Source organism: Dufourea novaeangliae, unplaced genomic scaffold (assembly GCF_001272555.1).
Source record: "Dufourea novaeangliae isolate 0120121106 unplaced genomic scaffold, ASM127255v1 scaffold124, whole genome shotgun sequence".
Lineage (NCBI taxonomy): Eukaryota > Metazoa > Arthropoda > Insecta > Hymenoptera > Halictidae > Dufourea > Dufourea novaeangliae.
In genome coordinates, this window is record NW_015374010.1 from 664,539 (window position 1) to 947,890 (window position 283,352).

General features: G+C 36.5%; 34 protein-coding genes across 39 annotated transcripts in view; 13 read left to right on the forward strand and 21 right to left on the reverse strand.

Annotated features, from left to right (window-relative positions):
• Nucleotides 1-1,053, forward strand: part of LOC107188446 (myotrophin-like) — a 1,234-nt gene extending 181 nt beyond the window's left edge. The window contains exons 1-3 of the mRNA XM_015576741.1: nt 1-35; nt 417-527; nt 808-1,053. The exon at nt 1-35 is cut by the window's left edge and continues 181 nt beyond it. Coding sequence (XP_015432227.1) covers nt 1-35; nt 417-527; nt 808-984 — 323 coding nt within the window. The 3' untranslated portion in view covers nt 985-1,053. The remainder of the gene's footprint in view (nt 36-416; nt 528-807) is intronic.
• Nucleotides 1,054-2,287: 1,234 nt separating this feature from the next.
• On the reverse strand, nt 2,288-8,027 carry LOC107188388 (histone-lysine N-methyltransferase eggless). The gene is made up of 14 exons (XM_015576668.1): nt 7,952-8,027; nt 7,258-7,489; nt 7,031-7,160; nt 6,806-6,949; nt 6,361-6,722; nt 6,048-6,277; nt 5,574-5,982; nt 5,250-5,486; nt 4,831-5,175; nt 4,359-4,526; nt 3,690-3,995; nt 3,338-3,603; nt 2,925-3,252; nt 2,288-2,540 (listed from the first exon to the last, which is right to left on the reverse strand). Exons 2-14 carry the CDS (start codon nt 7,486-7,488, stop codon nt 2,334-2,336), a joined length of 3,363 nt encoding a protein of 1,120 aa, XP_015432154.1. The 5' UTR covers nt 7,489; nt 7,952-8,027; the 3' UTR covers nt 2,288-2,333.
• A 3,476-nt stretch (nt 8,028-11,503) lies between these two features.
• LOC107188390 (serine/threonine-protein kinase SIK3-like) lies at nt 11,504-18,245 on the reverse strand. Its single transcript, XM_015576671.1, has 13 exons — nt 18,093-18,245; nt 16,925-17,221; nt 16,652-16,822; nt 16,451-16,574; nt 16,253-16,373; nt 15,922-16,159; nt 15,517-15,841; nt 15,040-15,173; nt 14,811-14,970; nt 13,220-13,357; nt 12,839-13,060; nt 12,558-12,754; nt 11,504-12,067 (listed from the first exon to the last, which is right to left on the reverse strand). The coding sequence occupies exons 1-13, from the start codon at nt 18,243-18,245 to the stop codon at nt 11,564-11,566; spliced, it is 2,784 nt and encodes a 927-aa protein (XP_015432157.1). The 3' UTR covers nt 11,504-11,563.
• Nucleotides 18,246-19,480: 1,235 nt separating this feature from the next.
• Nucleotides 19,481-23,314, forward strand: LOC107188399 (eukaryotic translation initiation factor 2 subunit 2). The gene is given in 7 exon segments (XM_015576683.1): nt 19,481-19,555; nt 21,006-21,266; nt 21,351-21,478; nt 21,480-21,511; nt 22,389-22,594; nt 22,683-22,967; nt 23,052-23,314. Coding segments are annotated over 7 exon segments (975 nt in total). The 5' UTR covers nt 19,481-19,537; the 3' UTR covers nt 23,097-23,314.
• Nucleotides 23,315-24,369: 1,055 nt separating this feature from the next.
• Nucleotides 24,370-26,518, reverse strand: LOC107188315 (putative malate dehydrogenase 1B). The gene is made up of 6 exons (XM_015576591.1): nt 26,372-26,518; nt 25,486-25,796; nt 25,103-25,392; nt 24,847-25,034; nt 24,648-24,777; nt 24,370-24,590 (listed from the first exon to the last, which is right to left on the reverse strand). Exons 1-6 carry the CDS (start codon nt 26,516-26,518, stop codon nt 24,370-24,372), a joined length of 1,287 nt encoding a protein of 428 aa, XP_015432077.1.
• A 212-nt stretch (nt 26,519-26,730) lies between these two features.
• On the reverse strand, nt 26,731-28,048 carry LOC107188474. The gene is made up of 5 exons (XM_015576768.1): nt 27,892-28,048; nt 27,397-27,644; nt 27,148-27,340; nt 26,971-27,069; nt 26,731-26,908 (listed from the first exon to the last, which is right to left on the reverse strand). The coding sequence occupies exons 1-5, from the start codon at nt 27,941-27,943 to the stop codon at nt 26,790-26,792; spliced, it is 711 nt and encodes a 236-aa protein (XP_015432254.1). The 5' UTR covers nt 27,944-28,048; the 3' UTR covers nt 26,731-26,789.
• Nucleotides 28,049-29,135: 1,087 nt separating this feature from the next.
• LOC107188458 (stress-associated endoplasmic reticulum protein 2) lies at nt 29,136-30,541 on the reverse strand. Its single transcript, XM_015576752.1, has 3 exons — nt 30,277-30,541; nt 29,327-29,399; nt 29,136-29,252 (listed from the first exon to the last, which is right to left on the reverse strand). The coding sequence occupies exons 1-3, from the start codon at nt 30,358-30,360 to the stop codon at nt 29,215-29,217; spliced, it is 195 nt and encodes a 64-aa protein (XP_015432238.1). The 5' UTR covers nt 30,361-30,541; the 3' UTR covers nt 29,136-29,214.
• A 1,753-nt stretch (nt 30,542-32,294) lies between these two features.
• LOC107188371 (transmembrane 9 superfamily member 3) lies at nt 32,295-35,748 on the reverse strand. Its single transcript, XM_015576648.1, has 10 exons — nt 35,528-35,748; nt 35,029-35,224; nt 34,828-34,950; nt 34,506-34,750; nt 34,189-34,428; nt 33,832-34,116; nt 33,495-33,703; nt 33,284-33,430; nt 33,069-33,152; nt 32,295-32,980 (listed from the first exon to the last, which is right to left on the reverse strand). Exons 1-10 carry the CDS (start codon nt 35,612-35,614, stop codon nt 32,836-32,838), a joined length of 1,761 nt encoding a protein of 586 aa, XP_015432134.1. The 5' UTR covers nt 35,615-35,748; the 3' UTR covers nt 32,295-32,835.
• Nucleotides 35,749-36,100: 352 nt separating this feature from the next.
• LOC107188422 (fidgetin-like protein 1) lies at nt 36,101-38,756 on the forward strand. 2 transcript variants are annotated; one of them, XM_015576715.1, is made up of 3 exons: nt 36,101-36,262; nt 36,415-36,601; nt 36,918-38,756. In XM_015576715.1, the coding sequence occupies exons 2-3, from the start codon at nt 36,447-36,449 to the stop codon at nt 38,692-38,694; spliced, it is 1,932 nt and encodes a 643-aa protein (XP_015432201.1). In that variant the 5' UTR covers nt 36,101-36,262; nt 36,415-36,446; the 3' UTR covers nt 38,695-38,756. The 2 variants fall into 2 exon arrangements, with proteins under 2 accessions (XP_015432201.1, XP_015432202.1); XM_015576716.1 differs by lacking the exon at nt 36,415-36,601 and having other exon boundaries at nt 36,218-36,262.
• Nucleotides 38,757-38,869: 113 nt separating this feature from the next.
• Nucleotides 38,870-42,074, reverse strand: LOC107188316. Its single transcript, XM_015576592.1, has 9 exons — nt 42,049-42,074; nt 40,847-40,982; nt 40,313-40,565; nt 40,115-40,243; nt 39,749-39,851; nt 39,550-39,673; nt 39,322-39,472; nt 39,128-39,256; nt 38,870-39,045 (listed from the first exon to the last, which is right to left on the reverse strand). Exons 2-9 carry the CDS (start codon nt 40,961-40,963, stop codon nt 38,870-38,872), a joined length of 1,182 nt encoding a protein of 393 aa, XP_015432078.1. The 5' UTR covers nt 40,964-40,982; nt 42,049-42,074.
• A 6-nt stretch (nt 42,075-42,080) lies between these two features.
• Nucleotides 42,081-45,711, forward strand: LOC107188393 (protein arginine N-methyltransferase 3). Its single transcript, XM_015576675.1, has 8 exons — nt 42,081-42,595; nt 42,803-43,156; nt 43,222-43,391; nt 43,464-43,622; nt 43,693-43,880; nt 44,014-44,240; nt 44,343-44,702; nt 44,890-45,711. The coding sequence occupies exons 1-8, from the start codon at nt 42,583-42,585 to the stop codon at nt 44,997-44,999; spliced, it is 1,581 nt and encodes a 526-aa protein (XP_015432161.1). The 5' UTR covers nt 42,081-42,582; the 3' UTR covers nt 45,000-45,711.
• A 1,076-nt stretch (nt 45,712-46,787) lies between these two features.
• Nucleotides 46,788-52,441, reverse strand: LOC107188415 (ETS-related transcription factor Elf-5-like). The gene is made up of 7 exons (XM_015576708.1): nt 52,257-52,441; nt 49,868-50,000; nt 48,785-49,039; nt 48,136-48,207; nt 47,963-48,043; nt 47,698-47,893; nt 46,788-47,413 (listed from the first exon to the last, which is right to left on the reverse strand). The coding sequence occupies exons 1-7, from the start codon at nt 52,296-52,298 to the stop codon at nt 47,302-47,304; spliced, it is 891 nt and encodes a 296-aa protein (XP_015432194.1). The 5' UTR covers nt 52,299-52,441; the 3' UTR covers nt 46,788-47,301.
• An 8,421-nt stretch (nt 52,442-60,862) lies between these two features.
• On the reverse strand, nt 60,863-64,252 carry LOC107188438 (protein cramped). Its single transcript, XM_015576732.1, has 10 exons — nt 63,815-64,252; nt 63,218-63,481; nt 62,951-63,154; nt 62,690-62,880; nt 62,109-62,606; nt 61,841-62,002; nt 61,627-61,770; nt 61,234-61,557; nt 61,044-61,154; nt 60,863-60,967 (listed from the first exon to the last, which is right to left on the reverse strand). Exons 1-10 carry the CDS (start codon nt 64,020-64,022, stop codon nt 60,863-60,865), a joined length of 2,211 nt encoding a protein of 736 aa, XP_015432218.1. The 5' UTR covers nt 64,023-64,252.
• Nucleotides 64,253-65,465: 1,213 nt separating this feature from the next.
• Nucleotides 65,466-77,004, forward strand: LOC107188378 (stromal interaction molecule homolog). Its single transcript, XM_015576658.1, has 11 exons — nt 65,466-66,087; nt 68,310-68,449; nt 68,524-68,643; nt 68,725-68,837; nt 68,915-69,030; nt 69,104-69,273; nt 69,352-69,495; nt 69,573-69,740; nt 69,819-70,083; nt 70,439-70,513; nt 76,286-77,004. The coding sequence occupies exons 1-11, from the start codon at nt 65,880-65,882 to the stop codon at nt 76,807-76,809; spliced, it is 2,043 nt and encodes a 680-aa protein (XP_015432144.1). The 5' UTR covers nt 65,466-65,879; the 3' UTR covers nt 76,810-77,004.
• Nucleotides 77,005-85,592: 8,588 nt separating this feature from the next.
• LOC107188363 (lutropin-choriogonadotropic hormone receptor) lies at nt 85,593-115,013 on the forward strand. Its single transcript, XM_015576639.1, has 13 exons — nt 85,593-85,833; nt 107,157-107,228; nt 107,754-107,825; nt 108,023-108,091; nt 109,143-109,286; nt 109,795-109,935; nt 110,027-110,092; nt 110,644-110,787; nt 110,867-110,938; nt 111,657-111,949; nt 112,682-112,861; nt 112,944-113,138; nt 113,611-115,013. Exons 1-13 carry the CDS (start codon nt 85,616-85,618, stop codon nt 115,011-115,013), a joined length of 3,069 nt encoding a protein of 1,022 aa, XP_015432125.1. The 5' UTR covers nt 85,593-85,615.
• A 3,981-nt stretch (nt 115,014-118,994) lies between these two features.
• On the reverse strand, nt 118,995-122,737 carry LOC107188405 (DNA topoisomerase 3-beta-1). The gene is made up of 14 exons (XM_015576692.1): nt 122,647-122,737; nt 122,381-122,523; nt 122,098-122,292; nt 121,870-122,037; nt 121,660-121,788; nt 121,475-121,593; nt 121,206-121,406; nt 120,921-121,125; nt 120,664-120,846; nt 120,344-120,553; nt 120,063-120,280; nt 119,725-119,949; nt 119,382-119,643; nt 118,995-119,256 (listed from the first exon to the last, which is right to left on the reverse strand). The coding sequence occupies exons 1-14, from the start codon at nt 122,735-122,737 to the stop codon at nt 119,050-119,052; spliced, it is 2,556 nt and encodes an 851-aa protein (XP_015432178.1). The 3' UTR covers nt 118,995-119,049.
• A 2,716-nt stretch (nt 122,738-125,453) lies between these two features.
• On the reverse strand, nt 125,454-129,684 carry LOC107188367 (tyrosine-protein phosphatase corkscrew). Of its 2 annotated transcripts, none has more exons than XM_015576642.1 (12): nt 129,541-129,684; nt 128,744-128,866; nt 128,377-128,571; nt 128,059-128,221; nt 127,825-127,937; nt 127,410-127,681; nt 127,255-127,334; nt 126,862-127,044; nt 126,621-126,797; nt 126,121-126,337; nt 125,774-125,925; nt 125,454-125,681 (listed from the first exon to the last, which is right to left on the reverse strand). In XM_015576642.1, the coding sequence occupies exons 1-12, from the start codon at nt 129,552-129,554 to the stop codon at nt 125,514-125,516; spliced, it is 1,857 nt and encodes a 618-aa protein (XP_015432128.1). In that variant the 5' UTR covers nt 129,555-129,684; the 3' UTR covers nt 125,454-125,513. The 2 variants fall into 2 exon arrangements, with proteins under 2 accessions (XP_015432128.1, XP_015432129.1); XM_015576643.1 differs by lacking the exon at nt 129,541-129,684 and adding an exon at nt 129,421-129,447.
• A 993-nt stretch (nt 129,685-130,677) lies between these two features.
• On the forward strand, nt 130,678-133,491 carry LOC107188463 (putative uncharacterized protein DDB_G0282133). Its single transcript, XM_015576756.1, has 5 exons — nt 130,678-130,718; nt 130,823-131,162; nt 131,240-132,025; nt 132,108-133,273; nt 133,347-133,491. Exons 1-5 carry the CDS (start codon nt 130,678-130,680, stop codon nt 133,489-133,491), a joined length of 2,478 nt encoding a protein of 825 aa, XP_015432242.1.
• A 375-nt stretch (nt 133,492-133,866) lies between these two features.
• On the reverse strand, nt 133,867-144,600 carry LOC107188356 (eukaryotic translation initiation factor 2 subunit 3-like). Of its 2 annotated transcripts, XM_015576632.1 has the most exons (9): nt 144,475-144,588; nt 143,597-143,660; nt 143,382-143,492; nt 135,696-135,929; nt 135,276-135,434; nt 134,962-135,191; nt 134,515-134,659; nt 134,230-134,399; nt 133,867-134,149 (listed from the first exon to the last, which is right to left on the reverse strand). In XM_015576632.1, the coding sequence occupies exons 1-9, from the start codon at nt 144,544-144,546 to the stop codon at nt 133,913-133,915; spliced, it is 1,422 nt and encodes a 473-aa protein (XP_015432118.1). In that variant the 5' UTR covers nt 144,547-144,588; the 3' UTR covers nt 133,867-133,912. The 2 variants fall into 2 exon arrangements, with proteins under 2 accessions (XP_015432118.1, XP_015432117.1); XM_015576631.1 differs by lacking the exons at nt 133,867-134,149; nt 134,230-134,399; nt 134,515-134,659; ... (1 more) ...; nt 135,276-135,434; nt 135,696-135,929 and adding an exon at nt 138,065-139,926 and having other exon boundaries at nt 144,475-144,600.
• A 1,837-nt stretch (nt 144,601-146,437) lies between these two features.
• On the reverse strand, nt 146,438-152,500 carry LOC107188491 (rapamycin-insensitive companion of mTOR). The gene is made up of 9 exons (XM_015576785.1): nt 152,435-152,500; nt 152,312-152,359; nt 151,406-151,562; nt 148,133-151,327; nt 147,908-148,037; nt 147,457-147,824; nt 147,149-147,251; nt 146,956-147,063; nt 146,438-146,867 (listed from the first exon to the last, which is right to left on the reverse strand). The coding sequence occupies exons 1-9, from the start codon at nt 152,484-152,486 to the stop codon at nt 146,499-146,501; spliced, it is 4,530 nt and encodes a 1,509-aa protein (XP_015432271.1). The 5' UTR covers nt 152,487-152,500; the 3' UTR covers nt 146,438-146,498.
• Nucleotides 152,501-153,935: 1,435 nt separating this feature from the next.
• On the forward strand, nt 153,936-155,717 carry LOC107188493 (proteasome subunit beta type-6). The gene is made up of 5 exons (XM_015576789.1): nt 153,936-154,115; nt 154,391-154,458; nt 154,901-155,032; nt 155,123-155,397; nt 155,480-155,717. The coding sequence occupies exons 1-5, from the start codon at nt 154,020-154,022 to the stop codon at nt 155,605-155,607; spliced, it is 699 nt and encodes a 232-aa protein (XP_015432275.1). The 5' UTR covers nt 153,936-154,019; the 3' UTR covers nt 155,608-155,717.
• Nucleotides 155,718-156,301: 584 nt separating this feature from the next.
• Nucleotides 156,302-163,306, forward strand: LOC107188492 (sodium-coupled monocarboxylate transporter 1-like). Its single transcript, XM_015576786.1, has 15 exons — nt 156,302-156,403; nt 156,641-156,980; nt 157,295-157,509; nt 157,612-157,663; nt 157,953-158,020; nt 158,495-158,649; nt 158,726-158,866; nt 159,868-159,976; nt 160,528-160,637; nt 160,712-160,898; nt 160,986-161,072; nt 161,179-161,267; nt 161,340-161,459; nt 161,979-162,168; nt 162,724-163,306. The coding sequence occupies exons 2-15, from the start codon at nt 156,719-156,721 to the stop codon at nt 162,784-162,786; spliced, it is 1,848 nt and encodes a 615-aa protein (XP_015432272.1). The 5' UTR covers nt 156,302-156,403; nt 156,641-156,718; the 3' UTR covers nt 162,787-163,306.
• Nucleotides 163,307-170,780: 7,474 nt separating this feature from the next.
• LOC107188317 (period circadian protein) lies at nt 170,781-200,657 on the reverse strand. Its single transcript, XM_015576593.1, has 17 exons — nt 200,253-200,657; nt 194,583-194,666; nt 188,137-188,321; nt 183,889-184,019; nt 181,953-182,151; nt 181,292-181,513; nt 180,715-180,899; nt 180,128-180,412; nt 179,485-179,631; nt 175,634-175,856; nt 174,867-175,258; nt 174,159-174,352; nt 173,472-173,638; nt 172,821-173,065; nt 172,242-172,460; nt 171,766-172,077; nt 170,781-170,921 (listed from the first exon to the last, which is right to left on the reverse strand). The coding sequence occupies exons 1-17, from the start codon at nt 200,333-200,335 to the stop codon at nt 170,781-170,783; spliced, it is 3,414 nt and encodes a 1,137-aa protein (XP_015432079.1). The 5' UTR covers nt 200,336-200,657.
• Nucleotides 200,658-202,965: 2,308 nt separating this feature from the next.
• On the reverse strand, nt 202,966-205,600 carry LOC107188437 (RNA-binding protein 45). The gene is made up of 6 exons (XM_015576731.1): nt 205,333-205,600; nt 205,020-205,134; nt 203,874-204,664; nt 203,568-203,800; nt 203,297-203,429; nt 202,966-203,153 (listed from the first exon to the last, which is right to left on the reverse strand). Exons 1-5 carry the CDS (start codon nt 205,529-205,531, stop codon nt 203,316-203,318), a joined length of 1,452 nt encoding a protein of 483 aa, XP_015432217.1. The 5' UTR covers nt 205,532-205,600; the 3' UTR covers nt 202,966-203,153; nt 203,297-203,315.
• A 1,071-nt stretch (nt 205,601-206,671) lies between these two features.
• Nucleotides 206,672-209,068, reverse strand: LOC107188481 (6-phosphogluconate dehydrogenase, decarboxylating). The gene is made up of 5 exons (XM_015576773.1): nt 208,974-209,068; nt 208,494-208,717; nt 208,013-208,257; nt 207,307-207,932; nt 206,672-207,221 (listed from the first exon to the last, which is right to left on the reverse strand). Exons 1-5 carry the CDS (start codon nt 208,982-208,984, stop codon nt 206,879-206,881), a joined length of 1,449 nt encoding a protein of 482 aa, XP_015432259.1. The 5' UTR covers nt 208,985-209,068; the 3' UTR covers nt 206,672-206,878.
• A 1,279-nt stretch (nt 209,069-210,347) lies between these two features.
• LOC107188448 (ADP-ribosylation factor-like protein 5B) lies at nt 210,348-211,993 on the forward strand. Its single transcript, XM_015576743.1, has 3 exons — nt 210,348-210,754; nt 211,425-211,869; nt 211,945-211,993. Exons 1-3 carry the CDS (start codon nt 210,709-210,711, stop codon nt 211,991-211,993), a joined length of 540 nt encoding a protein of 179 aa, XP_015432229.1. The 5' UTR covers nt 210,348-210,708.
• Nucleotides 211,994-214,095: 2,102 nt separating this feature from the next.
• On the reverse strand, nt 214,096-230,108 carry LOC107188498 (probable citrate synthase 2, mitochondrial). The gene is made up of 4 exons (XM_015576800.1): nt 229,987-230,108; nt 217,116-217,271; nt 215,560-216,483; nt 214,096-215,457 (listed from the first exon to the last, which is right to left on the reverse strand). The coding sequence occupies exons 1-4, from the start codon at nt 230,029-230,031 to the stop codon at nt 215,191-215,193; spliced, it is 1,392 nt and encodes a 463-aa protein (XP_015432286.1). The 5' UTR covers nt 230,032-230,108; the 3' UTR covers nt 214,096-215,190.
• A 425-nt stretch (nt 230,109-230,533) lies between these two features.
• Nucleotides 230,534-231,906, reverse strand: LOC107188318 (methylenetetrahydrofolate reductase). The gene is made up of 6 exons (XM_015576594.1): nt 231,903-231,906; nt 231,698-231,812; nt 231,409-231,629; nt 231,155-231,315; nt 230,753-231,075; nt 230,534-230,592 (listed from the first exon to the last, which is right to left on the reverse strand). The coding sequence occupies exons 1-6, from the start codon at nt 231,904-231,906 to the stop codon at nt 230,544-230,546; spliced, it is 873 nt and encodes a 290-aa protein (XP_015432080.1). The 3' UTR covers nt 230,534-230,543.
• A 313-nt stretch (nt 231,907-232,219) lies between these two features.
• Nucleotides 232,220-232,603, reverse strand: LOC107188319 (phosphatidylinositol N-acetylglucosaminyltransferase subunit P). The gene has a single exon (XM_015576595.1). The coding sequence runs from the start codon at nt 232,601-232,603 to the stop codon at nt 232,220-232,222; it is 384 nt and encodes a 127-aa protein (XP_015432081.1).
• Nucleotides 232,604-232,656: 53 nt separating this feature from the next.
• On the reverse strand, nt 232,657-233,108 carry LOC107188440. The gene is made up of 3 exons (XM_015576733.1): nt 233,064-233,108; nt 232,867-232,995; nt 232,657-232,783 (listed from the first exon to the last, which is right to left on the reverse strand). Exons 1-3 carry the CDS (start codon nt 233,078-233,080, stop codon nt 232,657-232,659), a joined length of 273 nt encoding a protein of 90 aa, XP_015432219.1. The 5' UTR covers nt 233,081-233,108.
• Nucleotides 233,109-233,526: 418 nt separating this feature from the next.
• Nucleotides 233,527-234,114, forward strand: LOC107188441 (transcription elongation factor 1 homolog). Of its 2 annotated transcripts, XM_015576734.1 has the most exons (3): nt 233,527-233,555; nt 233,614-233,873; nt 233,948-234,114. In XM_015576734.1, exons 2-3 carry the CDS (start codon nt 233,758-233,760, stop codon nt 234,078-234,080), a joined length of 249 nt encoding a protein of 82 aa, XP_015432220.1. In that variant the 5' UTR covers nt 233,527-233,555; nt 233,614-233,757; the 3' UTR covers nt 234,081-234,114. The 2 variants fall into 2 exon arrangements, with proteins under 2 accessions (XP_015432220.1, XP_015432221.1); XM_015576735.1 differs by having other exon boundaries at nt 233,542-233,873.
• A 2,498-nt stretch (nt 234,115-236,612) lies between these two features.
• On the forward strand, nt 236,613-246,213 carry LOC107188495. Of its 2 annotated transcripts, none has more exons than XM_015576791.1 (6): nt 236,613-237,055; nt 237,129-242,590; nt 242,661-243,522; nt 243,599-243,973; nt 244,054-245,766; nt 245,831-246,213. In XM_015576791.1, the coding sequence occupies exons 1-6, from the start codon at nt 236,656-236,658 to the stop codon at nt 246,091-246,093; spliced, it is 9,075 nt and encodes a 3,024-aa protein (XP_015432277.1). In that variant the 5' UTR covers nt 236,613-236,655; the 3' UTR covers nt 246,094-246,213. The 2 variants fall into 2 exon arrangements, with proteins under 2 accessions (XP_015432277.1, XP_015432278.1); XM_015576792.1 differs by having other exon boundaries at nt 245,843-246,213.
• Nucleotides 246,214-249,185: 2,972 nt separating this feature from the next.
• Nucleotides 249,186-251,893, forward strand: LOC107188413 (glycine--tRNA ligase). The gene is made up of 4 exons (XM_015576706.1): nt 249,186-249,522; nt 249,730-251,410; nt 251,493-251,680; nt 251,758-251,893. The coding sequence occupies exons 1-4, from the start codon at nt 249,280-249,282 to the stop codon at nt 251,863-251,865; spliced, it is 2,220 nt and encodes a 739-aa protein (XP_015432192.1). The 5' UTR covers nt 249,186-249,279; the 3' UTR covers nt 251,866-251,893.
• Nucleotides 251,894-252,062: 169 nt separating this feature from the next.
• Nucleotides 252,063-266,144, reverse strand: LOC107188320. The gene is made up of 9 exons (XM_015576596.1): nt 266,085-266,144; nt 264,702-264,754; nt 262,270-262,374; nt 261,517-261,636; nt 260,947-261,261; nt 260,377-260,537; nt 260,131-260,289; nt 252,293-252,457; nt 252,063-252,217 (listed from the first exon to the last, which is right to left on the reverse strand). The coding sequence occupies exons 1-9, from the start codon at nt 266,142-266,144 to the stop codon at nt 252,063-252,065; spliced, it is 1,293 nt and encodes a 430-aa protein (XP_015432082.1).
• Between the last annotated feature and the right edge of the window lie 17,208 nt (nt 266,145-283,352).

The following is a 283,352-nucleotide window of genomic DNA, read 5'->3' on the forward strand; positions in this document are numbered from 1 at the left end:
ATTTGGAGCAAGTGCGGGATATCGTTGAGAATAAGGCAAATATAAAATAAGTTAAACCTCGTTTTTCCTGTAGCTTTTTTTGATTGTCGGTTAATCAGAAACGTCATAATGATGTATGTCTTGGAATTTGTTGTTATTAGTCTGCTGATATTTATGCATATTCAGATTTTTTCGGATCAATTCAGAAAAACAGGAAGTAATTAAAAAATTGTTTCTCCTAGTAACGATGTAAATTTATTACAGATAAAATAAAAACATTTTTAAACGTCAATTAAAAGTTGTCTTTCATTGTGCTTTTGCTTACTTAAATGCATGATAAACGCCTGAAGTACGTGATCTAATTATTAAAAATGATTTATATTTTCTTGTTTATTACAAAATCCAGTTAAATCTTACGAACATATTTCTGTTAATAGAATATTGACGTTAATCAAATGATTGATGGAAGGACACCGCTACATTATGCAGCTGATTATGGCCAGAATGACGTTGTCAGATACCTTTTGGAGAAGGGTGCGAATGCAAATGTGAATATATTTAAAAATTTTAAACCCTTATTTTTAAACAGAGACTAAGAATGCTTGTGTTAAATACATTAAATGAACTATAGACATAACTGCAGAAGTAAACCTTGGTAGCCATCTAATTTTTTTTACCATAAGCATAAAGATACTATTGATGTGTCACATAGATACAATTTACAAATAGGATGTAATATTTAAATGACAAATGCAAAAAATTTACATGACTTAAAAATGATATGTACAATATTTTCCAATGAGATAATTGTAACGTGTTTGTTTATAGGCTATAGACAAGCATGGTATAACAACATTATTAGCAGCAATCTGGGAGGGACATACAAATTGCGTAAAATTATTATTAGAAAAGGGAGCAAAGCCAGATGGTCTAACTCCAGACGGAACCAATTATTTGGATGCTGCCGAAAAAGATGAGATTAAACAGTTGCTTAAACTTCACTAGCACAAAGCCAAACAGTCCACAGAGCGATAATTTTGTTATTTTAGTATCTTAATGTTCCTCATAGGAGTATCACCATTGCTTTCTCTTCATTTTCTTGCATATGACTAAACTATCATATTTATGCACTTTAAATTAAAAGAATATAGGTACACAAACGTAGGTTTATAATAATATATTGCACATTTGGAGCATATAATCATGAACTCATATTCTTAACAAGGTTATTCATAGAGATTCCAAAATATGTATAATTCCAGCTTTAAAGTAGTGCATCATACCAATCTTCTTTTTTACAAAGCTAACCACAAGAACAAATTTATTTTTTAAAGCGTGTAATCACATATAGGCAGAAGATATTTTGATACATTTGTAAGGTGCAGCATTGTATTTTAAATATTTGTTATTAATTTATAAATGTTACGAATTCCTTTGATACATTTTTTTTTGTAAACTACTATCAAAACAATAATTTTCGTTTAATTTTAATATTTTTGCGAGAAAGATCTATAAATATATATACGAAATACTGAATGCTCTATTCGAGATATATACATACATAATTTAACTGAGTTCAAAGAAAGACATGTATAAATTATAGAATGAGATTAAAGAGCTATCTTTATGGTACTAATTACTTGACATGTCTCAAAAGGTTTTAAAAGGTGTACAATAATCAAAAATAATAAGCCAAGGCATCATTGTTATGTATACAAGTTGTATTTTATTATTAAACCCATATTTATCATTTATTTATTATTTAATATCAATTACAATATGTTAATAGAACTTTCAAAATATTGATTGAAGTCTTCTCATACTATGTGTCAAAATTTAATTACCCAATGTCAATTATCAAAAGTGCAAAGACTGTATTACTTTTGATAGTCATAAAATATGTACACATATATCCTTCCAGAGATTTTACATTCTTTAGAACTATAAAAAGTGTATTGTAATAGCATATTAAAATCACCTCAGGAAGAAATATTACAATTTGTAAAATGCAATACAGTTTATTCTACGTGACAGGTCCACTTTATTTTGTAAACTAGCTTATATTTTAATGAATAATAAATACGATAAAAAATACGAACATAGTCTGCATAAATTTTCTGCTCGCAAGATTAAAACAGAAAGATACATTTAAAAAATGTTTTCATGCATGTTCAGAAATAAACTGCAATTAATGGAAAGTGATTACGTGGAAGCGCTTCTTTTAATAATAAACAATGTACTTTACCCGATCTGTCGTGCAATTTACTACTGTAGAATGTTTTTTTTTTAAAAAAAGATAAATCTACATTTGAAGATCCTAATTTTATTATTCTTATATCAAGTACCTTTATACATTACAAAAGTCGGCCTCTACAGTTAGATGCACCACACTTACATATAATAACTTTTCCCGGTATACTCCCAACATCGTAACTATAGTTCCACGTTAATTCTTGCCCTGCTCGTATGTAATTTAGAGCAAAAAATGCCACCCATGGAAATCTCACATCATGTGTGTCAACGAATACATTTTGAACAAAAACGTTCGGATCACACGAATGCTGAAATCATCAAAGAAATAAATTCTTATTACTCACGTACATACATGTTATTATACTCTACTCCAACTGTGATTCTTATCATTTAGGCTGCAAGTTATCCAATTATGAGCAGCAAAGAAGACATAGGAGAAATAATGTTCACGTACAGTAATTAAGGTAAATTATCCGATAGTAATTCTTGTTAGAGGAGATAACATGTCCTTTTTTAAATTAAAACATTGCTATACTCGGCAGTACTGTTGGAGACATCTATGTATCAAATACTCCTCTATATTCCACCATCATTTTTGAAATTTAGGCTTCCCTTAATTTCAACTGAATTACATAGTAATTAACCCCTCGACCATGCATCACTAAGAAATAAATTATATATATTTTACGCACATTTAAATAACGTCCAATATTTCCTGTTGTTTTGGCATCCATTATATAAACAGCCTCATCCTCTCCGAAGTAATCTCTCACCGATTTAAATTTCGGCCTTTCTAATTGTGCTGGCTCAACCGTAGGGTCAAATCTACTTGGCTCACGCCTACCGCTTCGATTTTCTTCTTCATCGCTTATTGTGATCGCCTCTTGATCATTCGAACGACTTTCGTTAGCTGACTTTGAGAGAGTATCGGAATTTTTCGTACTAATTCCGTCTTCGCTGTTGTCCTCAGATCCATCCTGAACGTTAATTTCTTCTCGTTTTCGTTTTCTAAGTCGTTTTCTGAATGGAAATCGTCATTTTAAGAATTAGACCACTGACATTACATTACATTTTAGTAAATAATAATTACTTCTTTCTTATTTACCTAATAGAGGTAGGATCTGAAGAATCTACATTGAAATTTGCATATTTGCTAATATCGAAGTCCTCGTCCGAATCATTCGTATTTGTTCTTGAATGATCATCATCGTCGCTAGACAGGCACTTTTTTTTATCTTCCGGAGTAGACAATACCATCTCAGGTTCAAGAACGTCGCTTTCATAGCCTTCCTTCATAGTTTCTACGACTTCTACGTAATCCAATTCAGCTAAATATTCGTCTCCGTAGTTTTTACCGCCTTCGTTGGCTCCCTACAATATACCCATTAAGATTAAATTCTTGTTTATGTGAACATTATCATAGTAGTAAGGTTTTATTGGTAAACTTTTCTAGTCACCTGTTCCGTAAGTAATCTACCAGCATAAATACAAATAAATGATCCTAGAGGAATATCATTTAAGCACCTTATGCCCCACCCACGCGGTGCTGTTTTGAATACTTGTAACTTTAACGTTAACGGATGTTGCACTACCCTATTCAAACATGTTTTTATAGCACATTTACATCCTGAATTACATTCGTAGATTCCAGTAGTGACTGGTTCTGGTAAACGTTTGTACACGTAACCAACACAAGTGCTTGGTACTCTCCCTCCTTTCGCACCTTGTATCGTTAGTTGCCAGCACTGACATTTTGTTTTGTCCTGTACAATATTGAAATGTCTTAAATAAAAGTATCCTCACGAGCAAACTCGGCTTCCACTAGGGGAAAAAGCGGCGTAAGAGTAAGGGCCTCTTACCGCTTGGTAAATTTATTCCAGGTATTGAAATAAATGTTAAACCGAATGTTACTTTGACATAAATTTCAGTAATTCCCAATGCCAAGTGGTAGGAGCATGGTAGGATGCCCTTCCCCTACGTCACTTGGTTTCGGAAATTAGTGAAATTTATGTCAAATTAACATCCGATTTAACATTTATTTCAGTACGTAAATTAAATTTGTCAAGTGCAAGCAAGCCGAGTTTGCTCGTCGGTGTAGAAGTTCTAGTTAAACGTAATCAACATACCTGGCAATCATCTTCGCAATCGCAACTGCATAAGAAATTTGGATCTAAATTAAGATTAACGCCTTCTGTTGGTTCCCTTTGTGTACTATAACGAATAGTATCTGGTTGAGTGTGATCTAGTTCATTGACGCATGGTATTGGTACATTCTCGACCCCATAACTAAGATCCTTGAAAATTCAATACATGATTTAGTCACGAAATATAAGCCATTAACACGTTCTCTGCCACGGTGCTCGTGTACACTCCATACTGACTTTCCGTACAATTTGTTTTTGCTGTTAAATGTAACATAATATATTATTTCGTAAAATCGTTATCTGATGCGTAGATACCATATTTCAGAGCATTTATCACAGGTCAGGAATCTATAACACCTCGCATGGTGCATAGATCTGTTTTATCAAATCAGTGAAAATCAATACGACAAGGAACGTGTTAACTGAATTTACTAATCTTATCGCCTGCCTTTACCTTTATATTAATGAAACATTTATCTAAAACAAACTCCGCCAGACAATGTACCCAATAGTCGAAGTCAAATAAATCAACAGACATCGGACTACCGGTTTTGCGAAGGTACTGATGCAATTCTTCCATGTTCCGTAGCCTTACACCGCATGGTGCTTGATACAATGTGATTTTTTTGCCTTTGGGATATTTACAAAGTTGTCGATTCCAACCACAGAGCAATGGTATCGAGAGAGGCGAGTACCCTCTCAGATCGTCAGGTGTAAAGGATATACCCTGAACGCACTGAGGACCACATTTATGCGGAACGAATTTCTTTGTCTGAATCTTATTCTGTGTTTGATAATACTATAAGAAAGAAAACATAGCATTCATCATCAATTTCGTTGATTTACATCAACCTTTTGATTTCATATACTTACAACTATGCTATGCGAAGGTTTTGTTTCCGTGGTCGGAGTGTACGAATTTGTATCTACGACATTCGGCTTTTTACTTGTGCTTTTCCTAGCAACAGCACGCGCCTGTTGCGGTGCACTCGGTGTAGTCACGTTTGTGCTTTCACTTACCGCAGGACTCTGTATCTTTTCTGTCTCGGGAATTCTTTCTTCTTCTGGTTCTACATTAGATGTATATTCTACGTAAGGTAAATTATTTTTCTGAAATATTAATAAATTTGTTATTAGTAATTGGACTTTATGAAAATAAAATATGCGACGCATGGTCTTATTAATCGGTGAACGTACACTAGTGATAGCAGGAAGTCTGTGTCTAGTTGGGGTATTCACAGAAGCATGATGTCCTTGTTGTCTGGCATTGGCTTTTAAAAGTTCAAGATACAAAGGACCTAATCTCGCGGAACCTCTATAAATCCATTCTGTTCTTCCATCAGCATCGAAATGCATCTGCACTAAGCTTGCATCGACCTGTACCACTCTGGCAATCCACCATTTTCCATTCCATTCTGTTTTCACCACTTGTCCAGTTTGAAGTTTCACCATTGGTCTTTCAGGATACGTCTCAATGTATTTTTTCACAAACTCTCGAGATTCATTAGGTATATCTTCCCAAACCTTGGAAGAAGATTCAGCAACTAAATAGATGTGCCTGTGCTCGACATACTGAGCATATCCATCATCGAAGAATATCAAATATCTAATTTAAAAAGCAGAAATAAATTTAATATGTAAAATCTTATGTTTCACAATAAAAAAATATACCTGTATTTGTTTGTGGCTTTTGGTGGCTCGGCTATTACACCACTGTAAAAGTTACTAGATGTAACATCTCGAAAGACTGCGACCACTCTAGTGCCGACTGGAATGATCACTTGACTAGTTACAGTAGCAGCAATTTGCTTACCAAAAATGGACTTTATAACTGCATTGTACTTCTTCTGCAGTAACCTCACGCGACAATGCAATGGATTCTTGGAAACTATTGTTTGCACCTGGCAAGCATCAAGTAAAACATTAGTTAAATGTAAATATAAAACTATTGTGAAAAAATTGAAATAAAATTCGGTTTATCAACCTTCGCTTTAATCCATGGCATAAGTGGATGCTTCATAATATATACAACGCTGTCTACGTCTATTTGGCGCTTCACGAGTGGACCAGCTGGAGGTAAATCTACAGACACAACTTGCCTGTTGTCTTGCTCGATAGGTAAAATTTCTGGTTGACTGTCTTGCGGTATTACAATTGGTACTCGTACTTGCGTAACTTTTTTTGTTGCTACCAATGGATACAAAGTGTTATCAGTTATTCCATCATCGATTTGAAGCTCTTGTAGCATTTGAATTTGTGGTCTGAATTCGTTGTATAAATTGTTACGTAATGTATCCATGGTACGCATTAAATCTTTAATTGTTTTGTCCGAAACAGCATTCTCTTCTGTTCCAAAAAAGTATATTTTATGATCTTATACATGTATAATAAACATATGTGAACATATATTCTGCAAAATAATAGTGTACCACTTATTTTATCCCATTGTTCTTTTAGTATATCATGGGATTCCTTGATTTGATAGTCTACATCATATTTTGTAATAATATTTTTTAAGGTACTATCTAACATTTTTTCTACATCTTCAAGCATCTCTTCCGGCAAATATTTATCTGCAATAAAGTGCAACATGAATCAATATCTTAAATGGACATTAGATTTGGATTTATGATAATAAAATTTCTTGCCTTTACCTTCATTTTGTACATCTTTCTTTTTTTCATCATCTGAATCATCGCTATCAGATATTTCCACTTCCATTGTATGATCCGGAAATTCACATTTTAATAATGGTTTTCGATCTACTAAAGCTGTGACTAATTTCTATGAACATTAATATAATGGTATAAATATTAAATCAAATTTATTGCTAATACAATACTACATTATAATAGTAAAACTATACTATTTAAAATTATACCTTTTGATGGTCTAATGATGCATTGAAACACATTTTACATATCATACGTTCCTTCTTTTTTTCTGTGTTTACACCATAAAAAGCACATGCAAATGAAGGGGCTGACCTCATCTCCAATCCAGAAGAACATTGGAAATTTATGCAATTACTGTTACAAATTTTAGAACTTCTATTCTTCTTCATATTATCTTCTGTAGCTTCATCATCTGAGACAAGCTCAATTATTTCCATTCTGTACAGAGTGAATAATGATTAGATTACAAATTTAGTGTATTTAATTTGTTTAATGAGATTTTGATAAAGTTTAATGAGATATTTATTTAATTTATATATATATATAGAGAGAGAGAGAGAGAGAGAGAGAAACTCATGAAAATCTTAATGCAGTAAAGACATTTTCGTTCATAAATATACATTTGTATATGCATCTGTAATCTAATAATGAAACTATACTTTTCTGATACTACATAAAAAATACAGCGAAAATAAGGTATTATTTAATCATAAATTATATATATATAACATTTAAAGAATAGGTTATGTTGATAAAATAACATGAAGGTTAAATATTTCTGTTTTAAATATATATATAAAGCAATACAACTTATTAAAAACATGTTTTATTAACGAACAATCAAATCGGTTGCATTTTACAAATGATTTAATATATTATCCTAACGGGACATACTCCTACCTGGCAGTTGTTTTGAAATTTCTTCAGCTTTAAACTACGTAAAAATGTTTCAACATCCCGTATTGCACTAATTCTATAGATTTCTTTTCACTATACTTATTTGCGGCGTGTATAATTAAATAATTTCGAATATAGTAAAAAGACACTTGTTTATGTTAGTTTATTTACATCGAACCGATATGAATTAGCCGATTAAATCGATGCCTCCTACCGGAACTGTTTTCATGAAGAAGAGTAACCATTTTACAAATTTTTGAAGATGAAATACGGAATATCTTATTTTATTAACATATTCGAGATAGTATTAAGATATTTTCTAAGAAATTCTTTAACTAAAAAACCATTGTCAATTATAATTTGAAATAAACAACAATTAATAACTATTGTTGTGAGATTTATTGCACAATTTTATATTAGTCCTCTTAATAAACTTCAATTTACTTCAATTTTTCTTCTATAATTGGAAGTAAAAAAATTGATGTTTTGTAAAATTTAAGATTAGCAACAGCAATTTCTTGCTGTAAGGGACTTATTACATGGCACATTATTTAAAATGATAACAAGAGGTACTTGTTTTGTGCCCCTGAGATAGCATATACCAAATAGAAACATTAAACACGCCTATTCCTTGAATATTTCTTTTATTTTTATTTTATCATATTAAATCAATATGTATTGTATCTACCTAGCCATTAGTATATTTAAAAATCACAGTCTTAGTTGAAGAATTGACAGCAGAAAATACTATCTGTATCCTATCCATATAGCAGATGTTTACAATGTACATAGTTTGTTTCTGCATACATACACGCTGTATGTATTCTAAATGATGAATTATGTATAGTGTGCTATGTACAATAACTTGGATTAATCTTGATCTACACTTTCCATAGGTATGCACTGTGTTGTGCGTAATTGATAGCACTGCTTACCCAATTTCCATCGATATAGAATTTTTGGTTCATAATACAATATTTTTATGTATGAAACATACCATAAAATTTCGTATCAGTATAAGACATGTACAAACGACTCCAGTATAATTAAAAAGAATAAATCTTACATGGAAATAAATTATTGTTTTAGGATATTCTTACACAAAGAACTTCTCTAACTAGAATACTTAGTACTACCAGTAGATATGTTCCTAAGATACTATAAAATATCCAAAAACAATATATATCCTACAGTGATCTATAATGGAATATACCATTCATATTAATACAAACCTTCTTTCTATTACAATTTGAATAATCTTCAAAAAATTGCTAAAATATATTACAATATGCATTGGCATATATTCATCATGGTCCTAAGAAAAATGCATATGCACGAATATTGGAATCATAGCTAAAAAAATATCCAAAAGTAACAATAAAAATTATAAATTAGTTAACATACGATTAATTGTGGTACAAATGATGGAAATTGGGCATTACATTATTTGAAAAGGCTACTCTAACTTGGCTAACTAATAAAACAACTTGTTCGTGCGATTAGAAAACACGTAAATTCATTTACGTTTTGATTTAAATAATGTAAACACACCTTCGGTTCTCTTTTACAGACCACATTACAATATGTAAATACATAGCCAGTATATACACAATTTCTATAGGAAAATGTATAATAAAATATATATATTGTTAAGGATATTCACGTGTTAACAAAGATCCAATGAATTAGAGTATTCAAAATAGTTAGCTCAAATAGAATAGCCTGCATAATATTCGTCTCAGAGATCTCTAAATAGTACGGTATCATGTATTTACACTGAATTTTGTTATTTACATATTTGTAGAAGTACCATTACTTCGACAGAAGTCAATTTAACCCATAATCAAAGTTGAAATACTCTTAACAAAAAATGTACCGGTACAAGTACACTGCGCCTTGAAATCTTCTTTACAGAATACACCTTATACGTAGAGTGTTTACTATTTTTTAATTATATCATTGTACACATTGTAGAAAATCAATTATAGTTGAATATAATTGGTAACCTTTGGAGATGTAAAAAGAACAAATTGTTGGTGTAATAAAATTTTTTCTTAAAAAAAGAATGGCCACGAGCACTAAAAAGAGGTGTATGCATAAGTTGTATTCTGCAAACTGCACATTGTCACTTGCACCACAGATAAAAAATCATTTCTTTATATATCTCCTTCTGCTTACTTCACAAACAAGTAAATTTAGAAAAATATCTTGTTTACATTATGTGAATTAAATCCTCTATTTCTTCTATACGCGACACTAATATAATGTCTTTTATCTAACCATTGTAACGTAATAATAAGAATATGTGCCAGCCTAGTTACAATTTCACTTTGCGTTAACTAGCAATTACTATTGGATGCATATTATCTTCTTTTTGTTTTTTTGTTTTTTAATAAAACCAACTCAACTCTTTGGTTACACGAGCAGAGCTAGGTTGTATACTTTCCTTTTTAAACAGCGACAAATGAAAAGTTCCTACACTTTTCTTATACCGACCACGCTTCTTGGTCTAAAGAATTCGAAAAACCGGTGAAAGTGAAATTATCAAACGAATTCCATTCGCTGATATATTGCGACAAACACAATGCAACAACTTTTTTAAAAAAGAAAGATACACAATCGTAACTCAGTCTGTATAGTTTTTGAACTACAAAGAACGATAATGTGTTTGCGCTACATATGAAAGATTATGTATACGTTGTTCCTAACTATTAAAAATTAAATTATTCAACAAAATGGTATTTGTACCAGAAACAAGAAGGCAATACTTCTAGTCCCAATCAACGTAAAAAGAAAACAGAAAGATTGCATGATCACTGTTTCGATCCAAAGTAGTACATATTTACAAACATGGAATATATATATAGGCATCATGAAATTAAAATGGTTTGCAATGACGATCGAATAAATATAATAAATCCCATATAAAAGATCCCCGGCTACATTAGAAAGATATATATCGTGAAAATGCTTTGCCATCTAATCCGGTACAAAAGACGCTTCTCCTATTACCTAAGCTAAAAAGGGCACCTGATGACGATTTAAACAGTAAATTACGAATTCACTATCTAGTAACTTCTAACATGAAGACAAACATTCTACAAAAAGGAATGGTATGTGTGTGTGTGTGTGTGTGTGTGTGTGTGTGTGTGATGTACATTACGATTAAACTTTCATGAAAATCGTCCTGTTTCGTTAATACTTAAATCGTTTAAAAAATAGCAGAACATCGTTTTGTCTGTGCAAGGGTCGTATATATTTTTATATATATATATACCTTTTAAGGTCCTAGTTGTTTAAGACCTTAAACGTATTCGGTAGTAGTAACATTTCCGTCTCTAGCCTTCGTATTATGCACAAAAGAGATAACGTAATTCTTTCTCTTTCTTGATTTACACGATTAAAAATAAAGGAAAAACAGAAAGGATTAAAACATTCAAAAGTGAAGCACACTGAATGTTACACATATGAATGTACCGATACAAATAATGGTATGCTTAATGTACCGCTCGTATGTATGCAGCATGCGTGTGCAATACTGTAATGAGTGGTGTATGTGGCACCAGGAATGTAACGTAATGTATAAGAAAACATTATATTATACGCTATCTGTCGTCAAACGGTAATGCACGAGATCAGCTGTTGACAAAGTTGACTATACTGCAATTGGTCCCCACTGATTCTTCGCATTTTAATGCCTTTAACCTCCTTCTCTTCAGACTCACATACTCTGAGTTCGATTTGAACACCGCCTGGGTATTCTAAACTAAGCCCGCTACCTTTTACTTCTTCTCTGTTGAAGATGAATCCCTTCGGTGGGGCTCTCGCGTCTATGATTTGTTTCACACGGCCCAATATAGCCTCGCTGTTCAATCTACTTGATTCGTCTGACAAAGTGACTTCGACTTCTGTCGGGATCGATGTGTTCAATGGTCTACCGATACCACGCGTGATACTTGGCCTCGATGGATCGCACGGTTCGGAGATGATGAAGCTGGGAAGAGGACTGTAATGAGGTAACGTGTCTTCGAGTGAATCGGGTGATGGAGATGGCGAAGGTGAACAACTAATAAGTGTTACTTGTCCTCCGAGATCTGTTATAGATATTTGAGGAGGCACCTACAACAAATATTTCATTTGATTAAAAGGTAGTTTTGTGAAACAGTCTCAAATGAATCATAGATTTATTATTGTACTAGGCTAACGGATATGAAATTTCGTTATTTCAGGCTTCGAAGGTTTGTTCGAAATATCTTCTAAGTAAAGGCATAACTACGACGTATGATAAACTCTTATGTTTCAATTTCTAGTGTTAGTTTTTAATATTGTTTGTATCCAAGATTCCTTTTCTTCGATATTCATGAACTACACTGGAAAATTTAAAACTGTACAGAAACGACATTTCATACGCATCAACGCAACAACACCAATTAATCATATTTCCTGTATATATGTCTTCTTTACTTACAGCTATACACAATAAATAAATGATTATATATTTATAACACATGTATATCCTAGAAAAGCAAACAAAACATATGTAACAAAAAGAGTTTCTATTTTATGTAAAAATACTACGAATCCTTTAAATAACTTGAAAGTTACTTACTCTTGGTAGTTCCACAGGATGTTCTTCCTGAATCATGTCCAAAGCTGGGCTATTACTAGGCGAATAACTGACTGGTGTTGTGGCTGGTGATCTATGATGCCTTAATGGGCTCAAATCTAATGGTGTTGCTGGTGGTTGCGTTGGAGTACCATGCACAATACTGCCTTGCACTGTTGCTGTGGTCAGCCCACTTAAACCTATAAGAGAGATTATAAATATAATTTGTTATAAGACATTAAATAACCCGTATCAAACGTAAAAATTCTTAAATTAAATTATACCTTGTGTGATTGCTGCTACCCCTCTTTCGTGTACAGGTGATCCAGGTATACTTGCAGGACTGTGAGATGGAGATGCTAACCTTTGCAATTGCTGGTATTCTTGTTGAAGTGCCTGAATTCCAGGTCCGGTTGGACCAGAACCTTCCGATGCTCTTCGAACTGGCGAGTATCTTTCTGTGGCTACATGAGTGCTTGGTTCCTTATACGAGTCTCTGTTACCTACTAAAAGCAATAAAATAGAGCATTGAACCGTATAATTATCAAAATTATGCGAAATATTATTGTGCATACATATTTCAATGTGAAATAGTGAATACGTAATACTCGAGAATATATAATTTTCTATTTATACAAAAATGCGAATGACCACACAAAAATTACCAGTGCTAGTATGGTACAAAGAAGTCTTCCTGTGATGTGGAAGTGTCGATCCTCTAAGGTGAGTTGGTAAGAGCCGTGATGGGAGGTAAGCTCTATTCATCCTAGCTTCCACCTCCATAACCATTTCCGGATTTATAACTACATGCATATTACCAACCAACGAGGCATGGCAGTGCAGTGGACACAAAAAAACCATGCAAAATCAAAAATAAAATCAAATGAAACAGTGTGAAAGTTAAAATCATAAGATATTAAAAAGAATGTCGATAAATAAAGTGCGAATTTATGCTGTATTGACAACAGAAAATTGTATACAGGATGCGGGAAAATTCCTGGTATAAGCAAGAACAGGGTGAATTTCTCGTGCAAAAATTAGCTAAAATTGTAGAATAAATTGTTGTCATACGAGGCTTCGTTTTCGAGAAACTCACTTGGAAATTCAAGTGCACGCGTATTGAACAAATTTTCAAATTCGATTTTCACGGAACCATTTTATTCTACACGTCCGACTTATTTTTGCACTGAGTAATCACCCTGTTCTCGCTTGTACCATAAATGTTGCCGCATCCTGTATAACGTTGAAACTTAATGCAGTCAATCATCGATAAGTGTTCAAAGACTCCTCGGCACTGAGAATTCAGACGCCATCCCCACCAATGAGGAGGTCCCCATGGAACCAGTCAAGTGTCCAGTTGTCGGGATGACATCTGAACACTCAGTGCCGAGGAGCCTTTGAACACTTATCCATAATTTACTGTACTTTCAATGATACACAGCGCGTTAATAAAAATATGAGACACTTTCATAGAATGAATTCTACATGTCAAACTAAGACCAAAATCAAGAACGATGAAACTGCGTTTGAGGCTTTGTTTCTGAGTCATAGTTGAAGATACAGGCGAAATATGCGTGAAATATGTTTGGTGCGATGGGTTGTACCACTCAAACAGTCGATTCTGTGAAGTGAAACTAATGAATTAAGTTAATGAAATGGTTGGAGAACGTGCCTCTCAAATAGACCTAACCTGACGCGTCAGACGTACTTTACGCGTATTTCGCCCGTGTTTTCAACAATTAATAACACGAAAACAACGCCTCAAACGCAATTTAAAATCCACCCTGTAAAAGTGTCCCACATGTTTATCAACACAATAGTATAACAGTTACAATACCTAGTATATATATGAATGTATGATAAAAAATTAAGTGTACAATATAATGTATGGTATACTAGAATAAATATTGCAATAAATAATAACAGAAGTCTCGTTTTCTTGATCAATATCCAGTACACTGACTATACATATCAAGGAATGATTAATTTTATTTCTTATAAAAAGGAAACATCTGTCATGCATAACACTATAAAAAAGAAAACATACCAATATACAAACACTGCAGTAGCAAAGAGATATCAACAAGGCATTGTGATCATACTTACAGCTTCAAAAAAACGAAGAATTATAGCAAGCTTTTAAACTAATTCATATAGCAAATCATAATAAATCTCACGAAGGTGATACGTGGTACGATATATTAATGTGCACCAACACTGTGCACAGGAATACCTGACAAACATAATCCACAATACCTGGTCTTTGCATGACGGCAGTAAGACCGCTTCGTCGTCTTCTATCGCTGCCTCCGGTACTACTGCCACTGTTACTGCCATTTGTATCTCCGCTTGCATTATTGACTCCTACATTTAACGACTGAGCACACGGCACAAGCGTTGGACTTCCGCTTGGAATCTGAAAGATGATACAAAATTTCACATAATATGAACATTATATAATTTCGATTGTTTTCCACTTCCTTACAGGTTGCAAATGTTCTCTACTGCCCGGCTGACTCCAACCGCCATCGTCACCACTACCATAGTTACTGCCGTGTTGTTGATAGAAGACATGAAGATTAGCTCCGCCATCCGAAGCTCTCCTTCCAAAGCTTCCCGCTGTAATTGATCAAGTACTTATTAACACGTTCCATGCCCAGTGCGCCATCTATGGCTCACGACAAACCTCCCGTTCTAGCCACTAACGATATTATTCACTATAACTACACTGCATTGTAATATCAATTATTTCCGCTTATTCAATGAAAGTGCTCATCTTGCCATATGGTGCACATTCTATGTTGTATATTTTCATTTATAAAATTGATGCTTTCACTCTTACGAACGTCCTATGGTGCACAGCATAAAAGTTTTTAGTATGTTCTGGTGTGGGACCACCGATGGCCCACATGGCGTGAACGGAAAGTCATGTGAAAAGGCCTGTTATGTCAATGTTACTAACTCGCTCCCATAACAGGTGGTGGTTTCAACAAATGCTGATCCTTGATTTGAAAGTTTTGAGGTGGCTGATGTTGAACCAGAGGAAGGTTTAATGGCAGATTCGTATGAGGTAACACCTGAGGATCAGTGTTATTACACTGCAGCATAGGAAGGAGCCTCAGTGTTGGATCGCCTGTGTTATGATTATAATTGTATGGATACGGTGTTGGTGGTTGATGTGCCGTGTCACCCGGCCCGACCGTGTGTCTTCTAGTGGTATGATAAGGTGTGCCTGGTGTAAGTTGCATTCCACTCCTTTCTTCTGTCTCCGCTTCTATATCGCCGAACTTTACGAAAGGAAAAATGTGAACGATTTACCCGAATAACATAACGCTTAATTTGACCAACAATCATTTATAATTGTTACTTTTTCTAATTGATGTGCACCATCAGGAGCATAATCTCCTGGTATAGTTTGAATAGTAGGTAAACTAGGCATTGCTGGTTCCAAACGATCGACAAGAAGATTATATATTGCTGATACATGATCGAAAGCATTCCCTTGAACAGCTGTTAGCAATGTGTCTGCACTGAGCCCTGGTAATCTTAACATATTTTCTAGTACTAACTGATTCAGCTGTGGTGGCACAATTTCTGTATTACACCTACAAAACGCACGATTAAACGATTTTATAATATGAAACTTATAATTCAATTTGTTGGAAAGAGATTGTGTTGTCATTAATATTTTTATGTACCCTCCTGGCTCCGGTTCTGTGATACTATCGCCGCCCATCCAAGAGTGTGCTAAAATCTGTGAAATACTTAAACGCCTTTCAGGTTCTACTACCAACATATGTCTAATCAGTTTTTCACATTCTACGAGAGAAATTATATTATTATTACGCTGATAAAGTTAATACAGGATAAATCAGAATTATCTGAACAATGTATACCTGCAGTCATAAAAAATGGTATTCTGAATTTCCCTGAGATTACTACAGAGCGTAGTAACTGCATTGTGGGGCCATCGAATGGCAATGCACCACAAACTAATACATATAAAACAACACCAAGGCTCTAAAAATCAAACACTGGTTGCAATCACAATAGTTAGAGAACTTAGAGAACAAGTACTTCCAGAAATTATAACATACCCATACATCAGCCCTTGGACCATCGTATTGTTTCCCTTCAAAAATTTCAGGTGCAGCATATGGTGGTGATCCACACCAAGTGCTAAGTGGTACACCTGGAGTATATTCATTACTAAATCCAAAGTCTGCAAGTTTTATATTATTGTCTGCATCAAGTAACAAATTCTCAGCCTAAAATAATAAAATGTAATAATGCATAGAACCATATAAAACTTGCTATGTTTTCTTGTACTACTGATATCATAATTTTGGATACAGATACAATTTTCAGACCTTTAGATCTCTGTGTACAACTCTTTGTTGGTGGAGATAACGAACAGCAAGGACAATCTGACGAAAAATTCTTCTTGCCTCCAATTCTGGCATTCTTCCATTCCTCACAAGATGATCAAATATCTCTCCTCCGGGTGCATACTCGGTAACTAAATATATCATTTTCTCTGTCTCCATTACTTGATACAACCTTATGATATGTGGATGCCTTAATCTTTTCATTATATGTACTTCACGAAAAATTTTAGCCAGATTTTCCTCATTTAATTTTGTTTTGTCTATTATTTTAATAGCCACCTGTAATAAGAATATAATTACAAAGTATCCAATACTACATTTAACATTTAACAAATATGAATTCCAATAACTATAAACATAAGAAAATTAACCCTCCAGTACACGTGTTAAGTCCGTGAGATCCATGAGTACATTGTTTTTCCATTTGAGTAGTCTTTACCCACACACTAGAGGGTTAAAGAGTATTATATGAAATCACATATAGCAGAACATGCATGTACTTCAACATTTTTAATCATTGAATGACACGCTCGATACATAATTGAATAACTAACGTATTCAAAGGTATGTAATATTACCCAAACATTTTTGTTACTTGTTAACACTACATTTGAACATTATTTAAAATACACCGAATATGTTAAACAAAAATATATTGTACGTATTTTAGCATAACGGCTTTTTTATTATATAAATTGATCCGTATTATTTAAATTAAATTGATTCCTGTATGAAGCAACGAAGAATACACAAAGGCGAAAAAAAGCGATACATAACGAACGTAAGTTAAAAAAACATGTATTGTATACATAGATACGCATTTTCGCAAATTTTTCTATGAACTAACGCGTGGTATATTTGTTTTTATTTTCGCAACCATATCTAGTCCGCAATAACTCGTAATAATTAGAAAAACATCGGGGAAACATATTTCAATGGATGCACTAGTGTCTGTTGGTAATATCGTTTCGCGAGACGTTTTTTGAACTTATTAGTCTCCCCCTTTTCATGACACCTTGTCGTTATATCGAAAGCCATTTAGAGCAGCAAAACAAGACCATATTCGCGTGTCCACAGTGTTATCCAAAGATATAACGACAAAATGACGGATTCCGTGTTTGCGAGAAAAATGCGTTAACAGCGAGCTCACCTTCGATTTTGTCACGACGTGGGTAGCCATTTTAACAACGGCGAAATTCCCCTTGCCAATTGTTTTCTCGAGCTCGTAATAACCGACACGAATAAGTTTGTTGACAGAAAATTCCTGCGAAACCTCATTGTGCGACGTCGTCGCGGATGCCATTTTTTAATCACTTGTCTCGCTCAACTCGTTACAAATCACTTACTGCTTAGTACACTGTTATCTCCAACAGAGGTGCCACCAGTCGTCAACACTCCTGTCATCTAGCGAGTCAGTTTAAATTTTTTTTCAAATGTGCAGTATTTCCCTCCATGTAATCGCACCGTTCGTTCGGTTCGCGTGGTGCAGAGACAAAGAACAGTCATATGCGAGTGAGAGGAAACGAAAGACCTATTGTGAGGATGAAAATGTTATTATAGGAGGGTCGACAAAGAGCGATTATGAGAAGGGAATATAACAACTATATAAACAAGTAAAGGAAATCGAGAATTACTATCAATTACGATTTAAATACTGTCGTGCCATTCCTTACAAAATGATTCAGAATCGTCCAGTAAGAGACATTTATATGAAGAATAGATTAAATCTCCTCGCTTCCTTATTAAATACTGTTTACTTTTGACACAGACGAGATATAGAATAGATTTACCGTTTCATGGGACTTCGCATCTTCATGTTCTGAAATACCGATCGTGCAAAAAATTAGAGATTTTCTGCTGCCCTCTACGTTATGATAACGGTGAAGTCGGGAATTACATTCAATCCACTCGGCTCAACTAGTCAAACTTCTAATTCGAAAATCAGGATATAAAAGTAAACACTGCATATAAAACACTTAATAATACTAAATTAATAAGGGCGGCGATATTGTTTTTGCACCTGGGCAGCTAACAACCCAGGAACGGCCCTGCTGATTAACAGCACAGCTGACTTTATGTACTAGAGTCGGCTGTAGCTGTGGTTATATGTAATTATAATTAAAAGTTCGTCCACAAGTGTCTACGAATTCCGTATATTGCTGTTATATACAATTTCTAAAATTGACTCCGAAAAATTGATAAGATTTCACATTATTGTTTCTAAAAACTACATCCATATTATAACAATTAAAAGATTGTATAGAGTCCTATAAAATTGATTCAGATAAAATGCTTTGGATAAGTATAGATGTATTATGCTTCCATTGGTGAACGTAACACCCGTAACACGTTCGACCAATGAAAAGTCTTGTCATCCTTGGTAGAATCATCAGATTCAGGCGTGTGAATTAGACTTTCGACTTAAAAGCTGAATTTCTGATGCAATATTCGTTAACGAGACGTGAATACACTGTATAGGTGGTTTGGAGCAGAGAATCCAGGAGCCGTGCAATTAAGATGTTCAGCCGCGTTTAGGAAAGCTATCAGATTGATTGGTTTGTCGAGGACGTGAAAGTAATTAGAACGATACACAAAATGACTGAGGAAGACTCGGTACGTACAAACATTGAAATGTGACCTGGAAGAGGGGTATCTATGTCGTGTCGGAAAAGCATGGGAGCGTGGTCATCTTGACATACTTTTCAATTTTTTAATAACATCCAATGACCCATCAATAAAAGAATAAAACGTTCACTCGTACAAAAAGACTATTTTATAGCGAGATTACATCATGATAAATATAATGTTGCTTTATGAATCCCAACCTCAAAGCCATGTGGATGGTATTGCACGGAATATAGATTTACTTTCGACATATGATGACTTTTGACACATGTTACTCTGTTGTATCTTTTTCCTTCTTATTATAATATTTATATTTCTTGTATTGTATTGTGATGTTTTCGTGTATATTCTGTAACAAAGAAATGATTTAGAGTAAAGTTAATGTAATATTTTAAAATATATCTATTCATGCTTGTAAAGTTACTAACAAAGAATCTGTCCAATCAGGATGATCATTTCTCTAAGAATTCTACTGTAAAAAGCAGCATACAATGCGCATAAACAGTCTACAATAGTAGATGCTAAAATTTAGCCATCCTTTCAAGTTTCATAACATTTGATTTAATATTTAATTGAGAACACTACCAGTGTTTTTAGATGCATTAAATAATGTATTCATTACATTATAATATTTAATAACTTATTTACAATAGTAGTGTTTATAATATACACGGTAAGAAATCATGTTGTCATTTTTTATGTATCAGCATCTAGTATTTAGAATTTTGTTTATATGTGTACAGGGTATTTGCTTTAATAGTCCGTATGATTTGTAACCTTTCATGGTGATATAATAAAACAAGTTATTAACTGTAATTTGTCTGTGTTGAGCGAACAATATATAACGATAACAAACAAACAAACGATAATAACATAACAAACGACTCCAATATACATTTTTTTTACATAATTTTGTTCATTGACACTTTTATTCATATAATATTAAATTTAGGGTAGTGGAAGTAGTAGAACAAAAAGAAGCATAGAGTGGAAACATGTTACCCTGCTATAGTTTCACGAGCCATCGCACACTGTCCACTTCTACTAATGTAAAGTTATATTGTATGAATAAAAGTGTCACATTTTTTACCGGTTGAATTCATGTTCACTGTCCTCCACAATATGATAGTAAAAAATTGTATGGTTCCATTTCAGAAACTTAAAATGATCTTAAGTTTGCTACAAAAAAAATGTATTTTCAAAATGGCTGTTATTGGTATATTGTTAAGTTATATGTTGTCCATTCAATACAGCTAGATATTGATTAAGAATTTTTTTTATTATATTGTCTCAAACAGCTGCAAAATCGTGCAGACTGTTATAGTGAATAACCAACCCTGCATTTTACATCAGATTTCTTAAAAAGGTGACCGGTCCATCGATCGAGAGCAATTCTCATAAATTGTGTGAAATCATAAATTAATGATAAAATTTGCAGGTGTTCGATCCCACTCTGAAGAAAAAAAAGAAGAAGAAGAAAACCACCTTTGACCTCGATGCTGCATTCAATGAAGGCGGTAGTACTGGTGATGCAACTGAAACTACCGGTGACAAAGAAAACCAGGAGCCAGAGCCTCCTGTGCTCGCTGAAGATGATGACACATTGGATTTAGAAAATTTTGGAAGAAAGAAAAAGAAGAAGAAAAAAGCATTCAACTTGGATGAACTGGATGCGGCTTTGCCAGATACAAAAAAGGAGGTATATAAGAAGTTGTCTGTAATCTGGTCTCTAAATGTAATAATGAAAAACTACATTTATAATTCTATGTTATAATTTCAATAGGATGTTGTTGAACAACAATCTGAAGAAATCGCAGTGGATGATACCTTTGATCTGGACATGGACTTCTCAAAAACTAAAAAGAAGAAAAAGAAGAAGAAAGATCTCGATTACTCATTATTTGTTAACATGCTGCATTGAATCTGAGCGAAATGCAGAGTATGGTAAGGGATATGTATGCTGTTTTCTACGTATCTATATTATATGACAATCACAACTCCTTACATCATGTTTGCACTATCACGAGTCTCAGTTTGATTAGAAGTATGATATATCATGCTGTATAATTAAACACTATGCAAATAATTTTATTCTATAATGAAATCAAATAGCTACAACCATAAGTACTGTATTATAATGAATTCTATTAGATACACTATTGATACACGTTATAAATTAAATTAGAGTATTTATGTGCATTTTATTTAGCATTTTATCATTAATAAACTGCTCAAGGGATCGTGTGTCTAATTGATTTTGTAATAAATTAGCGTATTAGTAATTTCATTCACAATAAAATCACATTAAACAAAAAATTTGAGCTTCATACGTCCTGTACGTGTTCACGCACAAGAAAACTACTCGCACTGTAAAAGAGCTCACCCTGAAAGACTCACCCTGTATACTCTACATTTTATATTTCTTGTACACTGACTTGCAAAATGAAAAAGTAGTGTACTGGAAAGGCTTAAATACTGATACCACTTGGTATCAGGAATTACTGAAATTTATGCGAAATTAATATTCGATTTAACCCTTATTTCAGTACTTGAAATAAATTTACCAAGTATTATGAGGCCCTTCTCCTACGCTACTTTTTCCCCTAGAGGAAGTCGAATTTACACGTCAGTGTACATATATGCAAATATGCCAACGTTCATTAACAAGTCAAGCTTAAAAAAAATCAAAAATTGAATTTAAAAATTAAAGTAATGGGAGTTCTTACATATGTACACGCTGATTGTTGAGACCACACATCAGTCCCTTTAATAAAGTATCCACTACTTTTATCTTTTTTTTTTTATTAATACTTTAAGTGAGTATTAATTTCTTTTTCAGAGGAAACAAGTTTATGGTTTGGATCCGATAGAGATTACACGTATGATGAATTGTTGGTAAGAGTATTCAACATAATGAGGGAAAAGAACCCTGATATGGTTGCTGGAAAGAAACAAAAATTCATTATGCGACCTCCTCAAGTAGTACGTATTGGCACCAAGAAGACATCTTTTGCTAATTTCACCGAAGTAAGTGCAGTGTGTTAATGATTTATATAGTTTTCGGTGAGAAATTCTTTCTTTCTTTCTAATTCCCGTCGTAATCGTTTCGTTTCAGATATGTAAAACACTTCATAGGCAACCAAAACATTTACTCGACTTTTTACTCGCTGAGTTAGGAACCAGCGGTTCTGTCGACGGAAATAGTCAACTTATTATTAAGGGTCGTTTCCAACAGAAACAAATAGAAAATGTTCTTAGGAGATACATTAAAGAATATGTTACTTGTCACACATGTCGTTCGCCGGACACCATTCTTCAAAAGGATACTCGACTATTTTTCTTACAGTGTGAAACCTGCGGCTCAAGGTGTTCAGTAGCTAGCATAAAATCTGGGTTCCAAGTGAGTGTTTCTCCATGTTACGTAATATTTCAGCGTTTGTTTTATATTTCAGAGTCATCATTATCAATGTCTTGTTTCTTTCAGGCCGTCACAGGGAAACGTGCTGCTATTCGAGCAAAAACTGCCTAAGAAAATTTTCATATGTCCCGTCTATCAATTTTGTAGCATAATTTTCAAATTGTCAGACATTTTTTTGTTAGAATACAGTTTTTACTATACCCATTGTAACTGCGTGCAATCTAAACACCTGTTTTTTACTCGCATGAATTGAATGTCGTCAATTCCGAAGAAAAAGTGATTGTGAAATTTGCAACGCATGTTTTTTATGAACAATCTATACACAGAGACAAACATAGAAGTTGCGTGAGAATTATTTCATAATAAATTTCCTTTTATAATGTCCTTAGCAAAATGTTTTTAACATTTGCAATTCAGATCTTTATGTTTTTCAGTTTAAATGTCAAAATTTTATATGTACTGTCCGTTCTCAAAGAAATGAAGAAAACTGTAAGATTTTAGTAATTGTACTTTTTATATGCACTCTCATTTGCAATACATAAATAATATACATTAATTTAACCAAAAAATGATATCCGATGATTACTGATCCATAGTCACCATTTGAATCGTAATGGGAACGTACTGATATGGTAATACATATGAAATACATCGCTTATCCATTTGTCTACCATTGTGACATAAAATTCTGTATAAAGAATTATCGATTAAGCGAAGAGTGGTATGGATTACCAGTTGTTAACAATATATTTAAGCAGGTAATAATAATTTGTTATATCATTTTGTGTATACAATGAAAAACAAATTGTAACATTAAATTCAAGTACATTATTATGTATGGTAAAAAGTATTACACCCGTAATTAATTATGTTTTTGGAGAATAGTGGCAATTTGTAATGATTTTCTTTCCAGTAATTAATGGTAAGGTTTCTTAGCTAATTTATTCAAATGTATTTACTAGGCAATAAATCAATCTTAAGAAGCTTTCCTACTGCTGTTCTTTTTATCCATACAATGGCAATGTAGAAATACTAAGATTACTTATAATATCTTTTAGTTAGTTATGCTTAATTTCTTCAATTTAATTTAATTATCTGGACCTCGAGTAACGGTAAAACAATAAATAATCAAAATATGAAAATGTGCAATTTTAATAATTATACTTGTTGCGGTAAATAGACAGAGTGCATATCTTAAATCTCAATAATTTTAAGCTACTGATGTATTTTAATTAAACAATAAAAATACCATTTTTTAGATACATAAATGATTTACTTCGGGTACATGAATGGAAAATATATTGTTAATATAAGTAAAACTTGGAATATCATACAATGTTTTGTTACATTGTTATGAACTTTTTTAAGATACTACTATTACCGATCATTTTTTAAATTCCGGTCCTCTCACCCCACCACCCTCCTCAAGGACTGGAATTTTTTCCTTCACAAAAATAGCAATGTCCAGAAGATTTTGAAAGAAAGAAATTGGCATGTTTGGCATCGGAAAGTCTGTAAAAGGTACCCATATTCGTGTGTGATCTTCTAACACTTTCAAATACACTGGTTGCGAAAATACTAATCCTTCTGGGATACCGAATGAACCTGTCGGAAGGAAAACATTTATACCTTTGCTGGTATCTTTACTGGCGCTACATTTACCATCAGAAAAAATTCCTAATGATATAATTTCATCTCCAACTTCTTTTCTATACCATAATTTCAAAAGATCGCAAATTGCTCTGCATTTTTGAAAATCCTCAGATCTGCCCACTTGATACTGAACAAGAGACTACAGAAACAAAGAAGAATATAAAGAATTGTATTTCTCTATAATTATCCAGTTACAGAATATGTTTACCTTCTGTATAGAAAGCTGTCTGTAAGGATCTGTCTTATTATGCGATATGTAGAAAAACCATCTTAATTCCGAGCGTTGAACGCCAATCGGTAATGTCGTGGTCTCACTGGATTCCAAAGCTCTTCTGTTAGGTAGATAATAGTCGCACTTTTGAATCATATGATGGATATCTACAAACTGATTAATTCCTACAATTAAATTGAGTTGATCAATGTGTATGCAGCATAAAATTTAATCGTAATAATGCACAAGTTACCCAGATATCCCCAAACTGGTGGACACCCGAAGTTCTTCAACGTAAAACCAGATGATTGTGCAAATACACATGTCATCTCCAATCCGTAATGGGAACTGACAGCCACGATGCTCGTTTTCGGTAACTTTGTAACAAGTCTGTGCATAATTTCAACATGAAAGCATATAGGACCCATTGAACAGAAAAGTACTTTCATGTGAGTGGGCGCATATTCATTTATCTGCATTGACAATTCTCTCAGGCATTTATAATTTCGGTGAAGCCAACTATCTATTCCTTCGAACTCTTCTCTAAGAAACATACAATTCACCATTAAACAGTTTGATAATAACAAAAACTATAAATCTGTTAAAATGCTTTGATTAATATAATTTTAAATTTACTTTAAAAAGTCATCAAGATATATCAATATATCGCAGTCTTTTAAACCATCAGGTATATGATACAAAACATTCACTGTGTTCAAACCTCCGCCAAGTCCGTTCACATCCTTTAGAATCTTCCTTAATTTAAAAAAGCGTCCTGGTTCGTCATATAAATTTATAACGACTCCGTGACTTAACCAGAGTTCCTTTGTCATTATCAATTGAGGAACTAAGTCTGGACACATGGATCGTCCTGCTCCTATTATCATTATTTGACGTTTTTCTTGTATGTCTGGACACTTACATTTCTTACTTTCTATATGACGAGCCTGTACAATAGAAAATTTAATAAATATATTTGCAATCACAGACTTATATCCTTGTTCCAATGGTAAAGCTGCGAAACTGCAAAAACCTATTTTTCTGGAGAGAAGAAAACCAGTCCAAGTCAATTAATGTTAAATCACTTTGCACTGATTTTATTTACCAACTATGTCATTTTATTTTTTTTTCAGAACTGTAAATACATAATAAGAAATTAAGTGAACCAAATAGTGAGGAACAAATAAAGTCAACAGATTCACAAAAATTGCAGTTTCACAGCTTTACCATTGAAACGGCGATATGTGTCACACTGATGTACAAATATTAAATCTTCTTGTAAAGCACATAGGTCTTTTTTATTTAGATGTGAAGTGATATTATAGTATTTATGCAACAATTCCCAAAAGTGGAATCCATCTCCAATGTAAGTAGTATTAGTACGAGTCAGTCCAATTTCTTTCCATATCAAAGGAGATTTCCTATGACACCAACCGTAACATGCACAAATTTGTTTCAGCCATGACTGTAAAACAAGATCTACAATGAGTACTATTAATGGTCAGAATAATTGTTGACTTACTTTCCACTCTGTTGAGCTTTTAGAAATGACTTTATAATTGAAATTTGGCAGTAATGTAGATAAGCTTTCAGCAACAAAGCATACATGATGGAAATTATGGTCTTGTAAGACACCTGCTATTACAATTACACACGTTTTGGTTGACATTTTTAACAACATTTAACAATTGAAAGATGTTTAGTGAAATTGGCATCGTTCTGACTTTTATTTTTTAATACATATAATATTAAAACAGTGACCTTTTATAATTACGTGTAAAAATAATTTATTAATCCTTGATACTTGAAGTGATTTCCATTATTTATATAAAATAAAATATTTTGTAATAAATACATGTTATTTAATGTAATACTGTAATTTTAATTCATACTCTATATGGAATTAAATATTAAAAAGAGGTAAGTATCAATGTAGAAGATTAAAAGACATCATCTGATATTTCTGGTAAGTCAAGCATTAGGCAGTCTTTCCACTCTTCAACATCTGACTCTGGTGATATACATAACTTTGGTAATGTTAATTCAAGTGGTTCTGAATCTAAATAAATAATAAAACATTTGAATCACCCGTATACAATACTTGAACTGAAATTTTCTTACCTGACTCAAATCCTTCATCCTCGTACGGCTGCACATTGTTTTCTATCTTTGTTAATAATTCTCTAAACTCATTTTCTATAGTTTTTGCATAATAATCGTCTGCAAAAAATAAATCATACAAATTTAATAAAGTAATTTCATAAAAATAAATTATACCATAACTTATTGTAAATATACCAAATTCCAACTGCATATCACAGTAAGGAGCCAAGGTTTCTGGTTCAGGATAAGAGTTTTTAATCAATGTCTTTGGTGGCAACGGCTTCTTAAAGATAAGTTCATCAGCTGGTTTTTGTAATTTTATACTTGTCTTACCCAATATTTTCATTGGAGATAAATCATTCATTTTATTAGGCTGAGCACTTTGTTTCTGTAAAAGAACCGCACGTTACATTTTATTTGGAAGAAATTTATAATCAGTGGTACCTTTAGAGTAAATTCTTTATGTGGCGATATTGGATGGCCATTAGTGTCAACTTGTGTTAATTTTGGCTTTAAACATTCTTGCTGTCTTTTATATGTATCTTGATTTGCATGCGGTAAAGAAGGCACATTTAAATCAGATTTAGATCTGAATGACAATCCTTTCGGTTTTGGTTGGTTTATTGATTTCATTGAAGTTCCAGCAATCCCAAGAGATGTTTTTGACCTTGATATTGGTTTTGCAACAGAACCTGTTACAAATTATTCTTCATAATTTTTACCTCCGTTTATCACAACAAAAAATGTAATACTAACATTGAAAATTATAGACTTTACTGGGACTAATTAATTTCTTCTAAATAATATTTAAAAATATTACACTCGTGTAATATTGAATATATTTCACAATATTATATACATATAACATTGTATAAGTAATATTTAAAAAATATGGAAAATAACGGAAAGGATGTAACCTTCGGAATCATGTATTCATACCTTTGTTGAGATTCGAAACATTTTCGCCGAATAAATTGAATATACCAGCCATTTTATTCGAATCTTTCGCAGTATTGTGTTTGAAACATACACAACAAGTATTCTGCGGATAATCCAGTAGAATTCAATAATAATTCAAACTCTTTTCTGTCTTTATCATAAGTTTTCCGTTTAATTTGAACGGCAACTGATGACAACAGATGACAACAAAGTTTCAGCTGCAACTAGGGGAAATTTGTTGAGTTCACTGATAAGTTGAAAGTACTGGATGGAAACTAGGTAGAAATACTCGTTTCTATGAAACCATGTGAAACTTTAATCATTTCACAGCTTTGCAGCTTTGCTAAAAAAGGAAGAATTAATCGCCCAAAAGAATATAATTATTAATTATTATTACGGTATAATAACATGTAGAAAGTAAAGTTTTGTCTAATAAACGTTCTTTATTCAATAATAAAATACCTATTTATATAAAATCTTATGATACTAAATCAAATATAACACATAATTATAGAGAAGTTCCATAATGTATTGAATTCAATATAATACAATATAATTTCATTATTTGTATTTTTAACACATTCATTTCTATTGATATTCATTTAGATTACTTTATTGAATGGCCGTTCAAGATAATCAATAAAAGCAGGATTAATTATTCATAATATAATTTATTAAAAGAGACAAAGAATTGTCAGTAGCAAATATTTCATTAGGATAAATTACATTGATATCATATATAATATATATTTTTACATATATAAGGACCTATTACGTTCTTAAGGCCTCTAAAATATATATAGACAACCAAAAGCTACCAACTGCTTACAGTGGAATGCCTTGATTAATGAATTGATACAATTAATCGATCGTACATATATACAATTATTTACTATGCACGTATCGATGGAAGAATTCACATTTCTTATTAAAATTGTAAGTAACAACCATTGCATATAAAGTGGCAAAATGGAAATTAATGAAGGACCATTTTCACTGTGCAATATACACTTGGATTTGTCTAAACGAAATGCATTCAATGCAATCTTCTTTCATCGATACAATCGGTACATAAATGTGATTACGTAAAACGTTCATAAATGCTAAATTTTCATAAATAAATCTTTTAAACTGTTGCAAATGGCGAAAGATATTTAGTGAGACTCTGAATTCTGTTTTGTGTGAACAGCATTTCGATGCCTACATTTTTACAATATATGATAAAACAGTCTGTTGATCTCGTTTGTGTACCAATCAGTTGTAGATAGATCTCATTAACAGTAACAGCAACATCTTTTTAAATTCATGCCGGTAAATCTTTTCTTAAGCCATTCTAATACTCTGAATTATTTGGAATACAGCTGAAAATTAAGAATTTATGTAAGTTTCATATAAATTTGGAACAAAATGGATGGTTATTAAAAATGGATCTTACCAGAACCACATACAACAAAGAGAAAAAGTGCTAGCAGACATGGTCCAACTGGAGACCCATCCTCTTGTGGCTTCTAGAAAATATAAATTTGAATTCACAGACATATTATTATTTCACTATGGCTGTTTATGAACATATATGTATAGATAAATTTATATAAACTGAGATCAAACATAGATTTGTTTTTTTCAATTAAAAGTTACTTTGGGTCCTAAATAAAATAAAAACCTTGTTAAATATTATTAAACTTCTTAGAATACTATATGTTAGACCCTTAAATGTATTATAAATTCATAAAGCCCACAATTTATTCATTATTCAAACATGAATGACAAATAAGAAAATTGTGAATTTTATACACTTATAATACTCATTTATATGTAAAATATCCTAAATTCTATAGATTTATAGTGCTTAATACATTTTTCATTTTACATTTAACATAATGAAAGTACTCATGTGAAAAATTAATTTCTATGGAATACTTGATATTATAAATTTGTCAAAAAATATACATAAGTTACATACTTAAACCTCCGCGATCAACTAATAAGAAAATCAGATACAAGGAATACTTATTGTTAAATGCATATATTAAACGGCTGTAACATATGTTTATATACATTACATATGGTACGAACGTTGTACAATCGTTTAATTATATCCAAAAGTACTAGCAAATAACGTTCTCCGATGGTTTAGTATTTGTTAAATCTATAATTGAGAATTAGTTACAATGTAAAAACCCAATAAAAATAACGTAGACAATGCTGTCAAAAACGTCACAATACGCGTGCAGTACTTATTTATTAAAGGTAACAAAGTATATAACCTCAAAATTATAGTTTGACAATCGCTTACATTTACGTGATTTGTACTTTTTAATTATTTTAATTCAATCGGAATGTACTAAATCAATTTTTCGCCGAATAGCAAACAATATAACTTACCGTCGATTTTGGAACATTTCCACGAAGCGTGATGTTTTTCGTGGCTCGCTCATTAGCGATGCGCATTCTCTGTTTCGGTGCCATTTCTACAGCTTTTTTCTCGTCGGAATTGTTTGAATTTAAATTAAAAGGAAATAGTATTACTGTCAGCGTGCGTGCTCTTCGATATGTGAAGTTTTCCGAACGACGAACACGTACGCGCACTCCGAATACGTTCGGCCCTCGACTGCGTCGACGTGTGCGTTTTGAGTTTCAACGGAGCAATGTTGGGTGCCACACTGGCACCATTTAAGTCAAGTCAACAACTATATAATTTTCCACGTAATTACATGTCACGGGATTCGTATTATACTATTATTTTTGTAATTCTACACCACTTTCACTCGGTCATTCATGTATTTCCCAAACATATATATTAAAACTCATCAGAGATTTCTCTAGAATAAATCAAACAAAGTAGTGTATTTCTGAAATACGAATATATTTTACGTGTTAGATGGTATTGTTATAATCAATAATTTGAAATTTCTGCTGTGTGCATTTTTTAAAATGTTTTTCATTATTTTTTATTTCGAAAATTGCAAAAGGGTGAATTCATTTATAGAAAGTTGAACTTGGAGTGCAAAAACTGTATATGCAAATAGATACAAACATTTATGTTTCATGTATAATTCGATTTCGGGATATATTCACACAAATTCAATTCTTTATTATTAGTTTGCAGGTATGATGGAAAGCATCGAAATCGAAATTATTTGTAAAGTTATTTCAGGAGGTGGTTAGTCAAGTGCAAAGTAAGATAATAAATCGTTTAATTCCATACCAATTTGCTTCTACAAAAAATTTAATTTAAATTAATGATTTAATAAAATAGAGCCATTGAATCTTGATGCCTAATAGGATTGGTCCTACATGTTTCGGAACACTGTCGTTTTGAGCTTATAAAATCATGTATTCGGATGATTAGTATCAGGGTCGATGAATCAATCAAATATCCAAGAGTTGTCGCATGTAGAAATTTTATATTTCTTAGAACTGCTACATCTAACAACAAACCGTATATTCATTCGAATGTTCTCACTTGTATTCGTCATTCGAAAGTATCGAAGTAGGATAAGGACATTCATCGTGATTCCAAAATCCCAATCCCCTTCTCATCGTTAAATCGTTTTCTTTAGCGGCGATTAATGCGTGCTTAAATATTTTAATCCGCATAAGGAGGATCCCGATCGAAAGGATCGTCTATTCCTCGTTAATAGGCTCGCGACACTTTTATCAATGCACTCACAATTTATAAACAAAAGAAATCCACACGAAGGTGACGTGTTCTGGCATATAGTACGAAGCCAATAGTAAAAAAACATCCTTATGTTCGCGTTCTTACTTCACGATCTAACACCTAGCTTATCTATTAAATTAACATTACTTCAATCGTCGGTAATTCGAGCGTCGTTCTTCACATGACTAAAATTTCCAGTCTGGAGTCACATAACTGAGGCACTGTTCTAATCGTATCAGCTGAAATAGTGTTCGCATCCTGACCAAACTTTGTCCGTCGTTTTCGGTTATTTTTTAAAACATATAACTTTGATTTTTTTTGTTTTTTTTTTACTTCAAAAATTACAACGAATTATTCACATTCGGTGGCACATTGGAATGTTAATATACAGAGTGTTTCATAATATGGGTGACGCACTTCTAGCAGTAGTCAGGAGGCACAGAAAACTATTAATAAAAAATTCACATAAACGTGTTCCCTGCTTGATCTTGTTCCCAAGTTATGGCCACGGTTAACATCCATTTTGGCAGTAGAAAAGTGACTACTACTTGGAAGTATGATTAAATGGAAATACATTTATATAAATCTTCTTCATTGTTTTCATGTACTTCGACCTTTAGTGAACTGCATCCTACATGTTAAGAAACATCCTGTATCGGTCTGAAAAATTTCGATACGTGTAACAAGAGTCGATCGTAATGAAAACTCTCAGAACATTTCTAAAATCATACAATTCCTTGGTTTATTTCTATGCGCGAATTATACGTTAAAAAAACTAATGACTTCTGAATAATTTCCAGCGAAATTGAGCAACGTTATATAGTCAAGTTACTTTAAGTAATGATTCTAAAATTGCATTGCCCAGACCAACGTTTCGTATTACACGAAACTGTGACTCACGGGACGAATAATATATGTGACTGAATAATTGGCGAACAGTTTCGTTTCAAACTATCATAGGACTCGACTTCGGATATGCCTACTAAATGATCAACGAACAAATTATGGGAAGATATTGCGGCATTCGATGAAACACTCGATGAATCGCAATATATGAACGAAAATATCTCATATTCACGTTGTTACTGTTAGATACAATGTTGAGACTCGTTGAGAAATTTTTCTGCGACAATACGCTTGCGCGTCATTATTGAACAGTAAACTAATTAATGGCATCGATGGAAGAAGAGTCCTACTTCACGAAGAGCAGTAGCATCGTTCTGTACGCTCTTGTGGGTTTAATCCACGGTATAGTGTAGACGATACACTAGACTTGTGCTTTAGTCAATTTTCACTGTGGAGTAGATCTTCCGTACAAATGCATTGGTGCCCACGAAACCGACAGTTCCGCACATTATACCTAAGGCGAGGCTGAATAGTGCCATATAACCAAAGTAAAATGCCGTTTGGAAGAGACCGTACATTCTAAAAAGAAACACACGAAGTAATGAGACTTTTTCAAATAAAATTACACTAATCTTAATCAGATCTTATTAACGTGACAAAAGCATACTTAGTCTTGAAGAAGAAATAATAGAAGGAATATACGTAAACATATCCAGCAGTCGAAGCTGCGGCTAAGAAACTTGTCCACTGCCTGTAAGAAAAAGGTGAATGTTAGAATTACATCCACCGTCGTGTATATTCCCAAGGTCCGTCACAGTATTTAACGTGTTAGAGTTGTTTTATAAATTTTCATAACTCTAATAACAACTAAACAGCTCTTACCATCGATAGTCTTCAGCGTTCAGCAAAAAGTATGTACACACGATAGTAACACAGACCGTTACTATCATTAGAATAACGAATACTAGTAACATAAAACCGTAAACATAGTAGATTTTGTATGCCCAGAACGAGGTAAAAATGAAGTACCTGAAAGAATAAAGTTTCATGTTAACTAATCTATTATTTGAAATTGCAAAATAATGAAACATACATTTCGATGAATATCGAACCAAACGGCAAAATGCCACCAAGCATTATAATAATCAGTGGTTCCATAAACCACTTCTTTTCGGGAATAGGTCGAGGTACTGCATTAACCCTACACGGTGCGTCCGGAGTCCCGGCTAAATTTCGGCCTAAGATCGTTCCAACTAATGTTAAAGGTAATATAACAAATATGCAAATACACGTAACTGCCACCTGAATAAACAAAATGATTAGGAATACATTAGAACAATAAAACTTCATAGTTATCAGAAACAGATTTAAAAAATATAATTCACGAATAGAACGTCCTACAAAAACAGAGAAAATGTACCGACACTCACCATAGAACCAAACGGTATTGCACGGCTAGCATGGTAATACATGGCGATGAAGTTGATGAAGAATGCAGTGCCACAGACGATCAAAGGTAACATAAAGGCGCTAAGGATCATTTGCTTGATCCAAATCCGTCCTCCCATGCGAGCATATAAACCTCCGCCAGCATAACCATTTATAGGCGATGTGGCAGCATACACAAAAATTGCTGTGGACAGCATAGAGCCTCTTTCGGTGTAAAGCTCTCCGAGAATAGCGAAAATGATAACGCTAAGAACAACAACTGTAACCTAAAATAAAATAAGGTGCATCACTCAAATTGTTCTTTGAGTCTGAAATAACTTAATTACTGAAATAATTACCTGATAGCCTGCACCTATTAAAGCAGAGAAAAGCATTGCGTGACTAGCCGGTCTGAATACATCGCCATGAACCTGTTTCCAACCATATTCGTCTCCTAAATCTCTTTCCATATCATCCATTTCTTCGTCCCTACTATATCTAGCATAATCTTTCCTTAAAGTACGCATTAGAATCATTGAAACAAGTCCAACAAGGAAGATCACCATCATGAAGCTATTGAAAATACTGAACCAATGAATCTGAAAAGCGAAACCAATTGAAAACAATAAATTGTGAATTTTTTATTAAAATGTTTTTTTTTCATGACGATGCTTACTCTATGTTGGAAAAAGTTAGGATCCAGATATTTGTCAAATCTATCTTCAAATTTAACATTACTCTTCTTCCAATTGACTTCGTAACTAAAAGAAATGGCTGCACCTTGTACTAGTTTTACCTTGTTTTCACTAGTCAAATTTACATCAACTATTTGCTTTCCATTGTAACCTATATCAAACTTTTTGTGGGTCCAAATGTAATAAGATACAACTCCGTTATTTTCTTCTGGCTCTCCCACAACCCCTAATAAATACCATAAAAACCTCAAGTAGTACAACATCAAAGCGATAAACAAAAATGAAGTCAGCATTATGATTTACCCCAAATTGGAAGATCATCCATGTACATCTTATACCAATACTGATTCTTGACTGCATATACAAATGCTTTTTCACTCTCTTCGTTTAATTTTATCTGGCAATACTCCAGTTTTGCAACATCAGCTGCAAGTATGCCAAACATGAGTCTTAATTAGAGTCCACACAAATTTTTGAACACTATTTAATAGACAAAAGAGTTACCCTTGAATTCAATCTCAAGGCCGCTGAATTTGAGTTCGATGCCTTGCAGTGCCTCAGAAAAAGTTTCATGATAATGGTTAATGACATCCTTTGTGCCCATACAAAAAGGTAGCGAGTAATACGAATATGTTTCTTGACGATTATGATATGGTCCGACTGTACTCATCCATAGTACAACCTCGTCGTTATCTTCATACTAGCAAAGGAAATAACAGTTATGATAATAAAACACAATTATCGATAATGATAAAATATCGAAAAATTAAATCTTTTTTGAGTCTCTCAAATTAGTGCTGAATTGACGGTGTTTTATTTCAAGAATCGTGTATATCGAACACACAAAATCAAGATTACATATTGACTCTTCATAAAAAGATAAGCAAGAAATGAATTGCAGCGATACAAAATGTATGGTACGTGTCGTGAGTCTTACAATTACATGTACCCGACGATCTTGCAACTTTGACATTTAGAAAATATGTCAATTTCGAATACTTACGACGTGACTGTGCTCGTCGGGACGGGCAAAAGGGAGTAGGCTAAGAGCTACAAAGTGGAATAACAATCGAGCCCGACACATGTTCATCGTGACGGGAAGGCGCGCTAGGCGCCTTATGCTACTACAGATAGAAATTCAATGATATCTGATAATGAAAACACTCCATAGATTCGTAGAATGCAACCAACGTTAAAAGAAACACCGGACGGACAGACAGCAGCGGGACACGTATTAAAATGCGACGATGATGACACTCTCAGCAACCGCTAATACGCGCTAGCACAGACGAAATATAGAGTAGACCTAAAATCCAATGTAATTTTCTGTCTCATGCTTCGGGGGCTCTAGAGCCCCCTTACAATTTTAGTGTAAAATCATTGCATTTTGTAACTTGTGAACTTGCCTGTGGCCCGGTAAAGTGACAAGTGTTGACAAGTGTGACGAGTGTTCTTATTAACATAATTACATATGTACCTCGTATGGGCTGTAATATTTTGTCTGTGTTGATGGGCATACTAAATTTAAGTTGCCGGTGTGTAAACAAACATTGTTAATTGTTATTAATGTGTTAAGTATTCATGTTTTGTAATATTTGGACAATATTGTCATAAAATACATCTCTTTATGTATGTTTCTGCTACTCTGAATACATACAAATATTTAGGCGGTGATATGAATATTCATAACTTTTATGTATTTGGAACAGCACAGTTTACAAATTGAATGTTCTGTCATGTGAGTTAAGTTTAATACAAATATAATTCAGTGTTTGTTTGTATATTCACAGATATGTCATATATATACATATGTGACTACTTAAAATCTGTGAGTAAGATATGCAATGTAATGTTTATCTATATTGTTAGTGTAAGTGAAATTCTTTTTAGCTGATATATATGTACTTAAGTATCGTATAGCTATGGCCACAGTTGAGGCAACAGTAAATAAGGAAAAAAGTAACTTTTTGGCAGCATATCACATCTTAAAATTTTCCCAAGCCAATAAGGATGACACAGAGATTGTTGACATTGAGCGCAGATGTATTGCTACAAAGTATTTGACTGCAAAACAATAGTAAGTTTTGTAATAATATAGTAACATGTATACTCTAGATGTTTATACAAATTCTTATTTTTGTGGTCTATTTCATCAGTTAACAGATCCTGTAAACTAAAAATAAAATAAAGAGTTACTTTAACCCTAACTAAACTTTTCATTTCAATGTGATTCACATATTCATATTTGCTGTAAGTGCATCAAATCCATTGTCTAATTATATAGCATTAAGTGTTGTACTTTTAAACAAAACAACTTTCTTTAAACATACATACATATATCATATCTGTAACACATAAGGAAAGAAATATATAAAAAGTATTATATTTTACAGCGAATCAGAAGACATGGCAACATGTTTGCTCCGAAGGGGCCTAGAAGAATATCAGAGTCTAATGGAGAACAGAAATGGGATTAACAATTATTGGAAACAGTTTAAGACACAGACTCCTAAAATCAGTAATAATCCACAAAAATGGAAGTCTGGATTAAGTGATATAAAGACAGCACTTAATTTTGTAAAACCTCTACCTTGCCAAAATGACAATACAGAGTCATGTCAGGGGAGAACGTTTAATGATAGGCACATAGAAAATATTATAAGTACTTGGAAGAATAAAGAATCCTCAGTACGGAATAGGAAAGTCAGTATGCAAGCAAAATCAAATTTCCATTCAGGGAAAAGTGTGGATATGAAAGCAAGGCTTGAAGATAATATTCAATATGAAGTGGACCGATCATCTTTTTCATCGTGTAATTCTGCAGATGAAAACAGTATTATTGAAGTAAGTTATAAGAGACAGATGCCCAAATCTTATTCAAAGAATCAGGAAAATCAGATCTTTGCACCTCAGCAACGATCTGTTAAGTTTGAATCTAAAATGCAACCAAAGTTTACAAGAGAGGACTCGTATAATGTACCAAAAAATAATCATGAACCGTCGAACGATTATAAAGAAGAAGATTCTGAAGTACCTAAACCGAAATTCAACTGCTTCAAGACAGCTAGGGACGAATTAAGCATACAGCAGATGAAAGCTAACAGACCTAGCCAAAAGAAAACTCTAGGTGGTAAACCATCCATTAATTCTAAATTCGTGTGTCCGTTTAAACGCGAAAAGGACAAAGACATGCAAGCACACGATAACATGTATAACAACGACACTGATACAATGGAAGTAGAGGATGAAAGGCTGAAGAACATAGAACCAAAAATGGTTGAGTTGATCAGGAATGAAATAATGGACAGCAAGACAACCATTTCGTGGGACGATATAGCTGGCCTGCAATACGCGAAGAAAATAATTAAGGAAGTAGTTGTGTACCCAATGTTGAGGCCTGATATTTTTACTGGTTTACGTAGACCCCCTAAAGGAATTTTATTGTTTGGACCTCCAGGTACTGGTAAGACGCTTATAGGAAAGTGCATAGCTTCCCAGAGTAAATCAACGTTCTTCTCGATTTCTGCGAGCTCTTTAACTTCAAAATGGATAGGGGAAGGAGAAAAAATGGTCAGAGCGTTGTTCGCTGTTGCTAGAGTGTACCAGCCGTCCGTTATTTTTGTGGACGAGATAGATTCTTTGCTGACCCAAAGATCTGAAACCGAACATGAAAGCTCTAGGAGACTGAAAACCGAGTTTTTAGTACAACTGGATGGAGCCGCCACTGCGGAGGAAGATCGTATTTTAATAGTTGGAGCGACAAACAGGCCTCACGAATTGGATGAAGCGGCACGTAGACGACTCGTTAAACGGCTTTATGTTCCTTTACCAGAATTCGAAGCTCGTAAACAAATCATAAATAATTTATTGGCAACAGTTCCGCACAATCTCACGGAAGAAGAGGTCGACAACGTAGCTGAACAATCAAAGGGATATTCGGGGGCGGATATGTCCAATTTATGCAAAGAAGCTAGTATGGGACCAATTAGAAGTATTCCATTTAGCCAGTTAGAAAATATTAGAAAAGAAGATGTTAGACATGTTACAGTTGACGATTTCAAAGATGCATTGATTCATGTACGCCCCAGCGTATCTGAATCCAGCTTAACAACTTATGTTGAGTGGGATTCTATATATGGAACTGGAACAGCACAGAACTATAAAGTATAATAAACCAATTAGGTAATAAACATATTAGGTGTTACTTTGTTAAATATCACAATATATTTTTGCAGTACAAATTTTTATAACAAATATACTATATTTACAAATATTTGTGTTGTACAAAATTTATTGTCCTCTGAAGACATGTATCTTTTTAGAAAATTTAATAATGTAAGACATATTAATTTAATTTCACGATACAAACCTTCTTTATGTAAGAAATTATTAAATACGCTTCAACTTGAACAAGTATATTCAATGATATGACTGCTGTGTAATCAAGAGTAAATTTTTTAGAACTAATAGTATTGAAATTTATCGTTTCAAAATCATTTATGTAATATACATGAACGTTGCCTAAAAATAATGAGTAATATTTAGCGTAACTTGAAATATTCTTAATGCACGTTTTATATTATAACCGTGTAAACCAAATTACCACAATCTAAGCCGACGATGAGCACGTTAGCGTATACTAAAACTGTAGTCGGAGTGCCATGTAAAATTGGGAACAGATTATGCACTATCCATTCCTTACCTTTCACCAAGAAACCTAAATATCCATTGTCTAGAATCACAAAAAAAATTATTATCCTGCACACTAGCGAATTTCATTAATGAAATGGCCCGTACCTGTAATACAGACAACTGCATCAGGTTTAAATATGTAATAATGACGAATTTTTATATTTGGCGGTTTAATGGACGTCCAATTTAGATAATTCCCACTCGGCGTGTTCAAACTTAAATGTACAAAGTGTCCTTCTTGCGTATAAAAAAGTACCTTAATTATAACATTTTAACATTTTAAACATTTCAAACTGCATTTAACTATTTACTGAATAATGCTCAATATACTACCTCCTCATTATCTGCTCCGATAGCAATAATATTATCTGTATCAAATTCATATACCGTTCTAGGTATTGATCCTTCAATAACTATCCGGTTATATGCAGCAGTATAACAATAACTGTAACTTGTACTATAAAATGTTCAGTATTTAATAATAACTGTAATATTTATTTATTATGGTTAATTTACATTCTTAAAACCATACCAAATCAAGTCTCCCCTTGCTTTTTCAATTAATTTCTTTAATCTAACATCCCAAAAACTTATGTGACCATTTACAGAACGGGAGACACAAATAATACTTGTTTCTAAAACATATATACTGTTAATTGATCGTGTTTATAGATCATAAATTAATTATTTAATTTGTATTATTAATTGATAGTATTATTACTAGACTGCAGATATTTATGCAGGTGTAGACTTTTACAAACTAGATTACAGAATCTGGAAACTAGACAAATTTGTTAACTTCGTTGTATGTTTTATTACACAGAATTTATGACAATTATATATGTTAAAAACGCATAAAATCCACAGTCCAGTTATTACAATTACTCTATCTAAGTACCATCTGTGATAAATTGTACAGTATTTATATATTCCATATGATCAGCTACGTATACTGGGCCCTTTTGTAAAGCACACATATCGTAGAAATAAATGTATCCTTCACTTGTTCCTATTGCTATTAAGTTTCCTATAAGATGTATTTATTTTAAATGTTAATTATAATTCAATGTTTGAACACTTCTCTGTACATTGTTACCTGAAGTTTCTACACATGTAATCTGTCCTGCATGATGTTGTCTTCGCAATGGTTCAATACATACATTTTCTGTATTCCAGTTCATTGTATTTTTACATGTAATCCACAATTTGTATAATGCCATCCACATTTCAGCATCATGTTTCTCATGAAACTTAGTGTAATATTTCTTTGGATTCAATGTCTTGCAGAAAGTGCTCCAAAAATATTCTGGAATTTCTGTTTTACATTTTCTGTACCAATGGTCATTTTGCTGCGCATAATTAATAAATTTTAATAATTAGAAATTAAAGTTTAAAGAATATTACAAACAGTTGTAAATTATGTCATAAATATATGTGCATCCGTTGCATATGTATATATACATTCACATACTTACATCACGATTGTTTCAATTTAAATTCGACATTAACGAGAATAATAATAGAGTATACATATTTAAAGAAACAAAAAATTGCTTATGAAAGTATGAAATTTCGAAGGTGTTATATATATAAACGAAGAATCATAATGTTAAGGAAATATGTAACGTACCTTCAAGATTTTATCAATACTTTTATTCCAGTGTTGACAAACTGTTTTCAAATTTGTGAGCGTCACCGGATCGGCGTATAAAAATATATGGTCCCATATTTCCGGGGGGAAATACATTTTCCGCGATACAATATTACTGAATGGAATACACAGCGATGTAGAATTACCGGCAGTACTTTACTGGCGGATTTTAAATATATATATTTTATAAATATATAAATTTCTCTATTTTACCGTAAACATCCAACAAAGTATTATATGATACTGTAAATTGTGTTCGAAATTTTCGAATAGAAGCATTGTATATTGTATATCATTGTTTATATGAAACAATTGCATAAGGCAATTTTTCTTTGTTTTTAATTTTTCTTTAATTTCCGGAAGAAGCAACAACCCACCTGAAGTTAAACTGATCAATACCATTTTACATACGTCTTTCAATTTTAGTACTTTTGATGTATTCATGTATTATAATAATATATGTTACATATATTTCACATTTTGCAATATGAAACCTGATTTTTATACAATTTACTATATAATTGACGTGTTCTTACTTCTTACATTAGAAGATAGAATTTGAAAAAAAAATGTATAATCATTACATCGCATTGTACAGTAATGCATTTTTGTATATTTTACTTATGTTTTTGTCTATGTGTAATCATAATCATGTATCCAGAAGGTTTCTCTTTGTATGTTTTTAACGAGTTTGCCCTACAAGTAAAAGACTGATATTCTATGCTTTTTCTTTTATAGAGTCGATCAATCAAGCTCATATGAAATGTAATGTACATACAAGCACACATGAAACAAATCGGACGTTCGGACAAAGTATGAGATAAAAAAATTCTGTTTCATTAATTGTTTTACCTAACAGTATCTATTTACTTCCCTCGTTAGACCCAACAATTAATAGGCAAAAATCTATTTTCCAATCTTTCAACTTTAATTCTTATTTATATTTATCATAATTATTAAAATAATGATCCGAGTCAATAGTTTGTGAAAATTTAATTCGCCACTTTCTTGTGTTACATTGATCTATATATGTCATAATAATGTGGAACTATTTTTGTAATAGAATTGAAAATTGAATTGAATAATGGCGTTAATAATTGTATCATTATACAGAGTTCAAATCGAAATAGTAAAAAATGAAAATCTAGTTCTGCTACCTTCCCGCGCTGAAGGATACTTACCTATATTTAGACTACTCTCATGATCACCGGTATATATGCATATGTAGCTTATTTGTAAGAAGTTAATAGGTTCCTTATTGATAAGCACAAAAATAAAGAAGTTCAGCAAAATGCTTATAAAGAGAAAAGTGTTAACAGATTCACGGAACACGTCTGGACATGCCTTTTATGTTGCAGGGAAAGTGTTTCGATTTCCTCTCAGCGATTACCAAAAGACGTGGACGGAAAAGAAACGTTTGTAAGGTCAAGTACTCTTGAGCGACAAGTGGAATCAATAAATATTAAATTCTAGATTAGGTAGGATCAACTGCAGAAAGCAAGCCTTCAACGGCTGACACTGAGGTGATAGGGCTGACAGGGAATCAGGGAATAGAAGTTTGACGTTAAAGGAGAGGGGCTTCGCCTGCTTCTAAATACATGTAAATACACGTGCACGAATGAGTCGAACAAGAATCCCTAACCTTGAAAAAATTTAAACGCTCCTGTTTTCGTTCCGTTAAATATTACATTTTACTCGGAACGATAAATTGCAAAATGACAGAACAAGGTATCGATTAATTTTGACTCTGCATGACCACACATTTTTACTAATTTAACGATTAAAACGTTTGTATCTTTTAATTTCACTGTATTATTCTCTGCTATATACTTTTGATAGGACACAGTCATTAATTCAACTTGGAGATCTAAAAAGTGCTTTTAATATGTAAATGTTTGTGATATAAGTAATTTTATAAAATCTTTTGTTTTTCAGCTATTCCATCAAAGACTGATTATGAATGTGAGATGGATGGAACAAGTGACAATGACAGTGGAGACGACTGGGATGAAATTACTGAAGATTATGAGACCATACTATGTCTCTTCTGTAACGAAGTTATAAAAAGCTTGACAGAGGCATTGGAACACCTTGTCAAATCACATAGATTTGACATGAAGAATTTTGTAACAAGACATTCTCTGGATACTTATTCTTACATAAAATTGATTAACTTTATTAGGAAAAAGAATGTTCTACCTGATCAACTAAATGCATTAAATATAAAAGCATGGGAAAACGATATATACTTGAGTCCTATTATTGAAGATGATCCATGGTTGATGTTTGGTATGTTTATTGAGAATTAATCTTTCTCAAATTAGCAAATGAGTTCAATGTTCATTTTCTTAAAGACATTGACGACTTGGAAGAGAAGACAACGAAGCCTACAGCATATACCGTAAACTCAGAAAATGGTTGTGTTACATTATCCGAGGCACATTTTGCTGATTTGCAAAGAACAATACAAACATTAAGAGCAGAGTTAGAACAACGTGAACTAGCATGTTGCATGGCAAAACAGGTGTGTACATAGTTACCTTAACATTTGGGATGATAGACAAGAAATATATCTAATGATGAAGTGATTATTTAGCAAATAGATGAAATGACAAAGAAAGCACAGAAACTGATCTTAGATGAAGATTCTGATACAAACAATAGTGATAGATCATCTGCTAATTCTAATTGCCATTACGATGAACACTATTTTACTGCATACAGTCATTTTGCAATACATCATGAAATGTTAACAGTATGTACTTTATTATTTGTTTAATTTCAAACTGGAATTAATATCTAAATGACTGCCATTTTGTTCATAGGACAAAGTACGAACAGAGAGTTATCGCGATGCGTTACTAACAAATGCAAACAGATTTAGAAATACCATTGTGTTAGATGTTGGTTGTGGAACTGGTATTCTGTCTATGTTTGCAGCAAAAACCGGATGCCGTAAAGTTATTAGTGTTGACCAGTCAGATGTGATATATCGAGCTATAGACATAGTAAGGTATAAACATTGTTCAACAATTTCATTCTATTTCTTCGATGTTAAATTTTAAACAAATCTACCTCGTAGAAACATTTATTACAAAACAATTTCATTTACGTTTGTATACCTAATAAGATCTTTTTTAACATAGAGAAAACAATTTAAGTGATATTATCACTTTAAAAAAAGGTCGCCTTGAAGACATTAATCTCGATGAAGAGAAAGTAGATGCGATTGTGTCCGAATGGATGGGCTATTTTCTTTTGTTCGAGGGCATGTTAGACTCTGTTATATACGCCAGGGATCATTACTTAGCACCTGGTGGTCTACTATTACCTAACAGATGTACACTTAGCATTGTTGGAAGTGGAGATACTAGTATGTTAATTAATAGTTCTATCGTACTACTGTTAAGTCGATAATAAACTAATAATCTTACATGATTGAATGGTGCAAGTTACAGGAGTATTTATATTACAGAGAGATACGTAGAGCTGATCGACTACTGGACAAACGTATATGGCTTTAAAATGAGCTGCATGAAATCGGACGTGATTCGCGAACCAAACATACACGTATGTGCTGCCGACGAGTTAATAACAAGTACCGTTGAAATTCAATCATTCGATCTGTATAAAGTGACGATGGATTACATGGACTTCTCGTCGCCGTTCGAGTTAAAAGTGAAGAAGACTGGATCGTTGACCGCGATCATTGGTTTTTTTGATATATTCTTCGACTTAGACAATCCAGTTCACTTTAGCACGGGACCCAACTCAACTCCGACGCATTGGAAACAAACAGTGTTCTCGTTGAGCGAGCCAATTAGCATCACTGAAGGTAAGCTCCAGTAAATTAAAGAAACGTTCTGTGCACGATATCCAGTTTCCTCTTTACATAGTGTAACTGTGGAAAAAAAATTCATATGACGTCTGGAGAGTTGTTTAATCGATAGTAAAACAAGATATCTATACATTGGTAAATATATTTTCACAAAAAAAAGTAATCACAAATCATTTCTTTAAAGGTGAAGTTTTAAGCGGTAAGGTAATCTGTCGCAGACACGTGAAAGACATTCGGGGACTCATCATTACAATCGACATAAAACACATGAGTCAAGTTTATCATCTAGTGTAGACTTCAAACTCATAATATGTAACTATAAGCGTGAAAAAAAAATCCTAGTACGTAAAACGCGGTTAAGGCCATAAACCATCTTGTATACTTGTATTTTTTAAGATGTTATGATTTCCATTTTGAAGCCTATTAAAACTAGGAACTCCGTAACCATGCGTGACCCCGCTAAAGAAAATAGAACATAAATGAGCTCTGTAAAATTTATCTCCTCTTTTTTATATATATTACAGTACGGTATTTGTCGTGACCAAAGATCATAACGATTATTTCGATAAGTTATATTGCACAGACGTACATCCTTTCCATAAAATATCATCGCAAATAATAATTGCTCGGCGATAACGGTTGTTTACGATTCGTGCCTTTCGATAGTCGTTAAATTTACATTTGTAATTAAGCAGTGAACAATGAAATGTTTCAGGTAATTAGTCACTTTCGCGATACGTTGCGATAGTATTGTGCTTTACGGTTCCGTCGACCATGTGAGAAGAAACATTGCAGTAGTATTAGGTTAAACTGAGAGTTTTTGCGTTTTGATCTTTATTATGTAATGTACACAATGAAGTGTTTCGACACAGATTTCGGCTACATCAAAGTTCATTGCGAGCTTCTTAATAGTAAAACGACGATTTATTGCATTTGTCGCTTGTAAATCATCTTTTATGTATTGCCTTTGAAAGTCTATAATGTAGTGCTAAACTACAATCTTAGCAACACCCTCGTTCATTTCACGAATGCTTTTTTTTTTACTATTTCTTGTTTTAGTGTAGTGTTTCTCAGAAAGTCATAAAGTGATACTCTATTGTATGTACATGCATTTTATTAACTGATATTTCTGAACAATTTTTACAATTTGAAAAATGGAAGGTTAAAATATAATTGTAGACATATGCTGTGATAGAACACCAGATAAAGATATAAAGAATACAAGAATAATTAGATATAGTGTAATCATATAGAAAACGCAAAACTTCCCGTTAAACCTAATAGTAAACGGGTGTACGAGTACTTTGCCGGTTGCACGAATTATACTATAGCGTATGTTATTTTTTCGTCACGAAATATAACTATATTCAACCATTCATGTAAAATTACCAATTAAGAATATATTAGTAAAAAATGACCAATCGCATGCACCGATCATATTTGCATTTTTCACATCATAATTCGACAAATATACTATTCACAGGTCTGAATTGAGTAATAGTGCAGCCGGTAGTTTCATTACGCTTTTATTGTACAAACAACGATAATCAAGCTCGCTCAAACTGAATGCAGTTTAGCAGTCTTAAGCAACCTCGACAAATCAATTGAAATATATTACGTATATTCTTCTCGCTTCTATAACTTTCCGACCATAACACTATGTATGTTAAATTTAAACTATTTAAACACTTGTTAACAGATAATCAAATCGTCCGAAGTTACTTCAAATGCAAAATACTTTTGCTAACGCTTTTGCATGCCCTATCATAGAATAAGAGTCTAGTTATTGGCTTTTAATCATATACTTAGGGTTAATTGACACGATACGAATTATAACTGATATTCTATCTTCCATAGTATGTAAACGAACCATACAGAAAATTCGAATATTTTTCCTCGAGATCTATAAGACTCTTCTAGCGAAGAACTGTTATACATATATACATATATAATGTAACTTACTTAGTTCCCACTTTGAAAATTGATCTGATGTCTCAATTTAGCTGAGGGTCAGCGTAAAGGGTATTCAATGCTTCCAGAGTTAAGGTATACAATACAACTCCGTAATATAAAAAAAGAAGAATAAGTAATAGGAATTTATTCGATTGTAAATTACGAGAATTATTGCCTTTCTTGATTATATGTATACTTTTACATAAGTAAACGACCTATTATGCTTAAAGTTAAATAAAACTGTGAAAACCTTAGGTAACGAAATTCAATTCACACTTGTGTCTCACTTACACCGGTTCACATGGAAAACACGCGTACAAAAATACGAGAAATCACGACGTTTTTCGTGCATTCATACTGTCTTTATGTTATTTACATCTAGTCAGCGTGTATCATCTATAATACTAGATCTTTTCTTCTTAGTCTTTTAAGAGTTCTTAATCGAAACGACGCTTCACATGTCTGTCCATTATCAAAAATACTTTCTTTGAAGGGTTGAAATGCTTCGACCAGAACATCTTGACGGGTAGAAGTTATTTACCGAATAACAGCATAACGTTGTGCCTTCGGTAACTATACAATTTTTACAAGAGCTTGACTCTTCGAAAGAATCTGTTAAATCCTGGAAGTTGTTGATGATATATTAATACCGGAAGTTCGGGTTATCAGTCTGCCAGCCTTTTGCGTTAGGCCCGAATTGGTAGACCAGTCTTCGGCCAAGTACAGGAAGAAAGATTTTACTCTTATAATAATACCTAAAACAACAGTCAGTTAGTTTCAAAGAAACTTGTAATATCTACATTTTACCGGTACACTTAGAGCTCACAGTAGAACCGAGTAGAGTATGATCCTTCACGAAGAATAAGTCGAAAATGCAGAATAAAGTTTGTTCAAATGCAAACGTTCATAAGAATTTCATTTTGGATTTTTGATTTCTTTTTTTATAATCCATCATCTCCCCTATTCGGTATGCCGTTTGTTAGTTTGTTAGTTCGTTTTCCACTTTCCATATTTTCTTTTTTGGTTCGCTGTTAATTACCTCATGGCTCGGCTCAATTTTTCGTAGGTCATCTTCGTATTTCCTTTCCGTGATCCCCACCGTTTCGCGACCTCGTCACTCTTGACGAACCGAAATTTCGCCTGCGAATAATCTTCCCAGCAGATTAAACTAGGACACGTTTCGCGATTACGCAACAGGTCCCTAATAAACTCCCAAAGCTTTCCTTGACTGGTGGCTAGAAGCACAATTACATAACGTTCAGTGAGATGTTTCCCAAGGAAAGTGCTTTCCTTTCGATACTCACAATTTTTCTTCGGTTTTAATCCTCTCGGCCTGCCTGGCGGCCGTTTTGTGGACACTTCGATACTGTTATCCGATTCCGCATCTACGGAGACACGAGAGACTTAATGTACCCGATGCAAGAAAATAAAATATCCTGATTTGATCGATAGAACTGAAACACGAAAGACTCACTACCTGATGCATTGCTGGAGTTGATCCGTGTGTATTCATCTTCGGAATGGGGATGAATAGTGTCGAACGATGGAACTGCAAGCAAAGTTAATTATTCATTTCTATTTGCTTCGAATTCCCCCTCCCCCCAGGCGAGGGGTTTCCCCTCCAGGAAATATACAAAGTGTCCCGTAACTGGTAGTCCAACCAGATAGAGGGTGATTCTGTATGAAAAAATAAGTCGAAAATATGGAATAACACTTTTTTATTTGAGGCTTCATTTTCGAGGAAATCTAGTGTGAAGATTCATCTGTAACGTGTATATTCGTGCTAGCAGTAAGTAGAAACGGAATACAATGAACAGACGCAACAGCTTAGTCCTATTCAATTGCACGCGTATCCAGCAGATTTTCAATCTTATTTCTCTCGAAAACAAAGCTTCTTACGAACAAATTTTATTCTACATTTTCGATTCAGTTTTTCACGTAGAATCAATCCTCGCTAGCTTGTACCGCGAGTTACGGGACATCCTGTATATTAACGTATGGAATTCCCGGGCGAAGATCGGCGAGGGAGTGGAGGGAATAAGATTCTACGGTCAATCTGATGTTTATTCTCGCTGGATAATAAACACCCGGTTACCAGCGTGTCTCAGACAATAGTAATTACATACGCAAATTCGAGATATGCTGAGAGTGGAGTAGGTCATAGAGTCGATCTCCGTACATGGGATCGTGATTGATAAAATCGTTTCTCGTGAAGGTGACCAACTCGTTGCCTGGCACCGCGAGACTGTGCTGTATATGACTGTACGGTTGCCCGATATAAGACGCCGCGGACATCAGCCAATTTATTGTCTCCTCTTGACACCAGTTCCTGATAGGTTTGTCCGACCATCCGGTACCGTCGACCTCGTTCATCTCTTCACCTGTTGAATATACACGATTGTCTGACACGTCTGACGTAAAATAAGAAAACATGGTATATGCGAAAGAAAACAATATTGGACGGTTTCAAAATGCGGCGTGAAGTTGAGCTATTCGAGTGTACTTGAAAAAAAGCACTCTAGAAGTGACCCCCTCCGATTTTGATGAAACTTCGTATGTCTGTTAAGCAGTCAAAAATAAAGGATACGTATTTTTTTTTATCGGCTGAGTCGCGACTTTAAGGGGTGAAACCACCCCTCAAAGTTTCGAACCGAAATTTTTTTTGTTATAAACAAATTATATTTTGGACAATTTGTTAGCACCATATTATTCTATATAAAAAACCGCAAACCTCGTCTATCAGAAGTTTTCATGTATCTCCTCCGATTTTCGAGATCGTACTTTCGGGTCGAAACTTCGAGGGGTGGTTTCACCCTTTAAAGTCGCGTTTCAGCCGATAAAACACAATACGTATCCCTTATTTTTGACTGCTTAACAGACATACGAAGTTTCATCAAAATCGGAGGGGGACACTTCCGTGCCTTCCCGTGTGAGTGAATCCTTAATACGTCAGTTACTGTTAAAAAATCCACCTGTCAAATACATACTTCGACCCAATGTTTCCGCGTATACCTAATGATACATGGCACTCTGTTCCTTCTCGAGTACTCAAATCAGCTATACTAAAGAGTCTTCAGTATACACACACTACAGCAAACCGTGGTGCAGAACAACACAGTGATCAAATTACAAACAAAGTACTACCCGAGTGTAGTGTTTCGAATATGGTTAACAAATACTCTAATATAGAAATGTATTTGAAATATTACCGAAGTTACACTTTTTCCGTGGTTGTTCGTAACTGCGTGTCGTTAGGGCATTGCTTTTTCTTGTCACCAGAGAGTCCATGTCCAGTAAAAAGTGATCGTCGTCATCGTTAAGATTGGTGAACGACGGGTACACCTGCAACCGAAACGTATCGCGTGACAAACAAATCCGAAACGAAGTCGCGAGTTCGCGCGTGAACGACCTTGCCCGATCTCTTTAATAAAACGATCGTCTCGCTTCTTTTATCGCGTCGAAGGGGGAAAAGAAACGAGAGCGTCGACGACGGTGTTTCTCTCGGAGTCGGTTGCACGCGTGCAACAGAGAGACATATGTATTTACGCCGTGATTGTGAGAACGAGTGGAATATCCACATGGGCACAGGTATCGTCGATTGTCGATAAATAACCGCCGGCACGCCGTTTCTCGCGAGCGTTATTTCTTATCCCAACAAGCCCCCCCTCAAGCGATTTACAACGAAGTCCCCTAGCGTGCAGAACGAGCCTTGCCTTGCACACAATCAACGGTTTTGTTGCCTTCGTGTTTATTAATGTTACCGCATTAAATGTTTTCACGTTTTACCTTCGAGTGTATGTACAGTACACATTGTCAGCATACATTTCATCGGCATATTCTAATATTTCTTTAAATACTGACAAGGTTTTGACGCAACGCCGCATTGCTGAATAAAAAAAAAAAAAACGGAAAAAAGACGACTGTCAATTCCAACGTCCTATGTAAATATGTATGCATTTCGAATACACTTAATATTTTATGCGTCTGTTTACGAGTGTACTGGTACGAGACATTTATTTTTCTGTCATTCGAATTTATCTTTAGACAGCTTGTACTTTGTGCTAGTGATTATCCGAGCATGTAACGCCGTACGAAAATGGTAAGTTTCTTCGTGAAAGCCAGAGAACAGGTAGAAAAGTCGCGTTCCGACTGGTTTCCGTCTATCGTGAATTATTATACGTTAGTTTCATTGAAACACCATCGGATTCCTCGCGATGCCTGTTTAAAAAAGTAACAGTCGCGACACGTACACGTGACGCGTATAAAGGAAAATCTCTCGTCAGTAGCACGTGTAACGCTTGAAGTAAATTATTACACGGCCTGTCTAATGTTTGCCAAGCGAAACAACTACGCTAAATGTAAGTAAATAAACAACGAAGATACAACACTTAACTCGTGCCAAAGTGCACATCCACGAGACTCGCGATGAAAGAGTAGAAAACGTACAATGTATTTCATGTTTCAGAAATTTCATTGAAACACCGATGTGTACCGTGAAAAGTAAGTTTCTTTCTGAATTACTTTCGATTTTGAGAAATTATTTCTAATTGTCATGTATCTAAACAAAAGACCGTGACAGGATTTAGAATTGGCTACTCAAAAATAATCCATGAATACCTACTAAAGAAAACTGATCCACCGTACTTTAACCACTGTAATAACGAATTAACGATCGATTGTTTAAAAAAAATAAATGAAAACTGATTGTTAACGCAGACAACGTCCTGACATTGTAAGACCATATAAAAAAATACATTATCTAAAAGATACTAACCTCTACTACAAAATCTAACTACCCTCAATATAAAAGAAACACAATTCAAATTTGTCGCTAATGGTCCAGCAATAGTTGCCACGTAAAGCTCATAATTAAAGGACAATAATAAATAACATAGGAACTGATACGAGTACTGCAATTTGATTCATTTAAATACTGTACATTCTGGGATTGTGGGCTTCATTCCTGTATTTGGAGTATCTTGTTTACTCGATCTGTTTGAATACTCCAATACCGATACTATTTGAAGTATTCAAGATTTCTAAGTTTGTCGAGTACCACAGTTAAGTGATATCTCTGAGTACTTCTAGTATCAAAATTAGTTGATCTGAGTATCCTGAATACTGACACTATGCAATGTATTTAAATACAGCGTATACTGAAATTTCATGATATACATGAGTAACCTGGGCACCGCAATTATTTCATCTACATACGTATCCTGAGTACCATATACATTTGATCTGCACGAGTATGTATTCTATAAGTACTCTGCATACCACAAATATACAATTCTCAAAGTACACTCTCAGAGTATTGTACTCAACCAACCTATACAGGTATACACATTTGGTACCACAAACCATTCGATCATTGTGAGTACCTCGAGTACCACAGACAACTGATTAACGTCAGTACTCTAAATACTACTCTTTCTTATATATTATTTATATTATTATAGTACTACTTAATTATTTGTTACGTTCGAATGCTTCGAATGATCTAACTGTTCTATCAATATCGATACCATAAACTGTTCGACAAACGTGAGTACATGGCAAAGTCCCCGCGCGCGCACAAAAGTTAAACTGGCGACTCACCTCCGGCAAATCGCTCCTGTCGTAAGTATCAAAAGGATCCATCTTTTCGATTTCACGCACGAGGAACCAAATCGTCAAACCCCCGAACGCAGATTTTTGGGAACACCTCGACGTTCCACGCGCTATGTGTCACCTAGGGGACGTATCACAACAACAACGCGCGTCAGGAAACTGAATATCGCATCACACACTATGGTCCCATCGGGCGTGTAACGACAACAGAGGGGGAAGAACCGTTTCCGAATGCGGCGACGTCGCGACTGGTGTGTCGCGTAGCGCGATACTGATCACCCGGCCGTCGGAATGTCTCCGACAAAGCTCTCGCGGGGTCGGCAGCTCGCCGTGACGCAAAAGACGTCAGTCGCCGGGAGAACCGCGGCCGTCGTCGCGCGCCCAAGGGGGACAGACAAGAGCGCGGAAGGAGCAGGTTTCAACGGGGATTTCCCGCTCTTCGGAACCGGCCAATCACCGGCTGCGCGGCTCGCAATTGCTGACGCAATAATTGCGGGTACCGTCCATTGGCGGCGGTTCTCCGTGATCCAGAACGGCGAGAGGTGAGAATTGAAAATATTTTGGAGAACCGCGTGCAGCCGTTCACCGTGTTCGATTAACCATTTCCTTCCTGATGTATTTAAAAATTACCATCGAAATATTTCGATTTTTGTGTGTATATTACACGAAGTTATTGTATATAATTAGCACATGTAAATTTATGCCACGTCGTCTATATAAGACTGGAAGAAACTGTTATATAGTCACAGATATGAAAAAATCCATGATAATAACATTTTATTTCGTAATTTAAAGCACGTAGGCATATGGCAATAGTGGGACCGAAAGGGTTAACGTACATTGGTATAAGTATCTATGATACATTACTATACAGAATTTAAACGGTAATAGCGAGATATTATCGGTGCGCGAGATTGCTGGAGTAAAATTTACCGAGTCGACAGACATTAAAAACGGATCAACCGTATCGTTTATTACACTCTCAATGAGTCTAATAACTTACTCATAATGAATGACACGTTTACTACAATGGTGAGTTTTCCGAGTCAACAAGGTTCGTACACATTACAGTTCTATCCAAATTTATGAAATTTTTATCAAATCAAGACGCTTGCAGCAATTAGTAAAATAACGTCACTTAGTTAAGGAAACGTATTCAGTGTACTACAATCACATACATAATAAATAATTCTCGATAGATTTACATGTTATTTTACAATATTCAACTCTTAATAAATTTCGATACATTCTTTAATATTAAGTAATAGGTAGGATTATTTTCAACGGGTTCAAAGCTCACGTAATAGTTAAAACCAAGTAAAAGATGTAGCGTCCAAAAGTTGTATTCTAGTGTTAACCCCTTAGGTTCCTATCACCGATGACCCGTCATGCAATGACGAAGTGAATATCGTCTGTGAGACCTTGTTATGGGTCACGATTAGCCCGACCACCGACTACGACGGTCCATACCCTGAGGGTCGAACAATTGATTCGAATAAACAGTTGTATAAATAGGTACATGTTTACCTGTTCAATAGGAATTAATTTTGTTTTCATAAAACTTGAAACTTGCCTGAACCACTTTCTTCAATTAACGAACTTAGTAATTTATTCGGAAGTGTTCAAGTTTTTCCACTCACAGCAGATTAAATTTCTTAATCTTCGAACTGCAAAGATGTAAACGCGTATCTCAACAATTTTCGATTTTACTTCTTTTCTGCGCGAGTTCTATTAATAAAACATAATAACCGAGTGAAAAGTACGATGAAAAAAAAGGGCGTGCATTGACGGTCGTTTCGCGTCCCGAATTTTCCTGGAATGTTGTTACCTTCATAATACGAGACTCGTTTTGCGTGTTCCAGGCGGCTTCGTAATAAGCAAAATATTCCACCCTCAACCGCCATTTAGCTGGTCTTCGCGCTCGAATACAAATCACGAAGGATAAAACTTCAATTCCCATTGTGTCTTAAAACCCTCGAGAAACCATTTCTACCAACCCGACAATTTGATTTTTGAGAAGCTTTATTTTTTTGCTAAATTGCATTAAATTAAAGTTTCTTTAAATACACTAAATCCTCAATGAGTGTTCGAAGGCTCCTCTGCACTGAACATTAAGTATTTCATAAACGAACGGCCATATACGGCTGAAAGAAATATCATTGACTTCAGAATTCCAAGCTCTATCACTGTCCTAAACGACATCAAAAAGGAGCCTTCGAAAACTCATCGAGGATTTACTGTACACAAAAGAGTCCGTCCCATCGGCTACGCCTATGCGCTCGTTTATTTATAGTGCGCCAAGATGTCTCGATATCGGAGTGTAAACACGTCAGTGGTACCATGATCTTCATTTTATTTTACGATATATCATTTTATTCTCCGTTTTTTTTCTTCTTCATCGCGTCTCAGGAGGGACTCGGTCTTTATCGTGACCGCAATCCGCAAGAGACACGTCGGGATTACTAATAGCCAATTCAGGGAACTGCAATCGCCATCGACCTCATCGGGGCTTTGATTTTGTATCAGTTCCCTGATTAAACCGGCCAGAATTTCGAAATATCGAGAGGAAGGAGAGAAAAAAAGTGTTTCCATTCCGGGAACGAATCGATAATTGCAGAAGAAAGGAAAAAATGAAAAAATGGACTTGTTATTTGAATGCGACGCGACGCGTCGTCACGAGGATTCGTGGTGATTAACTTTTTGTCGTTTGTTCGATCATTAATTGACCGGAAAGCTACCGTGTTTCGGGTGATTTCGCCGAAATCGAGTAGCAAAAGTCGAAATACGTAGTTCACGGTTCGTAATTCCGTCGAGGGAATGGGAATCGAAAAAATTCCCGGACCACTTTCGAACCTGTTTTCCCGCCCGTAATTCGTCGTGTTTTTTCGGGGCCCATGGATCGCAGGCGAGCGCAATGATTCATCATTGCGCTCTCATAAAAATTATAATGAAGTCCCATTCAAAATAACAAACAGAATTTTCTCGACCGCGTTCAGGTACGAACGCGTCAAGGACGCAGGGCCGTCTCTCGGGTTGAATTTCAATTACCCCCCTTCTTCTCGTTGCAAATTTTTACGTAAACAGTACGCCCCTATCGTCCGACATAACACTGAGCCCCTCGATTTACTGGCAGGTGCGATAGAAAACCGCATGAATCGAGTCCACCAACAGGAAGTACTCCATACCAAAATCTACCTACATATATTTAATGAAGCAATTGGGGTAAATGCACCAATGGATAAACTCTTACACGATTTTGTAACTATTAAAGTCGAAGTTTTAGATGACAATAATATTGATAGGTATAGAAATTGTAATTTCAGTCTAATTTTTGTTTCGTCGTAATGTATTTCTTGGATGTAGTTCCGACAAGGTCCGTCGTCTAATTTTCATCAGAATTGGTAAATCGTTCCAAATATTACCAAATTAACATACGTAAGAGGTTTTTAGGAGTAATTGAAAATTACCCGTATTAACACTAAAATAATAAATATAACTTTATACAATAAACACACGAAATATCGTAGAACGACCCGTTCACCTTGCAGCTGAAGTTGTGACGTACATTGTCTCGTGATACTGCAGTAATGTTTTCTAAAGCAGATCCAAACCAATTATTATACGTACGACCCACCCACACAATGCGATACAAAACATGCTTTTCATGTTGTTATCGTAATATTAACATATCTGTTACGACAATGAATAATTACCCCATTATTTTAACGTTATCTCAGTTAAGTTTCAATCGTGCCCAAAAACCGTTTTACATATGTTCATTTGGAAATATCTGAGACAATTTTGCCGAATTTCATGAAAATCCGAGGGTGGATTTTTTTCGGACCTGCAGTATACTTCTTAAATCGTGCGTTGTTTTAGTCAGATTTAGGCTAGAGTTAAGACTGGGAGCAGATTTCATAACACCAGTCATACTGAACCTTGTCATTTGCATCTACTTTGTACACTGGATTCTGTTTATAAAAATTGTTTCTTTCTTTTATTTGTTGCATTCAACGTTGCTGTAGTAAATATTATTACTATTGGTACTATTTTACACGTTACTAAGATAAAGAATGTGAATGGAACCAAGTAACTTAATCTGTCCGTTCTATTAAAAAAATCGGTATCGATCTAGAAGTGTAGAAACACAATAATGAAAAATTATTCGTGACTTTTTATACGTATCGTTTTGATACAATTCATAAGTCATGTCCTCGTCGTTGGCGGTGCCTTCGTTTCCGGCGCTACGACGCGCTACCGGAAACCAAAAGGAAGATTATAATGTCTCTTCATCTCTAGCCACACGTCGCCTTGGATATGGTTTGTACGTATCTCGGTTTCCTCTACTTCCCAGTAAGTTACAAGTTATCGTGACAGAAATGCGAAAAGATGCCGCGCATGGAAATTATTTTAAATTAATCCTGAATCCTATAAATTACACTTGATTCGCTGTATTTCATTTTATCCGTTCCGTTTCATCCATATACACGTTGTATTGTATGCACCTGAATCTCAGTCTAGTTTCTTTTCATTCTTGTATGAACTGAAAATAGAAGACACGAAGGAACTCTCTGTAAAAAGATATTATTTCATTTTATTATGAAATCGAGAATGTTGAACATTCACGACAATGCAAGATGAAGTTTGCAGTCGTTACGTTGAATGGTTTGAATCTTTATACCCCGTTTCTATTCGCGAATCATTTAACAGCGACAACAGAAATACAATTTAAACGTGAGAATTCAGTAGAATATATTCGTTTCAAGGTCATTTAAAGGTCATAAAATTCACTTGCGGTTTATTGCAAGATAAGCCAGCTAAAAATATACAGTTTCATTTACATAACACATCGATGACCTTGAAATCTTTGGAAATATGACCTTGACCTTAATTTTTCTGTCAACCGTAACGTAGGCTCCTTTAAACTCTGAACTTTTATCCTCAACCATTTCCCCGTAGTATTAAAAACATTGGAGATATTTTCGGTGGTCTTGTTGCCTTGAACATGGAGGGTGTTTCACAATCAATGATACAACCTTAGAAGAGATACGACATTTTAAACTGCAATTTTTCTATTGTCTTTCTACTCAGTATGCAAAAAATAGTTTAAACGATAAATTACAATCGATCGAAGGTTATAAAACAGTTTGGTGCAATTTTTCGGAATAAAGAAATTCATTCGGTTAACCTTCATACGGGTATCATTCGGAATTATAATGCACCGCGTCAATCCTGTTCCGCGGAATTATAAACATAAAATTATAAATGCTGTCTGGCACGTGATCGTCTTCAATTTGCAGCGAAACACCGCCGCCTCTTTTAATTCTGTATTTCCTTATCCGAATACAATCAGCAAATTACTTCGCGACGCGCGGAACATAATTGACAATACGAATAAACTTTATAACCTATGCAAATTTCGCGGCGCCGGTAAGCGGGTCACTCATGCATCGCCGGTAAATATTGGGTTGACTCATTAATAATTCCTGTTTTAAATTTACCACGGTCTAAGACAACCTGCAGTTAACATTGGTCTAGCATTCAAGGTAACGCACATCGATCGAATAATATTTTCTAAACTTTTTCAAGCACAATAGAATGTTATTAAACAAAGTTGAAATACTTTATGCAGCCTACATTTTTGTCAAATTTGCTTTCCTGATACAAAAGGTCAGATTTCAAGGTCATCACCACTTTTTTTTTAATATACATGTTTTTAAGTGTGCATAACTGCACCGTTAAACGAATTCAGTAATGTTTTTGTTAATAAAAAAAAAAGACGTTCTCATTACGATTATACACACGTGGAAAACGTAAAAATATTACTGTTGCACAAAGTGTATACATATTGATGCTCGGAACGATAACGATGCGCATGTCAATCTGTTGTAATTCTAAGAAGTGGGAAATGTAAATGGCGAATACGGTCTGTTACGACAAAGTTTTTCTCACTTATTTAGAATTTGTTGGAAAAACCTCTCAACGAACAGACAACACTGTGTAACTGTTTCGTTGACACGGAAATATAACACTGCAAATGGTTACTTTTGTTATTTCAAAAGTAACTTCGAATTATAACAGTTTCATTCAATCCCCATGTGTGCAACAGCGCGATATCGTTCGGGCAACACGTACGCTTGGTAAACATAAAGAAGGGTACATCAATGAGTCCTCGTGATTTCCTTGAAAAGGCCAAACGCAGAAGGAATGAAAGGGGCAACGAAAATGAAGAACTAAGCGTTGATTCTGTTTTTGCAGCAGGTACGTCGGAGATTTTGCTGTGTATATATACGGCGGTCGTGTTCCGAGACGTGTGTGTGTGGGTAATCGAATGCGTTTCGAAACGAGAAAGGTCACTTCTGACTGTCAAACAGGTTCACGATTTTTTTAGTGGGAACTAGTAGTAAAGGTATTTAACCAAAATTAATCGTTCACGGGTGCCATTTTATTAACCGAATGTTAACAAACCCGCGGATTATTCGAATCATCGATCTTCCATTTCGGAAACAATATTTCGAAGCTTTTTTATCTGGATAATATATTTGACCATCTGAGGCATTTGTCGAAAATGAAGTATTTTTAAGTATATAAACATGTATATCAATTATTTCTTTTTAACTAAAGTGTTGACACAGTTTAAATTCAAAACATCTTCTTGGCCTTCTATTTGTTAACCTGTTAACCTGGAACGTTCATCGACCAAAAATGCTCTTCCGTGTGTGTGTTACAACTCTTGAGGAGATGAATTATCCGATCTTGCCCACGGGCAAATGCGAGTAACTGCTTCAACGTGTTTCTAATATGAATATTATCGAATTCACAACATATGTTTTTAGATTTAGAAAACTACTAGCTTCAAAAAGATTTATTAAAAATGTAGAAATTTTATTCTAGTTTTTAAAATTACAAATAAAGTAAACCAGACAGATTGAACATTTAGGTTCTATTATTGATCATGGTATACTAATTTACAACTCGTATCCATGAATTCATATTCATTCAATAGTTGTATATGGTCATGTGTGCTATAAATAGATAAAATTCCCAAGTTAATCGTGATAATAATTTGTCAATGGTCTCTGTGATCGATCTGATGACCAGAACCAGTTCATCGCAAAAGGTATCTGCTTACGTCCGAGTACGTCTGAGGAAAATCACATCTGCAAATAACAAATACGTGATGGGTGCGTGCGCACGAGATCACGTGGACGCGGGCACTATGAATCATTTACAACGTCTGTTTCGCAACATGCCGTCGAAAAGATCGTAGGATCAGTTTCCAAGAACGCAAGTATCTTTGGGATGTTCCGCTCATTATCGTTCCCCGCGCATTCCAAGGGCGTGCTTGCAATTTTCTTAAACATATCTAATTTCAGCTGGAAATATCGATAGGACCAGATTCGATCCATCTTTCAAGTTTAACTGAATATTTTCAGAACGGATTTCGTAATGGTGGTAGTAGAATTATAATGAGCGTTCTTTCCCAGATTACCGTCAGAGGAAGGTTTTCTTTTTGCATTGCCGAGTCATATTAAACAGTCTTGACTCACAATTCGTGTTGCTCGTAATTCTGTGCTAAATTCATTCTAGTTATGGAACATTTTTTTTTTTTGTGATTCCGAAACATTAAGGTATGTTTGACAATTTGAATAGATTATTTTTAACAGTACAATACGTTCTGAAAAAGTTTTAATACGTACGCATTCTGCATCCATTTTGTATTTTCCTTTTATTGTGGATAGCGTACCCGTGCAGTTAGAAGGGTTACGTTGATAAAATTACACCTTCCAAGAAATGAAAAACGATTTCCATAAACGACGGAATTTCTCCGTTCTTTTCCCGTGAAGGAAAACTCTAACCCGGGAATTCATTGTTACCTCTTTCAACACACATAATTAGTTACATGGGACTGCAACGCAATACCATCCGTTATACACAAGAAGTTGCCTAAATAATTCCATACACAACCATGCGTCATCTCCGTGGATCCAATAAGGATGAGAAATATCAGCAACTATGCATATTCTTGTTGTATATTTGTGATGCTTCCCATAAATCTTTTTTAATAAACACTAAATGAAATATTTATAAGTATTCACAAGTGATTAAACATATATAATATCGATGACTTAAATTTGTTCGGGAAATCAATTCAATGATGGTTCAATAATGGTACTGTAAGGTATTTTCTAAAATAATGTTACTTAAGCACTTAACAACGAAGCGTTAATTACAATTACACACATTACGTCTTTTGTAAATTGTTTGTTACGAAAGAAAACGAAATTGATGCAGAATAATATTTTAACAAATTTAACGGGATTCTGTGTATACATATATGTATATATAAATTATGCATTGCAAAAAAAATCAATGTATATTTCAACCACTTATCCATCATTTATCATCTATCCTATAAGCCTTCCGCTAACTTGTCACACGATCGGTAAATCGAATATCAAAGAGATATATGTATGTATATAAATCAATCCAAATATTGTTATACACTCCAACTCAACACACGATTAAATTTACACAATTTAAAATAGACATCTCGATAACATTTATACAAAATTAATTAATTATTTCGATTCTTATTTTTTACTGTCATCAGAGGCCATTTGCGATGCGAGATTCGCAAATTTTGCCATATAATCCACGCTACTTTCTCCCATGAGGCACTGCATATGTGAGACAACCTAAAAAATTAATATCGAATTAATACATTGAAGTGTATGAATGCAACAAGTGATTAAATAAATCAGTAATATTTACATCTGATGATGGCCGAATGTCTTCCATATGATCACCATTTTGGCTTCTTTGTGAAAGTTTTATGGGAGATTCAAGCTGTCCCAGAAAACTGCTTAACGAAAAATCGGCTACCTATAATTCAATTTTTGTCAGTTTCATAACAGAATAAATCGTACGTTTTTTAATTTTTATTTCAAAAATAGAAATTTACTTCGCTATTCAACCATTGGTGCTCTCCTTCTTTAAGAATCTGTGTAGCGCTAGTTATGATCGAATTCGTCGGTTTTAAATCTCTCGCCACTTCGAGTTCATCCAAAAAGTTTTTCTCTGGCGTCCCATTTATGTGTATCGACGGCGGTTTATCGCTTTGCTCCTCGGTGTTATTTAAAGGCGAATCATCTACTTTGCTTGTCTCCTGAGGTGTTATGTCTTCTGCTGAATTACTTGACGCAGATATTATTGGTAACACCCTTTGTACAACGAGATTCTTTTGTCTTACAGTTCTTCCTCTCTTACAGAAGCGCATTTTGAACTTCTATATTCCGTGGAATACAACGATGTTATTAAAAAATATTATTTTCCACAAATCTATTTCATAACTCACATCTAATTGTGTTTTAAAAGCGTCGGGTGTACTGATTTTATGATAAGTTTGTGGAACCAGTGGTCTCCTGAAGGTCGACTCTTTTGTTGAAAGCATACGGGATGAAATTACTGTTTCATTGCTTCCCGAGGTATTTTCATACACCTAAAAATAAGTAATAATTAGTTTTTGATCACAGGACTGTCAAACATAAAATATTAGAATGATATTTCACTTTGCTTGTCCCATAACTGTGCTTTGCTATCGACAATAACTTTTGCAAAGTCAGGCACAAACTGTCATCCCGTGGAGTAACGGACGCAGGTTCTCCAGCCTGTTGTTCTCCTGGATGCCAGTCCCACCAATATTCGACACTAACTTTCGACTCACGACCAAACTAGAAAACTTCGAAAATTAGGAATAATGTGTTTCTAATGACTAAGAGAAACAGTTAGGACTTTCAGTGTATTTATGTTCAATACAGTCTGAAGTAAGGTGTATACCATTAGAAAGAGGTCTCCTACAGTGATAGTGTTTGCTTCTTCAATGTTCCAGCCTTTTCGAATCCTCTCAATTGTTTCCCTTCCAGGGAATCTGTTCGGTTCAGTTTGCTGTTGTTCCACGGACGGCTTTTCTACAATATTAATTATCGACAATTTCTCTGAAACATTACTACCAGACTCTATCACATCCACGTCGCTGTTGTTGTCTGGCAATATGCAATTGTCTTCCGATTGATTGGCACATTTTTTGTCCATCTTGTTCTTCTTGATCCCTTTCTTCCCAACACCTTTCAAGTACTGCATCGATCCTAACAAGTTCGTCCTAGAACTTTTCAGTCCTAGACGTTTTTCGTACGAATCTAAACTGACACTGTTGCTGGTAAGATATTCGCCAAGATTCACCATTGGCAGGGTAACTTTGCAACCTTCTGGTGGTGCCACACGCAACAGTCTGGTGTCTTTTATTCCATTCACGATAGGGATCTCTATATTGGAGGACTACAGTATGTGTATAGGATCTTTCTTAGCAAGTAGTCATGGAAATATCATAACACGGATAATACACTTTGAAGCAAGGATACTGTATTGTATTTTGCAGATCTCCATCTTTGTTGTAAAAATATTAATAAGCTGGATAATCGTCTCTGTATAGGTAACAAAGTCCTTACTCTTGGGTTCATGGATGATGCCTGCACCTGCCACCATGCTATATTATTACGTGGTCTTAATTCAATTGTTATTCGAGACGGCAGCTTGACTTCTTCTTGCCAATCTATAAGAATGTAAAAATAATTAGAAATACGTTGAAACATCACACTCCTTGCTTAATGTTTTCAATATACCTTCTAACTGATTCAATTTCCTTAATGCTCTACATATAGGAGTCTTAATTCTCATAGTTTTCCCTCTAAGCCTAACTTGTGTTGTACCCAGATAGACAAGTTCATTTAATTTCAAGTGCACTTTCTCATGTATCCTAGGTAATTTTCTCCTAAGTTCGCCATAATTAATTAAGCCGTACAATTCCTGAGATGTTTTCTTCACATCTGTTAACAGAATATTCTATTTATTATTGATTTCTAGAGATAACATTACATCACAATAATTACCTTCTGAAAATTTTAAGTGTTTTGAGATTTTCAGCCATGTTCTATAGTAAAAATGCCTAATTTGTTCTTTATTTTTTATCATAATGTCTGGCAGACCTTTCTTCTTCCCCTGAGATAAGAAATAACTCTGAAGAGCATCAAAGTCTTTTCCATATTCATTTAAAGCTTTGAAGAAGGTATTCTTGTCTTCCAAAGACCATAATTCACAAGATCTTTTTAAAGACCTCACTTTTACTTCTCCATTATTTTCTTCCTCCTTGGTATCTAAATAAAAACAATTGTATTTCAGAAATTATAGAGTAATGATCACTTGATTATTTATGCACATATTTATTTTATATTGTAATACACATTGAAATCTGAATATATATTTTTTAAGCCACACATGCTTGATATGTGACACAAGAAATTTATTAAACGATCATATTTGGTCCATTGTTTAATTCCTTTATTCTTTTCATCTTTTATAAAAGAAGTTACAAAAAATTTGTTTAAAACAAAAATGACTGTAAAACAAAATTTCAAGTGTATATTTATCACATGTATGCCTCAATGACGCCATAAAAAATGTGATCCAAAAATGAAAAAAGCATAAACCTTTTTTTTCTGGATTATTAGTGTCACCAGAATCTAATTTCATTTTTTTAGTGCCCCTGAGAACACGAGCTTGAGTGTTTTTAGGGTCTGTGGACACCTTTGCATCAGTGCAAATTGGTACACTTTCAGATGTTGCATTCTCCTCTTTTCTAGCCACGGTACTAGGCCCTTGTATCTCGCACTCGTCACTCTTCGTATTACTTTCCATAATGATATTTTCAATAAACAAATGGAATGAGACTTTCACGAGGCCACTCTCCTTATGTGTTTCGAGTCTTGGAACTGGCCAGAAGTCAGAACAGACAACAAATTGATCGATGATAGGAACATCCTGGACTGATCACGACAAAAGTGTATCTCGTGTGTCACAACGTCCATGTCATTATTTTCCAGGAAAATCGCTTGAAAACCTGTGCCGAAACGCACGAAAATCAATCAGGAATCGGTTGATCGTGAAACGAATGCGACATCGGTTTACAGTAGTGTCAAAACATTTTTAGGTGTGTAGTTCCTACGCGCGAACACAGAACCTTTTCGAGTTCACGTTCATCAATGATTTTTAAAAACAATTATGTTTGGGAAAACGGACGTCCAGTAGACTCAAAGAATCACGTAATCGGTACTATTTAATAATAAACTTTCTAATAGACACGATCGATATTCTTCTCGCACTGTATGTCCTTATGAACCACAATCTTCGAGCGTGTTTCAAATCAGATTGGATGCTTCGATAATAGAGAATCTTTAAATACAGAAATTGTTTATCACATTACTGCGAACACTATTATCATTAAATCACTGGTTCAGCTGAATCGAACGGTGTCTTAAGGAATTTTGAACATTTTTAGTGTTTTCAGTGCGCAGTAGATACTTGGCAAGAAAGCGTACAACAAATCGGGAATCGAAACTGCTGGCCAACCCGAATTGAAACCTTAGTCAGACATGGATAAATTTGTTGCCCTGTTAAAAAATTTTCGAGTAAGAAATTGAAGATTAAGTACTTTTTTAATTATACGTTGAATAAGCATGAGAATTCTTATTACAAAATATTTCAGTTTGAATGATCAATCGTTAGACAGTGGACGTTTGTATAAACTTATATTTTCGTAGACTATTATTATACAAGAATCAAGACCAAAGGAAAGTTTATTTCATTTGTTATTGGATTTCATGCACCACATAAGTATAAAAATAATGCGCCCCCTGTAAAGACACTTCTATAAAGAGGGTATCTGTATTACGCAAGACATAAAGTTGGTCATAAAAAGACACGATATTGCTGTTTCATAATGTTAAATATGGATATGCACGTCAAAATAGATGATCGGGTATTAATACCATTCCTACAATATAAAAGATACTAATACCCGTTTTACCGAGAACTATCAGTCTCGCAAGCTAAAGTAGGTATTTCATTGAAAACGTGTGAATTAAATCAACGTGAAAGTAACCACGAATGAAATACTATTTCAAATGTAATCAAGAAATCTATGAAATTAAAAGGAATAAATGATTTTCGCGCTGCATTGGTGCTGACAATGTCGACGTGACAAGTGCAACGCTCGGCCAATAGGAGGATGGATAGGCCGTTGCGCCCGACCAATTGTGAATGTTCACTGGTTTGCACGCGGAAAGTCGCACCAATGTTGTTTCCAATCTAAATTAATTATTTTCCGGAACTTTGTTCGTGGGCAGTGGCCTTGATAGGAAAAACCCGATTCGGACCGAGCAGTGTACTTAATTAATAAATCGACTGATCCGTTCGTGAAAAACCGATCTCCCGGCCGTTGACCGACGTGTCAACGTTGACGGAGCCAGTGACGACCGTTTGCGACATAGTTATGGGGCCGCTGTGACACGGTGGTTCGGTCGCAGCGTGTTATGCACTCGTCAATTCGTATTTCCACCCCGGTCCTGTTCACTGTAACCTTGAGTGTATTCACTATTGCGGGTCTACGTCAAAGGTGACAACGGGCCAAGAGTATTCAGCTTCATTCGGCTGGCAAGCAACTGCGCGGACGGGGGGGCGCGAGGTGTCGGTGTCAAGGTGTAACCTAACCTTAAAATGCGAGCATCCGTGATCACCGATGTGATTGTACTGTTCGGGCTGCACTTGTTGTGTTGGTGTTGCATCGCGGTTCAGGCCAGCGGCGGAGCTCTAGACGCGAGCCCGAACTTCCAATCCGGATCCTCCGGAAGCTCACATTCCAAAATCACAGCATTCTCCACCACCCTCACCGATGGACTGGCCCAGGCCGTGGCCCAAGAAGCTGGTAAACTTCCTTCTAATCTCTTCCTGGTGTTCTTGATGCCCATCGTGCCAACGTCACTTGCTTCGCATACCTTCTGTCATCTCTTCACCAGTTGTCCAATGCAATCATCTTGTCATTAACTTCCTTGCTTTGCATTCATGTTTGTGTATACTCAGTGGAAAGGATGTGGTTTGGTTGTATAGTAGACCCTTGGTAACACCAAATTGATACAAGAAGTTTAGAGATAATCCCTACTACTACGTTTATTCACTTTTTAACGCACTATCGAGCGGTCGACTAAAATTAATTGTGAACATTTTCGTAAACGGCCGATCGTCTAAAAATAGATGTTCCGGAATTATGGACGGTCTGTTTGTAGCGAAGTTTTCGCAAACACTGACGCGACATAAACTTTCTAAACTTTATTAAAAGTATTTAACATTATATATAATTAGAAATATGTAATCATAGTTTTGTAATATTTTTCCCAAAAACGAATAGTGATGACACCGGCCGTAGGCAGCTGTGTGTGCCGAAAATCGCCGGCTGTAGACAGCAGTTTCTGCAGACAGTCATCGCCCGATAGTGTGTAACACACGCTGGACTTTATTGTGATATGCTTTAGTTGCCCTGTAATTTGATATTTGGATTTGCTGTAGTTAAAATGATTCCAATTGGCTAAAACTCTTAAACTCGAGTATAACAGAAAAACTAGAAGCTTTAATTAAGATGTACAATGATCGAGTTTCTTTCTGTCTCAGAGTAGTCATTGATATCAGTTTCAAGCAGAAAATGCATTGAATTAAAAGAGTCTATATAGTACTATCCCAAGCAAGGTCTGGGATTCCTCAGACCTTGTATTTTTCGAACATGAGCATTTGAACTTGCAATCAAGTTTATAATCACGCTATATCTTTTCTACTGAAAATAATTATATTTTATAGTAGTGTTAATGCTGAGTTTCAAATAGAAGTACAGTAATGCCTCCTTAATTTCTCCGCCAAATTGGACCCTTTATAGTTTTTGCTTTCTCCCCACTACTGAGGAGTCCCTCTTGGAACCAGTCAAGTAAATAATGTAACAAACCAGAAGCTCCTTTTTCACGAGCCGACGACTAAAAGTTTGAAAGTCAAAAAACGATTAAAAGCTTGTATATCCGTGAAACAACACTGATATTGCCATAAAACATTTTTATTACTGGTTCTTTGTCAATGAACATTGTACGAAAATATTAGTGAGAATTTTCTGGTTAAAATGAGACCAAACACGATATAATTAACTTCAGTTTCATTCGTTGACCTTTTCTGTGATCGTCGTTGGCCGGCAAAATACAAAGACGAGCTGCTGAATGAATGAGGTGCGAAAATGTGATACTGTTCCTTTAAGAGTACCAAAAAACTGGTTTTAGAACCAGTTAAATACGATCCGTTGGCTTTGTAAACGTTCAGTGTTCCGTACACTTGGTTCGGCCGCAGAAAAGGATAACGAGCGAAAAAGAAAGATGGACTGAGCGTTGAGGCAACCAACAAAGATTTAAATGCCTGCAGTATCGGCGACACAACAATAATGCAACGATTAAACCTTTTGATCTTGGTTCTTTGTTAAAGAAAGTTTTATCAACATATTGGTGAGATTTTTCTGATTAAAATCAGACCAAACACGATGTAATTTGAATCATTTCTAATTTATCAGAAACAATAATGAAAGAATATAAATTACCTGTAACAGTTCCAAAGTGGACCCGATGTTGAAACCTTTAAAAGAGCTTTACTATGTACCTTTCCTACTGCAGATAATTCTATTTTATAGAGGTGATAATGCTGAGTTTCAGAAAGAAGTATTTGGGTACCATTGTTTTCCCTTATTTTTGTGTGAAGTTGTATACAACATTTGCTTTTAGCAAGAGTAGAAACCCAAGATGTTTCCTTTGTCTGTTTGAAGTAAGTTTTGTTCTAATTTAATGTTTTGTTCATTGGTGGTAAGTGGAAACAAATGTGTTTATGATAAAAAAGAAAAGTGATACAATTAAGGATCAGTCTCTTGTTCATTCGATAATAATACAATTTTTACTAATTAACATTCATATTAACAACGCGCGACCGCATTAATGCGATTGGGTGAAAAGCTTGTTGTGCAAATTTGACTAGAAGAAATGCAATCTCACTTGGAGGGCACCTGTGATAACAGATTCAATGTAATCATAAACACATACAATCAAACGTAGGCTATTTAATTTATTACAGGTTCCGATACTTGTAACGATGACCTAGCTTGTCTTACAATGGCTTCTCATGATCGACTAGGTTTAGAAGCTATCAAATCACTCCACAGTCAACTAGATGACGATGCCAATGGGAATGTGGACCTTTCAGAGTCAGATGATGTAAGTATAATTGTTGTTGTTTTATAATTTCTATCACATGCAAAACAATAAAAGAAATTATACGTTTTCTATAGTTTTTAAGGGAAGAATTACAATATGAAGCTGGATATGAAAGAAGACAGAGGGCTTTTCATCATAACGATGATATGCACATCAGTGTTAGAGAACTTTGGGAAGCCTGGTTAAGGTCAGAGGTAATGTCAACAACATGGTCTTTTTATTATCTCAGTTATCTAGTAGTTGAAAGTTACTTCAACAACTACTTTTTTTCTTAGGTCCACAATTGGACTATAGAGCAAACGTCTGAGTGGCTGTCTTCTAATGTAGAGCTTCCTCAATATGTTCCTACTTTTATACAACATCGTGTGACCGGTGCTACACTTCCAAGGTAAGCATTTTATGAAGTATGTAGTGTTTGTAGTCTCGTATTATAGAGAATTTAACGTAAACGTGTTTAATTCACAGGCTGGCTGTGAACAATATGCATTATGTAAGTAATGTTTTGGGGATCAAGGATCCCATACATAAACAAAAGATTGCCTTAAAAGCTATGGATGTAGTTCTCTTCGGACCACCAAAAGGTAAAGAGTTATTCAAGAATGTTCTTCCAATCAATGGCTCTTCTTTTGATAAAAATGATGTTCTGTGTTGTAGACACTGGTCACAGTATCAAAGACTTGATATTGATAACACTGTTATTTGGAGCACTTATTGGATGCTGGTATGCTTATCAACAGAAGAAGAACTCGCAGAAACACCTTCATAGAATGATGAAGGACATGGAAAGTTTACACAAAGCTGAATTGGCACTCGAAGACTTACAAGTATGTGTTATCTTTTTCCATCTGTTGTTCAGCACATTGATCGAGATAATTATTATCGTTATATATTATGATCTACAGAAAGAACTAGAGAGAGCGCGATTGGAACAAGAAAGTGCCACAACAGAAAAACAGAACTTGGAGAAACGCCTGCAAGATGAAAGTATGGGATTGCATGCATCGTATTCGGATCTTGAAGTGTCTCAGTTAAAAGCAGAAATTGAAGTAAATATTACGCAGTCCTTTATTATTAGAATTACAACAAATCACTTGAAAGATTTAATTAATTTTACCTTTTACAGATGTTAAAAGTTGAGTTACAACGCGCGGAGGGTGAACTTGAAGACAGATGTTGGTCTCCGCCACCAGGACTACAACACTGGTTACAATTAACTCACGAAATCGAAAACAAAGGGTATATAAAGAAGAAGATAGCAGCGGAAAAGCAATTGCAACAAGCACGGGAAGCAGTAAGATACATGATTTTAATTTTCATTTAAAGTTTTTATAACAGAAATACTTATTGTTATTGTTTTTCTGTTTGCCAGTGTGAAAAATTACGAAAAAAACGATCGAGCTTAGTAGGAGCCTTCGTTTCGACTCACGGAAAGTCGATTGACGAAGTTGATAAAAGTATTGTTGAAGCGAGGACCTCACTGAACGAAGTCACCGCGGAACTACAGGAACGCGTGCATCGTTGGAAGCAAATCGAACTCCTTTGCGGTTTTAATATAGTCAATAATAATGGTTTAACCTATTTAGAAACTGTTCTCTACAGAGGAACACCAAACGGCAGAGGTCTTGGACTAAGAGGTATTTAAGTATAAAATTATTAAAGACGAGACTTCGAAATTTTGACCAATATATTTAGAGGCTTTAACTTTTTACTTAAGACTGAATAGATAATATTGTAGTTTAACTGAATTTTTTCGCTAATATTAATTTATAAGAATGTAAAAAAAAAACTTTCATGTTTTCTTACTACTTTGGAATTTTATGCTAGCAATTTCTATGTGATTTTCAAGTACCTTGGTATCGTTTTTAAAGAAAGAACTTCGTTTCACAATACTAGTTTGATAGAATAAGGTTCCCATCAAGCTTTATTAGAGCACTTCGGCTCGGTCATGCGAAATTAATGTGAATAATTGTCTATAATTGATGCTTGTAGGTCGACTCAGTAGCCAAGATGACTTAGATGACGAAGCAAGCTCAGTGTACTCACCCTCCACGTGCGGTGGCGCAGGTAAGCCGGAAACGGACTTCCACGAGAATTTAGATTGATATAACAATGCTCAATTTGTATATACTATTGTAACTTTATATGACACTTATGCGCCCGTGTACCTTCCATTTTCTTTCACATGGATGATGCCTTCGTGAACGATAATTTACTAACTTGTTTGTCTTCCTGGTAGTAATTTGGGTTTCTTTTTGTGAAATTAATGTCCATTAATCGACTCCCGTACGATGTAGCCGCTCATACAAATTAGATGGTGATAGGTATTCTGAGACAGACTGAACGGGGAATGTTTTATGGTAATTATTTGAAATATTTCCAATCAGTTTACAACAAATTTGCATGGAGGTACGAAGTTTTCTGAAACTATTTTTCGACTCAAGTTTTGAGTGAAATATGAATTTGCATTATAAAAGAAAGTTCCCATGTTGCCTTACATTTCTATAACGCACAATGAATGAAAGTTGTTCTTCCATAAATGTGTATGCAGTTTTAATCGTTGACGTAAATTTCATGCCGTGTTTGTTACTCCTGTGAAGAACTTAAAAATATCTGTGGAAGGTGCTAATGATACTGGAGATGCAGATAGATTATGTCACACATTACAGTAAAACTTGTATTTTATTGTAACGTTTGTATGAGCATTCTAAGCAAAAGTTCTTACGACGACTACCAATAAAATGATTTATTTACGAATTAATTAAATTAAAAATCCTGTATAAACAAATGTATATAAAGTAAAATTTGAGTCCTTCAAGAAATCTTCTTAATAAGGTAATTTATTATATACTTTCAAATAATAATAATTGATATATGTTGATTATAGATTCTTCGAATGTATAGAAATATTTCCATGTTGTTGAGTTTAACAAAAATGTTATTGCAAAATTATATTGCAATTGTTGTTGTGTTTCAATTATTTTTTTAAGATTATAATTATTAATGGACTTGTATATTATGCTTCAACAGAATAATTCTGATTTTGCAAAGTCCTGCAAAATGGAGATATGTACATACTTATCTTTTCACGTTGTTTGAATTGTTTGCTCGAGAGTTACAATAATTATTGTGATACAAACATTTGTTTTGCTATGTTATCTGTTATTATTTGATTTTAGGAAAAGAAGAAGAAATCAAAAGATTAAAGAAGTAATATAATTCAAATTTCTTAATACATTATAAACGTTTACATACATTGTAAATTTTTCCTGAAGGTTTAATAGTAATCGTTTAGAGTCATGGAAAGTGTCAATTTAGCTATCATAAAATAACTGTTGCAATAACTTTCAATTTTTAGAGACCACAGACAATTAAAATAGTTATACATTAATATAGAAAATAAATTATATTTTGACTTATATATCAGAAAAGAGTACCATCACAGTAATGTGTGACATAAATTCAGTATTTGTGATCAGAAATATATGCTTTTAGAGAAATATTTACAAAGAATATTGGTGCGTGGATAAAACTTAATTAATACTTTGTACGGCATTATCTGTAGAATTAGAAGACTTGACAGTCTTTGAATCAAATTTATCGCGATGTGTGCAGGAAAAGGGAGGATTAAAGCTGGAATGTTCCCCTTTCCTAACTCTGAGATTTGTCGAGTCCTCCGAAGGATTCTGTTTACTTTGAAAACGGTGACAAATCTTTTAACTTATTGTTAATGTGTAAGTTTGTATATCACATACAATTTAACAAGTAGTAACATGATTACACTGACAAACTGTGTTGTTTTTTTGCAACCATGTACTTATATAAAGTGTAAGGAGTTAGACTAGTTACAGTTCAAAGGAAAACATGACATATTTTTATAATTCATATTTTTACAATGTATAGCATGAATGAGGAAGTTTTACAGTAACAGTGTGAGAAGGCATTGACACATGGAGATCAAGTGGTTTTGATAATGTGATATTTTTACAAAAGATGTTATTGTATTGGATATTGTATGCTAACTAGGAATGTTCTATACCTTTTCTTTGTGTTTCGAAATTTATTGTTAAATTAATAAAGATCTGAGCCGACACAAGCAAAGTATTTTAGCATCATAGAATCAAATTTTATTAATCTGTTCTATTATCAGCCTGACTAAGATTTAACTTACGTCGTGTACTAAGATTTCGATTTCCCGTGAATTTCATATTTCATATCTAGATTGTTGAATCTGGATTAGTATTAAAATAATTCGTTCCGTAAATTCCAGAACCGATGTGGATAAATCATAGGACTCATTTATATTTAGCTTTTTCGGTCCATAGAATTAGTACTAAAAAATCGATAAAGTGCCAAGATGACCTTTGAATTATAATTCTTGTTGCTCCCTACAAAAAAAAAGTTATTTTATATTTTCGATTTCTTTTTATAAGCAGAATCACTTTCTTATTTTTTGTACCATTCATTGCGGGGAATTATATACATCTAAGACTAAGAAATTTTAGACGAGGTGTTTCATAACATGTAGGTTATAAATTAAAAAAAAAGTTCGTATAAACATGTGTCCTATTTGACCTTGTTCTCGAGCTTTTGCCAATTTTGTACTCCAGTAACCCTTAATGACTAAGTAAGGTGGAACAACTAATTCTATTATATTGTTTGTTTAGGACGCTTGGTAATTCCTTTTTTTTTTTTTTTCGAAAATATATAATTATTGAAAGATTGAGAAACACTGTCTCAAGGTCTTGCATGACTTGCATTCGGGCCGAATATGATCATTTTGAGCACTTTCTACCAAAGTAATTGGTTTTAACTAAAAGACCTTAACTTAAATCTACTAAAGTATATTTTCAAACATATGAATTTTAAGAGGGCAGTAACATTCTGTTTTATAATTGTAAATACGTAGCTACATGACTACGAGTAAGAGGGTGAACTGGATTGTTGATATTTTCCGTCAAATCGAATGGTCAAGCCAAGCGTTCCTTTTCGTTCTCAGGAAGACTCGTGCTTCATTTCGCCAGACCAGCGAAAAACCGTTGCACAACGCGCTCTTTATTAATAGTTCGAATTAAAGCGAGCCGAGCATCGGAATTCGATCTTAATTGGAGGATGGTGGCCGCGCATCTGATTCTGGAGGTGTCATGTCTCATATAGACTGATTCGAACAGAAATCTGAATCGAATGGATTTCGAAGATAATTTTAAACGAAAGTATATCAACGTACAATTATTCGGCGGAGACTTTTGGTGTTTCCAAGGTCAATACTCTCCATTTGTATATTATCAGTTCATCTATGTGATTGTGTACTTTCATTTAAAATTATATTTCTACTCTAATTAAACTAAATTCTCTATTATTATATTTCTACAAATCCATTGTCAACATTAAGCGAATGTACACAAATTAACAATTTCTACTTCCTGATCTTACGAGATCTTCTACCCGCCTTTAATGGGTCATGCCAAGAAACGAATTCTATTTCTCGGAGGATACGCCGTTAAGGCGCGCGTCACGTTTAATATTAGGGTCAATTAAAATTAGCTTCGACTGTATTCGACCGCGATTTTTACTGAGCTGCAACATTCTCGAGCGTTGTTCAATCCTGTGTAGCAATCGGAACGAGTCTTCTGCCGTGGCTAGAGCATGCCAACGGCGATGAGTGACGCGTTGTTGATCAAGAGTTTGGGTACACCGGAAGTCAATCACGGAGTCGTTGAAACATGGTATAAAAAGGAAATCAAAGAAGAAATATCAAATGATTCCTTTAAATTTAAAATTTAATGTACGGTTATAAAATATACGTAGTTAAACTTTTTGCGTTCTGTCTGGTCAGCCATATTGGTTAATCTGATTAAGGGATTGGTCAGCCATATTGGCTAAGTCTCTTGTAATTTATAAAGATTATACGTACAATAACAACGAAACGAAAACCCGTAAATTGTGTACATCAGATTACTTTTTCTATAGTACATTTTCAACTTCGATGAAAGTAATTTTTATGAATTTTTATCATATTTATGCAGAGGTCTTGGAATTTCTTCTCCCGTTCGATGTTTGTACCCACACGTTTGAGTAACAGTGCTGTGTACACTCTGATGTTAAAACATGTTACCCCCTCCTCCCCTACCCTGATTCTGTACAATTTATAATTCGCAGTTAATAAATCAAGCAGCATGCGAGAAACGAAGAAACCATTGAGCCTTGTTTTGAATGACCTAAGCCGTGGATATAATGTCTCTTCTCTAGATCTAAGATCGATTAGAAGCGTGCAATTTTCGTCCCCTCCATGGAAATACCAATAAATTACACTGCCGTGACATCGAACATATTTCTTTTAACTTCACGTAGTCGACACTCTTGGAACTTTGTAATTTTCTATCATGTTATTGAATCTGAATTTGCAGAACTGATCTTTCTAATTGGATTCTTTGAATTAATAATTTGTGAATAATTTCCTTTAATTGTTTTAACAGAAATCATGAAGTATTTTCTTTAGATAAAATAATTGTACTATTTTTTTTAAACATCGGCAAAATAATAAACTGGTCGACGCAAAAGTGCAAACGGGACAGAGATTGTAAAATTTTTTGAGAATTCTGCGCTTCCCGCACGAAACAGAGGGTCGTGCCACGTTTTCCGGTAAAGTATGGAATCTATGCTTGCATGCTGACTCCTTGATCATTTTAGTTCTAGTAAAAACTGATCTTCAAATGAGCATGCAGCATCTTAATGATCAATCTTTATTTATTTATGAATGCACATATCTTTATAGACATCCATACTGATTAAGCATGTCGTTGAGGAGAGAGGAGAACCTAAAAACTTCTACTAACAATTAAAAATTTTAAAATAACACAAACTAAAATTGTAAATTTCTTTTTGCTCATTTATGGAAACATATACTATAAATGAAAATTGAAAATTAATGTTATTCAGTCCTCAAAATGACTGTTTCAATATCGGCGTATCCGCCATCTTGGTTTTATTCATTCGTGTATATATTTCTGGAAAACTATGCAATACAGAAATCTCTTAAAGGAACACTAAATTTAAACCAGACATGAACGTACCTCTTCAAGCGAATTAAACTTCAGTTGTCCTTCAGTTCCTGTTTTTAATACACGTTTCCATAAATGGACTGAAAAAAAAAATACAAAAATTGAAGTTTCTTTGATAAGCTGAAAATAACTAACAAAGATATATCGTAAACACGCGGAAACAGATATGAACATTCGTATCTCGTTCTTCCGCATCCGTCTCCCACGTAACTTCGCGCGCAACAAGAAATGCGCGTGATTATTATTGTTCAATTAAACCGATAAAAATGTATTATATAAAACGTATATTGACACAAAGATATATATTAATGTGAACAGTTACGTCTACTTCGACGGGAACACAATTATTCTCGAAACTTTATTGTCACCACTTGTATATAGGCATCAATCGATTAACATACAATAGCTCAAGGATACACTAGATCCACCTATCGTACTAACTTCACCTAGCAATTTTCTCCATGTCGACAACTCCACACTGCGAAAAAAAAGAAAGCATAAACTGCCTTTACATCCATTACAATGAATGTCAACAATCTAGCCATCTTTGTCAAGTATTCCTCTTCGTGTCACTATGATTTCGTAACTTTCTACAATCTCAAGTATATATTAAATAATGTTCAAATTTTTAACAACAGGCCTATTACAGTTGAATCTTTCAATTTATATTTCTGTACACAAGTAGCGTGGATACCCTTGATTCAGATACGCCTACAGTTGCACATTCCAGTAAAAAGAGTGTCCTTCCCATTGACGATATCTTTATCCTGCCCCACAGGTAACTTGGACAGCCTGATATGGAAGGAGTCATCGATGCCTCCGGACTCGTCCAGCAGCGAAACAGGCAAGGACACACCGCCCGAGAGTAATGTGGTGCACTTCACCATGGGCGAGGGTCCAGAGGACATTGCCAAGGCGTGCAGCAAAGAGAAGACAGGAATAGTACGCTCCTACAGTCAGGACACCAATATGCTCATGACCTTAGAGGACAAAGCTAACTCAGCATTCCTGTCGAAGATATCCTATTCGGAGAACTCGTTGGACTCGTCGATTCCAGAGAGGTCGGGACATCAGAAAGGTGGTCAGCAAACGTCAACAACGACCACATCGACGACAACGACCGGCGGCCATAAGAAAATGCTTAGAGAACTGCCGAGGGATCTGCCGACAGTGATGTCCGTGGACGACGAAACGTTGTCCACCGACTCGAACTCCACCACGGATAACGACGAGCTGAAACGGAGACGCCGGAAGTTTCCCCAGTTCCCGCCTTTCCGAAAGAACAAGGCCAAGGTCACGTGATGCCCGTCGCCATGCTAGTCATAACATTAATCGTGGCATCGTTTATTCCTTTTACTTAACGCTAACTCTTTACGATTAGTTGGTAAAGAAAAAAAAACCGCGATGTGCACTTAACAATTAATCTTCGAGAACCGGTTAATCAATGATTTAGCGATTAGAACACTGGCCGGATATGTACATACATGTACACAAAGGACGCGGATATATATATATATATATATATATATATATATATATATATACTTGATAGAGAGAAATATGTATACCTATGGCCGGGTGGAACATTCAGGATACGGTTGCTCCTGTGGATCAGGATGTGGTTGATCATTGGCGCATCGTGTGCTCGTTTCACAGATTGGGTGATATAGAGGTGGTTGGTGGGTGATAGAGAGGTGTTTGGGTAACGGGAAGATAAGGAGATCTTGGGTGAAGTCTCCTTGGGCCTGTATTACAAAAGCAGTTATGCCTTAATTTATTGATCGTTATGCTCGAAGGAGCTTCAATTGTATGTATTCGTCGTGAAATCTTGGGGGATCTGTGTTGAATGGTATGGTCCATTCAGAGAGTCTGTTATTCTTCCACGAACTTTAGAAATATTCTTTGTATCGTACAGGTTAAGAAGTTGCTTCGTGTGATCTGAATCTGAAAGGGTAACTTGTAACGATGAAGTCTGACCATGTGTATCTTCTTGTAATATATCGTCATCCATGCCGGGCGTTTGCGAGCTGTGTATTAACGTATTATACAAGGTGAAAGGGAGTCTATATTCATAAAAGATTGTACATTATCAAGCTAAGAGAATAATCATGTTGCTGTCACGAGGGTGCGCCAGTATCGGGCAAATCGAACGAGATAGTAATTGTATCGTGATAAAAATGAATGTTAGTGAGATAGACCGGGTTGAAATGAACCCCAGGACCAATACGAAACGAGCTAGACTTCTATCAGTGAACATGTTCCACTCGGCTACTGTCGCGTAGGATGTTTTTTGGTGCCCCGGTGTGCTCCCATTTTGCCAAATCTTCACTTTGATCCGCGAACCAACGAGTAACGGGTTCGCCGTGACACCATCAAAGCGACGTCCGACCTAGGTAGTTAGATTGTTAAGCTCCACGATGCCGAAATTATTCAGTTAAGGACAATATCTTGGCTCAGGGATGGGCGACCAATTCTACTCGAAGCTAAAACCAGCTCTCTGCCCCCCCCCCCCCAGTGTCTTTCTTGAGTTTACCCTGTCTGATTAGAGAATCAGCTTTTGAGTCTCTCAGTACCGTATGTAGTTACTAGAGCTGTGTCGTCCATTAGCAACATGTTTCTAATAACAATGTGAATTAATGAGAAACTTTATACCCAGAGCAACACCAGCAGATATCAGCAGGTGTTCAAATTTTAGTAGTTTTTTCCTTAAAATTCTCTCTAAACCGAAAGAATCTCAATTGGCTACACTTTTGTATCGATGACATTTTTTTCGGTATTCTAATGTCTTCCTGAAGTATCGAATCTAAATATCCTAAGTTTATCCTATTGGGTTTCCTTTTGAACCTGTATCGAGGTAGTCTCTCTAAAAATCCGAAGCTGAGTAGCTATTCGTGAACTCCCGAAGACGCACCATTCGTATTTTTCCATGACAGTACTCGGCCTATGTGATCAGCGATGGAGCTGTTCATTCGCTGACATTAATTCCACTCAAGGCACTGTCGTTCTTCCTATTTTTGATTCACGGATGTGTCCCACTTAAATAGGGTCGCTCATCCCTGCGTCGAACCATCCGGAGGCAAAGTTTCGCCTGCAAAAACGAAATTCTAACACATCCAAGGCTTCCCGTTTATTTTTTTTTTTTCACGATACTAGTAGTTAGCACGAATTTCTTCCTCTACCGTGTATTTTCCTATCGACGGTCTCCAGGCTTCCAAAGTAGTACAGGCTGAGCACAAATTCGAGAGTTCTTCCATAGAGGTCCTTCCGTAGCTCCATTTTTCATTTCCGGCTGTTATCTTGCACGATTCAAGACTCCTGTTCTTTCTTTTTTTTTATCTAAAAAATTTATTCTCTCGGCTTCAACGAATACGGTCACTTCAGTTCGTTCCGATCGAATCGAACACTGTTTTTAAGGTGGCGACCGAAAGTCAGTCGAGTCCTCGCGGTCGCGTGTATGAAAACGAATTCACCTGGGGGATCTTTTCTACGTTCCTAAGAAGCTAAGAATGCGTACTTCGTACGATCACGTGTTCTAATGTAACCGATAAAGCGTATACGATAAGGACAACCGTCGAAAGAACGTATTGGGTAATCCCATAAAAACATCTTACCTCCTCTTTATTGTGAAATTGGCGTCAGATTTACGTGTATTTGTATATTGGATTATACAGACCCATTCAGCAGAATCTTTAATAAGAACCGTAAATGCTCGCTATAAAAAACTTCTTAAAGTTGTCATTTTTGTAACAAAAATTATACATTAATGTGACTCAGTATGCGATTGACACACAGTTGATTAAAATTTGCTTAAACGTTATCTATGGGATTACCCAATAAATATGAAATAACTAGTTCCACACTGAACCAAGATTCTAATCCGCTGAGGTTCAACATTGTCGACGCTGATGGAATTGTAAATAGGGTATTGGAGAAAGCAATAACTAATTAAGATTCTCTTTTGTAAATGATTTTATATTAAGAAATTTATAAGTATTATTAGATATATAAATATACAATATTAATTAACGAGCTGAAATCTCGAGATGGGGCCTCAGAGGATTACAGTCGCAATGAAAACATGACGAAAAAAAAAAACGATTTGTGCTGGTCCCGTACCGCGGATAGCTTCAAAATTGCGTTCGCGGCACTTCGATTGAAATAATGAAAAAAAGGCATTTTACGATCGCGTTCCCATTTTTTTTTTTTTTAAACTTGAGCGTCGTTTAACTTTGATCTATTTTTTTTAACGTCTCGACCGTGTTATCGCGACACCTTGTTGTACTTCACATTTAGAGTTTACAGAATTAGAATTAACTTATTGCTTCCCCCGTTTATGTATCATTATGTGATTCCCTTGTTCCTCGTCGGTATGTAGATCGGCGATTGAACGTTGATACAGGATGGAGTGGTTTCTTCCTTTCGTATCCTAATTTTTTTTTGTTTCTTTTTATGTATATATATATATAGAAAGAAGATGTACACGTAATATTGTATGTATAGAAGCTTAAGCGTGGTGAGGCTGGAACTCTGAAACTTGTATCTATTTGTAAGGGATAGTGCGATAAGTATTTACGCGAGTTATACGTCGACGTTGTTACAGAACGTGTGTGCATGTCGTTTAGGCAATTTTGACAAGTCATCGCGTCGATTGACCATCCGTAGATCGGTGTCCACTTTAGAGAAGAAAGTTGGTAAGGAGTATCTGCACAGACTAGCAGTGAGAATCAGAATTCACATTCATCTCATCATCAGGGAATTAGGAACACAGCAATTAGATGGTTTAATGATATAACGGTGATGGTTTCTACGTTTAATAACCTTGAATTATTTAAAGTTGTTCTTACTGTAATATATGAAAAATGTTAGTTTCTGAATTCAAGAAGTGATAAATTTGTATGGGTTAATATACTGGATAAATCTCTGGTTTAGTATCGGGTCGGCCATATTGGTTAACCCCCTTGTACATTATCTGGTCAGCCATGTTGACTACACCTCGTGCGATTTACGAACATTGCACTTACAATACAACGAAAATAAAAATTAAAAAAAAGTATGTAAATCATACATTACGAACCAAATTTTTAACCTTAGTATTAAAAATTTTGATTTTATATCGTATATTTTAAAGTTTGAGGTTTCTACATTGTGTCTTTATTGTCGAAGCGTTTATCATAAATACGGAATAATAGTCTTTGATCAGCTTTCTTACCCAGACGGGAGATTGGATCCACGGATGGTCGAAATGAGAGCTTATAATCGATTTAGTTTCATTTGGTTCCTAACACACGCACGAGCCGCCCCTCAGGGAACCAAAACCGACAACTTCCGCTTGATCTTCACTTGTGCTACCCGATGTAACCCCATTTACGATGTATTATGTTGCCGTGTATTACGATTTTACTTGGCTAAGATTAGTGAATTTGGTTGACCATTTGCGATTACCGTATCCCAACGCCATCGTTCGAAGCGTTTCTCACGCGATGACGCGCATTCCTTTCTTCTTTCTTTCTTTTCTTTGCCGGCTTCTTATTGTCCGGGTTGACACTTAGCTCGCTAACCCCTTTCCAACCGGCTCACTGACACATTTCTATCTCAGGGCTGATCGAACGAACCGCGGGATTGATTCGATCTAGGCAACGATTAAAGATAATGGGGGTGGATGACGACATTGAAAGCTGTGGTTGAATAGAGTACGGACAGAGGTCGATTGAGTATTATAGTATTTCAAAATATGAGCCATCAACTGAGTTTACCTGGAACAATCTTATTCCACTTACAAGTTAAGGACGTAGTAGCAAAACAGAGAACTGAAGGATTCTCGTGCTTGACGCAAATAGCAATCGATGACGTCATGGTTTTCCCTGTTTCGAACTGTATATAGTGAAGGTCAATTACTGGTACCAGACACTTATTGTATTATTTCAAGAAAGCATTAAAGTAAACAAAAATCTTCGGTTTCATAGGCCCTCTGAAACTCAACTGTACCTTGCGACAGTCACGGATCAATTCACTCGAACGACCTCTGTCAAGACTCAAGAAGCACACGAGCACATCTCGTCATCGCCGTGAGTTTTAAACTCGATATATCGTAATATATACACCGAGAAAGTTCGTTACGCGAATCAATAGAGATTCGATAATTATAGAAAAAAAGAATGATGTAAGAACATGTATCGTATAAGAGAGCGATAGACAGACGGATTCGTAGTTTCATGGACCAAGTTTGATTAAGACTCGAGAATTCAAGGAGAACGACAGTTGAAAGGATCGTAACGATTCTCTAGGCTCAATTAATAGGTAGTTATACGGAAACAAATTGTAATTAAGGGTTTACAGGAGTTACACTGCGACGGGCTTCCGAATTGATCGTTCATTCTGTTGCGAACGACACGTAACCAATATTACGTCGCGTCTCACCGTGGATCGAAAACATTATCGTAGCTGTAACGATCACACAAGGAATTATGAGCTTCGGTCTGTTAAAAGTTCAAGTGTTCGAAGTATTCTATAAGACAGTGCGTTCACTGCGATCTAATTAATCAAAAATTTAGGAAGATGGCGTTATAACTACATAGCTCTTTGATGGGGGAATGAATTTACGAAGTATTTTAATCTCGCGACCAAATCAAAAGTTGGATTTTAATGGGTGTCTCGTTAGCGACCTGGGGTCGAAGTGCAAAATAAAATTCAGGGAAAATTTTACCGATCTCTCTTTCTGTATCTTGATCGTAATTCCCTGTACACTTAGTGGAACAAATATGCCATTTCTGAGCTACTGAAAAATGAGAATTACGTTTTTTTTCTTACTTCTAATTATTAAATTTCGCATATTCTATTGTTTTTCACGAAGTCGCTATATTTCTGCTATCAGGTATAGTGTTTTCTCGATGTGATCTCCATTTGATATTGGCACCATGCATTCATTACCATTCACCATTTTTCGGTATTATTGCATTAAATTTTTTTGGAAATAAATACCATTGATTTGATTAAACGAAAAAAGCTTATATCGAGAAAATACTACAGCTTAACTGTCTCGATAAAAACGGTAAAATATGAGCAAGAACGTCACGAAAACCGTATACGCCGTCCTTGGACAAGAATAATAATCTTGTTCGTTGCAATATCAACAGTTTCTGCAGTTTTCGAATTTTATAACATATCGTTGACTCGTTCGAGGATTGTGTAATCGTACCGATCATCGGACCATTGTTCGAGAATAAAATGTGTCAGCTTCGTTTCCCGTGTCTTACTTAGTGCTCACCCCTTAAATACCAATTTTAATGCTTGTTTTCTGGAATCAAGGTAGATTTGACATTAGTCGTGACATTACTGCTTTTTAACCGCTTACTGATGTGACTGTGATGGCCATTTAACTGTGAACGTCGTGAATCAGTCTCCTTTGAATATAAAAAGGGTTTTTGGCACTATGTGTTGGAATATCGTGTTTAAGTAGGTGAAAATTAGATTGGAGTATTTTTTTGGTAGAAAATAGCATACAGTAGTATATTTTTATGAACCTAATATACATTTGTACATACAGAATGTTATAAAAATTGTGAAATATTTATGTGGTTATATGTATATACTCGTCCTATGCCAGTTATTTGAACTGTGCTGTCCTATACATGTAGTTAATTATAGTGGAAAAGATTCATGGTGCCATCTATGGTAAAATTGTCCAAACTCTTCACCAATTAATTCTATACTTCCCTCGCTAGATGGTAAGACTTATCTTCAGGGGTTACATTTTTTAGAAATGTACATAATTGCTGCCGGACAAAATAACAAGCGGCAATTTCCTAGTTTAATATAGATTTATAAGACGTGAATAAATAATTTGTTAGTTTTGACAGAGCATGTTTTTAATGAATTTTTTATTTTTTTAACGAGATACTGAATTGATTTACGGCGCCATCTTGCGTTATTTATATGGTACTAATGTCTAGTAGCTTGAACGATTTATCGTAGATGACGCCACTGATGTACTCGATCATATTCATATGTACATATATATAGTTATATACAACGTACAAAAAATTAAGTATTACTTGTAAACATCAGCAATATCAATTTTCAATTACAAAATCGATTCAGAGGAATGTTTCTATTGTATCATTGAGTTTCTTAAGAAAGGAGAACTCTTATTTTGGTTAGCGACTGCGTAGGGTTGTAGAAGTGGGGTGAACAATTATTTCGACTGTTAGACCATATGAAAATAAATGTTTATCGTGTAAATTCGGGAGATTTTTTGAATCACTCGTATGGAATGAGATTTATTTGAGATTAAATTGAATCTTTATTTGATTTAGGTATATCAGATATCATTTACGACTCGATCCAGGGGTTTATCTATTTGTTATTTCGTATAGTATGATATATGTACTATAATTTAACAGTACATATATTATCTTATCTGTTGATAAGCATCTCCCTTACTTTATTTCAGCAGGTACACGATAAGTCCGTCACCCTTCGATGAAGTACTCAAATGCCTTCAGTATTAGAATACTACAAATAAATCAAATTTAATATTTTGCATACAGAATATATGTCTTTTAAAAATTTCACCTGATGAGATGTCGTATAAATGTTGTGTTTAACAGCATATTCAAAGGATAACTTGTTATTTACATTTATAGAACAATTGATATAGCAGTGGTGTTGTAAATAAACTATATGTCTCTTTCAATAAATTGTAACGTGATTCCATTAAATTGACACTAGGGCAGTACTTCATACTAATTTGTCGATTGCAATAACAATATTAATTTGTTAAAAACATCTAAATTATATGAAAAATAGATAAAAACAAAAAAAACTCCGAAGTCATCTCGAAAGTTCGTTTAATGTCATTGTTTTTGCACAATATTATTTGCTTTTTTATCACCCCATTTTTTAGTCAAGGTTGCATCATTCCCCGATTTGTGGTCGAAGTTACTCATTTACACGGGAGAAAATCTTTTCAACAAATATACAAAACCTAAAACAAAATGGCACCGTAAGGAGGTCGTCCAAATTTTATGAAAAATTCTTGTCGATACCACGATCGAGATCTTCGAAAGCAAACAGTTAATAAAAATTATTACACTTCTTTCCCGTGTTCAAAGTTATATCGAATTCAAAGTAAAACAAGTCATTGAACTCATCTCGATAGCTATACTACCACGAGACAAAAAAACAGATGCTACTATATAAAACAAACGTTATGACCTTGACAGGACCTTTGTTTACTCTCATTACAATCAAAGAAGGAAAAGTGTGTAGGTGTATTCAGCACAAATAGCCTTGTAAAAGTATGTGCAACACTCACACGTTATTCAGTCCCAATAACAGAATTCATTGACAGGCATTGAACACGAACCCACGCAGGTATCCTAAACGACGGTCACGAGAGTATAAACACAAGTATCGGTCAACACACGTCATTGCAAAGCAACACCTGGGCCGGCCAGCCGCCGGTTTCTCCGTTCATTGGTCGGACAGAGACCGGCCGCCATCGCGAAGACACTTGAAATCATGTGACAAATGAGATAAAAAAGCAACACAAGATTGATGATTCGATCTCTATATACGGCAGGATGCGTCCCCCTCGCGGTGTGCCGATCACAGGGCCGCGAGTCTATTACCGACGGCGCATCGGTACACGGAGAAAGTCGATTGGCTCGGGGCTGCGATAGCAAACGGTGGGGGGAGGAGGGGGGGCGGGCGAGAGGGAAAATCAGTGCAGTTACGCACGTAGAGCCGGGTTGTCAGTCGGTAAACGTAAGCCGTGGCGTGCGGTTTGGTCGGTCGAAGGTTAGTTTCGAAGGGTGAGGTGTGCGCGCGCGTTTCTTTGATTCGCCGCGAGCTTTGCAAGCTCTCGAGACACACCACCGTGGTTTCTCCAACCCGTGTAAGTTTCTGTGCGTGTGTGTGTGTGTGCGCGTCTTTGGAGAGAAAACGAATCGTGTGTTGTGCCGTGGGACGTTTCGTTCGGCCCGTCGAGGAGGCCACGAATGTCTTGATCCTGCCACTGATATATAATGCGGTGAAGTGAATAAACCTTACCTGTCCTGGGCGCGGCGACTCCGGCGGAAGGCGAGAAGCTAAGATCAAGCTGGCCGGCATGTGCACACAGTACACCGCTGCCACTGTCGTCCTCGCGATGTTTCTATGCCGGATTTGCTCTGCCGATGAGCAGCAGCCCGGATCCTTGCACGGACCGGACGCCTGCAACGTCACCGCCGACGGACGGGAGGTTATCTGCCGCGGCGCGGGCTTTCTATCCATCCTGGACCCGCTCGATCTCGCTGTTCTTACCACCGCTGTGAATCTCACCAAACTGTAAGTACCGTGACAGTTTTGCAGTACGTTAGTCGGATGAGAGATTAATCATTTGACAGTGGAATAGAACGAAGTAGGTTGAAATGATGCGTTAGTTTGTTATGTTTTTTATGTGTACTTTTGTATGCGAGGTGAAACTGAAAGAAACATGTTTTACTTGTAAGAAAACATGTTTCTTTCTGGGTGCCTTTTTGTTGATTTGTGTCAATCACTGTGGGAGATTATTAGAGTGTCAGTGTTTGAATGTGCAACTTCGGCTGAGTAGAATTATACGTTCAGTTATGAATGAATAGTCACGTAGCTGGAAGCTGTCAACTGAAAATTGCCGTACTTTGTGAACTGTGAATCGGTTAAGATAGTAGTATGACAGCTTAAACTGTGACATTGACTTAAGTCTTGAATCACGTAGTAATATATTTAAACCAATTATATCTGGCGGAGTAATACATATGTTGATTTGATTTTTTGGATCACGTAGTAGTTGCGTTAACTCCAATTATGCATCACCTGTTAGAACTTTAATTTCGGTTATAGATCACGTATCAGTACGTGAAAGAATGTGTGGTTAAAGATCACGTGGATACTGTTCTAACGAGTAATTTAGAAAGTATTTCGGATGTATTGAAAATTAATGACGAACGGCCGTGCGCGTCCTTTTTCTTCTATCTCTCCGTCTCTGTCGTAAGTTTTCAAACGGATTAGTCATATGAAGGTCCTTCGAAGTTCAGTTGTGACGTATTTAAAAGGCTCGAATATGTCTTCGAGGTCTTCAGGCCTGACCGTCGCAAAATTTCTTTAGTAATAGAATGTTAAGGAACTGCTGCTGCAATTTAATTTTATTTTTACAAGTCTTTATCTAGATTAATATTATACACAATCACTTTATGGTTACATTATACATAAAAAATGTTGTATAACAAGAAGTAAGGAATTAAGAATAATACGCACAGGATTAGAAGTAAAGACAGTATTTAAAGGTGTAGGATATCAAATAATTGAAGTGGCGTAATCACTAACGAGCATGGATAATGATAGCTAACAGTGGTCATTTGTCATCAACACTGATCAGATGTGACAAGATACAACTATTAGTGGTCAATAGGTGCCCGTAGTCCAAGAACTAACCCCTGATGACACTTCATTGATGGTCGATTCAGCGTGACCGTCTCTGGTCACTGAACTAAAGCTAACCAGTTACGGTCACTATGGTCAGTTACAAATGACCATCGGTGGTCGTTTTTAATCCTGCAAGAGTAATCAGTGATCATTATCTATAGTCAATAAACATGACCGCACTGGTGGCCAATACTAATCAATTAAGAGTGGCCACTGGTGTCCATTACTCATCAATTATGAATGTTAAATTTCTTTCTTTTATTTCTGCCCTTGCATGAAACCCTGAAGACCATAGTATACTACATGGTTGAACTCGTCTTAATGCCCGCTTTCATATGATGTAAAGAAATATGTAACATTCCATTTAAAAAAATTAAGGTTACCTTTGTTTCTAGAAAAATATTAAGAATACAAAAATTTTAGATACGCTACCATATTACCAGTAAAATATACTACACTACCTCCTCTTCGGTGTTTTTCTAATGTTTACCGTTTACGAAAAAAACGATGGTACAAATTATCGCGAACACCCTGTATATATTTTCGCTCAAAAGTGGTTTACGTACCATCGAAAAGAGTTTGCTGCGTGTACCGCGTCCGCGCGGAATCTTCCGTTCCGGTCTGGAGGCCGCCGCGCGATGCAAAAAAGCGAACGACACCGCGGACCGATGCAACTTTTTTCTGGCCTGGATTCCTTCCGAAAGTATTTCGCGGGACACTCGGGGACGTAATACTCGTCGCGCGTTCGAAAACATACCGCCACCCCCCTCCCCGTGTTGCACGTAAAACTCCTCGCGACCGCGTCGCTTTGTCGAACTTTCCTCTCTCACTATGCACACACCGTCGCGTCAAGTTATTTCCGTGTGTGTTCTCGCGTTTCTTCTATCCCGCCTCGCGTGGTCGTTTCCGAAACGTTCCAAATTTCCCCTGGTTCGTATGTACGCGACGGCGAAAGATAGAGTCGAGAGGGGAAGAGACAGAGAGAGAGAGAGAGAGAGAGAGAGAGAGAGAGAGAGAGAGAGAACGGGTAACACGAGCCCTGCGCGTCGTAGAAGATACACCGTTCACAAGCGGTCGACCATAAATTACAATTACAATAAAATTGTGCGTTACGACCGCCGGTCGAGGTGAGCTTCCATGCTAAAATTGAAAGGCGAGAATATAACTATATGGCGGGGGCTAATAAAACGACGATTTCACAAGGAGGCCTCGTACAGACTCTTCTCGATTATCGTCTGGCTTGTTCTACACGATTATTGTCCAGGCATTATCCCCACTATTGGGGAAGGTGTGGGACCTGTCAAGCTTATATTTTGTTGCTCCTTCGCTTTTGTTGCCGAGGCTCGGGCTTCGGGAAAAAAACGAATTTACGAGGGTCTGAAGTAGTTCTCCCTATATGATTATTGTCCTGGCGCGGTCCCGAGTTCGGGACGATAATCGAGAGGAGTCTGTACGTTACCGTTGCGGGGAAATCTTGATTACTTGAAGATTTACGCGAATCGCCTTTGGATCACCGACAGGGCACGGGGACCGTTGAGACCGGTGGTCGGGTCAGTTGTGACCCGATCACAAGATCTCGTAGATATTTACCCGTATCGTTTATGCCGGAAAGAATTGGCTGTGTTCGACGTCGGGTCACCGGTGACCCGGACGTTGTACCACGAGGGTCAGTGGTGCCTAGGTAAATGTTTGGACTGCCGAGATGAAAGATTTACGATGTAGTAAACGTGTGAGGCGAAAAGGGTAAAGATTATTCTGTTTTGAGAGATTACTGTTATTTTCGTATGTTGGATTTTCGTTCTTTTTCCCTCTTGTACTGGACCCCTCAATTAAATAAAGAAAACAAAATAATTCAAATATTTGTGGGTATTCGTCTGTTAAATAAATAGACATCCCGATACAAATCAATTCTTTCGTCTGATAGGCCGATTTCTCGGTCCATTTACCAATCTCGCTCTCTGGGAATCGCTGACGTCCGATAATTCTTCGCGATTTATTTCGTCTGTTCTAAGCGAGGGGGAGGGGAGAGGGGCACGAATTAATCCGAGCCAGCCCATCGATTAATCAGCCGATTCTCCAGCGTGGAAGATAGATCGCTTCCGCTTTTCAAACGCCACCTTTCTCCACTTGCCTCTTTCTTTCGTACGTCACTCGCTCGTTCTTCTGTGCACCCCTCGTGTATCGATCCCTGAGGGGGGTGGGGGGGTTGAAAAAGGCTTGAGATTCTTCGGGTTATTGTTCGTTCACGGGCGAAGGAGATATCGTTCGGAGCTAAGATCGTCGTGAAACGGGATGGATCCAGGCTTAGTGAAGCGGAATGCTTCTACATAAAAATTCCGTTGTTTTCTCGATCGGAGATGCCGTTCGATAAAATATCGACTGTCGTCTTCGGGCCGGGATGGATCAACCTGTAGGTATGTAGGTCGCGACGTCATCGTACTTGTACGGAGTGGACATTACGTACGACTACATAGGAACTTTTGCCTTTAAGATATTTCCCTCTTCGCGATTGCATTTCTGTAGAACCCGAATGATTCATCGTGCTGCGGGTACTTTACTTGTCGAGAGATTTTTTATTCCTGCGACGCTTTATGATTTCTGGAATGACTTTTCTGGTCAAGGGTGACCGGACATAGTTATTGGTGGCTACTAAGCGATCTTCTGGATGATACAGTAAGTGTTCATCCGTGAGAAACAGCTGTGCTCGTTGTGGAGAAATTTTCGCACCAGTGGATATTAATTGTGATGAGTGGTCGTCGGTGGTATTGATGTATTATTCAAAAGTGTTCATTTGTGGTCGCAATTGCTAATTTAGGGTGACGACTGGTGGCCACGAAAAGCATGATAGAAGTAAAAATCATGAATATAAATAAATCGAAATTACATAAAATTTTATACACTAAATTATAATTTGTAAAGTGGATGAACAAATACGTGAGTCACGGTATAATTCGAGGCAGCAGAAAGGTTAGTAAACGATATTGACTGCATGTAATAACTGTAATTATACAAGTGTAAAAACGAATTCACGAAAGAAAATAGCGTGGTCTAACAGACATATAATGAAACAGTCTGAGATTGTGACAAGACCTGCGACACGAAATCTCCGTGAAGTTTCAGTTTTCACCGTCCGCGAAAGCGAGAGCTTATTTTCAGTCGGTCGAATTCGTTCGAATCGACGGGGAAAAATAAGCCGATAAAAATGAATTCAGATGGAGGGGACAAGGACTCAGGGATGGGCGCGTAACTTACAACGATCGGGGAAACCCAGAAACCTGGCGCGAGACGCTCGTAAGAGTGACACGTTAAATAGAGTGGAAGAGTTGACAGTATCTCCGAAAAATGATAAATGTATTCGCCTATTCACGGAAGATATATTCTGATAAGAATCTTCAGAGACTTCAACATCGGAGAATAATTGAATATTTCCTATGATTAATACTCTACTTATATGTATTAGGTTGTACCGTATGACATTGTCGATATTCAAATAGATTTAAATAGTTTATTGTGTTAGTCAGAAGTTATACCATTAATGTCCTTCCCTTTCGATTGTTGAATTCTTATTGTGATTGTTCAACTGTTCCACGTAAGTAGACAATGCGGTATCAAAGGAATAGTTTCGAATACTCTTCCAATATGACTTTAAATTAGGTCATGGTAAAGCTAGCTGAATTGAATTATGAAGTCTTACGTTACTCACGACACTCCCCAGATGTTTCACCAACAAAAGATCATTTTTTGCGTTATCGGGAGCTCCTTCCGAGGAACAAAACATTCCCTAATAACGTGAGTTGGTAGTTGCAGGGTTCAAAGAATTCATATTACACTCAAAATGGCAATTTTTATAAATACGAAATGAAAATTTTTCATGCAATGAATATTCACAGGCTCCCAGAAACATAAAACATGATCATATAATATAATAATAATTATATTTCGCGTAAGAGCGCAGCTAAAAATCGCGACCGTAACAAAGAGAGTTAATTCTAAAATGGTATTTCGGCCAATTTTCTCGGGATTTTACGAATTTCGATCGCGAGTAACCCCGTGGGAAACGCGTAAGTGGGCATTACATAAATTTCGCTTCGTAGTAGAAACGGTTCCTGGCAATCGTTCTGTGATCAACAGTTGCCCCATTTATTACATAAAGACAGTTATACATCAGCCCTTTCAACGACCGATATCTCACCGTGTGGCCGACGATTAATCTCTCGCAAGGAGAAAAATAAATCACGGTCGTTTTAAAAGCCGCCCGTTGCACCGTCGCGACATCGGGAAATATTTATAGAAAACCCGGTGGTTCCGTCGCTCTGACGCGCTGGAAAGTAGCATTACTACGACGCCGACACTTTCATTCATCCTTTCGTCGAACGATCGTAAAACTTTCTCGTTAATTAAGCCAATCCGAACCCACGATTCGTTCTAAACTAGTCTTTCATCGCTGGGTGTCGTGATAGGTTAAAGTCGGTCGTCCTTTTGGATCTTCTAGGGGCGTCGATTCGAACATCTTGCTTCCTGGGCTGACACAATTCGAGACCTTCCGTCTTGGGTTGGTTCTATTTCTGACTCTTCGCTATGGGATAGCCCAATTTGAATTTATTTCATCTTGGATTAGTTCGATTTAAGTGTTTTAGTCCTCAGTGATTCGTGTTCCTCGATCTTAAGTAACTTCGACTGGAATCTTTTCCTTCTTGGGCTGGTACAGTTTGAGCCTTTCCGTCCTGGGGGAGGTTCCATTCCTGACTCTTCGTTCTGGAGTGGTCCAATTTGAATTTGTTTCATCTTTGATTAGTTCGATTTGAGTGTTTTAGTCCTCAGTGATTCGTGTTCCTCGATCTTGAGTTACGTCGACTAGAGTCTTTTGCTTCTTGGGCTGGTACAGTTTGAGCCTTTCCGCCTTGGGGTGGTTCTATTTCTAACTCTTCGCCATGGAGTGGTCCAATTTGAATCTGTTACGTCTTTGGTTGGTCCGTTTCGAGTTTTCTGGCCCTCAGTTGGTCTGATTCGAGTTTCTCGATTTTAGGTTCCATCGGTCGAGTCTCTTGCTTCTGGATCAGCCAAGTTCTAAGGTCTCTGTCTTAACTAGAATCTCTCTGTTCTGGAGCATTTCGAATGGAGTGCGTTCTAGAGTGATCCGAATAGAATTTCTCGGTCACGAATACAAATTTTTCAATCCTGGATGTGCCCAATTCGTATCGTTTGACATTGCTTTGTTTTCAGTCTTGCATTCATTGCCAGGTATACGTGGAATCATTTTGTCCGTCGATGGAACCAGTGATTCCCCAAATACTCCCACCATTTCTACCTGAAGCATCATTCAGGTGCGCGTCGACTACCAATGAACCTTGGAAGACGTAGTCACACGTCAATCGCTTATCAGTGAAGGATCACGTATTACCACGAACACGGTTTATTTTAAGTAAAAGTTTATTTCAATGAAATTTTAGTTTAATGAAACTTTATTGAAATCGGTTCTTCAGGAAATAGGATTAGATAATACTACAGAATGGCAAGAATCATTGAACGGGTGCGTACAATGTTATTCCCCTCCATTAAATTGATTTATCAAGGTACACAATCGCTACCACCTACATTTAGAATACGTGGGTCCTCACTGTTTGAACAAACCAGGGTGGTCGAATGTATTATTCATGAACACGATGTCCAATATTGATTTACAGTTTCGACGCCAGCACCGATTAACCGTAGCCAATATTCTCATCGATCTCGAATCTTTTATTACCTTGTACTCACGTCTAACGCCTCTGTACTGCATCCACCCTACTTAATCAATCCACCTTGCACTTATCGTTCGATTCATCTAACACTTTTATTATTCATATTCGATCGTTAAACATAGTCTGATATAAGATATTTTTAACGAAAGATAATAGATTATATTTCTATATTTTATTCCTGGACGTGTATTTCATAATTTCATACGTGTATCTCAATACATGTATATATCCCCGTGTGAAAGAGCTCTAACGTGACACCGAAAATGCATCTGGCGAGAAACAAGCGCACCTAGCAAACACACAATTCCTTTTGGATTACCTCCGTCTCCCCGCCAAGGGCGTGAAAATACACGGAATCGATTTTTCCGGTCGCGACGACAACCGAAATTCCATCGAGAGCTTTCCTTTGTTCCCCGATCTTTCGCCCGATACGATTCAATGGACCCCCTGCCATCCCACCCTCCTCTGGCGTTACACCGCAAGAAAAGTTGTCGAGTCAGAGAACTTCTATCCACGGCGATTTCTTCGTTCGCCGCGAATCTCTTCCTCCCCATTGGGACCGACTAAACGTCTCGCCTCCGTGCAATCGAACGCATTCCGGGAACTTCCACGGAAACGATACGCCCGCAACACGAAACCTCCCTCGACCCCTATGTCGAGATTGATTCGATGTATAGTCTCTCTCCGATTGGATATTGTTCGGTGACCCTACGATTTTTCCCATTACTCAGGCTGTCTGTTAAAGTACGATAGTTTTTGCTTAATAGACGGAAAATTTTCACCCTGTTTAATCGAGGTTTCTTATCACCCGTTTCTGCGTGTATACGTGTATCTTGAATAACACATTCAAAACCATTATCTATTACATCGTATAGTAAAGGCATCAATGACTGAACACTTAGAGATTTTGTAATTATTAAAGTCGAATATTAAATGATCATACTAATAATAAATATTTGGAACATGAAAATTAGATCTTTTAATATCTATACCTTTTTATAACGTATACACTTCAATTGGAATAACGTAATTAATTGAAATAAAAAGCAAAAATACAGATTTCACCGGACGTTGATGGGTCGCTACTGACCCAACCACAGAAGACTGTTCGTTGACGGGTCGCGAGTGACCCAACCATAAGAGACTGAGTTCGTCGACGGGTCTCTATTAACCTAATTATTGGAGATTGTATCCGTATACGGGTCTTTGCTGACCCAGTCATTGGAACTTGTGTTCCTTGATGGGTCATCGTTAACCTGTCCAAAGGAATTCGAATTTATCGACGGTTCTCTGTTGACTCAGCCATAGGAACTCGTGTTCTTTGATTGGTCACCGATAACCCAGCCAAAGTGATTCGTATTTATCGTCGGGTCGTACGTTTCACAGCCGCGATCTAGGCATTGGTATGTACCTCGATTGTTTCGAGGGACACACAACGGGTCACATCACCCGTTCCATTCCACAGAAATCGATTTCGTAGAGACTGGTCGTTCGAATGCCGCGCTAGATTCCATTCGTGTGACGAATCGCAATATTCGGTCGGAACGAATGCGCGGCTTGGATCTCGGGACGTCGAAGGCCGACGTCGTGGCATCCGGAATGCAAGAAGTGCTGAAAACCGAGCGAGGACCCTGCGACGACCGGCGACGTGCACGGCCGAATCTCGCGCGAAAACGAATATTGTGACCGGACGACAGAGTTGGGCAAAATGTAATCTAATTAGATAATCTAAATTGCAATTACATTGTAATTTTTATTGTAACTTTCGTATAGTTTATTACACTGTAATTGTAATTGCTCTGCAATTTTTATTGTAAATTTAGTATTATTAATTACACTGTAATTGTAATTGCCTTGCAATTACATTGTAATTGTGATTTGGATTTTGCAATTAGACTACATTTTGCCAAACCTTGCCGGGTGGCGAATGAATCTCGCCCGCGGGCTTTGCTCCAATGGAGACGCACGCCTCGGTAATCCGGAAATATTCGTGTCGCATCTGTACCGGATACATCACTTCTCCAGTGGGGGCACGCGCGCATCCCTCGTCGAAACACCCGACACGACGCCTGAAAACGAGATCGTCGCACAGACACACGTGTTCGTCCGATGCTATTTCGTTTCATCCAGGTTATATAAGATAAAACTACAAAACTCATGGTTTTCTATCGGGCAATCGTTTAGAGGGACCTCGAGTATTGTGGTTTTTTTTTTATAAAATACAGTGAATCATCGATAAGTGTTCCGAAGACTCTTCGGAACTGTGTGTTCAGACGTCATCTCCACCACTGGAGGTCGAACACTCATCGATGATCGCCTGTATTGTGGTCTCCTTTATCATTACTGGCTGCGTGTGTTCGACGTTGCTCGGGCTTAACCCTTTTTTCAAAGAATAATCAAAGTTAAAAATAAAAATTAGTATTTTACAGACGCCATATTGGAGCTTACATTTTACATTTTGTAATTTTAATCTAAGAATCGCAATCAACGATCCAAAAAACCCCACTGTATATACAATTTCGTGTAAATTGAACGAAATACAGTAAAGACTCCATGAGAGGCTGAAACTCGCATTCGCTTCAAAACTGTGCCCCTGAAAGGGTTAAGAAGGATTGCACCTTTAGGGGTGGTTAGAGGGGATGTGGATTGGCTGAATAATTTGTGAAAGTGGATACTACGTAATTCCATCTGGAAAAATAGGAAAAAAATATAAAAAAAATTTTTGTCATTCTCGACTTAGTTTTCGAGAAAGTCGACTTAGAACATTTGCTGGATGTGCGTGCAACTGAATAAGACTTGGCTAGCGCGGCTGGTTATTACATTCCGTTTCTACTTACTACCAAGACTTTAAAAACACGCGTTTCAGATTACGTTTCAAATTCGATTTTCTCGAAAAGTAAATCTAGAATGACAAACTTGTATTCTATATTTTTCTTCGTATTTTTTCATAAAGAATCATATGAAGCCCACTTTTCCATATCATTCAACCGGACTCTGTATACGAAAAATGAATAATAATCGTGAAATGATATTTGTACATTTGGAGACATTATGAAATAGAGACCTTGAATAGTAACGTGATACAGGTGAAAATACGAGTACGATAGTCTATATATGTATATATGTATAGCTGATGGCGATTATATATATTTTCAACTGTCATAACGTTATTACGCGATCGACACAACCGCTTTCGAATCGAATCACACGAGATAATAATGAAATTTCGAAATGCTCCTTTTCCGCGCAAGCAAATGAATCGAATTTGGCAACGGCCCCAGTCCTGGTATTACTTTCACAATAACGTCATGCACACGCGTGATTCACGTTTGCTCCCCGTGACTCGCATAATTGATTTCCTCCTTCTGTGCTCCTTGGACACCACCTATAACCAGCACGTATCATATGTTCGGTTTAAATTTCGTTGCTAAAATTCTCGCGAAACAATCATTTCCCACACCCGTGTGAAAAAAATAGTAGTTTCCACACGTTAACGACAGTATGAATTCTCACCTGAGCACGGACTCGTTATATTCAAACGGTATGCTAACGAGAGTAGGCCTGTTGACCCGAAAAGTCGCCCGAGAGTCATTCACACGAGCGACAAATCGACACGAGAAACTCTCAGGACTGCAGAGGCACGGATCCTCGTAGTCTTTTAGCCTCAGAAAACGCATCATTAAATTCTATAAACATAAAAAGAAACAGAGAAAGGTGAACTTTAAAAATATCAGGTCTATGAAGTTATGTATTTATTTTTTATTGTGTTTAGATTTATATAACTGTGGGTTTCGAGATATTTAGGAATAAAGTGCATTTTCATTTTCCTTGAAATTTATTTTCCTTCGGAAAAAGGATACTGTATTTTTTTTCTGAAAATATGTACATTTACACAAGAAACCATACTGTACAGTGCCATTTATTTCAAAACGATTAGAACTTTTGCATAGACCAAATACAGAAAAAGGCCATCCACGAGATTCGAGAACTTTAATCCCGTTTCGCCACTGATGAAAACACAACCAGCAGGGGGAGAGTTCGTACGGGGGTCTGGAATTGAATTTTCCAGAGGTTTACCTCGTTTTCCCGCTGTGGGATCGTCCCCGAGGGCTCGGTTTTCTCGCGAAATTTCACGTCTCGAGAACGGATATCAAAGCGTCCCGTCGCGCATAATTGAAGCAGACAGTTCTCCTGCTCTTGGCAGACGTTTCAGACGCGCCTGAAAGTCGTTCCAGGCATTACCGACATATACAGGGTGTCCTAAAATAGCTTCCATTCCTGGAAATGGGAGGTTCCGGGGATGATTTGAAACAACTTTTTCCTTAGCGAAAATGTTATTTGAGGCTTTGTTGACGAGATATTAACGAAAAACCCCGACCAATCAGAGCGCGAATCTGCCGGCTGAGCTTACGCGCTGGGATTGGTAGCCAACGCTACCGTGGAAGCTCGGCCGGCAGACTCGCGTTCTGATTGGTCGGGGTTTTTCATTAATATCTCGTTAACAAAGCCTCAAATAACATTTTCGCTAAGGAAAAAGTTGTTTCAAATTGTCTCATGAACCCCTCATTTCCGGGAGTCAAAGCTATTTTGGGACACCCTGTATAATCGAGAGTTTCCCACGCAAGTTTGCGCGGTGGCCTCCCGAATCTGGAATTTTAACGGGATCCGTGACTCGTGATATCGCCAGGGAACGTTTCGCCTGACCCTCGAGCCACCAGTGGACACGGGAAAAATTTCCAGAATCTGCGAACCGTACGGTGGTTTTAAGTTCATTGCATGGTGGCCGAGGGGATGGCGGGAGATCCCGTGGAAACGTTATGAACGCGTATAGTAACGTGGGGAGATGTACGAGCTGTTTGTTATGAAAGTGGTGTAACTTGGTTCTTGGAAAGAAACCAGTTGAAACTTAATTTGGTTATAGTTCAATATGAATTTCTATTTGTGAACAGTTTATCGCAATGTTAACAGCAGTGGTAATAGTGGTAATAGTAGTAGTAACAGCAGTAATAACATGTTGACTGTCAACTACGAGATAACTTGTAGTTGAAATATTGCAAAGGGGCTGGATTATTTAAATACTGTTACAAAATTTTTGCGTAAAATTACTATCGCAGTGTAATTTAAAACAGGATGAACATCTTCTATTAACTAGACGCATACAATTTTGGTTATTTATAAGATAAAAAAAGAAAAAGGAAATAAAGTGTGTCTGGCTACGTACGGTTTTTTTCACTGTGGCAGTCAACGTGCTGAAGTACTAGTCGTAATAGTAGTAGTAACTACAATATTAACATCAGTAATACTACTAGAACATAGTATTAACATATCATCTAATCCATTATCACCGAAGAATCCATAAAATTACGTCCAAAAATTCGTACACCCGCAAAACACTCGTTCCAAGTAAAATTACTTTTTTCCACGTTTTAATACACGTATACCGCGAGTTTCGAAGACCTGGAATGATTTTGATTATCCTATTTTATCATTTAGTCGGAGCGTCTACCGTGGTTGTCAACGAACCAGGAACCGGGACGTGAATAAAATGAAACGCGATTTAATAAGCGGGGGACCGGGTGTATGAGGTCGATCGCGCGTGGTTTCGGGCTTATTTAAAGTTTCCAGCGAAACTTTCTCGGGACAAGTAACAAAGTGACTTGGATGCCAGCGGCGAGCGTGACTCGAATATCGAACGCCGGCGAATAGAATGGTCGGTTATATACCCACACGCGCGAAAGGGGAATGAGTCCTCTCCGTGGATTGTGGATATCCGGCGAAACATGAGATCGTTGAATTTTTCTGGAGGTCAGGTAACCGGGATCGTGTTCAATTAACGGAAATGCACTTTACGATCACGAGCTGTTACTTGCGAGGTGGCCAAGTGGGTATATTCATTCACATTAATATTATTGTAATGTAGGAAGAACAGGGAACAACGAACACGATACAGAATTAAAAAGTTTAACAGTACGATGCGTTTTATTTCGTTACAAATGACAGACTGATTGACAAGGCCGTGCTATTCTTGATTTTCACACATTCTGGATGAATCACAAACATTCGAAGTGACATCTGAATGACTCGCCGAATATTCGAGATAAATATAACGAAATATGCATGGTGTTTCATCTACACTAACGAATTATAGATTCCTCTCGATTATTCTCCTGAACTCGGGTCCGCGCCGGGACAATAATCGTATAGAGAGAAATGCTTCAATAAGTGAAAATAATAATCTTGAGAAAATAGAATACAACAGAAAACCGCTTTGAAATTTAAATTTATAAATGAAAATAGACAGAAACTTTTCACAAAATAATAAAAAATCATTCAACGATTATATATAAACAAAATATTTCGCAAATATATGTGTTGTCAATAAGAAGAATTGCGTTTTTCCTGACAGCCACAGATATTACCAACGGTTCCTACCTAGCAAATCATAATACATTTCATTAGTTTGAAATTTCAAAATAATAAAAATATTTCAATATAATAAAAAATAAACGCAGCACCACCTCGTCAGCTAGCAATTTCAGTTCTGAAAGAACCATAACACGCATTGTCACTTCCAGTTTCGAATTTCGAAACAACGCCATCATCCGCGAGTGTGTTAAAATGGCCACACGTTCGGTTCCGTTCCGTAAACTCGTGAATCCTATCCTTCATTCGTGGTTGCACACCGAAAAAAAAAAAGAGGAAAACAGGAAAACGATGTTTGTGTTGTCCGTCTCACTCGTGTTCATTCGATCCGTACAGATAACAGAAAAAGAAAGTATCCATGTCCGAGGCTACGCGGGTCCGATGTCGCGCAGGAGAGCCATTTTTATATCCACGGGCAAAAGTTTCCGATTGCGCCCGTGAAAAACGACGTGTCGTAAACACGAGGGACGAGACTGGATCCAGTGAATTTCCGTTCCCGAGGGGAAACGAACCTGATGGAATCGCGTTTTCCCTCCGTTCGTTTCCAGTTTTCACCGTGTTATATACCCGCGCCAGCTATATATTCCCCTTTTATTGGCCGAAAGATGGCAACCGGATAATATTTTTCCCGATGTGTATGGAAAACGCTATCGGGACGCGGCTATACGCTCGTAAATAGAAATAGGCGCGGACTGGATGGAGTGACGCTTTCAACTGATATTTCGATTGATAATTTCAACATTACCCGACTGGTAATTTCAATAGTTTTCAACTGATGCTTTCAATAGTTCTCAACTGATGATTTCAATAGTTTCCGACTGATTATTCCAATAGTTACCAAATGTCTGAATTCCGTTTGGAAGACCAGAGGCGCACAGTTCCGTGTTGGGAGCTGCGAAGGTTGATCAGAAACAAAGGTTCCCTGTTTTGCTAAGGTTTTTATTCACAACTTACGCACAAAATTAAATTATCATTGTTGAACTTCACACCGATGATCACTTTTCTATGTAGTTTCCCCTAAGATTCATGCAGTTGCCTGATCGTTACACGAGAGATAACTAGCAATTGTACATACATTACAATTAACGTAGTAAAGCTTCTAGGACAGAATTTGCATAAACTTCCGCAGTCTACTTATCATTGTATTGTGGTTCATAATGACTTAATTAAGAGGTACAATTATAACTTTATTTGAAGTTTTCCTTAGCTTCCCTATCATGACCCTCCTCATTCCCCTACGTCGTTCCGCGTGGTAACGACGAATCATTTAGCTTTATTACGACTGTGGGGAAAAAAAGAGTGGCGTGCATTATTTCGCGAAACGGCGTCTCATAAGGGGGAGAGAAAGGCAGTAAACGACGTACGAGGATAAAGCTGTGATGAAAAGCGGCGGAACCACGAGCGGAATGACGATGACCCTGCCACCCTCGTGACGGAAACCAGTCGCCATGGAACCGAAACCTCGAAGCGATGGTTACTCGTACCGTTTTTTACGACGCTGAATCCCCCGTGGGCGAGTCGATAACCTCGTAACCGGTTAACAGCGTATTCCCATGCGGGAGTTTGAAAAATCGGGTTCAATTTTTACGTTGTCTTACAGTTTAGACTCTCGAAAATAGGAAGAAAATAATTCTTTCAGTTTGTTAGAGTAATTATTTATTCGAAAGAAACTTGCATTTTTACTCGTTTTTGTGATATTTAGTAGTTTGAAGCACCGTTACGCGGAGATTTGAACGCACGTGGTCTTGTGGAGGCAAGATGGCGGACATGACGGTGGCCGCCATGTTGGTTCGCAATAGGTATGAATCCTGTGTAGAAAACGATATTTTTTACTTGTTTTTAATATTGCGTTACGAATTAAACGGACGTTATCGGACATAGTGAGTTTAAGTGTATCATGTGGAACTAAAGAAATTATAAATATAGAAATTTATTAATAATTTTCATACACAAAGCGTACTAGTATCTGAAGCAAAAGTTACTTACACATTTCAAAGAGGATCATCTTTTAGTACCAAATGCGAGTGCAACGGTGCATGTGCAATATGCAGTAGTACAATATTTTTAAATCAGTTCCGATATTTGTTTTGACACTTTTTGTGCCTCCTCTCTCTATTCCTTCTAAAGAAGTCTTAAGGTATGTTAATAAATCGCTACCTGAAGATCCAATCGAAAGGCTTCGGAAAGCGATCGAGCAGCTCGAACATGAATTTATACGATCGCGAAAATATAAAGCGGCCTTGGAAATCCCCGACTCGCGAATAGAAAAGACTATTCCACGGCGACGTCCTCCTAACTCTCTCGGTAGCCGGAAAAATCAATTCGCCTCCATTTTTATGAGTTCTTCAGCCCTCCTAGCGGCGAATGGATCGATGTTTATTCAGTCAGGCGGAAGGCTGTGTGGATAGAGGGAGAAAAAAAATCATTAATAGTCTCGAGACAGAACGATTAATTATCGTCGACAACGAATGTGAAGATCGAGTTGCTTGATATTCATCGGTCGATGAACAATTAACCTTTATGAAGATCTCGAAAGAACGATTACGAGCTACTGATAGGCTGTTTAAGATTATTGGTTCCACAGTGGGACTTCCCCATTGGTGGAAATAACGCCGTTGCTTGTGTCGCATTCATCGAGGAATCACTGTAATTTCAATTTCAAGCTCCATCTTGGAGAAAGGGTCACGGTTCACTCTGGTACACGCGTCGTCTAACGAGCGGATCGATCGTGTGAACGCGTGCGGACGGTCACCAGGTGAACCGATTCGAAAGTGAAAATCGTCGGCGGTCTAGACGGGCGCGCGGGGATATTACGTTCCCAGTGTAACACGTATTAACCCGGTTCGCCCGTCATCGTTCACGCAAGCAACGTTGTGTTTTCTAGGACACGTTTCGCCTCGGGAGCTCGGCCCCTCGGAGCCATTAAACCGGCGATCGTACGGATTACAAACGCGCACGACGTGTTTCCACGAGCTGAACGCGATATTTCGTCCATCGACGATATTACGACCGTCGGCCAATAAACGTCGTGGACTCTACGGGAGGGAAGAACAAAGTGGCGTTACCAAAAATTGGAAACTAAATTATCCGACCGCGGCGACACGATTAACATAAAGATCCAATAAAATCCTGGTATCGCATAATAATTCTTTGTCGTTTACGACCCAGATACGAGGATCGAGGTGAACGATGCGTGGTCCCGGAAATGGCCACCAATCCTGTGATTATAGAGGATTTATTATCGATGGACTGGCGTTTGCGCTAGTTCGATTGGGTCTCTATTAGAATTTCACTGAACCGTTTTGATACAGAATAGCTCAATAACACTGTTCGTCCAGAACTGTCTCCGTTATTTTTTAGCGGTATGGAGACACTTTACTTACCATAGAGGGTGACAAAAAATAAATGCCTATTTGATTTTGGTTATTACTAGACTGTGGATGTTTATTTTACAATTTTTCACGTTGATATAGAAAACACACAATTGCACAGAAATTTATTTTCTATACTATGGGTTTTAATATAATAATACTGCATCGATAATATTACATTTCATGGGAATCTTTATATTGCTATATTTTGCAAGTCAGGGAACGCTATAGATGCATACATTTCCGCAATCTAGTTATTGCATATTTTCAATAAATTCGGATAAATTTAAAAAGTAATGATACATAACTGTAATATGTGGGTACGAAGACAATATATTCAAAAATATTCGAAATGGCTGTCTTTTGCTTTGACGCATACCTTGATATGGCCGGGTCAATAGTGACCCATACCAAAATCCCGCAGAGGACACGTGAAACGTACAAAACGACGTTCGTTTCGTCCCACAATATACAGTTGCGTGACTTATAAACGGGTCGTCGATGACCCGGCCGTAGAATCGTTACGGTTAACGGGTTTAGAATAATTATAAATAGGCTGTGGACGTTTTATGGCCGACACGATATAGCCCAATCAATTTTCAGCAGTAAATCTGATAGTGGTGCTCGTAACACGCTTGATTGCCAATGTTGTTGTGGTTGGCAGTCGGAAAGGGGGGGGGGCACACGGTGAATATATTAAAGTCGAGCTTAATTTTAGATATACTGACCGGTTTGCGTGCAGGGGCGGTCACGGTATTTGGAAATCGCTGGAACGATTTATCTCCCTCTACCCGAGCTTTTCGCGGTCTGTCCCCCATAAATCACGCAAAAAGCCGCGAAAATTCCCCGACAGTGTCGACGACGTTCGATAGGATTTAGTGCCACCCTACACCGACTCGTTTCGTGTCGTTTCATCTATGTTAACGATAATGTATCTGAAAAAAGAATGGTTCCTTGACGGCGTTTAATGACCACTCTCGATTTACTTTAGAGTTTTATGTTGATACGTTTTACTACGATTTAACACGTTAATCGTTTCTTAGAGAAATAAATAATGATAGAATTTTAAGACTTTCTGCCTGGAGTTCGATCGAGATTTTATATTTTTTTAATCTGTCTTCTTTCATGTTAACTCTTGCGATTGAGTAATGGAATCGTTGAATAAAAAATTAGTGGATTCCTTGGATACAGGATAGAAATCGATAGTTTCTTGTGCTAATTCTGTATCTATTTGTTGGCTTCTTTAATCTGTCCTTTTGTATTCTATTTGATAGGTTTTTATCAATCCTATGATTTCATTCAGTTCAAATTTTTCTGATTTTATCGACTCTATTTAAATGAAATAGTCTACTTGAAAAAATCTAGCAGTTTCTCCTTCGCTCTCCGTTCATATTTTGGTCTACATTTCATCTATGTCTATGTCTATGAACTCTAAAATATACGACATTTTTCAATCTAATCTATTCAGTTACATTGAACGCGTGCAAGAGTGTGAATCTATCTGATTAAATTTCATCAGTCCTCAAAACCATATTGAGTTCAAATTCTGCATTTTTCAATCAAATACATTCATCTATGTTGAAGCTATTAAAAAAAAAAAAAAATCTATCTGGCAGATGATTTACATCTGTCTATCTATTCTGACAGCATCCTAACTCTCGACCTGTCTGAAATATATTTTCGCCGCGGAAAGGAACCTGCCTCGGCCAGTCAGCATAAAACCAGATGAAATTCAATTCTAACGTAATAATCCGGATTAAAAGGAGAAAACCGGTAACAGCGGAAGAAGAAGTCGGCGGCGGGCGGCACTAAAAACCGGCGTTTTCTTCCATAACTTCCCCAAGAACCGGGGGATGCGCGTGCGTAAGCTCGCCTCGATCAATGTGTAGAAATGTGCGAGGAATACGGAAACCACATGGAACAGTGGAATTTTTTTCTTTCCCGATGATCCTGCGTCATCGGGACTCTATCCTCTCCGTCGTGGCAATCGTCGAAATTCATCGATCGACGGATCCTCGACAGGCAAATTGAATAAGTCACCACTTTAAATCATGAATACACAGTAACATGAAGTACTGGACGGAATTGGGGGCTACTCTATCTGAATAATTCAGAAGGTTCCCGCAAATGTCAGGAATGAAGGAAGTACAGGGCGGTTCATTTAAGAAAACACAATTTTTATTTTATTTTTGGTCTGTAGGAGATGCTTCGAGGAAGGATTGAGTGGTTAGGTGCCATTTCAGGGGTGGTTTTATCATTGGAACCCTTAATTGTCTCATTTTTAATCCTAAACATATGGGTATTAGCTTCTAATTACTAACACGTGTAATTTTACTTTTTAAATCGTGGCTTTTCATACCGCAGAATTTCAGAGATGATTTAAATAACTACAAATGGGGTACACTTTATAACGAAATTACTTGAAATTTCATTTTTTAAAACTATTACAAAAACTGTTGCTCCGACCCAATAGTTCGAGGAAATGAGATTTCCCGATGGAAACCACTTTAGGTGTCTTCCGAAGTTTATTTCTCCCTAGATCTTGTTTTGACTTCACGCGATTGGGAAACTTCTTCCGTGAAGGCACCGTAACTTCCGTCTGACTCGATTCACGTTAATCCCTTAAGCTCTTAAGCAGGACAAGAATTTTCGCGCTCAACACTGTGGGACGTTTGATTTAAAAAGTTGGCCAAAATTACAATTTTTAAACTTTATTTAAAACAAAAAGAGTGTTCCTTTTTCGTATAATATTATTAAAACGGAGTGACATAACATTCTTATTTATATTTATTTAACATAATTGTCGTGATTTTAATTGAAACAAAGTGCTTAATGAAGGGCCATTTTTTTTGTGACGTCAGGTTGCGCAGAAAAATATAATACCACGTATACGATCGGCTTGTCGGCTCTTTCCTTTTTGTACAAGATATTTGCCAATGCACTCTATAATGTTCCTATCGTTTTTATCCTCGTTCGGACGCTCGTTGTCATAAATTCCGCGGATCTCGAGGCGGAATCTGTAAAATTTTCTCCGTCATTCGATGTGACTGTATTAATCCACTTTATCCACCCTGCCCAGCCCCATAAAGTGATTCTCCAGATGACGGTATTATGGTGGCTGTAGTATCAATTACACGCTGGTTACCCCTTAACGGCCACATAAATTCGCCGATATCGAGTACGAAACCACTTGAACCCGACGGATATAGAAAGACCGTTCGAAAGTGTTCGTTCGTTCGGACGCGCGAAATACGTCACTGGCAACGATTGCACGGAATATTCTTCGATGAATTATGAACACCTGAACACTTTTGCCAGCCCCGAAAATTTATTCTACTTCCTCCCACTGGTTAAGAATTCAACGACGTTGAAATTGTGTATTTGACCTATATCGTCGTAGTCGGAGGAAATTTCGAACAATTGAAGTATAACGCGTGAAGAAGAGCAGGGATGCATTATAAATCGTCTGATTTAGTAATTCGTGATTAGTTTGGTCCAGAAATGTGATTATATCAGCGTCGATACTTTCTGTTATTTATTAATGATAATTTCTGATTATTCAACAATTGTAATCTATATATCGTTACCTATCTACCTATCGTAACCATAATCTATATGTATGCATACCTAGCTGTAGAATCTTAATCTATCTGTCTATTGAACCGTCATCTATCTGTCTATAGAATCGTAATCTAATCTACTCTATCAGTGATTCGACTGCACAATAATGATAGTCTATCAAACATCTACAAATCCATGAGAACCACTCTCCACGATCATTAATCGGATCACAATTTTGCCCAATTCTGGTCGTCGCTGGAGAGCAACCCTACACACGAACGTGTAGTATTACAATTGACGAGCAATACGTTAACGTTTAGAGTGCCTATAATTCTTCGTCAGTTCATCCTGGTGAGGCGTCAGTAGCACCGAAGTAGAATTAGTCTGTCGTAAACCGTCGGTATCTACTTACTTCGTCCCCTCCGCGGGGCGAATGCTCCTGTGAAATCGAGACCCTCGCCGTGAGGGGAAGGGAAGGGTTCGTCAGGAAACGCTTAATGACGCTTCACACTTGAGAATATAGGGCGGTAGCGACAGTAGCTAATAAATTTCTCGGTTTACGAATTTTCACAATTTTCCTTTTTCCCCCACCAACCCAGGTTTTTTTTCTTCATTTCAGACCACCCCGACGTCGCGCCGCCTCGTTGACGCGCGGTTGGGAACGGTAGAGTTCTGGTTGAGAGAGAACGTTTAAAATTCATACTCTTAGGAACAATTCTATCCACTTCTTTCTGTACGATAATTTGATGGTCTGTTGTTGTTTTATTTTGTGACAACATAGTTTAATCTACTTAACATATATAATATATTTGATTCTTGCAAAAGTTTTGACCCTTCCGACGATACATTCGATAATAATTTAATCTTCTAAAAAAAACACATTCTGCTGTGTATTAGACTATATTTTATATGTTTCAAATAGTATTCGTATGATCAGTATCTCAATGCATGCTTGATTCTATCTTCTTATCTTTTGGAAAATTAAGAGACAGAAGTTATGCAACGATCTACTATAATAATTACTATATACTGTATGATTTACTACAACTAATAGTTACTGATATATTACGTGGTAGCTAGTACGATATTCTTTCTCATTGGATTGTTGCAGAGACCTAACGAACAACAATATAACAGACATTCCAGTCCGTGCCTTCCATCGAATTTCCAGTCTTGAAGTGTTGTAAGTACTTGTATCGATATCAGTAGTTTCTAGTACATTCTACTCTGAATTCATTTGTTCAATCTACTCTGTATACTCTCCAATCAGTTTACGCACTTTACTCTTTCTCCTAACATTAATGATGATCGATTTCTTATACAGTCTACTCACGTTAATTTCTGTTTATTACCTGGCCTATCTAACCACACTACACTTACCTTATTTTATTCACGTTACTTTGTCTCCCTTGACCGGCGTGCTCCTTTTAGCATCTATTCGCTACTCAGTCTACTCACAGTAATATATACTCAATTTACTTACCACATTCTTTACTCAATGGACTTATCGTGACATTTCTTCGCTATTCAGTCTACTTTCCATAACATCTACTTACTATTTATTCTAGTCACCCTTCGAATATTTCTATTTTCTACTCCTTTGACACTCTCTGGAATATTATTTGTTATACTGACTATATTCTATCTGTGTACTGCCATCTGTTTGAAATTAAGTTGTCGCTCCTTTGTCACCATTTCTCTATTTCAGATTACTCCGACGAAATCGTTTGCACATGATCGCCGACGATGCATTCACAAACTTAACGAGCCTTCGAGTATTGTGAGTGTCCCGACCAAAAAAAAAAAAAAAATGCAAAACAAAAGAAACAAACAAAATTGCACGGTTCTTACACAATGTTAGATCGTTCCTTGATTCGTAACGGAAATGCCAGACCCGTTTGAACAAAAAAAAAACAAGGGATACTCGACGGGTGTCCGCGATTGTTAAAAAATTGAAATTCTTGTTCTGCTTTGTAGGGAGCTCGATGACAATTATTTAACAAAAATTCCGACCGCGATCGTAAAGCTCTCTGGCCTTGAAGACCTGTAAGTGTGCATCGATTAAGTAAAATGTAATTTGACAACTTTTTTTTACATTTCTACGCAATCACTCTTCCCTACAATATATCGTGTTCTCGCCTATAGAAAAAAATAATCGAATCGTGTTGTGTATAAATATACTTTCATTTCAATTGTTTTAAAATTACCTAAAGAAACTTCTTGCCGAAAATCGAATACAATCAGCTTTCATTATTTGCTTGTTAGTTGTTGAAAATGTCCGCTCCACTTTGCGTTCGTAATAGCTCCTACATGAAAATTTGTACCGAAGACGTTCACTCGTTCTCTGACTGTCATTCTCAATGTCGAATTGGTCGATCAAATGATTGAAAAATTGGACAACTTGAATAAAATCCAAGTGGTAGTCATTGTCTCTGCAGTTGAGTGCAAGATTTATATGAATTATAAGATGACAAAAAATGACTTCCTCATCATATGACGAGGTCTGTCAGAAACTTTTCTGGTGAGAACATTGTTGATTTGTTGAACAAACGTGACAATACAAATTTTTAGACAGACCTTAACCCATAGAAGGTATATAACCATTTTTGACAAACGAATAAATGACGGTGTCTGGGTCTAGATAGACTCCTATTCTTCTTCAGATGTTTATTTATTTATTTATTAACGCGTTAATTCCTATTAGAATAAAAGAGAAAAAAATGTTTATATAAAATATCAATTGGAGGAATATTAATACTAAATGAAACATCGACTCTCAACTTTCGACGACTTTCAGAAGTGAAACGACTCGCTGATATCCTCAATGGAACGCAAAGTGTCGATGGACCACCCCCTAGTTTTTAACCCTTTACACTCGATTGTCTCCTCTGAAGGGACAAAGTGTATGAGGAATTAGGAAATTCCGAGTGCAAAGGGTTAATAAACATTTAAATTCAGTCGAAAGCGAGAAATATCGTCGCGGTGAATAACCCTTTCCTTTGTTCTTCTCTCTTTCTGTGTTTTTTTTTCTTTCCTACTTCGTCGAAGAGGAAGCCAAGAAAGTCGTATTCGTTTATGTTCCGTCCGATTCCGGTAGGTCCCTCTCGAACAACAGAATCGAGACGCTGGACGGGCGTGTTTTCCAGCGGGTCACTAATCTGTTGTCGCTCGATCTACGCGGGAATCCCATCAGGCAGATCCACGGGGACACTTTTCAGAATCTACGGAAGCTCCGTAAGCTGTGAGTACAGACCCTGTTTTCTCTGTTTTTCCAACGGCTATTTACTATGTCCCGATAACAGTAGAGTCCTGAAACGTTACATGACATTCTCGTTATGTAACTTGAATGGACGATCGGACAATTGTATAATAGAATATTTACATTAAAAATAATATACAGGGTGTCCCACTTAACGTAACCACTTTAACCCTTTAAGTGTATTGTTTTATTTGGGAACGTGCACTTGTGTGCTTAATTATTTTTAAGCTACGACGAATATACTCAGCTAAAGCAGAGTAAATGCATTTGCTGTGAAATTGAAATAAATTCACGGGATACACAAATGTACCAGAGTAGATTTAAATAATAAAATAACTAACGACGGAGAGGGGAATTAGTGCAAAAATTTATCGAATTCGACGGGACACGTATCACTTTGAGCATTTGTTAAAATCAATTTTCTGCATAACGATTAAGCGCAAAAAGATTTTTACGCGATTCTCCGGTCTGTCCGTTTGGAACGTTGCAGGATCCTCTCGAACCTGAAGGAATTACGGATATTTCCGAATCTGAACGGGACACGGTCGTTAGAAGTGCTGAGATTGGATCGGGCGCAAGTAACGGACGTCCCCGTGAATTTGTGCGAGCAATGCCCGAAATTGAAAAGTCTGTGAGTGATCGAAACGTATATCCAACGTGTTTTCCACTCGTCGCCGGTGTGCACGAATCGGGATATCGAGCCCCTTCTTGTTCTGTTTCAGGGATCTGAAGTCCAATTACTTGACGGCGATGCCGAATTTACGGAACTGCAGCGAGCTACGTGTTTTGTAAGTTATAAAATACAACATATGTTTCCAAATACACAGAGTACTAAATTACAAAATAGACTCACTGTTCAATAAGTAAATTGGAAGTCTACTTGCTGGTTATTCTATTCGCTCTTCTGTAGCAGTTCTTTCCTTTATATATAGATTATCCACATTCTACTATCAATCAATTCTATTCTCTACTCAATCTATACACTACTCACTCTACTCATCATTCTTTCAAATTATAATTCACTTGATATTCAGTCTACTGAATGGAAAGTTGATTGGTCCCTCAATTCATTTATTACTCACTATTAAATCTACTCGTTCCTTGATCTATAGATTATTCATTCAATTGTCCGTCAATTCTATTCGTGATTCCACCTGGAGGCTAATCACTCAACTCTTTACTCTTTCGAATTGTTACCTACTTGTTATTAATTCTGTCCACGATTACTACTCGCTAATATATCTACTCACTACTCAATACGAATTTGCTCGTGCTCCGAAATACAATTGCTAAAACTTCGTTGGAACATGATATAACGAACAACCGCTTCTGTGCACAGGGACTTGGCCATCAATCAGATTTCATCGTTGCCAGAGGAACCGTTCAACGGTCTGGACATGCTGCACGATCTCCTCCTCTCTAACAACCGGCTGACGATGATTTCAAGCGACTCGTTGGTCGGACTGACGAGACTGCAGGTGTTGTAAGTCCCGTCGCTCGTCACTATTCCCGCGATGATGGCTCAACGCTATCGTCTTGAAAAAGATGGTTCGATGTTTCAGAGACCTGGAGAGCAATTACATCGAGTACATACACCCCGACGCGTTCAAGGAGACCAAACACCTGGAAGACTTGTGAGTCCCCTCGAGCGTGTTCCAATTACAAAAGTCGGGACACAGTCAGAGTTGTTACGCGAATTTGTCACCTCTATAGTTAGAGGTGTCTAGCGGTGGGAATTGGTTCACGCTAGAGCTGCAAGTATTCGGATATCCGAACTATTCGAATAATAAAAGTGATCGAATATTGGATTGTATTCGATAAGAATTTGAAAAACAAATAATTGTAAAGGCCAATGTGAACAGAATTTCACGATAAAAGTGTGAAATAATGTATTATGTTCAGATTCCTATTCCGTGCAATCCAAAATTTCACTTCGAATATGAGAATAATCCGAATACATATTTCGAATACTTCGAATATTCAACTAATTCGAATATCAATTCCGAATTCTACTGCTATTCGAATATTCAACAGCTCTGGTTCACACCTTCACTGATTGATAGAAGTGACGTTTTCTCGATTGAACGAAAGATATGATCGATGCAATAAAAATGACACAGCTACACATAGCAAACTATTTCCGTTGCTTAACGAATACAATATCAGAGCATCGAAGTGCCCGCCATGGAATGGAAATTGGGGTAGTTACTGAGATGGGAGTGGGTTAGTTCCTCACCACTCGCATATCAACTCTGTCTCGACTTTAGTTGTACACAACAGTATCATCGATATTACACATGATTAGATCACAGTACAGTACCTGTGACATTTGGTGGACAAAAAATGTTGCAGAAACCTAGGAAACAATGTGTTCCCCGCACTGCCAACATTAGGACTGTCAGGACTGCTGCACCTGAAAACGTTTAACAACCCAGCGCTCAGGGAATTCCCATCGCCAGAACAGTTCCCAAGAGTGCAAACCATGGTGCTCTCGTACGCTTACCATTGTTGCTCGTTCCTGTCGATCGAAGTGGAGGATTCGGTGACCAAATCGTCCGTCCAAGAGTCGATTCTGTTCCCCACCGATAACGAGTTCGACATGAGCCTCTGGAACTCGAGCTTCGCCGATATCTGGCCGCAGCTGAGTAAGTGGCCATTCTTGGTACCTCTTCCGCTATCTTGAATCGTCGCCACCGATATCATCGTTACACGAAACATTTCACACCCCGAATTGTTTCAGTTCCGTTGGAATCCTAAACGCATCAGTTAGAATGAATACTATTGTTGTTTTGTCATAAGCTGATTTATTGCATGTGCAGTAGAATTTTTATTCGCAACTCGACACTTAAATGCTGCAAAGCATGACGCCAGCCCAGAGTTACACTGTATACACATGAAAGTCGCGATCGTTAACAATATTTCTAAGGACACTCTTTCGAATTGACTTCATTTCTCAGCGGGGGACTTTTTCATTTGTGAATCATTTAATCTCACACAAGCAGAACATGCTTCTTGACCCTTTGCGAACGAAACGTTTTGAGGATAAGTTGTAGACCCGGGTTTTTTTATGGGCTTTCCTTCTATTAACAACATAAGGCAGAGATTGTCTGTAAACGAATACATCGGTTGTTTTTAGCGAACACGATACTCGTAATTCACGCTGGCCGAATGCGTACGGGTTTATCGTCCGCAAAGGGTTAATCGTTTGCTTCCAAGAATTTAATTCTATACACGCAGACAGAAACGCCGTAGTTCATGCTAAAGCACACAATCTCACGCGGTATGCATATCATCTGAAAAAAAAAAAAAGAAAAAACATTTCAGTCATCATGAGAGAGACGAAACTTTGCAGCACTGAAGTGATGACGTTTGTTTAGATAACATGACCGACAAATTCGGCTCGAAAATAAATGAACTTTGGGCTAAATTTGGTTCAGATTTTACGTACCCCGGTAACCTGCCCTCATATGTTGAGGATTATTTTGACGAGCAGAACAACCGCGTCACGCTGCCAGCACAGACGCTTCCTGCTCACGTCCAGTGTTTACCCCAACCTGGTATGTCTCATACATTCTTCTCAGCGTACAAAAGATACGATCGACAACTATACCGTTGTACGTTGTTGCTGGGTGTTTCCAGGTCCATTTTTGCCCTGTCAAGATCTATTCGACTGGTGGACGCTGCGTTGCGGTGTATGGGTAGTATTTCTACTCGCCATGCTCGGAAACGGCACGGTCGTTTTCGTACTGATATTTTCCAGAAGCAAGATGGACGTTCCCCGTTTTCTGGTTTGCAATCTTGCCGCCGCTGACTTCTTCATGGGCATCTATCTAGGTAGGGGGAAAAGATAGTTAGAAAAGCGTATACAAGAACGTTAAATGAAACACATACACACTACAGACTAAGTACCCTAAACATATATATATATATTCAAGTTAGTAGTCTCTAAGGATCAAGAAGACCGAAGGCACCAAAGATGTCCACATGGAAGACCCTACAAACATACCTAAAAGGGAAGCTTAAAAAAAAAAACGTTAGAGATTAAAGAAGAAGTACTGAAAAGTAAAGATACCAGGCGGTTAATACCTAACGGATCGAATGTTAAACACATTAAACACCAATCAAATAGACTAGACATAAACAATCACGTACAGCAAGAACTAAAGATACCAAATGCTCAGAGACCGAATACATTATAAATGAAAAACAAGAGACACTAAAAGACCAGATAGCAAATAAAAAAACTAAAACCACTGAACATCGAACAACACCCAGCCGTGCATAAGAAAACCTTCTATACTTTCAGGTCTCCTAGCTGTGGTGGACGCCTCAACCCTAGGCGAGTTCCGCAAGTATGCGATTCCCTGGCAGACATCCGCTGGCTGTCAGCTGGCTGGCTTTCTCGGCGTGCTTAGCTCCGAGCTGAGCGTGTACACCCTGGCGGTGATCACTCTCGAGCGAAACTACGCGATAACCCACGCGATGCATCTGAACAAACGTTTGTCCCTGAAACACGCCGGCTACATTATGACGGTGGGCTGGTGTTTCGCTCTTTCAATGGCCACGTTGCCGTTGATCGGAATCTCTGACTACCGAAAGTTCGCCATATGTCTCCCGTTCGAGACAACCGGGAACGCCGCGCTGGCCTACGTGATATTCCTGATGCTAATCAACGGGGTCGCGTTTCTGATCCTGATGGGCTGCTATCTGAAGATGTACTGTGCGATCCGCGGCTCCCAAGCATGGAATTCGAACGACTCCCGTATAGCCAAGCGTATGGCGTTGTTAGTGTTCACGGACTTTCTCTGCTGGTCCCCGATAGCGTTCTTCTCTCTAACAGCGACGTTCGGGTTGCAGCTGGTCTCCCTGGAACAGGCGAAGGTGTTCGCCGTGTTCGTTCTACCGTTGAACTCCTGTTGCAATCCGTTTCTGTACGCGATCCTTACCAAACAGTTCAAGAAAGACTGCGTGCTGATCTGCAAGGCAATCGAGGAGTCCAGAGTGACTAGGGGGATCGGCAGGTGCCGGCACAGCTCGAACTTCAGCAACAGACAAACACCGGTGAACACTAACAGTCTGGTGGACCGATCGTCCAGGGACAATCAGACGCCGTGCGCTTGCAATTCGAGGCTGTTGGAGACCGGCGGACAGTGTTCCGGGTACAGACGATGGGGAACCAGGATACTCTGGCCGTGCGCGAAAGACACCAGACCGCGTCACGCGAGGAGCGATCAGTACGCGTATCAGATCGCTGAGATACAACAGAAACAACACAAGAGAGCCTCCTCGGTGTCGTCCAGCGAGAACTTCTCGTCGTCCAGATCGGACTCGTGGCGGCAGACACACCATTGCGGTATACCGTTGAGGCTGCTCGACCCCAAGAGACGCGCCTCGTCCTGGCTGATCACAAGGAAACCGTCGCAGGACTCGAACCTCAGCTCGTCTAGAAACGACTCCTCTGGTTCTGCTACTACGGCCAGTACCAGCACCTGGAGGATCTCGAGATCTAGCGCATCATTGGAAATCACTGCGCGGAACACACCTAGGCCAGCCAGGTCGAAGCCAAGGCTCACCCGTCAGCTGGCGATCCAAGAGCCGGAACCGCCGGGATCTCCGAGTCGATTAGCGGTCAGGTTACTCGCGACGATACCGTCCGCGGCTGAAACCAGTGACCAACAGGACGACGACGCTACGCCGCCGCAAAATTAACGGGGGCACTTCTTTGTTTTTGGTGCACGAACAGCCAGAGACTGAGGGGGGCGAGGAAGAAAGGGATGGGAGTATCGAGGGGTGGTTTCAGTATTAAGCGTCCTGAGTAGATGTATCGTTGATTGAGTTTAATACAGGGGGAGGGGGGGGGGATTAGTCACTTCGGTTCGATTTGAGATTCGGTAGAGCGTCTTACAAGTCAGTGCTGTTCCCGAGTGGCGTTTCTTTTTGAATGACTTGTGTCGCCACTCGGACAAAGCGGCGGACCTAATGTGGATTGAATGTGAGAACCGTTGTGAATAAAGTCGAAAATTTTTGGAAACAGAACGGATAACGTAGCAAGCATAGGATCTGGAGAGATCTCTTAGGGGGAAACTGGAGATAATTATAGAGAAAAAATAGTAGGACTGATGGTAGCAGAGGGGCAGTAACGCAGTCAGAGAGGAAAAGGACTGATGACAGACAGAAGAATCTATTGACAGCAGAATGAAAAATCTATCGTAGAAACAGGGTAGGAGAGGTAATGCAAGCGGGAATAAAGCATGCAAAGTAGGGAAAACATTGGAGGAAAAGTGAAGAATTTAACGGAGCTCGTGTGAAAGAACTAACAGAAATAGATTGTGTGAAATAACAAAGTCTAAGTAGTAAAATTGAGGGAAGCAAAATCAGTTCTCGAGATCTCAAACTTCACGAAGGGGCAGCACTGCTGTAAATGATCCGATGATATCGGAAATATAAGATTGATCTCCTTCATTGACCGTCCGTTCTCCGTGTACGTACGTAGTCGACTTTGTTGCACTAGACAGGCGCAGTCGATGCATCCTGTAGTCACATTCGTTAAACACTGCCAAAGAGAAGTGGCAGACTTAAACGCGTTGACTGCCGAAAATACAACACTGTAATTAAATTCATAAACAAGAACGTTTACAAACGTGTAACGATTGTTAAGAAATCGAGATGTCTCGTCTTTTTTAATACCTAGCTATGTGTAACGTATTGAAATCGAATCGCGACCACTCTTGTGGCAGGGTACATGTTCCACAAATTAACCGTTATTGTGTAAGGCATTAAGGACATTAGTCAGGAGATCATTAAGATCTGGTGAATAGATTTTTAAACTCTTATACGTGGGTGGGAATAACGCAATATCTATTGGGACGAAAAACCGCGAAATTTAAATAGGCATCTCGGTAAATGATAGATTCAACTCGTTACCCAATAATTGTCCTAATGATGTTGAAGGATTCTTCGCATACACTAACTGCCAGAGCAACGTCCACAAAAATTTCCAACGGCAGTCGACGCGTTCATCTCGTTAAATAACAATTTCACTCGACGATAAACAACAGGATTCAATTTGATACGAATAAAAAATCCAGAAAATCCTGTCCGAAGACGGTGTTTCTTGTGAAAAAATAAAAGGAAAGAATCCTAGACTGGTCAATTTCTTTAGGGATTTTACCATAAACAAATCTCGAAGATGATAAGTTTAAATCTATGACAGGGAACTATAGACGTTCTTATATAGTTTTCGATTAAGAATAGAGCGATAAAGTATTTATTGATAAACTCGATGGACACACAGTGTTTGTTTTCATTTTAATTGTCAGTTTCCTTTTTTTTTTGTTTGTGAACTTGGATCAACAACGGGAACTCGAAGCGCGTCTCTCGAAAATGCGAAACTTTCCAGTTCGTCCTCTCGGAGAGAAAAAAAAATCTGTTTTATCGTGAGATCAGTATTCGAGGGAGAATCAGTTGTTTCAGTCGTTAATAGGTAGCATTTGCGTTATTATAAGACTGACGGTTTGTATACAATTCGTCCCGTGAACACAGAGCAATTTCTCAATCGAGAAACCTGGGCACGCGAGGAGCTCCGCAATACTATATTGTAGTAGTAAACGGTTAGTTGATCGCCAATTAATTTATTGTATAAACGACGATTTGTTAGTCACTACTAGACAGCGGATCTTGTGCATTCGTTACTGATTCAAAAGTACAACACACAATACATATAACAGTAGCCTATAAACATGTTCCGTGCTGATTGTGTCCTCCGAGTTACAATTGTTTCCTTATGAAACATCCTTACGAGTCACACATTGAATTCTTAAAAATTTCATCTTTCATATTCGATACTTTATTTTGACAACGATCTGAGAAGTTTATATACGTAGTTGTTTAACACTCATCCGTCCGTCCCTTGTGTCAATTTGACAAATTTTACTCCTCAGAAATAATGTTATTCTGTCATGAGTGAATGAATGTCCTTAGGGCTTCATAACTTTTATTTTAAAGAATTTGCAAATTTAACTATTTGTCTCTTCATTATATTAATTTTTACCACTATGTCAACTTGACACCGAGGGACAAATTAAGTTGGGAAACTGAGGGACGGATGAGGGTTAAAGTTTTCTTCCCAACTTGGTAGTGATCCACACGGTACTGAACGTGTCAATAAATTTTCACAAAGGCTGCATTTTATGTTGAACTTACCAAAACTCCGTGAAGCAAACAATTTTCCGTTTTATAATATGTCGTAGTCCATAAGAATGTGTGTTTACAATGAACGTTCGCAAGTCTTGTCATTACTGTGGTCGATGAATTCTCCAACACGATTTCAGTTACGTTGAAAAGAGATCTCTCTAACTGTGAAATTCATTGGAGTTCAAGAATTGGGGAAACGTAAATATTTTTCGAGGCTTTATGGACCACTTTAATGCCGCAGTGATCATTGTTCCAGCTAGTTAGTTGATTATTAGGTTGCAGTTAGATCGTTCTAGCCTAAAAACTATTATAAGATCGTTATACAGAGTGGCTCGGTACTTATTGTCACCTAGAATTAACCAAATTTGTGTCAATTGAAGAAAAATTTCGTTGAAAAACGATTACATGTTCGTTTATTCGTTAAAATTTTATTATGGTTAATTTCGTTTAATTGAATGTTAAAAAATATTTGAATAACTTTGAAATAGCCTTCACTGCGAAACTATCCCGAAATTGCGCTTTCATATCACATTAGACCACCGTCAAAATAATCTGCTGTCCGTTGGTGTTCCCAGGTGACGAAAATTACTGAACCACTCTGTAGTGTGCAAATGTTTATATACGCGCGGTTTTGCATTTACACGTGACAGAGAGAAAGAAAGAAAAAAGAAAAAGAGAGAGAGAGAGAAAGACGCTTTATAGTATTACCATTTTACAGAACTTAATTCTGTCGTTAAATGCGTTTACTCTTCGACGCGTCGTTTTCCATTGTTCGTTCACAGCAACCGTTTCTTCATTCGGGCGTGTTTTGCGTGTGTGTCCGGCGCGAACTATTTAATAACGTTTTTCTAATAAAAACCAGCGCATTACGAACAAAACGATTTGTCATTTCTACTGGTACAAACGATACCCAACGATTTGCAAGAATAACAAGATTTTTGTTCAGAAAAAAAAAATATATACTCTGTCCATCTCTTCTTTCGGAATTACATAGGATTCACTTACTTTTGGCGGTTATATTTCTAGACTTGCTGATGATCGTTTATATCCTCTTGATTCATTTTACTACATATTGCTATGGTATCTTATTTAAAAGTTAATTATCCGGGAAAACCATTGGTTTTAGAGTATACGTACCATAACGTTTTTTTTTCTAAGAATTCGTAATTCTATGGGACTCCAACCATAAAAAGGGTCATTTTCATCAAAGGATAATTAAAGCAGCTAAAAGATTTGTATAATTGCAAATTCTATTTAATATCGTTTTTTGGCAATCATATGCTGTGATCTTTACAATCTTCATATTACATTTCCTAATGTAGTGAAACGAATGTATAAAATAAGACACAGTTTACTCTGTTTGTTACGCTTACAAGAGTCACGAGATTAAGAACATATGACTGACTGTTATAAATAACCTAAAGCTATCGGTATTTTACGAGTCATTGAGGTAGTGAATGTAATTCGAGTTTATTTCTAGGCTTACGCCGACTGCCGAATGTTTCAGTGTATAAGAAAACGATTACATTCACAGGCTTGGTTTACAAAATTATTATACAAAATACGCTGCCAACTGAGCCATCTTGCCTTTAGGAGGACGAGGTTTCCCCCGACTACGACTCTTCGCATGTCCATGATTACGGGTTGTAACTGGCTTTGATGCGACAGCTCTATGCTTCTCTACAAGAGCGGAGAAAGCTGGTGTACAAAAAACACAGCCGGTCATCTCCGTCGCTTCATTGGGAAGCTTAGTTTTTTCCTGTAATAAGAAAACGTAAATAGATATTTAACATTAAAAATGTGTTCTAGTCCCATTCAGATAGAAGAATACGTTTCATTTGTTAAGCGACTTTCTAAAGCGACAGTTAACACTGATTTCCTTGCCTGTTTGTATTCCACAGTGACTAATTGCGCGCCACAGTCGCACACATCAGTATCGACCACCACTTTGTGGGCATTATCGAATAAATGAATAATAACGTCGCAACGATTACAGCCTAGTTTCCATTTAGGTGCGGCTGAAGGATCGAGCACTAGTATACCCGAATTGCATTCAAGGCAACTCGATAAACCAGTAGAATTCATACCATGTGGACAAGTTGGATGAGTACATGAGTTACAGCCACTAATTCCTTTCTTCATGTCCCTAAAATTTTAATACGGTATAATAAACTGGATGAAATTAATTTGTCAAGCCAATTCTGATACAATACTAGAAAATAATTACCTAAATGGTGGATTGTTATAACAGTATGGACAAAAGGTATAGCTTTTCCCCCGTGCTCCAGTAGACCAGGACAACAATTCGAAATCGTCCAATGGACACTTCAGTTCCTTATAGATTCTAATGTTTCCATTTTGTGGAAGGTTATACGTTTCGTTACAGTGCGCGCAATGCATCCTCGACGGTTTTGTTTGTATGTACTTCATGTAACGTCTACATTTTCCACATCTAAAATACGAACAATATTCTTATAAATATTGTTTTTGAACAGAAAAATTCTTTCTATCGTTAGAGCCATGTCTTTGGCAACTCTCATAATGAACACGCATTTACTTCCCTACCTGGAGTGGGCTTTTCCGGACGCAGAAAGTGGTGAAAACGAAACTTCGAATAACTGATCCATCGCTTCAATATTATGCACAAAATATTGGAATTTTTGTTTGAAAATTTCTACCGTATGCTGCAATACTGCATGGTAATCCGCTCGTCCCTGAGCGATTAGATTCAACTGTTCCTCCACTGCAGACCTCATTGTAGGTAAAACCAACTCAGGGTCTATCTGATATACAAAGAAATTAATTTGCAACTGATGATTATTTTTCTGTGTAACAGAAATTTATACCTTTTGATATCCGTGGACCAACACAATACCTAATGAGGTAGGAACTAATTTCCTGCCAGTTGCAATGCTAGTATAATTTCTCATACATATATTATTTATATGTAGTGGAATCGAAGCATCAGTTCCAATTCCGTGTTTCTCCATAAGCGAGATTAGTTCTGCTTCCGTCAAATAATCGGGCGGTTGCGTGTAGCATTCAAGCAGTTTCGCCTAATGTAAAGGATACAGGTAATTAATTCCAAATGTACAGCAACCTGTATGTCTTAAGTACTGTGTATAAAACGTCAAAGTATAATAGCGTGAAAAAGAAAATTAACCACCTCTTGTATATTGACTCTGTCACCGGGTACAAATTTAGGTAGCGTATCACTGCTACCGAGCGCTTGCCAAGTAAGAGTACTAGTGTACCCAGGGTCTATCAAACTATGACCATTCATAGAGAAAACCTCCATTCCTATTTCGAATTTCATTGTTGTACTCAGATATTTACAATCCTGATCTAACTGTAACGTTCAAGATATTTAATTTTCCTCGTTTAAAGAATACCATTAATACGTTAAAACTACAAAATATTTACAGTAGCAATGAAGTGTCGGGTAATGTAATCATAAAGCTTCCACGAATCTCCATCGAGATCGCTCCTCGTAGCTTGCTTCATTGGAGTGATAGGAGGATGGTCACCAACATTACGTCCTTTCATTGGCCTGTTAATGCCATTCGCTAATATTTTACGCACTTGATCGCCCCAATCGGAACTACTCTGTTGTTGCTTCAACACTGCGCTAAATATGCATATTTCTGTATCCACTGTGATATGTAAAAGATAAAGTAATTGGGTCTAATGCGGTTTCGTACAACTTACAGTAAATTGAAATTTTCCGGGTACATAGTTGTTTCAGTCCGAGGGTAACTTATATAGCCCTGTATGTAGAGACGTTCCGCGCACTGCATAGCGTGATGTGGTCCCATTCCCAAGCCTGAACTTGCTACCCTCATCAATTCCACTGTGTTCAGAGCTATTGGTCGTGATTTTGTCTTTTCTTTGCTCTCCACGCTTATGACACTGAAATATTTGATTCAATGATTATTTCAGCAATTATAATGAATGTTTTTACGCTATTTGATAATTACATTGCCTCGTCATACTCCTTTACATGGCTCAGAAACATATTTGCTACTTCTTTGTCAAAGGATCGCACACGACTCCAGCTTAAAATACTATCTTGACCATCAAGACACTTTGCTGTAACCTTGAATACATTTGGGTTTATCATATTTATAGTGAATTATTGAACCAATTTAGGAAAAATACACACCTGTAGAACCCAATATGGATCAGGTTTAAATGTTTGAATTTCATCGTGCCTTTGTACACAAAATCCTAGTGTTGGTGTTTGACATGGACCATAGGAAATGAGGGATACATCTAAATCTCCATATTTCCCCTAATGATGAGAAAATAGATACATCAAAATAGTCTCTAATAAGAGAAAATATAATAAACTAATAGTTCACAATGGTTCTACCTGAAAAAATTTTGTTTGAAACCTGGTGAAAGCACAACCAATTCGCAAATCTAATTCTTGTCTGGCATCAACACTTTTAGCTTCATTTTCATTGGGCTTCACTAAGTTTGCTAATGCATTTTTAATGTCTTTCTCTGTAATAGCAGAAAATCGAGCTCTCCAAATGTCCTAAAATATACAGATCAATATTACAGAACAATAATTAATTAGTGTTACAGAAAGACATACATTTGGACTCAGCCTCCTAGTTGTGCCCTGTTGCACTGCATTGATAACTTCGAAGCAGATATTCTCTCCTTCCTTGTCACAATCCAACCATAATATTAAATAATCGCAATGAGCTCCTTCTTTAGCAAGAAAGTAAGGAATTTTTAGTTTAGGAGATGCTTCTTTCTTTTCTGTTGGGCATGAAAATAACTCTGCCTTAAACACAACAAGAAAGAATCTATTCTAAATGAATGTGCAAGGAATTGATTAAAAATGATCAAAGTTATAATTATGTTTCCCTTACAGGATCCACTTTGTCCCATTGATTGTACTTCCCAAAGAAATCTAAATTCATAACGTGACCATAAACAGAAGTCATTTTAAAATTCACTGTTTCAGACTTGAACTGGCCTATCCATTCATGAACAGTATTCGATCCATTCAAACCTGAAATTTGAGTTTCCAGATGTAAAAAAGGACTTTAACCAGTAGTTATTATTTTGAACTAAACTTTCACTTTTTTTATTTCGTTTCAAAGACTTGTTTCTTTTATCGAAAACATTAACCTACCTTTTCTGGATGTGCATCGACCGTTACTTAAAATATTGGCGAGCGATGCTGCCAAAGAAGGCTTTTCAGCCACCATCAATGCTGTCTTCATTTTTAATACTGTTTTTCAAAGATTTCTGTATCTTTCCATAAAATTATTAATTTCTATTATAATAACGCGACTACATAACACACGAACGTCAATAGCTCGGACCACATGTATGCCATATCGTGTAAAAAAACTGTTTAAACTGATTAAATTATTGTGGGAATTATCTACTTAAACTACTTTTTTCTATCGTTTCATTTACAAATCAATCTATTTCGTTAATATCGACTTTAGGTGACTTTTGGTAGTCGCTGGTAATCGCGATGAAACCACCAACCACCTATTTTTTGACATGATATAAACTGAAGTTGCCAACTGTACGCAACAAATTTATTACAATTCTAGCGAAATCATTTTAAATAAATGAATTATTTTTGGTCAAAATGTTTAATTTTATCTTAGATTTTCCATTTATATGAAAATTAATGTGAAACGCATGTATATATACGTAATACGTATGGTAGTAAGTAGAAATGGAATGCAATGAACAGACGCGCTGGTCAAGACGGTCAAAACCTATTCAATTGCACGCGTAACCATCAGATTTACAATTGATTTTCTCGGAAACGAAGTCTCAAATGAAAATTTTTTATTCCATATTTTCCACTTATTTTTTTGTTGTACCACCCGAACGTAATAGTCTTCTTCAAATATAATTAAAATCGCATTGTTATCTATTTCTCCACATTACTTTATTATTACATCATTTTTATAGTGAAGTATTTGTCATTATAGTTAAAAATGTTAATTTAATTTCTAAACTGTAACAAAACATATTTATTAAGACAGATTTGTGCATAAATGCATTTTGTCTTTTATATAGAAGTCAAATATTATTCGAGACAAACAATAAATTATTATAAATTTTTATTGTATTCTCTATATATACTTATGTGTGTATTATTAATGATAAGAATTCATAAACTATCTACATTTGATCATATAAATCTCTTACATTTGATACATTATAGTATTTGAAACATGACACATGGCAATACAAATGTAGAATTTCATAATAAAACTTTTCATGTCACAGTTGTTATCACATTGTGTTTTCAATTATAACAAAATGCAACAATAACAACTAATAAAATGTAGCATTCCACCCAAATGCAAGTTATGTTGAATCAAAAGACAGCTGATAATAAATTCAGTATTATTAACTTACGCTTAACGTCAATGTCAAAAAGTATTTACCGCGTCAATATTTATAAACATGTAAAGAAAAGACTTGAGATTCTGATATATTACACAAATAAACAAGAACTTCACTCTTATTAGTGAAACTTTTGTAAATAGTACTTAAAAACTTTTAAATTCATTTTGTAAGATCATGTAAAAAATCAGTATGAATTTCAAAATTAGTTTAATAATTTTAGAAATATATTTTACAATTAATAAAGCAATTTTTGTTTTGGTTTCGTAATAAAGTTATAAAATATTTTAAAAAGTATAGACCTCACGACTTAATTTACAAGGCAGGACCCACTCAGATGCATACTTTATGAATAAAGTTCTTGATTGTGTATGAATTTGTTAAATGCGTGGGTGAAGTCTTATAAAATTAACAATATCAAAAAATATATAAAAAAAAAATGTTAATGCTATTCGTTTAATATGGATTTGTAGAAAATTGAAAAGTCACGTACAAAACGCAAATATCATATAAGTTTATAATAGCAAGAATTGTAATTCCTACATAGGCTTACTTAACTTTATGGATGAATCTAATAAAAATATTCACAACACGTGAAATTATAAAATACTTTACATGAGAATGATTGAAAAAGATTAAGACATTATATCTGTTTAAATCCGAGTATCAGTTCAAATGTGATAATTTTGATACTGACATTTAGTATAATATTTTTGTTTACACTTGATGCAATGAACTTCAATAATAATAGTAACGTTATAATTAAGTACAATTATTTTAAAAAATAACAAATATTAATTGCAATACAAATGTCGTTTGTATATATCTAACAACGTGTGAAATTATACGTATTTCATCTTTGCGTGTTCTGCCTTTAGCATGTTAAAATTTACGATTGATAAATGTTTTACAATCCTGGGTAAACATTCGAAGAAAAGCTCTACACAAAAGTCAGACCTAAATATTACTAGAAAAATTTGTACAGTTATATGATCACAATAAAAGGGAAACAAATATCGACACATATTTTGAGGCACAATATATAATATTACACCCGAAACCTAAGAAACCTTCCGGAAATTCGTTGCATATTTGGGAAAACATTTAACCTGTCAAAGAAGCTTTTCTACTATTGTTCTCTATAAATAAGCATGAAGAACGATCATCTGTATTCAGATAAGTTTTTTATCTACTTACTATTTGATGTAATACAGATAGCAAACTACCGGCATAAAAGCAGTTACATTTGTAGTATATTTGAAATAATAATTGTTATTGAGACTTTGTGTTCAAATGTTCTGGAATAGAACTGCAATTAAATTGCCATAAAAATATCCTTCATTTTTCTATAATACAATTTTCAATTTTAAAACGTTTCTAATTACTCTAAGTATTTAACTATAAAATGTTGGAATTATAATCTTTCATTTTATGTATACTATTTTGTTTTTACGTCTTTATGAACATGCAGCGAGCAATGTTCACAGCTTTATAATTAAAACTGTGCACTGCATATATAGATAAGAAATAATATCCAAGCTTTTAAAACCACGTGTGGTGAGAGTAACAAAGCCTCTTTTCTGCTTTTCAAAGATCTCATTGATTGGCCGACATTAATGGTAATTACTTTGGCCTCAAACTACTGACAGGAGTAGGTAATGTGAAATGTGCTGAAGCTGAAAGGGTTGTTGTAGTACACGTAGGGACAGATATATCGCCCATATTTGTAGTAGCGTTTGTTTCACTTTTATAACGAATATTAGTATACTCTCTGCCTAAGTGAAGAGACTTCTGTAACAATAACGGCAAATTAAAGGATAAATAGATGAGTAAAGATTTCTGATAACTATGTAATATACACAAAATAATTCTCGTGTAATTACCTGCTCTGCCTGCATCCGTTGTGATACAGTTTCAATATAATGTAATACAGCGAGATAAACAAACTTATACTGTGCTTCTGTTTGAACCATTCCTGATCTTTGTGAACGTACTCTTTGAATTGTTCTTTGAATATCGATTTCACAATCCAAGCCTGGAAATGGAATGCATATCACGGATTACAAAAAATGTCTACAATTCTTCATAAAATTATATCGTACACAGAAAGCACATTTAGCTGCAGTCTCCATAAACGAGAACGATTTTCCAAGTTTGTGATTGACACCAAGAAAAAAACCATAAAAAAGCGCGGAAAAAAGTAGTGTAGCGTGAGTGAAGTTTAAATTACCATGCCGTTTGATTTGATCGAGGATCATATCGATAACAATAAATGTTCCAGTTCTACCAATTCCTGCACTACAGTGTACAAGAATTGGTCCTATACTAGGTACGTTTTGACCATTTGAAGTAAGAGACGCAGCAATTGATTCTTGTCTCGCGTTAACGTCGTGAAGAAAGTTTAATACGCATCCAGGATCTGATGGAACGCCGTGATCTGGCCATGCCTATAAAATTAACATAATTAACACAGTTCACTTAACTTTACAGAACTGAACAACCTATTACAATGAAGAGCAACATTGTAAACGCCTCTAAACCAAGAGAGTTATTATCACTACTCGTATTACTCAATACACATTGTCGAACTTTGCGGAAGAAGCAGCTAACAGGATTAGTTTTACTAAAATAAGTAGCATCCAAATTTGAAACATTAGTCTTAACAATATTTTTTCGTTAGCGAAGCCAACAATATTGTCCTTTACCGCATTAAAAGTGACAATTAATTACTTGAAAATGGTAATGGTAAATCCTTCTAGACTCTGCGAAACATGGTTTGTTCCCATGTAACAGAAATTCCCGCAATGTATAGTCTGCCGTTGAAGTGCGAGACAAGGCACGTACTTCCCATTCAGCGCCATACTTTGTAAATTCACCTTCTTCCGGCCAATAACGAGCACATTTATTCTAAAAAGTACATGTATATAGCATTATAATACAATTCCGATGTTCACTTATTCGAGCAACATACTTTTCCCCTTTCCATTTCTTTGGTGGTCATCACTATTACTCTTGTATTTTCTTGATATACCATCTGCCAGAAGTCTGGTATCGTATTCGGCAGGCAACCTTGAGTCGCGATGTAACATTTATTAAATGCACCAGCATCTCCAGTAGTGCTAATTACGCTAGGCTGTCCGTCTGTTTCTTCGTTCTAAAAATATTTGCGCATGAACAGGTTTCTGACACGTGTGTACGTGTCAGATAAATATTAACCGTTTGAGTGTCAGACAGCACGATCCGTGTTGCACACTTTCCGGGTCGAAAAGTGGCCTTGGAACTAATTTACTGTTTGACAATTCTCGACTGCATTCCTACAGATATACGTGACACTCGAACGGTTAAATAATGCGGACAGATTTACCTTAATATAATTAGCATTAATGTAGTCGGCTCCAGGAATATTTGGATCGACGTCTTTTAAGCGCACTCTCGTATGATCAACTACAAAATCATTATTTTTAACGTTTATGCATATCGATGATTAAAGGATAACAGAAACATTAGAGAATATCTTACATGGTAAGATATTTTTGTATCGGTTCTTCGCGCGATTCTCCGGGCGTAAACCTTCTTTCCGGGAAAACAAGTGACGACATTCTAATTGTTGCAGTGACTCAAATTCTTCCCAGAAACCAGCTTTTCCTTTACCACGCCCTGCTCCAGCTTCGTTGCTAACGATAGCTCCGTTCCAACATAACCACCCGTTCGAACAGCCATTTTCTTTATGCAATTGCCTCACTCTGCTTTCAATGCCACTAGCATTTATACGAGTAGCGTTAAAAGGTTGCCTTGATAAACAGGAGACAAATATATATACATATATATATATAGAAAAACATACATATAAATATATAGAACAAATACGCATATAGACAAATGTGCATCTTGTTATATACATGTACGCGATTTAACATGTTTGTATAGTTCCTACCTCAAATGGACAACACTTCCACTTGTTTCGACCATTGGATTACGTTTGTAATGTTCTATCAGATCACTTAGACTATCAAACTTATCACCTCCTCCAACATCATATTTATTGTCCTATAACATTTGTTACTTTTCAATACCGAAATATTGTATGTTCGAATTGCAATTTACAATTATATTGAAAGATGTATATTAAAGGTGATATAAGTGACATAAAATAGAAAATGTAATTAACCTGAGATCGTATTATAACATGTGTAACACGATCGTCTGTGCGCACGGATAATACAAAGTCGCCAGGTTTACTTTGGGATTCACGAACCAGAAACGATCCATTTTTACCTCGCTCCAGCATTAAACGTTCTGCCTCTTTAGCTGATAAATGGCCATGGAACCACCTTTACCCATATTTTACTATTAACACATACCATGCTATATGCGTGCAATTTGAAGTAACAGTCACAAGAAAAAAATGTTCCGATGCATGACAGAACTTATTATTATGATTATCCTGAAACGATAGCTGCACATGTTGTTTCGGATAAATGAATACCTTTCGGTTGTTGGATCCGCACAGTTCAGAGGATATTTTAGTTCAATAATTTCGCCGTTTTTTTCACGCAATTGCCCTCCGTTTTCCATATAAAATTGCACAAGTTCAGACAGCGTCGCAAACTTTTCACCACCATAAAGATCATAGAAATCTCCTGTATTTTGTATTTTAATATGAGTCACTTCACCATTCCGTCTGAGAATACCAAAAAAAGATATGCAGTGTTATTACTTTTGAGAAACATTTTACCACTGTTCATTAAAATTAACATGAAACAGTTAATAGCCTCTTCTTGTGATTTAATACTTTTACAAGAATGTTTACAGTTATTCAAGAAGATAATTTACACGATATATTATGCATTTACCTCACAGATAATGTAAAATCACCAGGGTTGGATGAGCTTGGACGTGCTAGAAATGAACTATCATAACCTCGTTCCATTAATAAACGTTCTGCTTCTAAACCCGAAATATTGGGATGAAACCATCTGTAACAAATGTTATGTTATTACCATTATCATTTTAGAAAGCTGTAGTAAAGAATTAATTATATAATATAAACACTGTTCTATAGATATTGTTGATTCAAGTAACAGCATACAAATAACTCAAGTCATTTTTTCTTATCTAAAAAGGTAAGGCATTGGAAATGCAATTTAAAATGCTATGGACAAGATAGAAAATATAAGTATTTCAAGATAGTGAAGAATACTCTTACTTAAATTATTGGCTACAATATATTCAATTTGCTCATGAAAACAGAAATAATGAAACTAAAACAATGACGATTATGATAATAATGTACTGTGTTTTCGAAAGTACAAAATGATAATTCACTGTGTAATACAATTAGAAGTTCCACAGAAATAAATTAACATTTACATTCCATCTTGTGAAGTTTGCAGAGTTAATTAAACGAGGAGTGTAAATTCCATGCCCGGAAATATCTATGGAAGACATCTACATAAATTGGAATTGTTCGATCCATTTTTGAACATTAAAAATTCAGCGTTGTTAAACGATTTAAGTGCGCATACGTTACCTCTGAGTGAGCTTTAACTAATCCGCGGCTACACTGATAAATAAGTAGGCCTGTTCATCGGAACGTCCGTGAATTATGATAATTACATATTTTTTATGCAAGTACAAAAACGTGCCTCACCTGCGAGATGCCATGTCGTGAATCCAACTATGACCACCTGGTTATTAATAATTCATAACGATTTATCAATACCCGTGGCAGTAATTCGCAATTGTAATTGCCATCAACTCAACACTAACTGCACACCGCCACGGTCTTTGACATATTCACTTTGCACGAAAACAAAAAAAAACAGAAAGCGCTAAAAGGATTCTAGCATGAATCTTTGGTCTATAGAGAAGATACCTTTCTCTAATGGACTGGCCAACTAAACTTAATGCTGGTTTCATAAAACGTCTTACGTGTGAGTTAAGTGCAGCGACCGTTACATGGAGATATTTTTGAACAATAATAGCAGAACATTTTACTAAATTTCAATGATAACATAAAATTTGTAAAAATTCGATTCATGCTATGATATGAATAGATTATCTTTCTCAGTGTGAATACATAAACACATAATACAGGTTGCTATTTAATTTTTTGAGCGGCTCATAACGTTGTACCACACATGTAACGTAAAGAGTACTAGCTGGTACTAGTGAGTGTTAAATGGTGTTAAATGGTGTTAAACCCCAGAAAAAGATTTATCGTGATGTGATTCTAAAATTAACTATTATACATACAACTTTTTGTATGTATAAAACATACTGTGTGTTAATATATACGTGTATAATTGTAACCATGCAGCATGCCCTGCAATGAAACAATAGTTTTATGTCAAATATATTTTAAGTTAAGAATGTACGCATATACATCATACATGTGACTGTATCAGACTGTATAGTTCATTGATATATTAATATATGCAGGAGGCAAATGATTTGAATGTTTCGTACAATTGTTAAATTACATTCTATTTATTATTTCCTGCCGATGTACTTGAAATTGTAAGACATACCTCATACAATTTAATTAGAAAATGTGGATATAGTTATCATAACAATGTTAGATGAGCATACTCATGTAAACAACACAGTAAATGTTTAGAAATTAATTATTTAAGGTAATAATTAATTATAAAAATTTGCAAATTTCTGGAAAGGGTTTAATACATTCTTGATGACACAGGGAATGGGACTATGCCGCATTCTATTCATAAAGTAGATGACTGATTAATAAAATTGTGTAAAGCTGTAATAAAACAATAGCAAGAAAATGACAGAAGAAAAGAAAAAATTACCAACAAATGCATTAACGTGAGTTTGTCATGTATATAATGATTTATTATATTCTAATGGATATTGGAGGTATTCAAAATATTGGGTAGCTCAAAAATATTTCAAGATTTAATGTTTTGCAGGGCAGAAGAACTATTGCAAAATAAAGGTCTTAAGTACAAAGCTTGGAATGAATACGAAAGATCTGCTGAAACTCTTCCAAAGATTGGAATGAAGCAATTTGAGCCTGACAATTCTTGGTTACAAAATATGCAAATTGAAAAGGGCATTAAGTCCCATAAAAATTTAATAGCTGTAGAAAGAGTAGATCGTATTTCTCAATTGGCAAGTGCTGAATGGTTACCTCTGCAGAAAAGAGCTAGAGTAAAAAAGTTCACTGGTGTAGATTGGGGTAATTTTGGCCTGGAAAAAAATTGTGTCCTATATTTATTGCCAGAAGAAGCACTGTTTCTTCTAGAAACTGTATGTTATTAGTATAGCAAAAATTGGATCGTTATTTAACATGGTATGGAAAAAAGTAAGACACTATTCTGTTTTAGAACTGTTTGGAACTTACTTGGAATGATGTACCATTGTCCATTCAGCAAGCTTATGAACTTTTAATCGATAATGTTGAGTGCACAATAGAAGAATACAGAGTTTACAGTCATTTAGTACGTTACGGTTATCGTATACAGCGTTTTATTTATGACTTGGACAAAAACATAAAGAATGATGAAAGCAGCAATACCAAGCGTAAGGTTATCGTTGAACCTGAAAATGGTCTTTGGAAACAGTCTAGTACTTGTACAAATATAGAGAATAGAAACTCTGTCAGCGATCAGCAGAATATTCATATAGATACTAATAATTCCATAGAAATTCATCAGGAGGTAACTGAACTTCAAGATATACCAGATGATGTACATAAAGTTGTAAATGATCTTGTTTCTAGAGTAGAAAATATTGAAATTGTGAAAAATGAAATGGAAGATTGTGCATTGTTAGACACTGATGTGCAAACAGAAAATACAAATCATGATAAAAAGAAGCGAAATTCCAAGGTGGAAATAATATCAGAGGAAACTTTACTAGGTAATATTAAAATTGTTACAGATTCTAAAAATAATTGTACAAAAGGAAATACTTCAGCTGCTGATTGGCGGTCAGCGCGTATACAACGGAATGTCAAGTTGTTACCTAAAAGAATTGATAAAGCTTTGTTACCGACTCCTGATGTCTCAGTGCTTGATTCTAGTACTACACGTTTTGAGCACATCTCAAGAAAACACAAAGCATCTTCGCCAGTCAGAGAAGAATTACAAAATAAAAGATCAAAGCAAGAGGTAAAATATGTAATACGTACGATCAACAAATTTTTAATATTGATAAATCAATGCTAACTTAACGTGTAAATTCTTCGATTAGGTCATAGAACTCTCCGACGATGAAATTGAAGAAGTACCGAAGCCAAAGTCGCGTATGGATCTCTTAAACTTAATTCCAAATACTGCATCTAAACCCATTGTTACAGTGAAAATTTCAAGAGGTTACATACCGCATAGCATAAAGCCCTATAAAAATGTATATCATTACGAAAATGGAAAATTAAAAAATTCACAGGAAATAGATAACAGAACAACAGAATCTGATGGAAACGGAGAAAATTTAAATAATAATACAAATAGGAATACCATTGGTTACAATAACGCGTCAATGAGTCATAATATCAGGAGTACGCATGTTGCTACACTGAATCACAATTTAGGAACAAATATACAGAATGTCTTTATGCAGCAGAATTATTACTCTATGGAAGGCAGACAGTATGCAAACTTTAATTCTAATTATATGTACGGTAATAGAATGCCGTTTCCGTACAGCCAGAATTCATTTTGGCACCAAAGGAACACCATATTTCAAAATGTATTTGTAGCTCTTGGAAATCATGGTGCAGCTTTTCAGAACAGATTCATGTCGGTGCAGATGAATAATTTCTCAATACCAAATACGAGCAACAACATGACCAGAAGTTTTCTTACCCGAAATCAGTTGTATGATAATTTTCAACAGAACTTTATGCCCCTACGAAAATTGTATGACCATAAAATTATAGAAAATATGTCGTATCATTGCAGCGTTGCTAGAACCGTATCCCAACCGGAGCCTCGCCAAAGGTACTGGCCACGTCATTCGTCATTCAATCATTACAAACATTCGAACGTCCCGAATCGTAATAATGAATTCAGTCAGTCAGCATTTAAAGTACTGTCAGGAGCATCTTCCTGGTCAGAATTAAAAGCTAAATGGCGTGACGAAAAAACGATTACTATCGACGACGAAGATACGCGCAAAGATGAAGAATGCGATGAAATACAAGTAGTTGGACGATTGAGAAGCCCACTGATTGGATCAAAGAGTGTAAATACTCTCGAGGAAGTTTTTAGTAAGCTTAAAATAATTAAGACTGCACCCGAGAAGACTGTAAGAAGGAAGAAGAATAGACACAGAATATCCTACAATGTTTATTCTAATATACAAAATTATAGAAAAGCAAATCCTGGTCCTCCGCTCTACCGAATAGTTGTAATAAAGTAATTGAAATTTTGTATATTAACAAACTACATTCCGATTATGTGAATTTCAATGTTTTCCGTTTTATTTCAGGCAAGATGATCCATTTTTACAACCAATTGAATTGCATCGTTTGGTACAAGATGCGAACCATTCACAGATAATCATAGCCTGTGTCTCAATGACAATTTCATACATTCAACCGGGATTTGTATCTATACCCAATAATTTAACATAACTAAAATAAAATATTTAAGTGCATTTATTAGGTCCATTCCATCTAATTATTTAAATGTATTATATTTGTGAGACTGTTTCACTGAACTACAATTTCGTATCAACTGATTATGTATCAATTCAATTTATGAATTTTCGACACATTATGGTCGCCTGTTTTATGTTGACATGAATATGTTTATATAACAAAAAAAAGTTAAACTACCTAATATTTAAGAATTATGCAATAAACGATATCGGCAGAATTACTAAATTAATTGTTTGATACAGGATAGGAATTTTAGGAATAATGCATCAGATATTACACAAATATTGTGTATTTCGAACTTTATTATAAACGTTTCAAGCATCATTTCACGTTATAGAAATTCTTTTATTTTTTTTCTTATTGTATTTCGAGATTTTTCACAATATTCGTGGAATTATTTTTGATCTATAACCGGTTCTATTGTTTGCCCGCCATAAATCTGACCCCAACCGATCAATCGCCAATGCTTCTCGATACGACGGGACAATGCAATTTTTTCTTCGATTTCTGTACACACGGGATTGGTCAAACTGATTTTTGCCAAATCAGCACGAGTGGCTATCACGCGACCTCCGGTACTTAGGGACCCAATATTTACCAACAGCACCTCGTTTCTTGATAATTTAGGTACCTATGGTGTTTGACCCGGATTATGTCACAATTCTGATAAAACATGAAATACAAATTACGTGCAACGTGTAATGATCTTACCCTTGCAGCTTTCTTGTCGCCTTCTGTTCTGACTCCTAATAATCGTTTAAGCAGATAATACGATACTTCGAGTTCAATAAATATTTTTGGTAGCGCCCCAACAACTCCCAAAATCTGGCCCACTAAACGATCCGCTCGACACAATGTAGGTTCAATTTTCGTTCCGACACCTTGAAATTTATTGTACAAACGCTACTATGCGTATCATTTCCTTCACTGAATACGCCCTTAGGTAAAGTTCATATTCGAAACGCAAGTGTCATAATACATGAGAAGATAGCTTACCAATCAGACCGCCTGGAACAGCGAATTGAAGTTCATTTTGTTCAGCGAATAACGACACTATCCGTGAAAATATGGGTCGACAGGTGAATTTTCCATCGCTGTCCTTTGACACTAATCCTGGCCGTACTTCAATTTCCATGTCCACCTACGAAAGAATGAACCAGTCTAGTTATATGTACACTGACATGCAAAAACTCGGCTCCTGGTAGGGGGTTAGTTCTTCAAAAAAGGCTTCCTACCACTTGATTTCGAAAGTTTTTGAAATTTATGCCAAATTAACATTTATTTTAACATTTATTTCAGTACCTGAATTACATTTACCAAGTGGTGGGGATGGCCTTAGTCTTACGCCACTTTTTCCCCTAGCGGGAGCAGAGTTTGCTACTCGCGAGGGTACATATGAAATGGAAACGGGTACAAAATTAATGGCGAGGTAACCATTCATACTTTTAATACTCCTCTTAAAATACTTCCTCCGGCTACACCTCCCTTCAGATCGTCCACTTCACAACCGGGCTTATTCACATCGAATGACCGAATTACAATTAATCTCGGCTCTGAGGAGAAATCTCGCAAAGGTACTGGAATCTTCTTCGTGATGTACTCGCACAAGACTTCGATATTGTATTTTAATTGCGCGGATATTGGAATTACTGGCGCACCTTCGGCTACCGTACCTGAACAACGATACAAATTGTTTATTGCACTCCTTCAACTGAAATGGAACGAGCATTTGAACATTTTTGTGACGTTCTAAATACCTTGCACAAATTTCAAGATCTGTTCGTATTGCTCCTTTGCTTGGGCTTCTTTCACCAAGTCTATCTTGTTTTGCAAAATTACAATGTGTTTCAGTTTCATAATTTCGATAGCGGCCAAATGCTCAGATGTTTGGGGCTGTGGACACGACTCGTTGCCAGCTGCAAATGAACATGTTTATTTCGTTTTTTTTTCATTGATTATTATTTATGTTGTTTAAACGGTTATTAACCATTTCGTTCCTAGTGTGGGATGTATCTGATGTTTAGATATTCATCATTATTGATGTATAATATATTCATGTTTTTAAATCTATCAACGGCATCAGCGTACTGGGGGGAACACTCAGCCGTAATGAAAGGGTCAACACCGAATGAAATACGATTATCGCAATAGATTAAAATTTTATGAAAATTACATACCGATTAAAAGTAAAGCTGCGTCCATGACAGCTGCACCGTTCAGCATAGTTGCCATAAGAATGTCGTGTCCTGGACAATCAACAAAGGACACATGGCGTACAAGCTCAAACCGTCCAGTGCAAACTGGACGCAAGCAAGGAAACGTATCATCTTTGCTCGATCCGCCAGATATGTAGCATCCTGGTCTGGGACACTTTTCATTGTTGCACTTGTAAATCTTTGCATTAGCGTAGCCTGAAATGAATCAATTAAAAAGGAATTCATTGTGTTAGTTTCAACTGAAAATTGTTTTCTTCCTGTTTCATGAAGAGGCCTGGACTTAGTCCCTTTAAAGCAAGAAAAGTGAATACGAATATATGAAAATATAAATTTAGACACTTTATTATAATATGACCACTAAAGCTCAACGAAAGAATAATTTTGTTCAGGAAATAATCACATAGAAGTAAAACAATATCAATGACTAATTTACCAATTTAATAATAATTTACATTTATTTGTGAATGAATTGTATGTGTACAAAGTAAACATCAAACATTTCTTATACATATTTTTGTAACTTTAAATACTTTAAAAATTTTCGGTCAAAATATACATTGTACAAGTAGTCAAATTGTATAATAACTAGTCTCATTTCAATTTGTTAGCAGAAGTCACTGATTGATTTCGATTTTATCGAAATAAATTTTTAATGTTTATACATGCACTTAATGCTATCCCATAATGTAAGTACTCACACTGTGAGCGTAAATTGTTAAATGTTTTACCCAGACTGATTGTTATGTTTTAAACAATCTGCATTGGACCATATTTGAAGTGTGCAGCAACACCTACCCGCATGTCATCAATCTAATACAATTTCGTAACTAAACTAAAAAAAAAATTTAAATGCTGCTACTTGCAAAATAGTATTATAGTTTCACAGAAACATTAATACAAATGAGATGGAATATAATAGTATAAAATCATCTCGCAAATTAAAGCATGTTCACTGTACATATTTTACAACGAGCAAGTAAAACGTAAGAGAAATAAATTCTCTACAAAGAGAAAAAAGGAAATAATTATCGATGCTGACGAACAAATACATAACAGAAAACTTTAGAAACTTGCAATTCATAATACCACCTATAACTACTGATAATAGTATAATACAAGTATGTACAGCAACTCACACAATGAATCAAATGTTTCAAGAAAAATCACAGTTGTGTAAATATCGAATAAGAACATAGAAATTTCAACTATGAGTAAATGCGTTATTGAAACAGTGATGAAAGTAAAAAAGAAATGCGTCTGAACAAAAAAAAAAGTTTTATTTATAATTCACTATTGTTATTTAAAAATAAAAATGTACATATTCAGATGAAACATTGAATCAATTATGTGCATCACTGCAGCCGCAACTGTAATTGCTTGTGTTGTGATAGTTTAACAGCAACACTCAATTCATTTAACAGAAATAAGTTTTCTCTCTCTCAGTAACGGATGATTACGTATCTCTTCTTGTATATAAAACACTGATCTTCTTTATCTGAACATTATTATAATGTATAGAACAGAATTAGGCAACTGGACAATGTCGAGCAGGGGCGTCTATCGTTGCCTATCGGCCAAGCATAGGGCAACGAAGGAAGCCAGGTATGGATTGGGCCTGTGCTAGGTAAGTAACGAGTAAGGATGCAGTAAATCCTAGACAAGTGTTCGAAGGCTCCTCGGCAGTGAACATTAAATATTACATAAACTGATGGCCCTATGCAGCTAAAACAAATACCATTGACTTCAGAATTCCAAGCTTTACCACTATGCTAAATTTCATTAAAATGATAGCGTTACACATGGGGACCACTCCTTGTCAGTGCCAAGGAGCCTTTGAACACTCATCGAGGATTTACTGTAGTATGATCTTTGCCATCGTGAAACCATTTCTCGAATAGGTGATATTTTCGTGTCCGTAGTCGGCTATTCACTAATGTTATTTATATGCCAAAAAATGTTTGTGCAGACAATGAACTGACCAGCCCTGGTACAGAGTCACGCTCAAGTTATGCGCATTTAACAAAAAGTATGTTACTTTGTATTAAGTGAATGAATACACGATAAACGTCCAGTTTGCGATACAGTTATCGCGATGACAAGTGGGCTTATGCGTGACTTCGCTGTTTCGTTACGCAACAAAAATACATATAATTTAATATTCCAACATAATTTAAAGAAAACGTCATGATTTACTAATAAGTAAAAATTTTGTTAATCCTGCAACTCTATTCAAGATCCTAACGAGTTGGTAAGAACAATTGAAACTAAAGTCAATAATCCGTACGATTCTATCTAATATTATTTGTAGTGTCCATAAATTTTGCATAAGATCAAAACAAGTATTGTCTGCAACTTCGAGCACCACATTTGCACAAGATTTTGCTATTCGATGTATCAGATTCAGGTGTTTCTGGTCGTATCTGAAATTCCTCTTGAAATTCCTTGGTAATACTTGTATTTAGATCATTCTTCACAGATGCATCCTGTCTTATAGAAGTTTCACCATTCCTGGACGTCTGGCAGGTGTAATCGAATGTGATTTCTTCATTCATCTTAATGTCCCTTGTCGCGAACAAGGCGAGCTTGGGAAGGTTTGGATCAAGACAATCGATCCAAACGGCATATACCGCTAAGTTCGGATCGCAAGAATGGTTAATAAAGTGGGAGACGTTGCCGTATACAGCAGCATCGACCGTATAAGGACACTGATCTTCGGTCTCATTATAATCAAGGTCAAACAGATACGTTCTACCAGCAGCATCATATTCTTTGCCACGTTTTTCAGCCTCTTCGCTTGTGATCACTTCACCTACGTATTGCGTAACGAAAGACCCTTTTCTAATTGATTGTAAGGTCTTTACACCCCAGCCTCTTCCATTGGCAGTTCTAAAAATGCAAAATTTCATCTTCGTGCCACGTTGTACTACTCGATTTATGCAGTTCATATCACATTTGCATCGTTTGTTGCATTCGTATATCGGTGTACCGGGTGGAACTCGTATTTTGTATGTGGAGGTGTAGGGACAATATCCGCCGTACTGACCGAAACAGCATGTTGTTTTGGAATTACACGTGTGACATTCACATCCAATAGGGGGATCATTAGGTATTATCACTCCGAGTCCTGGTAGATAATCGTCTATATAATAGAAGTCTGGAGGCGCTTCTTCCAAGTCTATTACATTCTCCACCTTTATTAACGGTCTGCCATTAGAGACAGAATTCATCTCATTTTCCCAAAGCGATAATGATGCCAACTGCTTTTTTCTTAAATCGCCAATCAACATACAAAAAATGCCGTCTTTTATGAATTCGGTTTTTGAACTTCTATTGCGCTTCGATTTCATGAAATTTTTTATAGCACGATAAAATACATCATGTTGAACCGTAATGGACTGTAACGTTTTGCCTTTATATATAAGTTTTTTTATAAATTGTTCGATATCCTGTTTGTTCGGATGGAAGTTTACCACCCTCTGGAAGCGATTAAGCAATTTCAATCTGTTTGCCTCAAAATCCTCTAACATTTCCGGGCAATTAACTAAATTCGAGACTGGCTCCCAGGTATTGTAATCGCTATCCCAATTTTTCCATTTAATTAAATAAAGCGACTGGTCGTCTAATTCCTTCTTCCCAAGAATTTCTTCTACCTCCCATAAATCGTTTCTTGGATGTGATACTTTTATTCCATTATTCTTGTCATACTTCATGTCTTTTAATATGACTTTCAATTCCTTTAATTTAATATTTTCTAAGTTGTACTTTATTTGTATGTTTTTAGTATCACTATCATTATCATTGGCACTAACATTATTATTATTACTTAATTTATTCAGTCTTGTATTATCTACCCCAGTTTGGTCTTCACTTTCGGAACATCGTGAGCTCCTTTTGACATAATTTTCATTCACAATCTGTTCTTCAATGTCCTGAGTAAACAGTGCATTATTGCTGTATAAACATTTGGCTTCTTCACTATTCTCATTACTGCTACTTGAGCATTTGTCAGCTTTACAATCTGCACTATTGTCTGTTGCAGACGAATTGAACTGTTGTTCGTACTTCACTTGTTTAGCAGATGGCTCAATATTCCCTGGAGAGGCTGGTCTTTTTTCACGTGTAGAGAACATTTCATTTGTGTTGCCAATAGTATCTTCCTGATCCTCACTGGTATCCTCCTCTGCACGAGCGTCTGTAATGCCAAACATTTAAAGGATGTCATTCTCTCCAGTCATATTTTTCTGTTTCATTTAACTTGTATAATTGTGCTTCCCATCTTTTTTAGTATTAGCGTACGACCTTGCATTCCAAAAATTGCTTAAATCCTCTTCGCTCTTCTCATTTGTTTATTAAATGAATTGTGAAGTTGGTGCTGTTACAAGACATAATTTATGCCATTCGTGGGACTTTTGTGCAAAGAAAGTGCACGTACAAAAGACTGATTCCTTGTCAACTCATAAGACAGTTGTTTTCATTTTATCATACAGAGTGAGCGATTTAATACTTTCTTCGCAGAATATCTTCAAAGCCATTGATGATACTGAAAAATGTTTCCAATAAAAGTTGAATGGTTTTCAGGGCTAAATAATTTGATAAGTAGTTTTTTGTAGGTGGATGCATAGAGTTATGGAGACATATGAAGGTCAAATCTGTTTTTGTAAACGGAATCATATATTTTTTAATGCACTAATTGTTGAATTCATCATTCCCTATAAAAAAAAGTATGAAGCTATTATTGCCTATAAAAATTAGTTCAGGATATATTTTTATTTTAATATTGCGAGTAATGCATTAAATAATATAAAATTCCATTTAACAATATAAATTCGATGTTCATATGTTCCTTATTTCAACAGACCTACAACAAACTACTTCCATGAAATTGTTTCCCTCCACAAAACCAACTTTTACCTAAAACATTTTTCAAGATTATCAACAATTTTAAAACTATTCACAAGGATTAATTTGAATGACTCACTCTATACATTAACATTTGTGGAGCTACATACATGCCAACTGACTAAAGCACACCTTAATAACTTTTTTATGTCCTATTATTACCATTATTTACTAATTACTCTCTTCTAGATAAATGTTTCAAATACTACCACTGTATTAAATGCCAAACAATCCATACAATGTACACGTTTTTCAGGTGACAGAAATGTCCTATTTACATTACAGATTGTTTTTCTATTATGCAAGGATTTCAATGAATAAAATATAGTCATAAGATGAAAGAAGTATGTGTTTTATTGTTTTCAAATACACATACAATACAAGTACTTTACACATTATACACAGTAACTGTGTCACAAAAAAGAATTTCTGCGATGATAAATTCGTAGTATATATAAATTAAGAAAAAATTATATTAAATTTATGAATTTTGTACCATGTGTAATTATACTTACCTCTGTGTATGTCTTATAATTAAATAAAATCATACTTACATTCATAATTAGTTATTTAAGAAACCTTTGTTGTTTTAGTATACTTCTTCAAAAACTTTAGTTATAAAAACATTTATTAAGGCATGCTTTAATCAATAGTCCATACAAATTTGTACATCTTCAACTTGAATTATGTGCAATGTATGTATTGATTGAATTATTTATTGTTAACAAAAAACACTCATACACTGAACACTTCAAATAAAAAATTACGCTTTTATTAAATAATGAATTTGCAAACAATATTATTACGTTCACACGTCATCAATATACACTCGAAATAAATTTGACTTGATTTGAAAAACAATTTCTGTGTAGCATTAATAGACGCGTTTCGATATGCCATATGCAGATAAAAATTAGTGTCAATATAATTATGTTTAGAATACTTGTTGTTTCGCAACAACGTCCTAAACACACGAAATTATGAACTAGGAATTTTTGGAAGATCAACGAAATCATATTGTTATTCTTACCTTAAATTAAAGAAATAAAATACTGGTTTGAAATGGTTACATAGTGTATCGAGTAACCATGATTCTACAGCAGCTAGAAAAAATGTAAAAGGTCGTTGGTACGCGCGATCCGGAAATACGAATATTTTGTAAGATGGCGTCAATTTTAACGAAACGAAGGTCATCTACATGACAGTGCAATAACTAACGAACATACCACGGTTGTCAACCCTGCCGCACCTGCATCGAAATTACTAGACTTTTCTAGTGAAATTGTACAAGTTGCTCTAAAAAATTTCTCCTCTAAAAGCGTTATAATAAGGTTAAATAACACAAAAGAAATGTTTTATCGACGAAAATACATATTTAATAATATAAAAATTATAACAACTTGCATTATTGTGATGAATAGCAATGTTATTAGATAAACAGATGAGTTGACCACATTTACAGCGAATTGATAGGACTGTGCTCAAAAAAATAGCGAACAAAACTTCTGATCCAAGTTATCTGATTCAAGATGCGTTTAAAATATTATGCTGATAGGATACTTTTTACATCACTTAACTTCCACGGCTAACTCTCTCACAACAAATATCATTTGCGCTACATGATGCTCAAGTGATCGTGATTGCAGTGGGCGCTAGATTCAACTGTACAGTCACCAGTAGACATGTGAAGTACGTTGCTCAGAAAAAGTCCTCCGAGACGGCACAGGTGCAAGGGGGGCACTTGCTCTCTCGGTTAGTATGTGCTCTGATTGGTCGATTTCATCGCGCTGGCCAATAGAAACAACGCGAGTGACCAATAACCAATCGAACTCGTATACCCTGCGGACGCCTTCTTCTGAGCAACGCACTTTACAAGTATGTATAATGAATTCTTTTTGTGCTGCTTTCCTACCCGTATATTCTACTGTGAAAAATGACGCAGAAAAAAATTCATAGTGTTGCGCATTGTTTCACAACGGCGTGCACAGTCCCATGTTTAATTTACCACCCCAGGTAAATTAAATAGGCATCTAGTGCACGGTGCACGCAACAATGTGAAAAACGTCAAGTAAAAGGTTAGCGAAATCATCTTTTTCTAGGACAACGTGTATACTTATATTCTATAATAGAGAAATATACCACCTGTTTTATAATTTAAATCCCATTTGATTAATTATTGTTCTAATTTTGTAGAAACATGATAGACTGGTGGATACACAATACATAGTGCTCGATATAACTGCTTATGCATTTTTTTTAGTGTTATTATATGTAGATATAATTATTTCTGTTTTCATTTAATATGTACTTGTAAGAATAAAAAGTAAAGGAAAAGGACTATGTGTTGATACAGTCACTTAACACATTTTCTAAAGTTCCATAAGCAAAAAATTAAATGTGTGTCTTATACATTTGTTCAATCAGATTATTGCAATATTTTTCATTTAGTTGATCATAGTTGTATTTTAAGTTTATTTATGTTAAATGGTAATTTAATGATTAATCAATTGTCTACAATGGATATAAAAAATGAATCATCAATATAGAATATCATTTGGCATCATTCATACACTGTCAAGTTATAGGAAACATCAAATGACATAGTACATAAGACACATGTTATGGAATGAAATTTTTTGTTGGCATTGCATGCAAAATATTATAATAGTTTGATTCCTTAAATACATGCAAACCTCAGACAGAAGATAATGTTGTTTCTGGATAATAAAAATGTTTGACATTACTTACCCAGTTTAATGGTAATGTTCCTTTCTAATTCATTTTTAAAACGAACAGTTTGTACTCCTGATATAGCTTTTACAATTGTGGATTTTCCATGTGCTACATGGCCAATGGTACCTGTACAAGGATTTAATTATAATCTGTGATTGTATGCTGTGTGTATATACATGGTTATATATTACGCATCAAATGATTCTTAAAGTAAAATGTATTGTAATTACCAATATTAATTGTAGCTTGTCTACTGATGACTTCTGGTGATAATGCAGTTAATTTACTTACATCCTGAATAATAAAACAGTTTTATAAATTTAAATTGGTATAAAACAGAAATAACTACAGTGTTTTCTTTATGTTCATTGTTAACATACTTTCTTATTTCATTATTTATAAACTTACTATTAACAAAATTTATAGAGATATTGGATAGATGAAAACCAAAAAAAATACTAATAATTATTTTTTATTCAATTTTGGTATTATTTTGGATTTAATATAAGTTACTAAACATAAGATAAAAAGTAAAATAATACGAATTTTATATCTCTGATCTCAGTTATAAATATTATAATTATAATGAAAATTTATCAAGAAGTTTTAATACTTTGTATTTCATTAAAACACAAAGAATATTTATGCATATATTAAAGATACAACACACATTAATTTTTCACAAAAGAGCATTGTAATAACAAAAAATGTACTTGCTACACTTAAGTCCCATCTTTACGGAAAACAAAACAATGTTGCACAAGTGACAGATATCTATAAATTAACATGACAAGTGCTACAGAATAACTCAACAATAAATAGAAATATACGAAGAATTGTTAATGTAACGAAACCGCTGGGCACCAAAACCAGATGTCATTGACAAATTATCATGAAACAAAAGGTGCAATAATCAAAGAAAACCTTCAAACAGAGGACACTGTAAGAATATGATATCGCTTTCTTTCACGCATACTCGGAAGAATTTTCATTCAATTCATGGCGGACGAAAAGCAGTACGATATGCCAGCAACGAGAATTAAGGTTATGCGAAGTGTGACGAAACCTTGTCAAATTATGTAGGCATATCGGCATGAATATTACTCACTAGCTTTGAGAGATCTTGTTTATAAAGGCTTGGTTGACCAGTGGTCACTCCTAATCGTTCTTCACCACCCATAATCACCAAATCAGTATCTACGACACGTAAACCACGCGAGGAACACTTCAAAAAAGGCAATTGCTCATTTAAAAGCAATAGTACAGCCGACTCGTAGACAGAAAAGAAGCTGAAAGATCGGAAATAGCGCCAAGTGGAAGTAACTCGAATTAACACGGAGCATAGATGATGTCTGCGACTCAATTTCGCGCGACATTATCTCACAGACGAGATCAAAAGCTTTTCCAAAAATTTTCTGCACTTATTGTTTTTTTGATAAAATGAAGTTAGGAGTAGGAGTAGAGATAGTGCTGGGATGAATGAATAACACGTATATAGAATGTAACTGTGGTCTATTGGAAAAATAATCGTAAGAAAATATATAATTTACTTAAAAATATAATTAATAAAAAATATACAAGTTATCTCATGCATAAGTGAAAAAATATTCATCCTTTGAACGGAAGCATTGGATATTTTATCCTACCAAATCATTTTAGATTAGGGGAAAAAGTCCGTGGTGGCGGGAATTGGAACTAAATTCAAAACTTCTTAATCTAGTTCGGAAAGTAGTTGACAGGTGGCCCTAATATGCTGATTTTGCAGTTTCCCGCGCTTTTTTTTTTAATTTTGAGAGTATTATCACCGACTAGGTATAAGATAGACCTATCATCTTATGGGACTTCGTGTCTCATGTTCTGAAATACCGATAGTGTAAAAAGTCAGGGATTTTCTGCTGTAAAGTAGACGTATTAGAAAGGAGTTTTGGGTTCCAGTCCCGGCGAACCTATTGGTTTTTTTTTGCGTACAAAAAAGTTATTGCGTTTAATATTGTTTTTATGAATATGTATATGTATTATTATGTACATTTGAGTAAATTATTTTATTATTCCAGTGTTATTACAACAGTTTAATAGTGACAACGAACGCATGTATATTTTCAAATATCGGACTAACAGTATATTTTTATTCTATATTATTACATATAAGTGAGTAATACGTATCAAAAACGTAATCGAAACACAGATTTTTATTACACCACAAACATCATCGCCGCCGGCTAAAAGGTAGATTTGATAAACTATTTATGAAACTACATCTATTCTGAATTTATCTGTTACAAATATACAAATTTAAGGCAAGATATAAAAACGAATAAAACAAAAATGGGGCTGATGAAATCTTGGTTTCATTTGTCGCTTCACCTTGCATTTAGTTTAGTTAGTTAAGTCAATCATAAGACTAGTATAAGTTCAAGAAAGAAGAGTACGATCGTTCGCCGTGGGATCTTCATTTTATTTTCAGGTAGACGAATGAAGTTAAACTCAAGAAAAAAGACATCCACCGTGGAAAATCAACATTAAAGCATCTAAATTTAAGTTAGATTTAAGTTCATTGTAAATCGTTGTAAAAAGGGAGGTAGATGAAACCAATGATTCCATCGATGTAACTATGGTTACATAGATGGGATTGGGTTCCATCTAGCTTTCTTTGGGTCTCCAATCGCAGTAGTGCATAGAATAATGCAGTACAATTTATTTTAACAAATTGTTAGATGTAGTGAAATATTCAATTAGAGATAAAATGATTCTTGTTACTCATATGGAATTTCTACTGTCAGTTTTTCTAAGCAATGTGTAGCAGGATGTTTGTATGATGAAATAACATTAACGGTTTATGCTCCTTTTAAGCGTACAAAGGTTTTATGCTTATTTTTCATTTATTAAATTAAATATTTTATTTCGCAACTAAAATTATGTTTATTCAACAAAGACTTTTTTTTCTCTTTTGTTAAAACTTATTATCCACTTCTGGTTGAAGGGATTCTTTTTTCCTTACCTATTGGCATTAACTTAATTACATAAATATATTGTTTCATTCATTTATGATTCACTTTTGGCAGTGTAATTTATTTCATACTTCGTTATTACTTTAATACAAAATATTTACAATTGCTTGAGAGTTGGTGACTGCTAATCAAGGCTAATGGCATTGTTTGTACCTGTTACCTTTAATAATCTATCGGAACTCTTTGACAGACGTATTCTCTCTTCCGGCTTTAAAATTTCAGCTATTATTGTTTCGTCGCTTCGTCGTTCCGGTTTCCGCAAAACCTCTTGCATTTTATTGCAATGCTCTGTTTTACAAGAATCACCACCGGCCTCTTCAGCAACGACATCCAGTTGCGTTACTTGAATCTCAGGAAACGTAAGTCTTCCATTAATTTGATTTTCTGAAGGCACAAGGGGCTTGGGTTCAGGTGTCGTGGAACTGGGCGATTGCAACGGTATTTCCTCGTTACCGTCGTTTAACTTTAGAATATTAACTGGTTCTACATAAAGCTGCATTGTACAATTATTGTTAGAACCGATTCTTCATTATGTACTACAATTATAACCATGTCTTTCAATAAAACATTTATAAACTTACTGCATCAAATGTAGAATCTAGAAATAATTCCTGTAGAAATCGTCGTGCTGGCATTCTATATGTACCGCTACCTAAACAGGCTGCTACGTCCGAAAATAAACAAGTATCCTATAACGTAAAACACGATTATATGATAATAACATAATTTCAAATATATCGTACATTTTTTCTCTCTAAAATCATTAAGGTATACCTGAAATATTTCCGAATGCATTTGTCGTAGTCTAAGTAGAGTTTGCCGACTATGTCGGTACCATAAAGGATTTGCTAACCGCTGTGTATGTCCAAGTATTATCCTGTCCAAATTAAGCGTTGCTTTATGTAAATCAATCTTAGAATGGTATATATGCTAATCAAATTTTCCAGTAGTAAATTCTTATTATCAACGGCGTTGTAATTTTATTTTCTAGAGCTCCCCCATTGTACGATATAAAAATGTATTGAATGTTAGATCTGTAGTATACCTCATCGATGATAATTAGTGCAGTGAAATAATTTTACCTTCGCAATTTAACATCATATTCCGAATCCGTATCTTTTTTGCTACACTTCCCGTGGTAACACACTAAACATATACGACAATGTTCCGCATCTACATCGTACTCTGAACAGGACTCTTCGTCTACTTCAGTCGTTTCTATGTCTGATTTTGGTATATCGTCGGATCTAGACAGAATCGATGATTGCGGCGGTTCCGGAAATATAGTTATAAGTCTCTTTGGAAGAGCAACACCCATGTAAAATAAATTATCGTTACTATCTTCAGGCGGTGGGGGTGTTGGGGTGTGTACGTGTTCCGCAATCCAGCTGCGAGATGAATCAAATTCGGATAAACTTTGCAACGAAAGACGGCCATCTAAACTGTACATCTGGAATAAAATATACCGTACATATTGAATCTAATATTCCATTACATAAAAGATCAATTTTGACAGAATTAAGATATGTCTACCTCTAAGCTACTGTGAGAATAACTGGGTCTTCGATGGCGTTGCAAGCTACGAAGCTTTGCATATCCCTCAGCGTCTTGTTGACTTAATCGTTGAATACTGGCAACAGGACTTGGTGTTTCTCCTCTTTCTCTGCAAGTATACTCATGTAATATAAAAGGATAACGCGTGCTATTCTCAATTACTGAATCATGCTCAGAATCAGATTTCCTTTAAAGGGATCTTACGGTAGAGCATAACGTCTGGCTTCAAGGTCTGTAGCTGCACTTTCAGATCGGTTTCTGGTCCTTCGAGCCACTGGTTCAGGTAACTCTGGTTTACCATCACTAAGACTTCTATGGTGTCGTTGTATGGGAATTGGACTCGGCGCTGGATACCTGCTCGTAGGAGGCAAGACTGGCCAATGGTCTCCGCGCCTGTGTCTAACACACGGCCAGTCAAAAGACAACAGAGCATCAGCGCCCGCGCGAGTAGTGCCAATAAGACTGAGAGCGTACATAGCTGTCGCTCGTACCGCATAATACAGACATGTCTGTGCCATGGATGTTATTAATTCTATGGTTCCTAAATGATTCAACTGTTCTACACCCGCGGTTGATGTTCCTGCGTGACCAAGCACCCACAACGCGGACTTCACTCTTAAAATCTTTTTATTCAAGCTGGTGGCCTGCTCATCTCGAGATTTAGTCTCCAATCTCCAATTTCTTTCTGTCGCGGTACGCCTTGAATCATCTAAGCTTGTTTTTCGACGAACATCAGCTAAACAGTCAATCTTTTGGGGAGTAGATTCATCCGTTGCTTCTGCAACTTCAGAATCCATTATTGTTTCCAATCTATTTGACTCGACTGCTTCATCTGTACTAGACTCTTCGGACATGACACAAACATCGTCGATCACAGAACAATTAGTTTTGGTGCATCTTGAATTTGACTCTGAGTCTGTATCACCCACTTCCATTCTAAACCGTTGAACGACTCGAGCGAAACGTTGTATTACATTTCGGCGTACAATTAACTGCATGCCTAAATCATGTTGCGCCAGTTGACCAACTAAGTGTGGTAGAATGAAAATATCATGAGGTGTCATAGGAACATTTGTTGTTCTTCTGTGATAACTTCCGGTTTCATCTCTTTGACGACGCGTTAAAGAATCATGTATTTCTCCTTCTATTAAGCCGACGTATCTCTCTGCAAAACCACCAGGACTGATCCATTTTTCTAATTCTTCGGTGGGAGACGAGAGGGTCGTGAAACCTTGATGAAGAGAGTAAAGTCGAATTTTCAACAGGTAGCCTTTGTCACCTAACTCTTCAAGCCATTTACTCCAATCTCGAGATTGACCTCCTTGTTGCAACAGAGCTACTAAATATTCTGGCTCTTCACAAGCTTCGTGTAATGACTCTAATGCATTTAATGCTATAGTTTTACTGGAATCGGACAACCTTGCTGTTAGTAGTGTAATTGCCCAACGATAGGCATCAGACATTCTGGCTCTGAGTATCAATCGTAGGAACTGTGTAGCATATAGACGTGTACTCTCTGATGCTGCTTCTGTAATAATCTTAGTCATTACTTTCCTATTAGGTCCATCCCTAGAATAATCTAAACTTGAAACTATAAGTTTAACATAACAGTCATGATTAGTAGCTAAAGCTAAGTCTTGCAATTTCTCTAATAAATTAAATCCATTCAGAATTACAGTCCCTTTCGCTGAATGGCTCAATTGTCCAAGAAATAGAAAATATTTCTGACAACAAGTGGTGGACATGTGCCGCGGTGAAAATAGACACTCGTGAGCAGATTGTGCTGTCCGCAAGCAAGCAATTTGCTCAGCTATATCTCCGATCAATTCATTCAATAATTTCGAACCTTCCGGTTCATGGAGCTCCAATAAACAGTTCAATAAATCACAACCAGCTAACGTAGCTTCTCGTGCCAAATTGGCATTTGTTGCTAACTCTATCCTACTATATCCATTTGAACACGGTTTAAAGTAGCGTACGAGCCTTTTCATGAACAATCTATGATCAGAATCATGAAGAATTCGCATGGTATCATCTCGTGAACGTAATATGGATCGTACCACAGGCCAATTCCATGCAAGCGCGTCTTTCGAACTGAGTACTTGAGCATCCTTCAAAAGAGGAGTGGTTGCTGATTCTCGACGTAGCCAGTGTCTACTAGAAGTTCGTTGACGCCTTGGTAAGGTTGGTCTCAACCAAGTACCGGCTTGTAGAATTTTATCAAGAAATAAACTAGCAGGTGCTGGTCTACGTCGCATCATAGTGTGCATTCGTTCCAAAATTGTTACAGCTGCTAAGGCTTGATGCTTTCCCGTACTCGCGTGTTCCAATAAATTCGGTAACGGTGGTGTAAGATCACACACTTCAGACGGTAGTAAAGAATGTGCAAGATGGAGTAATGCGCCCAAGAGAACGGCAGCACGTACAGAAATAAAAGTGTCTGTAGAAATAATAGTTTCTGCAAGGGCATGATGTAAGCCACATTCCAGTAAAGCATACACCAATAATGCTAGATGTATCTCTGTAATATTTGGACAGCGTGACGATAGAGATGGCAGAATATATTTTCCCTCCACTGCAACAAAACCTTCGGACAATTTCCATGAATCGCGTGTCCGACTCGGATCTACTGCAGCAAGAGCAACATCGGGTTCATCCGTCCATGTAGGTAAGGGTAGATCCAACAATTCGTAAAGTAATTCTAATACAGCACCTCGTACTTCAAGTTGTTCAACATACAATATATCTGCTATAGCTTTCAATCCTGAATTATCGTCAGGTCGACAGAAATGTAGAACACCAGAATAAGATCTCAATATGCTTAACAGTGCTAGTTTACTTGCTGCGAACCTTTCTCGCTCTTCTTTTGTTCCATCTATACTCAATGAATGAAGCTCACAGTAGGGAGCTGCAAAACATAAAAGAGAAACACTACTCCTAGTTTCAGGAGTATTCAATAATTTTAATAGGACTCCTACAATAGATTCAATTATAGGAGGGCTTTGTCCAGTCATGGCAGCTCTTCCAAGGGCACCAATCCCTCCACAACTGATTAATAAATTTGAATTTAAAACTCCTAACTCACACAAAGTTGCTAAGAATGCTCTATATGCTCCGTCCTTTTCTTCTATTCCTCCATTTATCAAGCTTATTAAAGATCTTGCTAAAATAGGACTAAAATATTTTGGAGCTAATACTAGAATTCGTCTAACCAGTCTAAGAGCTTGCAACCCTTCCATTTCATTTCGTACATTAACATCCATACTACGTGCCACAAAGTATGGATATTGCAATTTATTAATTGCAATAACATCTTGCTCTTTTTTGAGCATGTATCGTACTGCTCGCAGTGCAGCAGCACGAACTTGTGTTGCTTCTTGGACAAGACCCACACGCAGACTATAAGATTAACAGAGAATATAATAATAAGTAATAATAATCTTGTATTATACAAAATAAATATTCTTGAAGTCTTACCAGCAAAAGACATCATCAATGGAATATCCATAATCTGGTGAATCATTTTCACTGATTAACTTAACAATGGCATTAAGATATGCCAATTTCTTTATGCTTGGAACATTGTGACGTTGACAAAGATTGGTCAAAACTTCTTTGACATTTTCCTCCAGACCTATAAAACAAGTTCACCTCAAATAAGAAAAAACCAAGATAGAAAATTTGATTTTTATAGAAATAAGCAATGAAATGCAAAAAGCAGTTCAGTATCAAATTGATTATCTGGTAATAAAAAAAGAGTATTTACGAAAGATTACTTTTATTTACTACTATAATTAAAGCTTCCAAATTTCAATTACTAGCCAATCTAATGTTTGTGCGATAAGTGCTATGCATAGGTAAGGTAAACTTCTATCATGCCAATATGTAGTAAAAAATTTCTGAATTATTGAATAATGTTTGTCAATATAAACATTCAGTTCAAAAAAGTACAAAACATCCAGTTAAATAGATCTCTTTAAATAACTCCACTTATTACTTAACCATCATTTTGTGCATTATTTCAAAAACAAATTTGAAATTACCAAATAAACATTATTTCTTTAAGTAAATATTTACTCAATTTGTTATTTTCACATGTATCCACTTTACTTTATAAATTCTTCTCTGTATTCAATTAAACAGTCAACTAAAGAAAATGCATCAACTGAAGTATATTAGTTACCAAATACGAATTGGTGTTTTTGAAACTGTTCATTTTATAATCATTATTTCATATAAATTTCGTCTAGAATTGCTATCGAATCGCAAGATGTAAATTGAAGATAAACACGCATACATAATCGCCGAGCGATGCCAGATAGTCACGTTATCAAAGTACTATGGCTATTTAGAAAGTTGCAAGTTACAGGTTAGGTTACTAACCTCTTGACAGATCGAGTTGCACGCAGCTGTCTTCACTGTTTTGACGACCTATAAAAAGAACACACGAATAGAAAACAAGCATAGTTCCGAAATAAAGAAACTGTCAGTCGATATTTAACGTACGATGGCTCGTACGAAGGTTTCTACCCCATGACTTCCAAACAGAAAATGCCATTTCTTTCACCGGCTGCTACCCACGATCACAATTAACACTTTTTGTCCGATTGTTATTACGGATTTTTTCCGTGGGATATGACATTCTCATTGTTATCCGGAGCCTCGAAGCACTATAAATGCACTACTCATAAATCAAGTGTAACACGAGTCAAGTGTTACATGAGAACGTTGCACTCAACGTGCCGCACTCTTCGGGAAATTTGTGGGTACCTAAGAAAGTTAAATCAATGATCGAGTGTGCTCTCTATTTCAAGTTTTCCAAAAAACTCATAAAACATTGTCCTTTTTTATTAAATCTTTTGTCCGTATAAGACATTATACCAAACATAGACTGCTTCCTGCGCCGAATGTATTATTTAAGAAATCGCAATATGTTCCCCGTATGTAAATGTATACACAAAATACATTGTAGAAGAAACTCAACATAGTTTGAAACGACTTGATATTCAAAGGATTGAAATTCTGAGGCAATAATACTTCACTTATCCTTCACATGTTGTACGGCAAAATCGAATTACGCCGATCAACTTAATTTTCAGTACTTTTTGTAAATGACGTTGTATTTTGTAAACCGTACTCTAAGTTCTGTTAAAATAAAATAGCTTAATGTTTTAAAGCTGTTATTAAATGTGTTACAATTGACAATGATTTCATTTACGAACTTTGTTACAATTTCATTTTATGACGAAAAAATGATTGTATATTCTATGGTCAATTCATTCCTTTAGCGCACATTCATTTTATTCGCGCCATAACCTAATCAATCATATACATATGTATTGTATGCATATTACATATATATGGATACACATTATGGATATTTTTATAGAATAAAGTATCAAAAATGAAATTTGAATAGAATTGTGCATATTATCATATATTTTGCACTTTATATAACCATTTCGTATATACTGGATGTCCTGGAATTAACACTACATGATGGCAGTAAAATATTCTGTTTACCTTACTTTGACAATCTGCAAGTCATTAGTCAAAATAAGAACAAAACAAGAAACACCTCATGGTGTAATTATCAATACGATACACAATGAATTTTCATTGTGTGGACATGTAACTGCATGTAAATGTAACCACAGATGAGGTATAAATTTTCAAAACGGATCCCTAATTGAAACTGACTGGTTGTTCCATCTCACGGAGACTAGTTGAAGTAGTTTTGCAACTTCTATGATCCTTCTTCAAACGATCACCATTAGATGGTGTCACATATAAATTCTTCACGAAATTTGATTAAGTTTTCAATGGTTATTTTTCGAGCTTTTTGTTTACCAAGCTCAGAACGTAAAGCACAAGGACATAGATTAAGCTCTAATTAATTCTCACTTTTTATTGGACTATAAATTTCTTAAAATTCGAAACTGTTTATCTACTTTAAAAATTTGGAACTCACCATTGAATATGAATGAATAAGAGAATGTAGCCGCAAATGTAGATGTCGCGAATTAGTTTTCAACGTTAAACAATTGTCTAGTGGTCGGCTCCAGAACAGTTTTTATTAGAATTTGAAGTAATGGCTTATGTAGTGGATAATTTAGCTCAACCTACAATGGGGCCTGTTACTGGTAATTTGGTTCCAGATTGGCTTCATTCGGAGCAAAGTACTGGCGTAAGTTTTATAGTTAATCGTGAGATAATATTGTTAGGTTAGAATGACAGTGCAAACTTGAAGATGTTTTCATTTAACGAAAAATTGAGAATACAATTAATGTTTCTTGCGATGCGTGTTTAATTTTACAAATTTCAACGATTGTTTCATGCATGACAATAATTTTATAATTTCTGAAGGAATTTTTATACTTTTACACACTGTCATTCTATCTATGGAAAGTCGTCGATGTAACTAAATTACATCTTTTTTTTAACAAATATTATGTTTATTAGACCTCTATCATGGCTTGTGAATTTAACGGAGGAGTTGTGATTGGAGCAGATTCTAGATCAACAACAGGGTAATAAATAAATTCTGTTTAAACTGATACAACCTTCACAGTACCAGGGTTTTTTTTTGTTATTTGCACCATCAAGAGGAAGATATGTTTATGCCCACCTAATAAAAACCTGTAATATTAGTTATATTACAGCTTTCAATATATAAAAGCTTATAGTATTATTACTTAATAATATTAATTATTTTAGAAGAATTTTGTTTTCAAAAATATCTGGGAATAAAGGGTTTCAAATCAAGTATTCCATTATAATTAAAAGATGTTATTGGAAATGAACAGTTTTATAAGTAATTTTCTTAAGAATACAGAATGTGCTTCAAAATGGGATTTCATGCAATTCAATAATACGATGGGCATAAAGTATCCCTTCCCTTGGTGTCGCAAAGGTTAATTTATATGTATATTGATTCAATGATAATTCTGCTAATAATCAATAATCTTTCAGGGCTTACGTTGCTGATCGTTATGCTGACAAGCTTACAAAAATAACAGACTATATTTATTGCTGTCGTTCTGGTTCTGCAGCAGACACTCAAGCTGTTGCTGATATAGTTGCGTATCACTTAGCATTCCACAAGTAAGTGCTTTGTGCAGAGCTATAGCACCGTGGTCATAACAATCCTTATTGAACTATTAAGTTATAAAAAACACAATGATGTTTTTATAGAATGGAATTAGGCTCGGAACCACTAGTAGAAACAGCAGCAAATGTATTCCGTGAAATATGTTACAACTACCGAGATTCGTTAATGGCTGGAATCTTAGTAGCAGGATGGGACAGCCGCAAGGGAGGTCAAGTTTATAGCGTTCCCCTAGGCGGTATGTGCGTACGGCAACCAATTTCCATTGGGGGGTCCGGTTCGACGTACGTGTATGGTTACATGGATTCACAGTATAAGTCAAACATGTCAAAGGATGAGTGTATTAAACTGGTTGAAAATAGTATGTACTTATTAAGCTTGGGTTCTCATACAATATGATCATCTAATGGTTTGGTACTTATGGCGCTTCCTCGTCTTCGCAGCACTGTCATTGGCGATGGCACGTGACGGCAGCAGCGGCGGTGTCATTCGAATGGGCGTTATCACAGAAAAAGGAGTCGACAGAAGGGTCATATTGGGCAATGAATTGCCACGTTTTTACGAGGGGTGAACGTTTTAGCTGTTAAACAAGAACGACGTATTTACGCACGCTTTATTCTATACTTCTGAAAACATTGTATCGAACAGGTCGAGATTCTTAATTAAATTCAAAAGAGAAAAGGAAACGTAATTATTTTAAACCTACTCCAGAAATATCCATTACTAATATAATAATATCGTATCAAGTTACCGAAAATCCGAATGGTTACGATGAATCGGGAGGACTATTAATAAATCTTTAATTCCCAAAAATCGTAGGGGAACTTAACAATCGTACATGTGACCCGACCACATCCATACGATCACAACTATATTTAGGTCGTATTATCCACTTACGATTCACTCCGGTATATACCCGGTCGTTTTAACATCGTACTTAATGTCCATTGTCGGTTTAATGAGAAAATTGGCACAATGGCACAATCATGATGTGTGCAATCACATCGGGTCGCTTCGAGCTTTCGGCTCTTTTCAGATGAACTGTCCACGGTAGTTGTGGTCGGTCTTCCGTGATACCCCTACGACCTTCTACGGTCAGTATACATTGCATCTACCCTACCAACTCTCAGTCAACTCTTACTCATTCCTAATATAAATAGAAACAATCTACTTTTCAAGTGTGCACAGTGTCAAGAAACGCGTTATTTATATATTTATATAATAATATATATTTTTCATGGTTCTTCTATTAATCTACATTCCTCATTCGCGAATGTACCTGAGTGAAAGTAACGGAAGTCCATCGATGCTTCAGCATTTCTGACAGAGAAGCTTTAATGGACAAAAAGTCAGCTACAATAACTGCAGTAAGTACCACTGTTGTTTATTGTATTCGAGAAGGAAACATTAAAAAGCATTCCCGTGATTTTACACCGAAATTCGTACAAGGGAATTTACGAAATTTCACCAAGACAGGCGTTAGATACGTGTTCTATTGAAATCTGAACGGAGGAACAGCAATATTTTTGTGTAATTGTATCCTTTCACTGTCCTTTTTTTTTTTATGTTTTTTCTCTGTTTTTTTTTTCAATGAATTCACTTAGTTGTCAAGAGGACTACCTTTCTAACGCGAAGCGCCCGTAGGCGTTGGAACGATCACGAAAATTCCATTTTGCAATAAAATGACCGCGGAAACCGCGATGGAGGACCGTTTGCCGAACTGGTCCCAGGTTCTGCCCACCGTCCAGGAAGTCGGCGATATGTTACGGAGCTTCGGCATCTACGATTACGCGGTTTTCGCGTTCATGCTGTTGATTTGCGGTGTGATCGGGATTTACTTCGGTTTCGTTAAAAAATCCACGGGAGTGGACGAATACCTGGTCGGTGGTCGAAATATGAAGATGTTCCCTGTCAGCTTTAGTCTCATAGCGAGCTTCATATCAGGTAGGATTTTAAATTGTAATATAATTACCATGGTGCACCACTAGAAATTCGTACCACATTATTATAAAATGGAGTAACTTTCAAAATCTGGATTTATAATTCAGTGTTACATTATAATTAAAATATGTTATTGCAAATGAACAGTTTTATAAGTATTTTCTTTTTAAAAAGACAGGGTGTGCTTTTGTGCAGATAGTTAGATGAAAGCGTAAATTGTGTTTTACTTGTGTCCTACGACAATGGCGATTAGCATGTTTAATTTTGACGGATTCCTCTATTGTACAAAGTTAAGAATTATTATTACGATGATATAGGTATATCATTGCTGGGTACACCGACCGAAGTTTACGTACACGGCACCAGCTATCTTTGCGTCGGTTTTGGGATCATAATCGTCGCTTTCGTCATGTCTGAAATATATTTGCCGGTATTCCACGATCTCAGACTGACAAGTACCTACGAGTATCTCGAGAAACGTTTCGATAAAAAGATTCGATTACTGGGATCGCTGCTTTTTTCCATTGGCATCGTAAGTTTGCATACGATCGATTTCGTAAAACAGCCCCTATATTCGATTACCCTAGATTTCGAGCTTTTTTTTTGTTTTGTAACGGAGACACGTTTCTTTTAGATGACCTGGCTGCCTATTGTCATTTATGTGCCGGCACTGGCTTTTAATCAAGGTAGCGAACACCTCGTACAATTAACCCTTGTGTAGACAATCAAAATATTCACGGTTAGAATACTCTTATTCTGATAGATTAGATAAACATAGATAATTTTATTTCTATACTTTTCCGGAACTCTTAGTTTTCCCTACCTATAATACATATATTACACCAAGTGCTGTTTTAGACAAGAACATCAAAAATTGTGAAAAGAAATTTAGAAATGGGTACCTGGATATACGGTTGCCTACACAATAGTTAAACGTCTAATGGCAAAAAGTAAATCATTGTATTGTACTTGCAGTTACGGGGGCGAATGTACACATAGTGACACCGTTCGTGTGTATCGTGTGCATTTTCTACACTTGCGTGGTAAGAAATGAACATTTCCGTATTTTTTAATTCTCTATTCTGGCGGTGTATGTTTGTCGAGTTTCGAGGCACATAAAATCAAAGATGAAGGTTTTTTAGGCTCTCGTGTAAGAGAAAAATTGGTAACATTTTTTCAAATCGTTTCGTTGAAAATCAAGGTTTCACGAATTTTGTCATTGTGAAAAGTCTGTGGGAATCCGAATGGTCTCGTGAGGGTATAAAGATTTACCAGCTGTCATCTTTCGAGAGGGTATTCACAAACTGCCCAAGAAATAGGTAAATGTGTAGAATCTGATGGGAAATATTTTCAAGGCTAGACTGTATTATGGTGTTTTCTATATATGTATACAACAAATCTACGAAAAGAAAGCCACGAATTAATTTGTACACTTAATAGAATACGACCAAAGACATTTATTTTCGATCGATTTATCATCGAACGCGATAAGGTGATCTCGAAATTTTTCTGAATAGGGTGGCATTCGGGCAGTAGTGTGGACCGATTTTATTCAGACGTTCGTGATGTTCGGTTCCATGCTGCTGATCATTATCAAAGGGACAGCAAACGTAGGCGGATTGTCGGTGGTGTTGAGAAGGAATCTGGAATCCGGCAGGCTCGAGTTGCCCACGTGAGTAATACGTCGCTATCGTGACACGATTAAAAAGCCATTATATGTCATTGACTTGACACGAACTGTCTAATAGGACAGATTGGAATCCACTTACCAGACACACGATCTGGTCCCTCGTGATTGGCGGTTTCTTCCACTGGTTGCACATATCCGCCATCAATCAAAGTATGATACAACGATACCTCGCGTTGCCCACCCTGCGATCAGCTAGAAGGTATATTAATTGCATCCATTGTGAGAGACGAAATTATTCGTACAATTTCATAGATCGTTAGATAGTACTCTTACGAACAAATTCGGCTTCAGCTAGGGAAAAAAGTGGCGTAGGGAAAAGGCCTTCTATCATTTGAATTCGGAAGTTTCTGAAATTTATGCCAAATTACGACTTAGTTTTCGAGAAAATCGACTTTGAATATCTGAAAGGACTTTGAATATCTCAAGGCAAAGAATACGTATGAATTAAGTCGTGATCACAATCAGGAGTAGTTGTTTGACCGAGTGTAGTGGAGATATTGTACAAAAGATTGGAGGAGGAGAAAAAACAAGAAGGGGTATTCAGAAAAAAATCTTCAAAGAGGGAGTAATATAAATAGATTTGTTGTATAATCAAAAATAAGAAAATATAATAGAATACAGTTACTAGTTAATTGTTCCGTTTAATTTAATATAGTCATTAGTTACTTGTTCAGTTTAATTCTTTACGTAAAACAATTTTATCACGTGCAATTGAATAGCACATGGCGTGTGTGTCTGATCAGTAGATTCCGTTTCTACTTACTACCATGCGACGAATACACGTGTATCAGATTAACCTTCAAATTCGATTTTCTCGAAATCTAAGCTGAGGATGACAAAATTTTATTTTAAATTTTTGTCTTCTTCTTTTTATAAGGAATCAAATGGTGCCCGCTTTTACGAGCACAAATGAGTGTTCATAATTTTTTTCGGTTCTGTTTAATATTGCTTTCCAAAAAAAAACAAGATCCTCCTTTAAGAATATTCGTCGTTACAAATATTATTATAATATTATCGTATATGGTAATATCGATGCTTAGTACATGTTCCTGAAAATTCAGATCAAATTAGATTTTTCCTGAAATCATTTGCTTTTCCGTTGCCACCATGATTTATCGAATACTCATTGGTACACATTGTAAATTGCGCAAGTAAGGTAATCAGGGGGGAAATAATGATGCGAGGAATTATGGATTTCAGAGCGCTCTGGTGTTTCACAGTCGGGGTCTTGATCATAATGGGAATATGCGGATACGCGGGAATGTTAATATATGCCTGGTACCACGAGTGTGATCCACTTACGACGAAGGTAATGATCAGGCTTCCGTGATAGTCTAATTTCACGATGCATTCTGAACTAGAAACGACCGATTCATTTCACATTCAACGGACATCATTTACACACTGCGTGGCAAAACTATAAAACCACCTTAGAATTTTCAATTCTTTTATATTTTGCTTGAAATAAAAACGAACCAAGTATGGCATGTGACTGAAATCGTGTTGAGAAATAATGTTTCTCTAGAAAAGAATAAAATTATATTTTTTTTAGAAAAAAGTGCTTTTTATTTAACCACACTACCATAAAAGGATTGAAAATTTGAGGGTGGTTTTATAGTTTTGCCACGCAGGGTACGTTCGACAGTGAATATTCTACATTGTAACATCCTTTCGAAATTCATACACATTGGAACTTATAGTTTCAAAATTTCGATTTCTATTGTCCACATACCTTTCCAATTAATTTCTCACGAAGGTAAATGTAATTAAAATCACACTGAGGTATCGATACCAATAGAATAACTTCTACACTTCAACAATCTACCGTTCTATTCTTAAGGGCAAATACTTTTCGTTCAGTTAGCAGGCGCGAAGGACCAGTTATTGCCGTTGCTGGTCATGAACGTCTTACGAGATCTGCCAGGTCTTCCGGGTCTTTTCGTCGCTGGCGTGTTCAGTGCAGCTTTAAGGTACACCAGGAAAAAAAATGGATCTTCCACTGATCTCAGAACCATCAAATTTTACCCCGTTTCTGATATTTTAGCTCTCTATCTACTGGATTGAATTCTATGTCGGCGGTGGTGCTGGAAGATTTCGTGAAACCTTTCTGTAAAACACCCTTTACACCCCGAGCGGCGGACATTTTGATGAAAGTCACGGTGGTAGTTCTGGGAATAGTCTGCGTTGGCCTTGTGTTTGTCGTTGAAAAAACAGGGTCTCACGTTTTGCAGGTAAGAAGAAAAAAAAGTGTTCACATCAGGCAGGAACTTTTGAATATCTTATTATTAACTTTGTTTAATATTTTTTTACTTTTTCAGTTAACTACGAGCTTGAGCTCCATTACCAGTGGGCCTTCCCTTGGTATCTTCAGCATGGGAATACTGTTGCCCTGGGTAAACGCTAAGGTACTCTGAAATTTAATGTCAAACTGATGGGTGATATTTGATGAATTTAAAAATGGTACTAACATAAAGTACGAACACGTTGATGTTATTTAAAAAAAAAATTCAGGGCGCTCTTCTTGGCGGTCTCTCCGGTCTGAGCTTCATGGGATGGATCAGTCTTTCAGCCGAAGCAGCGATCGCTAGTGGAAGATTAAAGTTAGTTTGTTGAATGTACGATGTAGTCTAAGAATTGTATTATTATTTTCACAATATTAATTATTCAATTAGATTCGACGAGAAACCGGTTACTACGGAAGGTTGCTACTACTCGTTCCCTCAGGTAGAGAATCTGATGATATTCTATCCTCCGGATGCCATCTTGAACGAGGGCGATGATGACTTTCTTCCGTAAGTGTTTCATAACAGAAAGTGTGTTTTCTATTAGATTTTTTTCCCTATTAAGTCAACGACATTTTAAAATAGGTGGTCAAATTTTAATGGCGTTTTCATTGAAGAACAAAGAAAGGTCACTATACAGGTTCCGACCGAATCTCTAACCGAAATATCTAAAAGCGGATACCATGTGATTCCTTATGAAAAAATAACAAAAATATATGCGATAAACTTTTGTTATTCACGGCTTGGTTTTCGAGAAAATGGACTTTGAAAATTAATCTGAAACGCCTGTATTCGTCACATGGTAGTAAGTAGAAACGGAATGCAATGACCAGACGTGTTAACCACGTCCTATTAATTAACAACAAAAATTTTGCTCTACATTTTCGCTTTATTTTTCTATGTAGAATCACATCTGTTCGGGTTGTACCACTAGTTCGGAAAGAGCCTGTATAGAAAAAATGAATACTTTTTGCATATGATGGAATTTTAATAATAATTATGATCAGGTGTAATCGTTCAAATGTTTAGAGAGCCTTTAGCGTTGTACCGCCTCAGTTATCTTTGGTACACGGTCACCGGCGCGTTGGTCACGATGTGCGTCGGCCTCGTAGTGAGCCTTGTCTCGTCGGAAAACGTTGAAAAACTAGATCCAATGCTACTGGCCCCGTGCATAAGGCGATTCGTGAAAACATCCAACAAGGAAGTTCAACAAGTCGAGGTAAACGATACTCGAATAACATCAAATACACAGTTTTAACATTCGGAGAACGAGATAACTTGTAGTTGAAACATTACACAGAGACTGGATTGTTTAAATACTATGAGAAAATTTTTGCGTAAAATTAATATCGCAGTATAATTTACAACAAGACAAACAGCCTCTATTAACTAAACCGCATATATTTTCGACGATTTATGACTTAAAAAAAAGGAAATAAAGTGTGTCTGGCCACGTACACTACGTCCTTATGTATTGTGGTTAAAATAAAAACAAACTACTTTTTTCTACGGAATATAATCTCTCCTCTTCTAAAGAAACATTATTTCTCAACACAATTTCAAACATGGCGTATTTGGTTCGTTTCTATTTTAACCATAATACATAGATTACATTTTTTTTTTCATAGAATTTAAGTGTCTGAGACATCGATTTAAGTTTCGGTATGAAATATTCCCATCAACTTACACGCTGACCTTTTCATTTTTTGTAACTCTGTCCAAAGTAATACGATCGTTCCACGTCACATTTATTATTGCACAAATTTATTTACAGATTGGAAATATAGGCACTTCTCTCGAGGCACGAGGAACCAGGGAGGAAAGCACGACCGGGTGACGCTTTATTGGTACGACCTTGGACGACGATCATCATTCGGTGTTGATCGAATCAGGAGTCGACAAACCGTGCACAGTGGCAGGCGTTTCGTTGACGAGCCGAAATATTAAATTAGACGAGCCGGAATATAAAACAAGTTAGCAGCGATCGCGTGAGAGAAGAAGCCACAAAATGACAGTAAATGACGTGTACAAACCGAGCGGGAACGGGGCACGCGGATACGACACGAAGAGGGAAAAGGGGGGGGAGGGACAGTTCACGTGGACGGGCCGCACGAAGCCTGTTAAGGTGCGTATACACTTATTGCGTATCAATATGGACGGGCAAGCGTTGCATCGTTGTTTGTGAAAATGTATCGTACAGTGATAAGGTACGATGATACGCACGATGATTCGATAAGAGGATACGCAACAAATGGATACGCACCTTTACAAGGCGATCGTTGATACAGTGACTCATATTCGTTCACATACTTCTGAAATAACAATTAAATGTACAAATTTTTATGCAATTTCTGTTTACGTAGCTTTATTTTTTATACTTTCATTGTAGCTTAGGGATCAGTTTTTCCTAGTTTTCAAACGAAATTCCCAGTTTGGCACGTAATTTTACTGAAAATAAAGGTAACATGGTTTCGTGAACAAATCTGTGAGTCGCTGTAATTAGGAACAATAAGAGACCGAACAATCACGTTTCTTCTTTTCGATTTTCTTGTTTTTTTTTTTACATTTACCCATAGATTATAGTATATTTCAATATTAACGAAGACGTACAAAGATAACATGTGTGATAGTATTATTATAATCTAATAATGTGTGTTTAGCTATTCTTTTAACGATGTTGTACTTTCATTGGGAAAAAGAGAAAATATAAAAACAAAGAAACCATTCGACACTGAAACACAAGGATAATACATGCTCGACTTTCTGTATTTCTCTCACTGCTTGTATCATTCTATACACACGGGGAACAGTTAGGGATGTTGTTTCTTATTAGATAAATGATGCATTTGAAAATATACGATGATATTTAAATTAACTATGCTTATAGGTGATATGCCTCATTTTTTTCTTCATTGTTCGAGGAATAATTGTTGAACTTGAATCGAAATCGGTGGAAAACACCTTTCGGGCAATGTTTTTCCCTTTTGTGAAAGTCAATCGTGGAAATTTCAATACACCAACGAAGAACTAAGCATTCCCCGACCGAAATTTTCATTTACGTCATATCCGATTAGGTAAAAGATAACGGATTTCGATTAGGGTGAGATTCGAGATCGACGAAAGCATAGGTGACGGATGATAAATCTTGGCTTACAATAACTACCGTCACGGCAGCGGAGGTGCTTGAACTCTGTGGCAATGTTATAAATGCTGGCCTGGTGGTGAACGTGTGAACAGATTGGTTATCGTGGTTCGATAAACGATCGAATACATTTCTAATAAAGTCTCAATAAAACGACACATGAACATGATACGTATTCTTCCTCTAACCCGTTTGTCGATAAAAAAAACAACAACGGAAGAATAGGGCAACTAAGCGGTACCAGAGAAAAATCGCGAATGAAATTGCATCGGCGAGAGGAATGCACAAAACACAATCAACTATCACTATAATGCTTCGTATATTGCTATCACTATTATTACGCAATTTACAGCTCTTCTCGTGGGTGGTTGTAACGAGTCACTCCTTTTTTTTAAGATCACTTTTGATATTGACACCGGAACCAGTTCGCGGGGACCCGTGCAGTCTGGCGTTTGTCCAGCATAGTTGAGCATCAGTATATCGTAACGGAGAGATTTAAAGAGATCAGAACGACAGAACGTGAGATCGCCTGGAGTGAATGTACGTACGTATTTGCCACGGATTAATCATGATCAAGTGTTTGAAAGCCTCCAGGCTCGAAGAATGAATTAATCGAAAAAAATAACAGGTGTCCTCTGATATATTTTGTACTTGGTAAAAAGTAGGTGGGCAAAACTGCACGAGTGCCCTCTATCGTTTCCAATGGAGCGCAAGACACGATGCGATTAGAAATTTTTTCCTTTTCCTCGTGATATAAAATTCTTTCTCTATTGGTAACAGTATATTCGTCGCGGCGCGGTAGATTAGTTTCCTCTGGTGGATAAAAAGTTACTCTACTAACGGCATCTTAGTACACTGTTACAAAAAAAAAAACAGTCGAAATACACCTTTCCGCGACAACATCCCACGGCGGTTAACTATGTTTGTCACGAAACTGTCGTTTAGATGAAATGCTCGTTATACGATTGAAACGCCATCACTCAAAATGTCGACCAGGCCCCGCGGAAAAGGTCTGTCCTTGTTCGTTCATCAGCATTTATTTCTAGGTAGTATAACAATTTTCAATTGTACAATAGAAATTTTCGTAACAGCTTTTGAAAATGACGCCTAGGTCCGTTTAGATCCCACATGCATTTCTTTTTCTATATGTATTCGTTTTGGAATGTATTTCGTCGAAGACGACTGTACTCTTAAAATTGCATTAGGCATTTATACTAGCCCAGAAATTAATAACAGTCGAAGAAAAAACAGAATTTCAGTTTACGAGAAACGAAACACATGAAATTCGAGGAAAAATTATTAAATGCAATGGAATCTATTCGACATACTTCGTTTATTACGTTCTAGTAAAAAAACCAAAACGCTGCACAGCTTTCTGCGGGACCTGATTGAAAATAAATACATTCGAACGATACATAAATTCCGTTGGTGCTCGATCACCAATCACAGTCTTATTGGACTCATTCAAATACTGCGCGAGAAAAGAGTGTGGCTTCGATGACAAACGATATACAATCAAAGAGGTTCTAAAGTTACGGTTTTTCCCATCCATTCCATTCGTTTCTATCTACGCGATCGTTTCAAGGTTCTGGCACTTTGAAGCGTTCACGAAACGCCGGATTAAGACGACGTGACAAATGTAAAGAATCGAAGCATACACACGAGGACTCGATGTAAAAAAAAAAATAACCCGTGTCCTTGTGCTTACAGCACAAATCATCGACACTATACACACATTATATTGGCACACATTCCGCTTTTTTTTGAATACGTGATAAAAACATCGTTCCACGTGTAAAATTCAAGGAAAATACGCAGGATGAACCGCGTGAATACAAATAAATACACGTGTGGGCGTATTTCTGTAGTTAATACGTGTACAGTCCCTTCGACGATCGCTTCTGACGAAAAAATTACAAGTAAATGTTTCTGGTCACGTGACGCGATCGTCGTAGGTAAACAGCGAACGAAATATGTATCGAAGTTTAAGCGGTCGGTACCTAAGACTCGAGTACGTTCAGGACTATAATAAATTCGATCTGTATTCCTTACGATCGTAATTATAAATTCAATACAACGATAATAAGAATTATTACAAACTTTATATGTATGTATATCGTACTGCTAAAAAATACTAATTACTAGATAACGTTATTATTAGTCGTTTGTATGAAATGTAGTACAAATTTGATTAAGGTGGCTACGTAAATATACGACATATTTCGAATTGTATCCGAAAGAAACTTATTCAAGATATTAACTTGAAAATACTTTGCCTGCACGTGTTTTTATGAAGGCAGTCGTAATAGTTTGAAGAACTATGCTGTTGCGGAAAACATCTGTTGTCTTTACACTATTTCGGTGTACTATTGAGCAATTCACTATTATTGTGATAACATAACTATCGATACATTAAATTCGATACACCTTCTCTTGTTTGATAAAAACCGGCGTGGAATGTAAAACACAACCACTATACTCCTTTTTGACATTTGTGATTTGTTTCTATTTAAAGAATAATTAACAATCTGCAAACTATCTTTTATTTCACTCGTGAGAAGTAACGCTATTATGGCAACCACACACAGAAAAGTCCTTCAACACTGCGCACGATGCTTTCAAACTTACATTTCGAAAACTATCACGTATTTCTGCACGAAAGTAATGTACGCATGTACACAGAACAATTTACAAATACAGGCCCATGGTTTCAAATCAATATCCGAAACAGTTCGCTTTCCTCCTTGATAAAATTCCAAAGACGTCGTGTCTTTTCTCGATTGCTTCGCCCCTTTGAATAAGAACACTTACATGTATCTACGGATGTGTTGCGATGAAAAATGAATTGGTCGAGATAACGCATTACCGATGCCCACGTTTCTTCGTTCTGAGGCATAGAAATCGTTCGGAGATTTCACGTAGAAACGAACGACGTTTTTTCTCGGACGAAAAGACGAATTTCACGATTTTCGAGCGAACAACTTTCGTCGTCACATGAAACCCCGAATATCGCGGAGCTCCAACTACTTTATACACAATCTGGACTAGGTCACGGCGGTTACAAACGCGTGTGGAAAAAGTAAGTCTTCCGTTTCCGTGTTTCGATCGACAAGGATCAACGGCGACTGACCTGGATTCTGAAGGATTACTCGCGCGGTTCACTGGTATACAAAATATTTACTTCACTCGTCGGATCCACGCGCGCCGATCGACCGTTAAAATATCTTTCTGTGTACAAATAGATGGTAGGTATACAAAATATTATCACGACCGTATAAATGCTAGTGGTTCAAGGTGCCGTGGACGTCATCTGTCGGGGGAGTACGCATCCCCTTTTCAGTTCTGTCGCGCGATGAAAACAAAGACTGTTTGGGAAAACAGGTAACTGTCGTGAAAACACGTACAAAAATAGCGATTACAAAGGAGAATTTCGTTTGACGATCAAAATAAACCGTAAAGGCACCCGTTTGTTTGGTTTTATCCAACAGACCTGAGGATTCGAATTTGCCAGAGGATTAAAAAAATCGTAAACGTCTTTTGGGAATTGTTTGTAAAATTAGATTGTTCGGGTTTTTAATTTATTTCGTCAGACACGTCCTCATATGCTGGTGACTGTTGGGGCTGATTTATGACTGACAGGACATGTGTTTCCAAAGCTGATCGATCTTATCGTCATTAATTCCATCTCAAAATATAACCATGATTCGGATGAAAACGCTAAAAAACGATCGAACATATTCCAATTAAGTCAATTTATTTTTTCTAAGTACGACATGACGATAATGAAAGTATCAGGTCCAGTGGAAAATTCGATCGTTTATTGTTTTAAATAACATCCTTTCAAATAGAATATTTTACACGCAGTTGCCCTAAGTCACAAAATGCAACACATTTTTTCATTGCCGATGGAGAAGCTATTCCTGTGCGAGGGAAATATTAGTAGAAAAATAAATATCTTTGTTTATGTACAAAATACGGAATTAGAAGATGAAGCCAGAGTGCTTATAGGACGACACGTTGCATTTGTTGATATTTTCTTCAAATGTAATTAATACTTCTATTCTGTTTTTCTCATGTATGTACAATAGTGTCTAGACTGCAGAGTATATACATGTATATATAAAAAACAAAATAGCATGATCTCCCATAAAATCTATGCAGTGAAGTTTTTATTTTGTTTGACACACCCGGGACCCTTAACACGGTAAAAACAATGTTAGATTCCAGTTTCTGTAAATTGTTTCGGTTTTAGTCGTACAATTAACAGGAACAGAAATTAACTAAACATTTATCAAGTGCTCCAGTTAGTAATCTATTATTCTTTCAATGAAATGCCAATGTGATGTGAATTCGAAACATCTTTACAGCTTTTAGCTTGGACAAAATGGGGCAAGCTATTAGACAACATTGGTAAACATCAAGTACGTTAAAAAATATAGTACTCTACAGATTACATACTGGTTCACTTAATGTTTCCACCCATGAACGGCACCTATTTGGTTGAAACGAAATAAAAACTGTCAAGTTTCTACTCCACGATACTTCGTGCCAGACAGAATACAGTATACATAAATGTATATATAAAATGTCGCAGTCTATCTATTTCTCATTCTTCGCTACGAATACCTTCAGCTGGACCTGATAACAATTGAGTCGATCTACACCGTAATTATTAAGTTAATTATCACGAATTGTATTGGAAGCCGAAACGGAGATTATTGTATGACGGACAATGGGTGTATAAAAAGAATAGAATAAACGCTTCGACCCGATCCCCCGGCTGACAGAGTTACACTCGTTGACTAACTGTCCACTCCCCTCCCCTTCCCTCCTGTCCTATATTCATTTCTATTAAATCTATATTAAAACGTTGTGCGGGTGACAGACTTTACGGCGGAGTACCTGCTTTGTCCGGACAATGAGGATCCATCGATCATGTTATGCAGGAAGAATGCGTCAGTTTCAAAAGGAAACCGCGGATTCAATTGGAGGCAATTCTCCGTACATCAATATCTGCCCGATGACGGGCGCCTCGTAACTGCGGGAGGAATGCATCGACCGCATAGACATATATGTATAATAGACTGCGCGGTCTTATGGTAGGAATGAAATGAATCCTAGGGACAGAAGTAGCGTTGGAGTAAGTCCTCTCTCGCTCACACATCGCAGAGGGAGGGGAGAAAGCTCCTCGGCACTTAACATTAAATATTTCATAAACTAATGGCCATATACGGCTGAAACAAAAATCATTGGCTGCAGAATTTCGAGCTCTATAACTGTGATAAACCTCATTGAAAAGTCAGCGTTACACCTGAGAATCTTTCTTTGTCAGTGCCGAGAAGCCTTCGAACACTCATCGAGGATTTACTGTACTGCACGCATGTAATGTCTCCACTACAGCCGTAGGAGAATCCCCCACCAACAACCCCATTATCAGGAGAGGAATGTTACTCCAGTTATTGTCCTCCCTTTCTAGTTTTGACTTCATCTCTACCATTAGGCAGTCTATTATACAGAGTGTTCGCGATAATTTGTACCATCGTTTTTTTCGTAAACGATAAATATTAGAAAAAAACCGAAGAGGAGGCAGTTGTAGTATATTTTACTAGTAATATGATAGCGTATCTAAAGTTTTTGTATTTTTAATATTTTCCTAGTTAAAATTAAGGTCACCTTTGTTTCTACAAAAATATTAAAAATACAAAAACTTTAGATACGCTATCATATTACTAGTAAAATATGTAGTATATGTCTATGATCGACCGTGTTCAGCTCCATCTATCCTTGGGACACGGAAGTCGCCTGTCCCAAAATTGTCACCGACATAATCAACGTGAAAAACACAAACAATTCGGACGCGAGGGAGAACTGAGAAAGGAACGGTACAATGTCTCTTAAAATGGGGGCCTAATCCTATGCCAATACGATCTTCGACACCTTATCGTTTAAGCTCTAATGTCTATCCCTAAAAACGCGCTAATTGACTGTTCGGAGACAGGATAACGCGTTCTGGAGGCAGTTAAAATGTACACACACGTAATCTTATGTCTCGACATGAAACAAATCGTCGTATTTCTTTTTACACTGCGTGCCTCAATATATGACAGTATATTGATATTGTGTTGGGTAGGTCGGAAAGTTCGTGGTGTTTCGCGACCATTCGAGCGCCGGAATGCTTCAGCGATGAAGCAACAACAGTGAACTGAATATAAATAATAATATTTCTTTACGGAACATATGACTCAGTCTCTATTTTAATCTTTCGTTACATATTGGTATCTAAGTAGTGTATCGAATGTATCTAGGTTTCATTTAGATAAACATTATTCGACGGCGAAATAAAAATATAGAAACACCGCGTCTGAAACGCTACGAACTTTATACTGGCCCCCAGTACAATAACAATGACGTATGCATATAAGAGAATGAACGAATATGCGTTTTCTTTGTTCAAATAACTAAGATTATACGTAAAAGAAAAATAATGGAAATATTGTTCTTAAATGTGTTCACGCGCGACACAGGACAGTGATTTTACCTGCTTCGAAATCCGACACGCGATTGTAGCAGCGAAGTCGGTCAAACGATACCGGAGTTGTACGCAGCGGCCAATTGTAACTCGAGTACCAGACACAAATTCGAAGCACGGCATTGCAGACGAAACCTTCGAACCTAGACACAGCGTTGAGTCACGAATTGGTCGTCACAACATCGTTCCTATAATGGCTGGCAAGGTACGGTTTCGATGGCAGCGCAGGTGGCAACGGGGCGTTCTCTTCGTGTATCATCACGAATTTACCGTACTTCACCATTCTCCTCCCATGCATTTGCTGCAAACAAGATATCTTGTTCGTTTAGTCAAGACCTCCATCGGACTCTCCACTACTCGACTTTCGAAACTGATAAAACTTGTCCCTCTTTTTTTTTTTCTTTTATCACGCGATATACATATAATAAATTATTGAACGTATTAAAAAATATGACAGTGTTATGTAAGACAGTCTCAGGATTAAACGGTAAACAGTACTCACCAAGTCGATTAAGAAGCTTGTAGTGTATGTCGGTTTAGAACTCTCAATTCTAACATGGTTAAAAATAATCTCTTAAGAAACCTGAACCTAAGGGGCTGACATGACAAACATGTGTCTGTAAGATGTGCGCGATTCTTTCTACAAAAAAAATCGCTTCTATCGTATTCTATAATATAAATTCGTGTGCATTCTCGAAGAAACGAAAACGATCCTATGTACATTAAATAATGGTTATCTCATTCACCATCGTCGTAAACATGATTAAAAATCCTGGGTTTTGTATTCTATTTTTCACTTGTATTTAAATTCTAACACCAAGTGATAAATCATGCTGTTTCAATGTATACTGTTCAAATAAATAAATGCACACAAATTTATTTTGCCATTCCTTTCAAGCATTCATATTAAATATATATGTGTATGTAGTACAAACATATAAATAATTTTCTTTCAAACGATTTCGCGATCGTCAATGCAAAATTAATCAGAAAAAATATAAAATGTTGATAACAACAACAACTTGTGGTAGTGTATGCTTCTTTCTTTTTCCTCGTAAGTAAAAGCGATAATGTACAATTGTCCTAAAATTACTGTATACCTATGTGCTCTGTGAACTTAACATAAGACCTTGAAACTGTTTTACCTGAGACATCGTCCCCGCTGTCCAGCTTCCGTTACTGCTCCCGCTGTCGCTCCCGCTGGATGTCATTCCGTCTTCGAGGACGAGCTTGGTCTCGAAACCTTCGACCTCCAGGTCCAGATAGAGTTGGCCCAGCTGATCGTTCACCAACAGGGGCTGATTCAAAGTTTTTAAGGCATCCATATCAGCTTCAAGTACTTCTTGCAGTGTTTTCGGGTGTACCTGATACTCGTATATCAATTCTGGGGTCAATTGGACACCTTCGAGCCACGGGGGCTCTTTTCTTCGCTTGTCCTGTTGTTGCTTCGCGTTGTTCTGTAAACAATCGTTCCCTTTCAAATTAATAAACTCCACTACCTACGATAATCCATCACTACAAGTCTAGTCCTACAGCTTCTTGGTCTAAATATTTTCTAACTCTAGTTAGTAGATAGTGCTACATGCTATTTCTAATGTATCCAAGCAATACAATTACACACCTCAGGCAAATACTCCGTTGGTTTCTGGTCCGGGTTGCAGCTGCTCTCGCTGCTCTTGTACAAGAAACTACTGTAAAAGCTCGACGAACTCGATTCGTCGACGCTGTAATCATTATGTTTGTGGACTTTCGGATTCACCGGCGTCGATGCGTCCACTAAGCTCGAGCAACCTCCGTCGTTGCTCACACAAGACGAGAACAGTTCCCCGGGTGATAGTACCTAATTATTATAAAACCATCAGTATATACATAAACGTTCGGGATAATTCAAGGAAACATTAACCCTAGATCGCTAAATTATCCGTTAGTACTAATCATTCGTAAAAATGACGACTGAAAGGAAACACGTGATATTTTACAGTAGACTCTAACTATATTGCCACTAAACATATTGCCACGCGAGGCACTTCCCCTTCACACGTACTTCCGAGCACATAAACTCGCTCTCCCTCCAGTCTTTGCGTAGACATTAAGTCCGAGGCTATCTTTCGTCATCATTTCTGAGAATCGCAAATTTGAAGTGATAATTTTTATGTTAGATGTAGTGATCTGGGGTTAATATCAGACGTGATCGGTTTACTTTTTTCGAGGATTCGGACATCGCCATGATGCTGCCAGGCTCTGCTTTAACGCTCGTCGCTTGGCTGGCCGGTCGTTTTCTATCTAAACATTTGTCGACGTTGGATAGATTAGTGTCTCGGGGAGCTGGCGTCTGTTCTGGGCTCACGAAAGGCCTGTACATCATGCCCGATGGTGGAGCACCGATCACTGGAGGATAGATCAGTCCGGCCATTGCTGTGGTGACGTACGACACTGGCACGAACACTATGAAAATAATTCGAGAAATATGTAATCACGTTGATTTTTACTTTCCAATTTAATTTCATTTGTACTTCTGCATCGTCATCCAACAGTCTTCTAGTAACTTCTCTTGTGTTCTACTTGCGGACACGTAACGATTAAAGAAAATTATGTAATAATTCTCTTTGGACGCTACAAGAGTGTGATATTACATATTTCTTTATGCTCTTAGGGAGTAAAAAGATTTAAGATCAGAATTACATATAAAATGACAAAAGAAAGTGTACGATAGAATTCTTGGTTTAATTGTTTTTTGTTTGACAATTTCTGTTGGGGTGTGTATTTACTTATTTTTCTAGTGCTTCTTCCTCTCACTATCTTTCTCTTTATTCTTTATTCTCAATTGATTCTTGAATTAGAACATACGTACTGGATACGTAAGGATTGATCGGTGGATGTTGGATTGATTGAGGTTGGCTAAGCTTCTCCTGTATGGGCGATAATACCGCGGGCTCGGTAGTGTGCGGAACCGGCACGTAGTACACTGGTATCATCGGCGGCAGTACTGGTAATCTGGGTATTGCTTGTGAACTGGCGCTAAAATATCAACAGGACCGCGAATCGTTACGTATTTCGATAACACTGGTCAACATGATTTTTGTTTCAAAGAACATTTACACTGATTCTTATAGATTCTTCTGTGCTGATTACGAATCCGTAAAAATTTTTTTGCCATCACCCTCAGTTTCCGAGAAATTTGATTTTTCAAAAAAATGCAAATTTTCAACTTTGAACATTTCCTCTGCTCAAACATTAATAGTTATTTAGTTGATTGTTGCGTCAAATTATTCTGTAAAGTCTCCCGAACAAAATAACTATTAATGTTTGAGCACAGGAAATGTTCGAAGGTGAAAATTTGAAATTTTTGTTTAAATCAAATTTCTCGGAAACTGAGGGTGATGGCAAACAACTGTTTACAGATTCGTAATCAGCACAGAAGAATTTATAAGAATCAGCTACTGGATGTTCGAAGACAAAAAAAAAGTTAAATTTTGTTGACCAGTGTAATTAACTGAACCTCGATATTTTCATTTAATTTGTTGTACAGAAAATTTACTTTTCTGGCACATTGCATTGTTGAGCAGGCGGTGGGGGCGGCACGGTAACCGAGAGCGGCTGCCACAGGTTTATATTACCACCTGTTTGAATAACAGTTGATTGATCGACGCTCATGCTTGTGAATGTCGTGGTAACGTTTGTAGGAAACTGACCCGCGTTGCTTGTCCTCGACATCTCTTCATGCTTCGAAACCTGACACAACGGAATCACACGTGTTCGTACATACTTAACACTTTGACGTCGGTTAACGTAATAGCACGTCTTTCTAAAATAAGAACTAGAATAGTAAAAAGTAGGGAAAAATTGCTTTTCCTGTATATAACGTTCGACGAATAAAAGTAGTGATTTCTAAATATTTTTAGAACACCTAAAGTCGTACATTTGCAAACACAAAAATTCTCCCGCCAGCAAAGTGTTAATAATATTTTCTTACCCTATACTCGGATAAAATTGACTCAAACTATGGAACGTTCAACTCAACTGATCTTCCGTAAATGAATTTAGCTTTTTCTTTTTTTGCTGAAGCAATGAAGTTCTGTTTTTATTTTTAGTCTAATGAAGTCCCTAACACAGACGTTATGCCTTTGTTTAACACTTGTTCCGGTAAACTATCCAACTATAAAACTCCAAAATGACTCCAATTATATACCCTGTGTATCACGAGCTCTCTATGGATTTTACAAATGAAACATTGTGGTATACTCACTTTGAAACTGTCTCCCTCCCAACTGTGGCTACCGGTTCTCTTCACTCCGTGACCCTGACTGGCGGAATGAACGTTCAGGTCTGTATTCATCTTCTCGGTGGTTATTTTTATCCGTGAATCCTTCAGTTTGTCGCTGTTCTTAATACTCGAACGGAGTTCTCGGTGTTTCTGCATCATTAACTTCTCCATGTCCTCGTTGTGACGATTCAATAGAGATTCGGTCAGGGTGGGAGGTTTGAAGCTCTCCGTGGTGGTAGTGTTGCTGGTTGTATTGGAGGTGTTGTCTCGGCTCGCTGAACTGGTTTGGTTGTTTGTTGAACCGCTGCTGAGATTCTCCGCGCTACCGCTGCCGCTTGCACCGCTTCCGTTTATTGGCGACATGCATTTCCTTGCTGTCAACAACAATACATAATACATTACGTATCATGCAGTAGAAGAAATCTTCTTTAAAAAAAAAACTCCCCAATCGAAGAAAATTTTATTAGTTTTTCCATTTTGCATTACACTTAAAGAATTTTCAATGAATAATCATAAACAGACTGCAGATATTTACGGACATGGTTAATTTACAGAGTCTGAATTCAAACCGAAATTTGTTTACTTTGATTTACTACTGATTCAATGAGATATCGTATAAAAGAAAATTCTTTTTAAACTTTACCAACCCCTTTTTTTCTTTTCGAAGTTCCGGGCGGTTTCGAGTAACCCGTTTTTAGTTAAATGTATTCGCATTATTCGAGTAAATATTATTGAAAAAAGTGTCTAACCTGCCGAATTCGGACTGGTCTTCTCTCCCTCGTCGTTGCTCGAATTAATGTTCTCCTCGTCGCTGCCGTATATGGTGGCGGCCAGCGGTTTGCTCTTAAAGAACCGCTCGATATTCTCGTTGTAGTTCAGCTGATTGTAGCTCGGCGGTGTCTCAGTGGACGATTTACTGTCGTCGTACTCGTGATGGGGCGATATCTCACCGAGCATCACGCTGTCGTGCTCCTGTAACACGGGATTGCGTGATCCCTTCACAAGTATATTGTAGCGCCTTAGAGTGAGTTGTCACATGATTTTCGTCACTGTCAGTTGTTTTGCATAATTGCGTTGCGTTGCGTTAGAGGCACGCGACGGAGTGGTTTAATGTTACCGTTTTAGTTTTCTTTTTCGGCTCTTTCGACTACGGTACCATTAGTACGATTACCCCCGCGTAGCCTTTGATCACAGCCATTGGAAAATGAATGTAGCAAGCGAGGACCTGTGTGTGTGCAAGGCGGGTTAGCAAGGAACCCGTGGTTAAGTCCATCCACGTGACAACAAAAATGCAATAACTACAGCACACTGAAGTAACCAATCGGCTCGTCTACTAATTTCTCCAGACCAGCGACAATCCCGTTATAATTGCTTCCAACTGCTACGATCGAATGGTTGCCTTCCATGGCCGTTGTCCTCACGTTTCGAACATCCTCCTCCAACCCTCAATACCCTATTCACTCAGAAATGCTTGTCATTGTTTCCCTCTGAATTTGCGATATATAACGGAGAATCGACGATTTGAATGATTGAAATGTCCAGATTTAAAAAAGAATAATTTTGGAGATCGCCAGGAATTTATTTGAACAATTTATGCATTACGATATCACGGGGAATATTAATTTCAAAGATCGCTATACACACAGTCTCACGCTCGGACGACGAGGAACGATCGATAGGCGAGAATTTATTCTGCTCGTCGTAACTCCGGGGGAAAACGTGACCGCCAGTCGTGCACGTTTCGACGGACTCCTCTATCCTCCTGTTCTCGTTCCCTCGTATCACCTCGTTAGTTTCAAAACCTTGTAAGTGAAGAGGCACACACAGACAGACCGGATCTCTCTGGTCACGAACGTCATATTGCAATAATTAATCAATACACTTCTAACCGTTATAACGTATCCTGTGTTCGGTTCTTGGTAACTTATTATACTCGTTTCCATTACGAGCTTTTCGATAAATAATTCAAGCTGTTAGTTGTTTATATTTCATTTAAATGGAAAAAAAAGAATTCACAACGAAAGTTCAAAAGTGCATTTAGAAGGAATAATGTATGAGGGTCCAAACGGACTCACCCTTCGGTACTATCAGAACCGTCCACCTTTCGAGGGTTAAATACCTATATTAATAAAACAAGATATTCTATATCAACTATTAAAAGTAAAGGTTCGTAATCCATATCTAGACAATGTAATGCATCGAATTCCCTTGTCGTGGTAAATCCATTAACAGACTTGAGGCACAATCGATGTCATACTGATACAAAAGATCACTCAAAGAGAGTTCGAAACGAAAGAAAACCTTGGGACTGAACATAAAAGAAGAAAAAATGTTCCCCAAGTTAGACGCGATGAAGAAGATTATTATCCATCAATCACGAGAGAACACAACAATGGACAGTACATGTTTCATTGAGAACTACGAGAAAATAAGCGAAGATAACAAATTTCTCGATCAACAAAACATACGTGAAACCGTCAAAAAGAAATACAGGCGACGTCTCGTACTCAATGTGCTGTTGGTTAGATAAACAAAGCATCATAGACAATAAAAGACTGGGACTCGATTACGTTATCAGTTCTCGAGAGGACACGATGACCACTCCGTTGAACGTAGAAATTCGAGACCAGTGAACACAGTAAGGAGTTGAATATACAATTTTTTTAGGGATATTCTTGCGTTTTCCATGATCCATCGGTACCTCTGTTTGTCGATAATAATACGGAACTTAATTTAGCTACTTGTATGTTCCAAACTGGTACAATCGAGGTCGATTTAAAAAAATAAAGTAGTTCTGAAATTTGATCTTTTTTAAATTGAGTGTAAACTTTAACGAATAATATATTGAATGAAGAAAAAAAAACGTAAATTGACTTACCAATAACGTTCCTACAAGGTTTTGAAATTGACGCTATCCACCAACGGACCTAAACAATTTTCACTTTGCCCTCCGTCGGTGTCTATGTACAAAACAATTTGGTAGATTGTTTCTGTTTTATTTTCTGTTCTCTGTTCTCATCGTGATACCTCAGTATTTTTCTGATCACGTCCGATTTGTGCTTTACTTATGACTAGCCACGCAAGGAATTAACGGTAGCAGATGTGCGTGAATACCCTAACTCGTGATTAACATTCGTGGGCTTTAGAGTTAATTTTTTTTTTTGCGTGACGACCATCCGGTTTTACGATCGTGACACCAGGCTGTAAAATGTTTAATCAATCGCTGTGCACCTTTCTTTGTGTCGACCAGCTTTCCAAAAATTCATCTAATAAATTCTACGACATATCGTTCGGAAGCAACGAGAATCTCAGATTCGTTTCATCGACGAAATTCTATTCCTGAAAATTCGTTTCGTGATCACGTGTAAAACGTTTCTGGTTGCTTCGCGAAGAGATATATTAGCATGGAACTTTTCCCAGCCCTCCGCCTATGTCGGTTACACTCTACTTACGTCATGCTTGCCTGAAGGGACCAGTAAGGAAAAAAGAAATTCTTGCGATACGGATCAAACGAAACGAAAAATTAATCGTTTTGGGATCATTATGTAAAGCAATAAAACAAAACATCGATCGCTCTGGAATAACGGCGTGAAGCGACGATTCAAAACTATCTCGCCTTCTTAGAAGAAATTATCCGAAGATTGAATCGTGTTAAAAATAAATTTTTTTAAATTAATTTTATAAAAAAAAAATTTTCCTCGTATCTCAAAATGTTCGTCGCCAATCCCGAACAGCGAGTAACTTTCGAATGATCGCTCTTAACGAAGACGTGCTAATTTCTTTTTTCCTCTACCGTGCCGTACACAATTACGATGCACTTTCGATACGATACGTTCGTGTTGTTTTCTCTATGGAGATTGAAATAGTACACGATACCGTTTAAGATAAAGAAAATAACGCAAAGCAAAATTAGAACCTAATGAACTTAACCCCTTAAATACGAAGACCATTCATAGATCAATCAGATGATTTTTACTTGGTTGTTTGGCTATGAAAGTAAGATATAGTAACCTCTTCTGACGAGTGTAACGAAGTTATATACAGTAGAGTCGCTTTTTCAATAAAAATGAGTTCGAGCACGACACCATTCGAACTAGTTTCAATTGTACGTAATTCGGATTACTAAAAATTATCACTAAAAAAAATCGTGTTTGGAAAATCTCACTACCCTATTGGTACAATTTTCATAAAAATAGAGTATAAATATAAGAGTACGTTCCGTGTTTTCGTGAATCCTTATGTAGATCCTCCGCAGCTAAGGGGTTAAAGCTAACTGAACAACGACCACAAATGGAGGACAATCTACATATAGACGGAAGTGCCAACGAGTTCGAAAACAATGTTAAACGGATCGAAACGAAAATACAATCGTTTGAATACGATGTGTTTACAGGATCTAACAGTAAGATCTTTAATACATTCCACGTTCTGTTGTCGTAAGCGTAACGTGGGTAATATATAATATATATATATATAATATATACGTATAGAATAGTTAGTATACTCTTTGTTTTAGCATACCATCAGAGTGCGCGTTATAGCGTAATTACTACCATAAATAGGTATGTGTCGGCGATACTAAAACGTAGCTAATAGTCACCGAAAAACTCCTGTCGTCGGCAGCTAGCACATCTTTCGCGAGACCAGTCGCCCTCGTCTCCTGGAGCAGATTTTCCATGAAGGACGGTAGGTCCTTGCACCTCTTTGACACGTCGAGCTCGGTTATATCTGACTTTCTTTGGATGTTCTGCGCAGACGTACGATAGAACAAAAGAGAAAAATTTGGGGATTGAGCGGACACAGTCGTTCGAGAATATGAATTTCATTTCGGACACGGGGTTACACGGGACACTTGAAAATATTCATTTTTCGACCCATGTTTATTACGACTCTTCTTCATCATTTGGCAAACACTATCTATCCTGAAAGTTATGAACCTTTTTTTTTTGGTTCACCCTTTATAAAAATCGATCTTATAGTATCGTGATATTCTGTTATACATAACTAGACTGCGGATTTTATGCATGTATAAACCATAGATTATTGTGAAATACAATGAAAGATCTTCTGATAACAGAATTAACGCGATAAAAGAGCGACAATCGATCGTACATACGGCAACGTGACTTCGAGTTTTACCTTTTCGATAGGAATCTAAATCGTCGGCGTACACGATTTAGAAAAAATACCGCTAAACTATACCGCTGGATCGGGAGGGATCATCATCGTGTTGGTAGACGTACCTCATCCAAAAGTGTACGTATCTCTCCCTGTATGATTTTCGCCTCCTTGAGCACCTCCTCACTGATGTTGACCACCTGGCCGTGCTCGTTCAAATTAGGGTCGCGAAACACATCCGGATTCGTCGGGCCTTTCAGTACTCTGTGTTGACCTACGACAAACTCTAGTTTTTTTGTCCAGGGATTGATAAAAGACGACCACTCGGTTTCGAGGACTACGTAGCCGCCGTTCTGCACTTCGAACCTGTAGGGTTTCGATCTGAAGGACGCACCTTCGAGCCTGATCACCTGTTCAACGATACACGTGTTAAAGTATATTATGGAGTAAAGAGGGAACGAAAAAAAAAAATGATTTATCACACATCTCCGTTCGACGTGTTTGGTTCTCGGGATTCGCTTGCTTGCACACTTTGGTTCTGCGGATTTTTTTATATATTTCTGTTTTTTTTCTACTATCATTTTGTACTTTCGATTTTTTTTTGTACTTTTTGTTTGTATCAAACGTTATACTCAATCGAAACCTATGTGAAGCTTGTGTTTTATTTTTTTTTTTTTTTTTGTTTTTGTGTTGTTCTGGGGCGCATGCTCACAGTCTCATAGATGTCTTTGATGAAGGGCAGATCCTCGGGATGGTAGAAGTCAAACAGCGAACGGCCAACCATATCCTGAGGTAGATATCCAAAGTAATGGACTACGTCGGGATCAACATGGGATAGGTGGCACGTCGCGGTGTGGCGGGTCGTGAATATCGAAGATATTATCGTTTCTTCTGGCGCTACGGATAACGATAATAAGAAGGTCGGGGTCATTCTCGATCTCTCTCTTTCTCTATTGCCGGGTTAACGCTACCTTCCATATGAAATTGTTTTAGTTTTAAATGGCACGTGTTAAAAAGCAAACAGCTCGATTCGCAGAGCGCGAGCCTGCCGGCCGAGCTCTGATTGGTCGGGATTTTTCGTTAATATCTCGCTAACAAAGCCTCGGATAAAATTTTTTGCTAAGGAAAAAGTTGTTTAAAATCATCCCAGGAACCCCTTATTTCCGGGAATCGAAGCTATTTTGGGACACTCTGTATAAATGATCGAACACATAGCGAGAATATTTCAGACAGAATCGATCGAATCTTTTCGTCAGTCGACACTCCTCGAAGATCTGCAACCGTACTACCTTTATATGCAGAATGAACGGGTTGGGCTGTAACCACCAGGAACATTGCTTTGTGTTGTTGCTCAGTCGCACGGTCCCGAAAATCTCGGAACGACAACGTCAGGTGGAACGGAAGGTACAAATTCGATCTTGCCTCCTTACGGTAACCGATCGATTGGTGAACGGCGGACTTTGTATATTTTCTCAATCCGCAAAATAAGCTTGCTCTTCTGCCGTTAATACCTGCAAAAATACAACAATCGTATTGTTAAATTAATGAAATTATAAAAATACTGGACACAGGAGAAAATACGAGAATTTTCGTTCGAGATAGTTCAATCATAATTTTATTACGATATTTTTTATTCTTGGTAGAATCGACAAAAGGATATTTTTCTACTGTAATTTCTAGTATGAAATTTTTGCAAACGTAACTTTATCTATATGCATATATATTCTTATATTCATTTTTCTTTCTTTCTTTCTTCTTCTTTTCAATTTTAATCTTAATTATGATTAAATTCGACTTTATTAAAATATGTTCTTTCGTCAAATTACGTCCGTTACAATAAATTATTACTAGTTTTTATCTTACACTTATTTCTAATCATGCATCACGTAATAAATACGGGTCATTATGGTCATGGACCATTTATCAATCACGAGAAACTTTAAGTCATACCTTTCGGACTATCTTCCTGGGGCGAAATAATACCACTGGTGATCTGATCGGCCAGAGTCGTCTTGTCCCTGGGATGCACGTAATCGATGAACGACCGACCGATCCACGCGTCCTTCGGATATGCTAGAGCTGTACATATCGAGGGAGTTGTGTACAACACAAGGCCGTCATGCATCGAAATCACCGCGCAAAATCCCTCCTACAGGATACAAGCAAAACGTGTCAGAGATGTGTGGATCACGACAGACCCGCAATACCAAATGAACCATGGGAAGCCGATATTACCACGTAGATGACACTTAATCTATGTCATCAAGGTTCGGTACCAAGAAAGAAATCTCGACGACTTATCGTTTCCGGATCTACTAACCGTAGCTTGTACAGCGAACTCGTCGCTACAATGCTCTCGTTTTCGTTGTATTATACATGATTTACTAACATGTACGCAACGGTAACGTGCAAATTTTTAGATCGATTTATAGCGGGACATATTATGCGTCTATCATATTCATGGAACTTCCGTTCGTTGAATATGAAAATATTATACAAGGAGGAAAGAGCTTCATCTTACTATTCCAGAATCTTCTTTGATCTTGACACGGAACAGGACACATAAAAATAAACAATATAACATTAAACAACATGTGAAACCAGACAATGAAACAAACAAATTAAATACATGTCGGAACATTAAAGGAAAAGCTATCCTTTACTACGTGTTCCGTTTTATTTACCATTCTATAACCTCACGAACAAACTCGGCTTCCCCTAGGGGAAAAAGCGGCGTAGGAGAAGGGCCTCTTACCACTTGGTCTGGGAATTACTGAAATTTATGCCAAATTAACATTCGATTTAACATTTATTTCAATACATGAAATAAATTTACCAAGTGTTAGGTGGCTCTTACCCCTACGCATTGGCGTAACTAGGTAGAGGCCAGGGTGAGCCTGCCCCCCCATCCCGAAGTTGTGGAAATATATAAAAAAAAAACATTCGTCAGTTGGTAAAATCTTATATTATAAAAAATAAATACATGGGCCGAAATGAAATATGCAATGCAACTAAGTACAAAAAATACAATACTATCCTCATTACGTTCAAGTATTAAGTAAAATTGTATTAGAATTAAGCTATTTAACTTTTACATTCTACTTAACTAATAATCCTGCAACATCAATTGAAAGGTAATCAGAAAAAAATTCTAGCTACGCCGCTTTTTCCCCCAACAGAAGTCGAGTTTGCTTGTTACTGTACACCTTATTAGTGGGCATTTTAATACCAGCATCAATTCGATTAGTGGCATTTCACTCAATTCATACTACTTTAAACCAATACCGTGTTATATTAGTATAAAATTAAAAAAAATATATCAGAAGGAAAGGGATTATACTTCCTAAGAAGATTCAGTTAGTCTGATCGCTCATCGAGGTGTTGTCTACCATCAGTGCCCGATAAACCTCCCTTCTCCATGCATTAACGTCACCAGACCCTTGCAAACAATCATACTACCGTTTTGTTAAATCACTCATACCCAAACGGTACATCGTTTAAAGAGACCCAGTGAATGAAATTTTGGTAAATCGCATCGTGTCAAGCATTATATACTACGGTTAAGATTGCAAACTGGTAAGCCTGTTGCGTTTCCGAGCATGGCCGATCCTGGACTTCCCTAACAAAGAAAGGAACCCAACTGTCCGACTACGATTAGGAACTTGTATACTATCATCTTAGAAAACCCCGTTAAAATCGAAGTCGGATAATTGGTGTTCTCCCCTTGTAAGTGCAAGTCTCGAGTGACATAATTACTGTCTCGTAATCTACGTGTCTCCTTCTACCACAGTTATCTAGTTTACGTGATTATGACCTGCGTACACGTGCGTGCAGTGTTTTTGTCGCCCGCGTTTGCGTTCGTTTTTTTGTTGTTGAAAATACTAACGTTGGCTTGAGAGATGGAATCATCCAGGGGATTCGTGCGAGAAGCAAGTCCCGCTTCCGGATCGGTGATAGTATCGCTGTTGTGCTCGCCAGGATCCGTTGCGTCCACCAATTCTACAGTGGTTACTTCTTCTTGTATAACACACCCAACAAAAATTCTCTTCGTTAGATTGCGTTTCTCGCGAACACAAATGCCCGTGATTTTTTTAGCTGATGGCGGAAGGGGCAGAGGACATATGGACAGTGTTCATACGCAGGAAGCACGATCACGTTCTGAAAGACGTTCCATAGACGTCCCCGATGGGTATGTATTTTAGGGAACGGATATTGGAGACGATTCACGTAACTGTTTGTAAAATCTTCATTTATATGGAAATGCGTGTGAAAGGAAAGTTACTCTAAAAGTGAGGATTCGAAGTTAGAAAGAAAGTTAGTTCTAGTGTTAATATGCATTAATTAAGTGTTTATTTTATTCTTAGTCCTGGAACGCAAACAGGGGTAATTGAATACTCCACTGGACTCTAAAAGTTGTAATTATTTTGATGTCTTTAGGTTGGTAGATATACGTTTTAATAATAAAAAAAAACAAATAACATTATCACATATTAAATAATATTATAATGCAACTATTATAATAAAGCAGTGTCTTAAAAAATAAATCTCCACGTTGAAACGATGTATGCGTTCTAGGGTTCACTTTATGTGTTTCTTAATAAATGCAGTTGGTTTATCTTTGATCTTATCTTGGATTTTATGAAATAGCCTATGGGATTAACAACTTGCATAAATACATCCAGAGTCTAATGATCACTGAAGTTTTATTCATTGTATGTAACACAATGAAACATGTATTTTACAGAAGATTCACGACGATTTTGATCATGGCATTTTTTTCCATTAGGTGTAATGGCATTCGGTAATATTCTGCACTGTTCGCCATAATCAACGTTATTTTGATCGTGCTCAAAGACAGAAAATGGCATTTTGAATTGAAACTACGTACCGACAAACCAACACACTCAATGTTACAGAATTATTCTGCAATCTACATGACATTCACGACAGTCTTTATATGTTCTGTGACCCGAATCTCTCCAGTTAACCGACTACAAAGCAAGTAATTAAAGCTTATGCAACCTGTGAAGTCATGTAACGTTCACTTCAAAAATATCCCCGTATAAACGCAAAGTTAATTGATCGTCAAAGTTAGGTGAATCGTTTCCTATACGAACACAACGGAACGTTCAGGAAACACAAACATCCTGTGCAGACGTATCCGGCGATGGAAGAAAAGATATTCGATCGAAGACATCTGGCAACTGACAAGGTAGGTAGTGGGGGGACGTCCAAGAAACGTGTAACATGTAATCTGCTGCATGAATAATGAATCGACGAAGGATGGAAGGAGATTTGAATGTTTCCTTAGTCCAACGCGACGATCCACGAGAGGAGTAACGAACTGGAAGCTCTAGATCATTCTAAACGGAACTGACAGAAAGGAAACGATAAAAGAAGAGAAATATACCACTGAAAAAGTTCAATTTCAAAGCTCTGATAAGTGTGTAACACATCGAGGGGTTGATACCGAGGCAATTTTCACTTCTCGAATCTCGATCTCGTTTCATTAACCGTTCATAGAGTGATATATACAGGGTGTCCCGTAACTGGTGATGCAACCGAAAAAAGGGTGATTCTAGGAAAAAAATCCCTAAATATAGACTTTTTCGGCCGTCAAAGTAGAATGACCCCTTAATTTACGACCACGCTACATCTTTGCCAGGATTATACCGTCACATTTTTACACGCTTATTGTCACCAAGACAGATTGTAAATAAGAATAAGGAGTTAATAAAAAAATAAGAAAAACATTTTTACACGCCCGAGGATTTTTTTACGCGCGCGTGTCCGATCTTCTGGCGGCCTCTAATCGGTGAAAGAGAAATGTCGTATCTTGTAAATCCGATGAAAATGAAAAAACTTGCAAATGCAGTTTTCTCGCCGTGCAACGAACTGTATCAGTGAACAGCAGCGAATCGGGGGTTTAGCTCGTAACGAATCGACGAAAAAAGCCTGGTACACGTGAGAATCCGTTCGTACGTTCGATACGGTTTATTAAAAATTATATAAATAATTACGTAAATCGGTAGCGCTTCTCGACGTTATATAAAACACGGCTGAATCCGCGGATCGCCATTGCTGCAGTCGGACCCGTTGATCGAGAGAACGAAACAGAGAAAGAAAGAGAAAGATAGATGGTACTCCCGATCCTGTCCTTTGTCTACGGAATAGTACCGAGCGTGATTATGTAAAACAAGCAGAAGATGACGGCTTGATAAACGTTTAGAATATTTCAGTCTAGCTATCTGCTTTGGCAGCTGTCCCCGTCGACGCTTAAAAAACCCAATCTTTTATAGGCGCAGTCGATGGACGGTGTTATTTCGATGGGCAATTACGAGCTTGCGTAATCGTATCCGTACGCTGAAATTAATATTGGTCGTGATCAATTAAGAGATTCTACCGTGCACGACGTTGGAGCAAGGTCGAACGCCAACGTTGATCACCGAGAAAGTTTCTTCAATAAGTGGATTTAATTTGTTCCACTTCAACACATGGGGTTAATTTTCTTCGATGTTGACTAATTCTTTGTGTTACAGAGGATGCGGCCAAAAGGATGATACAAGCAGACAGCATATGATTCCTTATGCAAAAAGAAGTCGAAACTGTGGAATAAAATTTTGTCATCCGAGGCTTAAGTTTCGAGAAAATCGAATTTGAAAATTCATCTGAAACGCGTGTAGTCGTGCTGGAAATCAGTAGAAACGGAATGCAATGGACAGACGAGTTAGATAAGTCCTATGTATTCAATTACACGAGTATCCAGTAGATTTTCGAATTCGGTTATATACCATGAAAATGAAAAATTATACGAAAATAATTTATTCCACATTCTCGACTTAGTTCTGCTTGCAGAATAATCTCCTTCATGCTTGTATCATTCTTTCGGTCGCAACCTGTAGAAGCGTATATTTAAGTAAATATTATACAACTACTTTTTGTAATTTACATTGCAATACAACTTTTCAAAAATTAAACTTGAGCTAGACGCGAAAAAGCTTACAACAGAGTCTCCGAACTCGAGGATCGATTTATCGAATCCGTTTCGGTGCAAATTAAACCAACAACCACGATAAGATTCAAAGTTTGAACGAAAATGGAATAGAATCACAGTTACTTTCAGGATTAATCAACGGATTCGACGGACTAAGGTGAATATGATAGATGATGTGGACAAGGGCTGATCGTTCGAAGCCTTTGGTTGTGAAGTAAACGAAACTTGACTGCAGGAAAGAATGCACGAAACCAAATTGTTACATAAGACCTCGATTACCTTCCTCGGTTTTCAAAGGATTCTTCGTTTCTTCGCGTATTACACAGCAACACACGAGAAAGCATTCGAATTTTCCTACTCCAACCAATTCCCACCGTGTCTGCGCAACAGACACAGATAGCGTAAATGTCCCAATTACTGTCAGTATCCCTAACACAATCACTTTATTTATTCTCCTGAATAACAACATAACGTATAAAGAATTGTGTACAAAAAAATTTTATAATTAAATTAGGATTCTGGTATTTAAAAATTAATATTAAAAACTGAAACTGCAATTTAAGCATTAAAAACGGGACTACGTACGTAGAAAGTGATGACAATAATCATAGTAAAGAGAGAGCTGTATTTTTACTATTCATCCTACATCAATTGTACAAAATGAATTGTTAAAGTATATAAGAATTAGTTTAATTTTTGAGGTGACGGTTATAGGGACACTGGGATTGTTCGGAGATTTTAATTAATTATGAATTAATTCTTCATATTTAACGTAAAAAATTATCCATTTAAACGAAGGAGATATTAAATAATATTATGTTTTAAACTGAGACGTTTTTCGGTTAAACAACACGTAAAATGAATATACGAAGTTACGCTACAATTTTAAGGTGGCAGTAATTGGTACATCTACCTTATTCCAGGACGGTCAGGTGTGTCAGTAGTACAAGCAAACGTAATGGCAGACCGTGACAATAATTCGATCTTTATCCCTGCAATTTTCACGTGGTATTCTTTCGTAATCGAAGGTCTCGTCGAGCGAACGTGTGTCGACGAGAACAAGATAAGTATATAAAATCTCAAAAAACACTACAGTTAACGTGCACTTCTTTCCAGATCGAGCTGTGAATCGCAACCAACCTGGTTTCTTTTCGAGAATAGGTTTCGACGGGGCGACAACATTATAGGACAGTGGCTCCGGCTGCGTGCCGGCGTTTTTCAAGGCGATATCCGCCTCGACGTTAACAGCCAATATCGTCTTCGACTTCTTCTTCTTGTGCTCTTTATCCTTTCTTTTGCTGATTGGCTGCGGTAGGGCTTCATTGCTATGTTCATATAGAGATTACATGTAACAATATGCAAAGAGACATCTCTAATCTTATCTAGCGGACAGATATCCAAAAACAAAAATTAATACATATATGTTTTTGTTGTTCTGAGGGGATTGATGGGATACATTAAGGACGATGTGTTGTTTCGATACTGGCTCACCGTGGCCTATTACAGCCTCTAGACGTTGCTTAAAGGACTTTTACCAACAAAGCAATCGCGATCGGTGACGTGAACTACTCATAACATCTACTGGCTGGATGATTGATGGAATTGGTTCGTTAATTATGCGTAATGTAACTTCGGTTGCTAATTTAACCTTCGAATGACGAATCGTTTGAATTAGAAATTTTGTACTGTAGAAGTTCATCGAGAACCAGGGTTGGGCAGAATTTTATTCGAATAATAGGTACATTGTGAAAAACAGCAGTATCGTAAAACTGTCATCCTGACCTTTAAACAGTTAACGAGACGTTAAACATTAATTTTACACAACAACTTGTAATGATATTTAAAGAATCCAGCCTCTTTACAATGTTTCAACCACGAGTTATCTCGTAGTCGGCAGTCAACGTGTAAAGTACTGATCTGTAACGATGTCTGACCATAATTAACAACTTCTACTTATACCGATGTTTCGAAACATTATCAGTACCGAAGTATTATTTGATTCCTAGAACAATTTAATATAAACTGATAGGTTGAGAATTATTAAGAGATAACACTGTATCACCATCAATGATTCTTAAAAGTTGAGATAACAAACAAGAATGCTCCGCAGCACAAAATTTCACTTATTTTTTATAGAGTATCAACCAATAATTTTTACAATATATGGTACAAAGATGAGTCCACCATCGAACCATTCGCCAATCCAAAGATAATGTTTCCTGTAGAATTGTCTATACAAAGTCGTCTGACATTTACCAAGTTATCGGATAGTCTATTTTCGGTTACAAGCTGTGTTAACCGCGTAATCCAATCGGAACACCCTCAAACACCTCGGAACAGAGCGTATCCGTTCTCTCACGTACGCCGCGATAACGTGATACCGGAAACGCTGATATCCAGCGTGCAATTCCGACGGGTTGCAATATCAATCGTGTACGCGTTCTATAAATACACCAGCGACGGTTCGCCGAGTCGACGGACAAGAGACGTGGCCGAGGACATGCAAGCGAACGTGAGACTCAGGTTCAGCTGTTACATAAAAGTATACATATTCGTTTCAGACGAAATGAAAGTTTTGCAGGAGGGTCTAATAGCTGGACGAGTCGAGACCAGAAATACGGTATTGTTGGATGTAGCAATGGGCGTAGCCAGGAGGGAGGGGCATTCGCTCTCCCTTGAGGGAACAAAGTGGCCTTTGCTCTACACTAAAGGAAAAATTGGATTTTGCCCCTCCCCCCCTTCCCAGAGAATAAAAAATATTCTATCAACTAGTATTTGGTATTTTTTGAAAATCTAAAATCCATCTAAAGTATTATTCTGAAATTTATTTTAAGATAAATTTTGACCTGCCCCAACCCCCGCAGGAAAAAAAATGTTACATTGTACTAATATTTTATATTTACAAATAAATCTAAAATCCATTTAGAGTAATATTATGAAATTTACCTTAAAATCAATTTTTTTCTACCCTCCCCATCCCCTAGGGGATTATATTAATTAATATTACCTATTTTTTAAAAAATCTAAAATTCTTTTCGAGTAATATGAAATTTGCCTGAGGATAAATTTCACCCCTACCCCCGTGATTGATAACCTAGCTACGCCCGTGGATGTAGAAGCTAGATTTCGCCCGAGGCTAGTCGTGAGATAGCTTTCTCCAGGAAAAGCATCGTTTGCAAAAAGTGCCCGGCGGTATAAGACACGTATCCTTACCGACCAGTCGTGACTGCACTCGTTACGTAACACACGTGAAAGTGCATTTCTCTAGCGATCGTTTTCTAAACTTTCTCGGGGGACAATCGTTTCCTGCTTCGGGATTAAAGGTTCTCGAGACCATAAATTTCATACGAACACGTGTTACGTCAGAGACTTGAACGTTCTTCCTGACAAAGATTTATGCAGATTAAGAGATTCTTTGCGGCTGTTCAGTCGACACGAGACTTGAACAGAAATTTCATTCTATCGTGGAAAATTCTGAGAGTTTAAAGATAAAGTTGGAGTAAATACTCTACGTTTGTGAACAGAAAACGTGCAATTACCGATTGCATTCAATTTACGGTATGTCATTCAGCTGCTAATGAGCAATAATCACTGAAGTATCCTGTTCACTTATCTTTCAGATAAATGAACATTTTTTCTTACACGTATGTTTACTTCCCGTATAGTATTAGGTCGTTGCACGTGAAATGACCGATTTTAGTGATAAGTGTAATCGAGGTTACTTTTATGAATGAAAATTATTAACATCGCTCCTGTTTCATTAAAACATTACTCAGTAGTACTCTATTCGTTTCAAAGTACTATCTAACAGAGCAGTAAAATCACCTATTTGAATGTTGAAGTTAATTAAAGTAAAGAATTAATATCAGTTAAATTTGATTACTTTCTGCAGATGCATCGAACGATGGACATTTACGTCAAATTGCCAAAACTTTGGAAAAACCGTATATTAGAAAGATATAATTTACATGTGACTTCTACCCAAGTTGCAAATAAATCTCTGCTTCACCCCTTATTTGAATCTATATATGTAATATTAAAACGAACACGATTACTAATTCTCCCTAATATCTTATCAATAGAGCCCCAATTGCCCTTTGTAAGAAGGATCACTGTCAGATACCGTTCGTTAATTAAATGCACATTAGTGTGTTCTATTCTCAATTTATTTATATCTCTTTAGCCATTCTATATTACGTATAAACACAGTGTTCTTTGGTCACTGTTTCAAACTTAATTACTACCATACTAAAACCTGTTATAATCCTCTATTCTTGTCTCCATTATGGAGCAGAATGGAGCCATGAAAGGCTACTCTTCATTCAAAAGTTCCCCCAATTGTGATTGTATTTCAGTGAATATTAATAAAGCCTGCGCCGAATTATAATGGCAGGCAACCTTGACCCCTGTCGCCTCGACACATCTGAGAATTTCCACGACGAGGAAGTCTCGACGGTAAACTTTTCCTACGAGGCAGGGGCGTACTCCCAATCCCATTGGTTCTAGTCGTGGGGAACGCACAGGCGGCGACCAATAACTGCATGAGTGAACGAGGCGTGTCATTCAGAAAACGTTTCGAATCGAACAGCAATGACAATCATCGTTCGGAATAACTGTAGCACGCAAACGCTTTCTTTTCTTTTTAAATGCCTTGACTTTTTCCAATTAAATTTTTTACTCGAATTATTAATTTTGCTCTTACTTTACTGTAAAGAATATTGAACTGAAAAATGTTGATTAAATGTTAATATTAATAATAGTGTAAATAGTATACACTTTTTAGTCAATCAGTTAGCGATACACTTTGAAAAGGTTAGATCTAACCAATCGGGTTATCAAGCTGTTAAACATTTTAGAACAGAGAATCTCCCTTATCCGAATTGATCTTGTTGCTTGCTTGAGCAACCTGTTATTCAAACGATCCTTCTTTCTGAACGCAATATGCATGTAAATCTAACGGGGAAACAATCGATATGTCGGATGACGCCAGAACTGAAACGGACGATGCTAAATATAGAAAATAAGTATGAAATATTTAAGGAATTCGGGAGTGTTAACAGGCGTAATTTGTTTAATGAATGAACAATATCAGACGTTCGAAAACAGAACTGTTAACACCATGATTGATCCTGTCATGTACAAGAAGAGTTCGATATAAAGCTTAATAATTGAGGAAAAATTTCATTTTAAAAAATCGTTTATCCAAAGATTCCTGTTCCTCTATTAACCCTACGATCACAAGTCAGTATCGCCATTGTTAAACAAACGAGCACGTTTTTCTACTGGCCAGTATAATCCTAAACTCAGAAACCTATTTTGAAAAAACTAAAACCTTCAAGGTCGAAAATTCGAATTCCGTATGTTCAACTGTTCAGTAGTGGACAGTACCTACATAGATACAGGCAAAAAAATTGTCAACAATAAAAACTGATAAATTTGGTGAACAGATAAAAAATGTCCGATCAACAAAAATTGTTAAATTTGATAAACCGATAAAAAAAATTCTTAATCAATAAAAATTGCTAAATTCGATGAACAGGTAAGAAATCTTTTAAATAATAAAAATAGATAAACTCGATAAACAGATAACAAATTTCTCGAACGGTAAAAATGAAATTTGGGTTCCAGGGGTTCAATTCGGATAATGAAGGTTCTACAAGTGGACAACTGTATGTTTTTTTACGGTTTTCGGCGATCGCCCGTCCGGCAAAATACCAAAAATAACCATGCATTTGTAATTCACGGATTTATTATGATTATGATGCAACGAACCACGGGTGGGGGTGGAATATCTCTCATGGCACGTAGGCCGACGCCGATGGCGACATTGCCCAGGCACGTGGCACGGCACATGCACCAATGTTTACAGCTGCCCGGAGCCTGGCGTAAGCGTTTGTGCGCGGAGCTTTCTCGTAACTGAATGTAATCGTTTGTCCTGCACGTATACGGGCGGACGCGTTCACACGATGCTAAAAATCCACGTCCATCGAACATGTGTACGTGTGTGCTCGAACGTTCGCTGTGTCACCTTTACAATCGCGGTAATTATGGAACGGCCGCACGTTAATCACACGTACGTACGTATGTACGTGCGTACATCGAGGAATAAAAAGCACAACGACAATAGAACACACGTCTCTGCGTCTCGTTACGTCGTTGACGATACGGGACACGGTCCAGTCGTGGAAAGAAAAAGGAAAATTTTTGGAATGACCACAGTAAATTCTCGATGAGTGTCCGATGGCTCCTCGGGACTGAAAAAAAGAGATCGCCAGGTGTAACGCTGACTTTTTAATAAGATTCAATATAGTGGGATCTATCTATCTTCAATATAGCTTGGAAATCGGAAGTCAATGATATTTGTTTCATTTGCATATGGTCAGTAGTAGACTGTGGATTTTATGCATTTATAGCATATAGACGTATGTGAAATACAATAAACGACACAACTTCCACCGACCTTAACAAAAGTTTAATTATATTTTCAGCCTGCTAAAATCGTTAAAAGGAGAACGAATTTTCCATTTTTACTTTTGCCTGTTTATACATCTACTTTACAAAATGCGATTTCGCATAAAAATTCGCAGTCTAGTCATTAGTTTATGAAATGTTTAATGTTCAGTGCCGAGGAGCCTTCGAACACTCATCGAGAATTTACTGTAATCAGGGATGCAACTAGCTGCATATGCCTGTTACGTAACGTTTCTAAAAACGGTACGTGTAATTGCATGCAGATGGAAATAATCTGCATTTTTCCGACCAACTGGTTATTGTAATAACATTCTACACAGTGTTAATTTACGATACGAGACTGATAAACGTTGATATACTCTTCCATAGGAGAATATGTTCCGCACGACTGGCTCAAGTTTCCATGCAATGTCCGCACTCCGCACGAGTATTGTTTCGTCTCGGCGACTGTGTATTGACCATTTCGATTACTGATTTCACGTTGAACCGGTAGTTTATACGTTCTGCGATATAAATAGACGACCGTGAATAGATAAATAATGTATTCTGTTTAACAGTAAACGACATCTATTGTTTGAAGGTTAACTTGATGTTCGACAAATAATAAGGAAGTATGATATAGTTATGTAATCTTGAGATTGGATAAGTTGTATAATATTGGGGGAGATATTGTTGTAACAACGGGTAATTGTATAAATTTGGGGGAGATATGATTGTGGACCATCGTATATTCAAAGTACATTTTAATGGACGTTGCTAGTAGTTGGACATTTTAGGAAGAGGATCAAGTTACCTTTCATTGAATTCCTTACTGTTTATGGTCTACACTCGAGGTGGTGATTAGATTGTCAATTATATGGAATTAATGGAATTGATGATGTCTATTGAAGAATCGTATGCGTGAGATTTTTACTATCGTGAGCATGTTTGATCACTGACAACCTTCGTAACACGTTTGCACTCTCCGAGGGGATAACACTGGAGAGCATTCTACATTCTACATTCAAGTATCGCGCGTCATCGCGATTGCTTCTATCGTGAATGTATTGTTTTCTTTTCCTGTTTTTCTTTCGTAATTGATCGATGGTAGAAAATTGATCTGAGCGGTGTGTTACCTGGATCCAAATGTCGAGGGACGCCTACCGCAATAACCGCTACTCTCGGAGCGGTTGCTGTTTCTCGAAATCGAGCTCCCACTGCTGAAACACACGTTAATTAAAGATAAGGTTAATAATTTTCTTAGATTGTTGTTTTACAAACAGTGATTCAAGGTAATGAGACCATTTAGATGAAGGGAACATTGGAATGTTTAAATTATATCTAATATTTAGGGTAATTGGATATTTCTGAATCATAAAGAATATTTATTGCAACGAGACAATGATGTGAAAAATATACTTTAACTTAATATTTGAATAAAACCAATTGCATAGTACATTTTATAATATGCAAGTCTGAACATCAACTGATCAAACTACTTCAGATACTTATTCGCCAGGTCTGGCCTCAAACGCCTGTTACTACTTAATAACTTCTAAATCAATTAGCTTCTCAAATGCGTGAATTAGACGCACGATATTACTATACTGTAATGATACTAAAATCAAACGTACACGTTGCTTTTAAATTCTAAATTGTTACTGACAACTGCATGGTATTATGTAAAATGTAATCAAATATTCAACCAGATAATGTAACTGGGACATAAATTACAATATCTATTTAAATCCATTCCAGGAACCGATACTATCAATAAGACCAATCTAATCCAGAGGATCCTCTGGACTCTCGGACCCAAGTCAGGAAGTCTTCTAACCTAGGAACCCAAGCACAAAGACTCTGCAGTCTTGGGACTCAGGCCAGAGAACATCTCGGACCCTTCTCTAACGTGGGTCTCTAAATTCGGTGGTTTCCTGTCCTTGGGTTCCTGGATACAAAGAGACTTATTCGCCAGATATAAAATCGTCTGCATTGTCGATCGAATTTGTACGGTGTCTCGCCGAGACTAGATCATCCGGGTTCTGCTTCGCTTGACTGGCCCAGCGACCAGGAGCAATTGCAAAAGCGCATTTCTCGAACGGCACACGAACGGCCTCGGCCCATTGGCCGACTAAACCGACGCGCAGGAAAGTCATGCAATTCGCCGACAGAAAATCTCTTGGAAACCAGTCGTGGAACCGAGGGGTAGAGGCAATGGAATAAAAAAAAAATAGAAAAAGAGGTTCGATCACATGTTCGGCAAACGTGACCACCGTGGACGCCCGGGCGTTCTTACGACGTGGGTCTTTCTGGCCTTTCACTGCCCTCATTATTTCCCAGGGAACCGGCACGGGGCTCCTACATTTGTTGCACCTCGTTTGCTAGGAAAAATTATTGCATAAGAAGGTCTGCTTCACGCTCGTGGCCCCGTGACTAGAACCGTGAAACGGGACCGTGTAGTCCGGCTATCGATTCCGTTCAGGGCTCTGCACGAATGGTGCCAAGGAAACCTCGTGTTAACCAAATATCAAATAGATTGTACAATCGTCGTAATCGTTTTATTAGATGTAGGTTTAGAAGTCGTAATTAACAGACTACGGATTCTTTGCGCAAGTGACCTTTGTTAATCGTTTTGGTACCTTAGAGGAGATACATCGGCTTTGTGGGTACTCCGAAAAATACCTTGAATCGATATATCGGCTTTCCATTTTTAATATAATTTAGATCCACGTAATGACACTTTATTTTTGTAAAATTATAAAATAATAAAAATGTGAGAATATCTTCATTTTTAAGAGAAATAGATATTTCAATTTTCAATAAATACCTCAAAAATCGCATATTTTTCAAGGTATTTTTGGACGGTACCCGGAAAACTTCTGAGGTATTCCAAAGATTAAGATCCTTTTACGAAAATAAATGCAATAAATTTATCACGCCAGTTAAGGAGTTTGTTAACTTACGTTAATACTCTGTAACAAATCAAACAATGAAATTCTATTTAATTCCCATTTTTCTATAAAATAGTCTATTAAGATTCGAAATCGTATTTCACTTTCTTTTTCGATTCGCTTCTGCTCGGAGAACTACATTTACTTCGTTGATGTTTACCATTAACGCGGAACAACCTAGAATAGGGGAGTAGTTAGTCGATGACATTTTGCCATTCGTGAAAGGAAAATGGTTAAATAACACCGCGGTTTCGCTTTAATGTACATCATTGCGGGTTGAAATTAAAACGTGAAAGCGAGTATACCGAAATAATCATACAACGAATCCCTAGGCGAGACGTTTCAGAATTTTTTCGTGTTCCCGGGATATGCATCACGTTTCGCTCTTCGACGAGAATTCGCATTGTATGCGATTTCGTTTGACAAGCAACACGTGAGAATATCAAACTCTGCGTGTCTATAATTATCGGCACGTCTCAATTGTCCTGATAAAATCGAGCTGGATCGCCCACGATGTCCGTTGTAATTACGAAGGATCGTTATGACCTATTGCACGTATGGCGTTAATTAAGGGTACGATGCTCAAAATACGTCTATGTACGTACAGTACCGCCCCATGAATTTTATTTTTTCATCAAGAATCATTTTTTTATCCACGACACCACCAATAACGGACCAGTTTTTATACATACGTAACCGTAGATTACCATCGTAAAAATTATGACCTCGAATTCGCGATTCTCAGAAATCGGCGGACGTTGCCGTGAAGCTGTCACATGTTGCCAACGTGTGTGCAGAATCTGCTGAATAACTACTGTCGTAACTTTCCATTATTTTTAGGTCCGACTATCATAAATATTTATAACGTAGGTCTCTATGTCAATAAAAATAATATTTTCCTTTCGGTCGTAATTTTTACGAATGATTATGTAAGTTACAGGATAGTTCAGTAATCTAGGGTTAAATAGTACTGTAACACGTGTGCTATGTTAGCATATAATTAACTGTTAACTAATTTGAAATTCTCTCCGAAAATCTTCCAGTTACATCTTCAACCTTTCCTATGTTGTCTAACTATACTTTATTTTTCGAAAGAAGAATACGGGTACCATGGAGAGGACCCAACACTCGCTGCATATTTCGTTCTATTTTTTATTACAACAACGTCTTTTTCACTTGCTCGATAAAACAATTTCGTAGATAGTGAACGATTCACGGACGCGTGACAATTCCCAAACCCCAATAAAATTCGGCACGTGGTCTAGTTACCATGGAAACTTGCGCAGGATGGGGCACCCTCGAAGAATTTCACGGAATACATGTGCGCCGAATGGGGATACGTAACAACACACGTGCAGATGATCGAAAGGTATTTGTCAAAACGCAGAAAACAGGACAAACAAAAATTCCGCGTGCACGTGTTAGGAAAACGGTTCACATGGCAATCTAGCCATTCCCAACGTGAGTCTTTTCTTTGGAAAAACAGCGTATCAAATGTGGAATGCAGTCAATTTACAGCCAGGCTGTTGTCTGAAACACTGTACATTAAAAAACGTACAGACTCCTCTCGATTATCGTCTGGCTTGTTCTACACGATTATTGTCCAGACGTTATTCCCACCACTGGGAGGGCGGGGGATAACATACTTTGTTGCTCCTCCGATTTGTTTCAGGTTTCGGGCGAAAAACGAATTTACGAAGGTCTGAAGCATGTCTGCCTATAAGATTATTGTCCCAGGACCCGAATTCAGGACAATAATCGAGAAGAATCTGTAATACAGTAATCGATACTATAAATGAATTAATTCATAAGAATTTGTATTTTCATAAACATTGTATTCTAAACACAAGTGACTGTACGCTTTTGCTAATTCGATATTTCGCAAATAACAATTAATTCCTCATTTTACGAGCTCCTTGCAATTAGCAGAGTCATGTGAACCAGCTACGGGAAGCATTTCAATCTCAGGCACTTTCGATAAAACAGTAATCGGCAATCTTGTATTCGTGCGACCTGTTTTCTCGTTGTTTCGCAATCCGATAGACGCATATAGAGGTGTGCATTTAATGGAAACGTGGAAATCGCAACCGGCATACTTCGACGAGGAACTAGTTAGCCTTAACCGTAGGTGTTCGAGTTTACGTCTTTCTCGTTTCGACGTGCTTTCCGTCTACCTCTCACCTGTACCACCTGACAAAGCGTGTCAATGCCAAGCATCCTGCGCCACTATATACCTATATACTAGAGAGCTCGCTGTAAATTCTAGCACCCTCCGAAAAACAAAGTTTAGCCAATCTACAGGGTGAAAGAAAAAAATTACCTCAAACATTCTGGGGTAGATAGTACTTGCCATCTTCTTATCCTTAGAGATATAACAAAAAGGCCAAATTTTCTCAAGCTGGGTGAAGTATTAAAAAATAGAACGTTTATTCTGTGAAGAAGAAAGAGGGAGATATTCAAATAATAATCCGGAGGAAATGGGAGAATCAAATATGGTTAGCAGTTTCTTAACGTTTCCAGACGCAACTGTGACGAAACTTTCTTAAACTTTTCGCAAGGTTTCGGGTCGCGATGAAAAATCGCAAAAATTCTAGCATATCGAAACGGCGCGTTTTGCATCGCGCGAAATGATTTACTATCCATCACGGCGCATGCATATTTCGTTGGCGCTTAATCGAAGGCGGTAAATTAAATTCGAACACCCATTTGTCTGAACGTTAAATGCACGGGAGCGAATAGAAAAATACGGGAATAATTTAATTGACTATAAAAATAGAAAAAGAGTTAATGCGAGTTCAGAAAAAAAAGCTAATCAAGTGAAGACAGATGAATAGAATCTGTGGTAAGAAAATTTACATCTCGTTCGCCATGGAGAACTTTTTCATACTTGTTTCGATGGCTTTCTTGACTTCATCTGTAGTGGAAAAGCGATCACTAAGTGTGATCTGAAGAAATGTTTACGATATACATGACTTGGAGTACACCAGTAAATATAATCAGGAGTTCAATAAGGTCATTTTTATTACTAAATCAAGTAGGCGATTCATTATGCATGTGTCAAAGATAACGCGACGAATTTATTACTGTCAAAGTACTTATTCTTAAAGTATGCTTCAACCAACAATAATACGAAGGAGGTGGGCTCAACGAGCCCCTTTATTTTTCGACGCGTCGACTGAAGGTTCACAATTAGTTTTTCTATGGACAATGAAGCCTCGAACTAAAATCAACGATTTACATACGAACTATTGTTATCATTTGCTGAATGTTGCTTTAAATATATTTTAACTACTCAATGTATCGAATAAAAAAAACAAATCATTATAATGTTAAAATTATTGTGCAAATACAGATGAAATTTTAAGAAGACAATACTGTAATGATTTTTGTCATTCAGGTCGTATGTATATCATTCAGTTACCATTAGTGATAAACAGAATTTAATAAGTTGAGAGGATGGTAATCTAAGTACTGCCAGGAATTTCATCTGATCGTAAACTCATAATTCATATGTACTCCAATCTGTTTATTTTAAAGTTTGTTACAAAGTTAGCTAGCGATACGATTTTTTAACTCATCGGCATAACCTTGTATTACTAGTACTAAATTAGCTAAATTCTTATCTTTTTGTTTAAATCATTTCAAGCAAAAATAGACACCAGACAATTTATAAAGGAGTTATAATCGCATGCAAGAAAAAGCACCGACTCACGCTCATTAGTAATTACATCGATGAAACGCAGTTCAAAGTCCGAGGCGGTTTTTCAAATTAGTGTATGAGCATAAGCTCTATCAGTGAGTTCAACGTACTTTGAAATGTACGTGACAACGGAAGAAAATAAACTCGAAACGTACCTGCGTTGCGACTGACTATTGCTGCAAGTATTGGAATATCCGGAATCCGACACCTTAGCATTTTCGGTGGACACCTCTTCCATTGTTCTATCCGGAATAACGTTCCTTCGAGACGATATCCGTAAGGTCACAAACACTGCTGCTAAATTAAATGAACTCGATGTTGATGCGTCATTTCTACAATTCGTTGTGCGAAAAAGTGACTGAGACTCGATAAGGTGAATCGCGGTTGATAAAACTGTCCCAAATAATCACGTAAAAGGGACAGAAGTTTGAAGGATATATCGCATTCACCGTTACCGATTTAAAATGTCAAATGATGCACCACCTGTTCGATCATGTATACGTATATATATTTTCTTTCTAAAAATGCTTGAACTAACGACGAAACAATTGTTCTCACTAAATTAATAAACTTGATGGTTCACAACAAGTATGTAAACACAATACGATGCCTTCCCAGGCTGCAATATCTATGAGGACTGAAACCGCGTCGAACATCGCATATCTTTCGCGCGGAGCGACTGTTCCGCATCACACAGCACGTTTGGTAACACGTGAGTCGACCCCCACTATTTCTCTGTTAACCTATATCGATGCAAAACGTGCCCCTCTTAAACCCCCCGAACGATGAACACGATTAAAATAGTCTCCTCCCAACAACTATTTCGCACTGATGATTCAACAGGAAAAATCTAAGTACAGCGCAAAATTCTACTTGCATTATCGAAGGGAAAATGTTCGACTGTGTATGAACCGCTTATGAATATTTATGACCTGTTGAAATATCACGAATTTAACCGCGTGATCTGTATGCAGTTTTATAGAATCAAATGAAATCCGTCCACATTCCGCTACGTGAATCTTTTGAAAAACTCGAAATCACCTGGTTACAAATATGTACGTTTCATTTACATGACTACAGCTACCGCGCAACAGCCACATTATCGTTTGCGCGGTCAAATAGGCTTTATTTGAACGAAGTCCTAGAAACCGGGAAGACAAAATTTTATATTTGGTGGATATAGCAAACTCGTAAAATTATCGATGCGACTAGTTCTAAGTCTTACGAAGAACCCAGATTCGTATATAGCATTCTATTATAAAGACACAGAATTTTTGCAGTGCAACTAACAGAAACCGAATTTAAACAATTGTCCTTGCAAGCACATTATAAAAAGCCTAGTAATAAAACGGAAAAACAATATGAAATTATAATTTATTATTTATATCTTAAATGTCTGATATATGTACATTATATCAGAAATATCTTACTCTACTATATCACAGTCATCAGGTACGCATCTTTGAATCCTTCAGGTATCCTGTAAGTGAAAAGAAACAACATGTCAGGTCAGTGAGTCATACATGCACAATGCAGGACACTCTGTTCAGTGTAATTTAAAAAAAATAAGTGAAAGTCAGTGTAAGGTTTTCAATACTTAATGTGTATTTAATATCATCAAACAAGTCTGTTACAGTCTCCTAAAACATCATTGCGTATGGTCATTGAGTAAAACAGTCTAATACACGTACAAAAGTGTCCACCATAAAAGGTTCATGTTGTGCGTCAATAATTGGTGTTTGACGAAATTGTGATCATGGACGTAATATTAATTGCCTAAGAAAACGTATGTTTCTTGATCATACTCAAAGTAATTGTAAAAAACAATATCCTGATATATTTTATGCAAATATATCTATACACGTGAACATATGTGATGTCGAAGTATTTCCAAAACAAGATGTACCCATACCTCATAAAAAATTTTAGAAGTTTACTTTCCCCTTTAACTTGTACCTAATATTTCTTTTACATAGACAAACATTTATGCCTACAACAGGATACAACAAAATGTTATATCCACCGAAAATTTAGCGGTAATTAACAATTATTGTATATAGCTCAGACTACAATGTAGTAAATAAATTTTTAAACTGTAATTTCTAAATTACAGTGCATAATTGTGATATATATAAATACTTCCATTGAAAAGCATGCTCTGTGTTATATATATTTCTTTTCATAAGAATATATTGTTAATATCTTTAATAACCAAAACTACGACTACAAAGCACAGAAAAAAACAAAAATGCGTTGGAGAATATACCTTGTTTTGGATTCAAGTTCTACGAGGTTATCATCGCGAATATATTCCTTGAAACATGTACAAGAAATAAATTACTTTACGTTTTCTTCCATACACAGTATAGCTAATAAAAGGATAGTACAGAACTGTTAAATATAAATTATAAACAAAAATTCATTTCATTAACTCTAAAGCACAAGGTGTGTTTTAAAGCCTGCGCGAATAGTTAAAACAATTGCCTTCATTATTTACAATTATTCATAATTATTATATCTGTTTTACAAACAAGGATACAAAATTTTTAAAAGTAATCCTATCTTTCGTTTCTTTCAAAAACTTTCCATTTCTTTCAACCTATAGAGGACTTTATGTGAAATAAATTTTATCTGAACACAAGTACAGATATACAGAAATTCTCTTACCTCGAGTTAATATCTGCAATATATTAACGTAACAATAAAAAAACACTTTAAGCATATTACATCATGTAAACTCTCTTGTGTTAAAAAAAGAAGTTTCATATGTAAAACTAGTTTATGTGTACTATATATTTTTGACTTGAATATTTAAGATCACTTTTCGCACAGGCCTCTTAAAATAATAAAATTAGGAAGTCAGGTGTATGTGTAACGATGTGTAAGGACAAAGTAAAGTATCGTTAAAGTTCAGTAACGTTGAAATCGCGAACGTAAGCGATAGTTAAAAGTAGGTAGTTGGAGTAGTTTCCTTGGATGCGGGCCCGACGTGGTCAAGTGAGTCTTAAAATTCGTCTCTTTTATTGCGTGCGTCCAGCTTGTGTATACCAGTCAGTCTGTGAAGATAAATAGAAAAATTACTATTTACTTTTAAGTAAAGTAATCGTCAGTTACAACGTCAGGGTGTTAACATTTAAATGCCTCCCTCTTTCTCTCCTTTTTCTCTTTCTCTTTGCCATGCGCTCAGCGATGTACTTACGAGATACACAAAAAAAAAATTAATTTTCGTCTTCGTCCATTCGTAATCGTTTTCTACGATCATCACCGACATTGCGTTCTTCTGCTTCTAGCACTTTCAATCGGGAACCACAAATTTCTTGCCCATGTAGAACCTATCAAGAAAATTGAACATTTCACCAATCAACTATATATCTTAAAAGTGTTCTCTTATTTCAACGAGTAAGCTTCATTATTGTGAATACTATTTGAAATATAGAATGAACATTCCAATAATATATTGTGCAACATACCTCAATTGCTTCATTTGCACTTTCCACACTAGCATACTTTGCATATCCACAATTTTTCCCTGGGAGCATGTACACATCTATGAGATTCCCAAATCTGCAGAATGCATCCTTCATAGCATATATAGGTGGTACTGGAGGACCACATACAATAAAACATCTTTTTGCAACCTCTGCATCTATACTGGCCATTGGTTGCACAGGTGGTAACTTAACACATATAGAATGTTCTAAACCTAAGTAGGTAAAAATATGATTATATAACAAGCCAACTATTACCAAGTTGCAAAAAATAATATGATCTCTTACTCGGTGCAGTTAACCCTGCAGCTTGAATTAGTGATGTAGCTTGAGCAATGGTTTCTGCCAAATGTGCTAAATCTGTCCTGGCATTAGCCCCTCCACCTGTAGAACTTCCAGGTTTTACAACACTTTTTGGAGGCACACTCGATAAATCTGGTTTAACTATCATCCTATGACCAGGAGGATATTCAAAACCATGAAATTTTTCTCTTGCATATGCTGCAGCACTAGGATTTGAATATACTACAACAGCCTGGCCCCTTGGCATTCTGTACCTAACATCATTTTTCAAATGACAATAGTCCAAGCCAGGTACAATATCAAACAGCTTCCATAATTGATCTTGATTTAATGCTGGATGTGCAATTACTTGCAAATGCGTGTAACCTTCAGAATTAGGATAATTTGTGGCAATTTCTAAACTAATACTACTCTTTCCAAAATTTGATGACGTACTACCTCCGCCAACACTGTCATAATGTGGGGATAGTCCATTATTATACTTCACATCCATGTGTTCAGGTTTTGGCTTTTTTGGTTCAGCAAATACAGCCTTATACTTCCTATCACACTCTTCAAATGCCTTGGCTGCACTGGATACTTTCTTAAATTTCACATAACCAAAACCTTTTGACTCATTTGTATTTCTATCTTTGACCACAGTTGCATATTCAATAGATCCAAATTTAGAAAATTCTTGTTGAAGTTCACTATCCGTCATAGACTTTGGTAAGACACAAAACAAACGAACCCATCTTTCTTCTTCATTTGTTTCTCTTACAGATCCTTGATCACGACTGTAATAAATCTTATATTGATATGCTTACAAAAAGAATAAATTTATGTCCAGTTTAAATGTGCACACATAATTATTTTTCTAATACTATAATAAACTCCATAAAGTAGAAATATGTGAATTCATTTAAAAAATTAAGTTAATACTAACGATTCTGCAAATAAGTATTTTATAAAAAAATAAATCATTGTACTATATTCTTTACTTAAAGTAATAGAACTCGTTTGAATAAGTTATTCATATTCTCAAATGTTAGAAAAATTTTGTATATGTATATTGAAACCAGACATATTTTATACATTTATACTAGTAACAAGAAGATATCAGACAGCTTGAAGTAATGTTTGACAACTTACTTTGACGCAATCATTACTTTGATAGGTCTTCCAACAGAACCCAACATTTTACCGTTCATTTCCTCCAGAGCAATAGCTGCCTCTGATGTTTTTGAAAATTTAATGTATGTGACTCCTACACAAACAACAACATGCACCTTACATTATAAATATTTCGAATAATGTGTTAAAAACATACAAACAACCAGTACGAAATTGAAAAGGAAATTTGTACGAAAGAAGATGAAGTTACAAATGTAGAAAAATTGTATGAACTAAATGAAAAAGCAGGGTAGAAAGATTATTGATTTATTTTGAAGTCAGAAGAAATTACCTTTATTTTCGCCTGAATTCCGATTCTTGACCACCCATATATCTTCGATCTTTCCGAATTTTTCAAAAGCTTTTCTGAGATCATCTTCCTCCAAACTTTTGTGGCAGATGACGAACAAACGTGAATTTGGTGGATCATCATTTTTCGACCGTAAATCCGTTTGCGAATAAAAAGAATCCCTTTCCCTGTGGTCAGCCATTTTGCAAATGAACGCTGCAGCCTGCAGCTACTCAGGTCTTCGGCCAGTGAAGCCGACGCATGGACGCATCTCAGGGACGGCTTAACCAGAGTTTTATGCTATCAATTTTCAAATATTGTTTTTCCATGTCATTTTTATGAAATACACAATTTTATTCAAATTATCAGTATTCTGAAAGCAATTCTTATAAACTTTATTCTTCTGTACATATAACAAATGAGCTTGTTTTTAAATTCTGTATAATTTTAGCCACTTTTAAAATAGATCAATTTTTTCGTTATTATGTCGACAACTTTCATTATTTTGTAATATAATTGCAGCAATTAATCATATTTCTCATAAAAGACAATTAAAAATTGAAATTATAAAAGTTTTATATTCCATCATTTTCTGAAATTTTATTTTACTTTGGATGACTCATGGCGCGAAATTATTTTTACTTATACTCACAGATTTCCATTTTAGTCGATGCAGGCTCTAATGTAAATTTGTATGTCCTTTTTTTATCGAATCACAGTAAAAACTATACCTGTTAAAATTTCAATTTTATAGAATGAAATATTTAAACGTACAAGCATACATATCGAAATTTCATTATTTTAAACCTAACGTGGTGATAAGATTCAGACCAAAAATAGGTTAGGTTAAATTACTTCCGCATTGATTTCACTCGTATTATTCAGCAACCTAACAAGTCATGCTCTACTACTTTTTTGCGCTACCTTTCTTACGTGAAAGAGACATGTAGGAAATGAAATTGTAATAGTTGTAGTTTTCACCTGTCCAATATACCTATATATTTACATTGTAAATATATACTATCATATCAACTGTATACCTACCTTATTATTTACGAAATGTGGATATTTATGGAAACAAATTTTTATAGACGAATTTACACAAAATGGAATCAAATAGAAAATTCGCATCTGATTAAAGATTCTATTAGATTCAAAATAAAATAAAAATCTCATTCAACTTTGTTAAACTTCTTATTATATTGAGGTTTAAGCATTTATGTATAAGTAATTATATCCAACTTAGTATATATTAGTTTTAATCATTAAAATTAAATAAATCTATGTGAAAATAAAATATCAACCTTCTCCCTACAGGTACATTAAAAGAAAATAATTTAGACATTTGGAAATATATGATGTATTTTTTGTAAATAAAAATTTTTTTTCAATATAAACATTTTCCCAACACTGTTTCACAACCATTTATACATTAGACTGTATAACGTATATTATAATATCTGTCAACTGTAACATTAACTTCAACTGCATACCAAATACACATTCTCTCATCATAAAATATTATAAAAATATGTAGATTTAATGATCTTTACACATCATATGTGGAGGCAGAGACATTACCACCATGTCCCGTCCAATTCGTATGTACAAATTTTCCTTCTTGACCAAGGAGTTCATAAGTATGAGCACCAAAGTAATCCCGTTGTGCTTGCAGCAAATTTGCTGGGAGTCGGGCGGTTCTAAAGCCATCATAGAAAGCTAGTGCAGTTGATAAAGCAGGTGTTGGTATGCCAAGTTGTACAGCATTGGATACTACTACTCTAGCACTCGCTTGACATTCCTTCATTGCACTGGCAAAGAAATCATCCAGCAACAGATTTGAGAGTTTCGGATTTTTATCAAATGCTGTTTTTATATTTCCTAAGAAGACACTGGAAATAAAAATAAGAATGTTGTAGAAAGTACAGAATTAGTAATATGATTTGGATAATTTTGAAATTTAATAAAGGGGCATACCTTCTTATAATACATCCTCCTCTCCACATAAGTGCTATACCACCATAATTCAAATTCCAGTTGTGAATTTTGGCAGCTTCTCTTAGTAACATAAATCCTTGGGCATAGGAAATAATTTTGGATGCATAAAGAGCATTTTTTAAATGCACTAGGAACTGTTTCTTGTCACCTTGGTACGTTGTATCTGGGCCTTTCAATATGGTACTTGCATCTACTCTTTCACTTTGCAAAGCAGAAAGACATCTCGCAAAGACTGATTCTCCAATCAGAGTTACAGGAACTCCATAATCTAAAGCAGCAATAGCTGTCCATTTTCCAGTTCCCTTCTGACCAGCAGTATCTCTGATTCGTTCAAGCAAATAGCCTTTCTCATCCTTATATTTAAGAATATCACGAGTGATCTCAATTAGGAAAGAATCCAGTTCTCCTTTATTCCAATCATCAAGGACTTGACTCATCTCCTCTGGATTCAGTTTCAAGCCATTTCGCATAATGTGGTATGCTTCACAAATAAGTTGCATATCACCATATTCAATACCATTGTGTACCATTTTTACAAAGTGCCCGGCACCTGTTTCTCCAACCCAATCGCAGCAGGGTTCTCCATTAGCTTTTGCACAGATTGACTAAAAAAAAAGTAGTTGGTCATTTTAAGTTGGAATAAAGTATTAGATCATTTTTTAATAAACTACTGCACTTCAGATACCTGAAAGATATTTTTAATATGTGGCCAAGCTTTTGGGTTTCCACCTGGCATCAAAGATGGACCATACCTAGCACCTTCTTCACCTCCACTTACTCCACTACCAACAAACAAAATTCCTTTCTTCTCTAAGTCTTTAGTTCGCCTGTCAGTATCCTGATATTCAGAATTACCGCCATCAATTATAATATCACCAGGTGATAATAAAGGAACCAGTTGTTCAATAAATGCATCCACAGCAACACCAGCTATTTAAAAAAAATATGTATGTATGTATGTATGTATATATATATATATATATTGATTTGTAATTGTTCTTAAAAGAAAAAATAATAAAATTTCATAAGATTACTATCATAGGTTGTTAATATTAAATGTGGTTAATTAACACATAAACTTTAAACAATACAAAGTTAATATAAATAATCTATTATAAAGTAAAATATTGGTGTCATATTATATATAATATACAGTAGTAACATACCTTTAACTAGAAGCATTACTCTCTTTGGGGATTTTAACTTCTCTACCATTTCCTTTAATGAGTAAGCACCAATAACTTTTGTACCTTTTGCTTCATTTTGTAAGAAAGATTTGACCTTATCTGTTGTACGATTATATGCACATACAACAAATCCATGGTCATTCATGTTAAGAATTAAGTTTTGGCCCATGACAGCCAAACCTATCAGGGCAATATCTGCGACTCTGTAAAACAGAGTATATTATAGAATTGCAAATTAGAAGAGTACATTTTACAATAGCATGAAACATTACATAAGAAAAAATTTCCTGTTTTAATTCTAATATAATATAATATTTGTATTAACGTAAATACGTAATAATGTTGGAATCGGTTTACATAAAACAAAAAGTGTGTTATATAGATTTTTTAAATACAATTTTGAATTTTAAATATAAACTTGAATTTAAGCGTCATAGAAATGAAGAGAAAATTACTTACGGTTTACTCATATTAACGAGTAGTAAATGCAAACAGAATGGAATGTAAAATGGAATGAAATTCCTTTAGCGTAATTTCAAAGAGCAACAAGTGTCCGAACGTTTCCACTGAGCCGATTGAGAGTGAACACTCATTCTCAAGTAGTCTTCGGCATCAGCCGACGTTCCGTTGACCAATCACAATACACACCAAGGTCAGCATGGAGTCAACACTACATGAACATTACTACTACACAGAATTTCATAACTACACCACTACAAAGATACGCCTTAAATGGAATATTATACAACGATTACCTCAAAATAGTATTTTTATTTCGACTTCTACACAATCACTATGAGAAATTTGTAAGTATAAAATCGAAAATCAGCGAAACTTGTTCTAAATAGATATTTCAAATAACACATTATTTTGATGATTCTACGTTCACTTAATCGATGTCAGTTTCCTTAGTTGGTCAATTGAATGAATTTAAAGTAAACTGGATATTTATGAGAATAATCGAACAAATTTAATATCAAAGTTTACTTTATATGATATAAAATATTTTTTGACTGCAAACTAAAGGAAGTCAGTTAAAATAATCTTTGCGTCACAGTTAATAGCGGTGATTTAAAATACGCTAATTCATTCCAACTCAACCTCGTGCAAAGCAAGGAACTTCAATATATTAATATTCATGACTAAAAAAAACATAATATTATACAGTCACAAAATACATATCTCTTTTCCATCCTTTTTTTCTTAACAGAATAGTATTTCCATTAACAATATAATGTGTATATATCATTCGATAATTACTTCGATATTTTTAATTTTCATTATTCCCCAATTATTTAATTTGATCGTTGTTTCAGGAATACATGTTCAATTAACGAGTAAAGATTATTACTTTTTTAAAAAAGCAATTCCTAGATATTTTTTTCTACAAACATTCATTTTATTTTAAAGAATTTTCGTTATTAAACAACTATGTAAAAAAGTGACATGAATCGCAGTACATTATAGTTGCTATACAATAATAAATATTATTTAACATGTTTTCATGTGGAATAACATTAGTAGATTATTAATTATCCTTTAAGTATGTAGTAAAAATAAATTGTTACATTATTTTACTCGGGTTACTTTATTGGTTCGCGATTATAGTGTTAAAATGTTTTTATTTTAAATTAAGTGTTAAAATGTTTTTATTTTAAATTAAGTGTTAAAATGTTTTTTTTTTGAGTTATTTATTTAACAAAATAGCGTCTTAGTCTGGCACTAATAAGTTCTAAAGAAAATATTGTGTTACCCGCGCTTTTCCAGGAGCTGTTCGCCTCCAATCATTGCTTCTATACACAAGACTGACGTTACTTTCAACTATCACCGAACGATGATTGGACTAGTCAGTCTATGGATGTTTTAATTGGAAACGCAACATGTCGCGATTTGCTTGATTAGATTAGGGAAGGTCCTTGTATGTTTCTTTCACTTTACCATTCTACGTAGTGAATTTTTGAACGATTTGCAACAGTTTTTTTTATTGTGTCTCTTATATTGTAAAACGTCAACGATGACGCTACTCCTTCAGAAACTTGCTGGAAAAAAAGTTTATCGTAAGGTGAACATAACCCTACGACAATGAGATGTCCTATTTCTGAGACCGAAAACGTCCCTTTTATCAAGAGTAAGACTGTATAGTGATACAACAGAAGAATTATCATCATCCAAGTTGTATAGTGACTACAACAAAATGGGACTACTCTTCGCAAAATTGTGGAGTCTCTTTGGCAATGAAGGTAAATTCAATATGTGCACTGACACTATTCATGATTTTCTACTTCTTTGTGCATCACGTTATATGAGTAAAATTACTGCGATTTATTTGCAGCTAGTAACGAAGAATCATTCAGATTCGTTTAACGCGTTAAACACGTAAAAATAACGACTAAATATTTATTATTCTTTGCCTTCATAAATATGTAAGGTGATTATAAACCTTGAAACATTTTTTAAAATATAATTTGTCACACATAATAAATAAAACTTTTAATACATAATATATTTGTGTTTATTGTCTCTTTTTAATGGCAGCTCATGCATTAAAGAAAGTATGTAGTGGAGTGAAAGTACATTCCAATCATTGAAATCTTTATGTAACAAGTAACATGGTAATTTACAAGTAAATGTTTTTACATTTAACTTCTATTGATGTAATTAATTGATAAAATGATGTAAATGGTAATAAATGCAAATTTAACTCTCCTAGTTGACATATGGTTCATTTAAAAAAATTTACATTTGTCCTACTTTATATGTGTTAACATATGTTTTATTTAATTCCATCTTATAGAATAGTATATGTAAAGAAAAATACTTTTATATCCAGTTCCAAGTGTAAATTATGTTGTATAATTATATCTTGAAGGAATATTAACTGATTAAGATTATTTTATTGTTATTTTTTAGAACATAAGATAGTTATGGTTGGTTTGGATAATGCTGGTAAGACAACTATATTGTACCAGTTCCTAATGAATGAAGTTGTTCACACATCACCCACTATTGGATCCAATGTCGAAGAAGTAGTTTGGAAAAATATCCACTTTATAATGTGGGATCTAGGTGGACAGCAAAGTCTAAGAGCAGCATGGTCTACATATTACACTAACACTGAGTTTATAATAATGGTCATAGATAGCACAGATAGAGAACGACTCGGTGTAATAAGAGAAGAATTATACTCTATGTTAAACCATGAAGAACTAAGTAAAGCAAATGTGTTAGTTTATGCTAATAAGCAAGATTTAAAAGGTAGCATGACAGCTGCTGAAATCTCTAGACAACTAGATTTAACATCGATTAAAAAGCATCAATGGCATATACAAAGTTGTTGTGCACTTACTGGAGAAGGGTAAGAGTAAAATTAATTTATATGACATTGTTAACTTATAAGACAAAATAATCTAATTGTCATCACTTATTTCAGACTCTATCAAGGTCTTGAATGGATTGTTGGACGTTTAAAGAAGACATGACGTACATTATGAGAATTCATCATAAATATAATAAGATATCTAAATTGTAAAGTACATGTTCATTGTAAGTTACTGTGCCACTCTAACAATTGTACAAATGGATGGAGAATGATTGATCATTTTTCATATGGTACACAAGCTTCATGCATAACTTAAAGTCTAACTGCATATGTTGATTACAGTTATTGCTGCAGAGACTTAATGTATCAAATGGTGGACGGGTAAATTTTGACTTATCTATTAATGTGATATAAAATATACTGGCAACTGATTATTATATGTATAATATAAGAGTAAAACAATGTTTTAACTATTCTCTTCATAAAAAATATGCGAAAGAAAATGATCATGTTACGAAAGAAATGGAAAAGATATAGACTCGAAAGAGTCTTGTATACAGGATGTTATTATGTTAAGAGAAATATCTATAGCAAAAATTTTTTTGATGCGTATGTAAAAAAATACCTATCATGAAGATTTTACAGCAGAACTGCTAAATTTATGCTACCTATGAAATGCTGTGTTTAAGTTACAAATTGAGAAATATGAAATATTATTTTTAATTCAGTAGAAAGTGTTAAAGAAAAAATTTGCATGCATGTGTCGAAAAACATAGAATTTAATCTTGATCCCGTCCACCTATGTTTATATAGTAAAAAAGAAAGAATAGGTCGTTCTATTTGGTTGATATGCGGACAGAAATTGTTTGGCCTGTGCGACTTCCAAAATGATACCTATGTACATAGTTTTTTATACTCCGCATTAGTAGTAAACAATTGTAAAAAGTAAAATCCGATCTAGCACCAATTAAACCACATATTTTTCCAGTTTCTGTGTGAGAGTTTAAACTTGTCTCAGTGCTCGTTAATGCAAACGTCTTGTAAGACTTCATTACTAGGTTTATTCAACCAGTTCAACTAGACAATTGTAAGCAGAATACGAACTGCTCTGTGATACGTGGATTCAACAATGGGATGGTTGTTTGTTGGGAACATTTGACTTTGAGTTGTATGGGAGAATAATGATTACGTATTAGAAGAATGTTCTTTACACATGAAAAAAATATTTTTTCGTAGAGAAAAGCTGATCGTCTCATTGTAAATATTAATGAATCTTTTTGATTCTTCGATTCATAAATATCCAATTGACAGCTGTCTCATGTATTTTATTTACTTCATAACTTAGAACAACTAACTTTCGTGTAGCTAGAAATACTCTAGTATTTAATATCTATTGAAATTTGAAATATTAATAGTGTACGCAAGAGATCATTATAGAAATTGTTAAGACCATTGTATGAAAGATAAATGCCGTCTAAAGCCAGAGTGAGATCATACATTTAAAGTTTCGTAAAAGTGAAAACAGTAGTTTTCTCATATTGAGAATCGAAGCATTAATTGTCTCATATACGATACAGTACTGCAGATTTAACACAATATTATTATGTACATATATATTCTCGTTGACAGCTTTTGTTACATAACAGTTGTGTAGTATGCAGTACGAGTTACAAGTTGTTTTATTTTAATGAGGGATACACAATTCACATGGGTCAGATATGCATGTGCAGATTTAAGCTTCACGAATGTTTTAATTTCGATTGAATTAACGTAAAAATTAATGCAAATTTTTAAAATTATTGCAATATGTGTTATTCTTATCAGTCATTGTTAATCAATTTATATAAATCAAATAATCGTGAACAAGGTTGTTAACTGATATAAGGACTGAAGTTAATGTAAAATAAATTTATCAAATTTTTCTTTTGCGAGAAATAGATAATCAATTCTACATTGTAATTTTTTCAATACTCAATTTCCTATTTCCTTGTATTATTTTGGTGATTTCTGTATATTTTAGGAACACCCTATGAAATAAAAGTGTAAAAACACAAAATTATAATAAAAATTATGTACATTTCTCAATATTTATTTTATATTAAAGAATCGTGAAGTTTTTCAATTATTTTGTAATGAAATCTTTTAAATTTAAAATAAATGTTTTATGATATCGTATTTTGTTTTTTTTTTAAATAAGTATTTAAAAATTGCACTTATTTTCTAGATAAATGTATCGAATTGTGGGAAAAAGGTACTAATAAATATGATTTCTAAAGATCTATTTATTTTCACGTTCGTTATAAATAAAGTATCGCACACACTCACTCATTCTCTTAACAGTGGATCTACCACTGGTCATCGTTTTTTCTTTAATTTATGTAAATTGTAGTGACTCGATGCGATTGAGCCATGTACGTTTAGTGTACTGAAAAGAATTTAAAACCAATACGTGGTGCGCTAATACAGCAACACTGGTTACATTTTTCATTAGCTCTATGCACTTCATTTTCTATTTTACATACTCATATTTTCGTAAGAGCAGCTGCTTGCGATTTTCCTCTCCAAAAAAGTAATTTCTTACGTAATGTATCATTACTACAGTGATCGAAGTGAAGACACTTATTGTGATTCCATTACATCCTAAAAATTCCGATATTTTTCTGGCAGTGTCTGTTGAACGACAGACGGTGTCTGCAATATGTTAACTATGCACACAGCTAAGTTTTGTACCGATTATTTTAGTGGGTTCGTTTCAATTATCATTATGATGATCTGTGTACCGTTTTTCTTTTACTTCTAAAATTGTTACTATTTAAGTTAAACGTAAAGCGACAAATATATTTACAATGAACCGTGTCTACTATTAACGCGTGGTATTGTATTCTCGTAATTGATTTGAAGGTTGATACTATGTATACTGGACCAATCTATACTTTATATACGTGGTTTTATAGTGCAAAAACTTCGCCACATTTACTGCATCGCCGATAGAATGCATAATTCTCGGTGAAGGTTTATACAATATGAAAACGCCACGAAATTTCATTTTAGAATGTCTACGTTTTAACAATACATTATTACGTTAGATGATTAATTATTGTTTCTAATACCTAGCCTTGTATTGTCTCAGTAATACTCAGCAATTAAAACGACTTCGTTGAAGTCATATCAAAATGAATTCGAAATGAGCTCGAGGTTTACAAGTTTTCGTGCATCGATAACATTCGTAACCATGATTCAAAGCAGTCAGTTCCTCGTTTTGTGGAAGTTATGATGATGGTGTAACACGAACATAGAAGTTTCAATGATTCTGATTCCGTTCTCTTTCTTTTTTTCTTTTATAAATAAAGGTGTTGTCTAAGCTTTACAAGCTTTCATGAGGAGATCGGTGCTAAGAGATTTGGGCCTCTCGATGGGAAGGCCGAGGGCACGGTCCCAAACAAGAGAGGCTAAGACACCAAGAGCACGAGACACACCGAACAAGACGGTGTAGTAATTCATTTCCTTCATTCCATAGTATTGCAACAAGACACCGGAGTGAGCATCTACATTCGGCCATGGGTTCTTCACCTTGCCAGTCTCCAAGAGGACTGGAGGAACTACCTTGTATACTTGACTAACCAGCTGAAAGTACAAACATTAATATCGATCATTAAAACATCACTGAAACCAGTACAAAAAGAAACAAGATGGTATATTTTCGAATTGACTAGACATGGATTTTACCTTGAATAATTTGTCGTCTGGCAAGTGTTTCAAGGCGAACTCTCTCTGACAAGTGTACCTAGGATCGGTCTTCCTGAGCACAGCATGGCCGTACCCGGGCACAACTTGGCCGCTCTTCAGGGTGTTCCAGATGAAGTCCTTGAGTTTATCGTCGCTGGGACTGTCCCCAACTTGAGAACGGAGTTTCTCCAGCCATACCAATACTTCTTGATTCGCGAGACCATGGAGTGGTCCAGCCAGACCGTTCATACCAGCCGCGAACGACAGGTACGGATCGGACAGAGCGGAGCCAACCAAATGGGTCGTGTGCGCGGACACGTTTCCACCCTCGTGGTCGGAGTGAATCGTCAAGTACAAGCGCATCAGCTCGATGAATTGAGGGTTATCGTAGCCGAGCATGTTCGCGAAGTTCCACGACCAATCTTTGCCAGCGTCCACGGATCCCAGGCCTTTGCCTCCCTTGTAAAGATTTCTGTATATCGTGGCCGCGACTACGGGTAATTTCGCGATCAAATTCATCGAGTCTTCGTAGACCGTTTCCCAGTATTTGGTCTTGTGTACGCCGTTCGTGTACGCTTTGACGTACTCGCTCTCACTGTTCAGAAGCGTTATGGCGGCGGAGAATTGGGTCATCGGATGAAGCGATTTTGGGAAATTGTTCAAAGCTTTGACAACATGATCGGGCAGGGCGCTTCTCGACGCCCATTCTTGCGAGATCGCTTTCGCCTGGGCGTCCGTGGGAACGTCGCCGGTGATCAAAAGCCAGAACAAGCCTTCGGGTAGGGGCTCCGAGCCACCGGATGCTTTCGGCAGAAGCTTCTGACACTCGGGGATCGATTTGCCACGGAAACGGATACCTTCTTCCGGGTCCAACACCGATGGTTCCCAAACCAGACCTTTGATTCCACGCATACCACCGTACATCTGGAACGTTACACGGATTATCGTTAGAACAATGTTATCAAGAAATGTCCGTTAACCTTTTAACACACAGTGTTGAAGTTCAAAAAACTGAATCTGAATGAGCACAAGCAAAATCAAACTTGCGTATCACAAACTCCACAAGGGATCCAATAAATCATTAATTCCTATGTAAATCCTCCTGTCGGTTTTTACATACATAAGAAATTATAGTCAGAAACGACCCTGAAATAAATCTCGAATAAAAAGTATCTTTACAAAAAAGACCGTGAATTTTGTATTCCCTGCTTGGCAATAGAGGTTTTAGGTAGCAACCAAATGTCACGCCTATCGCGGTCACATGGTAGACAGGCGATGTACACCGATTCGCGGCCCCCAGACGTTTTTTATCAGCGGTGTTCCTTATCGGAGTAACAAAAAATAACCGGTTACAGTACATCTCGCGACGACAGAAAAAAAAAAAAAAGAAAAAAATCTTCCTTCCACGTGGCGGCCGATGTTAAATCAATGCCTCCCTTGTCGATCGTGTCATCGCATTCGCGAACGTCCCAATCGACTGATAATTATTTATTCGTCATCGGGCACCCGACCAGTCGTGTGTGTCGGTGTTTTACGTAACGTTCGGAGCTGCATACCATGTCCACGGTGACCTCGCCGACTTTCGTGGCTCCATGCTGTTTCCGGAAGCTCTTCACGCGTTCCTGCTCCTTCGGGATCTTATCGGCCAGTACCTTCCTCAGATCGGTGGAGGAGTCGGATAACGGTCTCAGGAACACCGTGGAAGTCAATTTCTGGAACAAGAGAAAAAGAACGTAAACGGTCAAGTGACAAATTCGAGCCTGTTCGGTGATAATGGTAATCGCTTTCGATGGAATCAATCTGAAGAAATTCAGTCTACGTCGAGCGGATTAGCGAGCGAGATAACCGTGCACGAAATTCGATTGAAATTTCACTCGGTTATAAATAAAAATTCACGCTACTTTCTATATGCGTTTGAATTTTTAGATATTGGTATCAGAAATTGTAAATTTGAATAAACTTCAGCAATATATTAACCTTAGTAGTCTTTATTTCCTTTTCAAATGGTCATTGGAACTTTCACTGCGACAGAGGATCGATTGTTTTCGTTTTTTTAATTTATGATGATTGCCCCGTTATATAATAAATTATAATACTTTACATGTATGCTTTGTGTAAGAATTAATAGTACTATTTACTCGAAGGAACAGTGGTACCAGTTTTAACGAAGAAAAATACGTAACGTTTAGATTACGTAAAAAGAACGAACGGCTCATAATGATATACTTGTACGATAGAGATCGCACGTGAAAGTTCAAGTTCCGCGCGAGACGTTCTGATCGCAACGTGGAATGGTAAAATCGATGTCGACCGATAACGACACAACATTTGGCCGAACCTAGTCGATATAAGGTTCTTAACCCTTATAGTACCTTCTAAACTTTCCGTATCGTCCAAAAATACCTTGAAAAACATGCTTGATATTTTTTAGGTATCTATTAAAATTAACATACATATTTCGCTTCAAAATGAAGATATTTTCACGTTTCTTTTTATTTTATTGTGAAACGTATGTAGTAATATATAAACTTATTTTATAAAAATAAAATGTCATTATACTTGTTTAAATTATATTAAAAATGGGAAGCCGATGTATCGGCTCAAAGTATTTTTCAGAAAACCCACAAAGCCGATATATCGACTTTAAGGTACTAAAGGGAACACCTATCTACGTACCTATCCGTCAGATTCTATTGTGCTTTCATTGCTCGGGCCACGAGAGCTTTTGCCATTCGTTTATGTAATATACAAAATTGTTTCCACGAATTACGCTACACAAAGATCGTCATGCTATTACGTAAAGCTTCGTAGTTTTAGAAAAAAAAAAAGGTCACGCAAACGTCCATACACCGGGAACGTCGATGTGACGTTTCCTTACGACAAGATCGTACGTGCGGCTTCGTTATCGGGACGAAATCAAAGATCACGCGATCTCGAACAAATCATCTTCGCTTTGGAGGTCACGAGGTCCCCCGTTGGAGTTCATTATCAAAGCGTCTGACCAGTGACGGCCTTGGGGAAAAATGGCACCGGGAAACGGTGGATCATAGAGAGAAACGAAGAAAAAAAAACTTCCCGATTGACATCATCACGCAGTCTAGTCGTTGGCCGTATCATCGAGCCTCGTGATACAGGAAGACCGTTGTGCTAGCTTCTTTCATCTAGCTAACCTCCCCCACGGAACTCCGTCACCAGACTTGACTAGTTACTCAATTCGAACTCTGCTGGTTGCTTAAGTGTTTTAATGCGTTCGAAGTATAGTTTAACAAATATTCAATACTTCGTGTTCTATTATTTATTACTAAGTATTTTGATATTTTTCTCCTAAGAAATGACGTTGTTCTGTCAAATTTAACTATTAATCGCTTCGTTATATTAATTTGTTATCAATGCGTCGATTTGAGAACGAGGGACAAATTAAGTTGGGAAAATGAGGGACGAATCAGGGTTTGTTATATAGAGTCAATGGAGTGTTATATGTATAGAGAAAATGTCAGTCTCCATCAGCTGATCACGATTATGTTATTCGGAGCTGCTCGTGCGAGAACGAGGCATTCAGACCTCGTGATTACACGTATTCTTCTACCACCGGGACTTTTTCAACGCAACAAGGTGCATAGCTAGAATAGTGTCGAAGTCTGCAAACAACGGGAATTCTACGGCCAAACTGGGAGCAAACATCGATGCACGAGTACCATGTTTCACGATTAGGAATCAGGTCGAGGCGAAATCTCGATGTGCAAATAAAGAGAACAATGGACGAGGTAGTCTTTATGGATTCTGGCGTTTTTCATCAGACCTCGATTGTTTTATGACGAAACAGTAATGGGCGGTCATTTTTCGCAACAAAGTATGCGTTTAACAGATTCCATGACCCCTCCCCCTCAGTGGTGGGAAAAGGCCTGGACAATAATCGTGTAGAACAAGCCAGACGATAATCGAGAGGAGTCTGTACCTATCAAATCTTATTACCCAACCTAACCCAAAAAGATGAGAGATTGTTCATTTTTCATTGAATAAACATGAGAATTTCAATATTGAAAATATAACGTGTTTAATCCAAAGAACCGTTGAGTCAAATCTATTATTCAAATGGCAGAATGAAACTCTTACTGTTCCTTTATGGCAAATCACTCGTTATGCAAATTCAGATAGACAAAAATCTAACAGAATTTCACTGAAATCACCGAAGAAATGAGGGAATGAAAAAAAGAAGACTGGTGCTTGGCAAGATTAAGATAACACGTATCAGCGGTTAAAATTTACGATGTGTCTCCAACCGCAAATATAATCTCACTCCTTTTTTTACATTTCTATTTCTGTTACCTGAAATATTTCGAGATGCAGGATACGTTACGTAGAATTACGAGAAATCAAGTGTAACATGTCACACTGTAGGGTGGCACGGTCTTGATCGACGTCGTTTTTACGTAAGCGTGACAGTGTATGTATTATGCTTACACCGAACTCGGAACGAGGATGTCTCTTTAACGTATACGATGTGCTCTTCAGTATAAATTGCCGTAACCTTGACCTTTCCGCTGTGTTTGTCATTCATCGGTATGTACACCTATTGAATTCACCGTGGACCGTCACCGTCGAAATTGTTCTTTCAGTGAAACTGTCCCTTTTCTGCTAATAAACCAATGAAACTGAACAGGAATGATATTATTTATTAACAGTGACATAATTCATTCAGTACGGGGGAAAAAAAATGTAACATTTCATACTTCTAAATCGAGAAATTGTGTGTTTATAAATCTTTACTTTGTTCTTCGTTTGATTTTATTTAAAATTTATTTGTAAAACATAATTTATATGATATTCTTCGGTGATAATATTTAGGGAATGCAAGAGACACTATTGATACTTTTGATGTTATAAATTGTTAAGAGGTATATTATTGACATTTTTTGTAACTTTTGTGGTCCTGTGGCCGGGTCAACGATGACCCATCGGTAAACGAACACGAACAACAATTTTATTTTTAACATGTTTCATTCTGAAACTTATTCAAAAATACTTGATGATACCACGGTATATCGGGCATAAATTTTTACTTTATGTTTCATTAATACATGCACAAGTAACGGCGAATCGAAAACACAAGAACGTCGTCCGAATATTTATGTGTGAGTAACGTTGTGTCTGGAAAACGGCCAGCGTTTCGAATAAGTGGTCGACTAAAAATAAACAGTTTCACGTGTTGTATAATTTAGCCCATCCCACATAATACACACGTGATAAGAAATTGGGAAGCAGAAATGTGTGCCCTTTGCAACACAATGACATTCAATGTTACAAAAGGTGATCTCAGGTCCGAGACACAGCTGAAATTTTGCCAATTATGTTCGTCGGTATATCTTTTGTACACAATGTAAAATCGATAATAATAGATGTATTCGAAAGTTAAACTAAATTTATATATAAATAATACGATCGAATAAATACTTGCTGTAGTTTGGCCATATATGTTGTACGGCCATAAGCCGCAGGAATTATTGGAGTGTATAATGTACAAACTGTTAAAATAATTCTTGTTGTACAAGCCATAAATTACACGGTTGTAAACGGTAAGATTTTATGGAGTATACATTGCTTCAAAGACGAGAACTGATTCAAATAACAAATAAAAAGAAGAATAATTATATCTCTGTAAATGTAAAACACAGGACATGTTTGTAATAGTCTTGTCCATCTGAATGTTAACAATGTATAACAATCTTCATTGCCTAATTTTAATCTTAACAATTTTTTAAATAACTTTCAACAATTAACTTAACAATTTTTAACAATCTTCATTACTTAGTGTCGTTTACATACGAATGTTAAATACATTAATGAGTGCAAAATAAATATTATTTTTAGACAATGATATCTATAAAAAAAATGAATCTCACATGCTCCAGTTCTGGCCGATTGAATTTCGACACAAGAATAACGTGGGAAAACCTATTACTCGTCGCGTGTCGCTGTTAACCCCAGGAATTTACCGTCCGATGTGCAGGTAACAATATACTCAGATTGTAACGCAAGAAAGATATCAAGTTATTGCCGTGACGATGTAACGAAATACTAATTGAACAGATTGACAATGACATTTATTTCCGCTACGCGTATCGCTGCCAATCGAATAGGGATTTAACCGTTTCTGATTCAATTCCTTCGCAGGCATCCAGCCCATCAAACTTAATTAGCATTCGAGGATGGTAATGTTAATTCTATCGACTCGTTTAATTCCTTTTCTCTCGTACGAGCAGCTATAACACATACGAATATCTAAAATACAATGAAATAAGAACATTGATGAATTTTAATCAAAAATCTAGTTTATTGGTACCTCAAAAATTCAAAAATTAAAGTTTTTTATCGAAAGAATATATTAAGAATGGTAAGTTAACTGGAGTGGAAAATGATGGAATGTGGAAGTAATAAGACATTAAATTTCGTTCGTGGAAGAGGATGTTTTGAGCGAACGTGACGCTAATAGATATGTATTATTATTCGGCACGTTAAAAAAAAAAACTCACTTTAAACGATCTTTAAATGCTAATTTCTTATGCATGGCGAAAAAGACTAACGCGTGAGTAAAGGTTGTGGGCAAGCTTTACGATAAAATGTAAATTTTAACGTTTTTTAACTGCGACTGTACAAAGCGTTCCATATTAGATTCGTGGGAAGTAAATGACCGTCGAAAACATACTCAGACTACGATTTTGAGAATTATTTGCATATCGTTGTAAAAATCCAAAATTTGTTATATAACCTTTCATTTTATGAAATAACCTGTATAAACTGTTTAGCAATTAATGAACAACGGCAATGACGAATTCAGGTGATGTACTTAGAAAAAATCGGTAAAACGAGACAAACGAAGAAAAAATGGCACTCAATTGCTATTTGAATGATAGTAGACGATATCGTTCTTTTTTTTCACGAATGTTAGCTTTTTTTATACTGTGCGATAATTAGTCGATTATGAACAAAGTTCAACACGCGATGTCGCTAATATAGAAGACGATCCCTGGGATCGCGTAATTAATAACTGGTGTTTTAGTAATAATTAACTTGTGTGTATTTGTTAGTTAATCACTGCGTAATTGCCATTTAAACAATGTTATACCAGAGTGTGATAAATGGATTCTTATAGTCAATAGAATCTGCAAAGAGGTCTAGAAACCTGATCGAAACGTTAATTTCCTGTACGTCCTAATATCAGAAAAGTCTATCTAATTATGTGTTAACAATCTTTTAATCTTTGTATAATTTTCTAACAATAATCGAGTAATCGCATTGTACACCTAACTCATGTAAAACTAGATCCAAAGAAAAGCTTCAAGACTAACAATTTTCGTTTTCAAAAATCTTAATTTGGAATCAAACGATCATTTCACATGCGATGTAGTTTGCGTGAGGTTCAAAATGTTTCGAGCAATTTTGTACAGTCCTTGATAAAAGTTTGAATGTAATTTCAATCGAAGTCGATGCAAGCAGCAATCTAATCGAATATTTGATTAAACCACTGCACGCCATAATGGCACGTGTAGGAAACAAAGAAGCCAAGATTTCACTGACACAGGAGTGAACGATAACGATTTATAGTACCTAACGGAGAACGTGTCTACGTAAAACATCGCGTAACGTCAGATTATCGTAATAGCGCAGACACACGGCCTATATGTATATATGTGTACCCATATATTATCCTTCGTATATGCGGACGTAATACCGCAATTTTTCATTCAATGAGTACGTACAAGTCGCTACCTTTTCCGCCGCTGATGCCAAAACGAAATCGAAATGCTGCTTAAAAAGTTCGTACGAATTGAGAGCAACAGAAAAAAAAATTGCTAATACTCGAAACACGAATCGATTTCCAATGTTCACCGATGCTTGATAACGAAGTTAATTAATCGAAATTAATTCACGAAATTTCGATCGCTAGATACGACTGGTGGCCCTCGAAAAATCTTTTCGCGATTTGAAGATAAAATTACCCTGTTGTCAGGCAATTTAAATAATCACCCACAATTTTATTTAATCAACGACAAATGTATTTCATGGTAATCTGTCCGGATTTATGGAATAAAGATAATATCTTGTAAGATATAGAACAGAAATTCGTCGAGACAGATGCAACTCAATTTTCATCCAATAAATTTATCACCAAGGTTTAATCACAGACTGTACACGAACATTTTTACGAGTTCCAAAAAAAGAGTGAAACAGTTTCATAACGTTTTGAAGGGGAATCGTTTATTCATAAGAACTGTTAATCCAGATTGTCTTGCCAATTACAATTTTGGGATGAAAGGATATTGTTCCGACACGGTGAACAGATTGCCGACCAACGTGTTTGCAATATACATATTTACACATTTGACGTCACAGAGTGGGCGTTGGTTCTGTTTGCAGTATTGATAGTGAGAGCTTAAAATCTATTAATAAATTTAATAAATGAAAATCTTCATATCGTATACATATCGCCTTGAACACCCGATATTGTATCTTTGGTAAACGTAATGGATTACATCGTATCAAGAAATAAAAATGTAAGGACTGAACTCCTGTTCTGGGTAAAATAAATTATATTGAAAATTATACACTTTAGCAATCGGGAAACACGTTTCACGGAAATTCCAGTGTGATCGTTATCCCTAATACAGGTTTCATCGTAACTTCTAGAAGAACCCATCATTCTTCTCAACATTTTTTTGTTCCGATGATAAAATACCGTCTCCTAGCCGCTGCTTTTAAAGTAAAAGGAAAATTTATGCCGCATTACGTCACCGTCATCTCTAGGAAAGCGAACACGTAAACTGAGAGTAACACTTGTGGTTTCACTTGGAAAGCTGTTTGACACGTGTAAACCACGACCAGCAAAAAGTAATTGTAATTTGTTCTGTAAGTGGTAGACATTTCAAGAATCAATGTACCAACAAACTTTCGTACTTCACATTCTTTGGACCGCGATTTGAGTATGGCACAATTATCCGGTCATCGTATAAAAATAAGTAAAAAATAAAGAAGGAAAAAATGTTTGTCGTTCGATATTCCTGAGAAATTCGAATTTAAAAATTCATCTGATACGAGTGCAGTCGTGGTTACTTATACAGTAGAAACAGCAGATGATAACCAGACACGTTAAAGGTGGTCTATGCAATTTAACAATTAAGTAAAAGTTAGTACACTTCTGAAAAACAAAGTGTGAGCTCGAAGAGGTATTCAGTAAGTGGAACTATGCCACGTATTGAATAAATTATCATTACTGTTACTTGTAATTGTTATATGGTTATAATTAATTGGTTTAATAATTTTAGATAAGTGGCCAGAGACGTACCGATAAGGGTAAAGTAAGAAGCTCTTATCGAAAAGATCGATACGAAATGAAATTAGAGTCCTGATAATACGGCAATGAGTAATACGATTAACCCAGTGCACCCGGACAATGCGGTGCCATTGATCCGTGCACCCAAAGTTCATCGATGAAATAGCGATGCGGCTGAAGAATGCGGTGACGCTTGTTCGAGGTCGGACCCAAGGTGTATTTCAAATTGTTCACGAGATTCGGACGTTTACGACGAAGTTGACGTTTTGAATAATATTTCGTGGATGTTATACAATAAATTCTCTATAATGAATGTTATAAAATATTTCGATACACTTATTATGTAATATCCTATATAACTGGCTAATACAGAATGAAAAAATCTACTACGTTCCACGTGATTGCCCCTAGAAATACTGGTTATTAAGAATGAAAAACGGCCCGCGAATATTACAGTACCATTTGGAATGCAAATAAGATTTTACTAAATCGGAATGTTCATCTACCGTATTCTTGCCGAAGGTCAGAACAATTTTAGGACTTATTTCTAATAGATAATAAGAAAAAGTTAAAGGTTGGATGACCACGTGTTTTCTGAAACTAATGAATTTCGAATAACGGGGGTTGAATAAATGATTTCAACGAATACGTATAGTTTGTCGAAAGTGATGCGTTCAGATAGAAATATTTTCGTGATTATCTGTATTTCAAGGAAATAAAGATATCTGACCCTTATTTCCTTTTCCGAGCAAAAGTAGGCTAGCACGATCGCTGCCTCGCCGCGAGAAAGCCTTCCTCCTCTCGCCCCCGGAATTAATCCACCGCAGATTGCCGACCTTCTGTTTCATTCACCGAGGAATTTCAATCTCCTAGACTTTCGAACGCATTCTGGACCGAACGATATCAACGTAATAGAGTTCTAATCGTGAAATTATATGCAGATACATTCAATTGAATAAGACCATAATATCATTCGTTGGACTTATGATTTAACGAGCTATAAGACACCCTTACAAAATCCCGTTGATGCAAAATATACGAGAAAAAATTTACATAAATCGATATTCTCAAAACAATCTTTCCTCAATGTAGCCTTTAACTATAGACAACTCGTCTCAGAGACGGGTCTTCTACTTTTTTGGAAAGTAAGCTTTGGACTGTGTTAGTCCATGAGCAGAGAAGAGTCTGCATTTTTATTTCACCATCACAACCTAGTGGAGAATTTTGGTAGCTTTAGCGTTTGAGTACCCTCAATTGACGTACTTAGATTCAGTGAGTGGCACTGAAAAATAACGTTCAGTTGGTTATTAAAAGTATTCCAAGCTAGTCATTGTCGGATTATTCATCTTCTGAGACGTTATCGTCTGTGGTTAAGGGTTAAAATAACTGTTTAAGGTCATATTAATCATATATAATATTAATACCTATTCATTTATAAAAATATTCAATTGTTCAATTTTAAAGTTATTAGCAGTTCTGTTAAGTGGTCCTGTAATTTCATTATTGGACACATTTTAATGTTCTTATCAACACATTATCATGATCTCGATGGAATCAGGGGACATTAACAGTCCCTTTGATTAATTATTGGCAGTATCATATATATCCGCACTGATAGCACTCGTTATCACTGATTGCATAACCGACCAGCTTGTGAAGGGCACTACCAGACGGAAAACACCCGCGAGCTACAATTATCTAATTGATTTCGCGCCATATAATCGTCAAATGGCGCTAAAATGATCCAACAGGGTGACACGCGCGAACCAACCTTTATTAACAGCTCTGTCGTGTCTTGCCGACGATTGGAAGTTAAAGTGAACTTGTACTTGAGCTGAAAGTTACCGAACAACTAGACCCATAATTGTATGCAAAATTCTACAGGTTCGTCCAAAACATTCGCTTCGAATGACTTTTACACGGAAATATTGAAATACTTCGAAGTAGAATATGACAGAAGAAAAAAATTTTGTAAAATTACAAACATGCAAATTTACAGAATATGTTTTATATAATCAATTTCACACAGCCGATTTTACGATCTGAATATTATGTAACGAACGTTGCACGATTGATTTTATGATTATCTTTCCCCTAATGTATTCACAAACATCGAGGTGAAGTGACGTTATCTCTGTTTGAACTACTAAAATTGAAATTCTGGCCGATCTATAATACGGTTTCTACGCAATTTTTGTGATATGTTTAATCGACAAACCGAAGAACAATACTTCGGCTAAATGCATCGAAGGAACGTTCATAAGAAAGATAAAAACGAATATAAAAATAAAACGCTCGTTTATCGCGAGTGTGTTGACGGTGTAATGAAAAAAAGAGGAAACGACGTTTCTTCGTGACAAAGGTATCGGGTATAGCATTCCCGTTAATTTCTGTAATTATTTATAGGAAGTTTATTAATAGACCGGTTTCGATCGACAGACGATCGAAAAACTGGATACACGATATGTGCCTATGATCGAACACACCGACAGCTGCGATTGGGAGCAGTGAATGTTACTAATACATGATTCTGTCCTACGATGAAAAAAACAAAAAGACATACGCTTCTGAGCGTGTTACGCGATCCCGAAGGTCACGTTCGTATATCTACGATATTAGGTAATAGGCGAGCCATCTATAAGTTGGGCTAAAATTATTCGAATCTGCCAAAAATCAGACCCAATAGACTTTGTACTGTTCACGTCAACTGGTATTAAGGAATTCGAAGTGTAAAACTAAATTAACAGTGAATTAATAGATAAATTAATAGCTTGGGTCATCGGTGACCCATACGGTACTTGTGAAATATTAAATTATGATACATGTACACCATACTTTGTAATACAATCACCGAATAAAATGAACGATACATATTGGTTTAATTAATAATAGCTGATATCTAATCACCTTTGTTAAAAATATAGAATATAAAAATAATTTTATGGACACTTAGATTACATTCCTCAGCAATATATGTATTGATTGTAAGCTATCTGATTATGCAAATACATTTTTTACCCAGTATTTGCACTTTACTGTATAATGTAATACAAGATGTTAATTATCATTTCTTTATAAGAAATACATGAATAACACATGTATTAAAAAAATAAACATTTTTATTTCATTTTATATGTAGAAGGTATATAGTATAAGTATATGTACAATATATTATACATATACTATATTGCATTTATGTACATATTTTACAGAAATATATATTATACTTTTTATGAAAATTAAGTGCATATACATACACTGTTATATATGCACAATCATATACATATAGTACAAATATTATTCTACATATATGTATTAGGTCTACCGGAAAGTTCTGTTCGATCATGTCATGACAAGTTTCAACACGTATGAATGTGTTCGTTTGAAACATATATGGCTGTCTCTTTTTACCATTGCATAGGATGATTCTCTCGCTGCGCAAATCAAATCATTATATTGTTCAGTAAATATTAATAAATGTGTTACTTTCTTTCAATTCAAAAACAGACAGAACTTTCCGGTAGACCTAATATATAACTATAAAATATATTTATACAAACGTATGTTAATTGAAGTATTTGCATAAATTTTATATGTTCAGTCAAGAAATTAATACCATGAAAACCATGTATCATTCATTTTATACAAGCAGAAAAGAATTGGTTCAATTACGATTTCGAATTGACACGATCGGTAAGCAGGTGTCTGCCAAGCACAGGTCACGACCAATGTGGATCAAGAGGGCGGAACAGATTTTGACCTCGAATTCGTTCTAAAATTATCATCCCTTACGAAATTGTAATGCAGTGCACTCTTCAATGGGCATCTTGGCCACCGGAGGAGGCACTCTAAACTATTTCGCGCACGGTGTTTTCCTGTGACCTACAAACGTGTGTGTCGTGGCCTTATAATTCAGCGCGGGACCATTTTGGTTAACGATTGGCCACGTAAACGCGACGTTCTGTGTTCTAAGAATTCGCGGTAACAGAAATCGACTGACAGCTCTCACGATTCGGTTGGACTGGCTACCCCTTTATTTTTAGTGACGATGAATGGAAGCCAACATTTGGCGAACCTTCTCCCTGTCAAATTCAAGAAATTCTACTTCTCGGCGAAGACAAGACTATTATTCCCGTCTGTCCTGCATCTTTCAATACGATTTACCGATTTGGAGCATACGTTTCTGGTACGAATTACATTTTGCGCCCTAACTGATCACTATCACCTGCGAATGTCCAAAAACCAATGCACAAAAAAAAAACCGTCTGAAACTCTATTTTCCGCCGTGTCCTCCTGTCAACCTAAAGTCGTTTATCATAATTGTTAAACGATTATTTCCAACGTATAATTTGCGATGGATGATAATGATTATATATCTTGCAAAAATTTATTACGTAACTACTATTAGGCTCTAAGATTAATACTACGGTATATCGAGCAGGTAAATCTTGTACCACTTGATACGATTTTACGTAAATTTTTCAGGAATCAGACAGATACGTGGTCGTTCTTCTATTCTTGACATACTTTACGTCACTGTTGAATCGAACGAATCAATTCTATACGGTGTTCACATATTAAGACAGTTTGCCCCGAAATAATATGCATTGTTGGAGCTTCGCGAAGGTGCTCCTGGACCCACGCTCGATACGTCAGGAAACCTTCGAGTGACAACGAAACGACCTTTTTATCTGATTGAAGCGAATTTGGCTCCCTGATATTCCGTAGTATGATTGATGTGCATGGTATAGAAGAATTTGTTTGAATCTTCACTTTACAGAATAAGTCAGAATATAGAATAAGTTACTAGGCCATCGGTCGATAAACGCCTACTCTGTATCTAGAATTGCGGTGTCTTGACTCTTTGCAGTGTGCAAAGTTCTACCACTGCGAAATCAAATGACGTGAAGTATGTATTTCTGAATGATTAGAACACTAAACTTGAACCGGTGAATTCACGAAAATTACGGGTACACGTCAAACATCTGCTCATCGTTCGAATTTCGCACCGGAACAACGTGTACTGTTTTAAGAATGATTCAAACATCGTATTGCGTTCCAAGATCGATCTGTTTTCAGTGGATTCGTATATCACATACCTGAAATTCCAAACACCGTTTTGCACTGAAACGAAAGAGTGCCATTGTTCTGTGTATCCTGACCTACGGTCCTTCTTCTTTCTTGTTACCGTCAAACCAACTATCCAACTGACCACGCGGAGCTCTGGCGCCCAACTCAACTAACTCCTCCGTTAGTTCGTCAGACATACGCCGACAGCGCATGCGCATACTGACAAAATCCTCGAAGGATCATCTGTATCTAACAGTCTGCCATGTTATGATTACGAAAAGTCCAAAACAGTCTAAAAGATATTATTCTTCCGGTATTTTAGTCAGTGAATAGTTCAATAAAGCAAAGACGACATTTACTTGTGTTATTGTAATTGAACTTCAAATGTATAAAAAAAATTTAGTGTACAGTATAGGGAATTTTAACGATTGGTAATTAGTTTTTAATTCAGCGGGTAATACAATTTCGTTATATGTAATCATGTTTATTACAATGTATTTTATTGTCTAAAACTTGAATACATTGTACAATCTTTTTTACAACAAATCTTTTTTGTATTCTTTGAACTTCTCCCATCCTTGTATAATCATTTGAAAATATCTAATTTCCTGCATATTTCTGATGATAATGATGTTCTGCAATTTATTAAAACATTAATACATATATTGTATATTATATTAATAAACTTTGAATTTCTACAAGATTCGGTTTGGTTTGAGTCATCTATAAAGTCAAATGTCAAACAAAAATTAAATTTTTTTTTACTTGAAATTTATTAACGAATCAGAAACTTACCTGTTCAATGTGAACAAATGAAAACCACAAGTAGTTCCGCTCGAAATGACATCTTTAATGATACTTATAGCTAATTCTACTCCATAATTGCGGATTTTATCATCGTCGTACTGTATGGATTGTAAAACATTTAAAATATTCTCTGGTACTTTAAAATTGCAAATCTTCGCCATTTTTTCGAGACACGTGTAATTAGAAATTGGTAAAATACCAGGAATAATCGGAACATTGATTCCAATTGCTTTGCAATCGTTCACGAATTTAATAAAAACATCAGCATTAAAAATGATTTGTGTTATTATAAAGTCAGCACCCGCATTAACCTTTAAATAACGTTAACATTAAGATATGCCATTATTGTATGTATGTAAATTCCAAGTAAAATTGTATTAAAATAACTACTTTCTGTTTCAAATATAGCAAGTCTAATGCTTTGGAGGGTGATTCTGCATGCATTTCTGGATATCCAGCAACACCTATGCAAAATATATCGTCAAATTCATTTCTTATAAAACGCACTAAATCTGCAGCGTATAGAAAATCGCTATTCGCAACTTTAGAGTCTGAAATTAAATTTTTATTGGATTAAAAATTGGAAAATTTAAAAAACATCCATTTTGCTGCAAAAGATTATGCATGAATATTTATACAAGTACCTCCTCTCAACACAAAAATATTGGTTACGCCAAGGTCTAAAGCTCTGTTTAGAATAAATAATATATCGGCACGTCTTAAACCGGTAGCAATTAGATGGACAATTATATTGCTTGGAATTTGATCAAGTAACTCTAAAGATAGAAAATTGTTTGTCATATTTTTCATGTGACATGTCAACGTGTAAAAAAGAGGATGATATTGATCCATTTCACTAAAAAAGCTTTTAATCAGGAATTAACAGACGTATAAATATGTTCATGTTGTATATACAGTGTGTAATATACGAACCTTTGATAAAAGTCATTATTTTTTACTGGTGAAATCTCGAAACTGCAGAATGTATTTTTTCTTTCAAATGTGGATTTCAATACCTTTTTTAAGTTAACGATTTCATGTCCAGTGTCTTAAACCGAAAATAATTCATAACCTTACTGTACTTATTATCACCAACTGCATCTTTGGATATTTTATTTTCCAAAACGAATCTACCTACTCATTGCTTGCCCGTAAAAGTCACTCTTAACGATTGGATAGTTTTTCCTTCTTCTCTGAGCTACACAAAATGGATTTTGATAATATCAGATTATGCAATACATGAGATTCATAACTGGTTCAGTACGACAGTACAATCTTTCAAATAACTTCACAAAAAAGTAATATTACATACATATATTATGTATGATTTAGAAAAGATTGATATGAATTTTTTTATTTACAATACATTTTTTGTACAGGAAATATTTACTAGATTGTTATATTATTGTACTTGAATTAAAAATTGCTATACTATTTCAGTTTTTCATAGAATTTTTATTTCTTTCTTGGCAAGTATAATTTTCTGGAAACTTCTGTTATTGGAATATCGAACACAGGAGGTATTCCACCTGGAACTGTTTCCTTTTTCTGATGTGAATATTTGTCTCTAATGCTTCTAATATCATCTATTTCTGGTGTCATTGATAAATTTATAGCTGGATAAATGATAAATGCAAAAGTTGCAAGGGCAGTTAAACCCCAAATAGGAATTGCTATTGCCCAATACTTAGAGGGCCAATATGTTAATCCTAAGTTATGTAAAATGTAATCTGGCACTATAGCCCAGACCAAATACAAAAAAAAGAGCATATTCGATCCTATGTATAAAGCATATCCATACACAGATCTTGGTCCATATGGAGCTGGAGTATGCTCCATTTTACATAATATTATTTAAAATAATGTAAAACAATAGGCAATGGAATATTTATTTAATAATAATTAAAAGTAGATGCAGGAGGACCAAATTTTTGAATAGTTTCTGTTACCAAAATTATACTATCAAAAAATGCTGTCAATGCCACTCGAACTTTCCTTGCTTCTGTCCCAGTAATTACTCTATAAAATGTAATGCACATTAGTGTCACAAATAGATAATTGTAGTTAAATATTAAAACTTAGTATGAATGATCGAAACTTACACCTGCAATAAATTATTATCTAGTGTAAGTTCTTTTGAAACACTGCCTTTTGAAGGTTCCTTGTCAACTCTAAGTACTTGATAAACAATTTCCGCTTCCCTTGCCGAAGGGAAAGGTATAGACAAATTTCTATTAAAAATTAAGGTTATTTGTGTAATATTTTTAAGAAGTATACAGTTACTTTTTTAAAAGGATACAAATTTAAAGTATTCATTGCATCCCAATAATAACGATAACAAACACTGGTTTGGCAATGATAAAATATTTTCTATACTACGTTTTGAAAAACCATTTTTTAACAATGCATGAATGTTAAACTGTCGCACGTGTCTTTTGATTGCATTTACATAACCAAAACCTATATAAATGTATATATACACTATGTTTTCTGCTGATGAATCAACCTGAAATGAATTGAGTCTATTATATGAAAATATAAGTAAAAAAGACGAAACCAAATATGGAAAAATTTTATTCGACTTATTTTTGTACGAAAATTGTACCATTAGTTACAAGATACCGTTTATAATAATACAGTTATTTAATAGGTAGTACTCGTTTATCGACCATGAATAAAATGATGCATATAATTCAATAGTTTGAGTACTTTTCGAAAACGAATAATAGTAATTTTCAAATTACTTTTCAGTACTGTAAGTGCAAGAACGTGATGCTTGGGTGTCGTATATGTATGTAAGCTGATGTGAGCGATGTGAGCTATTTAATAATTTTTTATGAACTTTACAGTGTTTTACCACTTCTGCTGATTTCACGCGTTAATTCACAACACAAATAGTACCGAAGCTTGTTGGCACTTGTTGGTACAGCTTTTATATTTCGAATGACAATTGTTTGCATAAAACACTCGTAATTTTATATACTTAAGGCGTAATGGGACGAAGAAAAAGTAAGCGAAAGCCACCGAGTAAAAAAAAAGCTATTCAACCCTTAGATACGCAATTTAATTGCCCATTTTGCAACCACGAAAAATCATGTGAGGTTAAGATGTGCGTATACTATGTTTATTACAGACTACTGTTACTTATCGTTCGTATTTTACTGTTTTGTTTTTTATTTTCAGGGATAAACCAAGAAATACAGCAAGAATTACTTGTAGAGTTTGTTTAGAAGATTTTCAAACTACAATAAACTTGCTATCGGAACCTCTAGATGTATATAATGATTGGATTGATGCATGTGAGACTGCAAATTGAACATTTGTTATCACTGTGTATCATAAGTACAAAGCTGACAGCTTTATTCATTTTTTTCATTCAAATGTCAGTTCAAACCTATGTGCAATGCAAAGCAACAATTCTATGTCATTTATATTTCTATACTTTTTATAGTTTAGACTGATAGAATCCTACACATTTCCTATTATACTACACTAGGTACTAAATTGTACTAATTTTAGTCATCTGATATTCATATATATGTCATATATATATATCATATTTACTTAGTAGGTATATAAATATATACTTTCAAAAGTCATAAGAAACGTGATGAAATTACTATAATCTGCATAATATTTATGAAAACAACAAATACATGTAATGTTTTGTACTGTATGTTTTGTTAGAGTAATTTTTATGTCATAAAACAGAGACATAAATAATAATATAATTTCTAATATAAAATAATATGATGTAAATACTGTGTATACTTACATGAACACCTTTATGATTATGAATTATATAACAAAACATAATTTCATCAAGATTAAATAAAATCTGAAATACATATACATATTGATTTTTTAAACTAAGTATTCTTTGAAAATACAATGACCTGTTGCCGAAAATCTTTTATATCACTATATGAACATATGGAAGATTACAAAATACATTGTTTATATTAATCTGCAAAACAGTATAAATTCAAATTTATCTAATTTTATTTTCAACCTTTACAAAGTATTTGAAATATTTTCATCTTATTCTTTGAATCATTCTAATATATCAATTATATTATTAGTATTAAATCTTTATTATTCTTGAAATATTATTTTCTTTAAATTTACGATTTCACTATTTAAAATAGTATTTTAGATATTTCAATTTCAAAAGGTACTCAAATTTTGACATTATTTGAATATTTAATTTACCTAAATTTGAATAGAACCATGTTTCTATCTTTAATAATCTGTAAGTAAAATGTTCTTTCCGAATACGATGTTAGAAAATCGATGGAAAATAAACCGGTACTTTATATCCAGGATAATGAATCAGATTCAGAAATAGAATAAATTACGTACTATTTAAAATTTGAAAGGCTTATTTTACCCAATTCTGGGTGTCGTTCCCTCGCGAACACTCGGCGGATGTGTTTTATAGCGCAGCCAAGATGGCGTTCCACCGAGTGGGATATACTTGTTAGAAAAAGTGCGTGAAAAAAAATGCCGCGGAAAGCTTGAGAGCGACGCGTGCGAGCTTAAGTGGAATTTTGGTGGTAAAGTGGATCTTCCGTAACCTCGCCATGCGGCTTAAATGAAAAAGAATCGGACGCCGTGGTCGAAATAATGCGTGCATTAACCCGAGTGACAAGGCTCGTTCGCTGATCATTGGACATTGCGGAGAACCGTGATCGTCGAGCGGCGAACGACGCTATGGCGTCTATCAAACGTGTGTATGTGTGTGTCATTATTTTTAATCCGTAATTAACGGCTAATTGAGCGATCGTAAATGCGGACCATCGATAGAATTTGACGTGTGCAAGATACATGACGACGCCGGTTACAAAACGACGCGACTTCCTGGTGTTAATTGTTGAGCCGGATCGGCTCGTCCGAAAACAAACATTCTGGGCTGCTTTCGTTCTCCCTGTTTGACAGCTCCTACCTTAAATAACCAGGAACATTATGAATACCTCAACGCGATTCCTTCGGTTACGTTGTCACGAGTTAAGCTGTGCATTTACGGTACCTTCCCGTTAAACAGTACTGCCCAATTCGTTGCTGTTAGGGTTCGTTCATGAGCTTGAGAATGCGACTAACTTAATCTCTCAACAAGTGTGTTTAATTGCAAGTGTCTCAGAATGATTCATTACTTATATACTATTACGGAGTTCTTTGCGTTTTTAAGTCTGTGTTCATCTTAATAACATTCGTTCACGCATGCCGTTTTCAATGTAAATATTCCTATACATAAACTCATTAAGATTATCGTCTACTTAAATATGTAGAGATTTTCATTCTATTATTACTAAATATATATTTTTGTTGCTTCTTGTGGAATGCAATAAACTTTGTTTTTTACATTTACTTTTATATATAATACAAGTGTATTTTGGTACATGTGTATTATTTAAGATAATTGTATGTGATATAGCAATGTATTCCATGAATATGCAATAACATATTTCCATTTAAAACTATTATACATTATACTCTGTCATTGGAAATTGAATAAATCACGAAATCCTATGTTTATTAAATGCATGTGTAATGTGCAATATTTTTAGTTTTTATTCTTTGTGTTGCATGGTTAATGACAACACTTTGTTTTTGTTACTTTGATATTGTTTACAGATGTGCATTCTTTAATTGTGTGATTTTTATAGTTATTTAATCAATGCAATGAATATGCAGGTCTTTTGAAATTGAGCGTATAAAGGAATACATTTCTTATTACAGGCAAGGGAAGATATAAAATTATGAGTAAATAATTTAAGTGGTGTTCAGAATAATAATAATTATTAGTGTTATGCAGAAAAGTGTCAAGACATTCCATGACTTCATATGAAATTTAATGAAAACACATTGTGATTTAATGAACTGTGCACATCATGTCTAATAGTTTGGACAGTTTTTTAACACGTATTGGGGATGTTACTATTGAACGTGTGACCCCTCGTTCAAGTTCTAAGCCTAATGAAGCAGTAATTTCGAATGAAAACTCAACAAATACAAACATGAGTAATGCAGAGCGTCAAACAGGAAATGATGAAAGTTCAGAGGAATCTAGTGGTGAAACATCTGATGGAGAACAAGAGAAGAAAAATGATACTTTGCAGTCAGAGGAAATAGAAGAAATACGTTCAGAGGGTTCAGGGGATGATATGGATTTGGATGAAACAATTGATTCTCAAATTGGGGTAAGGATGGAATCGGAACAGTTACATCATTCTCAACCTGAGGAGGACGACGATGAACCTGTCAACATATTAGATACTTTGCCATTGGAAGGTTTGTATAAAATTAATATTACAATTAAATTATATAAGTATATTTTTCTTATAATTTTCAATTATATTAAAAGGAGCTCCAATAGAAGGTCAAGAAGTATCTGAAGCTGATTTACTTGGAAAACCACTCTCAAAGGACACAGACGATGAAGACAGTATAGAACATGATGATCATGAGAAACATGAAACTAATTCCATGGAAGATGACAATAGTGAGAATAATAAGAGGCATGCAGAGTTAGAGCTTTCTGATACAGCTAAAAAGAAACAAAGAAAAGATGATGGATCTGAAGGAACTGCATCCGAATGTGAAACAAAGGCGGAAAAGAAATTGGCAAATATGAGAAGAAACATTCGGGAAGTTATGGATGAGACTCAGCTTGATGAAGCTACTTTATCTGCTCAACGACAAGAGATGGAACGTCTTCGAAGGGTACAGGAACAACAGAGGATCATTCGCGAAGTTCAAAGACAAATAGCAATAAATAGACAAAATAATAAAACACAGACAAGAGTAATCAGTCTATTACAAGGAAAACAAAATCAAGCAGGTACTACCATTTCGCAATCGCCTTCAGCGTCGTTTTCATCTACACCAGTTCGTTTACCAAATACAGTGCTTCTCAAAGTAAATTCTGGGACTGGATCTCAGACCACATCTAGTATGCAAGCAAGTCAAATGCAAAGAAGGACAGTAGATGGATCACGTTGGCAAAAGGGCAGGGGTGTGTATCAAGGGGCACAGACATCAATTTCTAGAGTCCCAACTCGTCCTACTGGTCCCAATATGTTGCAACAAAGAATTCGAATGATGACACCTTCCGTGAGCATATCGCCTGTTGTTCCTAAAAAGGAACCTATGGATAGGTCTGAGTATTATTCAGATTCCGAATTATCAGACATAGAAGCTGAGGAAGCACTACGCGAAAAACAAATGCACGCAACTAGAAAATTGTGTATTGGGCCAAAGCCTCAAAAAGGGGCTAAAGGCAAAGATGTGGTTACAATATCTAGTTCTAGTGAAAGTTCAGATGACGACTGCATAGTTTTAAGCGATCCAAGCGGAGAAGAAGAAACAGACAACGAAGATGATCCATCCAATTCTGGCATGCATACCAATGATAGATACAACATTCCAGATGAACATGGTAGAGTGTTAATTAATGTGGGTCATCCAGAAACTGAGCCTGATGTGTTTCTAGCGCCACAGGTAGCTCGTATTATTAAGCCTCATCAGATTGGTGGTATTCGTTTCCTGTATGACAATATTGTAGAAAGCATTGAAAGGTATAAAACCAGTTCTGGCTTTGGTTGCATTCTAGCTCATAGTATGGGTTTAGGGAAAACTCTTCAGGTTGCTAGCTTTTGTGATATATTTTTTCGATGCACTACAGCTAAAACAGTTCTTTGTATCATGCCTATTAATACACTGCAAAATTGGCTCGCAGAATTTAACATGTGGTTACCATACAAGGACCATAATGCAACAGAAAAAGGTATTAAGAGTTTAAGTGTTAAATCTGAACCAGGCATAGAACTTAAACAGGAAGTTAAAGATGAATGTGGAAATCAGAGTGATATTTCAAATATGTCAAGGCCTATTAGTACAGAATCAGCTCATCGTTTCGGGCAAGAGAATCCGCCGCAACCTATGAATATCATGTCAGAAAATCCATACTCTCATCAAGGATATGAAACTCACAACATGATGTCTAGTTATATGCAGGACAGTATGTTAAACAAAAATATGTCGGATCCACAAGTACATGTGAATGAAAATTATCAGGCAGACATTTCACAAAATACTCTGTATAATACGAATCCAAATCCATTGTCTAATTTCGATCCAATAAAGCCAGAAATAAATTGTCATGGCATGCAACAAAGACTAAGCATGCCAGATACTAAATTTGGTGTGGACAGTCAGAACTCTGGTCACATGTATCCTAGTTTAGAAAGTCGATCACAACCACCTATGTATTCAAACATAGAAAACCGAAATCCTGGTACTTTGTACCCTAGTCCAGAAAATCATCATCCTGGGTCAATGTATCCAAATTATGATAATTCTACCAATTCCTTTCCTAATTATACAAATCGACCGACTCAAGAATCGGATCAAGAATCGAGAAAAGAATGCTTCAAAAATGCTATGTCTTCTGTCGGTACAGAAATTAATGTAAAGAAGGAACCAGAAGAACCAGTTAAAAAGGAGGAAGGTACTTGTACAACAAAAGAGGATACAGCTAGTGAAGAGAAAAAGGAGGTTGAAAAAGTTAAAACTCCGGACTGTGTAGACGCTCCTATTGGAATGGAACTAAGACCAAGGCATTTTCGATTACATATCTTAAATGATTCTCATAAAACAATGACAGCAAGAGCCAAAGTAATTCAAGAGTGGCAAGTAGGAGGCGGTGTTTTGTTAATCGGTTATGAATTATACAGACAGTTATCTTTAAAAAAACCAAATAAGGCAAAGAGAAAACGTGGACAACCTTTCAAAGACACTGTCGATGTCGAGGAAGAAGATAAAAATAAAGGATTATTAAATGAGATGCATGCAGCTCTAGTTAATCCAGGGCCTGATTTGGTTATATGCGATGAAGGCCATAGAATAAAAAATTCTCATGCTAGTATTAGTATGGCTTTGAAACAAATGCGCACAAAACGTAGGATTGTATTGACTGGCTATCCATTGCAGAACAATCTCTTGGAATATTGGTGCATGGTTGACTTCGTAAGACCTAATTACCTAGGAACTAAAAGCGAGTTCTGTAATATGTTTGAAAGGCCCATTCAGAATGGGCAGTGTATTGACTCAACGCCACAGGACATACGATTGATGCGTTATCGTGCTCATGTACTCCACGCTTTACTGGAAGGTTTTGTACAAAGAAGGTCACATTCTGTATTACAAGTTTCATTGCCGCGTAAAGAGGAATATATTCTTCTTGTTCGGATGACAACGCATCAACGCAAATTATACGATACATTTATGAATCAAGTAGTTAAAACACGCGCCGTTCCTAATCCCTTAAAAGCGTTCGCTGTATGTTGCAAGATCTGGAACCATCCTGATATTCTGTATCATTTTCTACGTAAGCGTCAAGCTAATGAAGAAGATGATTTGGATTTAGAAGAAACGATTGGTGAAAAACCTGCTGCAGCTGGAGGGAAACGTTCAAAAGCTCGCCAGCCAAAAGGAGAGACTAAAAAGGGAAAGAAGACAAATACAACAATAAAAAATAAACCGGCGGCTAGTGTGCAACCTAATGCTTCATCATCATCGTCAAACGCTGACAACATAGAGTCTGATAACTCGCATACTACTTCCAAACAAAGCAATTACACTAATTATTCTATGCCAATGAATAATTCAGGGTACTCAAATCCAGTGTCACAAAATTCGTATCCCCATAGTTATCCGAATTACAGATCAAATGACCAGAATTCATATTACAGAAATGATAATAATCATGGAGAATATAATGAATTTTACAATAATCAAGGGTCACAGAGGTATGGAAATCAATCATTCCAAACATATGCACAAGCCCCAGGTTACAATACTTCACAAAACTATCCTAATCAGTCACAAAACTATGTACCAAATAATGAACAGACTACAAATAGTCATTCTCAAAGGTATCCGACTGCTTCTTCTAATTCCGAATTTCGTCCAGACCAAAGTCAAGGAGGAAATAATTATGAAGTACCTGGAATGTTTTCACGGCAGGCTTATCCTTATCAAGATCATGGACGGAATTATACATCGAATTTAAATCAAGGATCCAGTAATTATTCTCAAGTTCCAAATCAGTCGTCTTTTCAATCACAAATGCCAAATCAGTCTGCAAACATGTCGATGCCCGATTATTCTCCATACACACCAAATCAAGGCCAAAATTACAGTTCTGCACCAGGGCAAACAAGTTCAATGTATTCACGAAGTGAAAACCAACCGCTACAAACCTCTACATTGGGATATAGTGCTAATCAACAAAATTCAAATGCAACTCCTCAAACGTCAACAACTGGATATCTTCCAAATCAACAAGGACAGGGCGCAGCTGCTGGTCAGAATCGTGGCTTTTCACCTAATCAACAAAATCAGAATCTTACTTTACAAAATTCTTCTCACACTTATACTGGGCCACAGTCCCAAAACATGCCATTACCTAATCAGCCCCATAATTATCCTCCTCAAGTAAATACTAATTCTTCGTCACAATCATCTCTTCCTTTCAATCAACAAACAACAAATCCAATGTCACAAAATCAGTCAAACCCTTATATGACGAATTCATCGAATCAAGCCTCGATTTCACAGAATCAAATGCGTGGATACCCCGCAACAGCTCCAAATCAAATAAACGTGCCACCAAATTCATCTTCCTATCCAACAGGACAGTCCACTTCAAATACTCCTACTCAAACACACGGATATCCTCAGGATCAACAGGGCACAGTTTCAAATTCACAGAGCACTCTGCATGGATATTCACATCTGGTGTCTTCATCAGCATCGCAGAGTCAGTCCTCATATCCGCCTAATGCACAAAACCAACCAGGAGCCCCTCCAGGACCAAATCATGCGTACAGTTCGAATCATCAAGGTTCAGCATCAATGCCACAGACTCCGACTCATAGATATGGACCTTCTCAACAGGGACAAGTATCGCAATCTCAGAATCAGTCTCTTACATATCCCCAAAATCAGCAAACACCAGCTCCTTCGTTGAATCAAAGTGATCAACTTTACTCCAGACCGGATGGTCAGCAACAAGGTCAGAATTACGCACCGACATCCAATACGGCCCATGAGTTTTCAACTGATCGACAAGGTGGAAATTCGTCCGCTAATCCAACAAATAACTATCCAGTAAACCAAACACAGCCACAGAATCCGGTTTTATCGAGTTACTCGTCTGATGGTACGCATCAAAACCAAGTAGGCCAAATGAAGGGACCAGAAGATCCTTATTGGCAACGAAATTATTCTCAACCATTTCGATCTGATCAGTGTAATGATCCATATTACCGGGATGTAAATCCTAATGTGAATAGATACCAAAACAATTACTTTCCATCACAAAATTATCAGAATCAATTCAATGATTACAGCAATAATCATAGCTCAGATGCGAATTCGCGTACAGACGATTCGAAACCCCAGCAGCCTGTTAGTAATATTCCAAATTCAGGATCATGCGACAAAAATGGCAAAGAAATGACATCGAGTGTTGGTGTACAGAGTCAACCAATACACCAAAGTAACGTGTCTACAAGTTCCAACTATAGTTCTGAATCTGGTTGCCAGACTCCAGTATCCAGATCTGTTCAAAGTCTTGGTTCGTCGCATAGTCCTCGACTGAATCAAACTGACTTAGTGAAAGAAGAAGATCGAGAAAAAGAAGATTTATTAGACAAAGATAAAGAAGACAAGTCAGACGATGAAATTCTTACAAAAGACGAAGAAAAGGATTGTAAAAGTTCTCCAGGAGGAAAAGAAGATCCTGGAATTCCATATGATTGGGTAAATATAATATAAATAGACATTAAACTATATTAATTTATAAGGATTCAATTAATTTGTTAATTTGCAGGCAACGGAATTAATGAAGGGATACGTACCGGGATTAATTGATGCATCTGCAAAAATGACAATTTTCTTTTGCATTTTGGAAGAAGCAATTAAGCTTGGTGATCGCGTTTTAGCATTTTCTCAGTCTTTATTCACATTGAATCTCATAGAAGACTTTTTAGCTAGGAATAGTTTGAAATATCCAGACGGGCAAACAGATGCTTGGATAAAAAATGTAAATTATTATAGATTAGACGGAAGCACCAGCGCTTTAGACAGAGAGAAGCTTATCAATGAGTTTAATAACAATCCAAAAATACATCTTTTTCTCGTTTCAACGCGTGCTGGTTCACTAGGCATAAATCTTGTCGGCGCGAATCGAGCCATTGTCTTTGATGCTTCTTGGAATCCTTGTCATGATACACAAGCCGTTTGCAGAGTGTACAGGTACGGTCAACAAAAGCCGTGCTTTGTTTACCGCTTAGTTACTGACAATTGCCTGGAAAGGAAGATATACGACAGGCAAATTAGTAAGCAGGGAATGGCAGATCGAGTTGTTGATCAGTGTAATCCAGATGCTCATCTCTCACTGAAAGAAGCAACTACATTGTCTTGGGATTGGGAAGAGGATAGTCAAGTGCAAGATTTTTCGCAAACCAAGGATAGTTATACCGATGAAGTTATGCATCGTGTATTGGAACGATACTCGTCTTTGCTTACGAAGCAGCCATTCCATCACGAAAGCCTTCTCGTAGATCGGAAGGATAAAAAGCTTAGTCAAGCTGAAAAGCGATTAGCACGTCGTGGATATGAACTTGAAAAAATGGCTGCCAATTGTTCGAGACCTAGTTACAATTATGTGCCTGGAAATACCGCGACACGGGGTACGATTTAGTTTGCTTTTACATTTGAATTACTTGAAATAATTTTATCATAATTTAATAAAACGTATTATTGTAGCAGGAGGATTACAAATTAGAGCAATTCGAGGTGGTGACAGTGGTACTACGTCCAAACCAGTCGCTTCAGTTCGACCGATGCAACAACGTGGTGCAGAGGGCTTAGGCACACGCGGTGTGACCGGAAGTCGCTGGATACCGGCCGAAGTATGGCAAAGACAAGGAATGAGTGCACAAGAGATGACGCTACCTTTGGATGTCGTTATTCCTACTAATTCGCCTGATAAAGGAAGTATTGTCCTTAAAGCTGGTCAGCGAGTAATGGTTCTGAAGAGTCCGAAAGGAATCTATATGCAATTAGAGTCTGGAAAGATTATAGCGATTCGAACAGCTCTGAAGTTAAATCAACAGAAACGAGAAGAAGAACCGAAAAAAGGTGCGTGATGGTTTTAGTTTCATTGTAGCCATATTGGTTGTTGCTAAATTCTACTTTCTTTAATATTTATATGCTTACAGGTGTATCAGCGATTGTGCAGAGAAACTCTAAGCCAGAGGTCGGATTTCCATTGAGAAACAATTCCGCCATATCTATAATCCCGAAATCGTCTTCGAGTAATCAGACAAGTGGTCGTCCGATTAATAAACCAGGAACTGGACCTAATTATAGGCCATTTGCCGATAAAGAAATTTCAAAAAGACCAAAACCCGTTGCTACCGCAACAGCTAAGCCTTACACGAGTCAAGTTAATTTAACGAATCAAGTTTCTCTGTCGAGGTTACCAAGAGTGAAACAAGAGCCAGTAGATCATTCAACGCTTGGAGAAAATTCGAACTCATCGGATGGTCAAGTTAGAACGGAACAAAGAGTCGAAGAAGTTCGATTAGAAGATGTTGTTGCGGAAGTAAGTTCAAACACTGATTACAGTCCTTCCAATCACAATAGGGTATCCAATTCCGATACCGATACGTCTTTGCAAAAGTCATCCGAAGAGAATAGTCAAGTATACGCTTCGGATACTGTAACAACACAAGGTGTTCAAACGCAACACGAGCAAACGGAAACGGAATTGACATCAAAACATAATAAACAATGTTCCCCTTCAATCGAGAAACAAGTTATGAAAACAAACGACGCATTAACGAATTATGGTCATGGTTTTCAAAATCAGCAAGAAAATAGGGATGCTCCTAACGATGAGATTATAATTGAAGATCCACCACAGGTATCGTCTCAGATACAGACACAGTTACCATCTCAGATGCCTTCGCAAATGCCACCACAAGGTCCACCGCACGTACCACCTCAAGTGATGCCTCAAGTAACATCCCAAGTACCGTCGCAGCTACCACCACAGATGTCACCTCAAGTACCTCCACAAATGTCACCACAGGCACAACCGCAGATACCAACTCCAATACCTCCACAAGTGCCGGCCCATGTACAACCACAAATACCTCCACAGGTACAATCACAAGTATCACCACAGGTAACTCCACAAATGCCATCACAAATGCCACCTCAAATGTCATCTCAAGTTGGGACACAAGCAACTTCTTCCGCGCCATTGACGCCATTGTTAACGCAACAGTCTACACCATCGACGATGCAGGTACCACCAATACCTACGTTACGGGGCACAGAAGTTACTAAAGGTATAACAGATTCGACTGTGGGCTCGACTGCTACATCCGTATGTACTGGCACCAATACAATGACTTCTCCAAAAATGACGGAATCGAGTATACGTGAAACATCTATGCAAGGTGAACCCAATATCCCACAAGGTTATCCTTATGCACAGTACCCTCGGTACTACGATTACAGTGATCCTAGATCGCGATCATTAGCTACCCCCTACGGTACATATTTCCCCGGCGTGCCACCTCATACATCGAATCCCAGATTGCCTGTAGACACCACTAAGACGCAACCGGACTTAGGGAAGCCGATGGAAGATAGAACAATGATGAATGTACCTCCTACATATTCGCAAGTACCTAATACTACTGCCAAAACGTTAGCAAATACAACGGAAACTAAAGGTGCCGAAGCAGTGGTAACTACAACGGTCGCTAGTACCCCTAGTAGGGATGATACGCATATACCTACTGCGTTCAGTCATCCCACAAGTAGCCGGTACCCTGGACCTTATCCGCCCGGACCGTACGATCCATATTCGCAGCACTATCCGCCAGCACCAGGTTCTTCAGCTACTTATCCGCCAAGTGGTAAGTTTACATACTCCATACCGTACAACAGTACTAATTGTTGAAATAAATTGTTGAAACTAAGTTTGTGATGTAGGTGCGCCTGGGTACCCAACATACGGCGGGCCGACCTATAATACAGATTACGCTCGTATGTATTCAGCATTTCACGGTCCTCCTCCACCGGCGGACCCATACATACATAGAGGTTACGCGCCTCCGTCTTCTCATCCGCCTAATTACTATCCACCATTCCCACATCCTCCGCCACCTTATCCCAATTATTCATTTTTATCGCCATATCCAAACCCCAATATGCCTAGCGAGCCGCAACCACCTGCTCAGTAGGAAAGTCACGTGGTTAATTCGACGAACGATTATAGTATAATAATTTCGTAAACTGTCGCATATTGCGAAAGATTGAAGGCTGTCGCGGTTCAGAAGCTTAATAGACTGAAGCTGTAAAACGCATTGATGTAAATATTTAGTCACAAGTATTGTATTAAGATAATCAAATTTATGCAGGTACTTTCCGGAGTACTGATGATTTTATGTCGAGGGAGATGGGATAATCTCTATTAACTTTGAACTGTGCAATTTGTTGAAATGTTCAAAATATTTAGCCTGGAATGCCATGCCGTTTTACGATGCGTCTATTCGAGTAAACAACACGTTAGTGTTTAAGGGGATCCAAGTAATTTCTCGGTTTGATATTCTGCGGTTTCATAGAAGTCACGATATTTCATGAATTTTTTGGACCCTTTGATTTTTTACACAGTCAGTAAGTGCTGAATTAATCACTAAGCATAAATGTTCGCAACATTTTTAACTTATAAAGTCATTTAAAAAACTATGAAGATTGATTAATAAACGCAAATGATACCGGGAATATCAAAGGAGAAAGAAATTTGTACCTTTTAAACAAATGATAACGTAAAGAAGGAAGGAATGCTGTACACTATCGTTTAGCTTTGTGCATAAATGCTACACCGATCAATTTTATATATAATATAAGAAACGAATGGAGAAAAAATCATCCTGATTACATGAAGTACACGGATATATATGAAGACTAAGGAAAACTGAGAAACACATTGTTCATAAAATTTTATACATCAGCATTCCATCTTCGATTTTATATATACTTAAAATAGAAGTACACATCGCGTTACAATCAACTGATTCTTCCTCCTAAATTAATGTACGAAGAGTGATGGATATTTTATAAATTATTTACAAAATGATGTATTATTTAAAATGCTTGAAGAAGTTACCGATATCCTGAGGGCAGTAGCATAATATACATAGCCATAGATGTTAATACTTTTAATACTTCGATTGAACTATTCTGTATATTTTATACAATAGAGACATTTTTTGTACAATATGTTGTCAGATTATTCATCACTCTTCCATAGAAACAAATTGCAAACTGCGCATCGTTATTTCGGTTTTCATAGCAATTAATCTTTGAAACAGTGAAATTAGGCTTCATTTACACAATACGCTCTGAATCTATGTGTCACGTCTGACTTTTTACATACATTATACGTACAGTATTCACATGGAACATTTAGCAGCCAGTATACAGTTTACAGCATCCTTAGCAAGTTGTATATGACTATGTATTACTACTAAACGTTACGATTTCTGAAATAGATAATCTCATAGTAGCGTGTAGGGTTGTTGTTAACTAGGATGTCTTACAGTTCATGACTGTCTTGAAACATAGATAAAAGAGATGGGACAGGGAGAGCCATGATTTTCAAAAGCGACTTCTCAAACTCGGAACTGTGATATTTTGTCATATATTCTCGTGTGACACTTTTGCTTGTATATTTTTATTTAGATTCAAAGTTTAACTTTGAACCTTGCGTGAAACTATAGAAGCGAGAAGTTATAATTGCGGTTGTTAGTGTACTGGATCGGAATTGTGCATTTATGTTAACGTAAGTTAATCGAAGGTACGGACACGAGATTTTTAATCGATTTTCCAAGTGGGATACAGAGCCGCCCGCGTGTTTATCATGGTGCTCCCTCTAAATATTATAGACGAATTATTATGAAGAATAAGCACTCATGCTAAATACTATTAGTATGTATTTCTCATCAAGTCTGTCATGTGTTTGCCGCAAGCGAAAAATAGAAGCATCTTACATGTTGATACGTGTTGTGGCTGTACGTTCTCTAGGTTCTAAGTGTACAGGTACTACATAACGCGATATTAACGTAAGGTGCACGTCTGCAAACAAACGACAGAACCCATTGTAAAATACATACGAGATTATATTTACGAAAGATGAGAACAATTATTTTGTCTCTGTTATAGCTTTTTTGCCATTTACATACTTGTAAATACCCATTATTTACATTTCATACTTTATTTATTACTATACATTATTCATTATTATCGCTTTTTTGATGTCAGAGTATTGCTCTTATGTAAAATAAATTGTTTACACTGATCAAGAAATTGTTTTTGATTGTAGCGTTGTTATACAGAAAGATTGAGGCGTATATATATATATAATTGTTTGTATAACGTTTAACCTTATGTCTGACCAACAATTTAACTTGGAATTAACACATGGTGCATGTAAATGCGTAGGAGTAAGAACCTATTACTTATATGTGAAATGATAAGATTGTAATTAAGAAATGAACCTACCCGTAAAAGCTCTAACATCCCCTGCGGTAGCACAAACGAAACATTCTTGATTACACACTTTCCCCCCATGCACATTATGTGATTTAATGTGTCACACGGAAGCTCGGTTTATTGAAAAGTTATAATTGATAAATGAATTCGTAGGAGAGAAATATCAGATACAGTTCTGTTTTTTTAAATAAATACATAATTTTTTTTAATTGTAATTTTTCTATAAACCATGCTATGGTGTACCATGAAAATAAAATCATTCGAAATTAAGAAAAACAATTCTTTTCTTTTTGTAATATATAAGTTCATTTGATGATACTTCACTAATTTAATAAAAAAAATTTGAGAAACTTATAATTACGTGTAGTGTGCGTCACATTTTGTATTTTTTATTTTTTTTTTCTAACTAGGAGTTTTTTTAATTCTATTCGTATGATGTTATTTGTTTTGGGATATATTCTTTATGACAAAAATATAAAAACATCGTTATAGATCATATAATATGATCCTTATTTTTAGTGTTGATATTGCATATTATGAGAGTACAAAAAAAGTAACATTATAAAGTGTTTGTAAGTGTATATTATTTGTTTCGTATGTTTCGCTAAAACTATTGTCATTTGAAACATATTATACAAAGAGTAATTAAAGATACACTATTTGGGAATAATCATACGCTATAATTTAATCGTATCTCTCCATTTTGTATTCTACGTAAGTTTATTTGAAATTACATCAGTTGTTGCCGCCAACAGTGCCGTATTATTAGAAATCGGGACCTGAATCACTGAATTTTTTACTGTTCCGAGTAAGAGGCATCGTTGAAATCGTGTATTCCGTGTATTCGTCAGGCATCAAAGTGGAAAGTCTTGCGAATGCAGTGCATTTCGCGTAACCTACTCTTTCTTTGCAGAACAGCAGCACGAGGCATATGTAAGGACAACACAATTAACAAACAGCCTCTGCGAAAATTTACCGTTACCGCTAGGTTAGCCGATTTTAACAACTGGGGTACAGTGAAAAAGACCCGGAAAGTGAAAATACAAATTTTCACAGATATGTCGGATCCAAAAATTGAAGAAATCCTGTCACCTCTTCGCGCTAATGTTAAGGAACAGGTAGTACCATATGGATCGTTATTATTCATTATAAAATGCACGTGTAACAGATCATAATATATGTCTGTATAACAATAGAATATTACTACTGTACATGTGTATGTATACTGAATTAATGTATTTAATTGTATTTTATTATTACAATTATTTTAAATATTTCGCATTTAAAATTAATTATATTATTAATTTATTAAATTTGATTTAAAGGGCGATTATGTCCGGAAACTTAAATCTAATGGAGCTCCAGAATTGGACATTAAGAAAGCAGTTGCTGAACTTAAACTTCGTAAGAAGTTGTTGGAAGACAAAGAATTATCTCTATCAGAAACAACATTATTTGATAAAGCAAGAATGGAGGATCTCTTAAAACGAAGATTTTACTTAGATCAGTCTTTTGCAATTTATGGTGGAATCACTGGTCAATTTGACTTTGGCCCTATGGGTTGTGCATTTAAGACAAATTTATTAAATCATTGGAGAAACTTTTTCATATTAGAGGAACAAATGTTAGAAGTTGATTGTTCTATTTTAACACCAGAACCGGTACTTAAAGCATCTGGACATGTTGAAAGATTTGCAGACTTAATGGTGAAGGATGTAAAGAGTGGAGAATGCTTTAGATTAGATCACTTAATTAAAGCACATTTAGAGAAAATTATTAGCGATAAAAAAACTGATGATAATACACGTGCAGAGTGCAGAGACATTATTATAAAATTAGATGGAATGACAAAAGGTGAAATGGCTGCTGTTTTGATCAAGTTCAATATGAAGTCTCCTATCTCTGGGAATGATTTAACAGAACCTATAGAATTTAATTTAATGTTTGGAACTCAAATTGGTCCTTCAGGTCTTATAAAGGGATACCTGAGACCAGAAACTGCTCAAGGTATTTTTGTAAACTTTAAAAGGTTACTTGCATTTAATCAAGAAAGGCTACCATTTGCTGCAGCTCAGATTGGAAATGCATTCCGTAATGAAATTTCTCCAAGATCTGGGCTGATAAGAGTGAGAGAATTCACTATGGCAGAAATAGAACATTTCTGTGATCCTAATGATAAAAGTCATCCTAAATTTGAAACAATTAAAGATTTAAAATTACTTTTATATTCTGCTTGCAATCAAATGGATGGGAAGAGTGCTGAGCACATAACTTTGGGTGATGCTGTGATGAGCAAGCTTATAGCTAATGAGACATTAGGGTACTTTATGGGTAGAATTTATCAATTTTTAGTGAAAGTGGGAGTTGATCCAAAAAAACTACGTTTCCGTCAGCATATGGGAAATGAAATGGCTCATTATGCATGCGATTGTTGGGATGCTGAATGTTTAACTTCTTATGGTTGGGTTGAATGTGTTGGTTGTGCAGATCGTTCTGCTTATGATTTAACTCAACATACTAAAGCCACTGGAGTTAAACTAGTTGCTGAGAAAAAATTACCAGCACCAAAAAATGTTGACATATGTGAAATAGTACCAAACAAAGTTTTAATTGGAAAAACATTTAAGAAAGATAGTAAACTAGTTCAGAGTGCATTAGAAGCATTAAATGAGAGTGAAATCAATGCTTTAGAAGCCGATTTTGATGAGAAGGGAGAACACGATCTGAAGCTTTCCAATGATACTAAAATAAAAATTACGAAAGATATGATTCAAGTAAAACGATATCAGAAAACTGTGCATGTAGAAGAAATAATTCCTTCTGTAATCGAACCATCTTTCGGAATAGGACGTATTATGTACGCTATCTTTGAACATAACTTTAGAACAAGGGAAGGAGATGAAAAGCGAACTTATTTTAGTTTGCCGCCGGTTGTAGCACCTTTAAAATGTTCAGTGTTACCACTTAGTGGTAATGATGAATTTGTACCATTTGTAAAACAATTGTGTAAGTGTGTTATTTCTCAAATATGTTTCAAGGTACAAAATTATCAAAATATACTTATCCAAATCTTATTTATTATTTACAGCTCAGAATCTTACAAAGCTAGATGTTTCTCATAAAATAGATGATTCTTCTGGTAGTATTGGACGCAGATACGCACGAACTGATGAGATTGCCATACCATTTGGTATCACCATAGACTTTGATACTTTGAAAACACCTCATAGTGCTACATTGCGCGAAAGGGACAGTATGGGACAAGTTAGAATAAATGTGAGTAAATGTTTTTGAAGATTCGAAATAAAAGGACAAATGATTACATGAAGAATAATTTGTTATTTTAATTACAGTTGGATGAACTTCCAAGTGTTGTAAGGGATCTGTCCTATGGTAAAATTACATGGTCTGAAGTGGAAGCAAAGTATCCAAAGTTTGAACAACAAGAATCAACAGAATAACAATAATATATTAAATAAATTTTCTAAATAACTTATTTGTAATATATAAATGAATTGTTATAATAGCCATTTTTTATTTTGCTTTAATGTATTCTGCATTTTTAAGCATTTACTTTTTTAGATTTTTTCACAAGTGTTAATAATAATAAACTTTTCGCATTCACAATTCCTTTTCCTTGTTAATAGTAGTTCCTTGATCACGATTTGTAGAAGTTAATGTTGAACGTAATACCCAGTTTTTCAAAATCATGTTTAAAACAAACCATTAAGCATTTTATACTCTTTACCCATTTTTCTTCATCAATGTTCTCATGTATAATGTCCTGAAGTTGCATATTGACGTGACAAACACCTGAAACATATATTAGTTGATAGACACAGATACAGTGTGTAGACATATGTAACAATCATAAGACTAAATAATTACTGCAACTGCCCGATCGTATTTGACAACACATAATGCAAAGTGTTTTCAACGTCCGAATTTCACCGACATATTCAAAAACTCGAAGAGACGGTAAGTTCAAAAATAGCTTTCTTAACTGTATATCCAAGTTCTCTCGACTGTGCCACAATTGCAAACATAAGTACACTAAAGATAAGCAAGCAATAGTTGTTTAATTTTTATATCTAAAAATAACACATGTATTGTGAAAACAAAGTTATAAAAATAGATTTTATAAGTTAATAGTACTTTAACGTTATAGAATGTAGAAAAAGGAGAAAATAAGGATTCAAAAGGATGTTAATGTGTATTGGAGCGAAACGATGTGATCAAATGACGTTATTTGTCTTTTAAACCTAAGCAAAGCAAATGATTGTTCCCGCCAAATCATATTAGCATGTGTGACTGAAACAGACGAATCTCGTTTGTGATTTAATTAGACTCGTGCTCAGTTAATCCAACTCAATAGAATTGCCAAGTTTGCGTTTTCTTTATTTTCTTCATAAAGAAAAGCTTTTATCTATTATTTAATTGATAATATCTGTCAAAAACATATTTCATAAAATTTGCCGCCATTGTCAAATTGGCGGGACCTATTTCTCGTAGATGGCGTAAGGGCAGTATCTGGTAGCATTGCAGTTTCAGTGTTTCAAACTTCGAGAACACGGCAGCAAAGTTAACATTTTCCATCTAAAATGAATTGGAATGCCAAATTTTCGGAGATAGGCCATGGTGTGTACGTAGTTGAATTCCTTTATTAATCGTAGAGTAAATTAAAATGAGAGTTTTTGTAAAATGGTTAAACGTATGCGTTAAATGTGTGAATCTGCGATTTGTTTACAACCAATTGGTCTCTTACGGGTTTACTACATAAGAAAATTTCCGCGAAATCGTCTTTGTGCCTCTGTTTTTCCGTTTTGTGAGGGTCATACCCCGTTGAGTTAATTTTGGGTACGGATAAGAAAAATATATTGGAATATACATAGTTTGGTGGTGAATATTCTATTTCGTTGAAATAGCACAGTGGAGGAGGGTCGGAGGCGGGGGGGGGGGCTATCATCCTCTACCGAGCCACCAATCACGAACTTCGTAACATAATCACTTCTATTGGTCGTAGCCAGTCAAACACGGCCTGAGGGTCATTTGTCTCGGGGAAGCTGGAGTGATAAGATGTGAAATGAGATCGCTCGTGGCGAAAGTACGTATTATTACCTTTCACGTCTAATCATTTGTACTATTATTACTTCATTAGCTCTCTATCGTTACTTTCGTTGAATAGTTATTCAATTCAGTGTGAATAATCGTAAATTAATTTGGTATTGTGAGATAAAGTGAACCGATCTTTACAACTTTTGTCTTGCCCCGATACCAAGTAGTATTTACGCAGTTTTTGTATAATTTGCAATCTTTGGTGACACTCTCGAGTCAATAATTGTTTCGTTGTAACCCAACCATTGTTAATTTAGTATAATTACTTTGTAATAACGTTTATTTTCTGTTTCAGAATTCCGGCTAGAAAGAACGCGCCAACGACGCCATGATAGGGGACTCTCCCTTGAAACGCAAATTGGCGGGAAATTGGTCAACTCTGGTAAGTAATTACAACAAATAGGAGACACTCCATTACATATTTTTATTTTATTGCATTTTTACTTTTTTTATCGTAAGAATGATCGCGATTTCGTGCTTTACTGCGCTAAGATCAAGCAAAAATTCTTTCGAAAAGTATTTTACATTCAAATGCGTAGTTCAAGCATTCAATATGGCTTCTGTGACAGTTAGAAAATTTAAACCGTAGTGCTTCCAGACATTGAAATTGGAAATACTCGAACTTTAAAGCATCCCGGTCGCGAAATTATTTTAATTTTTATAATTTTCCAAGTTTGTCATTATGAAGTCTAAACAATACATCGCATAGCCGGCATGTTTTGTTTTTCGCGTGTGATACGTCTACGCCCGTCAAGTCAGTTGCATTAACATTAAACCGTACAGTTCCTATTTCGGCGGAAGAAACGCGAAGTATAAAACGCCCGTGTAGTCCTGGCCTTATACTTACAATGATTTTCTGAATATTTATAAAATTCGGAACGTGGTTTAGAGAAAAACGACGATCATGCTTACAACTCTAATAACGAATGTCTTTAAGACAATATATTAATAACAGGTATATAGAAATAATGGATATATTATATTCACAAGTTCAAGAATTATTTTGTAATACTTTAGCACTGAATATTTTTAAACTATTATATTTTTGCGTAGTTAAATCCATATTTGCATATTTAACTTTGTATTTGTCATTTAAAGGCACTATTTTTTCCGTAAACACTTAGTAAGATGTAAAAATAAAAAGGATACTTTTCTTTCGGAGAATTTGGTGGCCGCGCGCAAAGCGGTCGAGTAAAGTCAGTGTTGTTCAAATCGTAGAAGTTTTTTTTGTTTGTTCGGAGCGAACTGGCTCCGTGTAGAGTCTCACCGGAGATGTTAAGTCTTCGCGATACTAGAGTCAGTGTTTATTGCGTATTATTCATTACTTCCAGAGTGTCGGGACTCTTTCTGTTTTTTGAGTCGTGAAAATAGTTACTTGTTCGCCGGCTGAAATCTTCGGTCGCGATTGATGGTCTTTTATTTTTCCCTTCTTTTGCATTTAAAAATGCTCGTTCGGAAATGGTAGATTCAGTGCACCACTGAAGAGGATGTTTTTGAGCGAAGCTCTACCAACAGAGATTGTAAGTATCTTTATATTTTATTACTTCCACTATTCAATTGAAGCAGTTAGAATTTTGAGACGAGATAATAACAATTTTGTTCACTTCTTTTCAGATTAATCACATATTTTATCACTGAACACTCAAAAAGATGTCCTCAGGCAAAGCTCACATACATTACATATTTCATCACTGAACACTCAAAAAGATGTCCTCAGGCAAAGCTCCACCACCAAGGAATGTAAGTATCTTTATATTTTGTTATTTACATTATGCAGCCAAAGTAGCTAGAACTTTGGGAAGAGATTGTAACGTATTCTGTTCTTTTTTTTTCAGATTCTTCTCCAAAAAATGAAATTCTTCTCTTACAAGGAGTCCTTCTATCGTCGGGTGAGTCGCATGCTTTTTATTCCTCTGGTCCCCAGTCATGTCGTAGGACGATTGGTCCGAAGCGACACGGGTGACTGGTTGTATACGTGTTGAATTTGGCGAGTACAGTGAACGCGGATATGCAATCGTACGATTGCATATCAGCGAATAGTAACATTGATCCGTTGTGTTTCTTAGGTAGGCTAGGGTCTTCTAGTACGCTGCGTTTATTATTAGTAATACAATTCATAAATATTTCGTATTACAAGTATATTTATGATTTAAATGTTAAGAGTTCAGTTTAGAGGTGAACACGATGCAGATGAAATCATACTGCTTATAATGTAGTTCCTTTAACTGTTCAAGTGAACGCAAAATATTGATCTTGGATTTTAAGACAGAGTGTTCTATTGTTTGAACAATTTGTATTTTTTTATTAATTCAGTATATATCGAGAACATGGTAGTATGTTATGCATTTCACTAGAAAATGTAGTAATTTGATTATGATGCGTGCAATAATTTCACTGCAGTCATTTCAATATAGTCCTATGATATCATTTATGAATATAGAATGAAATACGGTTAGCTGATACAAAAATAATATTCAACTCATTAATGTGTGAGATAAATGTCGACGGTAGATTTGAATGTAGAGTAGAAGGAATGGAAATCATACTGGTATGTTTAAAATAGAGGGGAAAACGCGGTGGTGCCTTCTCAGATCAGAATGTTAGAGCAGTTAGCGCAATACCACGAGACACGACAGCACGTTTCAAATACCGGAACCAGTGTCGCAAGACACAAAGGTATCATTCGTATTTGCAAGTTCCATGAAATAGTGGAACACGTGTACTGGAAATCGCAATAAAGTATCGGTGCATAAAAAAAAGACGTATTAAGTTATGCCACCTGTGCATCGATATGCACGCCCTAGTGAAAAACCGCGTGTTATGGAATAATTTAACACGTTGTGTATGTATGACCATTGAACAGTGCATTGCGATTTCCAGTTATCGTGGCCGGTGTTTTCGTTGCCAGTGGCAAAGAACGCATCCGGTTACGTATACGGGTAGAGTACCGAAACGTACTGGCGTTTACTCATGACCACTTTATGGAGTGTGAGCGTTAAATGCAGGGAAGGTACTACTGTGTTTCACCAGCATGTATAGCGTTCCTTAAACATATTGGTATGGTAGACGTATATACTCAGAAGGAATGAGTATTTGTATTCTGTCCTTCAAAAAAAGGGCAGGCCCAGAGGTGTCCATCTACTCTTGCGAGCAGCATTCTTTCCCTCCGGAGGTAACCTGACTATGGGACTTGGATTGACTCGCTCGAGTCAATCTGAGGTCGGTAGTCGGGGAAACCTACGAGGGGAAGCTTGTAATTGCTTGTAGCTCGTGGGCGGCATTTGGACACCTTTGGTATTAGAGTTAATTTTTATGATAGTTAGTATTTAATACAATTTTATTTCACCTATTAGTCTGTTAATTATTATTTTCAACAGTTATACCGTCATTTGTAGACAAATAACTAAATGAATATAACTTAAATTTATTTACTATTTGAATACAATATATAATATATCAGTTTACTGTGAAGAAGTTTTGAGATTGATATTTTTGTCTTCATTGATAGTTTTAATAGAAATAAGAATATTCATGAAGCATCATTGAGAATATGCAATTCTAGATTAACAGTTTGTACTGAATTATATCAGAAATACGTACTACCACGTTGCTCTAAGACATAAATAAAAATTAAGTAGTGTATTTTGATACACTAAAAAAAATGATATTACAGACCATGTACAAGAAGGCGTTTCGCGACGGGTAGATTTCTGCGTCAAAGTGACATGTTTGTTACACTTATGTTATGTCTTATATTGACTTTGACGACGGGATCGCCCGAGGGTTATTCAATACATAGAGTCATTTATCTAATTGCAGAGTCTTGCTTAGAGTCTTAATAACTAAATTCTACAATATTAATAAATAGTCAATCTTTGATTTTCAATTTTTATTAATACAAAGTCGAGTCACTTTTATTGCAAAATGAAATGAAAAAGAATAAAAGAGAAGTAGCCCGTTAGAAGAGCAAAAAGTAATAATTATTTTAGTTAGGATTTTCAGGATAATTATTCCGTGTTCGTTGCTCGAACCCTTTCACGTGCCCAGGTGCTACTTGGTTGGGCGAGAGCAACGGGGAACGATGACTTGATTTCATATAATAATAACATGTCTATGCGACTGGCAATGCGTTAGCTTACCGTGCACGACGTATTTTCCACTTATGTGTGTGTGTGATTAGGCAGTGGAATTGCGTCGTTTAGATTTCTATCAATTAACATTTCATCTGTAATTGTTCCGTGGAACAATTTCGCACAATTTCCGGTATCGGTCGTACATATTCCTTTGCTTTATACAATGTTTATAATAAAATTTCCATGGAATATGTACCGGTTTAGAGTATCTCGCTATCAGACGAGAAAATTAACGCGTAATCGATATAAAGTGTACTAAGTATACGTATATTGCTTAAACAATTTTTCTATTCTCGCAATGGATGCTAGCCTTTGCCAGTCGATTTCAGGAAAATGGTACGTACCTATTAGAGTGTGCAAGTTGAATATCATGTTCGGGTGTCGGAGGTGTCCCGGGACGTCCTCCCTAGGTGTTAGGCTAATTTGCACCCGGGCAAATGATTGAGAACCGTGGAGTGTTGTGTGTTGGTGAGAATCTGTCTTTTGCCAATTTTTTTTTTAAATAGAGGGCTACGTAGGTAGGTAGCATACTTTCTGGTCTGTGAATGTACGATTAGACTGTAAGTAGGTAGGGGCCGGGGCAGGCTATCACATTCTCTGATCACGCTGAGGTTTCGCGTCATAGTCCTGCTACCGGGATAATTTGTAGCGTCGATTCGAAGTTGGTCCAGACAGAGCATGCTGTCTGCTTTCGATTTTGATTTCGATTCTTCAAATTCGGCGAACCCCAAGGGGTCGTTGGATTGGAGTTGTTGGTCGTCCACAACCGAGCAGTTTGAGGGTTTTAGATGGGCGGACCGCTGAAGAAAAGAAGAGGCCCAGCACAAACTGTGTATTCAAGAGGGCAGCAACGAATGGCTCTGCATCTTCGGATGTGGAGTCATTACTAGTTTTTCACTGTACTCGCCTGTAGTTGTAGTAGTAGTCTTTATGTTGGCCGCCATATCGGCCCAACGACCAGCAATATTGGGCAAAATCGCGGATTGTATTAGTGTTGCGTAAGAGTAGATCACGGGTTGCATTAGTCTTGTAAATTGTAATTATTGATTTTCTTAATTACTTAAAGAATAGTGTTGCGTATGATGAGTTCGCGTTTGTTTTGAGATAGTTTTTATATTTCCAGATAGTGTTGCGATAATGACTGAGCGCGATTGCTTATATTTATTATTGGAATTAAAGTTTTGTTGAATTAAAGTCATTGTGTTGATTGATTCAAATAGTCAGTTTTTTCTGTTGAGTTAGTGTTGCGATACAGATTGATCGGGTTTGTTTGTAGTGTTGCGAATTATGAAATGCCCAAAACGAAGCTGAAACCACACCAGAACCACAAAGTAGCTGAAATAGCTGCGAAGAGTGGTTCACAGCCTAAGTGGCTGTACCGATTTCGCCAATTTAAAGTTAGTGTTGCGTTTTGTGAGATGAAGGTGCACGGGAGTTTTTTTTTATTTTTGGATTCAGTAAATTAGTGTGGCGAATAGAGAATGCACTTCTCGCGTTTTTTGAGAATCTGGATACTTATTAACAAATGATTCTGATTAGTGTTGCGGGTGATCAGCGCCTATGTGGCTGCTCTTGGGATTTTTTCACATCATATTTAATAAATTAGTGTTGTGGAAAAACAAATGGTCCTCTCACGGGGTTTTCGGTTAAGTAAATGGAATGCAAAGAGTGGACAGTTTGAGCCTCCCGTAGGAGGCTGCTATTTTTTCATTTGCAATTTTTTATATACTGCTGTTTCTGGGAATGAAAAATATTTGAGTTAAACGCAATAACCGTGTGTATTCTGTTCGTTCCTTGCTGGGCGACAGAGTAGTATTGTGTTCCTATCGTGATTAATCGTGCGTGCATTAACCGAGCGTATACTGTTCAGTAGACGTTCGTTTAGTGTTGGCCAGTTTATTGCACCTTAGGAATGCTCCTCGTTCACATGTATTTATCATACATATGTACAAGTGGACGTAACCCAGTCTGTCACCGAGCAAGAAATGAACGGCTACATATAATGTCGCGTTTAATTTATATATTTTTATCATAGAAAATGCGGTATATATAATATTGTTTTAATATAATGTTTCAATACTAAATAACTTTTGAGCATAAACTCTTTTGTTATCGTTCAACGTAACACACGATTAAAGTGATCAAAAGGTGCGTACATTCAGTCCACCCTACATTTAACTACGTCGAACAATTGAACTCGTTAATTGATCAATTCCTTGAAATTTGGCCCCCTATACCCCGAAAGATGCAATAAACGAGCGTTTATTGTATTTGTAATCACTAGTTTTTTGAGATACCGGCATCTTCTCTCGATAAGAAGGGTTCGTGTGGTCGGCTCCTCACAGGTGGCACTAAGGAGCAACCCGTGATTTGAAATATGTAGTGCGTAAGTTGGAAATAGTCGTAGGGTAAAACAGTACGAAAGATTAACGACAAAGAGACTCGTAGTTTAAATAGAAATGATTCAGTTTTGATTACCTAATGAGTTCGAATACCACGAGCAAAGTGTTTTAATCGTGCAATCAAGACACCAGGGTTGTCGAAATCTAAGGTCAATGCCTGTAGACAGTGCGAAGGTGTGTATCCGTGTAGATTTTGTCAAGAACTGTTTGTGAATATCGTATTCCGGTATTCCAACTAGAGACGAATGTAATTCATGTTTGTTGCGTAGGATGTAAATTAAAAATATATTATTAAATAGTTGTCAATTGAGTAGTTTCTTACTTATAGCATACTGTATTTTAAGTGCTGGCGCTAAAGAATGCGCTTTTCTCCATGCTTTGTCGGGTATCAGGACTAGTCCATTATTTTTCACTGAAACACGATTTTGTACTTCTTCTTCTAGACACAGTAGTTGTAGCCATTGCCAATTACGCTGAAGTTTTCTGCGTTCACAGCAATATGTTAAATACTAGTTAAAAGCTCTTTAGACGGTACTGTTATTTATAACATATTACTACATCTTTTTAATTAATCAGCACCAAAAGAAATAGTTGTGCACTTTTTATAACGTATTTCTTTTTCACTGGGAAATAATTTTCGTTATGATTGATTGTGTGAATTGAACAATGAATATTTTTAATAAAGTTCATTTCCGTATTCGATTTTGTGTGTTCTTAAAGCATTGTACTTATATAAATAGTTTCGAGGTTAAATTTTTATATCAGGTTAGATGTTGGCTGCATTTATGCTTATTGATTTTATCGGTGACTATGAATATCATTAAGTTTCGTGTTGTTAAGTAGTACTATGAAACAAATCAAAACTAACGAAAAGATTAAGCAGCTTATGTACCTGGCCAGATTTACAAGCAGATCCCCCGTGGGAGTCGCTATGTACTCGTAGTTTATAGATAGGGTGGTGAGACATTCTAAACAACCGATTGCACAGAACCAGTCGCGTTTATTGATCTTTTTCATCGGACGAAATCTTGATCCAGCCCGACAGTCATCGTCTGTCGAGATGCCAACCATTTTCTCGAACGCGCGCCAACAATACACGTATTTCATTGTTTCACGAGAGTTGTACAACGCCGTGAGAAGTCGTATACCTTCATCCGGTATTAATGACAAACCTTCCAGGCAAATAGATTCTAGGCTATTCTGTTTACTACAATGTACGATATGCATGTAAAATAAATCTTAGTATGTTGAAATCGACGTTCCCTATTCCATCGAGATTTTATGATTTTATATATGTATCGATTTTACACAATGGAAATAGGACAGCTGCACGATCGTCTAGCATAAAATTTTACTGACCGGTATGTGATGCTTATGATTTTTTGTTAACAAGCGTACAGGATACGGCTGGTGCTTATAGTTGTATACGAACGTACAGAAAATTCTTGAAAAACTCACTTACTAGATGAGTGCTGCAAGACTGTTTATCAGGGTTTCACGGCCAATAGGATCGAAGGTTCTTAGACGTATTAGTTGCTCCCATATGCTGATATTTTTTTGTTGTTGCCGACTACGTATCAATCTATGAGGATTAATAATAAAAACAAACTTTTCCGAATGTTGCTTAAGCACTAAATTAATGTTTGAACGCGTGTAGATCCTAATACGGAACCGTCTGGAGAGTATCGGTTGATCGTGACACCGTTGATATAAAATCTAAAGTGAATATCCATAGAATCGTTGGACTTCTTTCTGACAAATCGTCACGTCAATCGACGTACTCACTTGGACAGGGTCACGAGGAGTGCTTGATTTACATCTTTCTGGTACGGAGCTGAGTTTCTTGCCGCGGTTGAGTACAGGTGCCAGTAGAAACGGGCCTGGGCATAATAACTTTTTAATTACCGGCCACGGGGGCACGTTCCCGCCGACCGACATTCGTAATTGAGTCCTAGCCGTTCGGGTTAATTGAGTTCTCCCCGGTGTGTCTCGATTCACCGGGTTTCCTTCGGTGATATACGCACCTCCCTCGAGGGCAGACGCAAATTCGAGGGCCCCCTTGGAAACGCGGCCCTCTCGCAGTGCAGCATCATTTCCCAATGTCTTCGTGACGCGTCCCCGTGTCCCGTTCTGTGTGGCATTGTTTCAAACTTTATTCTTCTTGGGCATTCTATTGTCGCGCGTCTCTATGTCGTTATTGTAATTGAAATATTACCTTGAAAGTCGTTTCAGCAGCTCTTCTGCGAGAAGATCCTGTTCCTCCGTTATGTTGTAACATACTGAATAGTTTCCACAGGTGGAGTGTCGAGAAGCTTCGTTTCTATAGAGAAAAATGAGTTATAGAATATTAGATTCAGTCATATCCTCAGTTTTCTTTTGTCGATTTTGGGTAAAAAAATAGAACAACTGTTGTTTTATTTATTTCCCACATATATTACCGTTTATAAAAATTTAGATAGATGATGGATAATACGAATCATATATTTTTCACCTATACGTAAGAATTGATAGCGCTACCTTGGACATGGTTGTTCGAAATTTTCAACAGATATGCTGGACTCCGCCGACTTCTGTCCACATATCGATTGGTCCATACAAACTGATAATGCTTCTTCCCTTTCGGAAATGAGAAGATATATACTATTTAGACAAGTTTATAATAACTTTTAAAAATTCTCATTCTAGTGATTGTTGTACTGTTACCTGGTACATGGCTGTTGATGTTCTTCAGTAGATGAACTACCACATACCGACTGGTTTACACAAACAGTTCTTCTCTCTCTTCTTAAATATAAAAGGAACATATTTACATACATCTTCGTACAAAACGGTATTCAGTTATTGTTCTAATAATTTTAATTGATTTGCAACCGAGTGCAAGGCTGTTGATGATCTTCAGTAGATGAACTGCCACATACCGACTGATTTACACAAACAGTTGTTTTCTCTCCTCTTAAATAAAAAAAGACCGTATTTAGATAAATCTTCGTACAAGGCGGTATTCAGTTATTGCTCTAATAATTTTAATTGATTTATAACCTAGTGCACGGCTCTTGGATGACATCGGAAGATGAATTGGAGTCTTTTGATGCAACGTCACATGTACACGGTTCTCTGCAAACGGGAGTACGGTTTTTTTTGTCATTCTTACATGTTTATACTATGGATTATACCAACTTCTAATTTTTCTTTAAATAGTTACAGACATTACCTAGTACACGACTCAACACTTTGAGTACGTAAATTACACATGGTCCATACATTATATCCACATACCGATTGTTTTTTACAAACGTAAAATGGCATTTCTCTTCTGAAAACAGAGAGAGCATTATTTTCAATACTGTACGGATTTTTTAATGTTTCATGTAATACTACCAATGATACCTTGGGCATGATTTCTCGAGTACCATATCGGGGGAATCAAATTCGTTTGACGTACTTGCACATACTGTTGGGTTTTGGCAAACGGTGATGGTCTCAGCTCTTTAAAAAAATGTTTTTGTACAATAATTCTGTAGAAAGTTTTTGTTCATTATTTATTGAATCAAGATAAACATTTGTCTGAAATATTATTCAAAGAAAAAGACATGTGATAAAATTTTCTTCATCTCTGTAGAGATTGCAAAGATTGCTTACTGACAACTTGCTTTATGATATAATGAGGATGGTGATGCTATTATAAAGAGTTTGAGGAAGCGTGATTATAGGGAGAAAATACTGTATTGAATTTATTGCTAGAATGTTACCTAGTACATGTCGGTGTGGCGAGTTCAGCAGATGATCTAGATTCGTTTGATTCATCACGACAGACAGAATTACTTGTACAAACGGTAGTATCCTCTTTCCTTAATCGAGTTTTAATTTCGCTGGTGTATGTGTTATTATTACACCAACTTTATCTTTATATGAATTTATTTATTCTGGAACATTATTTACCTCGTACACGGTAGTTGGAGAGATCGAGTAAGTGAATTGGAATCGCCTGACTCATTACAAGACACTGACTGTATTACGCATGTAGGAATATTTCTAGACCTTTTAAAACATTAATCGATAAGAAGAATTACATGTTCGATGCATATGACATATTTGCATATTAAAATATTTTACCTAGTATTTCGGTACAACTTTTTCATACAGAAGTTCGATTCTTTCGGTGACACTTCGCAATTTTCGCAACTGGACGTGGCGTTGTTTCTTTGCGAAATTAAATAAAGAAACGGAGTTTAGTATAAGAATGGTAATATTAAAAAAAAAATAAAATCTTACCCGCAATTTTGTCTCTTCAATATATTAACACAGAAGTCAGATTCATCGTTTTCCCGGTCGCGAAAGGAATGTTCGTTGCAGAAAATTGAATTTATAGCCATTCTTGAAATAAATAGTAAATAAATATAAAACACCAGAAAAGAGAAAATTATATTACTGCCTTTACATTATGCACAGTCAAATAACGATTTAGGTTAAAGATATTAAGATTTGCAAATGTTTTCTTGCATACAATGTGTCCCGAAGTAGATTTAGTAATTAAGGTAAAGACAGTAAATATTCTTTTGACCCGTTGATAACATTAATAGTAATATATCTAATTAATTTTATTCCGTTGTTTAAAAATGTTGTATTTACCTCGGGATTTGAACTCACATGTTAAGAGGTCGATTGTAACCGTACCATAGATACTTTAAAATCCAATATGCCTGCAAGATAAACAAACGTTCTCACATTTGATGCTTATGGCGGGAATGATTGAGGTACTTCTTTCTAAGTACCACAGCTTCTATCATTTCCGTCTGGCACCAGCACCTGACGCACTTACGAGTCGAAGTGGCATTTTAACGAAACTGTACCGGGAAAAAGCTTATCGGCTGTATGTGTACCATTATCACACACGGTGGAATGCATCCTACATTAAGGGGGAGAAGAAACGAATTGACTCGTCATTAACTGGCTCTCACGCTTACTAATACGATCCCAGTTCTATATACACCGGGTGTCCTACAATATCTAAACTTCTGAAGCCAAACTGATCAATCAAATCTGTCTTCGATAAAATTCTCAATTTTGTAATATAGTGTCAATTACATTACTTTCTTATGCAACAAAGTCGGTATTATATTTACAAGAACTTACTCTATTTCTTCAAAGTAACCCTGTTAGTTCAGCAAATAATCTCTTTTCAAATTACGAGGATCACCTTCTGCCCCCTTTCTCCTATCAAACGTTGGAAAGTTCTAACGTCAGGTTATAGACATTTAATTAAGAGTTTTTATCAGACTTTACGTTTATAAGGGGTCCCAGACATCGTTTCATGAGTTTCGGTAAAGAAGTTACACGGGACTGGTGGAAGAGGGACGGGAACGAAAAAGCGAGACAATCGCAAAGACCGAGGCAGAGTTCGTGGGTGCGGTTCCAATTATCCACAGTGGCTCTCGGAAAGGAAAAAGGACCACCGTAGCCCCTAGGCCGTAAAAAGGGTGGGGTCTTACAATTCCCTTTTCTTTCTGTTTCTTCATTCAACCCTCCCGGAGATCGTGTCGAATCGATTCTCCTCGACTCGTTTGCAAGCCGTCCAACCGGTGACGCACCGGATACGTGGTTGCCGCGAATTATCATTTTTTCCGGGGGAAAATATTTTGCATATTTTCGACCAGTTTCATCGCTCGTTCATGGTGTTTTGATTACCAGATTATAATTCGATCGTTATTTTATCTTCCCTGTCTTTCGGTCTGTTTTGACACGCTCCGAACGATAAATAACAATTTGATGATATATACTTTTATGTATATTTATTTATTTAATTTCTACCTCGCGACCAAGAACTTTGCACTATTGCACCTATCTACTCTTTGGTATCATTTTCCCCTTTTCTTTCGTTGTCTTTTTCTTTCGTTATTCTTACTACCTCATCGTTCCAATATCTTTTTCACATGTTCTACACATTCTGTCCTCTTATTTCCTCTAGTATCTATTTCCCTTTTCTATATTTCCACATCTTATTCTAGCCATAAGGCTCTGGCTTCCTCTTACACCTTTAGATGCTGCTATATCACAATGTATTTTGACTCCCATATCTTGTTGCATTGCCATTGCTCTTGCTTTACTTTATCTTTTCCTTCTAGTATTTTTGTTATTCCCTTCCCTTCCCATTTTTCTTGCTCTATTCCAAGTTTGCTGTACCCGTTGCTGTTTAAATATTCCGTCCTTTCTCTGCTGTTCCTCGTAATACTGTGCCTCTTTCCTTCGCTCGTTTAAGCACTCCTTCTCTAAGTAACAATTTCATGATATGAATATTAATTCATGCGATATCTGCGTAACTCAGTACCGTCGTAGGTCTCCATTAGACTTCAGGACAACGTGGTTCTGTTTTCTGTTCTTCAAGGCATTCACGTTTTTGTCATCCTCGACATAGACCAGGTTCGAGTCATTCAGACAATCCACCGGGAATTGTACCGTTTCATTTCTTTATGTGCGATCCCTTATTTCTTGCTTGGGGTCTCATTCAACCGCAACCCGTTGATGCGACGCAGCATTCCGTTCCCCGTGGAAACATAACTTTTTCCGTAACGTCGACGATTCCGAAAATAGGTTCCACCCGGAAGAAGACTTGTCTCTATTTATGTCCTCGCGACGGATCTACGACGGTCGTTATCGCTTTTACATCGGTCGCGGTGTGTGCGCGCCTCAATGGGCTACAAACGGTCCTCGTGAAAATACTTACTAGAGCGTGCCTCGAGACACAATGCAACCGGTGCTCTGTAAGCGAAAAGTCACTGGACGAAGGCGAGTCACAGGCATGTGTGTCCGCTCACTCTGAGATACATGGTGCAGCTACCTGCGTAGGTGACCGAGGATACTTTCGATGTAGCTCCAAATACGGTTGGATTTGGAAAAAAAAGGATCGTACGATCGTTATTCCTTTTTTTCTTTTGCATTTTTGCTTCTATGCGCGACCTCGCAAATTGTGATTTATGTATCGAACGGAATTTTTTTTCGTACAACATTCTTTGGTAATTCTTGACTGATATGGAAATTTAGATGTCCTTTCATTAGATTATACGAAGGGATAGTTATATTTCTTGGTGACGATACACACGTTTAGGAACTTTAGTTTTATATTCTAATATCAGGTTCAGGAGAATAGTTCCGATCGTAGAGCTATAAATAGCAAGAAACATTAGTACAGAAATCCGCTTGGATATTCACAAGAAGAATACCATATCTATAATATATTCAATCGAAACGTTTCACATGACACACTCCACTTACTACGGTCGCAACTATAAAATCTTGTGCTCCCCATTCGTAACGGATCTAAATTCAGTATTGAATTGTCGCGTAGCGATCCGAGTAAAAATCGACAACCTCTCATCCGCCATGCGTACAGCGGTTGCAATTAAAGCTCGTTCTCTAGTCGCAGCTTTACGAGAAGGTGCGCGCTAACTGTTTCCTTGGTTTACCGGGCAGCGCGACGTTGATAGTAAAGCGTTGGATAACGACAGAGTAAATTGTATCGCGAGCGTTTTAACGCATTCATTTGCATAAATATTCGTCGGGTGCTGCTCGCGTTCCCGTACGAGTTTTCCAGTGCCAGCACAGGTTACCCCGCGTCTCCGAGTTTCGTTGTACAATTTATTCGGCCTGTTTGCTTTTGTTTTTTCCCCCCTAGGAATCCCATATTGCGTCATCACGTGTTCTTGTGCGCGGTCTCTGCGCGCAGGGACTTTGTGTAGGATTTTACGACTGGGCGAGGTGTTTCTAAGCGCGCCCTATCCGGTTTCCAGTACGCGTAAACAACGAAAAAAAAAAAAACAAAACTATTAAACATCCTTAGCTCATTAAGTGCATTCGCTTGTAGAAGGTTATCATATAAATTACCGATAAGATGATACAAGTAACTAATGTCGGTTTACCATTATAAATCGTAACGTTGATTTAATTCCCTCGCGGTTTCCCGCGGAAAACGCCTCTGCAACGTCTCCGAAATGGTTCTGCGTGTTTCGAATTCAACGGGATTTTTGTTGTATGGAAACATCGAACGTAGGAGGTGTACTCGTCGTTACTAAAAGTGCACTTATACGATTACGATGGAACGATGTCGATTAGCCGAACTGGTCCGAGGAGAAGTTGGAAAAGTTATTAAAACGAACGAAACGTGTAAAATTATAACGGGTTACTTTACCGACGTTGAGTAATCGAGGTTCTTCTGTGTTTGCATTAATTTACAGGTCGAATGAATGTTTCCTCTGTCCGTGATTTAAATAACATTTTCAATTAATCCCGAAGTTCGTCAGGTTTACAAGGTATCGAATGGCGTTAACAGAATTCTAAGTTACCGAGTCGCCCGTTGCGTGTAGTGTACCCAAATGAGCGAAACACATTCCAGAAATTTTATTGCATCGTCGAAAATCCTTGTTCGGGCCCCGTCCAACGATCAGCTTCTTTCGATTCGGTGTTTTCGGCCGACCGTGAAATTCTCTGTCGCGTCCCCCCGAGGAACGGCGGGACTACTCGACGGTAGAGTGTGGATTTATAGGCTTTAATTAAATGCTATTCATTAGGCTTGGTCGCGCACGAGCGCTCCTTGGTAGCTCGGTATTGGCTCGAATGTTCTCGAAAAGCACCGATTAGCCAGGTCGGTATCGTGTTCGTCGCATTAGACCACACAGGTCGGTCAAAGTCTTTTCGACAGCTCCTTGACGATAATTTTATATGACTTTACGGCGAGCACGATGTTATCCGATATACCGCGGTCCCCCTTAATCTAAGACGTCGAGTGTTACTGATATTAGGTTGTTCGAATACAAATGAAACTAATTTAACAGAGAAATGTTAATGTTTGAGGTGTCTACAGCCTACAGGTTTAGGGCAGATTTAGGTGACACTAATGCCAAAAGATTGGCATCATTATCTCACATTTTTCTCTCGATAGAAATATATAATATTGGATAATTATAATCGACGACTCACTGTATAGATGTATATAAAGCAAAAAATGCGTGATTCACCGTAGGAAGATTCCAGGAGTTTTTTTCTGCATTCGAATACACTCTTAATGAAACGTTTATATCCTACATCGTTAAAATACAGCCTCGTTGCTCGTTTCTTTCGGCCACATTCCGACGCTATCATTATTCAATTTCACCCCGGTGATTTTTTCGCTAGGGCCGCGTTATCGGTTCTCCATTTCTCCATTCACCCCTCCCTGTAATAACTTCCCAAAAAGTGGGCTCGATGAAGCGGTCTGATTAGGCGGCTTGATTTATCATCCTCGTTTCTGGGCGCATATACCTATAGCGTGTAGTGGGCCAGCCACGTACGGGAACGGTCTGCGCCGCGTGCAATCTCGTTAAAATTTATTCATGATTCGGTACCGCGGACGCATCCTTAGCAAAACCCCAACGGGGACTGGTCCGACTGGTCGCGCGGTCCAAATATTCGTTCGGACGGCCTATTTTCCGCGTAATGCGATAGGGGCTTAATACCACTCTCTCTCGAACCGGTCGCGAGCCCTGATTTATCGATCGGCGGTGTATCGACTTTGTTGTGGCTCTCGCTTTGGTAATCCTCCCGCGGTTTTGGACAGGCGAACGTTATGCTTTCTTATTGTCCTGCCGACACGACATCACGGTGCATTTCAAGCACGTTTAATAGGTAAATTACGGCTATCAATAAGGTGTTCGAAGGGTAGAAACGGAGGGAGTGGTTTCTTTTGAATCGTGTATTCGCTGGGGATAAATCGCGAGCTGTCTTTGAGAACATTTCGGTAGAAGGTCGATTATCGGAAATTTCCAAAAATTAATTACAGTAAATCATGGACGAGTGTTCGAAGGCTCCTCGTCATTGAGTGTTCAGACGTCATCCCTACCATCGAGGGGAGGTCTTACGTGGAACAGTTAGTGTTATATGTTTAGAACTATATTATAAGCTCGTGTATATTTACATTTCTTCGAAGGGTATATTGAAGTTTGGAGGAAGTAATGGTACCTACTCATTAATAGATACGTAGTAACACCTACTTGGGTTACGATCTCCCCAAATAGGTAACTTCGTTCGCGGTAGCGTCGCGAAATCTCTCGAAAAAAGAAACAGGGCGAGGTCCGAGGCAGTCTGGCCACGGAGCGCAGTGTAACAGGGAGGGTCTGAATTAATCACAGTGAGTCGGGAAATCCGTTGTCGGGTTTTTATTCGTATAGGAGGGGTGGGTGAAGGGGGGGAGGCGAAGCTGTTCCCTTCCAGACGGTTTCGTGTACTTCAGGAGTGATGCGCTGGCACCTTGTCAGACTTGTAGGCGTTTCGCCCGCCTCGCTTCATACCTTCAACTTGTACAATGGGGGTACAACGACGTGGAGAAAGAGGAAGAGCATGCTCGCCCACCTCCGAAACTAATAAGTATTGTCCATCAGGCGCATTGTTTCGATGCCCACGTAGCCACGGCCAACACGTTCGGAACAAGTTACAGTTTAAAGTACCCGGGTCGTTAGTTAGACGGGAAGGGTGGTGACCGCTCTCTCGATTCGTTAGAACCCGTGTGCACTGGCACCCACCGGACGTGTTCGTACCTTGGGGGAGAGTATCAGGATTTCGATGGCTGACAATACTTTATCGTTTTGAAACTTTCCTCGGTCCCTAGAGCGATTTCATTTTATTCTTCACGGGTAGACTGTTATTTTATCGTTGAGTGCCGATTTAGTTAGCGACGTAGGTACTGGAAAAGTAAGCGTAAGATTTTCTCACGGTTGAACGTTCATTTGACACATTCACCTTCCGCGTGTAGAAATATTTAAGATCGTATAATATACGTATTTAATGCAGGAAAATACTAAAATTCAAAGTGTAAGTTACGTTTGTCAAAAAGTATTGAAAAAATTGGTTTTTGATATTTACAATTACGGCATGATGCGAATTTTGCAAAACATAACTCGTAACTAACACGTCACATAGTAGTTATCGTGTTCAAATCACACGTTTCTTCAGGCTCCCCCGCCAATACCAATGTTATAACCGCGGGGATCATAATTTTCGTCATTTATCCTTTATGCTCGTTAATACCGCAATTTGTAGTAGGTCGTAAATTGGCAACAGTTCGACTACACATTTCTAAGTAGGTACTTCAATCCCCTGAGTTACATCTTTTTCGTAACTTACGTTGTTTCTATCAGCCACTGTAAGAGTCAGATGTTTATTCAAACTCTCAGTTCCGTAGATTATCATATAAAACCCAAAATTATATTTTCTTTAAGCAAATCCTTCCTTCGTTTCCAAGGAAAGTTCTGAAATTTCGTGGCAACACATTTACTCGGGACCACCTGTATACCTCATTCAACGAGTCGAGTTAATAATATACAAAGGCCAGGTGATAATCATTCAGGTGGTACAGGGACAGTTGCTAGTCAATAGCTGAGCTTAGCACGCGAATGTTCCGTTTATTTCTACTGACTCGTCTCATCGACTGGACAATAGTAATTCATCCGTTTCAACACGCTTCACACCTTGCATCTCTTGTTGCACACTTTCATCCCCAAAGTGTGTATGTGTACATATATTTCTGGGAACTCTCGGCGCACGCAGTGTCCGTAGTTGGTCATATATTGTAGTTGACCACGTTCAACTGGTGGTTGCCGGTTTTCCGTCTACGGAGCTCCTCTCTATTTACATAACACTCGTAAGCGCCACGTTAAGACCCCCGTTTAGATTTAACTACCACTTCGGGAAATCATATTAACCAAATACTGCAGTCGTTATGCGGGGGATCCCGATGCGCTGGAAATAAATTACCGGAGGGCACCCCTTGGAACCTGACTGCGGTGAATGGGACGGAGTAAAGAAAGAAAACGGCTCTTCGCGTTCGTTGCCCGATGGGGACCCACCGCGCTTCGGAATTCTTTACGATTTCTATTCAATCCCTTTATCGTCCCTTCGCTCGCGTTGGAATTCCATTCCCGGATCTGGTTGTTGTGACCCAGCCGTCGATCACGCGCGTGTTTCGCGTCTTGTGCTCCTAATTACGTTACCGATCGCTACCTACACTCTAATTTTCTTGTTAACTTAATTGTCAACGGGCTGTGAATGTTTTGTGTAGATATAAATTTGTATAGATGGAATTACTTTGGTCTTGTTACTTCGGTTGAATTTAAGTCGATATTAAGTTTCTAGGAGGCAAATTATAGAAAATTAAAAATGAAATATTTTTCCTAAATAATAGTTTGTCGAAAGGGAATGTTTTGGTACTTCGATAACATCTGTTAATCTTGTCAAGAAGATCCGATGTGATGGCTGGTTGTTTTCTAGGTCTCAACAAATAACATAAACTATAGGTGAATACTGCAAACTGCATTCAAGATTTATCAAATAAAGTATGCTGACTTAGAAATCGGCGCGTCACACATACACTAACGGCTAAAAGTATGGGACCAGGTCTGATAATTATTACTTTGGCTGCTGCGTTATGACGAAGAAAGACAAACAAAACAATGACCAATGATGTAAAAACAAACATTATTCCATAAAACAAAGCCATTTCCGATGAGAAAAACGTGAACCGTTCCTGGGAAGGGGAATGAAATTTCAGCCAGCATCGAAAATATTAAAGAAAAGAAAAAAATATTATTCTACAAAGATTTGACAAAAATAATGTGCTAAAACTGATTGCGAATGATTTGTATACATATACTGATTACGTAACTTTCATTATATCGTAACAGAATACCGAGTTACTGTTCCATCAATCCTGAACTCTGTCCCATACTTTTGGCCTGTAGTGTATGTATACAACGTCTGGTAGCGAACGCGTTAAAACAAAATTTCCAGTAACTCAGGGGTCAAGAAACGAATTCTCGGGTTCTAATGCACGCCACCAAATCATCCTTAAAGCCCTCCCGAACGTCAAAGTTTCAGCCCTCCGTTCGAATCCCATAACTTCCAGCTTGCTCAAACCTCTTCAACGATGTCCATAATTTCAGCCGTTTCGTACAAGCATCCTTGTCCGAAGACAAGTCACGAAAAGAGTTGGAAGAACGGAACCATTGCGAAACTATCGTAACCGTCCGCGGTCGAAAGGGCTCGTGTATTAGCGGATACACGAATCGTATCGTACGAATACCGAGCGCATTGTTTCCTCGATAAATTCGACCGTTGCGCAAGGTTTTATCATGTATAAATTTCGCTGCTGTGTTGTGAGCCCCTGATGGTAGACCTTGCCTCGAAAAGAAGGGTACACACGCGGCACGGAAAGGGAGATCGACCAGGTGGCGTGAAGGGAAGGGGAGGGGGCTCTCTGTTGCACCTTCGCGTATGAAATAAATTGGCCTTTATATTAGCGCGAGTCGCGGCATAAATCCCGGTTCTCATTGTATCGGCCCCCGTGGGTGGACCGACGCCTGTGTTGCACGTGGGCAAAAGTCCGCTTCCCTCCGGTTCGAAAGTGGCGCGCGATCGTGGGGGTGGAGGAGGCCGAGGATCATCAGGTACGGATAGAGGAGAAGGGGAAGGTGGGGGTGGGTTGATCGAGGAAGGTGTATCGCGGAGAAGTTTCACCGATGAATGTATATGTATGTTACATACGTCTCCACAGGGTTGAGACACGCGCGTGCGTGCACGTGTTCTCTCGGGCCGATAAAATAAATCCGTTTTAAGGGGAATCTGGGGATGTTGGTCTGGTCCCAACAGGGCCGTTCTATTTTATAGAACTGCCTTCCCTATCTTCCTCGCGATAAAAGGCCCACGCTATCGTATGGAAAATAAGAAGTTCCCGTTGAAAAGGTAGGCGAAATGGAAGCGGTATGTCGCGGCAGGTGCGTCTGTTATTGCCGTACCTTCGATTTAGATTTCACGGTGTAGAATGTGTGGGTCACTCGATTCCGCGTTTTACATTTCTGCTCGTATAAACGGGAGAGCTCGGGTGATCCGTTCGACCTCGTGTTAATAATTTAACGGATGACATCGTATTTTTCGTCGATCGGTGGCTATTGAGGTGGGTGATGGCGAACTGGTCAGAAATAAATTTTATGACTACCTGCTGGAAACACTGAATAATAAGGCTAAGGTATATGCTGCGTGGCGTAACTATTAAACGACACAACATTTGCAGTTTTGATGTATTGTGGTTAAAATAAAATCGTACGACTTTTTTTTCTAGGGAATATAAGCTATCCTTTTCTGGAGAAATATTACTTTTCAACACGATTTCAGACGTGGCATACTTGGTTCGTTTTTATTTTAACCACAGTACATGAGAATTGAAAATTTTAGGGTGGTTTTATAGTTAAGTTTATTTGGGTATAGTGTACAAGTCGGAAACACATATTTAATCCAAAAACTAAATAAAAATATAGTTTCGGCAATATGGGATTGGTGGAGAACGTTTTGCACTTTAACACTAGAACTACCAGCATTGAGTGTACACTAAATTAAATTGTATTGTACGATATAATAACATGTAATATAATCACTGTAAACTATGCACGTGGTATAATACAAAATCTGGAATAAATTAGAGGCCAAAATAAATTCTGACAAAAATCTAATTACAAAGCAAATCTGAAATGTGTCATTCTGAGGGGAGTTCCGTTGCTTAAAATAGTTCCCCATAAAAATCAGAAAATCTGCCTGATCACGTTTTTCCCCAGTGGCCCTGAAATCACCATTTCGAAGTACGAAGCATTAACAAATCAACATTACCCACAATACATCGGTAGAATTTCACCATTTAATTCGAACACACGTCCGTTACCATTATTAACCATCCATCGTCACACGATCACGTTCGAAGCACACCCCGAGGATCGTGTTTATCAGCGGAAGGGCAGTTCGTTTGCGTGTATAGCCGTGGAATTATGCGTGGAAAATTGCGATTTAAAAGCTGCTGCCTATGCCCGGCGTGTGAAGGTTGGTCACCCAGACCCCGGCGAGATTCGCAACAAATCGTTCGCGCTCTCAGGTACCTACCGGACGGCCGCACACGGTGCAGCTCGTTCCGGATATACATATGCGGCTGCAGTAGGCGGTGGCGGTGGCCGCGGCTGTGGTGTATCGCGCGCACCACGCGTGTACGTCGCGCGACACGCCGCCTGTGAGGATGTCGATTTATATCCGACGATGAATCGTGGGTTCCAGTGTGCCTACGGGCGGCAGATAAAGGAAAAGGGTGATGCTCTCTGTCCCCCCACGATTAGAGACGGCGTGTTCTGAGAATATATAATAATAATAATAATAACGATAATAATGATGGTAATAACATAATATTTATTTATAAACTGGTTATCAGCTTTTTGGTACAGTATACAAGTACATGGAAGTCTAGAGGACAAACGAACAGTTTAGATTTACAATGATCGATGAGTGCTCGAAGGCTCCTCCGCACTGAACATTAAATATTTCATAAAAAAATGGCCATATGCGGCTGAAACAAAGTCATTTGCTTCAGAATTTCAAGTTCTATCACTGGGGACCTCTCTTTCTCAGTGCTGAGGATCCTTCGAACTTCTATATAAAGAATTACAAAAATAAGCAACAAAAAGAGATGGAATTTACAAAAGTATCTACAAGAATATAGAGGAAGTGTACGATTATGTAGAGAGAAATGCGTAATTATTGATAAAATAACAAATAACGTAATAGAAAGAGAGAAATAACTATACAAGAATATAGAAGATTAACAATAAAAGATCGGAGTACACAAGAGTGCAAGTTATGCCTATTGGGTACAGCGGATAATAGGGATAGATACAAATGGTGGCCGAAATAGAATTCGTGATGTATTAAAGCCACGTACGCGTTGATGCGACGATTTATGGAAATCTCTGGCAATCGCTTTATAAATTGTGCTTATTATTGTCATTACACCGATATCGCGTGTGGTGTACCCTTTAAATGATGTCTTCCATGGTGCTACACCGATGTCCATTTTCTTTTTTCTTATCAATTTGTCGCCTCGTCGACGGAACCTGAGGTTCACGGCTGAGAAATCCTTGCAGACGATTGGGTAGGCCGACTTAGTAGCGACGCTTAGCAGGACGTTTATCGGCCCCGTGATCCCCCGGGTTAATACAACAGGCTTAACTTAACGAATCGACAAGATTTACGAAACGTGTACATGTGTGGCTTCGCGAACCTGATCATATTTCTTCTTTCACGTGACTCGTCGGACCGTGGAGTGGAAGTAGCCGTTTGTGTGGTTCTTGATAAATCGAGGCGCTCGCGAGCGCACGCGCGAGACCATAAATCTTTGTACGCCGCATTAGTGCCGCTACTCCGTATTTGTCTCCGTTTCTTTAGTATATTAATATGTGATAATATATTAGACCAGGGTATAACGAAAAAAAAAAAAAATACTGTATCACGGTTCGTTACGTGACGGAGAGCTCGTGTCCGTTCTTAACCCACTGACTACTGCGCGTTTTAATTTTCTCGCGTGGGTCTCGTTGTGTTTCAATAAGACCGTTATGCAAAGTTTATCTCTAAATGTAATTACAAGAAATTTCAACCTGGCAAAGTCAAATTATTATTTTTTCTAGATAACCCATAGGGTGGACCACGAAACTGCTAGCTGTTCGATCAAAAATTTCTTTTGCATGGTTAACTATCATTGCAGATGGCATAAATAGAACTAAGTATTCGTTTCTGAGCTATGTACATGAATATATTGCAACTGATGGACGCCAATTTGAATATTGTTTTAACTACGATAAATTATACTTCTTTAATGTTTCTTTGGTTTAGAATTAGAACATAAAAAATGATTTGTTATGATGCTTGCCGAATTCGTCTTGGTATCCGCTAAAAGATAGGTGTAAAAAAATATAGGTTTATCTATAAAAAACTGAAGGTGACCTTCAAAATTCTGGTCGACAAAAAATTTGGTACAATCATCTTAAATCTCTCTTGAATCATGTTATACTAGCCAAAAAAAAATTTCGATCGAACATCTATTAGCAGTAAAATAATTTAAATGGTAATGCCAGAAATGGCAGATCAATCATGTGATGTACTTTACGGTATGATTATCGTCGCCATTGGGTTAATTGTCCTCGATAGATGTTCCGTTTCGATCGTGATTTTTATTCGATCTTGTTAATCACACTGGTGTGATCGTTTAAATCGCCGTCTATGGTCCACCAGGTGAGGTGTCCTCTTCGAGTCGGTGGAGGCGAAGAGGAGCAGACACCGTGGGTCGGGCGCGAGCGTATTCACGACAAAGTAATTACGGATTTCCTCGTCACTCGCGGCCGTGTTGTGACTGTTTCTTCACCGCAGACCGATGTGAGCGATGACAAGGAGTCGCGGACCCAGTGGGAGGTCTTAACAATGACCGTCCGCCTCCGACTCGGATACCCCGCTACCTGGAGTACCTCGGCTCGTGGCCATCCCTACTGATGGCATCCGATCGCTGTTGAGATTCGTTCAACACGGGATCGACGGAACTGAAACTCAACACTTTACGACCAATAAAACTCTGGGTTCTTACTTCTTAAATTTCGAATCTTATAAGGGGTACACGTTTAGCGGAGTGTTGATTACCTTTATAGGATGCGGGCTTGAGTCGAGGAATTTTTAGAATTTTCTGCTGTGGTCTGTGGTGTCTATTGTGGGATTGGTTCAGTTCTGTCTGAACAGGTGCCAATATTCGAACCGTTGAATGTATTAGTGGTGTAAGTTGATTTGTAATAAAGTTTAGCTGGCATCATAGGAAATCTATTCTACCTTGTGCATTATTGCTGCTTGAAGAGGTTGAGTATATCATCTCAATATGAGTTGATATCGATCTATGTCAATATAATGATCTCTAGTCAGTATAAAAAGCACTAAATATCTGAAAAGCATATTTACCAACTTACGCAATTAATACACTAAGGGCTCATTTATTAGAAGTATGTCAATCTTCGAGTATGGTAGGGTCTCTTGGAAAAGATACATTTTGGACCATTAGATTACCGAAACGATTGTTAATAATTTGGGTTTCTACGATAAATAGTGAATATCCTAAACGTTTGAATGGCACCGTACACGAAAGATTTGATCATTCGCCTCTTCTGTTCATTCTCATCGCTAACCCCGCCTCGTCTATTCTTCTCGTCTTCCTCCAACCCCCTGGCGAACAAATTCGACGATTCGTCGTTGTTTTCTTTTCCTCCCATTGATCGACTCGAGTTGAACTCTAAGCTGTTGGCCGTGTTCAAACGAAATCCAAAGTGAACTGCTAGCAGTTTGGTCGGCGGTGTTCAGCGGCGTGCTCTCTTCACTGGAAGTGAGACGGGAACCGCCGCCTCACTGATCGTAGGTGGTCCTCTTCGTCGGGCGCAACGATTTTAAATTAAAATTAAAGTCAAGCGGGGTCCCGTGGTTCCCCGCGTGCCCGACAACACACCGCCACCCGCGTAACAATGTTAATGGCCCCCGGTGCCGAAATTGCGGGCCCTGGTCGCTGCCAGCCGCCAGAAATACTTGTATATCTTCACGGAAGAAGAGCGTAACCTCGATAATTGCTGACACCGGGAACACCAGTCCGCGATGCCTTAAGAAATGTTACTTCGTTTAAACGTATTATTGCGAAAGTTTATACGTCGAACTTATTCGCGCGAGATACAATTACCATCGCTTCTGCTCGATTTCCCAAATTTTTTACAATGTAATGCAATTAGTTCCATTATTTTAAGATCCGAGGTTACTTCTTCTTTTGGTCATCTTTAATTCTGGCGGGTTCACACTTTCTGGCAATGGATTTTTCAATTCCAAAATCATATTCTAAGTCGAGCTGTAGATCTTGTTTCAATCAACTTTACCCAAACTGAGACTTCTGAGTTCTTTAACGAAGTAAAGACATTTCTGTATGATTTCAGTTAGTTCAATGGTTTCACTTTGAACCTAAATTAGGTTCTAAGTAAAACACAGACCTAATTGAATTTCATTAAACGTTTTACTACACTGAATTGCAGACACCTGAGTGTACCATAAATGCATAAAATCCGCAGTCTATTCATCACATACGTACATTTGTCTATAGTTACTACAAAGGACGAAGTAAAACGGACAAGATCGCATTATCACGAAAATCGCAAGATTGTCTTTCGGAGGGTCTTAGAACGGGTCTTAACGATGTATCGTGTAACGCATTGTTTTAGCCATTGGGGGACACCAGGCCCCCGGGGACCATTGTTGATTTTTGCTCGTTGTTCGTCGCACGGCGTGTCCCCACTTTATGAGAGGGCGTACCGTCCGTTCTCACCAGGCGGCAGATAATTGGCTTCGTGTTTTTCGGTGTGTTACGATGTTTATATGCGTGGCATGCTCGTATCACTATTTCATAATTAGCAAGAAAGTTATTGTCCGCGGCGGCCACGGCCCCACGGGTCACGCCAGCGAAAGATCGCGTGAAAAACGACCGTGGTCGGGTTCGTTATTATTTCATTAACGTCGTATCCTTGTATCGTTCAAGTGACAGGGATTTGTCCTGTACGGTGACGGTTATACGTTCGCATAATTTATCCGTTCTGTTCCTGTTTCCGACCTAACTCGTAGCATCTTAAAGTTGGCCTTTTCAGAGACAATTTGTGCAACGTTATTAAGACAGCAAAAACAAAAAATAAAAGATAACCGTGATGTCCCGTTTTCAGCGGGTTTCTCCTTCCCTGCGCGCGCGCGACGCTTAATTTAACGACAGCTATTCGCGATTTAACGCTCGTCGTTGAAACGGCTCGCCTAATAATCCCGGAAATAACGACGCGAATGGAACCTTTAGTATAATTTTCATCTGGAACGGTCCTCGTATACGCTCTATCATCGACACTTCTTCCTCTTTCCCCTCTTTTTTCCATTCCCTTTATACGCCATAAACACCTTTGACACGGGCATCGAATCTTTGTTTTATTGCGAACATCAAATCCGTACGGCGATATTGCCTGGCCCCTGTATCGGTGGGATTCGCGGGCTTCCCTAATTGGCAATTAATTTAATAAGCCTGATTAATCTTTCGGTTAAAGTACGACCGCGGGGAACCTCGCGAAGGGAAAAAGGAAACGGTGTCGTTGGGACGAAAATGTTTCCTCGTAACTTCTCGATCCTCGACGTCACCCCGTTTTCGGATATCGAATAAGGTCGAGAAAGTGCGACGACTCTCGCCTTTTCCCTTCCTTCTTTTCTTTTCTTTTTTTCCCGTATCTTCTCGAAACGAAGATATGCTAATTTGGCGAACGTATGTGTGTACCTACTGCATGTGGTCGTCATTTTTTTTTTCCTTGGTCGTGACGTGATCCGATCCGGTAAAAATGCCACGTCTAGATCGTTCCGTCGGCAATGAGTTATCTTCTTGGTGGTCTACTGATTTTATTCTGATAAATTTCGAAAAGCAGCCCGCGGCCACGAGGCATTAGTCACGGTGTAATTGGGCGGAGGGGATGGAGGGTCGTATAGGCGCGCCGAATCGCTTCAGAGAATTTTCTTCTTTAGAGGGGAACGTTTAGTTCGTCCGAAATTTTACTTGCGATTACTCAAAAGACAACGAATATTATTACTGTGTTAATAATATTCGTTGTCTCTTTTCATTAGTTCTACGCCATTTTGACTGAAAAAGATTGGACAAGTATTCTGAATTTAAATTTTATCACAACTTTATTGCAAACATAGTGGATCACTTATTGGTACACCTAATACATAAATATAGATATAATATCGATTTTCGGAGTCTGTCAGTGACCCATATACTCTTGTAATTCATTTAATGAACAATCTTGTATATTTTGATCGATTATTTGCAAAAAATGTCTAGAATCACAATGATATTGATCATCGATAAGACATTTGCAGATCTGCATTTATAGATAATATTGTCGTTCCAATGGTAAAATTGCTAAACTGCAAAAACTTTCAGCAGAGAATAAAACCATTTATCGATTAATGTAAATTTATACATCAACTTATATTTATTTCTTAACCCTTTTAAATACATAGTGTGAAAGTAAGTTACATATACAGCACGGAACAAATAAAAGTATGCGTTTAGCTCAGATTCGCAAAAATTGTTGTTTCGCAACTTTGCTATTTGAATGACCATATGCGATAGCGTTGTCAAACGTACGTGTCTTCTTTTCCATGAAAATTTCTAAAGAAAGGGAAGATGCTCTTTAGGCACCAGGTTCACGATAACAATTTCGGTCGTCCTCTTTGAAGCACGTAAAAGGAAATCTTCCCAAGAATAGGTCACGCCCTGAGAAACTGAGCCAACAGCATCGGGTAGTCTTTACTCTTCCGACTCTCTCCTCGTGTCTCGTAAAAACTTATCCGATGAAGATCCAGGGCCCAGTTCTTTCCGAAATCCACTGATGCCGAATAGTTTTCGCAACTGGAGTGGTTTTCTGATCGTAATCCAGGGTAGAGTCCAATAACTTTTAAAGTTTTTTACGACGAAATTCTAAGAAAGAAGAAGATGAAACAAGAAACTCCAAAGTAATAATAGAAGCTCTCTTCTTTTTCAGTTCCATGTGTCACCTATGCAAAAGTAACCTAAACCTATCCAAGACTTACCTAAATCATAGACTTCTAGATTATGTACTAGACTGTTAACTTCTCAAATTTCGCTTATATAAAATATTCTTAAAAAGCATATATTGATGTAACTTAAACAATAATTAATGGTAATTAATTTTAGTAGATTTCTGTGTATATTTTTCTATAGATAATTTAGTACATGCTTTTTGCTTAACAATCTTCAATGTACACACACCGAGGGTAAACGAACGCTCGGGCTCAGCACACCACGAATCGAAGCGTACTTTATTATCGCGTGGCTGGTATGATGTTCGGGGATTTAATTAGCATAGAATTATAAAATGTCAAAGGGTAGGCGTCTCGCGCGATCCAGAGATCCCCGAGAGAGTGTGCGAATCTTCCCCGTGGAATATTGCCCACCGCCCCTCGGGCAATATGTGTCTCTCCCGCGGATTATTCATCGTACGCGCGCATGTTGGATTTACATACACGCCCAATATGTTTGTCGTGTACCTTTTGTAACGTTTTTCTAGCCGTGTTTACACTGTATTTCACACGACAGAAAACACCGTCGTATCAATTACACGCGTGTATATATGTGTATACCCTCGCGTAGAGGAGAAATTAACGAGACACTCTCGTTCGAGGTGGTGACCAAAAAGACGAAGAAAGAAGAAGAGGAGGCGAGTTCGACCGGTAAAAATGTCGATGTGGCGCCACACGACGTTCTTCCCGAAGCGGTCGATTCTCATGGCAGGCCGAACCACCATGCGAAATTCCACGTCCCACACGTTTCCATGGTTTTCAGTTTTTAGCCGCAGCAGTGGTGGTGGTCCCCCCTCCCCTCGACACGTTTTTTCCGGGACCATTCTTTCCCGTCTCTCTTTCACCTTGGGTCCCATCTCGCGGCCGACCGCATCTTACCTTATCCGAGGCTCTTTAATTCGCGCGCGTTGCGTGGGCGCGAATGGACCGCGAAGAAACCGTTCCCGTCCTTTTCCACGGCCGCGAAACCGCCGTTCGATCTTCACCCCTCCCCTCCCCCACTTCCCCCCGTTGTCCCACTCTTTCACAGAAGAAGGCGGGTTCCCGCGAGAGCGCCAAAAGCACGGGTCTTTTAAACGCTATAATCGGCGTGGCCCTTTGGAAGCTAATGCATTCGATCGTTGATTTATACACTATCCACGTCGAATATATTGGGACTCGACTCGTGTATGAAATTAATTTCGTACATGCCCCGCTGGCCTCGCGGCCGTGTAACTATCAATAATAAAACCCGGGGCTTATTCGTCGTCTAAGGATCTTTCCTGAGAAGATCCTCTCGCTCGCGTACCCTTTCTGTCTTCTTCTTTCCCCTGGGCGTCGTTACATTTTATTTCTTACCGCCTCGACTTATTCGACGCGTCTTTGTAGTTTTACTTATATGTATGTATATCCAATTTGAGTCGGTCATTTATTTCTTGTCTGGTTGAGCTTCGAACCTTTTCAACCGGAGAGACGTCTTTTCGTTGATTGTTTGATTTTAAATAAATATAGTAACCCATTACTATAGATTACTTTTATTATAGACGAATAATCCGACACTGATTACTTTGGAACATTTTTAACACTGCAGAGAATACCTTGATTCTGAAAGGCTTGTGTTATTATGTTTTATGTTAGAAAATGTACATTTGTTTAAGTAGAGCTTGAATATCTAGTGTGCCTGCATATCTTCTAGGGCGATAGTCCAAATTCGGCAACCTTCCCCTATTTCTACAACATCACCTCTAACCTATGAATTTTCACAAGACAAAAAATTAAGGTTCACTCGATCCC

Excerpts from the sequence above, each read along its gene's own strand:
- LOC107188371 (XM_015576648.1), bottom strand. The coding sequence starts at position 35,614 with ATGAACATGTGTCGGGCTCGATTGTTATTCCACTTTGTAGCTCTTAGC. Across the intron at positions 35,225-35,527 it reads CCGACGAGCACAGTCACGTC|TATGAAGATAACGACGAGGT; the intron begins GTAAGTATTCGA and ends TTCCTTTGCTAG. Across the intron at positions 33,153-33,283 it reads AACGCTGAAGACTATCGATG|GCAGTGGACAAGTTTCTTAG; the intron begins GTAAGAGCTGTT and ends TTTTTCTTACAG.
- LOC107188441 (XM_015576734.1), top strand. The coding sequence starts at position 233,758 with ATGGGACGAAGAAAAAGTAAGCGAAAGCCACCGAGTAAAAAAAAAGCT. Across the intron at positions 233,874-233,947 it reads AAATCATGTGAGGTTAAGAT|GGATAAACCAAGAAATACAG; the intron begins GTGCGTATACTA and ends TTTTATTTTCAG.
- LOC107188356 (XM_015576631.1), bottom strand. The coding sequence starts at position 144,546 with ATGGGTGGTGAAGAACGATTAGGAGTGACCACTGGTCAACCAAGCCTT. Across the intron at positions 143,493-143,596 it reads ACAAGCTACAATTAATATTG|GTACCATTGGCCATGTAGCA; the intron begins GTAATTACAATA and ends ATCCTTGTACAG. Across the intron at positions 139,927-143,381 it reads GAACATTACCATTAAACTGG|ACGCTCGTGCAGAGGAGGAT; the intron begins GTAAGTAATGTC and ends TTGGCATTACAG.
- LOC107188458 (XM_015576752.1), bottom strand. The coding sequence starts at position 30,360 with ATGGCACCGAAACAGAGAATGCGCATCGCTAATGAGCGAGCCACGAAA. Across the intron at positions 29,400-30,276 it reads GAAATGTTCCAAAATCGACG|AAGCCACAAGAGGATGGGTC; the intron begins GTAAGTTATATT and ends TATATTTTCTAG. Across the intron at positions 29,253-29,326 it reads CTTTGTTGTATGTGGTTCTG|CTGTATTCCAAATAATTCAG; the intron begins GTAAGATCCATT and ends CTTAATTTTCAG.
- LOC107188405 (XM_015576692.1), bottom strand. The coding sequence starts at position 122,737 with ATGAAGACAGCATTGATGGTGGCTGAAAAGCCTTCTTTGGCAGCATCG. Across the intron at positions 121,789-121,869 it reads TTCAAACAAAATTTTTTCAG|GGGAAATATGGAGATTTAGA; the intron begins GTAGAACCATTG and ends TCTCATCATTAG. Across the intron at positions 119,257-119,381 it reads TCACTGTGGAATACAAACAG|GAAAAAACTAAGCTTCCCAA; the intron begins GCAAGGAAATCA and ends TTCTTATTACAG.
- LOC107188315 (XM_015576591.1), bottom strand. The coding sequence starts at position 26,518 with ATGTCAACCAAAACGTGTGTAATTGTAATAGCAGGTGTCTTACAAGAC. Across the intron at positions 25,797-26,371 it reads AAAGCTCAACAGAGTGGAAA|GCTCGTCATATAGAAAGTAA; the intron begins GTAAGTCAACAA and ends TCTATTGTACAG. Across the intron at positions 25,035-25,102 it reads ACCAGTTTGGGGATATCTGG|GAATTAATCAGTTTGTAGAT; the intron begins GTAACTTGTGCA and ends ATTTAATTGTAG.
- LOC107188481 (XM_015576773.1), bottom strand. Across the intron at positions 207,933-208,012 it reads ATATTAAAAATATCTTTCAG|TCAATCTGTGCAAAAGCTAA; the intron begins GTATCTGAAGTG and ends CTTTTTTTTTAG. Across the intron at positions 207,222-207,306 it reads GGAGGATGTATTATAAGAAG|TGTCTTCTTAGGAAATATAA; the intron begins GTATGCCCCTTT and ends TTTTATTTCCAG.
- LOC107188320 (XM_015576596.1), bottom strand. The coding sequence starts at position 266,144 with ATGGCAATGCAACAAGATATGGGAGTCAAAATACATTGTGATATAGCA. Across the intron at positions 264,755-266,084 it reads ATATAGCAGCATCTAAAGGT|GCATATTGGATTTTAAAGTA; the intron begins GTAAGAGGAAGC and ends TTTATCTTGCAG. Across the intron at positions 252,458-260,130 it reads GTGGTATTCGAACTCATTAG|TGTACTTATGTTTGCAATTG; the intron begins GTAATCAAAACT and ends GCTTATCTTTAG.
- LOC107188491 (XM_015576785.1), bottom strand. The coding sequence starts at position 152,486 with ATGGCATTTTCTGTTTGGAAGTCATGGGGTAGAAACCTTCGTACGAGC. Across the intron at positions 147,825-147,907 it reads ATTCTCACAGTAGCTTAGAG|ATGTACAGTTTAGATGGCCG; the intron begins GTAGACATATCT and ends ATTTTATTCCAG. Across the intron at positions 147,064-147,148 it reads TGCATTCGGAAATATTTCAG|GATACTTGTTTATTTTCGGA; the intron begins GTATACCTTAAT and ends TTTACGTTATAG.
- LOC107188492 (XM_015576786.1), top strand. The coding sequence starts at position 156,719 with ATGACCGCGGAAACCGCGATGGAGGACCGTTTGCCGAACTGGTCCCAG. Across the intron at positions 157,510-157,611 it reads TGCTTTTTTCCATTGGCATC|ATGACCTGGCTGCCTATTGT; the intron begins GTAAGTTTGCAT and ends CGTTTCTTTTAG. Across the intron at positions 161,460-161,978 it reads GGCGATGATGACTTTCTTCC|AGAGCCTTTAGCGTTGTACC; the intron begins GTAAGTGTTTCA and ends TCAAATGTTTAG.
- LOC107188316 (XM_015576592.1), bottom strand. The coding sequence starts at position 40,963 with ATGTATTTCCCCCCGGAAATATGGGACCATATATTTTTATACGCCGAT. Across the intron at positions 40,566-40,846 it reads GTATTGATAAAATCTTGAAG|CAAAATGACCATTGGTACAG; the intron begins GTACGTTACATA and ends AATTATGCGCAG. Across the intron at positions 39,046-39,127 it reads CATCGTCGGCTTAGATTGTG|GCAACGTTCATGTATATTAC; the intron begins GTAATTTGGTTT and ends CATTATTTTTAG.
- LOC107188318 (XM_015576594.1), bottom strand. Across the intron at positions 231,316-231,408 it reads TATTTTTGTGTTGAGAGGAG|ACTCTAAAGTTGCGAATAGC; the intron begins GTACTTGTATAA and ends ATTTAATTTCAG. Across the intron at positions 231,076-231,154 it reads TGCTATATTTGAAACAGAAA|GTTAATGCGGGTGCTGACTT; the intron begins GTAGTTATTTTA and ends CGTTATTTAAAG.
- LOC107188493 (XM_015576789.1), top strand. The coding sequence starts at position 154,020 with ATGGCTTATGTAGTGGATAATTTAGCTCAACCTACAATGGGGCCTGTT. Across the intron at positions 154,459-154,900 it reads GATTCTAGATCAACAACAGG|GGCTTACGTTGCTGATCGTT; the intron begins GTAATAAATAAA and ends ATAATCTTTCAG. Across the intron at positions 155,033-155,122 it reads TATCACTTAGCATTCCACAA|AATGGAATTAGGCTCGGAAC; the intron begins GTAAGTGCTTTG and ends ATGTTTTTATAG.
- LOC107188415 (XM_015576708.1), bottom strand. The coding sequence starts at position 52,298 with ATGGATCCTTTTGATACTTACGACAGGAGCGATTTGCCGGAG. Across the intron at positions 50,001-52,256 it reads ACAGGAGCGATTTGCCGGAG|GTGTACCCGTCGTTCACCAA; the intron begins GTGAGTCGCCAG and ends TTTCGGTTGCAG. Across the intron at positions 49,040-49,867 it reads ACGGAAAAAGTGTAACTTCG|GTGAAGAGATGAACGAGGTC; the intron begins GTAATATTTCAA and ends TATATTCAACAG.
- LOC107188388 (XM_015576668.1), bottom strand. The coding sequence starts at position 7,488 with ATGGAAATAATTGAGCTTGTCTCAGATGATGAAGCTACAGAAGATAAT. Across the intron at positions 4,527-4,830 it reads AATGTTTCATTAATATAAAG|GATCTTAGTTATGGGGTCGA; the intron begins GTAAAGGCAGGC and ends TGAATTTTCAAG. Across the intron at positions 2,541-2,924 it reads ATATTGGACGTTATTTAAAT|CATTCGTGTGATCCGAACGT; the intron begins GTGCGTAAAATA and ends TGATGATTTCAG.
- LOC107188422 (XM_015576715.1), top strand. The coding sequence starts at position 36,447 with ATGGCCACAGTTGAGGCAACAGTAAATAAGGAAAAAAGTAACTTTTTG. Across the intron at positions 36,602-36,917 it reads TATTTGACTGCAAAACAATA|CGAATCAGAAGACATGGCAA; the intron begins GTAAGTTTTGTA and ends TATATTTTACAG.
- LOC107188413 (XM_015576706.1), top strand. The coding sequence starts at position 249,280 with ATGCAGTGCATTTCGCGTAACCTACTCTTTCTTTGCAGAACAGCAGCA. Across the intron at positions 251,411-251,492 it reads ACCATTTGTAAAACAATTGT|CTCAGAATCTTACAAAGCTA; the intron begins GTAAGTGTGTTA and ends TATTATTTACAG. Across the intron at positions 251,681-251,757 it reads TGGGACAAGTTAGAATAAAT|TTGGATGAACTTCCAAGTGT; the intron begins GTGAGTAAATGT and ends TTTTAATTACAG.
- LOC107188463 (XM_015576756.1), top strand. The coding sequence starts at position 130,678 with ATGACAGAAGAAAAGAAAAAATTACCAACAAATGCATTAAC. Across the intron at positions 130,719-130,822 it reads TTACCAACAAATGCATTAAC|GGCAGAAGAACTATTGCAAA; the intron begins GTGAGTTTGTCA and ends AATGTTTTGCAG. Across the intron at positions 131,163-131,239 it reads CACTGTTTCTTCTAGAAACT|AACTGTTTGGAACTTACTTG; the intron begins GTATGTTATTAG and ends ATTCTGTTTTAG.
- LOC107188438 (XM_015576732.1), bottom strand. The coding sequence starts at position 64,022 with ATGGAAAGTAATACGAAGAGTGACGAGTGCGAGATACAAGGGCCTAGT. Across the intron at positions 62,607-62,689 it reads GATCTGCAAAATACAATACA|TCCTCCAATATAGAGATCCC; the intron begins GTATCCTTGCTT and ends CACATACTGTAG. Across the intron at positions 62,003-62,108 it reads TAGGAGACCTCTTTCTAATG|TTTGGTCGTGAGTCGAAAGT; the intron begins GTATACACCTTA and ends GAAGTTTTCTAG.
- LOC107188393 (XM_015576675.1), top strand. Across the intron at positions 43,623-43,692 it reads TACATCATGAAATGTTAACA|GACAAAGTACGAACAGAGAG; the intron begins GTATGTACTTTA and ends TTTTGTTCATAG. Across the intron at positions 43,881-44,013 it reads CGAGCTATAGACATAGTAAG|AGAAAACAATTTAAGTGATA; the intron begins GTATAAACATTG and ends TTTTTAACATAG.
- LOC107188319 (XM_015576595.1), bottom strand. The coding sequence starts at position 232,603 with ATGGAGCATACTCCAGCTCCATATGGACCAAGATCTGTGTATGGATAT.
- LOC107188448 (XM_015576743.1), top strand. The coding sequence starts at position 210,709 with ATGGGACTACTCTTCGCAAAATTGTGGAGTCTCTTTGGCAATGAAG. Across the intron at positions 210,755-211,424 it reads GAGTCTCTTTGGCAATGAAG|AACATAAGATAGTTATGGTT; the intron begins GTAAATTCAATA and ends GTTATTTTTTAG. Across the intron at positions 211,870-211,944 it reads TGTGCACTTACTGGAGAAGG|ACTCTATCAAGGTCTTGAAT; the intron begins GTAAGAGTAAAA and ends CACTTATTTCAG.
- LOC107188498 (XM_015576800.1), bottom strand. The coding sequence starts at position 230,031 with ATGGCACTCTTTCGTTTCAGTGCAAAACGGTGTTTGGAATTTCAG. Across the intron at positions 217,272-229,986 it reads AACGGTGTTTGGAATTTCAG|AAATTGACTTCCACGGTGTT; the intron begins GTATGTGATATA and ends CTCTTGTTCCAG. Across the intron at positions 216,484-217,115 it reads GCGAGGTCACCGTGGACATG|ATGTACGGTGGTATGCGTGG; the intron begins GTATGCAGCTCC and ends GTAACGTTCCAG.
- LOC107188437 (XM_015576731.1), bottom strand. The coding sequence starts at position 205,531 with ATGGCTGACCACAGGGAAAGGGATTCTTTTTATTCGCAAACGGATTTA. Across the intron at positions 204,665-205,019 it reads AAAGTAATGATTGCGTCAAA|TCGTGATCAAGGATCTGTAA; the intron begins GTAAGTTGTCAA and ends GATTTATTACAG. Across the intron at positions 203,430-203,567 it reads GTGCAAATGAAGCAATTGAG|GTTCTACATGGGCAAGAAAT; the intron begins GTATGTTGCACA and ends TTTTCTTGATAG.
- LOC107188495 (XM_015576791.1), top strand. The coding sequence starts at position 236,656 with ATGTCTAATAGTTTGGACAGTTTTTTAACACGTATTGGGGATGTTACT. Across the intron at positions 243,523-243,598 it reads TGGAAATACCGCGACACGGG|CAGGAGGATTACAAATTAGA; the intron begins GTACGATTTAGT and ends GTATTATTGTAG. Across the intron at positions 243,974-244,053 it reads AGAAGAAGAACCGAAAAAAG|GTGTATCAGCGATTGTGCAG; the intron begins GTGCGTGATGGT and ends ATATGCTTACAG.
- LOC107188474 (XM_015576768.1), bottom strand. The coding sequence starts at position 27,943 with ATGGCTGGTATATTCAATTTATTCGGCGAAAATGTTTCGAATCTCAAC. Across the intron at positions 27,645-27,891 it reads TGTTTCGAATCTCAACAAAG|GTTCTGTTGCAAAACCAATA; the intron begins GTATGAATACAT and ends AATTTGTAACAG. Across the intron at positions 27,341-27,396 it reads ATAAAGAATTTACTCTAAAG|AAACAAAGTGCTCAGCCTAA; the intron begins GTACCACTGATT and ends GTTCTTTTACAG.
- LOC107188390 (XM_015576671.1), bottom strand. The coding sequence starts at position 18,245 with ATGGCATCCGCGACGACGTCGCACAATGAGGTTTCGCAGGAATTTTCT. Across the intron at positions 15,842-15,921 it reads GTGCACATCAATTAGAAAAA|TTCGGCGATATAGAAGCGGA; the intron begins GTAACAATTATA and ends CCTTTCGTAAAG. Across the intron at positions 13,358-14,810 it reads TGCCGTCATGCAAAGACCAG|TTATAAATCCGGAAATGGTT; the intron begins GTATTGTGGATT and ends ATATGCATGTAG.
- LOC107188363 (XM_015576639.1), top strand. The coding sequence starts at position 85,616 with ATGTGCACACAGTACACCGCTGCCACTGTCGTCCTCGCGATGTTTCTA. Across the intron at positions 109,287-109,794 it reads CTACGGAAGCTCCGTAAGCT|GATCCTCTCGAACCTGAAGG; the intron begins GTGAGTACAGAC and ends GGAACGTTGCAG. Across the intron at positions 112,862-112,943 it reads CCAGTGTTTACCCCAACCTG|GTCCATTTTTGCCCTGTCAA; the intron begins GTATGTCTCATA and ends GGGTGTTTCCAG.
- LOC107188367 (XM_015576642.1), bottom strand. Across the intron at positions 128,572-128,743 it reads GATTTTACATTATCTGTGAG|ACGGAATGGTGAAGTGACTC; the intron begins GTAAATGCATAA and ends TGGTATTCTCAG. Across the intron at positions 127,335-127,409 it reads ATACAAAAATATCTTACCAT|TTGATCATACGAGAGTGCGC; the intron begins GTAAGATATTCT and ends ATGATTTTGTAG.
- LOC107188440 (XM_015576733.1), bottom strand. Across the intron at positions 232,784-232,866 it reads GATAATAATTTATTGCAGGT|AGTAATTACTGGGACAGAAG; the intron begins GTAAGTTTCGAT and ends TACATTTTATAG.
- LOC107188378 (XM_015576658.1), top strand. The coding sequence starts at position 65,880 with ATGCGAGCATCCGTGATCACCGATGTGATTGTACTGTTCGGGCTGCAC. Across the intron at positions 68,644-68,724 it reads AAGCCTGGTTAAGGTCAGAG|GTCCACAATTGGACTATAGA; the intron begins GTAATGTCAACA and ends TTTTTTTCTTAG. Across the intron at positions 68,838-68,914 it reads ACCGGTGCTACACTTCCAAG|GCTGGCTGTGAACAATATGC; the intron begins GTAAGCATTTTA and ends TTTAATTCACAG.
- LOC107188317 (XM_015576593.1), bottom strand. The coding sequence starts at position 200,335 with ATGGAAGAGGTGTCCACCGAAAATGCTAAGGTGTCGGATTCCGGATAT. Across the intron at positions 188,322-194,582 it reads CCCTCGACATTTGGATCCAG|CAATGAAGCCCTACCGCAGC; the intron begins GTAACACACCGC and ends ATATGAACATAG. Across the intron at positions 184,020-188,136 it reads TATTCTCGAAAAGAAACCAG|AAGAAGTAACCACTGTAGAA; the intron begins GTTGGTTGCGAT and ends GTGTTATACAAG.